The sequence below is a fragment of the Choloepus didactylus genome, chromosome 11 (assembly GCF_015220235.1).
Source record: "Choloepus didactylus isolate mChoDid1 chromosome 11, mChoDid1.pri, whole genome shotgun sequence".
Classification (NCBI taxonomy): Eukaryota; Metazoa; Chordata; class Mammalia; order Pilosa; family Megalonychidae; genus Choloepus; species Choloepus didactylus.
In genome coordinates, this window is record NC_051317.1 from 7,715,140 (window position 1) to 8,003,497 (window position 288,358).

The 288,358-nt window shown below is 35.5% G+C and overlaps 1 non-coding gene across 1 annotated transcript; it reads right to left on the reverse strand.

Moving 5' to 3' along the window:
• Positions 1-222,487: 222,487 nt before the first annotated feature.
• On the reverse strand, positions 222,488-222,593 carry LOC119506610. The gene has a single exon (XR_005211023.1). It is a non-coding gene; the product is annotated as a U6 spliceosomal RNA (small nuclear RNA).
• Positions 222,594-288,358: the final 65,765 nt, after the last annotated feature.

The window sequence follows — 288,358 nt, forward strand, 5'->3', positions numbered from 1 at the left end:
TACCGATTTAAAATGTTAATATAGCATCTGCATGTGCTTTTTATAAATTAAATAAAATAGGCTATGTAAAATGTACAAGCCCTATGTATGCCAAGACAAAGACTAATAATACTCAATCTCATGCTTTACATCTCTCTACTGTTTGCACCCAGAATTTCAACCTTTTGGCCCCATTTCAACATTCAGGGTAATGTAAAGTGAGTTTAATTTATTTTTGATATTAAAACATTTTAAATATTTACAAAGTCAACATGTTATTTTCTTCTCAATTTCACATTACATATCATTCATTTCTTAACCTTTACTCATATAATATTATGGTCAGCCTGGTATTCTACATGGACATATTATTCAATGCAACAAGCATTTGTTGGGCATCAACCCTGTGGCTTTGAAACAGAAATAAAACCATGTTCCTGAAAGTATAGTACAAGATACAGGCAATATAAACAGATACTATATTAGAACTAAATGTACTATATTAAATATGTATTTCAGTTGGCTAATATTATATCCAGAATTATTGCAATTTTCCAGATATAGTCTGACCATGTAGAGTGTGGTCAAGCTATCATTTCCCTTGGGACATTGTATTTATAGTGTTCACTCTGTCATTCAATAAATATTCTATGAGTATTGGCTATGTGCTAGACATTGGGTACCTATTTAGAATAAATATATACTTCCCTGCTTCATGGAGCTCATTGAATAATGAAGAAATTATTGAGCAAATAAAACAACCTAAGGAATGCCAATAGATTTTTGACAAATATTTTATACCCCCGCACTTTTCTTCTTTTAATGTGTCTCCTCTGGCTTTAAAATAATTATTTATTAATAATTTTAATTTTAGGCTAATATTTTTATAACTCTAAGCACCACCAATCTGTAGTATCTATAAGCTTCAGCTACTCCAGCACAATCGAAGTTTACTACCATTGCAATTTCCCCCTTATAGAGAATTTGCCTTGTCAAGTGATTAGTATTATGAAAATAATAAAAAGGAAAGATTTAGCTGCAATAGGTTTTAATAAATAATTGACATGATTTGGAAGTAATAGGATGACTGTTGATATTATTAATGCAAACAGTGAAATCAGAGGGAATAATTGACATTTGGGTAGTGATAAAGACTCTGATATTTAGAAATGCTGATTCAGGGGTCTGAATTAGGCAACCTGAAGGGAGCAGTTAGAAGGCAACTCCAAAATATGGTTCTGAAGTTGATGAAGGCTGATAATTGAAGTACTGAAGTGAATGATATATCAAGAAAAACTATAGAAAAGGGGGATTGATGAGGACAAAACAAAACAAAACAAAAAAAACCCTCATCCAAATAAGTAAGTAAATTTGGGAATGGCAAGAAGAATTTCCCAGTTTTTGTCATTTTCTAACTTTTTGGGATACACATAGGGGTCCTGGGTAGAGATGTGCTTTTAATCAACTATATCACACATGAAGCAAAATTTAACTATTTGGTTGTTGAACGTCTAAGAATAAGTAAAGTATTTTAGTCAGAGTTAAGTCAGGAAAACAAATCTATTCTCAGTATATAAAGAAGAAAATGATTTAATATAGGCATTAAGTGCTTACAAGACTAAAGTGTTGAAGGAAAGAATGTCATGGAAGGTCTCCACTAGCTCTGCAGTAACTTGCCCCTAATAGTCATAGCTGGTTGTATTAACAAGACAGGTTGATGCAAAATTTTTATCTGCTTAAACCCCACACATCCGCCTTCTACTGCCTTGTTAAGTAGTCTTCCAAATCTTATATAAGCTGTTCTCATTGGTGAAATCAATGCTGGCAAGGGATTTGGAAAAATATGATTCTCAGGCTTTAACTCCTGGGTTTACAGCAAGAACTGAATGTCAACAGGAGGTCTGGCACAGCAGCCTAAGAGTTAGCTGGCTATTGAAGGTTGAACCTAAAAAGGAGAATGTAGTTTAAAATGGTCTAATTCTCCCAAGTACAAGTTGAAGAACTCAATACCATCTGTTTCCCAGTAACAATCATGCTTAGTGTGGGACCAGCACAGAAATCTCTAAAGTTCAATTTCATAATGAGAAATTTACTGAATTGATTGTGAAGAAAGATGCAATAAAAATAGGATTTTTTAGTGATTATTACTTTAATGTTGTAGCTCACTAGATTGTCTGTTCCTTGAAGAAAGAACTTCTCTGTTTATGTTTCAATCACAAGTTCACTTATACATAAAGGAGAATAATAAAAGATGGATATTAAGGTAAGGTTTCAATCATGTTATTTATCTTGATGACATGACTTTTCCTTCTCCACAGATATTCCTTAATATAAAGAAAAAAATATTCTAGAAAAGTGTCTCTAACCCTGTTTTTAAGTGCAATACTTTTGAGAATCTGTTAAGTTATAAATTGTTCTTTTAAAGAGTTGAAATGCAGATGTAAACACATACATAACAAATAAAAACTTGTCTATGTAACCAAAGCTAAAAGGTCACTATGTAGAATCAGAGTATACAGCTTTAAAAAATATGATCAAAATCTTTAATTTTCAACTCCTACTTTTAAACATTTTCAAATATTGACAAGTTTTATGTAATTAGTAACAATAAACTCTTCTAGTTGAAGAAATCATAAATCTGGAGAAATTACCATCAACTGAAAAGGATTCCCTTTGCATTATTGTTTTTATTTGTGCAAAACTATTTCTGACATCATATTTCAGATATAAAAGATCTTTTAATATGACAGTTTCTTTTTGAAAAGCAAAAGCTAATTTGGTAACATTAAGAATTAGCCTTTATATATTTGAACATGCAATTTTGTATTTAAATTTGCTTAATACAGGCAATAACTATACCCTATAAAATTCTACAAATGTTCTACATGATATACTTAAACTGTGACCTGACAAAGTAATTAAAATTTAAGCAAATCTATCCATAACATTTTTATTCAGAGCATATTATTAACAACAATTACATACACCAATAGCACAATGAAAACTTGAGGTCAAATTAACCCAGAGTACTGTGAGATACTAAAATGATTATTGAATCGTCAGAGAAAAACGGATGGGGTTTCAGTATAGTTTTTATATATACTACATCTCATTTTAATGTAAATCATTTGAAAAAAACCCAGAATATTATATTTATTCACAAAACCACTTGAATCAGAAATCTCAATTTAAATTCAATTTGAATTTCAGTAGGGCTGTCCATCAATAGGGGATCTATTAAATAAAGTACATGATACGCCTTTCATTAATTACAATAAATAATGGTAATAGCAACAAGAAACATTTGAGTGTTTACTTTGTGGAACAATGTTTTCTTAGTGCTTTATTTGTATTAGCTCAATAAATAATAAAATAATATGATTTCATAATGTAATACACTCTATTTTATAACCACAATGAAGACACTGTCTAAAGAAAAAGTAACTGAAAATTAAGTCTTGGTTAAAGATTAGGTAACCTTAAATAGATATTTTGTAGCAACTCGATATGGCTAACGGGATACTCATTTCATGCAAGTGGATTTCCTATTACTTTGACTTGTATGCAGAAGAGATGTACTGAGACAATTTTGTTAAATATTTTAACTGTTTACTATAAATAATCAATTGCATATTCATTTAGTTATAATAGAAGAAAATTATTATTTGTAATAACAGAAGAAAATTATTTGTAATATACTCTTTATAAACATTAACTATATGTCGTACAATCTAAAGCTGATAAAGAGTGACTATATGCCTGCCATATTCCTCAATTTTTCCAATTTACAAATGCCTAAATAGTTCTAGCTTACTCAGGATCCACTAGATCAAATCCTGATTCCTATTGCAAACAGAAACCATTTGAAAATATAATTATGGTCTCAAAGTAAGAATTCTGGAATTTAATTTTTACATAGATTCCTACTTTGGTATGACATTACCTGTACAAAAAAGAGTTTATGTTAAAAGTCATTTTATATCTTTCCATATTATCCCTCTTTCACTTCCATAATTATCCCTATGAAATGTTCTCCTTTGCCACATATCTAAGCATCCCCAAGGGATTTATTCTAATGATCTTCATGTGCAACCCTGAACCTATGTAACACCTTACATCTTATAAATAGTCAAACCTTTGTAGGTTCAGAGACAACAAATCAATGCATGATAAATAACACTGTTCCACTTTTGTCTTTAAAAAAAAATGGGAGATTCAAGTGTTTCTCATTATTATTACTACTAGCAAGAAAAAAAGAAAATTGTCTGCCTTTGAAAGGAGATGTTGGTTTGTCTTCTTGACAAAGTGTAAGCACATCTAAAGAAGACTTCCCCTGCATTTTTAGCAACATTTTTCATAAGACTCTTATTGGACCCCTTTAAAAATATATATAAGTAAAAACTATTTAAATGTGTTCTTTATAATGAATGTTTAAATCATCCTTCAATAAGTCTACAAAGAGTTATTTAAGTAGAAAGTATACTAGGTACAACAGGAGATACAAGGTTAAGAGAAACATCGTTCCTGTTAGCATATTGTGCTTGAATTAGTAGGAGAGACAGATAGGCATGTGAATAAATATATTACAAGATATTGTGTATGTACAGTGATAAGAGGAACAACACAAGAAAAGTTAGATATTAGTTATATTGTCTCCATGGAGGTAATTGGTGGTGGCTAGGGGATGCCAGAAAGAATATAAAAGAGAAGAGAAATTGTGGATGCAATGGCATTTAAACCAGGCCTCAGTAGATGTGCAGAATTACAGTAAATCTAAGTGGATCACTAGAGCAGTCCATGTTGACTTAATATCATGGGCAAGCCTGAATACTCTAATATATATAATTTGGTTAGAGACTAGAGATGGAAGCATATAAAGGTGAAGGTCGGATATCAAATTTGCTAGTTCTAGCTATGGAGAGTCTTGAATGCAAAGAGAAAGTATTCATAATGAATTTGGTAAGTGTCCTAGTTTGCTAATGCTGCTGGAATGGAAAACACCAGAGATGGATTGGCTTTTATAAAAGGGGGTTTATTTGGTTATACAGTTACAGTCTTAAGGCCATAAAGTGTCCAAGGTAACACATCAGCGATCGGCCAATGGTGTCTGGAAAACCTCTGTTAGCTGGGAGGGCACGTGACTGGTGTCTGCTCCGAAGTTCTGGTTTCAAAATGGCTTTCTCTCAGGACGTTCCTCTCTAGGCTGCAGTTCCTCAAAAATGTCACTCTTATTTGCACTTAGGGTATTTGTCCTCTCTTAGCTTCTCCGGAGCAAGAGTCTGCTTTCAATGGCATCTTCAAACTGCCTCTCATCTGCAGCTCCTGTGCTTTCTTCAAAGTGTCCCTCTTGGCTGTAGCACCCCTTCAAAATGTCACTCACAGCTGCACTGCGTTCCCTCTGACCGTCAGCTCATTTATATGGTTCCACCAATCGAGGCCCACCCTGAATGGGTGGGGCCATGACTCCATGGAAATGTCTAATCAGAGTTATCACCTACAGTTGGGTGGGGTGAATTTCCATGCAAACAACCTAATTCAAACATTCCAACTTAATCCCCACTAATCTGTCTGCCCCACAAGATTGCATCAAAGAATATGGCTTATTCTGGGGGACATAATACATTCAAACCAGCACAGTAAGTAATTATTTACTTAATTTAATATTTTAGAGCAGAAAATCTGACCAGTGAAAGATCAGAAGTCTACTGGAATTTGTAAGATTGATGTTAAAAGATTATTTCTATAATTAAGTTAAGAAGAAATGCAACCAGTTGTGTCACAAGCAGTGAAGATGGAATGGTTATAACAGGTGCCAGATAACTGTGAGTATAAGTTGAGCACTTTGTTGTAGGTAATTTCCAAGAAACATATTCAGAAAACAAACATGTTAAAGAAAATTAGATATTATAGGAAAGGCCAGTTAAGGAAATTATGTGAATGAAATGTTTTGTTTCTTTGTGTTTGCTTTTCAGATGCTTATTTTACAGTATGATAAAGCTTCAATGTACCATAAAAATGTAAACATGAAAGTGGTTTTGGCTTAACTATAAACTAACATACCAAAAAAAAAAAAAAAAAAAATCAAGAACCTCTTTATGTGGTACTTCTCCCAGTAATATGTCAAAAAGACAACCTACCCACACAAGTACTGTGCCTATAAAAGGCAGTGAGGAAAAAGTTCTCATCAAGAAAGCTTTTTCTTCCCCCTCTAGCAATATTAATTATGTTGTCGGCCAGAGCCCAAAGAATGAGATAGACAGAGGCAATCTGATTCTCATCTTGTTTAAACTTGTCAGTTTCAAAATGAAGTTGAGGGTTTGTCAGGGAAAATAGAGAAGGTCTCCTTCCTCATTTAGAAATAAATGGGAAGTTCAACACCTGAATTTTTTAAAAAAGCAGGGCCACTCTCCAGAACACACTCATCTCTTTTTAAACGCATTGCTAATTCAGCCCCTCACAAGACAGCCAAAGGCTGCAAATGATGTTTTCTGTGAGAAGACACTCCCATCTTGAGCACTGCAATACATCAACTGCTGTGTCTTTGACCCTGTGCTTGAGAGAAAACGTATCTCTAAAGTGCTTGGATGCTGCCAAGACTTAAATACAAATTTTGAAGGTGACCTTTGGCTTCAGCTCAGGGTTCTTACTTCCTAGCTCCATTGCTTCATGTGGTTTGCTAGCTAACCCCAAGGAGAAGCTAATTTGTTAGTTTTGTTAGGAGAAGCCTCTATTTGTTAGTACTCTTACTCTTTTGTTCTGTTATACGTAGTATAGGAGAGATGGGGTGGGGGCAAGCAGGGGCAAGCCCCAGGAAGGGACAAAGCTAGATGGAGTATGAATAAGTAGATGATCCAGTGAAGGAAGGATTCAGAGTATGAGAAATAGATAATGAAGTGAAGAGGCTGAGAGGGCAAGAGGTATGTAACTTGCCCCAGGAATCAAGACTTTGAATGTGCTACATAGTGGAAGGAGTTTAAATACAGACCCTGCTCAGTGAAAGATTTTTTTCTTTCCTCCAAGTTGTGGACTTTCTCCTGCTTTGAGTTGTGGATCCACGGCTTTTCCCACATAAAGCCTTTTATGTAATCAAGTGTTAAAGACTATGCATAGAATGAAAAGAAAAGGTCTTTTAAAAAAAAAAATCTCACTTCTGTATTAGACTTTTTTTTTTTTTTATCCCAAAGAAAGTAAATAGCTTCAAATAATCACTTATTAAAATTAGCTGGGACAATGCTCTAAAAAAAAAAACCCAGGGCATGAATGAGTTCCCAAATTCCACCTTTCATTCCACATCCACACTTCCTGATTAAGTATACTTTAGTGTGTTCTTAAATAAATTGGTTTAAATGACGATTTTTTTAACATACTAATAAACAAGTAAGTATTGACATTTTGGGGGGAAAAAGAGCAACTTATCACTTGAAGCAAGATATGCAGTTTGTTTATTTCACCAACTCTCTGGCTACAGCTTTGTTGTGACACTCCAGTGCAACTCAAAGGTGTTATCACTTCCTAAATTCAGGTTAGGGTACATGGGCCAGGAGATAACAACTTCTCCATTATCTTCTTCATAACCTGAAGGTCAGTTAACTGAAAGGTCAGTTAACGATGAAAAGCGGACAAAAAAATAAATAAATAAATAAATAACAAAAACAAGACCAACAAAAAAGTCTCATTGCCAGTTTTTAAAAATAACTGCTCCTGATAAGTAACAAAGCATCCTGATTTTTAAAAAAAGAAAGTGCATTTGCCAATTTTTCTAATCTCTTTGAAGTTTTTCACTAGTTCTAAATTAAATCTTTTTTGCCCTTGTCTCTTTATCCATCAGAAAATCCAAAGGGTATTTGGATTCAGACATCCATTGCACCAAAGAACTTTCATTACACTGCACAAACAAGCACTTTTATTGAACAGGAAACCAATTACTTAACCTAGCTTCAGGTTTCATTCTACCCCGCGGCGTCCACCCTGACAGCAGCCTACTAATCTCTTCTGATGGACGTTGCTACATATCAGTTCTGATACACAGAGATGATTCCTAACCTTCTTGTTGAGAACCATTGATTAAATAAACTGAGATGCCCATCTCAGCTTCCTTGGACCAATGAATAACAATGAGAAACAGTGCAAGCAGATATGGACTCTTTCTTCTCTGTCTTAGACATGTGCTGAGAAGAAAGAAAGGGGAACCTGAACCTGCACTGAGAAAATGACCAGCATTCACCAAAGTACTGAACTGGAATTGCGTAAAGTTCTTTCCAATGTGTTTCTGCTCTTCAAGTTATTGCCATACACTCCACATTTTGCTAGAAGAGAAGAAAAGCAATTCCCTAAAGTTCTTATCTTTGTTACTGCCATTTCTTTGCAGATTTATTGATAAATATGTTGCCATTTTGACCTTTATGTCAGTGATTCTCCATATCAACTGTTTATTAGAATAACTCAGAAACCTTTAAAGAAATTCAAACCCAATCCCTAGAGATTCTGATTTAATTAATCAGGACTGAGGCATAGGCAATATTATCTTCTCTAGATGATTGCAATATACAGCTAAGGTTGAGTTGCACTGTTTTGCATCAATGGCAACAAACAACTTTGTTAATTCTAACAGAGTAATCCAGCCTCGTATCTATTCAGGAATATCTTAGAGAAAAGCCTTTGGAAAGTTACATTGATGGACACATTATTACCTCACAAGAAAGTTTACTTGGGTTAGTTTCCTGTTTAACACTGAATACTTAGAAAAGGTCCCCAAGGCACTCCATGTATAAGACTGCTCATGACAGTACTGTTAATAAATTAGCAAAATAAACTCAATAATTTTAATGTCCGCAAGTAAGGAATTGGGTAAATGAATTAAGATTTATTCACTGAGTGGACTATTTTATTTTTATAAAAAGGAGAAATATATATTATATATACATTTAAAGAAGAAAGGTTCAAGAGTTTGTACGGAGAATACAGGTAAAACATTTTAAGTTCATATATGTACATTCATATGCATAGCATCTTTTTGAAGAATAATGTGATTAGTGGTTTCTTATGGGGAATAGGCTAAAAAGGTAAGGTTAGGCTTTTATTTTTAGTTTTATGCCTTTCTTAATGCTTTCTATTTTCTAATGATTCGTATGAATTACTTTTATGTATTTCAGTTATAGGAATTGAAGTTATTTGGATGTCATGTTTCCTTTTTTAAAGTTTTAAGTATCTTTTCAGTATTGATAGAAAATCTACTCCCCACTCTTTTGCTTGTACTACATGTGGAACAACACAGAATGAATTTAATTCCTCTTTTCCTTGATGGTTCTTCAACTGTTTGAAAGCACACAATAATGTATTCCCTTGGTGAAAACTCCATTCTTCAATTATTCATATTCCTTTAAAGAATATGTACCATGTGGCTAGAATTAAAGGGCATGGGAATAATTTCAAGATCCTGCCATTAAGAAGCTTAAGTTCTAATCAGGGAGAGAAATAAGATATCAAAAGTAGAAAATGGAAGTTTCTCTAAAGGGTTGTTTATGAACAGAAGTTAATGATGGAGAGGAGCCCTTAACGTGTTGGTAGTAATTGAGAGAAGAGGGAAGTTGGTCAACTGGCACAGAAAAAATTCATCAAAATTCACTTTTCAAGATCACAAAGCATTTTCACGCATTATTTTATTTTGATCTTATAACAATACCATGTATCATTACCCCCATTTTATAGGTGAGTAAATGGAAGCCAGTGGTATCATTGCTTTAAGATCTGTTTCTTCTCTGAAATTGCTCCAGTTAATCAGTGCTGCTCTAAAATAGCCTTGTTAAGAACTAAGATATTTTCTAAGTGTGGTCTGATGGTTGCAGAGGCAAATGGCACTACTGAGTCCACAGATGTTGACACTAATATCTCTCACAATTTGGCCCAGAGTGGAGACAGTGGGGAAAAAGTCTGAGAAGGAGTGAGGTTCATAGAAGGAGCAAATAGCTAAGCCTGCCTGGAAGTTTCAAGGAAGCCTTCAGAGGGAAGGCAGAGTTGGCTTGACCTGAGTTTTGAAAGGCAAAGAAGGGCATTTCAGGGAGATAAACAATGGGGGATAGAAAAGGGGCGGCACAATCTGAAATACTGCATATTGTGGAGAATTTCAGGATAAGAATTTGTATATGACTCTGATGGTTAGGTTCCTGTGACAACTTGGCCAGGTAATGGTACCCAGGTGTCTGGTCAAGCAAGCACTGGCCTAAACATTACTGCAAGGACATTTGTGTCTGGTTAATAAACCAGAAGGCCGGCTTATTTGTTTATCCCCCCAAAAACCTTTCTTTGCCTTTCAAAGCTCAGCTCGAGCCAACAACACCTTCCCTCTGAAGGCTTATTAAATCATCAATTAATTGCATCTGTGGCTGATTACATCAAGAAAGGCATAACTTTTGCAACAAGATAATTCAATCAGCTGGATTTAACCCTATCAGTTGAAGACTTTTAAGGGAGAGGAGAGAGAACTTGCATTTCTTTTTCAGCCAGCCAGCCTCTCCCTGGGATGTTCATTAAAGACCTGCATCAGAGTTGCCAGCTCCTGCCTGCCCTATGAAATTGGACCCATGCGTCCTGCCCTATGGGATTGGACACATGCATCCCCACAGTTGCATGAAACACTTTTATATAATCTCATATTTACAGATATCTCCTATTGGTTCTGTTTCCCTAGAGAACCCTAACTAATACAAGACCCTACTGGCAATGGAAATAAAATAAATTTTAAAACTTTATTTTATGTTCTGGAAACACTTGTGTATCTGCAAAAAGTAAAATAATAATAATAAATAATAAAAAAAAGACTAGAAGCATATAGTAGAGACTCTCTGCTAAAATGAAATGTCCACATAAATATCTGTGGCTTTTAAGTTGAAATGACAGTTTATTACTTTTGTAATTTTTATTCCCTTTCAGACACATAAGTATACACTTTTGCAAGAAATGATTTTCTTTTTCATTGACGTACCATGTGTAAGAGTCAACAGGTACCTAATGTGACTGCTTGTGGTTAGAATCACTTTCAAATTTGTTTTGGCATATTTTGATCAGAGTATTCTAAGTCAGTTAACAAAAGAGTATGGCATACTTCTATTAGAGGTTATTTTCTGGGGGTTGTTTACTACTATCTCTTTGCTTCCAATTTCTTGTCAAATGAAAGGCCATACCTCAGCTTTTCCTGAACAATTTTGAGGTTTAGCTTCGACCTTACTGAAGTCTATCGCATCCTCTAAAATTGGGATCTCAATTGGGAACAACAGGAATCCATGATCAGAAAAAATATACACATAGCAATGTGGATGAGAGGATATTTTTCCCCCTTAGGTTTAATATTCATAAAGATACCCTACCGGTTTGTTCTGATGTGAGACTATTCCTCAAAAGATACTAAACTTAGGATTGTAAACAATAGTCTGTTCTCTGAAATGCTTATAAAATCTTATTTTTCTCTGAGACTGTAAAAAAGATACAAGATAACTTCAGACAATAATAGAACAAAGGTATTTATTTTATATTTGGAATATGAGACCGAAATGTTTTTGTGGAATTCAGTGTTAGGGATTGCACTGATTATTCTTATTTTATAGAAGTATAATTTATAACATCACTACATAGATTAATTATGATTGTTTCATGTTTTATTGTAAATTTCCTCAGCTAATAAAGCCATATATAATGAAGCTGGCAGATGAGATCAATTTCTAGAGTTTTCAAGGTCAAAATGTCAATTAAAATTGTGAACTATTTCTTTATTACTGGGGAAAAAATGAACAAGCTGAGCTACAAGAGATTGCAAGTCTGTGATATCAAACATCTGTATTGAATTATGACAGCCTGAAGTTCTCTATTTTGTGAAGTGATTTAGAGAGGCAAATTACTTTTTCACTAATTTGACAAAGATGAAAACTTTCTAAAACTGCATAACATAATATGGGTTAAAGATCGCTGTATCATATAAATCAGGGAGCTATGATTCATGTATTGAGCCGAATTCTCCAAGTATATAAGTTTCCTGTATTATTTAGGAGCAGCATGAAATTGTTTCATTCATTCATCCATTTGTTGGGCAGGAATTTATAATTTACTGAATATGCTCCCTGCACAAGGCTCTTTGTTAGTCAACTGGAATATAAAACAAAAGAAGTGGGTGGTCTTCACTCTTGCATAACTTATATAGAAAAATATTAAGCAACCAAGTACACAATTAGTTGCTAATTACAGTTGTCATAAGTGCTACAAAGGGAAGCCCTGCATGCTATGACAGCACTACAATTACTGTGGCAAACGTGAAACAAAAATTGATCTGCACATTCTCAGAGTAAATTTAAAGGATTTAGTTTATTACTTAAATATAATTGAAGAAGAGTTTATTGAGCACCTATTACATGTCTATTATTCTGTGGATGACCAGGATATAAGGAAATAATACGATGTAATCTGGGAAACAGACATATGCACAACAAATTATAAGAGGTATGGAAACACTAATAAACATAGGCTTCCCTCTGGGATTGAAAAAGAAGACTTTAGAGATGCAACCAATTAATTCATTTATTCAAAAGTTCTTAATGAACATCTGCTATATTCCCAACACTGTACTCAGTGCTGGGATTTTGTCAGTAAAACACAAGCTGTGTTCTTAAAGGACTCATAGTCTAGAACAGTGGTTCTTAACTAGGGACAACTTTGCCCCTCAGGGGACATTTGGCAATATCTGCAGACATTTTTGGCTGTCACACTGTGGGGACTGAAGGGGATGGTTAAAGGCCTACAATGCGAAGGGCAGCCCTCACCACCATCAGCATCCCACCCTCCCGCAACAAAGAATTATCTGGTCCAAAATGTCAAGTGTCAAAATTGAGAAACCCTGTCAGAGAGCAATAGAGAAATAGAACAAAAAAAAAAAAAAAAAAAATCAATTGCAATGCAGGATAACTCATATTGAAATGGGGCTGTGTTTTAAAAGCCTAATTCCAACAGGAAAGTAGAGGATGGACTGTGATGTGTTATGGAGAGAGGGAAGATCATCTGAAATGCTGTTGTAGATTATGGTGAGATCCTAGAAGTGTCTGGATTCAAGCTATCAAAATTTAAATAGTGAGGCTAATAAAAAATGGATATGGGATAATTACATGGAGCTTTGAATAGGAAGTGAGACTTGGTAGGTTTATACAGTTTAGTGTGAAATAGTGACACATCCCAAAATAATTTGGGCAGAGAATAAAAATATATATGCAGGGCCCCCCTGAGGCACCAGGGGAAGATGTGGAAGTGTCAGACTTCCTCACCTGCACTGTTGCTGAAGTTCTCACACACATTGTGGACTGGTGGTTTGGTGTGCCGAGCCGTCTATCTTGGGGCTTGCCCTTATGGAACTCATTACTGCAAAGGAGAGGCTAAAACTGCTTATAATTGTGCCTAAAAGTCTCCCAGAGTGCCTCTTTGTTGCTCAGATGTGGCCTTCTCTCTCTAGCTAACCCGACTCGGCAGGTGAACTCACTGCCCTCCGCCTACATGGGTCCTGACTCCCAGGGGTGTAAATCTCCCTGGCAATGCAGGATATGACTCTCGAGGATGATCTGGACCTGACATCATGAGATTGAGAACATCTTCTTGACCAAAAGGGGGATGCAAAATGAAACAAAATAAAGTGTCAGTGGCTGAGAGATTCCAAATGGAATCAAGAGGTCACTTTGGTGGGCACTCTAATGCACTATAAAGATAACCCTTTTTAGGTTTTATGGTATTGGAATAGCTAGAAGTAAATACCTGAAACTATCAAACTGCAACCCAGTAGCCTTGACTGTGGAAGATGATTGTATAACAATGCAGATTCAAGGGGTGACAGTGTGATTGTGAAAATGTTGCGGATCGCACTCCCTTTATCCAGTATATGGTTGGATGAGTAGAAAAATGGGGACAAAAAATAAATGAAAAATAGGATGGGATGGGGGGGATGATTTAGGTATTCTTTCTTACTTTTATTTTTTATTCTTATTTTTACTTTTTCTGGTATAAGGAAAATGTTAAAAAAAATAGATCAGGGTGATGAATGCACAACTATATAATGTACTATGGGCAGTTGATTGTATACCATGGATGACTGTATGATATGTGACTATATCTCAATAAAACTGAATTTTTAAAAAATGGATATGGGAGAAAATTCAGAGGTAAAATAACCATAGTTTTATTAACCAATTATATGGTAAAAATTGGGGGGGGAAAGAGTTGAAGAAGATGGATAAGTAAATGGTTTCCCTAAGATTCATTAAGTTTAGATGATAGGTTAGATGTTATTAATACTAACAAACACAGGAATAAGGAAGAAGGAGCAAGTTTTGAGGGAAATTAATGATGGTAAGGAAGATAACATTTATATGTTATTATGTGCCAGCCATGTGCTAGTCACAACAAACACTGTATTTGTCACAACTCCTTGGTAGGGAGGTAGTGCTATTTGAAGTAAATACTGTTATCCCCATTTTTAAGATAGGGGAGGTTAAATAAATTGCTCAAGATCACATTGCTTATTAACAGCAAGATCCATATTCCATCCAATGTTTGTCTTATTCTAAAGCCAAGATTTTCAACATCTATGCTCTATGGGATAAGCAAGGTAGAGACTGGAAAATTCAGGTGGGATTTTCAGACTATCCAAGTTCCTCAAAAAAAATTAAAAAAATAAAAAAAATAAACAGAGCCTGGGGCAAAAACTTGTTTGCTACTACTTTATTAGGGAATAGTGCCTGAGAAAGCAAAAGTGAGGAAAATGAGAGTGAGTCATATAGGGATGGCAAATAGTAAATATTAAGTCAAGCACACTTGATTGCTTAATCTCACAGGAGGAACTTTAAAAGGCTGTGTGAACAGTTGTGTTTAAGAATAGCCCATGTAAAAGTGAAAAGAGAATATTCACCAGTTCTGCACACCAATATTCAAAGGTTTACCTCTCCTCTATGTCCTAATTGCTCATGCATGATCATAACGAGTGGCCAAAGTCCCTTGAGACAAATGCAGTTGGAACATACATGAAATAGTGACTAAGAAGTAGCTGATGTACTGGTCTCTACAAATTACCAGCTGTATGATTTTGAGTAAATTACTTCTTCTCCCAGGGTCTTAACTATCTCATCCACAAAATGGAGAAACTCATAATATTACCCCATAGTCTTGTTGTGAGGATTAAATGAGTATACGTATAACATGTACATATGCATGTACGTATGTATGTATCATTTAAAACAGTACCTGATGAAACATAAGCATCAAATGCATTACTTCTCATTAAATCAGTATCATCATCATTGTTGAGAAAGGCAATGGATGAGAATGCCACTGAATGCAAGAACTACCTGGTTCTAACTACCCAGATTCTATCCAGGCGTTGATAGGAGCTCCTTGGTACTCATAGCTGGGGCACCACGTTCACTTGTTGAACATAAACAATCTAACAGAATGCTAACATCTGTCAAAGTTTGTGACCATGATGAATTGAGACAAAAAAAACCATAACAAAAACACTACTTCATAATCATGTCTAAGCACAGACAAAATAAGGTCACCGTGCCAACCACAAAGTGCCCTCTACTGGCTAATATGAAGGACTGCTCTTCTTTACCAATTAGAACTATTATCTTCAGTCTAACATATTCAGCATCAACCTAAAATCTCAATCCTCCTAGATAAGATATATTAAAATATCCAACCATAGGACAGGATGCTTCCTATTAGCATCCAATCCGGAGCCAAACCTTTTTTGCTTGAACCCTCCCCCAAATCACCTAACACAAGCCGAAATCCTACAGTTAGTCCTTTCAAACTTTCTCTTACTGAGATGTTCCACAGCTCCCTGTGGTACGTGTTCTCCCACACCACAAAGAGCAATAAATCCAACTTATCCAATTGCAGGTGTATTCCTGGTGATCTTTGGCTAAAGGATACTGCCATTATCATCATCAACATCATAATCAGCAGCAGCAGTAGCATTATCATCACCATCCTCAGCATCAATCACTTAAAGCTGAAGACATTAGATTAGCTACTTATTTGTGAAATTTTAGCATTTAAGTTTTAATTGAAGCCACAGCAGAAGAAATTACATAAGGAAAAATGTCAAATGGCAGAAGTAATGTCAAATTACCAGGGATTGAACCAGAGAGAACACACAAGCAATGAAGGTACAGGTTCCAAATAAGAAGGATTAATCACTTTGTTCAATGAATAAATAAATGAGAAGTCACATCAGAGAAAAAGAGAGTTCAGTTTATGAAAGGAGAAAGTTTAAGAATTTCATGGTGGTCCCATCTGCCTAATTCGGAAGCATCCAGATGAATAAGGACTAGTGAAAGCCCACCTGATCAAATATGAGGTCGTAGCTGACATTTCAGAGTATTTGAGTAAATGAGTTAATATCAAACAGGTTAAAGCGGGCAAAGTAAGAAGTGGGAGATGAGGAAATCAGACTTTTTTTAAAGTATGAATGTGACTAGAAAGACAGAGATAAGATTTTAACTTGAGGGAAATACAGAGTTGATGGTTATTAATCAAGACATGGAGAAATAAACATTTTAGTCTGCTTAAAGAAAGGGTCTGTGGGGAGGAGGAATTTGCAGATCCACAAAAGTTAAAGGAAACTGAGAATCTAGGTCCTAGATTATGTGTGATGAGGGGAAACCAAGAAAACACGTGGACAGCTCACCCAGAAAAGGAGCAAAAGCATTTGTTTCTCTGAAAATGAGAGGAATGAAATATAGATAGTAGCGTTGATAAATATGAAGATTCTGGGTTAGAGGCTGAGGGGAGGCAATTAAGGAATTTTATGACTATTGATTTCTGTTTCCTTGGTCAAGAAATAAATGAGGCATAGGATGAAAAGGGTTAGGAGCTTGGTAAAATGGGCAGCCACAACAACAACAAAAAAGGAAACTAGATCCAACAAGAAGGAAAGAAGACTATCAGGCTTGTCAAGGATGCAGTTAAGACAGAAGATTCTATTGCCATAATTTTAACAGACCCAAGTAGCATGACTATGTAATGTTTCTCTAGAAAAACTTAGCAGCTGAGATCAGGACAAGCCATCTATAGGATTGATCCCTGTTGACAACAGGAGATTTCCCATGAAAGACAGTTTAAAGGAAAGAAGGGAATGGAAAGTCAGATAAGAGCACAGCTGAAGTTAGTGACTAATGGGTTCAGGCTAGGTAAAGAGAAGGGAAACCAGTCAAAGAATGACCAATTAAGGGGGTGTGCCGGTTTGAGTGTATTGTGTCCCCCAAATGCCATTATCTTTGTAGTCTTGTGTGGGGCAGAAGTTTTGGTGTTGGTTAGATTTGCTTGGAGTGTGCCCCACCCAGCTGTGGGAGATAATTTTGATGAGATGTTCCCATGGAGGCGTGGCCCCACCCATTCGGGGTGGGCCTTGATTGGTGGAGCTATATAAATGAGCTGACTCAAAGAGAGAAAAGAGAGTGCAGCTGGGAGTGATGTTTTGAAGAGGAGCAAGCTTGCTAAAGAGGAACGTCCTGGGAGAAAGCTGTTTTGAGGCCGGAGCTTTGGAGCAGATGCCAGCTGCTTTCCTAGCTAACAGAGGTTTTCCGGAGGCCATTGGCCATCCTCCGGTGAGGGTACCCAATTGCTGATGTGTTACCTTGGATGCTTTGTGGCCTTAAGACTGTAATTGTGTAGTGAAATAAACCCCCGTTTTATAAAAGCCTATCCATCTCTGGTGTTTTGCATTCTGCAGCATTAGCAAACTAGGACAGGGGGACACAAATCCTAAAGATCACAGGGCTGGAATGGAAAGGCCCAGTAGTAGTGTCAGTGAGGGAATCTGAAGGTTGGAAAGATGAAGGGTTTCAGATAAAGAGAATCAGATTTCAGAAACAGAACAGTTGTGAAAGATAAGATGAATCCAAAGGTCTAGAAATTTGGCATTGACACAGAGGGGAGAGAACAGAACCCCAGGGGCCAGTTAAGGTGTTACAAGTTAGCAGAAGACAGGCTTTAAAAAGATTATGAAATATTAGTCATCCAAGTTTCGCTGGGAAAATAGGATTTCTACTTACCATAAAAAATAAAAAGTAAAAAGAAAATCCCTTTAATGTTTCACATTGTATTTCAGTGCATTTACAATACTGTGATGGTAACAATATTATTAAACAAAAGTGAGAATCATTTAAATGGAATTCTTACATGCTGTACACATAGGCATTATCTTATGAAGAAAGTGTCCAATAGGTTTGCTTTTATCTAGAGTGACCACACATATGGGAAGAAGCCTCACACAGCTATTAACGAGTTCTGGTGGTATGATATAACTTTAAAACAGATTCATAAGATTTAAGAAATTATATGTCAAAAGAATGGTATATGATTCTTTAAGGGCTTTTCTCTCTGATTCTTAATAGGGAGAATGGATGGATAAACTTGGGAACTCAGTTAAATTTTTGGTACATAAACTGAAGTTTTATTTAGCCCTATACAAAATCAATATTCTCATTCTTGGTGAAATTTCATTATTCCTCATCATTCTTCCAGAATGGCTGGCATTTACAGGTAATTTGGCAGGGCAGAAAATAAACATATTCATATTTTACTTGATGCAAATAAGACTGCATTCTCCATCTATATTACAAATAAAAAATCATATTTCCAAAGAGAGGTTACTTGATTAGGTCCCTGAGAAAACAGGTGTATGTTAATTCTTAATATGTTATCTCTGCTACTTTGGTAAGCTATTATTTTGAGATTTGCCTTTTTTCTTGTTGCTGATCACTGGGAATAATCAGAACCACTTAGATGAGATGGCAAAGAAATACCTAAAATACCAATAGAATATAAAGGTGAAACTTGTGTTTTCTGGGTAGTCCTACTGTGACATGTAGAATTTTCTTTAAAAAAAAAAAAAAAAAAAAAACACGCGTTTAAGAGGTGCATTAAGCCAAAAAATAGGAGAAGTCAACATTTTGTATCGTTTTTTTCTTCTGCAATTCCCAGGCAATATTATAACTGACTCATCTTGCTTACCTCAATGAGTTTTTAATAAGGTATCAAAAGGTGAACCAATTTCCTCCAGTTTCTCCTGCGAATTGGAGATAATTAAATAAAGGTATAATGCTCATTAACACCTAAGTATATATATTTTTTCGAGACTTCTTTATTTCTAACTAATTTTTCTTGGGCTTAAATGCCATTCTGACACCCTCCATTCTTCATGGGACTGTTTACTTAATTCATTACTGAATATGGATTATTTGCATTTCAAACTTCTGATTTACCTGCACAGCTGACAGACTTGTCATTTATTGTCTTAGATTATACTCTGATTTACATAAAATTTTCACTCTTCTTGAGCTCTTTTGTAAATATCGAGGCTGGACTCTGTGTTCTTTGGTAGTGACCTGGCTTTACTTTTGATTTGGATGTACTGTAGATTTCAGTCCTTACTGTTGTTTCTCATTCTCCACATACTGAAATTGGGATAACTCAAAATGATGAAGATGCCATGGTTGAGTGCCTAGAACTGTATGCAATATAAATGCCACTACTCATATGTAGCTACTGAATACTAGAAATGTGTGGCTAGTCTGAACTGAAGTGCCCTGTAAGTATAAAATACATACCAGATATTGACAGGTTAGTATGAAAAAATAATGTAAGGTATCTCATTAAAATTTTTATTTATTAGATGTTGAAATAACATTTTATGTATTTTTAAAAATAAAACATATTATTAAAATAACTTGACCTATCTCTTTTTACTTTTTTTTTTTTAGAGTGGTTAACAGAATATTTAAAGTTCCATATATGTTTCACATGTGTGGTTCCCATTATAATCCTAATGGACAGTGGTGCCAGAGATGAAAGTTTAAAACTATTATTCTCAACAAACGTTGCATTTTCCATAAAAGCATGTGTGTAGACTGTTATAAAAGTAACATTTTGAAACTCCTGAATCATTAGACACAATGTAGTTTTTAATACCATTGTTATATGGGAGTCTAGGAGAGAGCAAGGTAAAGGCTATTGTGACGCTTAATTATAGTCTCAGGTGTCAACCTTTTGGGTCATTATTAAATGCTAGAAAAAGTGGCGAGAGGGAAACTACTGCCTATCCCACCAATTCTCTTGGGTTTTCCTTATTCTTTTCTCTTTGAAAGTAGCCAAGATTTTGATAGGAGCTGCTTAAAGGCATGGACTGATAAAAGCTCAGTTTTAAAATATTCCAGAGTATAAGACTATAGTCTTTCTACTACTTGTAGTTTAATGTATCATTGTGCAGGAATAGCATATTCAATATGTCTGATGAAGGGTGAAGTTGAAAAGAACCCTCTCAGCTCCTTGAATATCTGGCATTCTTTAGACAATAAAACAGTTCGGCAAAGGCGGAGAGAACAACCACCACTGCTCTCACACATCTACTTTTCTGGTCACTAATGCAGGATGATTCCTCATGTAGCATTTTGGAATTACCCCACTGTCAATGCAGTCAATGTTTCAACACTTCTCGGCTCATGAATAATTCATAGCGGAAGTGCCATATACCAGATTTGTTGGGTCATGTGATTCCAACAGAGCTTTTAAAACTTGATCTACAGACTTATTCTCAAATTTTTTATCATACCTTAGTGGGAGGACAATTACTAGATGGACAGAAAACCTCAAAATAGTTAACTGATACTGCAAAGTGCTCCATAAAGTTTAAGTGCAACACAGAATGATTTCTCTAATTCTCTAAATGTAATGAGCAACCTTGGGATTCATGTTTAAATCCCACTGCTGTTTAAAATAGCAATGTTTCTAAAGCACGGTCATGGTAATTTTTAACCATGATGGCATTTGTCAATTTTCTCTTTTCCTCATATGTGCCTCTCTTTTTACTTTCTTTCAATCATCATTATTATTCTTTAAAAGTAATTAAATAATACATATCCATAGTAACAAATGGCAAAACAAGGTGAAATTATTTTCTTTTGATTGTATAATATTCTTAATATCAGATCTAGAAAAAGGACCTTAGAAATCTAGAACTTCCAGTCATCTAGCCTTCAAGCCGTCACGTATATCAAGGAGGAATTAACACCCCCAAAGCCAATTTCCTACTCCTAGAGCCATGAGGGTCTAAAACTTCTTCTTTATGTTTATGTAAAATGAATTTATCTGGTAAATTACATCCACCAATAATAATTCCTATTACAACTATGAAAAACAATCATAATCCCTCTTCCATGTAAGTTAAAGTACTTTCTCAAGCAAGGCCTGGTCCTGGATCCCATTTTCATTTTTTTGTTTGACTATATTATCTCCTTGGGTAGTCTCACTCACACACATTTATATTTAGAGCCCAGAATATTTCTCTCTTCTCTGTGTTCTGGTTCCACATATTCAACGTCATATTTGACATACAACACTTACTTTTCTAAAGGGTATCTCAAACTCTACACATTCAAAATTAAATTTATGATCTCTACACCTAAACATGGTGATCCTGTAGTGTTTGCATTGTGAATGGAATCATCCTTAAGGCCAACATCTTCCTACTTCCTTTACTGATATGGTCCCATCAACCTTATCACCTAGCATTTCTTAAAGCCATGGATTTCTTTCCAGCAACACCTCCAGCTCTCTATGCTAATTTCTATTATCAATCCTGCAAATGAAGGCTTCATACATCTTAAATGTTCTCTCTACATCCACTCTTCCCAGAGCTGCCAAAGTATTTGTTGAAATATGTAAATCAGATCATGCCACTCCTGGTTTAAATTTGTGCATTGTCTTTCCTTCCTATTTAGATAAAGATCAAGAGATTTAGCAATCGCCTATTACTTTCTACAAATCTGGGCCTTCACTGACCACTTTGGATCATTAACTTTTTCCTCATTACATTTGCTCATAACACTATGTAGATAAACTTAATAACATCTCATGTTATCATTTCGCATTAATTTTTGAAATAAGGAATAAAATAATGTAAAATTAACCATTGAAATATTAAAAAAATTCTTATTTCTAGAACTAAGCTACAACTTCTGGTATATACTCATGCTTAACATGACTCAGGCAAGCAAAAAGAAGGATTCAAATATTTTAAATACACACCCAAACCAACAAAACTCACAGATTCATAAACATCTTCAACTATTTCGGCCTCTGACACCATGGAAAACCTACATCTAAAAAATATAATATGTATGGAGGAAAAGGATACTCATTTGCAAGAAAACCATTCTGATATATTAGTAGATGAAGGAAAGAACATTACCGTGAGAACAGTCAAACATATAGTATACTGTACAATTTTTTAAATTAGAAACTCTACTAGGCCACCAGATCTGTTGCTGCTTCTAGTGTGGTTAAGATAATGTGATGGAATTGCCTTAGAGGATGTCAAATTTTCCCCATAAAGGCATTTGTATGAATAGATGTTGCAGGTTGCTGGAAATTTAAAAAAAAAAAAAGCAAAAAAATAAATAGGCACTTTCTCAACTGATCACCATCATATCTGCTTTAAAACAGAATAATCAGATAAATAATCAAAAGAACCATCTGTTACAATTGTCTTTGAGGGGTATATTTCTGACAGCAAAACTTCTGAACTGACCCAACAGAATCTGAGAATGAGAGTGGCAATGGCTCCTGGAGACTATATTTCATATTTTTTCTAACCTGTGGATGTATAAGAAGTTATAAGGAGACAAAAGATAAAGATAACTTCTGGCACTTGATGCATTTACTTCGACATGTAAAGTTATTCTTAAAAGACCTGAGCTAGATTTACACATACTACAAATTTTAAATTAAAGTACATGTTTGTGCCTTCATCGGTCCATTGCATTGTGCTGTTCTTGTGTGGCAAGAAAAGATGCCTTAATTCAGTATGTGTATTATGTCTTCTTTCCCTTATATGTTACAGGGTAGTTCAGCTGAAGCTCTAAATATATTTAACAGGTCTTAAATTTTTTATGGTTTGCTTCTTTCTGGAACAGACCCATGATAATTTGGACAAATACATTGTATTTTCTTTAGGCCTAAGAAAATAATTAAGTGATTTTGGGATACGTCAAAATTATTTGAACCCTGAAAAAGTTTTGTGTGATCTCAACTTCACACTGAACCTATGTTTGGTACTTACTAAAATATAATAGCAAATTTGAAATTCTAGAAAATTTTGTAGCAATAGAAAGTCCAACAGAAGATTCTTACCTTTGACTGTTTCCTCAATGATCAATGAAGACTTGTCTTCTGTAATGCCACTGGCATCAGAGGTGATAAATCTCGAACAAGGTCAAGTTTTGCAAATGATGTCTTCAAAAAGATGAGAAAAGTGGCTATTAACTCAGGAGTTGGCTATGAGTACGATTTAATTATTTGTTTTAGTCATAGAATTCATGTAGTCGTCACAAAATCTAAAATTCCGACTGGGTAGGAAAGACAAATCAGAGTCGAGTTAGCACACTATAGCATTTTATCTGGGACACCAGCATTTTGCTGCGGCAAAGCAAGCCAGAATGGCAGTAGCTTCGGGGTTCCAGGTAGGGCAAACAATTGTTACAGACACAAAAGGAAGTTAGTCTGACTCCTATTAATTGAAAGAGGCATTGTCTGTCTTATAGGGGCAGGTTTATGGCAGGTGGGCTTTATTTTGTACTGGGGCAAACGTAATGAACTAGGGGCTTGATTGACTATCTGAATCAGTTGCCAGGTAGGGATTTCAAGTTTCAAAAGATAAAAAGGAAACTCAAGAGGGCATGTTTTTTTGTTTTTGTTTTTGGGGGAGAGGAGATGGCTCTGAGGGGCCTCCAGAACTTTCTCTATATTTTTTTCATGGGTCTCAGTACTAAATATTGGTGTGGTTTATTGTATAATTGATTCAAGAATACTGATAAAATAAAACACTGAAACACAATAGAAAAATGAGCCAAATTATGTAAACATGCAATTAAAAAACACAATTCAAAATGAATAATATACTTTTGAAATGTTCTTGCTCACTAATACAGAAAAAAACTGTAAACTAAAATCAGATGCAATTTTTGCCTGTCCAGTTAGCATCTTTTACACTGAAATTTATATTTAATATGAAGTTATTATTAATTAGGATATTCTATCCCACTGATAGCAGATATGTAAATTTCAAAAAAAGTAGCTTGCTAATATGTTTATATAAATGTGTATCTATATGTATGTTTAGTACAAAGTATACATATATAATAAAATTATCTGCTTTGAAAAGATTTCTTTACAGAGCTACTTATAACTTTTATTTTAAAATGGACAAAGCAAACACAGAATAAAATATCCCAAATCTGTGGAAAGTTTAAGTTAACTACAGCATATTAAAGACTAAAATATCATGTATTCATTAAAATTATTTTGTAGAATAATAGCCAATGATATGAGAAATGATTAATGAAAAAGTTTTAAAAGCAAAATCCAAAAAAAAACACACAATATGCACCCAATTTAATTAAAAACTGATATTTATGCAAAGAATATATAATAAGTTGAAATATACAAAACTATTTTCTCTGACTAGCAGGATTATGGATGCCTTCTATATTATTTTCCTTATTGACTGTATTTTCAAGTCTTCCAACTTTTTTTGTTATAAAAATACCAAAAGAAATTCACCCCTTTTATAAAAGCTGATTTAAACCAAATCTGATAAGATCAACATAGTCTTTTTCTAGCCCATTACTGAATATAAATACTGAAATTACTGAAAAATGGCTGATATTACTTAGATTTGAACTTTAAGTAATTTTCTAACTTCATCAAAACTATTTTCAGAGAGAAAGAGAAATGACAATTCTAGTTAGTTAAGTATTTGATCCCTGCAGACTCTTAAGAGTCTCCAAATCTATTTCTGGCCTATTCTTATGTTGTTTTTGTTTTTGTTTTCAAAACGGAAAAAGACCTTTAGCATATAAATGCCAGGCAGAGAACACACAGAACATTTTTCATTGGGCACCAAAACTGGGCAAACGTGATTTAAGCTTCTAAGTTCCAGGGAAAAGTATATACTCATTTGCTTACCAGTTTTATAGAGTTGTTGTGTAGTGTCAGCCATTATCTAATTTTCTTGACTTTCAAATCTTGTCCTCAACACTAAATGAGCAGATATTCCAGAAGGAGTTCTTACGTAGTAATAACAATTCTGAACCAACCCAATCTTAAATTACATAAACATAAAGTTACTTGGATTTTAAAGAAAAAATAAACACACACACACATCCACACCCTGATTCAAACTGCCCTCTAGCATTTATACTCACATATTATACATACACATACACACCCAGTGCAGTTCTCTGACTTAAATAAGTTCACTTACTTAAATAAGATTTAACCATCTTGGATGTATTATATTAAAAAAAATTATATATTCCTATATTTATGGTAGATCACATACTATAAATGAATCCTTTATGTTTCATTTATATATTTCATCATTTATGATTCAGTCATTTCCAAAAAATGGGTAAAATAAATTAAAAACAATATTAACTGTCAATTCTAATTATATATTTCTAGAATACAAAATATGCCAAATAAAACAGACTCTCTGACAAGTCAAGTACAGACCCATTCAACCCTCCTTTAACACTAGATAAACACCAGTATCTCCTCCCAGCTGAATCTGAGCCTTTCTCCTTTGATTTTAATTGCAACTGCAAAGTCAGTGTTGCCCTGCCTTCCTTTACATTTGTTGTGAAATCTTCTGCCACTTTTCTTTTCCCTTTCTTTTTGAGGTTGTCAGAGTCTATATTCCCCCTTCAGTATTTCACTCAGCTGTAATGAAAATTAACCTCACAGTCAAAATAAAAAGAAACTAATGGAAGAAAAGAAGAAGGTAATAAGTTTGTAAGAAAACCGATGCCATACCTAGGAAAATCAGTGTCAAAAGCTGTGCTCATGTTATCACTTGATGAGTCAACATCATTAACACAGCTGATGTCAAGTTATCCTGAGTATAAATAATTGCGCCTGAGAGAAACACAGGTGTAGAGTGTCCATACCAACCACTTGATTCCACTTAGAGCCTCGTGAAGGTCATAAGATGTTATCACATCTCCATGGCGATCCCAAAATAGCTGCATTTTCTTTGATGGCAAAAGATAAGGTTAAAGCAGGAATGGAAAACCAATTGCCGTTTTTATAATGCAGAAAGCACACACTGCACGATATTTCCATTCTAATGGAAATACACTCCACACCTTCTACAGATGAAGAAATATTTGAATCTCTCATAGCTGTATATGAGAATATTCCATTTTATGTCCCAGACCATTCTTTCCCTCTCCTGCTCCCCTCCTCACCTTCCTCCCTCTTTCCTCCTTGACCCCAGCCCAAAGTTTCCTTGCTTAATTAACCACAACACAAGCAACAGTCACAATTTTGCCTTAATCTAATACATTTAAATCAATCAAATCAATTATATGCCTCAGCACCAAAGTTTTATTTCATGCCCTGTAGAAAATAAAACTCAAGATGCAACATCTATAATATTGCTTACATTTCCAAAGTGATAGCCTTGAAGATTGTGTCTTAAAACTAGCCATGTTCTCCTGTGTAATTCTCAATAGCTTTAAATGTAAATGTAAGGCACCTGGACAAAAACAAGCCTTCATGAAGCAAAATTCTGTTACGGGTTCTTCTAGTCTGATTTTCTCACCTGAATCACGATAGACGTAGAGAGAGGGCAGTTTTCCCAGGCCAGATATCTATTTTGTTAAATTCCAGGATCTTTCATAAGAGCAACAAAATTGACTGAGAATGGCAGAATTCTATAACAAGACATTAAATTTAACTTATTAACGTAAGCATAATTTTATCTAAAACCATGATAAATAATGAATTTCACACTTAGCTTTCTCACATTACCTTAACATTGGAAAGCCTTACACAGGTCTTTTCTAAGGAAGGCTTCTGGTGGGACCATCAGGGCCAAAGATTGCCCTCTGCATCACCTAATTTACACTGTTCTGTTACACTGTGAATCACAATCTTCTATCCAGCCTGAATTGAGGTGTCACTTCCATGTATATGGTCAAAATTCTTAATTGAAAATATCTGTCCATGTCAACAATTTGTCAAAGTTGACTTTTGAGGTAGATTCTTTGTCCATAGTTTTTAGCTTTTCCTAAGGTTTGCAAAGTCTATTGCAGTTAATTATTACCACCTAAGATTTTTCTCCTAGGTGCCTAGCCATGAGGTGCTATAAGGTTGCATCTCACCTCTCTATTTTGGTTCTCTGCTTCAATGATCTACCTTTTTTCCAACACTTGCTTCAGCAATGTGATTTTATATATAAGCCACACCTTTTAACTGGAAGAACCCACTGTTCCTGGATAAATGCAGATCCCACTCTGGACCAAAAAACCTAGATATAAAGTTATTTTCTATTAATATTAAATATTCAGTATTAAATATTTCCCCTGGCTGAAGGTTACAAGGGTTTTGTTTTTATTTAAGTGTCATAAAAGCTTTGTTCACTGGTCTTGTATTTAAGATGTAATCAATGATTATTCATTGACTGATAAGGGGAAAATGTTGACTGATAAAGGGAATGAACATCATTTATTTTCCCCTCTAGTTTTTCTAAGAAAAATGGTGCATTCAACATAAGTCCTATTATAGGACATGTGCTAAGTTTAGATCTGTCTACATATGAGCTTCTAGACTGACAATCAGTAATTCAGTGAATTATTAAACTCAAGGAATGTGTGTATCAAGATATAATTAAAGAATGTCATCAACTCAACAAAAATTATACTTCTATCTTCATTGCATAAAGAACCTCTCAAAAAGCTGTTCTTCAGTATTAAGTTTCTGTACTGAATTAACTCTTTGAATCCAATACCTAATCCAAGATTAATTTAACTTTTCAAACTTTACATCTGTATAAAACCTACTGATTTTAAACAGGCTTTAGTGGGGCTTTTGGAACTCAGAGTCTCTCCTCTGCCAAAGTGGAACCATTCTGGAATTTAACATAAAAACTTTTATGTTTTATGAGGGACATGTGAAAAATGATCTTCTTCATTCGTATTTGGCTTTATCAAATAATTCAATGAAACTATTTTTCCTGAAAATCAATTTGTTATAAAGTTTTATTGTATGCCTATAATATACAGAACAATAGCACAATATACTAGGTAATAAGAATTTTAAGCTATGGTTTCTCAGTTTTGAGGAATTTCCAATATTATAAATATTTAAAAATCTCTAATATGCAATAGAATTAAATAATAGTTTTGTTTGTTTGTTTGGTCAAGTGTCCTAATGATAAAGTGGGAGGAATGGAAATGCTGACAAAGGCTGGAGGGAAAGGTTAATAGAGGAAGAATTACAAATTTTACAATTGGTAAACAGCTTTCTACAAAAGGAATGGAATAAAAGCAAATAAAAAGTGATCACAAAGATGAAGGTATCAGCATCGCATCATCACAGAGCAGTCAGGAAACTAACCTTATAAATACAGGGCATGATGGTGAGGTGGGGGAATAGGGCATTAAAATCCAAGAGATATTTTTTAAACATTACTTTGTAGGCAGAAGGTGCACAGGGAAAGGTTATACCAATTATTACGTGAGTGGAAATTTCTTGAGAAACTCTGTATTGTAGTCTAGTTACTAACATCAATGATCTGTTTTCCATAATCTAGAAGCCAAAGTAACAATCCATTATTAAATAGCTAGAATTTAGAGAGAGGCTAGTCAAAAAAAATTAGAAATTTAGATAACAACCATAGTTTAATAGGAAGTGAACCCAAGGGAGGCAGCGAAGGAGTGGGTGACGAGATAGGAGAAAGATCAGGATGCAAAGCTTTATGAAAATAAGAGCAAAATAGGTTTCTTTTTCTTGCATTAAAATATATCTATGGTTTAATCATTGCTATCATTTTTATATCATGGTCTTAATAGACAAGCTAGCCCATAATTATCATACAACGAATAGAGTACAGTATCTCTTCAAACATATAGAACTCTGAAAATACATTTACACTTATCAAGAGGTGGTGAGTTGGCAGAATGTGTTAGAAAAGCTGCAAATCCCATGCAACAAATATCAATCTTCTCTTTCAAGGGTCGTTGTTCATTGCAGATTGAAGAACCCAGCCAATTCATTAAACCACCTTTAAGTTTTAAAATGTTTCCATAATGCCACCTACCCTGGATTGATAGAAATATAAAACCAAATAGTCAAATATCATTAAATGAACTGAAGTCTATTGGAAATACTTTTGTGTCAAACATCAATCTCTTAACATACAGATTTGAGTTTGGGGAGTCAAAACTTCATTGAAGAAACTTTTTTTCAGTATACCATGTGCCAACACTGAGACAAACACAAAAAGAGACTTGCTCCCATCAAGCCCACCACCTAGTGAGTAAAATAAACAAGAAACAATAAAACAAATATTGATAATAAAAAGTGACAAGTGGTAAAACATTTTGAAAAGATAGAAAATTGACTGGGGAGATGTGAGGAAAGGCTAATTGGTAATTGAGCTGGATCTTAAGAAACAGAAGTTGTTTTCATTTTCTGTTTTTATTTTGTTTAGTTGTTGTTGCTGTTTTGATCTGACTGAAAAGAAGTGCGTACCAGGCAGAAGGAACCAGTGCTAAGGCATGTCAAGGTGAAAACCACTGTATGTTTTCATAATACTAAGTTGTTCCACGAAGTTGGAGTTCAGACACCGAAAGGTTGTTGTGACTGGTAAGGATACTCTGCTTGAAATGGTCACCTCATCCCCCAGTTATCTCACAAAACTGTAGCTATCTTGTCATTTATGTTATAGCTTAAATATTATAATCCCATCCAATCTTCTTGACCTCTAATCTAAAGCAAGACCAACCCCTCCCCAGTCCTATCATATAGCCTTATTTACTTTCATTCCATTTTTCTTTCACTTGAATAACACTTATCTATGAGATTTTAATTTTAGGTATTTGTTTATTATACATGTCTTTCCACTAAGAATATTAGTTCCATGAGAGCAAGACTGATATTATACTCCTAGAATATTCTGAGCATCTAATCTAGAGATGTATCTTATATTTGCAGGAAAGCAATAGATGTGCACATATAAGTTTAGTTTTCCTATATCCCTACTCTTTTAGAAGAGTTGCTATTTTTAAAATAAACAAGAAAATACTCCTAACATCAAAGTCAAACTTAAAGAATGACAGAAATAACAATATCCCAAAGATCACAGTCTCATCAGCAAAGGTTAATGTTCTACAAAAAAAAAAAAAAAAAAAATTATATCTAGCTTATTTACTCTGTAAAATAAATACAATGTATTCTTTTCAGAACTAATCAAGAAGATAAGAAATCTTGAGGAAAATGGAGGTTGTTACAGTGAAAGCAAAAGAGATTTGATGCTGAAAGCTTAAATTCCAAATCATCTTTTCAAGTTTCAAGAATATTGGATGTTCACTAATTTCTTAATGGATCAGCTGTTTTCCTAGTACCCCTAATGCCCAGTAATTTAAGTCATATAATTATTGATATATAGACTGTCACAAAACTAGCTGCTCCACTAGTATATACTATTATAAATCTATAATGTCTTTCAGGACTCATTCTGGAGAGAGATCTGCCCCACCCTCCACTCCCTACCCCAAGTTGCAATGGTTTGAAAATGCAAAGTCCCGGGCACTCTTTCCTTCAAGAGATAGATTCTACGTCTTCTACTCCCCTTGAATTTGGGTGCGCTTATGATTTGTTTGCAATTAATAGAATGGCAGGAATGACACTATGATAGCTAAGAGTGAATCATAAAAATCAGTACAGCTTCAGTCTTACTCACTGGAACATGCATTTGTAGAACCCTGGATTGCCATAGAAGGGTCCAACTCTTCTGAGGAAGACAAGCTGGGAGGAAGCCCAAGAAACATTATATCTAGAGTCCCAGTTAAGGTTCAAGCTGACAGCTAGGGTGAACTACCAGATTTGTGAATGAAGACATCTCTAAGTGATACTGGTCACTCTCAAAATACTGAGTCTTTCCAGAAAGGGCACCAGACATCATCAAACAAAGAAAATCCACTTCTGCTGAGAACTTTCCAAATCCTTAAACTACAGAATCAGTGAGCAAACAAAATTGTTTTAAGCTCCTGAGTATTGGCATGATTGTTTTGCAATAATGCTAATCGCAATGCAAGATTTATCAGCATAAACAAGAGATTCATGCAAACATGGAGTGAACAATAGATAAACCCTCAAAGGAGACTTCCTTGATAAGAACCTATTCTCAAATGACCAGTTACACACTGTTAAAGAGGACACCATTTAGTCCAGAAGAACACTATCATTTGGTAATTCTAAACAATATTTACAAGACAAGGAATGATAATACTCCACCAGAACAAGCACTCTTCAGAAAATTTAAGTGCTTAAAGACTTCAACTTAAACCAGATTTTTCTTTTCTACTTAAGACTAAACTGTAATTGTGAACTGGTATTGCTGTCACACATTTAATGCTTTACTTCTAAGTATTCCTGCCTTTAAAATATGCCTCATAAGAGTGAGAAGTGGCTGTTCAAAACAAACAAGCAAGCAAATAAAGACAACAACAGAAGATAATCTGTTTCTCATCAGAATTGTTTCAACTAGACTTTTTCTGTCAGTCTGTATGGCCAGCTGAATTACTTAGACCAAGTTCTTAGTGCAAAGGTATTTGCATTAGAATAAAAATCTGTGTTCAGAATAATTTAATTTGTTAAAGTTAAACCTTATTTTTGCCCAAATATGGTCCCTGAAGAAAGATAGGTAAGCTTTAGCTCTAGGTCTAGGTGGTGAGGAAGGTAGAATGAAAATGATCTGTTCTACTTAGTGTTAGTTATTCTGGACGACTTTCCAAGGCTCCCAACAAATCAGAATGTTCTCCTCTCTAACAGAATCCAAAAATGGCCAGATTGCAAATATTATCTTGTTTCGACATGACATTCCCAAACATTAATAGCTGTATGTTAGTTATAATATAACCTCAGTATTGTCCTCTCTTAAATAAATTCTACTCGGATTTTGACATCTAAATTTGAAAACATGTCACCTTTCATGAGCATTTAATTTAATTAAAAAGCTATCATGTATATTCTGTGCAATATACTTAGGGGAACACTGGCAATTCTACAGAGATGTGCTGACCAATCGAAGGACTATGTGAACCACAAATAAGAGCCACACACAGAATATTTATTTTCTAGTAACCGCATTTTAAAAAGTGAAAAGAAACAAGTGACATTCACTTTAAAATATATCTAACCTAATATATCCAAAATGTTATCCTTTCAACTTGTGCTCAGAAGAAAAATTACTAATGAGCTATTTTACATTCTTTTTTCTCTTGTACTAAGCCTTTGAAATATGGTGTTTATTTTATACTTATGGTATATCTCAATGTGGGATAGCCTTATTTTAAGAGCTCAATAGCCACACGTGGCTAGTGGCTACCGTGTTGGATAGCAGAGCTATAGAACATTACCTAGTTTGGAGAAAATCTTAGCATTTGTGCATTTTTATCTGCTTTATTTTCCCCCTTTATGCTAAGACTGTAATTCATTCAAATAACTTAAAAACTATGTAAACATATTTTATTTTGCCTCTTTTAAGAAAAATACAGGAAATAATTTCTTTAAAATAAACCTCTGTTTCTTCCCATCAGCCTTAATTCTAAATGCTCATGTGCTACATAAAAATCAATACGCGGATTTAATCAAGGTTTACTAAAACCAGAGAAAGAAAAACTAAAGGTAATAATTTAATGATACTTTTGGCTTAAATATCAGCTCCTCAGAGAAACCTTCTCTGAACACTGTCTCTTGTCCCCACCTCCAACCTACAAGTCACTCCATTGCGTAATCCTGTTTAATTTTTCCATGGGTCATATAACTATTTGAAAATATGCTAATTATTCAAATCAATTTACCCATTTATTGACCATTTCTTTTACTAAAATGTAGGCTCTGTGTGAGAGCTGGCACACTTCCTCCCTCAAGCACTGCCATTGTTCATTGCCTGGAAGAGAGCATAACACATCAGAGATCCTCAATAAATACTTGTTCATTGAATTAATACATTTCCTCATTGTACTTTTTCTCCCTGCCTCTTTGATCTGGTCTTTATTCAAAATAAGCTGTCCAAAATGATTTGACTTTTATCGAATAAGCAATTTAAGCAGCAGGCATTCCGCATTGCATTTTAAAAACACAGACGCTCTTCAATATTATTTATACTAAACAAATCAGCTGAAATATTGTTTAGAAAGTTTCATCTGTGAGTCATGCTCTTCCTTGGCTCTGCCAAGAAGGCAATGACAATTTTAAGGTGGATCCTTTAAAAGGAAGAAATGCAGAGGGGGAAAACTTAACATTTGTGATTACAAGATCAAAGAAAAGCAGATCCCTTTCCTAAAAATACCACCTATAGTCTGGCTAATACAATGCTATTAATCCAACATACAAATATGTTTCTTTCTTGTTATTGAAAAAAAAGACTTTCAAATTTAATTAAAGTCAACAAAGAACTTAAAAGCATAATGAAAGCAAGAATCCTCTGAGAGTGTTCATACTGTTATCAGCCTGTGATGTTGTAAAAGATGGGATTATGATTTTATTGCCTGGACAACCAAGAGAAGATAGCAGATAAAGAGAAAAGTAGTGAAAAACCTCCTGGTGAGAGAAATCTTGGAGTGAAAAACTGTTGAGCTTAATCAAGTCAATTAAGAAATTAAATATAAACGGGATGGTTTCTGAGTACAACCACTTACTGTTTAAATCAAAGATGGAAAAACAATTTGACAGTGACCTAAATGAGATTCCTATTCAACATGAAATTTTGTGGGAAATTCTGGGAGCATGCCCACCACCCCAGTCTATGTCATTTCTAAGTGATTAGAACTGTCAGAAGATAGCTAATATTTTCATTTCACTTTAAAAATCAACATTATATGAATTAGAAATTGAGCTACAAATGTCTAACCTTTCATATTCAGAAAAAGAACACCCTTCACCAGGCATCAAAAGCCTTCAGCAACACTAGTCAAGAAAATGAGGGGCCTCCCCACTTGCTTCGATAGGAATGAAGTGCATCCCCAAGAAACACACAGATTCTCGCCACTTCTACCTTTCATGAGGTTCTTTCCATACCACCACACCTCTATCCTTTGCTCTTTTTTATTGCAGATCACCAAAAGAAGCCTCTGACTTCACCTCTCATTTCTCACATTTTAGTCCATTAGATTCCACATGTGTCCGACTTAGTCCCACTCTCCCAGCCTTCTACAATTCCTGAAACATTTCCAATGTGCTCTACAGAACCCACAGCACATCATCGTCAAAGGCCCAATATCTTCAAACTCTAATCTGAATGTTCCATTCCTCATCTTGCTCAAAGGCAACCTCTATATTCTCTGAGGACAGTGTTTTCCCAATGGATGACTGTGTAGCTCCTCCCTCTTTCCTCACACCACTGGGCCTGGTGATGGGCTTGTTGGTCTCTTTACTCCTCACCTTCAGTGTCACATTATTCCCTCTTCCTTCTCTCTGAAATATTCTAGCTTTGAACCATGCAATCAGAAAATACTACACACCAACCCTTTTTGCAGTCACCTGCTGTCCCCTTTGGTATTACCTTCATTTCTTGAAGATTTTAATTCCTGTCTCATTATCACTCCCTCCGAGACCACTTTAGTCTTAAATCTTGGTGATATCAATTTATATGGAGAGGATTCTTCCAGCATTCTTACCTCCCAATACTTAGAAAGAAATCTTTTCCAAGATCCTGTCCTCTACCGTATCTCAGCCATAATTCCCATGGACATACACATAACATCAACCTCTCCACATTAATTTCAAGCATCTCACTTTCTCATTCCCTCCAGAACCTCAACTCCAATTCTTTCTATGCACACAATCTATTGATTCTATGACTTTTCATTCTCTCACCCTCATTTTTTACTTACCCACTTTAAATTCCACAATTAATCATCATAATCACACATTAGCCTACCCCATCAATTCTCCTTTGTCTCTTGATTCATTACATTCAACTGAAAAAGCCACAAGCCTGATGAAATTCAGTGCTGCATCAACTTTGCACTTGTACCCGAGAAAGGGGGGGGGGGGAAGAGAGACTTTCATTTTCAATGCATGAACATCTTTACTATTTCTTTAAATAGTTCTTCAATATTGTCCCTGTTGTTTGTATTGTTTCCTACCCTCCTAGAGAACTGAATCATGCCTTTTCTCTTTCAAACTTCCAACATCTCCCCCCTCAAATTCACTCTCAGTTGACAATCTTGCTTCGCATTTTACTGAGAAACCAAAGCAACTAGAATGAAACTCCCAGAAACTTCCAGTCTCCTACCAATTTAAACATCATTTACTCTGCCCTTCATCCAATTGGTATAGATGAAATGTTCACACTCCCATCTAAGGTCCTCCACATATGGACAAGATCCTATGGCTTCTCACCTACTCATGGATATCACTCTGTTTCATCATCAGCTTTACTCTCTCCACCAGATTATTTCAATTTATACACAACATTATCTCTTGGCCTCATTTCCCCTCTAGCTTCCAGACCTTTTATATACTCATTGTTTTCAATTTTTCTTCTTTTACTCTTTTTCAAGCCCAATTTATTCAGGCTTCTGTTGCCACCAATGATCATTTCTCATATTACTTAACCCACAGGTACCAGGGACACAGTTGGTCACTCCCTCTTCTTGAAGCACTTTCTTTGCTTGACATCCTGGTAATCATCCTAATTCAATGACCAACATTAGAGTATTCCAGTCTTCAGTTCTTGGACCCCTTTCTGATTCACTGCCTTAGTGATTGCATGCTGTCTCCTGATTTTACAGACTACCTCTAAACCAACAACTTCCACAATTATAAAGTAGGCCAGACTTTCTCCTGAACATCTGACACATATACCCAACTGCTTACTTAACATCTCCACTTGGATGTTTAATTGGCATCTCAAGATTAACATATGCAAAACTGAATGCTCATCTTCCCACCGGAAGTGCTTCATCTTCTGTCTTCCCAAGTTCAATGAAGACTACTCCATCATTTTGGTTGTTCTAGAAAACTTAGGGTCATTCTTGACTCCTTACTTTGTCTCACATCCCTCATCTGATCCATCAGCTAATTACATTGGATCTACCTTCAAATCCAGATTCTGGCTACTTTTTGCCCCTTCCACTGCTACCATCCTGTTCCAAACTGGATTATTTCAGTAGCCTCCTAACTGGCTTTTCTACTTTGACCTTTTCACTCCTCCAGTATATTACTAACACAGTAGCCAGAACGATTCCATTAAAATTCAAGCAATAGCATGTTACCCTTGTGTTGTAAACTTCAATGTTTCCTCATTTCATTCAGAGTAAGAAAATGTAATTAAAAACATCTAACAATTTCATAGCAGTTATTTTGTTCAAGGCTTTGTTCCAAGCATTTTTTACCTATATAAACTTATTCAGGACTCCAAAAGCCATATGAGGCAGGTTCAAATATTTGTACCATTTAACAGACCCAGTACTGAGAGTCAAACAAAAATAGTTAGCTAGCTCAAGGTAACAGACCCGGTAAGTAATTGCACTAGGATTCAATATCAAGAATCCTGGTTTTTAAATCCATATTTGTAGCCATTATGATTTTCTGACAAAGTAATTTAAATGACCAAAAAGTTTCTAAAGTCTCCATATGTCTGTGTCTGGGATATATCTCAGACCTTATTCTCTACAATTCTCCCCTTTGCTCACCCCTTCAGCCTCACTGCTGTACCTTAAATTCTTCCTGTCAAACAAAAAGTTTCACATTTCCCTCAACCATATCAAACTTCCCTTTCTTTTTTGCTTATATGTGATGAAGGTTAATTTGGGGGGTTAATTTTTGAGGTCAGTTTGGCTAACTTGTGGTGTTCAGTTATTTGGTCAAATCTGGCTTAGTTGTTGTTATGGGAGTATTTTGTAGATAGGGTTAACGTCTACAATCAATTGACTTTAATAAGTAAAGAAGATTGCCCTCCATCACATAAGTGGGCCTCACTCAATCAGTCAGATGTCTCAACAGAAAGAACTGATGGTTCTAGAACTCAGAAAAATTTCTGCCTCAAGACTTCAACATCAACTTCTACCAGAATTTCCAGCCTGCCAGCTTCCCCTAAGAAATTTGGACTCAAGACTTAAATAGCACTTTTGGTAGAATTTCCAGCCTGCAGCCTGCTCTACAGAATTTGGACTTGACAGTTCCCACAATCACATGAACCATATCTATATCTATGTCTATGTCTATGTCTATATCTATATATCTAATCTATATCTATGTCTATGTCTGTATCTTTATCTGTATCTGTATCTACATCTACATCTATATCTGTATCTATATCTGTATTTATATTCTAAATCTATATCTATCTGTCTATCCATCCATCATCCATCCATCCATCCATTTATCCATCCAGTTGGTTTTGTTCCTCTGGAGAACCTTTACTGATACACATGTCCACTTGGCCCTTCAAGTTTTCTATTCTGCTAGTTGCTGGTTTTAGCGTCATTCTCTAGTTTATATACACATTTAGTAAGTGTCGAGGTGATGGGGTAGCATTTGAGTAGAGTTGCCTGTCAGGGCTCTGGATCCAGAAGGTTAGTGCTCCAGACAATTAACTTATGGGACTGAGACTGTGAAATCTACCAATCCTTCAAAATTCCCTAGCTCTTTTCCATCTTAGGGTCTTTGCATTTGCTATTCCCTCTTCTTGGACTGTTTTACCTCAGTATTTTTGCATTGCAGGCTCCAAATCAGCATTCAGATCTCTGTTTCTATATCTTTACCTTCCTCCTAACTACTCTATCCCATTGACCTATTATATCTTCTCCACAGCATAGTATTTTAAATAAGAGTATTGGGTTTTTCTTAATACTTTGTTTTGTTTCATTTGAAATGTTGTGGATTTTTTGTTGTTTGTTTCAATTTTTTGATAAATAAAGTTAAAAATTAAAAAAAAAAAGAGTATTTGTTACCTCCCCCCACTAGAATATAAGTTCCATCAGCAAGCACTTTGATAACTCTGAATTTTTCAACACCTAGATTGGATCCCTCACAAAGCAAGTGATCAATAAATTTTCTTAAATGCATAAACAAAACAATGATTTTGTCTCTCTTGATTCAATGGGTGAAAAAAAAATAGTAATCAGTATGGCAATTCCTGAATTTTGTCTGAATTTCTGAATTTGATACAGAAATATCTAACTTTTCTCTAACACTGTCAGTATGTGCTCACTATGGTCCAGTCCCTACTGATCTTAAAAGATATAAATAAGACACACACAATTTTAGCAATTCTTACAAGATTAGTACTCAACCAACATAGCCTTTCTTTTAGTCTCCCAGTCTTGCCTTTTGGTAGTACTAATTTTCTATGATAGAGCAGTATTTTACTGTTAGCTGTCACATATATATAGTCATTACATATATACATACATATATATATTTATATAAATACATGCACATACATATATTCACACAAAATATATATAACATATAAATATAAGTATAAAACTATACTAAAATATATTTAATATGCAAATAGATATACTAACATATATAACATAAGATATCCTAACATATATAACATATATATTACTATACAATTATATATTTGTGTTATATATGCATATTACACTTCCAAATTACTTAGAACAGTCTCCCTCCCATGAGAGTACTTGGAAGAATGCTGTTCATTTTCTGACAGTTCAGGATTAGATGCATAGGGGCAAACTGCCAAGCTAGCAACAAATACACCCCACAAGAGGAATGCAGATTATTCATAAATGCTATAAAACACACCCTGACACTTTGGTGTGTCATGCTTCAACAAATTGGAAGGGCATCCTTATTTCTTAATGGAAATACTGCAGCTCCAATCCTTTACAAGTTATTCTATGAATATAAACCTGGCATTCACTTCAGTATACACGAGTGGAACAATAAACTCAAGGTTAAAGTATAGCATATAAAAATTTGAAGGAAAAGAACACGATGAGGAAATCTCATTTCTCAGAGAAACAAGACAACACACGATTTCAGAGATTAACTACCACCAACACGAATAATATAAGGATGTTTATACACATCAATAAAAGCAAGTTACATAATTTCCTTTTAATGTCATGTTTTTTTTTAATTTATTTTTTTAATTTATTTTATTTTTTTTTATTTTGAAATAAATTCAAAGTTATAGGAACAGTTGCAAAAACAATAGTAACCCCATACACAGAACTCTACCATACCCTGACCCCACAACCCAATAGCCCAATCCACCAACTTCAACATGCTGTCACATCGCTATTTCTTTCCCTCCCTCCCTCCCTCCCTCCCTATCATCCATCATCTATTGCTCTGTCTTCTGAATATATGAGAGCTAGCTGTATGCATCCTTGAACAAACACTATAATTCACATATACATTTCCCATGAACAAGAACATTCTTTTATGAAATCCCATTAAGCACAGCTAAGAAGTATAAGAGATTCAACAATGATACAAAGCTTACATTCTATATTTCCTTTTCCTTATGTCTCAACTGTGTCCCTTTGAGTCTCCTGTCCTCCATCCTCCAATCCCATCCAGGTTCATCCTTGGCATTCAATTGTCATCTATTTAGACTGTCTTTTTTTTTTTTTTTTTTTTCTATTGTGGAAACATATATACAGCCTAAATCTTCCCATTCCACCCCCTCCCTAGCATTCCATTAGTGGGATTAATCACCTTTAGACTGTTGTAATGCTCTTTGCCACCATCCATTACTAGAAATTTCCCTTTACCTCAAACAGCAACCCTACACTCATTTCTTAACTCCCCATTGCCCCTTACCCCATTTCTCTTAACCCATACTCTATTTTTCAACTCTATGGCTATATTCTCTGATAATTTCTTTCTGTTTACTGTGGGGCTTAAAATTAACCTCTTAAAACCATAACAGTCTTGTTTTTCTTTGATACCACCTTCACTTCAACAGGACATATAAATTATGTTCCTATACTCCTCCATTCCCCCACCTTTATATAGTTGTCTAAAATTACATATTTTACATTGAGTTCAAAACCACTGATTTGTCATTAGAGTTTGTGTATTTTATATCATGTAGGGAGTAAATAGTGGAGTTACAATTCAAAAATTATTGACTTCTATTTGTATTTCATTGTGGCTGGAGAATGTGCTTTGAGTATACTCATTTTTTTTTTTTTTTTTTTTTTTTTTTTTTAATTTCTTGAGGCTTGTTTTATGTCCCAGCTTATGGTCCCTTCTGGAGAAAGATCCATGATCACCAGAGAAAAATGAGTGTCCTGGTGATTTGGGATGTAAGGTTCTATATATGTCTGTTAAAATTCTCTGTATCTCTTTTTCCTTTCTTTGTTTCTCTGTTGGTAGGGCTCCCTTTAGTATCTGAAGTAGGGCAGGTCTTTTATTGGCAAAATCTCTCAGCATTTGTTTGTCTGTGAAAAATTTAAGCTCTCCCTTGAATTTGAAGGAGAGTTTTGCTGGATAAAGTATTCTTGGTTGGAAATTTTTCTCTCTCAGAATTTTAAATATGTCATGCCACTGTCTTCTCACCTCCATGGTGGCCACTGAGTAGTCACTACTTAGTCTTATGTTGTTTCCTTTGTATGTGGTGAATTGCTTTTCTCTTGCTGCTTTCAGAACTTGCTCCTTCTCTTCAGTATTTGAGAGTCTGATCAGAATATGTCTTGAAGTGAGTTTATTTGGATTCATTCTACTTGGAGTTCGCTGGACATTTATGCTTTGTGTATTTATATTGTGTAGAAGGTTGGGGAAGTTTTCTCCAACAATTTCTTTGAATACTCTTTCTAGACCTTTGCCCTTCTCTTCCCCTTCTGGGACACCAATGAGTCTTAAGTTTGGACGTTTTATTTTATCTATTGTATCCCTGAGATCCACTTTGATTTTTTCGATTTTTTTCTCCATTCTTTCTTTTGTTCTTTCATTTTCTGCTCTGTGGACTTCTAGGACACTGAGACATTGTTCAACTTCCTCTAATCTTGTATTGTGAATATCCAGAGTCTTTTTAATTTGGCCAACAGTTTCTTTTATTTCCATGAGATCTTCTGTTTTTTATTTACTCTTGCAATGTCTTCTTTATGCTCTTCTAGGGTCTTCTTTATGTCACTTATATCCTGGGCCATGTTCTTCTTGATGTCCTTTAAATCCTTTGCCATGTTTTCATTCCTTGATTGTAGTTCTTTGATAAATTGTGCCAAGTACTGTGTCTCTTCTGATATTTTGATTTGGGTGTTTGGAATCAGATTCTCCATATCATCTGGTTTTATCATATGCATTAAGATTTTCTGTTGTTTTTGGCCTCTTGGCATTTGCTTTGCTTGATAGGGTTCTTTCAAGTTGTAAAAAAAAGGTTACCAATCTAATTTTTCAGAAACATAGTTTGGTGGCATATACTTTCTCTAACTAACCAGCAGATGGTGTCTGTGAGTCACCTATACCTCTCAAGTCAGTTCTCCACCTTGTCTTCACGGTGTGTGGGGAAATGATTCTTGTGGGGTTCAGCTGGAGAACTCAGTTTGGGTGTGTTGCTGGAGCCAACCGCCCTGAATGTGGGGTGTGTGTCTGGGTGGCCAGGGAGGAAGGGCAGCTTTAATATTCAAATCCCCCAGGTTCCTGGAGATTCAAGGCTGCTGCAAGAGTCCAAGCCTTCATTTCGTTTCAGCCCCAGACCCTCTCTCTCACTGTCCCACAAACCACCAAACTTGGCGTAGCATCCCTGGGTTCTCCGAGTGGGCCCCCCCTCCCAGCCGCGATCCTCCAGGACCTCTGCCAAGGGAATGCTGTGCTACATCAAAAGTGCACGCCGTCCCTCAAGGGAAGCCCCGGGCTGCTGGGCCATGCAGGGGCACTCTCAGCCTGATGCAAAGATGGCCAAACGGGGCATCTCAACACCCCCCTCCTCGCACAGTTCCTCCTTCCCACCTCCGGGAAGGAACTTAGTTTCTGAGGAGAAACTAAGATGGCGGCTAGGTGAGACAGAGCAAAAAAAACACCTTCATGAAAAACACTAGATAAAAACCAGAAAGTGACCCAGAATACCTATTACAGCAATGCACCAGCTGGACGAGGTCTACTAGTACCACAGGGGCTGTATACTTGGTGAAACCAGGAGTCTGCATACTGAAATGAGTGAGTAAGCTGGCTGGAAGACCCGCAGCCGCGCGGTGGTGTGGGAAAGCCAAGGGTTGGTGTTTGGAGACCGACTGGTTCTTTTAAAAAAAATGGGGGGGGGGGAAACCCAGGAGTGGCTGCAGTTGTGACAGTGGGAACCACGCAGTAAAACACAGGAAGAGGGGGCTGGGCCGGCCTCTCGGTGTCTGGCCTGGAAGATAGTCTGCTGCAGATACCCTCAGGGCTGGGGGAGCAGAGGGGAGAGCTGGAAGCAGAAAGAAACCCCGCAGCTCACAGCTGGATCCCCAAAGGGCTGGATAAACGCCTGTCTTCTTTTGTTATGATTTAGCTAATTCTTTTGCTTTGAGAGATTGGTATTTTTTTAATTTTTTTTTTTTTTTGAAGATTTAAAATGTATTGTGACTTATCCCAGAGAAATGAAAATTTATGTTCACACAAAATCCTGTACATGAATGGTCATTGCAGCTTTATTCAGATTAGCCCAAGATGGAAAAACAACAGACACCTTTCAATAGGTGAAAGCTTAAACAAGCTGTGATACATCCATACCATGGTATAACACTCAGCAATAAAAAGAAACAAACTACTGATACACGTAACAATTTGGCTAAATCTCCAGGGAGTTCTGCTGAGGGGAAAAAACGACAATCCCAACAAGGATACATGCTATATGATTCCATTTATAAAGCATTCTTGAAATGACAATATTTTAGAAATGGATTAGTGTTTGTGATTAGTGTTTGTCAGAGCTTGGGAGGATAAGGAAGTGGGTGTGGCTATAAAAAGACAATAGGAGGCTTCTTGTGGTGATGGAAATGCTCTGTATCTACACTGTATCAACATCAATATCCTGGTTGTGATAATGCACTTTAATGTTGCAAGATGTTACCATTGTAGGAAAACGAGTAAAGGATACATGGGATCTTTCTGAATTATTTCTTACAACTGCAAATGAATATACTATTATTTCAAAATAAAAAGTTCAATTAAAAAATAATATGACTTGATCCCTAAGTTACAGGAAATATGATCCATAATTAGAGTGTGAAAACTTGGAAATTACTTGACTATTTTTAGAACTAAAATTTACATTGTTTTCCTTAAATTTGCCATGTTAGACCAATAGTTCTGGCTGTATGTTTACAAGACAAAAGTTGACTAAAAACTATTGATAGCTCTCTAAATAATTAAGATCAAGTCATTATTTCATCTCTAAAATTTTATTCCTTTCCTTAAAGGTATGTCAGTTACACATGACTAAGTTGGAACTAGAGAATCAGGTATTCTATATCAAGCACAAAGAGTACAAAAAAGTGTTGTCCCAGAATTTCTTGGGCTTTGAGCCACACATGGAAATTCTGTAGCTAAATGTTGCCTCCAGCCTTTGCTTAAGTTTCTAACTCCTTCTTTTCAAATCATTTTAGTATTTTGGATTTTGGAATACCTGCTCTAAAAAAGAAAGTCCTTGGTATTTGAAATCAGAGGACACTGTTTCAAGTTCTGTTATTTTCTTAATAGTTACATAGTTTGGAGCAAGTAATGATTCTGATCAGAGCCCATTTCCTTATCTGTAAAATGGAGGCAGGATACTTACTTCTTAAGTTTACCATGAGGATAAATAGGAATGTTGTCAGTAAGACAGCCTAGCCCAGTGGTGGTACATGATAGGTAATCATTTTATTGACCATTAATGTATCCAAGTCAACAAATTGTCAACAAGCAAGAGTTCTGCCTCTTCTAGAAATTAACCTTCTGGTCTTTGAGTAGGAAGACAGTAAAGGTATAAACAAATAAATTAATGAGAGAATATCAGGTGGTGATAAATGTTATTTAAAAAAACAAAAACAGGTCAATGGGGCACAAATGAGTGCCTGTGAGAGAGGAGGTCAGGAAGGCCTCTAGGGTCCTTAGGTCTCTTCCTTTAACGCTTCAATTTGTTTTCCCCCTTGCCCATTAAAGGGACTAGGATTACTGATCCTTAAAGGAGTAACATTTCAATCTCTTTTCAGACATTCACATCTCAATGCAAATAAAAAGTTTTCAGTGGTGTGGGTAGGAGAAAAGAACATGAGGCTACTAAGGCTGATTATGGTAATAATGAGAACATTCACCAAATATATAAAATAGATTTAGCAAGCACTGATAAAGATAAGGAATTTCACAATTTTGCCAACAGCTTATATTGGGAACGGGAGTTTATCTACCATGTCTGTGAGATATCAGTGAAGTTTAAAGACACTAGTGACAAAACAGAGAGTCACCAGAACCCCACGTCTCTATCATGAGCATCCTGGACTCTTTCACATATGGTGATGGTTCGGAGGGATATTTTAACTTATTATTAATGAAGTTCATAAAAGGGGTCACTGTTAATGGCTTAATTAAATAAGCACTGTAAGGACAGGTGGGAAAAGTATGTTTGCCTCATTCTTTTTGCTTCACTTTTTTTCTTTTTTTGAGACATGTTCTACTTTTACTTAACTATTTTGGCAAATGAAATTCCTGCTTTTCCTTAAATTCTTATTGTATAAGTTTGTCTTTATTTTATTCTATTTCTTCTTATTTTTGAGATTTATTTTCCATCTCCAGTGCATACTCATTCTGCCTTTAAAACAATTTCAGTTCAAACTGCAGTGCTGCTTATTTTGTAATTCTCTATTCTTTTACCACTCTCCATTCACCATCATACTTTTCTTAGCTTCATTGTAGTATATTTGCATTATTTCTTTTAATATAATTCTTACTGATATTTATTCCAAAAAATATTGGACATGGAGTGGAACTTAGAGGATTCATGGCCCAACAGCTGGCTTTCATTTTACCACAGAAGAACTGAAGACTCAGACGTTGGTTCCTTTGCTCAGGGTGACATTACAAATTAGCTTTCAAACTCATATTATAACCCATTGTTTGCTATTCTTTCTACAAATACATGCTAAGTTATTTGAAAAGCAAAAATACAGGCAATTTTAGACTTAAAAGATGCTTCAATAAGAATTGCTCAAACATCAGAATGATTTCTATAAACCCTCTCATCACCACTAACACCCCAACCATTTTGGTCATGCCTTGGTAGTGCAGAGTAGTCTACCCAAGTGCACTTCTTACCCCATTGCTATGAGTGTGGTCCACTCACGAGTCATTTCAGGGTTCAGAGAGTTCAGAGTCTTTGAGTCAGTCAGTTCCTCCATCTCCCACAACCCTTACCCCAAATATAACATGCCTGTGTGATCAATGAGCAGGACAAGATCCTTAAAATGATTCAATGCACAACTAAAATCCCTATTGACTCCGATATTTAAAAATGGGACATGATGCTGAAACTTTATCTGGTGAGCGCACATTGACAGCTCGAACTAATTGTGTTAGAATAATAAAATAGCTAAAGAGTATTCAGAACATTACTCACACACAAAAAATACTTTACATGCATATTCCACTAAATAACTCTACTGGCCAGATTTTATATCAGGATGTCCCTATTGTTAAGACTTCCTTGCTAATAAAGTAAATTACCTTGTAACAAATATTTAATCATATAGCTGAAGGTCATCTACCATAATTTTTAAATTCCACAATTTTTATTTCCACTGTTTTTTTTCCTTTTTTCTCTCTTTTTTTTATTGAGATTGTTCACATTCCATACAACTACCCAAAGATCCAAAGTGTACAATCAGTTGCCCATGGTACCATCATACAGCTGTGCATCCATCACAATTAATTCTTTTTTGAATTTTTGGAACATTTTCATTACTCCAGAATATGGGCCCCACAATTTCATATTCTTTATCTTTCCTTTAACGGATGCTAACTTCTTGATCCTGGCAATTGTTTACTTTACCACACTTTCTAACGTTTACATTTATAAAATTTCTTTATGAAGAAGAATTTTTAAAAAGGAAATCTTGGTATATTTCTTCAGTAGCCAGAAAGGAGAATCACAAGGAAAATAATTACAAACATTTATATCATAGACCTATTTTGGAGAAAGTATAACAGTAAATAAAAATGTGATTTGTTTCTTGAGAGACTAATGTCAATAATATCCTTTGAAGTAATGAAAATGAAAGTGGAAAATGGAAAAGAAAAATTGTTTATTGCTAAGTGAAATATTATTATGGTGCTGACCAGTAAAAGGATATTTAATGTAGATATTTATATCATTAAAAAAATGAATGTGTGGCTCCTATTCAATATATGGAATATGACATGTAGTATAAATATATTATGATACATATTTTCTAAGCCCTTTGCATATTGAGCATTCTATTTGTAAATACACATGATCCTCCATAATAAATATGAGATAATTTATATAAATTTTTCATTAAGTGTTCTTACCATAAGAAGTTCTTCATTAGATGATATCTCAAAAGATGATTTCCCTGGGAGGAAAAAAAAAAAAAAAATAGAATAAGCCATGAAAATTAGAACATTACATCATAAGGTATTTAGAGGGTTTCTTTTTTCAAATATGTATTTCTCTCTTTTTTTCTGGAACTAACACATATTTATTCAAAACAGACTACTGTCTCTATTTAAAGAGCTGAAATACTTACATATTTAATCTAACACTATTATTCTATTATGAATTAAAAAACCATACCATGTAGGGTAAAAATCATCAGAGATTTTCCACTTCTAATTCTAATACTAATCATTTAACTTTTGTTGGCCTCAGTTTCCTCAGTTATAAAACCTTGCAATTTGCTTCAGTGGAACTATCCCATATCTAAAATTCGAATTCTCTTCAAAAATAAGCCAAAACAATTTTTACCCATTTAAAAAGTGAAAGTAAATTTAAAAAACAAAGAACACATGCACACACATAAATGCACACACTCACATACAAGGACATATATGCACACATTCAAAAATCAAGTTGGAGTTCACGTATGACTTGTGAATATGGTGGAATGTGAAGATTTTGAGTAATTTGTAACTATTTAATTTCAATCAAGAGAAGCCTGAGATTAAAAAAAAAAAAAAAAAAAAACCACTCGAATTTGTCCCTTTGTGATTTAAATGCCCTTAAAGAATGTCTTGCTCATAGAAAATATTTCTTTCTCCACCATTACTTTGTCCAATCCCTACCAGGTTTTTTTTTTTTTTTTACTACTACATTTCAATTTAAATTTGGACTCCAAACTTAGAATTGAGCAAAAGCAATAGATTTTCCAAATCAGAAGGCTGCTGTGAATCACTTTCAATAAGAGAAGAAAAACAAATGAATTACAGCCAGCATTAGGCTCTGGATGGAAATTACAAGCACTCTAAGGAGTATTTACAGTGTGTCACCTAAGAATCCTGCTGCTTGGGTCCATTAACATTGCAGACCCTGCTGAATTATGAAAATGTTCCTAAGATCTAAAATTTTTACAAAAAAGATGCTGAAACCAAATCACCAAATACTCCCTTGATAAATAAAAGGTTATATAAAACTCAGTATTTATATTGTAATCTTAAGAAAAATTTAAAACATACATACATATTTCACATGTTAAAAATAGTGTAATGTCTAGTACTAAAATGAATGGGCAGAGCACCTGAAAACTCCATTAAATAGATTTGATTTTAAATTCCATCATCAACTGAAAATGACTCTGGTACTCCCCAAGTAATAAAGCCCAGGCTTTTTTTGAGCAGCTCAGAAAAGCAGAGCTGGGGCTGGTGAAAGTTGCAGGAAGGTTGATCTCCTCTCAATATAAGGAAAAAAAAACTCTTCGTGAGACAGAATTTCCAGTGATTGAAAACATTTAAATAGAGGTCGGATCTCTCAACGTGACCGTTTTAGAAAAGGCTTCTGGACTAGAGGGTCTCTTCAATGCTTTCCTATTCTTAAGATTGTATTACGTTATGATTCAATGACTTTGTCGTAACTCTGCAAGAAAACCTGACATGCAAAACAAGTCTGTGCTAATGCATTTTAAAAATAAAAGTAACCTATTGAGTATTTCTTTAAAAACTTTCCATGCTGTTCATGAATATACCATATTCTTGAACTAGCAAGCACTCACGTTTGGAGTTCCATAGGTCTCACACCCTCTTTGCCTCCCTCTTTCCCAGTAACTCCTGAGTATCCTACAGGCTTCCCTTCTGTTACCTTCTCCTAGAATTATTCCCTGGTCCCCACAAAAACACTGGGTTAGATGCCTTTCTGCCTGCTTCCACAGCACCTGCATTCACCCCATATAACATGGCTTTTCCTACTGCACTGTAACTATTTCGCTTACTAGACCACAGTCTCCTAAAGGCAGTGATTGTGATCATATTACATTATATTACATTTAATTACAATTAAAATTCATCAAAAAAAACAGTCGTTTGGAAGCACCAGCTCCGGAATGTTGGTGTGATACCTAAAAAGAGGAATCTTTTTTTGAGATAAATTTGGGAAATGCTAGATGACACAGAGTGTAAGCAGATTGATTTACTGAAGGACATCACAGGGCCAAGGAAGTGTTTCATTTTCTGGGAATTATTAAGAGGAGAAGAGCATGTGGCATTTAGTTTACCACACACTCAGTTTTTTCATGGAGCATTTTATAAGACTGTGGTTTCTTGCATCTTGCATCTTGATTTAGAAAACACTGCATTATTTTATTCTCCAGTGTGCTGGTTTAGATGTATTATGTCCCCCAAAACACCATTATCTTTGATGTAATCTTGTGTGGGCAGGAAATGTATTGGTGTTGATTAGGTTGGAGACTTTTGATTGGATGTTTCCGTGGAGATGTGATCACTCAATGTGTGGGCAAGATCTTTCATTGGATAATTTCCATGAAGGTGTGGCCTTGCCCACTTAGCATGGGCCTTGATTAGTTCACTGGAGCACTATATAAGTTCAGACAGAATGAGCAAGCTTGCTACAGCCAAGAGAGACACTTTGAAGAACACACAGGAGCTGAGAAGAGAGTAGCTGCAGCTGAGAGAGAGTCTGAAGATGGCCATTGAAAGCAGACTTTTTCTCCAGAGAAGCCAAGAGAAGAAAAATGCCTGAGAGCAACTAAGAGTGACATTTTTGAGGAACTGCAGCCTAGAGAGAAACATCCTGGGAGAAAGCCATTTTAAAACCAGAACTCCGGAGCAGACACCAGCCACACCTTCCCAGCTAACAGAGGTTTTCCGGACACCATTGGCCATCCTCCAGTGAAGGCATCCTCTTGTTGATGCCTTACCTTGGACACTTTATGGCCTTAAGACTGTAACTTTGTAACCAAATAAATCCCCTTTATAAAAGCTGATCCATTTCTGGTGCTTTGCGAAAAGGCAGCATTAGCAAACTAAAACACCCAGTTTCCTAGAAAAATTTAATCTATGTGTTATAAACACCTGTTTGGCCATTAAAACAAACAAGCACTAATAAACTTTCCACAGAACATCTAACTATTGAAAAAAAATAGCTCTCAGTTCAAAAATTGCAGGGTGGTTTCTGTTTTCCTGACTCAATGAGTCTGAATATAGCTTTATTTGCTCTCCAAGTTAATCTGTGGAACTATTTAGCACTATTTCAAAATGACTTTAATCATTAAATATTTATGTAAAATAACTAAAAATTCTAGAATATAGATTTTATAGCATATCTGCCATAATCTCATTTCAGTGTTCCGAATCCATATGAAACAATTCAGACTTTAAAATATATGTAATTAACACCAATGACATTTTCACATGTATTTTAGGCATCCCACTCTGTCTCCATCTCACTGAAACATTTTCATTCATTATCATTATTTTTACGAAACCTCTCAAGTCTGATACGAGAGTAAAGATTTTCTGCTTCCAGAAAAGGAAAAGGAGTTAATAAATAAAGTAGAACTTGAAGGGAAATAATTTGTTTTATTCATCTTTCTTAATTAAACAAAACATAGTGACTCAGACTATTTAATGTGAAGTTTTTTAACATACAGCGATACATTGCCTAATGACAATTATAATTACTAATGTATTTTTTATGGTATTCTTCTTTCATGGAGACAAGATTATAGAAACAACATACAATAAAACTTTGAGGGCAATTATATCAGGCAATGGCCCTAGTCAGTTGCTTAGCCATTTTCAGAAAGAGCTCCAACAGATTAGGGACAATTACCATTTTAAGTGGTCAAACCAGAAACAAGATCCCATATAAAGCACAATTTGCTAAAATACACAAATGAAGTAACAGTAACAGTGTCAGGGTTTGTACTAGATTTAATTTCACATGGCCAAAAACAACAACAAAAATGAAAAAAAACACAAAAATCAAATTCAGTTCCTGAGTTGAATACTTTCTAGTATTACTATTTGTGTGTGTGTGTGTGTGTATGTGTGTGTGTGTGTGTGTATCTCAAATCCTTTGTACATCAAGGTTTAAAGGTTTATGGTTTACCATATTTGTCGTCTTTAAGTAATCTTTTCAATAAAAGTATGTTGTTTGCCTATTTTTTTGACCCTTGTACAATTTGAAAATATTTCTATTGCCTTCACCCATGAATGACACCTTCCTTGTGGCCTGACATTTTGGTATACACTTTCCGCCTCATATTCTAATGGAATTTAATTTTGTAGAGGAGATATCTCATAGTGAACTTCTTTTGCCTCCTTTAGGAAATTCTATATTCTCTGTAGAAAATTGTAGGATTTTCCCCCCTTTTCCTTATAATTTAAAATAAAATCCAGATGTATCAGTATAAGTCTTCTTTCCATTAGTTTTAGTTGCAACATAGTATTGGTATCCCTCTTGAACCTTAGTTTTTAGACTGTATTGCATTTTTTAGTAAACCATTCCATAGGTTATCCAAAATGTATAAAATAGGTAATGGGTTCCTTTTAGTTCTAATATTTAGAAAGTTGGATTAACTCTGTATTCATCCTTTTGATACTATGCCCTTCCAAACTTAAGAAGAATAAACATATTAGTATAACTTTCATTCTGTCACCATTTCTTAAATGTATTATTGTACCAGCATCCTAAGTCATTTTGTTCCAAACCTCTCCTTTCTCCAATTCATCATCTACCTTAGAGTTTCTCAGCCTCAGCACTGTCAACATTTGGGGCTGGGCAGTTCTTACTTGTGAGGCTGTCCTATACATTGTGGGATGTTCAGCAGCGTTCCTGAGCTCCACCCAGAAGATGCCAGCACCACTCCCCCTCCAACCATGGAATAATAGCAAAAATTGTCTTCATATATTGCCAATTGTCCCGAGGAGAAAAATCACTTCAACCCACCACACCCCCATCTCCTTTGAGAAGCACCAATCTACATTACTCTGATCTTTTTAAAATATCCATTAGGTTATGCCATTGTGCTGTTTAAATACTTCCTCTTAACGGCTCTTCTTCACCTTTTAGATTAGCAACTTATGCAGGCTTGGTACTCATTTCTAAACGTGTATCTATCATTCGGTCATGCACTTTTGCTTCAACCTCCAGAAACCATCTCTCAAACAACACAACTCACTCCCATGCTTCTGTGTTTTTGCTTACATTAGTTTGTTAACAATTGCCTTTTCCTCCCTTTCTACTTGGAAAATCATGACTAACCCATTATAACCAGTTAAAATACCATGCCTGGGAAGTTTTCTTTCATGGATTCATATACAACTGAATTTTGTACACAAATAGAAAACATTTTCTTCATCATTTATATGCTCAAATATATCGTTACTATTTCTCACCACAACAAAATTCTGTATTCTTGGGACTACTACATAATGAAACTGACATTGTTCTATCAATTGTTAACCAGGAAAACAGAATCCATTACTGTAAGGATGGAATCATTACTTTATCAAAATGTACTTGCTTAGAGAGAAGCTGGTCTGATGGCCGTCTGCCCCCTCATAAAGCCTCCAGGCATATTTTTCAATTTGGCATTCCCACTCCCAGAAGAGTTTAGTTTAATCTGCAAGCTTGAAGATTTCGCTGGGCTCTGTCTCTACTAACTCATTTATATGCCCACTAGATAGCAGCAATTCCTAGTGGACTAAGTAAAATTATTTAAAGAGCAAGAAGTACTTTACCTGAAAATGTAACTGAGGTCACTAGTTTGCATATCTGCATTGATCAGCTACCGCATTCTTTGGTTGGGGCAGTACCCTCCAACAGAATTTTCTTCAATGGTGGAAACGCCTCAGATCTGCACTGTTCAGTGTGGTAGCCACAAGTGGCTAGTGAACTCTCAAAATGTGGCTAGTATGATTGAAGAACTGAATTTTGAACTTCTAAAATTTTAATTTGAATTCTTATAGCCACATGGAACTAAAGCGCACAGATTAGGACTACCAACAACTTTTTTGTTTTCCTGGTTTTGCATGTGCTCCTAAGCAGAATATTAAAAAAGGAGTTTGGGATTTTTGTCAATTTCCCTTCATACCTCAGTAGACAGTTCCCTACAAAACTGACAAATGTTACACTGCATCATCCCATATCCTATCTGGCATTACCAAGCCCAGGAGGAGGTATTAAAAAATAAGAAAAAGTGCTTTGAGCAACATTATCATTATACTTAACTCAGTTCAAAACCATCTCAGGAAAAACAAAAAACAAAACAAACAAAAAAAAAAAAAACAAGAAAAAAAAACACAAACATACAAACAAAAAAACTCTTCCAGATACTTGGGAGGAGTTACAAAAGAAGCAAAGCAAAGTAACACAAACCCTGTATTCTGGTCAAACTCAATTCACTGATGCCTAAAACATCATAGGCATTCACCTTTAAGAAATATGATTCACTGGGATTAATCCAGAAAAGCTATAGAGAAAAGACAGTGTATAACAAAGCTTTGCAGCAGTGGATGTTTTTTTACAAAGACTAAAAAGGGAGAGAATAACAATAAGGAAAGGAATCTCCATATGGTCAGCAGCAAACACTTGACAGTGATCAAGAGGAAAATGTGGCATGGAGGGTCCTGAAACAGAGAGGTAACTGATGGCCATAAAAGTCTATGTTTTAATAGGATTGAGATAAATGATTCCTCTAGCTTTCTTAACAAGGTGAGAATGAAGGGGAGGATTGCAAAGGCACTGTTTCAGTAGTGCAAAGTCACAAGAACAGAGACAAAGATGAAACAGGGTAAAAACAAAGTTGAAAAAGCAGAGCTTTATACATCAATTATTTCCCACCACATATTTACTCACTTTAAAAACATGTACTGGCTAACCTGTCAATTTATCTCTCTTCCACAATACAATTTCTCCAGCTAAAACTTAAAATTAATTATGTTCCTAATTAGACATTTGTGCTCAAGGAGTGAGAAGTGATATGCCCTGAAAGTGGCAGAATACAATTACTCATTCTTTGCATTGAGCACATTCCATGAAACACACTATTAGTGTTTCTTGGCCAAAGAGATGACTGCCACCTCAATAATCAGTAAACACTGCAGAATGGAGGTGACATTTAAATTAGCCTTGGATGGATAGGAAATAAGGCAAAATGACATCTGTGTGCTCATCAGTGCTATCCTGGAAAATTGCCCAAGTAACCAAACCAAGAAGTATTTAATTCTTTAGGGGATATACCATAGTTTGACATACTATTTATTTACTATTGATTAGGGTCAGGGCTCTGAAGTTTCATGTTAACTTGCGTATTTTGGTCCTGTAGAACAGTTATTGGTTTTGCATCTAACTTTGCAATCTTATTCTAACATTCTTTTTCCAATCCCTATTCATATTTGATTCTTCAAATGCTGTTTGGATTAGCTTTACCACCTGTTACCCTCATTAATAAGTTTAAATAAATCTTTGTCTTATGCATATTTCATATTTATATAAGAGTTCTACTTATGCATTTTTAAAAATTGCATCTTGACAATAGATAGTGGGTAATAAAAGCATTCCAGGTAGAGAAAATGCAGTGATAAAATGCAAAATCAGTATGTAAAAGAAAGAGCAAGGAAAAGCCTTTTAATCTCACTAAATAGTGACCAGTATTTGCTATTTAATAAGAAATACTTTCTCAATCAATAAAATTTTTAAAAGGACCAAATAAAACTAAAAATAGAATGTGAGAGGACTGTGGGAAGAGGGTGGAGTAGGAAGCTCCAGGACTCAGTCCTTCCACCAAAACATCTATTAAACAAAAGGAACTGTCTGAAACAACTGTTTTGGAACTCTGGAAGCCAGAACACTCTTCAGCTTCCAGGAAAGAGCAGAAAGAAGAGACTGATACATTATGGTAAAGAACTGTAAATTGCTCTCTCTGCCTGCAGCTACCCGCACACATCCCCCACTCTCACAGCAGGCAGTGTGGGGTCCAACTCCTGGCTAACTCTGAAAGAGATGTAAAAATCCTCTTCCACAAGAATGGAAAATCATTGATCAAAGATTTGATTAGTGAAACAATAAGCGCTGGGGACCCAGTTCTAAGTCGGTCATTGTTTCAATCATCAGGACAAGGCAGCAGCCTCCATTGTTTCAAACCACACCAGAGAGTGGCAGTCAGAGTGAAGACTTAAAGATGCTGTGCTTCCTCAGGGCTGTGGAGGACAGTTAGTTAAAGGGCTACATTTGCTGGGCAGGCCAGGAAAGCTCAGCTTTGGGGAGTTGTCAGAGAAGATCTTGGTGCTCTTCCTGATCCCCACCACAGGGCACTCTGGAGCCTCTCTTCACCCCTGCAGGAGTGCCTGGCCCTGTTTTGGCTGGGAAAGCCTGACTTCAGGAAGTCCTCTCTGGCATGCCCTTCCTCCCAGAGTTTGCTGTTTCAGCAAAACCAACTTGAATTAACAAAAGGGATGCAAGAAATTACAAAGGTGTAAAGTCTGAGACAAAGGCCTGCCACCTTCAAACACCCGTGAGAGGGAGGTTTGTCTCTTGGGAAGCAGAGGAGACAACCAAACTCTAGTAAACAAGGCAACTCTAAAAGAGCCAACACGCGAAAGTCCAGGAGAAGACAGAGGCCAAGAAAGACAGGGAAAACCCTGCACGCTGACTACATTTATCTTGAACAGACCTTCCTGATAGGAGGGCTGAAGCTCAAGAAAGCCTCTGTCTTGTCAGCAGCTGGTTACAAAACCAAGAAACAAATATCTCAGAGAACAAATCCCAGAGTCAACACTTCAAAATATTAAAATGTACAGTGTGCAACAAGAGTACAAAACTAACAAAGAAATAAGATATGATGGCCCAGTGAAAGGAAAAGGACAAAAATCCAGAAAATACCAGTGAAGAAGATGAGAACATGGACATACTGAACAAAACCTTTTTTGAAAAGAAAGCTTAAAAATGCTCAAAGAAATGAAGGAAAATATAGAGGAAGAACAAAAGAATATGAGGAAAAAATGAATGAGAAATATGAGCGTCTTAGTAAAGAGTCAGAAATTTAGAAAATGAAACAAAGAGAACTATTGGAGTCAATACCATAATAACTGAAATGAAAAGATGCCCAGCAGGGTTCCAAGAGCAGACTGGGAGTGAAAGGATATAGAATTGGTGAACACAAATACAAGACACTTGAAATGAATCTGGCTGAGGAGCAGAAGAGAAAAAAATCTATTAAAAGCAAAAATAGCCAAAGACACCTCTGGGACACTATCATTCACACCAACAAACACATTATAGGAGTTCCAGAATGAGATTAAAGAGAGAAAAGGGAAGAAGGAATATTGAAAGAAATAATGACAGAAAACCTCTGAAACATAGCAAAATACGTGAATATGCACATCCAAGAAGCCCAGATAACAACAAACAGGGTAAACATGAAAAAAATACACTCTCTCATATATTGATCACACTACTGAATGCAAAGGATAAGGACAGGATTCTGAAAGCTGCGAAAGAAAAGCAAGGTGTTATATACAAGGGAGTCCAAGTAAGAATGATTTCTGAAACCATAGAGGCAAGAAGGCAGTGTGTTGAAATATGTAAACTGCTGAAAGAAAAGAACTACCAGCTGAGGATTTCATATCTGGTGAGAAATTCTTTCAAAAATGAAGGAAAAATTAAGGAATTCTCAGTAAACAAAATCCGAGGGAGTGCATCACCACTAGATCTGGGCTACCAGCAATGCTAAAGGGAGTTCTTCAGACAGAAATGAAAGGACACTTGCCAGTGGTTCAAAGTGGCATAAAGAAATAGAGGACTGTGATAAAGGCAACCATCTGGGTAATTATAAATACCAGTATAATTGTAGTGTATTGTTTTGTATGTAACTCCGTTTCTTACTTCCTATTGGTGCTAAAATGCACATGCATAGAAAGTAATGAGAAATCTATGTTCATGAACATAAAATCTACAAACATATAAGTGATAACAAGTACAAAATCAGGGTGAGTGATATATGGGTATGGTAAAAGTATATGTGTATGCTACTGAAGTTAATTTGGTATCAAACCAAATATGACTGTTATATATTTAGGATGTTAAAATTTAACCCATGGTAACCACAAGGTAAATAGATGAAAAATGTGTCCATATAAAAATGAAAATACACTCAATATGGTACAACAAAGGCTAAATAGCAAAATTGCAGAAGTCCTTTATTATCAGTAGTGATTTTAAGTGTAAATGGATTAAACTCTCCAGTACAAAGACAGAGACTGGCAGAATGGAATAAAAGGCATGATCCAACTATGTGCTGTCCACAAGATACTCACTTTAAATTCAAAGATACAAGTAGGTTGAGGGTGAAAGGATGGGAAAAATATACCATGCAAATAATAAACAAAAGACAGCTTGGGTGGCTATACTAATATCACATAAAATAGACTTAAAGTAAAAACAGAAATGATGGACAAAGATAGTCGTTATATACTGATATAGAGGACAATTTAAGAGGAAAATGTAACAATTATAAATATATATGCACCTAATAGAAGAGTCCCAAAATATATGAAGCAAATACTGACAGATCTGAAGGGAGAAATTGACAGTTCTATATTAATAATAGGAGACTTTAATAAATCCACTCTTAAAAATGGATAGACTATCCACTCAGAAGATCAATAAATAAGTATAAGTTTTTCCTAAAGATAGAAGAGTAGGGAATTCTAGGTTTCAGCCCATCCTCCAGGGAAGATAGTAGATAGACATGAACTGTCTGAAATAACTGTTGGGGGGGTTGCTTAGTAGAGCAGAACACCATTCACCATCCAGGGATGAGCAGAAGAAAGAGACTGATAAATTGTGGAAAAGAGCTCTGAGTGGATCACTCCATGCTGTGCAGGCTGGTGCCCATCCCACTGGCACTGCAGGCTGCCTCAAGAGCCACTCTCTGGCTGGAAATAGAAGTTCCCTTTCCCAAGAATGGGGGTACTCAGCCAGGCACTGACTGCAGCTCCTAATTAGTGAATTTGGACTGCTGGGTACCAGCTCTGAGCACAGCTAAATTTACAATGCACCCAGGACAGAAAGAACCCAGCAGGTTCTGTTTTAACCCCGCTCCCAGCAGGGCTGGAAGCAGGGCAGATAGACACAGAGTCTTCTCAGGGTGGTGGAGATCAGTTTGCTAAAGGGTGGCTCTTCCCTCAGAAAAGAGGGGATCAACAGCCAGTGCAGTTTGTGGCTGTTTAGAGAATTCAAATCCCAGGCTCTGGGATCTGAGCAATAGTTTCAACTCACTCTGGCAAAAGCAGCTGGCAGCCTCTGTCCCAGTCACACACCAAGAGGGGTGGAAGTGGGGCTTATTGAGAGACACTGTAACCTATTCAGGGCAGCAGGGAACAAGATGCAGAAGGCAGTTTATCCCTAAGAAAAGGGGGTGGGGCAAGGTCCAGCGTTTGCAGTTATTGATTAGAGACTGCAGATTCCAGGACCCGGTATCTGAGCAACAGCTGCAACCCAACCCAGAGGAAAAAAAACAAACAAACCAGCAACATCTGTTTCAACTAAGCACCAGGCACGAGCAGACTTGGCTGAGAATTAAAGAACTGTGAGGAACAGTTGGCTGAGGAGCACCATCTGCTGGGAAGGACAGGAAAGCATCAGGAGACATCACGGAGAAGATTGGTGTCTTCTGGGTCTCCTCCTCAGGGCACTTTGGAACTGATCTACACCCCCTTCATGGATTATGGGCCTGTTTCGACTGGGAAAAACTGACTTGGGTAGGTCCTCTCAGGGGTAACCTTCCTCCCAGAATCAGCCCTCCAGGTAAAATTAGTTAAAAACATATAAAGGCAAATCAAAAACAAACAAAAGAGATCAACATTCCTGAAGGAGGAAGAGGGAAGAGGAAGCTTTTTCCTGGGGGGTGAAATAAGTGTACAAATAGTTCAATTTCAAATATCATACCATATATGCAGGGCAAGAATCAGATAAATAAGAGCTGGAAAATTTCTAATGAGTTAAACATGAGCTCTTCTAAAGGTCTAGACTAAGAAGCAAGTATCGAAGAACAGTTAGAGCACAAAGCCAATCAACAAGAAAATTCTAGATAAGAGAGAGATATTGACTTCTAGATAAACTCATGTAGAAAATCAGATGCCTAGACACCAGCAAAAAATCACAAGCCACCATAACAAACAGTAATATTTGACCCAAAGGAACAAACTAAAACTAAAGACAATACACAGGAGTTAAAACAACTACTTAATGATGCTCCATCAATACTCCTAAATCAATTTCAAAAGATGAAGGAATATGTGGCAAAACAGATAAATGATATAAAGAAGACACTGGGTGAGCAAAAAGAAGAAATAGAAAGCATGCAAAAAAAATATGAGAACTTATGGGAATGAACGGTGTGATAGAAGGGATAAAAATACAATGGAGACATAAATTGTATTTTTTAATACATTTGAAAAGGCAGAAGAAATGATCAGCAAATTAGAGAACAGGACTTTGAAATCTTACAGACAAAAGAACAGAAGGGAAAAGAATGGAAAAATTTGAGCAGGGTTTCAGGGAATTGAATGACAGCATGAAGCACACAAATATATATGTCATGGGTATCCCAGAGCAAGAAGAGAGGGGGAAAGGGGCAGAAAGAATATTTGAGGAAATAATGGTCAAAAATTTCCCAACTCTTATGAAAGACATCTATATACAGGTTGAGGAAGTGCAACATACTCCAAACAAAATAAATCTGAATAGACCTACTCAAAGAAACTTACTTATCAGACTGCCAACAGCCGAAGAGAGAATTCTGAAGGCAGCAAGAGAAAAGCAATAAGACTAAGTGCTCATTTCTCATCAGAAACCATGAAGGCAAGAAGGTGGTGGTATGGGATATTAAAGATACTAAAAGAAAAAAAAAAGGCTGCCAGCCAATATTCTTTATCTGCAAAGACTGCCCTACAAAAATAAGGGAGATGTTTAAATATTCACAGATAAACAAAAACTGAGAGAGTTCATTAAATAGAGACCTACCCCACAAGAAGTATTAAAGGTACTACTACATGCTGATGGAAAGACAGGAGAGAGAGGTTTGGAGGAGAGTGAAGAAATAGAAAATATCAGTAAGAGTAACTAAAAGCCTAAAAAGAGTAGAAAAACTAACATATGAAATATAAAAGCCAAATGATAAAATGCTTGAACAAAATACTGCCTTTACAGTAATGACATTGAATATTAAAGGATTAAACTCCCCAATTAAAAGACAGAATGAGGGAGTAGATACAAATTATTATCCATCTATATGCTGTCTACAAAAGACTCACTTTAGACCCAAGGACACAAGTAGGCTGAAAGTGAAAAGACTGGAAAAACATATTCCACACAACCAGTACCCAGAAAAGAGCAGACTAGCTATACCAATATCAGACAAAATAGACTTTAAATGTAAAGCTGTTAAGAAAGACAAAGAAGGACACTACATATTAATATGAGGGGCAATCAACCAAGAAGAAATAACAATCATAAATATTTATGCACCTAACCCTGGTGCCCCAAAATACAGGAAGCAAACACTGGTGACACTGAAGGGGAAAGTAGACATCTCTACAATAATAGTTGGAGATTTCATTACACCTCTCTCATCAGTAGACAGAATACCTAGACAAAGGATCAATAAGAAAGCAGACAAAATGAATAATATGATAAGTGAACTAGACATAACAGACATTTACAAAATATTGCAACTCACACCAGGATATACACTCTTGTCAAGTGCTCATGGATCATTACCCAGGTTAGACCACATGTTGGGTCACAAAACAGATCCTGATAAATTTTAAAAGACTGAAATTATACAAAGCACTTTCTCTGATCATAATGGAATGATGCTAGAAATCAATAACTGGTCAAAGTCTGGAAAATTCACAAATTTATGGAAGTTAAACAACATACTCTTAAACACTCAGCTGGTCAAAGAAGAAATTACAAGAGAAATCAGTAAATATTTCAAAACAAATGAAAATGAGAACACAACATATCAAATCTTATGGTATGCAGCGAAGGCAGTGCTGAAAGGAAATTTATGGACCTAAATGCCTATACTAAAAAAGAAGAAAGAGCTGAAATTGAAGACCTAACTGTACACATGGACTAACTGGAAAAAGAACAGCAAACTAAACCCAAAGTAAACAGAAGGAAAGAAATAACAAATTAAGAGCAGAAATTTAAAAAAATAGGGAATAAAAAAACAATAGACAGAATCAACAAAACCAGAAGTTGGTTCTTTGAGAGGATCAACAATATTGACAAACCCTTAGCTAGACTAACAAAAAGGAGAGACGATGAAAAAAAATCATAAATAGGAGGGAAGGGGACATTCCTACTGATTCCACAGAAATAAACAAGATCATAAGAGGATACTATTGTAACTGTGTGTCAACAAACTAGACAACTAAGATGAAATGGACAGCTTCCTAGAAACACACAAGCAACCTACACTGACTCTAGAAGAAATAGAAGACCCCAAAAAACTAATCACAAGTAAAGAGATTTAAATGGTCATTAAAAACCTCCCAACAAATATAAACCCAGGGCCAGATGGTTTCACAGGTGAATTCTACCAATCATTCCAAAAAAAATTAATACCAATCCTGCTCAAACTCTTCCAAAAAATTGAACAGGAGGAAAACACTACCTAACTCATTCTATGAAGCCAACATTACCCTAATACCAAAGCCAGATAAAGATATTACAAGAAAAGAAAACTATGGCCCAATTCTCTAATGAATATACAGATGCAAAAATCCTCAACAAAATATTTGCAAATTGAATCCAACAACACATCAAAACAATTATACACCATGATCAAGTGGGTTTTATCCCAGGTATGCACATTATATTGTAATTTTTAACATGTAATGAAATACACATTAACAAATCAAAGGGAAAAAACACATGACCATCTTGATTGATACAGAAAAGGCATTTCTCAATATCCAGCATCTTTTCTTGATAAAAACTCTTCAAAAGATAGGAATAGAAGGAAGCTTCCTCAACATGATTAAGGGCATATATGAGAAACCATAGCTAACATTGTACTCAAAGGTGAAAGAATGAAAGCTTTCCCTCTAAGCTTGTCTCTCTGAAACAAGACAAGGATACCCACCATCACCACTGTTATTCAACATTGTGCTAGAAGTTCTAGCTAGAGCAGTTAGGCAAGGAAAACAAATAAAAGGCATCCAAAAAAAGGAAGGAGTAAAACTTTTACAATCTGCAGATGACCTGATCCTATATATAAAGGCCTGAAAAATGTATACTAAAACTAATAAATGAGTTCATCAAAGTGGTGGGACATAAGATCAGCATGCAAAAATCAGTCATGTTTCTATACACTATTAATAAGCAATCTGAGAAGGAATCAAGAAAAGAATCCATTTACAATAGCAACTTAAAAAATCAATTATCTTTGAATAAATTTAACGAAGGGTGTAAAGTACACAGAAAACTACAAAGCATTGCTTAAAGAAATTAAAGAAGACCTAAATAAATGGAAGACATTCCATGTTGTTGATTGGAAGACTAAATACCTTTAAGATGTCAATTCCACCCAAATTGATTTACAAATTCAATGCAATCCCTACCAAAATTCCAACAGACTACTTTGCAGAATTAGAAAAAGCCAATTACCAAATTTTATTTGGAAGGTTAAGAGGATTCAAATATATCTTGATATTCCAAAAACATCTTGAAATAGAAAAATGAGTTTGGAAGACTCACACTTTCTGATTTTAAAGTATGTTACAAAGTTCCAGTGGTCAAAACAGCATGGAACAGGCATAAAGAGAGCTATATTGGCCAATGGAATCAAATTGAGAGAAAAGGATAGATCTGCACATCTATGGCCAACTGATATTTGACAAGGCTGCTAAGTCCACCCAACTGGGACAGAATAGTCTCCAACAAACGGTGCTGTGAGTACATAATATCCATATTCAAGAATGAAAGAAGACCCCTACCTCACACATTATGCAAAAATTAACTCAAAATGGATCAGTGAACTAAATATAAGTAGATCTAGGAGGTCATAAAACTCCTGGAACAAAATATAGGAAGGCATATTCAAGATCTTGTGCTAGGCAATGGTTTCTTAGACTTTACACCCAAAGCAAAAGCAATGAAAAAAAAAAAAAAAAAACAGATAAACAGGACCTCCTCAAAATTAAAAACTTCTGTGTTTCAAAGGACATTGTCAATTAAGTGGAAACGCAGTCTACACAATGGGAGAAAATATTTGGAAAGCACATATCTGATAGGAGTTTAATATCCAGATTATACAAAGAAATCCTGTAACTCAACAATGAAAAGAAAACAAGCCAATTTAAAAATGGGTAAAAGACTTGAACAGACATTTTTCCAAAGAGGAATACATATGAAATGATGCTCAATATCACAAGCTATTAGGAGAAAGCAAATCAAAACCACAATGAGATATCATTTCACAACTGAACGGACACTATTAAAAAAAGGAACCTATAAGTTTTGGAGAAAAAGCAACACTCATTTACTGCTAGTGGGAATGAAAACTGGTGCAGCTGCTGTGGAAGACAGTTTGGCAGTTCCTCCAGAAGCTAAGTATAAAATTACCATATGACCTGGCAATCCCCCTACAGGTATATACCCAGAAGAACTGAAAGCAGGGACATGAACAGACATATGGACACTGATGTTCTTAATGACATTATTCACAATTGCCGAAAGATGGAAGCAACCCAAGTGTACTTCAACCAATGAAAGGATAAGAAAAATATATATACATAAAATGGAATATTATTCAGCAGTACAAAGGAATGAAGTCCTGATGCATGTGCCAACATGGATGAACCTGGATGACATTATGTTGAGTGAAATAAGCCAGACACAAAATGACACATATTGTATGATCTCACTGATATTAACTAATCATAATAAGCAAACTTACAGTGTCTAGAATAAAGAGTATCAGGAGAGATAATGGAGGTAGAGTATGGGGAGCTGATGCTTAATTCATGCAGAATTTCTATTTAGGTTGGTTGTAAATGTTTGCAAATGGATAGAGACGATGGTAGCACATTACTGTGAGTATAATTAACAATACTGAATTATGTATGTGAATGAGGTTGAATGGGAAAGTTTAAGATTGTGTATGTTACTAGAAATAAAGCTAGAGGATAAAACATGGGACTATATAACACAGTGAGCCCTGTGGTGGATGATGTCTCTGGTGAATAGTATAAGAATGTTCTTTCATGAAATATAACAAATGTATGCTAACAAGGTGTTAATAATAGGGAGTATATGAAGAAATTATACCTAATGCAAACTATGAACTACAGTTAACAGCAATATTTTAATATTCTTTAAATATAAATAAATGTATAGAGACATAATTAGATCAGAGTTTATGTAGGGCTGGAGAAGGATAGAGGGATGGAGAGGTGATTGCTAATGGGTATGGAGTTTTTCTTTAGGGGGTAATGAAAATGTTCTAAAATTGACTGGTGATGAATGCACAACACTGTGATTATACAAAAAGCCATTGATTGTACACCTTGGATGGATTGTATGGTATGTGAATATATCTCAATAAAACTGCTTAAATAAAAAATATGAGATATCATTTCACACACATTAGAATGGCTGATTAAAGAAACAGAAAACAGGTGTTGGAGAGCAGAGGAAGAACTGAGAATATCCATTCATTACTGGTGGCTATGCAAAATGGTGCAACCACTGTGACTGTCTGGTACTTCCTCAGAAAGCCAAGTATAGAACTACCATATGATATGGCAATCCCACTACTAGGTACATACCCAAAAGAATTGAAAATAAGGACTTGAACAGATATTTTCACACTGATTTCAGAGCAGCATTATTCACAATTGCCAAAAGATGGAAGGAACCCAAATGTCCATCAACTGATGAATTTATAAATGAAATGTGATATATATATATATATATATATATATATATATATATATATATATACAATGGAACATTATTCAGCTATAAAAAGGAAAGAAGTTCTGATACATACAACAACATGGATGAGCCTTGAAGACATCATGTTGAGGGAAATAAGCCAGACACAGAAGGACAGTATTGTATGATCTCATTGATATAAATAATTAGAATAAGCAAACATCGAGTCTGAATCTAGAATACATAGAGGTCAGGTTGGGAATTGGGAATGTAAAGCTAAGGCTTAAAATATGAAGGGTTCCTATTTGGAATGATGGAAATGTTTTGGTAATTTGTGGTGGTGATGGTAGCACAACATTTTGGATGTAATTAACATCACTGATATATATATATATATATATATATATATATATATATATATATATATTACATATATATGTAAATGTGATTAAAAAGGGAAATGTTAGATTATATATATAGTAACAGAATAAATTTTTTAAAAAATATCTGTGGAACTACACTACACAAGCAGTGAACACTGAGTTAAACCATGAAGTATTGTTAATAGTACAATTACAAAAATGTGCCATCATCAATTTTAACAAACGTTCCACACTGATGCAATGCCTTAATAGCAGGTTGGTATATTTGGAATAAAGTATTTTATGCATGACTGTTCGGTAATCTCACAACTTCTCTAAAAAAGAGGGAAAAAAGTAAAATATGGTTTATTCACGAAATGGTAGGCTCTGCATCAATGCAACTGAATGATCTATATTTACATGAAACGAACATCATATGAACATAACATTAAGAGAAAGAAGACAAACACAAAATAATATATGTAATTACCATATATTACAAACAATGCAAAGCTAACTATGCTCATTAAAGTCTGGAGTGGTTATCCTTGTTGAGAGAGGGGTTGGTGGCTGGAAGGGAGTACAAGGAGTTCTTCTGGGGTGCACATAATGCTCTCTTTCTGGTTACGCAGATGGGTTCAGTATATGCAAATTCATTAAGCTTACAGGCTCAATTTTCTTCATGTAAATTACACTTCAATAAAAAAAATCCAGTACATACCATCAACATTTTACTTAAAACAGAGTTCCATCCACTTAATAACCTAAGCAAATTTCAGTTGTTGGAAGAAGTATTACTTTGTGAATCAGGATTCCAATCATTTTTTAACCACTCACCTTTATCTATTTAGGCTATTGTTCAATTAAATGTAAAAATCAGATCTCATGCTGACATATTAATGAGTGATATGATATATCATGGATTTATTTACTTATTTATAGTTCAGCAAAATAAGGAAAAGTGTAGGTGAGGAGAATAAGTGAAATGAAATTGGTGATTATTTTAAATTGGGTGGTAGGTATCTGGGTGTTTATCATATTTTTCTCTCTACCTTTGTGAATGTTTGAAAATTCTCATAATAAGAAGGCTTAAAAATCCTGTTTGCATAAGGAACAGTGTTGTTGTTTTTCTCCTAGATTTGGTACAACTTCCTCTGCATCCTATTTAGACCTATCTTTTTCTGTCACTGTGTATATGATATTTGCATCATCCATAATTTCCTTTTCAAAGAATTGTCACCATTAATTCACCATTGTACATTCTCTTCCTGTAAACATGGCACCTTACTTGTATGAACCACACCCATAATGTGTAACCTCAAAATTGCATTTTCAGTTTCTTTGACGTGAAGTGAAAGCTTAAAGATATTTGACTGGAAATATAAATGTAGAATCCTCCTACTTTTCTATGTTCTTCTATGAATATTTTACATGTTATCTTGTCACACTTGATTGACAGCAATATTTTTAGAAACAGGGATTTAAAATTATTTTGCAAGTATATAACTTAATTTCCGCAGGTAAAAAATTTATCTTCAACTCATTTATCAGTCAGATATTACACCATTAATATGTAATTATGATAGTAACTATTGGTATGAAGAGATTCAGGCATAACCCTCTCTTGGGAATATTAACAACTGGTTGATGAAGTGGAAGTGTAAATAGTCACTAGCCTACAACCTGTGTGTGGAGGACATATGATGAATATCAGGCATATGTTTTAGAGGGGAGGATGGAAAGATAGTTGATTCTGACGAACTAGTTAAGTGGAGGCTGATCAAGGACATTTCTGCCATAGTGCAATTTGGTCCTGAAGACATAAAGAGCAGAATTAGAAATGAGGTTCATAGTTATGTTAAGACCAATCATGGAGGTTTCTGAATCACAGGCTATTGAGTTTTTGTTTTATTTTACTGCATCAAGAAGTCAGTGAAGATTTTTGAGCAAGAAAGTGACATGGTAAGAATTTTGCTTCACATAATCTCACCTGGAAATATGGTATAAATTGGAAAGAATAAAAAGTTATCAGCCTATCCATACATGAAGACATTCAGGGTAGATGGTAAGGAAGGTTGAAATATACTTTAACAGATGTACCATTAGTAAAAATGATAGAACTTGGAATCCAAATCCACATTACTTTCATGAAAATAGAAGTGTTTTCTTTAACTCACCAATGAAGGATTTTCATTCTTCTTCTATGAATGAAAATAATAATGAGTAACCAGTAATAATTAATTTCTTCAATGATACTGTTAAATGTGGCAGGTCAATGATCTATTTCTGTCAAACCAAAAATGCATATGAATTACACTACATGCTCTTTAAATATTTGTTTTTCTCCAACTCTATAAAACTGAGTTGTTTTGTGAATGACATTTGTTCAAGTATTATTTCTTTCCTAAATTTCATATTGGTATGGTACAAACCGCCTTTGTAATGTTTTGTTTTATTCAAGCAAAATGTAATCTATCAAAGCAGAGAAGTTACCCTCAGTCATGTGACAACTCAAGAATGGTGGGAAATATTTAAAAATAACTGTAGAAAAGATGGGTGTGCTTTTCCAATGGCTTCAGATACGCTCTAAAACAGTTAGGCAACTGAAATTCCAGGTAGAGTTAAGATGGTTGAGTGTGTGCCGTCATTACCCCATTAACTGAAGGCGCAAGTTGAAAAACAAAAGTTCAGAACAAGGTTTTCAGTGTCTAATGATAAAAGGCCCTACTTTGTTTTTTATCTTCTAAGGCTGTCTGAGGAGCAAAAGAATACATAGGCAAGGGCTTTACACAGGGCTTGGCTCCCATAGGGGTACTCTATAAATTGGATTTAAAGCTGTTTATCTTTCATTACCAATGTTTGTAGTGCCAGTCCATTAAACTTTTTAGAGTTGTGCCTCTGTTCAGTGGACTTTCTCAGCAAACCAAATGTGGCATTTCCCAAGGAATCAATCTTAGTTCTGATGAATCACTAAGAGAAGAGATGGAGTGCCAATATACTTTAAAACCAGTTATCAAGGTGACTAGGGTGAGTACCACTTTTCATAAATGTTTCACATACAATATCATATGTGTAAGTTAAGGGGAAAAAAGAGATCAATATTTTTTTTTACTCTTTGTTCATTTTAAAAAGATTTTGGCTGGTCCTTAAAAGTGTGACTCCCTTCCAAACTGTCAGTGTTTCACACAGTCTGAATCATGCTTCCCTAGAGCCCTGCTTCATAAGCAGAAGACACTAATAAAAGTGACCATAATAGCTGATTTGGGAGCTTCTTACAATGCACCTGCATCTCCATGGGCCAGTCATGAGCAACAGCGAGCTGAGGCTGGCTCTGCTGTTGAGTGTTCAGGGGTCATTTATGGATCTTTGAGTCAACAGATCATAACAGCTACTTTGGAAAACCAGAGCTTGAAGTTAGCTTGCTCTGCCCAGGGAGTTACAGAGAGATTCTAACAGCCCACAGTGTGACTTCACGACAGTCAAGAGGAAAAAGACATGAGCTTCAGGAAAGTCAAAATAACAGATTATCTAAGTGACAGCATGTCAATCTTTATCAGGGACCATTTGGGCATGGAAAACTATTCAAAAATACATTTTTGGTGTTATTATATTGTTTCAGTTTGCTAAAGCTGCCGGAATGCAATACGATCATACCTTGGTACCTGACTGCTTTGAAACTCGTCAAATTTGGTACTTGACACATTTTAATGTGAAAATTTTGTCCCAGTGCTTGTCATTTGTTTGGTACTTGATGCACAAGCTAGAACTCATCAGTGTCGGTTGCCTCGTGATTCGCTACCCTTTCTAGCCAAAACAAAGGTCATGCATTAGTCACGCCCTAGCTCTTGCCCTATACACATTCCCTTGTGGTCTTAGCTTCTGTGGTCATTTTGTGTATGTTTTGCTTTTTTTCTCATCATGGGTCCTAAGAAAATGAGCAGTGATAGCGCTGAGCAGAAAAGAAAATTACTTCACACACCACTGAGCAGGAAAAAAAAAGGAAAAGAAAAGAAAGAAAGAAAGAAAGAAAGAACAGGGAAATATAAGAGCGGTATTTGCATTTCTGATCTTGCTAGGGAATATGGAATGCCTAGAACAATGGTCTCTGCCATCATTAAGAATAAATAAGTGATTAAAAAAAGGCTGATGTTGTGAAAGGAGTTAAAGTAGTAACAAAGCAGTGCTCCCAAACACTAGAGGAAGTTGAAAAGCTGTTATTAATTTGGGTAAATGAGAAGCAGTTGGTTGGTGACAGTGTATCAGAAGCCAGATATGTGAAAAGGTGAAAGTATTGCATGTCAATCTTTTGCAAAACAAACCAGGACCTAGTGATGAGAGTGTTGAAGTTTTTAAGATCAGCCACAGCTGGTTTGATAATTTTAAAAAGAGGACCAGCATCCATAGTGTCATGAGGCATGGCAGGGCAACAAGTGCTAATAAAAAGGCTGCTGATGAATTTGTCAGTGAATTTCAAGAATCTGTAGAGGCTGAGGGTTTTATTCTCCACCAAGTTTTTAACTGTGATGAGACTGGACTTTTTTTGGGGAAGAAAATGCCAATTAGAACCTATATCACAGAAGAGGAGAATGCATTACCAGGCCATAAACCAATAAAGGACAGGCTCACTCTATTGTTGTTTGTGAATGCTAGTGGGGACATAAAACTCAAACCTCAACTAGTCTATCATAGTGAAAACTGCAAGCTTTCAAAAAGCTTAATGTCATAAAAAGCAAACTCCATGTGATGTAGAGGGCAAACAGCAAAGCTTGGGTCATGGGGCAATTTTTCACCAAGTAGATAAATGACATATTTGGTCCCTCATTGAAAAAATATTTGCTGGAGAAAGATTTGCCTCTGAAAGCTCTCCTACTTTTGGACAATGCACCTGCCCATGCTCCAGGCTTGAAGAATGACTTCCTGGAGGGGTTCAGCTTCATCACTATAAGGTTCCTGCCCCCCAACACTACTTTACTCATCCAGCCCATGGACTAGCAAGTCATTTCGAACTTGAGAAAGTTATACACCAAGGTGCTTTTCCAGAGATGCTTTGAGATCACCTCTGACACCCAGTTGACCCTCACAGAATTCTTGAAGGAGCATTTCAATATCCTGCACTGCATTAACCTTATTGATAAGGCCTGGAATGAAGTCTCTTATAGGACAATTAATTAAGCATGGAAGAATGTGTGGCCAGAAGCTGTGACTCAGAGAGACTTTGAAGGGTTTGAGGCTGACCCTAAGCCTGCAGGTGCAGAGTGTACAGTTGTGCAGGTTACTGTATCTTTGGGCCAAACCAGGGGTCTGTGGAGGTCGAGGCTGCTGATGTTGAGGAGTTAGTGGAGGAACATCGTGAATAGCTCAGCCCTGAGGAGCTGCAGGAACTACAGAAGGAGCAGAAACAAGAGGTAGCTGAAGAGATTTCTTCAGGTGAGGAGAAGATAAGAGAAGATGTCCCCAGTTTCTTGATAAAAGAAAGGTGTGCAAAATGGGCAGAAGTTCAAAACTCTGTGGAGAAGTACCATCCAGACAAAGCTCTGAAAAGCAGAAATGTGAATTTATTGAATGACCAAAGAATTTCATATTTTTGAGGAATTCTGAGAAGACAGAAGCAGTCCTCATTGGATAAGATTTTAGTGAAGGTGACTAAGAGTGTGTCAGAGCCTATGGTGCAAATTGAAAAAAAAAGGCAGAAAAGAGAGAGGACACCTGAAGTGCAAGTGCCCGATGTTCTACTGGAGGGGACTCTCCTTCCAAGCAACACTCCATGTACCCTCTCCTCCCCACCACTCTCCTCCCACCATCCCATTAGGCCATGGACTCTTCTCAGTACAGGTACAGTGAAGTTTTTATTTTATTTAATCTAAGCATTTATTAATTCTTAGGTTTATTTCTCATGTAAAGTAATGACATACAACCATATATTTTTACGTATTTCTTTAAAAATGTGCCTTGTCTTTGGTTTGGGAATGCATTAAATTTATTTACATTATTCCTTATGGGAAAAATTTTCATGGTACTCATCATTTTTGGTACTTATTGCACCTCCCAGAACCAATTAACAATGAGTACTGAGGAAATACCATGTACCAGAAACAGGATGGCTTTTACGATGCAGATTTATTAACTTACAATTTACAGTTCTTAGGCCATGAAAATGTCCCAATTATGGCATCATCAGGATGATACCCAGATTCTGAAGAAAGGCTGCTGGCATCTGGGACACCTCTGTCACATGGGAAGGCACATGGCTGGCATCTGCTGGTCCTTCATTCCCGGGTTCCATTGCTTTCAGCTTCTGGTTCCAATGGCTTTTTCTCTTAGCATCTGTGGGTCCAGGGCTTTTCACTCTCAACTCTCTCTGGGTGTTTCGTTCTATGAGCTCTCTCAGCCTTTTCTGTCTTTTATCCTCATAAAGGACTCTAGTAAAGGATTAAGACCCACCTTGAATTGGGTGGGTCACATCTCAATTGAAACAAGCTGAACAAAAGATCCCACCCATGATAGATCTGCACTCACAGGAATGGATTAGACAATATGGCCTTTTCTGGGGTACATAACAGTTTCAAACCAGCACAGATATCCTTAAAACATAAATATTTATCCTTAATAAATAAATAAACTAAACATTGGGAATCATCTTCCTTCTGAAGACTTAGATTACATAAAAACTATTATTTTCCCTTTATTGATTTAGTTATTTTTGTCTCCTCCTCTGAGAGACAAAGCCACACAAATTTTAGCCATTTGGGCCAACAGTCACTTCATGGATATTGTTTTGTTAAAACATGAACTACTTCTAGTATATATTTTTTTAAAAATTCCTGTATGAAAAGTTTGTGATAAGCCCTCTTAGGTAGGACTAACATGGATAATTTAGTCTTTTAAATAAGTCATCACTTGTAGGCATCCTGATTTGCCTGGATGAAAAATTGCTGCCTTCTAATTTTGTGTATTAAATATAATTTCCATGATGAATATTTGAAGATAGGTGTGTCAAAGAGGACTAGAACCAGAGAATTTGATTAAAACTTCAGGAAAAGTTCATTACTGTTCATAATCATTTGGATCTACTCATATTCTTATCTAATAATATTATTGGTGTAATAATAATGACTAAGTATAATAGCCTGCTATTTGAGTGACACTGTACCAAGATTTTTACACACATTATTTTTATATCTGCTATAAATCTTCAAAATATATATCTCATCATTTCCATTTGTAAATGAGGGAAGTTAAAGTTCCTGCCTACTGTCATACCCTTAAGAAGTTCCAGAGGAGGATTCCCAGCCTTATTTATGGTCTTGGCATTTATGATTCGGAATCCAGATCCCCAGCAGAGTTTAGTTTTCTTCTTTTCCCTGTGCCATACCTTTGAGGAAGTGGTCTCAATCTTGAATTTATGTTAGAATCACCTGGAGAGCTTTTAAATAAGTCAATCACTTGAAGGCATCCTGATTTGCCTGGATGAAAACTTGCCTTCTTCTATTTTTGTGTATTAAATATAATTTCCATGATGACTATTTGAACACAGGTGTGTCAAGGAGGACTAGAACCAGAGAACTTGATTCAAAATTTCTGGTCCCACTCCCGAGTTTCTGACTCAGTAAGTCTGTGGTGGAGCCTAAGAATTTGCATTTTTAAGAAGTTGTTGCTGATGCTATTGGTCTGGACTGATCTGGACCAAACTTTGGGAATAACTCCTTTACAGCTATGTAAATGGTGGAGTGAATATGAGATTTTATTGTCTGGTCTTGAATCATAAGAGGATGTGTGATATTCCTAAGGATAAAAAAAAAGATATAATTGTAGTTTTCAGCAATTCCTTTACATGTTTTCCGAAATGTTTTTTAAAATTTACTGATCGTTGAAGTGTGTGTTTCCTTTTTATTAAACACTGATTTTGTTATTGGTATTGGTATGTATTTTCCTAACTAAAATAATTGTTAAATCTTCATGAATAGCATGTCAAAACTTAAAGTAGGTTATTTGAAAATATGATATCAAGTTCTTAGCATGTGTGTTTGTGTGCATACGGACTATATATAGACTAAAACAAAGTGATACAGAGTGAGACTGGCCCTCAAACAAAATTATAATTAGAATCAAACCTGCATACCATTTTGAAACGGATAAGTTGTCCTGTGAAAAGGCCTTGTGCTATAGATGTCACTCGCTCTATTATATTAGAAACATTATCAAGTAGGTTATCTTGCCATAGATTTGAAAGGAATGTTTTTGGAATGTTAGCCATTGATAGATCACCATTAATTTTTAATAACCTAATAATCTTATAGAGATATGACACTGTAAAATTGTCAAGGAAAAATTATATTATTTTCTATAAAATAGTGATACTTGTTTGCAATAAAAATTGCCAACTAATTAATAAACTTTAGTAACCTTTAATTCTACATGATGATCCTTAAAGAAGAAAGCTTTAGAAAGATGCTTTCTGTACCACAAACAATAAGAAATGCTGTTCTAACAATCAGGGTCCCCTCTGGAGCACTGTGTGAGTAGACTATGGTGTAGATTAGTGTTACTGCTTTATAATTGCACTGAAGGGTGTGTGGAGAGTAACTTCAGATTTTCTCCTATTTTGAAAGTTTAGTTTGAAAGCTTATTAAGGGTTTGTCCCACACACACACACACATTTTATTTCTATTCATTAAGAATTTAGTGGTTTGCATTTTTATCTTCAAATGACTTTCATGAAACAAGTAATATTATGAATTTGTAATACTATCATCCAGTAGAATAACAATTTATATTTTCATTTTATGTTCTTGCTTATTATTTTAAAACTTTGATCATATAAATGTTATGAAACCAATTTTTTTCCTCGAGTCTTGATTTAATATTTCAAGGAGATAGTATTCTTTGCTTTCCCTATGATCTGTCTCCTCATTCTCCCTCAAGTAACTGGAAAAAAAAATGTATTTAAAGTAGATATTCATCCACTTCTCAGACTGTTTGGGGTTAGTTGATTTTATTTTCCACTGCATACCTTGTCTGTCCATGCTTCCTCCCATATCACTTTAGATAAGAAGTAAATTTGAGACTTTAATGGGCAATGACCATACCATTTTCTTTATTGTCTGGGACCAAGTTATTTTTTCTAGATGTAGTTTATAATGCCTATAAAAGCACCACAAATCTTATATGTTAAGTTTAACAAGATGCCTAATGTGTGTAGGAATACGTACTGGCTAAAGTTCAATCCCTTCCTGTAATTGTAGATATTTGTCTAGCTTTTAGAATGATAAGGCTTTGTTTAATGTTGTAGTAATGAAATCTGTTGTAACATTAATTATAGAGAACATTGTAATTTCTAGAAAGATGGAATAGGTTCTAATCTCAGAGAAAATATCACTGCAGAAAGTGTTTAAAATTATTGTCCTTGCTTTTTCCTCTACTCACGACCATTCACTGGGTTGAAGATGTAGTTAATCTTTGTAAATAGCAGGAAAAAATGGAGCATACTACAAAAGAGGAAAATGTTGAAAAAAATATCCTGACAATCCTGTTTAATGGTGTAAGGTATGAGTCCCTTCTAAGAATTTGTGATATCAAATGTGATCTGAGGCCACCAAGTCAAGGTGTTGCTTATGTTGATGACATGTTCCCCAGTGTACCACATAAAGGACCAGACATCTGCAGGGGTACAGCATGACCTGTGCAATATTTTCAGATACATCTGCAATTTCTGTGATCAGAGATAAGAGAAAGCAGAGTTCCTGGGAAGAATGCAGAATTTTATTGGACCTGGTAAAAAAGGGATCTGGTTGGAGTATCAGGCAAAAAACAAGCATTTTCCATAGTGTTGACAGGGAAGAACTACAGGTTAACAGTCATACGTTTCCAGGATGATCAAATGAACTGGAGACACTCCTTTATCTACACATGAAAGCTAATATGGTTTACTCCAGGATTCATGATAGCAATGGGTGAACTGAAAATGTGTATTCCCTTAGCCCATTTAATGGTGAAGTTGGATGGGAATCATCCTCATCAGAAGTAGCGCTGTATCCAAAAATTAATTCAAAATGGACCACGGATCTAAATATAAGCACTAAAACTATACAACTCTTAGAAGAAAACATAGGTGTAGATCTTCGTGAACTTCAGTTAATCAAAGCCTTCTTAGATATAACACCAAAAGCAAAGGGAACAAAAGAAAAGACAGATAAATTGGATTTCATCAAAATTAAAATCTTTTGGGCTTCAAAGGACACAATCAAAGTCAAAAGACAACTCTCAGAATGGGAGAAAATATTTGAAAATCGTAAACTGATAAGGGACTTGTATCCAGACTATATGAATAACACTTATGACTCAGAAATAAAAAGACAACCCAATTAACAAGTGGGCAAATAATCCGAATAGACATTTCAAAGCAGATAAGCAAATGGCCTTGAAAAGATGAGAAGCAGCACATGAAAAGATGCTCAACCTCATTAGCCATCGGGGGGAATGCAAATCAAAACCACAATTAGACACTACTTCTCACCCACTCAGATAGCTATAATAAAAAGGATAGATCATAACAAATATTGGCCAGGTCTTAGAGAAATTAGAGCCCTCCTCCACTTCTGGTAGGAATGTAAAATATTCCAGATACTCTGGAAGACACTGTGGCAGTTCTTCAAAAGGCTAAGAGTAGAATTACCATCTGACCCAGCAATTCCATTTCTAGGTTTGTACTCAAGAAAAAATGAAAGCATATGTCCATGCAAAAACTTGCATGAAAATATTCATAGAAGCATTATTCATAATAGCTGGGTCATATGGTAACTCATAGCAAAAAGTGGAAACAACTAAAATACCCATCAAGAGGTGAATGAAAAAAAGATTTTTATATTCATACAATGGAATATCATTTGGGAATAAAGAGGAATGAAAATCTGATATGTGCTACAACATGGATGAACCTTGAAAACATTATTTTAAGTGAAAGAAACCAATCACAAAAGACCACACACTGTATGATTCAATTTATATGAAATTTTCACAATTGGAAAAATCTTGAGAGATTTAAAGTAGATTGTTGGTTGCCTAGGACTGTGGGAACTGGGGGAAAATGGGAGTGATAGCCAATGAGTAACAGTAGAAGAGGGAACTTATAAATTGAAACAGAGTGCCTCCAAATGGGTGAAACTACACCACCAAGATTGTATGAGTATGAGATAGCAGTCCTTCCAGCAGGTTTACCCACCCATGGCTTCCACAGGTCCTAAGTCCACTGATGGGATCTGAATCCACTTGCTTGGAAAACCTGTCTATAATGGTTCACCTGTCTATAATGGAGACACATCTGCGCATCTTACAAAGATGCTTGTTGGACTGGAAACAGGTCACTGAATGTGTTCCAACTTTGTTAGAGCAAGAACATATGCAAAGTCTCATTCAAAACAAGGGTTTGGGGCATAGCCCACAGCCATGCCAAATATGAGGCTAGGCCAAGTACTATGTCCTGTTCTCCAAGTTAGTGAATTCAGTTCCTTCTTCTTTGCAGGTAGATCAGTGATTTCCAGTTTGAAGCATCAAAATTCTATGGTGCCTTCTCATACAACCTAAGTTTATTCAATCATATATTGATGCCAGAAACTAAAAGGTAGACTATGGCCACATATTGGGTCATGCCTTTGTCATAACCACTGAATGATGTGGTTCACAGTCCAATGTTGACTATATAAATAAAAAAAAGTCACTGTACTTCCCTTAGGAGTTGTTCAAATTGACCCATCAAGGTGTTCTGAGTTGGGAATTGTGGGAGGATCCACTTCTCTGCCTGGCTTGATGGGCAGTAATCAGAAATATGCCCCAGGCCTATTATTGGAATATGGGGGAATATAGATGGCACATATCAGTTATTAGTTGTAAGAATAACTCTAGGTTTTCATCAAAGTGTAGCAGATCTCCAAGAAGGCAGGATGGGGTCAAAGGGCAGGAGAAGGGCAGCTTATAAAGGATCCTAACTATACAGGTTTTATTAGTGATGGCATCTGCTTCCTACATTCCAACTATCTTCTCAGAAATTGTTTAGCTTTTAGAGAACAGGTCATAAGACAATTCTTCTATAGCCTTACCAAGAAATAGATGTGGTTCAAAAGGAGCTATAACAAGATCAAGCAGAGCACTTCCATTTTGACTGAGGTGAAGTCTATGGCCAGGTTTTATTTTGCAATAGGTAGGGAGAAAGGGTATATCATATGCAAAAGAGGTAAGCAAATAAATGATCATTTGGAAACTTTAGGATAGGGAAAAGAAAGCCAAAAGTGTGGGGAGCCAGTAGGTGAATAGTAAACTTCAAGCAAACTAAAGCAAGATCCTAGGTAAAGTGCACGGTGATTCAGACAAAACACTACCGAGCACCTTCTGCATGAGCTTTGCCTGAATTATTGACTTTGAAGCACATGTTGCAGTCTTCAATTCTGGACACAGTTCCCTCAGGAGGTGGTCAATTCTGAACACTGCAGTGATCTTCAATGCCTCCCTGTAGAGCCATACTCCCACCTGGTACCACTTTCCTTTAAAGATGTAGTATGACTTGTAGTGCAACTTCATTGGTGATGCACTCTTTCAGCTTTTCTTAGTCTGAAAAGGTCCTTATTTCACCTTCATTTTTTAAAGATATTTTTGCTGAATATAGATTTCCAGATTGACAGTTTTGTTTTTTTTTTTTTTTAATTTCTTTCAGTACTTTAAAGACACTGCTGTCATCTGTATCTTTGTTACTCTACACATAACACTGTTCCTCCCCACCCTGTGGGTGAAAAGTTTTCTCTTTATCACTGGTTTTGATCAATTTGATTATGCCTTGCCTTGGTATACTTTTCTTCATGTTTCTTATACTTTGGTAGGCCACTTGATGTACAACAATTCACTGATACCCTTCTCATTTTTAAAAATTGAATTTTCTCTCTGCTTTATTTTGGATGGTTTCTATTGCTAAGTCTTCAAGTTCACTAACCTTTTCTTGTGCTATGTTTAATCTGCTGTGAATCCCATCCAGTGTACTTTTTACCTTAAATATTTTGGTCTTTTTATATCTTCCAGATATCTACATAAATTTTGAGTCCACAGAATACAACCATACTCAGTGTTTTAATATTGTTGTCTGATAATTCTAAAACCTGGGTTGGTTTTAGGTAGATTTCCATTTATTGATTTTTCTCCTCATTCTGGCTGATATTTTCCTTTGCATGCCTGATAATCTTTGGTTGCCACACACTGTAAATTTTACCTTGTTTAGTCTGGGATATTTTTGTATTCCTATAAATATTTTCGAGCTTAGTCTGGGACATAGTTAAGTTGCTTGGAAATAGTCTAAAGCTACTTATTTCCCACTACTTAGGCAAGTATCCACTGCCTTGAAAATAATGAATTTTTCTAATAATGCTGGTGGGGACAGGCAATATTTGCAGCTCTATGTCAGTTTTGAATATTCTTTTATTTCTTTCAAATAGTTCCTTCCTCTGCCTTGGGTAGTTATCTTACACACACTGTCTTAGTTTACCAGAGCTGCTATAAAAAATACCACAAACTGGTTTTGGCTTAAACAACAGAATTTATGCATTCATCATTCTGAGGCTAGAAGTCTAAAATCAAGATATCTCCCCTGAGACTCCCCTGAGACTTCAGTGTTCTGTTGCTGGCTGAAGGCAATCCTTGGGGTTACTTGGCTTTTATCTTTGTCACCCATCACACACTGATGTCCTCTCCTTTCTTGCTTCTGTGATTTCTAGGTCCTCTTTATAAGGCTCCTGTAATCTGGATTAACACCAGCCCTCATTCAATTGGGCTATACTTTAACTAAAAATAATATCTTCCAGAAGCCCTATTTACAAAGGATTCACACCCACAAAAAATGTGGATTAAGATTAAGAACAAGTTTTCTTCTGGGGTACCTAACTCAATCTACTACACACGTGTTGATTAGTACTTTGTTGAGTATTCAGGGGTTCTATCTACAGGTCAGTGAAATTCTCTTTGTCAACTCCCCTGTCCAGTACCCTGTCCTGTGAATCTAGCTGCAGTCTCGGGCTGCATCTCCCCAACTCAAGCTGTCTGCTGGACTTTCCCTAGGTTTTTACCTGTACTATGACCTGGAAACTCCAAGGAAGTAAGCTACAATAATCATAAGACTCATCTTGTTTATTTCTCATCTCAGTGAATGCCATTCCTCATTGCCTGATAGCCAATGTCTTAAAAACCATTGTTTCATATATTTTGACGGTTGATTTTTGTTTGTTTCTTTCTTTGATTTTGATTGTTTGAGGCAGTAGAGTAAATCTGGTTTCGGTTCCTGCAACCTGGCCGGAAGAGAAGTTCCTCAGGAATGATTTTTTTAACCTATACTCAGAGACGGAGTCATGGTTTTCCTGATTGCAATTGGTTTAAATTTTTGATCCAATCTCTACTGTGTTTAAGTTTTATGTTAAAATTAGTGTGACTTCTGAAATTATTGGAGAAACAGATTGAATACTATATAAAGTAGCACTGTTTACTTTTAAGGATTACACTGGGGAGGTAGAAGATGTTCCTCTCAGGTTATTAAGAATTACCAAATTTTCATGCTTCCTTTCTTCTTTATTCCTACACAGGCAAAGGATCTTTTTTTTGCTGGACTGGGGCATGCTTTACATGAAGGTTATGCTAACCAGACAGTTGTCATGTGTAATAGACTGACTAGTTTTCTATTTATTGATTAAATAATATTTTGGCTTACTCAGTTTATTCCTGATTTCAGCTATGGTTCTATAGTCATATAATTAAAAAGATCACTTTATTAGTATTTTTTTGAGAGAGCAATTTAAATTTATCTCTCTTAGTAAGGTTCTCCCCATTTATACTGATTATAATTTGTAGAAGTGAATTTCATATTGAAAATCAAGGAAACTCATAACATGGTTAATTGTGAAAGTTGAACTTCTAACATCTGATCATAGCTGATTAGGGCATTTGCCTCTTAAAATTAGACATATATTCATAGTGGTAGAAACCAATGATGACTGACAAAGAATTAGCTCATTTTTCTTCCTCTTTTCTGTTTTACCTAAAGCATAATTAGCATTATCATTAGATAGAATTAGTATTCACATCACTTATATATGGCAGTATGTAAGTGTATAAGTACGCTTGACATGCTATTTTATTGCATTTTATCAAAATAAACTATTCAGTGTCATATTTTCATGGAAATCACAATTAAACATAGTTGAAAGCTAAGTTTTTAGGCTGGATTGAATCCTGAATGCTTGACCTTTGGTCATTATTTGGGTGCTTTTTTAATGTTGAATTTGTTTTTAAAAATTGATCTTGATTACTTTGAGAAAGGGTAATAGTTTAAAACATTGCATATTTATTTCTTACAGTTCTGGAAGTCAGGTCTCTAAAATCTAAATCTTTAGCAGGGCTGTGTTCCTTTTGGAGCCTTCAGGGCAGAATCAATTTCCTCAGCTCTTTCAGCTTCTGGAGGCTAACTTCATTCCTTGGTTCATGGCCCCTTCCTCCATCTTCAGGGAGCCTCGTTCCAACCTCTGTTTCCTGTGTCACATCTCCTTTTTACATCTTTGACCTTCTTGCCTGCCTTTCATGAGGACTCTTGTGATCACAATGGATCCAACATGATAATCCAGGATAATCTCTCCACCTCAAATTCTTAACATAATCACATCTGCATAGTCTCATTAGCTATGTAAGGTTACATATTCACAAATTCTGGGGATTAGGATTAGGACATGTTTGGTGGCCATTAATTAGCCTACCATCACCATTCTCCTCCATTCCTTTTAGTCTTTTACTTAAATATTTTCTCATTGATGCTACCTGACTCCTATGGGCACTGGAGTTTGCAGACCCTGATTTCAGAAGAGAGTGCACTGCCATTTCATATTGCTGAAAGAGCACAACTGATGTTAGGAGTTACCTTTCAGGCTCTCAAGACACAAGTAGGTTTAACAAAATGCTGTGTTCACTGAGCTTTACAAAATGATACAAAGGGAGAGATCCAGTAGGTAGAACGTCACCTCATCAAGAGGCCAACAGTTACCCAAGGACACAGACCCTTTTGCTCCCTTAACCACACGTGGCATGGAGGGCTGATGAGGGCAAGATCCAAGGTGTGTGTGGGTCACCTTGACACAGGTTGCAAGTTTGCACAGTTCAGGTACTATAACATATCTATTTGTTTTATTAACAGAGTACCTAGTACTAAAACTGATTTTCATGATTCAGATCAAATATTGTGATAATGAGATTTCTAAAGGAAACACAATATCTCCCTAGGTTTGGTTCTTTTTTTAGTTCTCCTTCCTTTTCCCCTCCTCCTCCTCCTTCTCCATCATCATCATAGTTACAATTATATTATCACAGCTATTGTCTAATGAACTTTGTGTTGTTTTCACTTGTCTAAGCACATAAACTCATAGTAACCATTACAAAAATCTTATGAAACAAAAATTAATATTCTTCTTGTATTTATACACCTATTGCTATATCTACCTAGAAATTCAATAGACATTTGAAATTTAACATTGAGAACTGAAATTTCTTCTCTCTTCCCCCAAATCCTGTTTCATCTGTAATTCTTTCTTTTTGGTTATGGATAAATGCATTCTTCCAGTGGCTCGGCCTCAAACCCTGGAAGCATCCTTTTTTTTTTTTTTTTTTTTTCCTCCTTCTGTCACACTATATATCCAGTACACTAGAAAATCTTATTGGCTTGGCCTTCAAAATATACGCAGAACTCCAGAACCTGATTACCTCTCACCTCTCCCAATGCCACAACCCTATTCAAAGCCACCAATGTATTTTATCTTGATGAAGAACTGCTGCACCCCTCCCCCTGCCTTAGTCTATCCCCAACACAACAGCCAAAGTGATCCTGACTGATCACATTTCCAAGTGTGTCATTCTTTGGCTTAAAATCCTCTTTAGCTTCCCATTTCACTTAAAAGTAAAAGGGAAGTTCTTAAAATGATATACAAACTCTCTCCCTGTTTTTCTTTGACCTCATCTCCTACATCTCTCTTCCTTGCTGTATTCCAGCTGCACTTGCCTCTTTGATGTTACCAGAATACCCTCAGGCACACTCCCACCCCAGGCCCTTTGCACTTGTTCTCTCTGATGTGTGCAACCCCTCCCCCCCACCACCACTTGGATCCTTCCTTCCCTTTCATCATGTAGTTGCTCAAAAGCCAAGTTCTCCATATGACCTTCCCTTTAACCTTACATAAAATTTTCCATATAGCCAGATGTTTTATATCCTCTTCCCTGCTTTGATTTTCTTTCAGAAATTACACAATGATATACACATTGCATTTCTCTATCTTATTTATTGTCTCTCTTCTATGATGTGAGTTCAACGAGGAGAGAGAGTTCTGGCCTTTTAGTTTTAATTTTTGTATATACCTCTATATTCCTGGAAAGTGGTACTTGGCACAGAATAAGCCCTTAGAGATTTATTAACTTTCCAGCATGTATAAAAATCAGTGGGCAAGTGGGGAAGATAGAAAATTAAGCAACTGGAATTTGTGCCATGAGAGTGGAAATAGAGGGTAGAAACTAGAGATTTAACAGTATTGGCTCCTCTCCAGGGATTCCCATTCTAGAAGGAAAGAGAAAATAGACAGATATTTAGAATATGGAGTGATGAAAGGTATAAAGAAGGTATGACTCAGATGCACTAGGCATATAGAAGAGGAGCAGGTGCAAAATCGGGCTGACTGCCCTGGAGCAGCTGGGTTTAAGCACAAAATGTTTGTTTCATTCATTCATTCATTCAATTAATCAATCACTGTCTTGGTCTTGACCTTGGTGAGTTGTTTTGATAAGATGAAAACCTATTTTGGAAAGAAAAATATTTGATATTGCTCTAGGGCCTTCTATGACAGTATTTCTATTTTCTTTCTTTTTTAATCTATAAAAGGACAGGAGAACACAAAAATAAGCCTCCAGAACTGTTACTAGAGACTACATATGGAGGGAATTCAGTCTGTCATGCTTAGAGAAAGAGAGAATAGTTCAAATGCCTCTATCTCAGGAGACCTGAATTTTGGACTTAGCTCTGCTACTTACTGGTCATTTGCTTTTTGCTAACTCATCCAATTTGTCTAAATTTGTCTTGTCTCTTTAAAATGATTAACTGTGAAATTTGTTTGGAATATCCACAATGATAAATACTAGTAAAATACATGTGGAATTCCTTTGTGAAATTTAAAGAGAATTGTATTTTTGACAGGTTATGCTCCATCATCAAAATCACAACATCCTTCAAAGAACTAGATTTGGATTCTACTTTGTTTGGAGGTCCATTTAGCTTTTGTAGAATTCTATACCTCTGGACATTTCTAGAAAAATATAAATTACTAAAGGTGAATCATAACTGAATACAAAAATTGCCATAAAATGGGAAAAGAAGTGAAGTCTTTTCTTCCTTTCATTCCCTGCCCTTTGCTCACATACATGACTGTGAAATTCTATAAGTGCCAATGAATATATAACTGAGAGGCTATTTAATGTTTTAGAACATAGGAAAACTCCAAATGCCCTCAAATCATTCTGTAAGTCTACAGAACCCTAACACACAAACTAAACAGAGATGTTATAATCCAAGGAAATTGTATAATAACATCATTTGAAAATTGAGGCAAAGATAAACTATTAGCAATCTGAAAGCAGTGTATTAAAACAATAATTTACTAGGAAATTGTTCCAAGAAGCCTAAGCTGCTAATGAAGTACATTACGCTAATATAAGAAAAAAATACTCCAAAATTGAAAAGGCATATAATACAATTTACTATGATTTCATAATTAAAATTATGAACCGTCTCAAGAAAGTGAGCTTATGTTATCTCTCAAAAACATGAAGTATTTCGTGCTAAGTTCTTATTTATTAAAGCTATGAAATCATTAAAGAAAAGATAACACTGTATTTGTTTCCCAGGCTGCTGTGACAAATACCATACAATGGGGTGGTTTAAACAAAGGAAATTTATTGTCTCATGGTTTGGAAGGTGTTCCAGTTTGCTAAAATGTCTGTTATGCAAAATACCAGAGATGGATTGGTGGCTTTTATGAAGGGGATTTATTAGGTTACAAATTTATAGTTCTAAGGCCATAAAAATGTCCAAACTAAGGCATCAAAAGAGGATACCTTCACTGAAGAAAGGCCAATGGCATCCGGAAAACCTCTGTCAGCTGGGAAGGCACGTGGCTGGCATCTGCTGTTCCTTTGCTCCTGGGTTCTGGTTTCAAAATGGCTTTCTCCAAAATGTCTCTGGGCTTCTGTCTATCTTAGCTTCTCTCTAAGCTCCTATGCATCCTTGCTTGTTTTCCCAGGGCATTTCTCTCTAAGCGTCTGCGGGTCCACTCAGCTTCTCCAGGGCAATTTCTGGGCTTTATCTCTTAGCTCAGCATCTCCAAATGTCTTTCTGTCTGCATCTCCTAGCATCTAAGTCTGTGTTGGGCCCTGAGCTCTCTTAAGTAACTCCAATAAACTAATCAAGACCCACCTTGAATGGGTGGGGTCACATTTCCATGGAAATAATCTAATCAAAAGTTCTCACCTACAGTTGGGTGGGCCACATCTCCATGGAAACAACCTAATCAAAAGATCCCACCCATAAAAAGTCTGTACCCACCAGAGTGGGTCAAAAGAACATAGTCTTTCCTGGAGTACACAACAGTCTCAAACCAGAACAAAAGGCTAGAAAGTTTGCTTCTTCCCAGGGGTTGGTAGCATTCTGGTGCTGGCTTGCCACATCCTTGCTGCTCCTTGGCTTGCATCTCTGCCTCACATTACATGGTGATTTCCTCTCCTTTCTGTTTTGGGTTCTGTTGACTTTCAGCTTCTGACTCTTCTCCATGCCTCTCTCTGACTATGGCTGAATTTCTTCTGCTTATAAAGAACTCCAGCAATCCAGATTCAGACCCAACCTCATTCAGTTGGGTCCCACCATAACTAAAGATAACATCTTCAAGAAATTACAATGAGTTCATACCCACAGGAATGCAGATTAAGACTCTGCCTAAACTGGGGTTCATGGTTCAACCTACCACACATTATGAAAATCAGTAATAAGGACTCACATTTATACATAAGACATAGGGCTAGCCTTTAACCTGGATTGCCTCATTTAACCCCCACAACCACCCCTGAAACTGGGTGCTATTACTCTCAATCATGTAGTTACGGATACCCGTGCTTACAGAAGTAAAATAACATACCCAAAGTCACACAGCTAATATTAGCAGACCATTAAATGGGAGCCTCTTCCTCAAAATTAAGCAAGCTAGAGGAAGACATTTAATTGTATACCAGTTTTGATACTGTACCACTGATACTTGCATTCAATTTTCTAGTTGTTTTTGTATGGGCACTCCCAATATAAAAGCCTGAAATGAGTACCCCTGTAAAATTGAGATCCTCTTACTCTGATACCATCTGTGATCATATCAGCAGGTGTTAATTGTTCTTTTGATAATACCCAAACTAATCCTATTAAGGCTAACAGTGGGAAAGTGGCCTTCTGCAATGCAATGCCAAGGTCCAAAACATAAAAGGAGATCTTGTGTCCATTTATCCCTCTAAATTATATACTTTTAAACTGCAATGCAGCGGTCAATTCCCTAAAGACATTCCAAGCATCTGCCTGTAGTGTGAAATGAGTTAGTTCCTCTATCAAGACTGATTAGAATAGACAAATTAATTGGAAAGGAGATTCATTATATGATTGTTATGCACAACTTTCTGCCTAAAAAAAAAAAAAAAGAAAACTTGTAATTTAAGGGAAGCTTCCCTTCTGTGTGGGAAGAGGGAATTTTTGTTGTTAAATAAGGCAAAAACCAATTAGGGGACATAAAAGAGTTAATCGTTATCATCCAATGCCTTGTCTAAGCATTTGTAAGCAAAAGATATTTAAATCATTCCATTTCTGCTTTCTTGGGAGCCAAAAGAAAAAGCAGATTGTAAACTTTTGTAGGAGTTTGTAAGAGGATGTACACTTTGTTTCCTTTTGCTGGACAAAACTTTGTGGAAAAGAGCATTTGAAATCAAAACACGGAATTTGGTCATTTAACTTGAATTACAAAGTGATGCTTTTTACGGTTTCTATGTATTTGGAAATAATGTGCATTTATATATATATACCTATGGGTATATGTGTCTAAAGAGAATGTATGGCAGCAAATTATAATACACATTACCTTTGTATTTATGCTAAAGTTAAGTTAATTAAATAAATGCCAACTACATGAGAAATGCATTGCTAAAAAAAAATCAAATATCATTTGAACAAGTAGATGGACCAGAAAGCTAATCCTTTGGTTTGCTGATTCCTTTTATGATGTGCTAAGATCTCCTAAAGAGGATAGTTAAATCTTTAAACTAAGAACTCAATGAATTCTTAAATTTATCCTATAATTTCTAGCAGAAATATTTTACATCTCCATAATATTATTCATAAGTATATTAGCCTAATTCTAATTCTTATCTTTTTCTATTTAAAATAAACTTAAAAAGCACCTTATATTAACCCTCCATTACTCTTAAAAGCAAATGGTCCATTTCTCTCTCTAACCCCAAATCGATAAATAAATTCATTAATCTCCCCCCTACGTGGGACGTGACTTCTAGGGAAGTGAATCTCCCTGGTGACATGGGACACAACTCCCAGGAATGAGCCCAGCCCTGGCAGTGAGGGATTGAAAATACCTTCTTGACCAAAAGGGGGAAAATAATGATAAAATAAGGTTACAGTGCCTAAGGGATTTCGAATACAGTTGAGAGGCTATCCTGGAGGTTTCTCTTATGCAAGCTCCAGCTAGATATACCAAATGGCCACAGTACGCCAAGCCCCAACCAACATCAGTCCCCAAATACCTAAGTCCCTATCTGAGATTCTATAAAAGTTTCACTCATTAAGTTTGTCTCTCAGAAACTTAAATCCACCAGAGTGTTCCTATGTCAGACAAAGCCTAAAACCCAGAGGCGACAGCCTCTCTAAGAACCAGATGCATCCCCTTTCCCCATAATGCTGATACCCCTTTTCAATATGAACAAGTTAGGGTGGTCTCTGCCAAGACACCCCTGAAGATTGTGAAAGTGATTAAACAAGAGGAAGGGGTAGCAACAAACAAGACAGGATTTAACAAAGGATTACTAATATTGAATCTTCATATGAATATTTTTTAACAAAGGATTACTAATACTGAATCTTTATATGAAATTTTTTTTAGATGCTAGGGTATTTAATAGCTAGAAGGAAATAACTGAAAAGGTGGAACATAACATACTTGGAACTTTGCTCTATAGCTACTCATTAAATTGTACTTTGAAATTCATCACCTTTCCATGCATATCTTATATTTCACGATAAGGAAAGAACTGAGGTTGTGGAACTGTAACCCATAACATTCTTTGAAATTTTCTAACTACTTGTTAAATCGAACTTTTAAAGTTATCACTGTTATGTATATATGTTGGATTTCACAATAAAAAATAGTATTAAAATAAAAAAACCAAATGGTCCAGAATTGTTTGGGACAGCATCTCTGAAATTCCATAATTTAAATTTTTTATGGCATTTTCAAATTATCAAAATCATCTTGACTTATTCTTTTAATATTTATTATGAGTACCTGCTGCCTGTTATGTGCTGGGTACTTTTCTAGATTTCAGGCATAGAAAGATGAAGAAAGGTTTGCCCTGTTTTACTGGAGCTGTTAGTTCCATTGAGTCAACAAGACTAACTTGTAAATACCTTTCATTTAAATGGCAGTAAAATAGATACAAAGTGTCCTAAGAAAGTAAAAGATGTACATGGCAACTCTGAACCCACAGATATGATAGAGGGATACAGTGTTAGAAAAGCTGAAGCAGCCCTTTAAATACATTGTCTAACCTAGGTCTTAGAGCCCTTTGCAATTGCTTATGATAAATTGAGCCAGACATTGATCAGGAACTCACTCTTACTAAGCAAGCTCAAAACATAAATGTGAATGTGTGCATGTGCTTATTGTTATTATTATTATGTGTTTTTGGTTTGTCAGTTACTATTATGAATCAAATGCTATAAGTGAAACTAATGTGCAAACCAGGAAAATTAATATCTAAGCATATTACATAGCACTCTATCAAAAAGTATTAATTTAAGCAAGTTTTGAGTCAGTAGATGACTTCTTTCCATTTTTCCTGGATTTAATGTGAGTTCTTTTCACATAAAACACTCCTGAAGAAATACAGGGAACTGGAAAATATCTAGTTTAGACATTATTAGTTGATGATCTTTGGTGACAATACTTCTGGGTCTGAGGAAAGGAGACAGTGAAGAAAGGAATCAAATATGATTGATTGAGGGCAGAGAAAGAAAGTAAGAAAAGACATTTTTTATTACTGAGACCATGTGACAAATGTATAAATTATTTTCTAAAAGTAAAGATGTTAAAGTTATATAAAGGATATAAGAATGTACTCAAGAGCTGGAGTATATCATAGACACTACTTTTCTGATTACTTTAATGAGAAAAAATTAGCCTTTACAGATCAGTTTTTGAGTCTTTTAATACATATTAAATTATTAAAATTAAATACTCATGAAATTTTATGATGCAAAAGGGACACTCAAAAATATGTTAATATTTCCCTAAATTCACAAAACTGTTGTTTAGTTTTTCCAACTGTCCCCTTAGAATGAACACCAAATATGACACTATCAGCAACCTCCAAAGTAAGGAGTCACTGATCTTTATCCTAGCATCTTCCCTCCCCATATATGTATATATATATGCTGCATAGCACCCCCCAATAAAAGGTTCAATTTACAATATATTTTGCTCTAATTTTAAGGTATTTTATTTTATTGTTGCTGCACTCTGTTAGTATGGAGAATAATTGACTGTGTAGCAATATTTGTGTGTGTATGTAATTTATGGAACTTCAAAAATATTGATCCTCTGTGGTTGATTGGGATAATAGGTAAAAAAGAATCAACTCCCCTACATGTTTCTTCACATTAGCCTGTGGTTATCTACTTTTCCTCCCCTCTTAGAGCAGAAAAAGAAAGAGTGTTTCTGGGGCTTTACATGAGTGTTTCTGGGGCTCTAAAATTAAAAATGTCACTCTTTTCTTCAGCGTCCCTTCTTCCCTTTCCATTAAATATTTATCTGAAATTCTCAAATATGCACAGATTTTCTTGATTTTCTTCTTAACAAGTATATTACAAGAACAGTACATGGTCATTATAAAATTCTGAAAACAGAAAAAAATACGAAAAGAAAATTAAAGCTAATCACTAATGGCTGCAGTGTTGATGCCTTATGTATATTTACTCACTTTCAGAAGCATGCTTTTATGTGTGTGGCACACAAAATAGACATCATAATGCACACAGAATGGGTTAAATTGCTTTGATCACATACTATGAAGATTTGCCCATGTCATAAGTTTTTCTTTTTCCTAAATCATGATTTTAAATAGCCCTGTAGTATTTCAGCATAGGGATGTAATATGATTTATTGAATCAATCCTCTATGGTAAGAATTTTTCCAATATTCCTTCTGTAAATAATGCTATAAAAAATGTCCTTATTCAGAAATTTTCTAGCACATTTTTAGTTATTTATCAGATCAAAGGGAAAAGCTATATTTAAAGGCATGAACATTTTGAAAGCATTTATATTCTTGCCAAATAACCCTCCAGCATGGTTGTTCTGATGTTATGCTAATCTACATGGTTTTTGAATTACTGCATCGTAACACTTTTGCAAATGATAGGTATTAACACATAATTACCAATATAATAAGCAAAAGGTATATTATTTAAAATATTTGCTCTTTTGATTACTACTATTTTTAATTTACATTTTTGCATATTTCTTTTGTACACTGACATTTTAACTTTGGTGTATATATATGTATATATATTTCTTCATGATTTACTTTTAATTTTCAGACACTAAATGATGAGATGGAAAAGAGTAGACACTTTTACAAGTCCTGGATATATATAAATGTTCCTCCAAATTGCTATGTATATAATTTTGGACATATTGCAGCATTTTAAAAATCATTGTTGATTTTTTGACCCAACCAAGAAAACTTACAGTGACACCTTTATCAAATGATAACTGATAAGCCAGTGTATGTTCCAAACCTAACACTAGTAAAATACCTGCTACAGACTAAGCAATAAACACAACGTCCATTTAAATGCAGTTAAAACCATCTATGTCTAAATATCTTGTAAATGCTATTTTGCCTAAGCCTAGATTCCTGGTTTTGGAACTCCAGCTTCACTTTTAGAGAATAAGTGAAGATATTATATATAAGCAAGGTAAAAATATAGAATTAAGTGATATTAAAAGTGAAACAAGTTTCCATTTTAACAAACTTTTTTTTTCATTCAAGAATAGAAATGGCAATTTAGCCTATTTTGTGTTCATAAAGGAGCTCACATTTGCAGGGACAATTGAATACATGATTTGCAGACTGTAAGGGTCCTTTGAGTCAAGATAGGATTCTTTTTCCCCCAAGTATGATGGGAAACCACTGAATGGTGTTAACCAGAGCTGATGGGATTTTTCAAAGATCATTACCTGGCTGCTGTGGGGAGAGTGGATTATAGGGAGTCAAGACTGAAATCCAGGAGATAGCTAAGAGGCTGCTGCCATTGTCCAGGAGAGAAACAGAAACAGAATGCACTAGGTTAGTATCATTGGAAAAGGAAAGAATAGATATTTTGTTGAGGATCAACCAGTCTTGCCAAATGTACATTAAATGTAGTAGGTAAAGGAAGGAGAATTTCATAACTCCTGAATTTTTGTCTTAAGCACCTGATGGTGCCATTTTATGAAGACAGGGGGCACTGGTAGGAGTGAGTGTTGAGGAGCAAGTAGGTATAGATTTAATGTTCATTTATGAAGGAAAAAAAAGGCTAATTTTTTTTTTTCAGTACAAAAACAGTGTGTAGCCAACTGAATAATGGCTTCCAAAAGCATTAGGCTATAATCACTGGAACCTATAACTATCACTTTTTATGGAAATAGTGTTTTTGCAGATGTGATTAGATAAGACTCTTGAGACAGTGAGATTATTCAATCATGTGTATACATATAAGAGGGAGGCAGAAAACATGCACACAGGGTAGAGGGCAATGTGAAGACAGAGCAGAGAGAGATTTGAAGACACTGGCCTTGAAGATGGAGTTATGTGACTACAAGCCAAGGAATGCTGGCAGTCACCAGAAGCTGGAAGAGGCAGAGAATGGGTTCTCTGGAATCCATGGAGTCTCTGGAGCGAGGATGGCCATGCTGACAACAGGATTTTGACCTAGTGATACTGATTTCAGACTTCTGCCCTCCAGAACGGTAGGAGAACAAATCTCTGTTGTTTTAGGGCACGAAGTATGTGATAATTTGTTACAGCAACCACAGGAAACTAAAATAGATTTTGGTAACCTGGAGTGGGGTGCTGCTGTAACAAATTCATAAAAACATGGAAATGGTTTTGGAGTTGGGAAATGGGCTGAGGCTGGAAGAATGTCAATATGCATGTTCAAAAAATCCTAGATTGCCTAGTTTGCAGAATATGGACTTTCGGGTTTTATTTGTCCCATTGCAACATTTAAAAGAAATATGGCTCTATAGTCAACTTTCCTGGAACAACATCATATATAAAATTGACATTACATTTGTGACTCCCTCTTCCCAGGTAAGTAAATGTTGCTTTTCTGCATAAAAGGAAGGGAATATATTTACAGAAATTTATTTGATTGAGATCCTTCCAGTTAATCATAACAGTAAAAACACCATACTTATGCCTGGCATACCCACCCTCTGGCATAGGAAAGTCTAGAACTCGGTTAAATCATCATTTAAGCCATTTGGCTGACTGGCTACACCCCAATTCCATAAGCAGGTCCTCTGACCCCAAGCATAAGGCTTTGAGGACTTCCGTTCCCACTGGGAAAGCTGCGGGTCATTACCATATAAAACTGCCTCTGCTGTTACATATTTCAAATTAGTATCTTTTCTTCTCTCCCCTAAATCCATTTCCAGACCACTGGTGCTCTTCCCACTGTGCATAAAATTAAGCATTAGATGGCTGCTTACTAATCATGATGTGGTTTGTTTGTTTATTTGGGGAAGTACACACGGGAGGTGCTTTTACAATTATCTTTATTCTCTGTAATTAATTTCTAGAGCATTAAATGCAAATTAGCCCTCTGGGTGAAGTGTCAGTGCTATCACCTAAGCAAGGAAAGCAAGACGTTCAGCTTTCCAGCTTATTGGAGAATTTCCCCTACCTCATTCTGTTAACTCATTGTGGAGGGAAAAGCTCATGTGCAAAAGGAGAAAAGAAAAACTTTTTGGAAACTAATCATGCTCTCTCTGGCTTCATCTCTTCAGAAGTTTCTAATTGCTTTCTATAGCTTGTGGTAAACCCTTGGGGAACCAGCACAGGATGCCTCAGTACAGAACAAGCCAAGACCTAAATTTTCAATAGGTCAGAAAGCCCTGGCTTGATGACTATAAACGCCAGTGGCCAGTTTATTCAGAGCCAAGCATAGGGCAATTTCAAATGCACAATGAGCTCAGGTATCTGAATGTGCTTAGCATTCTGCTGGCATTTTAGATCAGACTCTATGTATTTTCACATGAAAATGACATAGTAAAATGTTATTGGAAAAACAATACGAAAATTTTACTCATTGTGTCACCCTTTCCATGGTAACATGGACTGATCTGAATCATGTACACCAAGTAATGTTAATTTACAATATATCTTGTTGGAATATGTAATGTGACATGCAAGTCTCTCTGTGACCACTCTTTCCTTTTAATCATAGAAGTTATGATTCTAAGATATGTCTGTCCACAGGAAATATCCCAATTAGCAATTAGCTATCTGCTCCCTTTCTCCCTCACCAACATCCCCCAAACAAACAAACAAAACAACAACAAAAAAACAATGTTAAAATGATATTAAGCAGAGGAGATGGCCTTAAATGAAGTAAACAATTAAAACCCATTTTTCTTGCATCCAATCATATAATTAATGGAACTTTTCTTTGGTTCCAATTGTAAACTGGAATATCATGTTTACAATCACTGGACCAGTTTCGTAAGAGTATGTGACACAAATGCTGCATTTGTTTTAGAGAAATTTTAAATTCTATTCTAAGTGCTTTGGAACATTTCTGTTGTACAAGGCATTATTGAGGTTGTTACAGACTTATTTGGAAAAAAACATATGCCAAAGAAATAAACCTCTGCCTTTCTCTTTGCTCTTATATTTATCTTGATATTTTTCAATTTGTAAATCACACTAGGTACAAGGATATAACCAGTATTAAAAAGTAAAGAATCACTTCCTCTCTGTTTGCATTTGTGTATCTTCAAAATAGAGATATATTGAGAGGCTTGGTAGAGAATGATCAGTCACCTATAGAAAACAGATGCTGCATTTCTAGTTTGGGATGTGAAACAGACATTTGGATTGGTGAAGGACTTGAGTTCTGGATTCTAATAGACGAGAGTTCAAATCCCTGTTCTGTCACTTGCTGGCTATGTGACTTCAGGCAAATTATTTAACCTTTGTTAGCCTCAGTTTCTTCATTCATCAGCAAAATGGAAATGATAGTTGTCTACCTCAGGGTGTTTGTGAGAATGGCATTAGATCACACACACTGCTTGGTACATAAGAGAAACGCAATATCAGCATTTCACATTGATTTCGCAAGATACTTAGATCACTCTGGAAAATGTTCAATCTAGGTGTCACCTTAGAAACCAACCCAAACAGGATTCACAAAACAAATGCTGTCATCAAAGCCTGGATGGGTAAATAGCAAAATAGCTCGTGTGGAAAAGGGACTCATGGAGACTGGGTCCTTGTACAGAATGGGCTGTTCTACCTCAAAATGTTCATATATTCCTCCTTTTTTCTCCTTCTCCACTATGTGCCAATTAAACACAACACTTCATAAAGCCAGATTGGCCCATGGCTGCAGGTGTGTAGCCCCAGATCTCAACCTCCTTGTTTTACAGAGCATAAAAGGGAGACTCAGAAAAGCAATTTCGCCCAAATTCGAACAGTTAATGGCAAGAGTTCGTATCTCCTCACAAGCAGGGTAATATCCTTCACAATGAATAATCCGGCAACTCTACATAAAGAACTTTATTTTTACTTTTAAGGAAAAATTTACTACTTTATATTCTGTATCTTTCTAAAAAAACAGCACACAAACCAATGCTCACAGTTTTCACAGAGCTGAGACATCTGTAACAGCAATTGAGGCAGCAATTCTAAGTAAACTTAAAGGAGGAAAGTGACCTTATTCAAAGGCACTGTTTAATGAATCACTCACTATTAGCATCTTGAATGTATTTAATGCATGGCTCTCAACCTTTCCTAAAGACTAAAGTTCAAACGTTTGCCTGATGTTAGGGTTCCTATCTGCTTTAATCTTTAAGGTCCTATCCCTTGCTCATAATAACTTTGCCACTAGGTGGAAACCTTTAAAAGATGATAGCTGTTTCTTTTTCTACAGTATTAAATTTAACTTGAAAATATGGACATTGTAATAAGTTTAAATATTTGTTTCCTCTGATCAAAAGAAAAGCCTTCTGAGAGGCTGTGAAATAACTAGAAATGGTTATTCTATTTATGTTCAAGTTATCTTTGAAAATATTTTTGAAAGAAGACATCCAGAATATACATATACTGAACTCCTGAACTGAAGTTCAGTCCAAAATCATTTGGAAAAGATTTTCTTTTACTTTTGTCCATATTCCATGCTATGCCTTAAGACGATTTTTTTTTTTTTTTGCTTCCTCAACCCAATAATTATTTACAATAGTTAGCATATTGAAACCATCCAACATCTGGTTGAGAGGTTCATTAGGTAATAACTAGATCTTTATTTGATTTAGGCCTTGCAGCACTTGGCACTCCCTCGCTTATGAAGTTGCCTATCCATGCCCTAAGCTAATTTCAACCTCACAGAAGCCAAAACAAGCACCCCTGGCAGTGGGTGTAGTTTCTGTTACCGACATTTTAGTTAAAACTCTGCTTTGTCCCTTTACTAAAGTGCAAATAAATTTTTAAAGCCTTTTTAAAAAAAGAACATATTTGTCCACATACATTCCTACTTATTCACTCTGAACTTGGAGCTACTTGGATTTATTCCATAACCAAAACATCTAAATCTGCATGTTTTAAACTTGAAAATCTGTAGTTGGAACTACAGTTCCAGAAGCAGGAAATAAACTGGCACAGATTCCAGAATAATTTTCTGGGATTATTTAGAACACACTGAAACATTTATCTGCTAACTGAGGCAGATAAAGCAACAGTGTGACTGGGTTTTTACAACTTATTTGAAGAGGATTTGGGGGTAGCTTACAGTCATTCACATAGCCATGCTACTACAAGTGTAATTAAAGCTAAGCATTCTTAATGGCTAAGCAGTATCTAGAGGACATGGGAAAATTGTTTCCCACAGTCGAGTTTTGCAGAGTGAAGTGGTGGCATTCAGGAATGTTCCGGCCTGCCTCTCAAGCATCTGGCGTTAACTTCTGCTGACAGTAGGCGAACAGATTTGATGGATCAGTATTGAATCTGGAATGGAAATGTTATTTTCCCTAGTGCACCCAGATCCCTTTCAGTATGTCTGATAAAGCTTTACTTTTGAGAAGGGATATATAAACTATCTGTAACCATCCATTAATCTAATACCCCTTCAGGGAAGACTCTGTCGCATTAAGTCTGTGTGCACATGTTGATTCAAATAGCCTAAGGAAGGAGAAATTTGAAAAGCCTTTGGTATTTAGAATCATGCTATTTTAGAACCATAACGAATTTTAGAGTTAATTCTGATAGAATTACTGTATTTTTGAACATGGGAGGAGAAAATCTAAAAAGTCAAGTTGTTTTCACAAAGTTCAGAATTAGAATCCAGTTCTTTTGAATCTCAGTTCAGAGAGCATTCCAATATAATTAACTATCTCATCAATCCACTAAGTTTCTCAATTTATGTACAAGAACATTTTTAATCCTAGCTAAAATGACTGACAAAAAATAATGTTGTACAAGCCCCACCAGACCAATTAAACCAGAATCTCTGGGAAAGGGCCCTGACATCAATGTGCATGTACGTATGTATATATTTAGTTTTCAAGATGATTCTAAAACACAGCCAGGGATGAAAACCAGGGGTTCATGCTTTGGTCATCCTCAGCAGAAAACTTTTTTAAAAAACATATTTTTGCGTCCTCTCCTTGTTCCCCTTACATTTGGAAAGCTCCTCACCTTTAAGGTTTTCCAAACAAACTTTTTCTTGAGAAATTCTCCATAGCACAATCATATGTCTTCTCATATGATAAAATATGGCATAAATAAAATGTTTTAATCAAGCAATTTATAAAATGTTCTTAGTATCTAGTAAAGTTTTAATGTTTTATGTTACCCAAGAGTGTTTTCATTTTAGGAAGAGAAAAATAATGGAAAAAGAAATTCACTTTTTTTTTTTAAAAAGCATCAAATCTGGTCAAGATATTTCTGGGCGAAAGACCTTTCTGGTACCCTTCAAGTGATAACGTATTTATGAATACTTAATCCACTCACCTGCATGTTTGTTCACTCAAATTTGGTCCTGTGGTTTAACTGACTTTCATCTTATGAATAATCTTGCACTTCATATAAACTTAGGAGAGTGATAAGGTACAAATTATTAAAGGCTTATATACTAAGCACTTTAGTTAATTCTCGCAGTGGTCCTGGGAGGGAAAAGTCATTATTGCTATTTAAGAGATGTCAAACTGAGCAAAGAAGGTGTCTTGGCCAAGCTCATCCAGGTACTCTGTAGCAGAACTAGGCCTCAAATTTTTTCGGTCTGATTCCAGAGCAACTGCACTTTAAAATACCATGCTTTACAAATTCCAGAATGATCAGAATAAAACAAAATAAAGCAACAAATATGCATGAAGCCAGAAGTCTCATCTACTTGACATTTCCACTGTTGATATAATTTGATAGATCAAAACTTTAGAAGTTTCTATCAAAACTTGAAACATTTAATTGGCAGTAGAAACACAATAGTCAGCACCATGAATGAAGGGCACTAGAGTTTCTCTAAATAGTTCATAAAAATGAAGCTTCTACAATATATTTTTAGAAGAGCACCTTGCTTTTCATCTTTACCTCTGTTGACATTAAGCTACTTGTTTGTTGTAATGGAAAATTCCAAGAGAATGGCGTATTAACATATAAATAGCTCTATGTATTTTACTCTAAAATTGCCTTTGTTGTACAAGATCTATATGCTGAAAATTACAAAATGTTGATGAAACAAATCAAAGGAGAAATAATAAAAGGAGAAAAGTACCATGGTTATGGATTGGAAAACTCTACATAGTAAAGATGGCAAATTGATCTATAGGCATAAAGAAATCATATCAAATTCCCAGGCAAGGTTTTTGTAGATACAGATAAGCTTATTCTAAAGTGTACCAAGTCTTATAATAGATTTAAAAAAAAAGTGGAAAATAACAATAATGTGGGAGGAATTGCTCCACCTGATATTAAGGCCTACCATAGAGCTACAGTAATTAAGACAGTGTTGTATTGGTGGAGGAACAGATGTATAAATTAATGAAATAGAATAAAGAACAGAGAACTCACCCCCCATACAAATATGCCCAACTGATTTTGACAAAGAATCAAAAAGACTTCAATTTTCAACAAATGGTGCTGGAGCAATTAGATATCAATAGGCAGAAAAATGAACCTCAAATGAAGTCTTAACCTTGTGCAAAAATTAACATCACAGACACAAATATAAAAATGCAAACTGTAAAACTTTGAGAAAAAAGTGGGGTAAAATGTAGAATCTAGGGGGAAAAAATCAATACACTGATCACATCAAAATTTAAAGTTCTGGAAGTTTTGGAGGTTTCTGGTTGATTAAGATGATGGCATAAGACAATCCAGAGTACTTCCCTCCCAAAGAATCTTTGAACAAAAAGCAAAAAATGGCAAAGCCATTTCTCTAAAAACTCTGGAAAACAGTTAAAAGGCTGCAGTAACTAGGTAAATGGTGAATAAAGAAAAAGTAGCCTGATAAATGATAGGTGAAGCTTGTGAAGCACTTGCTGGTCTCTCCCCAAGCCCTCCCCAGCACAGTGGGGAGCCAGCCTATGTTCACACTGTGGGTCCCTGGCCCTGTTACAGAGAGAGAAGTGTAACACCTATGCCCATATTAGGTGAATGTATGTCAGTGCCAGTCTAGCAGGTGGCAGCCTGAAAGATTGAACTAGGAAACTTGTCTTAGTCTTGCCCTCCCAGAATTTGTCCTGAAGGCAGAGAAGCAACTTGCAGACAGCTAAAGCAGTGCAAGAAGCAATTAAGTCAAAGTTGCCTGGGCAAAGGACTACCTGCATTTATTCATACAATAACGCACACAGAAGGAGGTGAAAGTCTATAGTAAAGGTAATAGAGAGCATTCAAATTTCTGTAACTGAGAATTCCTAAGGCCTCAGTAAAGTACAAGCCCAGGACAAGAAGCAGGCTCCATATGAGCTCAGATATGACAGAAAGGACCCTGCATTTAATTTCATCTCTGGCTTATCTTCTTGATAGAAGTCTAAGCTCTGAAGGAGAACACCAGCCAAAGCAGAGCCAATGTATAGACTGTGAATGGTGCTTTTTGCTTTCATTTGTTTGTTTTGTTAGCTCCTGACACTCAAAGAAATCTCTGTTATATCACTAACTGGATACAAACCTAAGGAATTGAGAGCTCAGGGACTAAATCCCAGAGTTAACACTTTAAAATATTAAAATGTATAGTGTTCAACAAAAGTTTACAAGACAAACAAAGTCACAGGAAATGATGGCCCATCCAAAGGAACAAGATAAAAATCGAGAAACCATCAATGAAAAGGAGAAAACTTTGGACATACTGGACAAAGACTTTCGAAAAAAGATCCTTTATATACTCAAGGAGGTAAAGGAAAACGAGGAGAAAGGACTAAAGATGGGGGAAAACACTGAATAAATCTTGATAAAGAGATAGAAAGTTTAAAAAGGAAACAAAGAGAACTACTGGAGTTGAAGACCACAATAACCGAAATTAAAAGTTCCCTAAAGGATTTCAAAAGCGAATTAGAGCTGGCAAAGTAAAGAATCAGTCATCTCAAAGACAAGGCAATTGAAATGATTCATGCTGATGAGCAGGAAGAGAAAATAAGAAAAAGCAGAGCCTAAGAGGCTGTGGGACAGCATCAAATATAACAATAAATGCATTATAGGAATCCCAGAAGAAGAAAAATAGAAAGGGACAGAAGGAATATTCAAAGAAATAATGGCAGAAAATCCCCAAATTTAGTGTAAGACATGAATATGTACATTCAAGAAGTGCAATGAATTCCATAAGGGATAAACTCAAAGAGAACCATGCCAAGATATGTAGTAATCAATCTGTCCAATGCTAAGGACAATGCTAAGGACAAGGCAAGAGTTCTGAAAGTGGCAAGAGAAAAGCAATGAGGTATGGATGTACAAGGGAACTCCAATAAGGTTAAATGCTTATTTCTCAGCACAAACCATGGAAGAAAGAAAGCAGTAGGATGAAATAAAGTTCTGAAAAAAACTGCTAACAAAGAATTTTGTATCTGGTGAGACTTTCTTTCAAAACTGAGGGAGTGATTAAGACATTCTCAGATAAACAAAAGCAGTAGGAGTTCATCACCGGTAGACCTGCCAGGCAAGCAATGCTAAACAGAATTCTTCAGACTGAAAGGAAAGGAGACTAGACAGTGAATCAAAGCAGCATAAAGAAATGAAGACATCCAGTGAAGGTAACCATATGGATAACCAGTGCTATTGTATTTTCCTTCCTACAGGTGCATAAAAAGTAATGATGAATCTATGGTTTATAGACAAACAATGTATAGAAATAAAATTTGCAACAAGTATAACAAAAAGGTGGGGGACACAGGAGTACAGTAATGGTGTATGTGTATGCTGCTGAAGGTAAGTTGGTATCAAATCAAATATGATTGTTAATAGATTTAGGATATTATATTTTAGCCCCCTGATAACCACAAAAAACTATATGAAAAATATGTACAGAAAGAAATGAGAAGGGACTAAAAATGGCACAACACAAAAAGCCAAATAAATATTCAGGTAGGCATTAATGGAAGAATTGAGGGTCAAAAAAGGTTTAAGACTTACAAAGACAAATAGAAAAATGGGAGAAGATAGTCCTGCATTATCAGTTGTTACTTTAAATGTAAATGGATTAAACTCTCCATTAAAAGGCAGAGGTGGACAGAATGGAAAATAAAACATGACCCAACTATATAATGTTTTCAAGAAACTCATCTTAAATTCAAAGACCCAAGTAGGTTGAAAGTCAGAGGAATGAAGAAAATATACATGCAAATTGTGACCAAAAGAGAGCTGGGGTAGCTATTCTACTATCAGAAAAAAAAGACTTTAAATAAAAACCTATTATGAGGGACAAAGAAGGTCACTATATACTGCTAAAGAGGTCACTTAAACAAGAAGACATAACAGTAATTATTATATATGCACTTACTGGTGCAGTCGCAAAATATATGAAGCAAATACTGACAGATTTGAAGGGATAAATAGATGGCTCTACATTAACAGTAGAAGATTTCAATGTGCCATTTTCAATAATAGATAGAACATCTTGGAGAAGAGCAATAAGGAAATTAAAGACTTAATAAATATTATAAATGAGCTAGACCTAACAGACATAAATAGAACACTTCACCCATCAGCAGAAGAAAATACATTCTTTTCCAGTGCACATGGACCATTCTCCATGATAGACTATATCTTGGGTCACAAAGCAAGTTTCAATAAATTCAAAAATATTGAAATCACACAATGTATCTTCTCAGGCCACAATGGAATAAAGCCAGAAATCAATAAGAGAGAGACCTGGAAAATTTACAAGTATGTAAAAATGAATAGCATACTCTTAAACCAATGAGTCAAAGAAGAAATCACTATGAAAATATATTGCAGTGAATGAAAATGAAAATACAACAAACTTATGGGATGCAGCAAAGACATGCTCAGAGGGAAATTTATAGATCTAAATGTTTACATTAAAAAAGAAGAAAGATCTCAGTTCAGAGACCTGCCCTCACAAATGGGGGATATATAAAAAGAAGAGCATACTAAACCTAAAGCAAGCAGAAGAAGGTAAATAACAAAGATTAAAGCAAAGATAAATGAAATAGGAGCTGTTCTGATTTGCTAAAGCTGCCATTATGCAAAATACCAGAAATGGATTGGCTTTATAAAAGGGATTTATTAAGTTACAAATTTATAGTTCTAAGGCCATAAAAGTGTCCAAACTAAGGCATCAACAAGAGAATACCTTTACTAAAGAAAGGCCAACAGTGTCCGGAACCCTTCTGTCAGCTGAGAAGGCACATGGCTGGTCTCAGCTTGTCCTCTGCTCCTGGGTTGTGTTTCCAAATGGCTTTCTCCAAAATGTCTCTGGGCTTCTATCTTTGCTCCTCTGTCTCAGCTCCTATGCGTCCTTGCTTCCTTCTCCCAGGGCGTTTCTTTCTAAGCTTCTGGGCTGTCCTCCCTTAGCTTCTCCAGGGCAAACTCTGGGCTTCATCTCTTAGCTTAGCATCTCCGAATATCCTTTTCTCTGCATATACAAGCATCTCTAAGCATCAGTGTCAGTGTTGGCTCTTAGCTTCTCCTGGGGGCAAACTCTGGACCATACATCCTAACTTCTCTCTCCAAAATGTCTCTCTCAGCTTCTCCTCTTAAAGGACTCCAGTGATCTAATCAAGAACAACCCTGAATGGGTGGGGCAATACCTCCAAGGAAATAATCTAGCAGAAAGGTTTTGCCCACAGTTGGGTGAGTCACATCTCCATAGAAACAATCAAAAGATTCCACCTTAATCAAAAGACTAATAAGTCTGCCCCCACAAGATTGCATTAAAGAACATGGCTTTTCTGGAGGATATAATATATCCAAACCAGCACAGAGACAAAAAAAAAAAAAAAAAAAAAAATCAACAGAGAGAATCAACAAAACCAAAAGTTGGTTCTTTGAAAAGATCAATAAAATCAACAAACCTTTAGCTAGACTGATAAAGAAGAAATGAAAGAGGACACAAATAACTAAAATCAGAAATGACCCCACAGAAATAAGGATTATAAGAGGATTCAATGAACTGTATATCAATAAATTAGAAAACTGAGAGGAAATGAACACATTTCCTAGAAATGCATAAGTTGTCTAAACTAACACAAGAAGAAATAGATGTGAACAGACCAATAATTAGTAAACAGATTGTATCAATAATCAAAACCCTCCTGCTTTGGTTTGCTAAAGCTGCCAAAATGGAATATACCAGAAATGGACTGACTTAAAAATGGGAGTTCACTAGCTTGCAAATTAACAGTTATAAGGCCTTGAAAATATCTCATTTCAGGTAACAACAGGATGATACTTTCTCTGAAGACAGGCTGCTAGCATCTAGGGTTCCTCTGTCAGCTGACAAAGTGCATAGTTGCCATCTGCTAGTCCTTCACTCCCAGGTGTCATTGCTTTCAGCTTCTGCGTCCAGTGACTCCCTCTGTCAGCTTGTCAGCTCCTCCAGGGGCTTTCTCTCCAAGTTCTCTGGGTATTTCTCTCTCTCTGAGCTGTCTTGGCCTTTTCTGTCTCGTATCCTCATAAAGGACTCCAGTAAAGGATTAAGATGCACCTTGAATTGGGTGGGTCACATCTCAATTGAAACAACCTAATCAAAAGGACCCACCTATAATAGGTCTAAACCCACAGCAATGAATTAAAACATCATGGCCTTTTCTGGGATACATAACAGCTTCAAACCAGCACATGTTTCAACAAAAAACTAAAACCCAGGACCAGACAGATTCACTGAATTATATATTTGAATATGGTTAAAAGGGAAAATTTTAGGTTGTATATATGTTACTAGAATAAAAATTGGAGAAAACACAACATAGGACTGTACAATACAAATTGAACCCTAATGTAAACCATGGACTATAGTAATATACAATTATAATAACATTTTTTCATCAATTGTAACAAATGTATCACACTCATTCAATGTGATAATAATAGTGTGGCATATGGCAACTTTGTATTTTCTGCATGAGTTTTCTTTAAGCCTATAACTTCTCTAACAAAAAATAATAACTAAAAGTTTTGCTCCACAACAGATCTTATTAAAAGGATGGAAAGAAAAGCTATCAAAAAAAAAAAAAGTCATGCAACAGACTGGGAGAAAAAATAATGCAAACCATATATCTGACAAAGAACTATTATCTAGAAAGCAAAAAACACAATAAGAAAAAAAGCAAAAGACATGAATAGACATTTCATTCAAACAAATAAGTACATAAAAAGATGATCAGCCATTAGCCATTAGGGAAATTTAAATTTAAAAACAGTGTGATATCATTGCACAAATCAGAATGCCTTAAAAAAAAAACACCAAATGCTAGAGAAGACACAAAGAAACTGGATCACTCATGCAATAATGGTGGGAATGTAAAATGGTACAGCCCCTCTGGAAAACAATTTAGCAGTATTTTATAAAACTAAACATGCAAGTACCATATGATAAAGCAATTACACTCTTGGAAATTTATCTGAGAGAAATGAAAATTTATGGTCATACAAAAATGTGTTTCTGAATGTTCTTGGCACCTAAATCATAATAGCCAAAAACTGGAAACAACCTAGATGTCCTTCAGTGGGTGAAAGGGTAAGAAAACCATCAGACATTGTTACCAAGGAACACTATCCCAGCAATATAAAGGAATGGACTATTAATACATACAATAACTTGGATGAATATCCAAGGAATTATGCTGAGTGAAAAAGAAAGTCAATCCCCAAAGATTATGTACTGTATCATTCCACTTACATAACATTCTTGAAATGCTAAAATTATAGAAATGCAGAAAAGAGTGTGTTTTCCAGGGCTTAGGATGAGCAATGACGAAAATTGTGGTGATGAAATTGTTGTATATTCTGAATGTACTGTGCTGATTTGGAACTGTTGTGTTCCTCACAAAAGGCCATGTTATTTTCATCCATCCCTATGGGGGCAAACATATTGTGGGTGGGACTTTTGGTTATGCTATTTCAACTGAGATGTGATCCAGCCCATTCAAGGTGGGTCTTAATCCTTTACTGGAATCCCTTCTGAATAGGATAAAAGATAGTAAAAGCCCAAAGAGAGAGAGAGAAGTGCATGGAGATGCAAAGAAAGGACCCAGAGGAGCTGAGAGAGAAAGCCACTGAAACCAGAAGCTAAACCTGGGAGAGAAAGACCAGCAGACTCCAGCCATATGCCTTCCCATGTGACAGAAACCCTGGGTGCCAGCAGCCTTTCTTCAGAATAGGTATCCTCTTATTGCTGCCTTAATTTGGACATTTTTCATGGCCTCAGAATTATAACTTGTAACCTAATAAATCCCCATTGTTAAAAGCCAGTCCATTTCTGGTATATTGCATTTCAGCAGCTTTAACAAACCAAAACATGTACCAATGACAATATCTTGCTTTTATTATTGTACTATAGTTTTGCCATATGTTACCACAGGGTATAACTGGATAAAGGGTACAAGATATCTTTCTGTATTATTCCTTACAACTGCATTTGAATCTACAATTACCTCAAAATAAAAGTTTAGCTTAAAAGTGTATCTTTTAAAAGTAAACATCACCAAATTCTATCTTTATTAAAAATGTAAACCTAACTCATGTATTTAATTAAGTATTGAAAGCCCCATTTTTTCTATATGTGGTGTGAAGATATTTATTAAAATCATTTATGAACAGATGTGGAATTGGAGAGGCACGATGTTTAGTAAGTGTTAGATAAAATGGGCACCTGCACTGGGAGCTGTCAGGAGCCACCCCTTTCTGAGAAATGGCAGGAAATTCCAGAAGATAAAAATCGACCAAGAATGGGACTCTCTGAGAGAGGGGAGCACTACGATAAAGCTGCAATTTTTTTTGCAACATTCAATGACAAACTGGTTGTGGTTCCAGAAGGGATAGCCTACTAAAAATGGACTAACCAATATATTTGTCCCCGCTTTGTAAGGCCCTCCTATGTAATGAAAAATGTCAATATTAACCAATAATTGTAACCTCTCACTTGAAATCTCCTAATTGCCTTTATAGACTGCTGTAATCTGTACACCATTTTGAGACTCTCGCCCCACCTCACACCATTTGCTCCCACGGTTTCTTACATTGGTAACTTTGTTTCTTTTGACATCAGTTAAGAAAATTTGTAAGTAGTTGGGAAATTTGCTAAGGGAAAAGAGATGTGAAATTATAGCCAAGAACAAACTTTTTGTGTGCTATGGTCTCAGGTAAGTGGTGATACATGATACACATTGAAATGTTTGAGGAAAAGGGTGTTGATGAGAAGGAAGTAGCAGTGATGGTGATGATGGTGATGTTGTAAATGACCATGGGCTATTATTTGGGTGTTAGATATAGATTCCATTTTGTAAATCAATGCTTTTCCAGTGTATGGCAATGAGGTGACTAGAAGGTTATGTCAAATCATGTCTTTATTTTTATTTTATTTAAAGGTGACCTTGACTTGAAATCTTGGCCTTTCCTTAAATTAGAGTTTTGTTGGTATTACTGTGTGTTTGCGTGTGTTTTCCCCCTTTTATTCTTAAGGTACCTTGTAAACTAAACTCACTTCTGATTGACTTATTAACTTAGCTTCTACCTCAATCCATTGGTGTTATCTTTGCTATCTTCCTTTTTCTAACTTTCTTTTAAACATGATACAGTTACACTAAAGCACCTTGAAAAAATCAACAACTTTTATAAATGAAAATTTTAAGCAAGCAACGGAAGATTATGTGACCCTTGCATTTACAGTGCATGTAATGAACTCTAGTGGAATTACATTACTAACATATCTTTCCAGTCTCTATCCTAGGGTCCAGCTTCTCTTAGAGAAAAAAAAAAAATCAGAAATATAAAGTAGGAACAGTTGGACCTGTTCTGTTTCAACATGTTTAAAAATGTGAAATAAACACTGTATCCTTGGAATTAAGATTTTGTTTTAAACTGGGATGATAATACATTATTCCCCCTTTCACAAAATTATTGCCATGCAAATCTTCTCTAGCAACAAAATGTGTCATTTACACTGTATGCTAACTGAGAGTATCAGCCTATCAGAAAAAGTGACAGAAGTATTCCCAGCGTTCAAACTAATTACAATAAAATTATACCTACAGGTAAACTTAGCCTTTTTACTGATGTCTGATTTTCACCTGCTGCATTGTTGTGGTATCTGAGACAGGAACCAATACAAGATGTGTTGTAAATTTGGTTTGCAAATGTGCATGTAAGGTGGGAAACCCTGGAAGATTTGATAAACAGACTTCTTTCTGTTTAAGAGTGTGTATTTTATGTTGCTATTTAGTGCAATGTGAAATGTCTATGAGGTACCCTTGGGCAGGAACTCTTTGTTAACAACCCTTCAAGCTTAACTGGAATAACCTGTAGGAAATCTTTACTAACAGAGGGCAGTCAATTCTTGGGAGATGCTTGTACATATCATCATGGCACAGTGTCATCAACTTTAAAGAACTGATCCCTAAACTACAGCTAGTTGTCTGATTGTTGTGAGTCAGTTCAAATGTTATAAAACATCCATTTGTCTTCTTATTCTAAAACCTGTTTTCTTATCCTTGTTAGATTGTTCTTCTTTTATGTAAAAACTAGTCTCCCTTGAACTTAATTTAAAAGCTACATGCTCTCTGAGTTTACTAGTTTGAAATGATAGAAAAACATGGCGAATTCTCAGCCAATTTTCAATAAACTCTAAATGATAGATGCATACTGTCTCAAAGGCTTTAGAAAACATAAGAGAAATATTGATCATCTATTTGTTTATCTATCACCTGGCCCCTTTAGTATTGCTTGGAAAAGCTGCCCCTTGAATAGGAGCTGGGGTGGCAGCAGTCAGTCCTGCTTTTGGGTAAGGAGTGTACAAAGTGCTGACATTTCTTCTCTTTTCTGAACATCATTAAAGGATTCAAAATAGCAGTCCCCACATTGTAGGTGTTGTCCTGGAACCCTTCGAAGGAAAACCACACTTAACAAAATTGCTAATCAGTGTTACAGATATCAGGCACTGCCCCTCCTGACCCTGGCACACACTCGATAGAAAGTCCATATGAGACGGCACTGGGTTTCCAGTTAACACTTGCAACTGTTCTGGAGAATGGCTGCCCTTTTGTGATTCTCCCTTCTGGTACCACAATTTGATTTTCATGAGTGTCACATTGACCAAAATCTAATTCCAAGCATCCCCAATTACCTTCTGATTAAGTGCTACTTTCACTCGATGAAGATAGGAAAACTATTTTTTAATTCTATAGAGTATATAGATCTACAAGTTTCAAAATAGATATGTTGGAAAGCCAAATACCCATTGAATATTTTTGATCCTCTTGTCTACTATCTTGAAAAAATTATAACTTTGTACTTTACGAAACCTAAGAAAAAAACACGGACATCTCTAATTTTGTTTACTTCTTCAAGGAAACTGAAATGTGACTATGTCAAAGAGCCCTTTATTTCAATGCAGAGATATCATTCCTAACCTTGGGAATAAGAGTTTTAATGAAATTAACCTAAATAAATATTTTAATAACCTTTATTTTTTTGTAAGTAATCACAGATTCATAAAATAATATATAATTATGGTCTAAATATCACTCCAGAGCATTTTTGGAAGATAAAGAAATATAAAAGGTATGACATTTATACAAAACAAGATCTTGGTGGGAATATATATTATCTGTCCTGGTAGGAAGGTCTATAATAATTTGACTTCTTGGAGTAGTTTATAGTCATATTAAATTCATATTCTGAGGATTAGAGATATCTATAATTTATTTGGAGTCATCTAGAAACCTGTTTGTATTTGTTATACTAAATAACATTATACTAATAATTACTAAATAATAAAAAATATTTAAAAGATAGTGATTAGGTTACAAGATTATCAAATGTCTAAGCTGAAATCAAAAATTGCTAGCTACATCCATAAAAGACTATTACATATCCAAGTGGCTGGGTTTTCTGATCATGGTCTAAGAGGAAGTAATCTTTTTTTTTTTAATATTGATTTTATTGAGATATATTCACATACCATGCAGTCATACAAAACAAATCGTACATTCGATTGTTCACAGTACCATTACACAGTTGTGTATTCATCACCAAAATCAATCCTTGACACCTTCATTACCACACACACAAAAATAACAAGAATAATAATTAAAGTGAAAAAGAGCAATTAAAGTAAAAAAGAACACTGGGTGCCTTTGTTTGTTTTTTTCCTTCTCCCATTTTTCTACTCATCCATCCATAAACTAGACAAAGGGGAGGGTGGTCCTTATGGCTTTCCCAATCCCATTATCACCCCTCATAAGCTACATTTTTATACAATCATCTTCAAGATTCATGGGTTCTGGGTTGTAGTTTGATAGTTTCAGGTATCTACCACCAGCTATCCCAATTCATTAGAACCTAAAAAGGGGTGTCTATATTGTGCGTAAGAGTGCCCACCAGAGTGACCTATCGGCTCTTTTTGGAATCTCTCTGCCACTGTAGCTTATTTCATTTCCTTTCACATCCCCCTTTTGGTCAAGAAGATGTTCTCCGTCCCACGATGACAGATCTACATTCCTCCCCAGGAGTCATATTCCACATTGCCAGGGAGATTCACACCCCTGCGTGTCTGAGCCCACGTAGGGGGGAGGGCAGTGATTTCACCTTTCAAGTTGGCTTAGCTAGAGAGACAGGGCCACATCTGAGCAACAAAGAGGCATTCGGGAGGAGGCTCTTAGGCACAATTATAGGGAGGCCGAGCCTCTCCTTTGCAGCAACAGTGGAAGTAATCTTTTAAGGTGATCTTTAAAATATCCAAAGCTCTTTTTTAGGGTTCTTACAATGCTAAATATATTTTTAAATTTCCATTGTAATTTCTTAATTCAGGAAAAAATGTGAATAAGAGCTAACCAATGTTGATGATACATAATGAATGTGTATGAGTGTGTGTGTATATTTATATTAGAAAACTAGTCAAGTATAACATTAGTAAATAATTTCACTTGGGAAAAATCATGTTTAACTTTTATAAGTTATAAAACAAATTATTCTGTTGCTCAAATAAAATGATTGTCTTTCTTACCCTTAATCTACTACTCAGGTGAGACTTTGCAGTCATCTTTCACACAGATATATCTTACTGTGCCAGTATGAATATATTGTGTCACCCAAAAGCCATTATCTTTGATGTAATCTTGTGTGGGCAGACATTATCAGTGTTGATTAGATTGTAATTCTTTGAGTGTTTCTTTGGAATGTGCCCCACCCAGCTATGGGTGATGACTCTGATTGGATAATTTCCATGGAGGTGTTGCTCCGCCCATTCAAGATGGGTCTAAGTTGAGTCACTGGAGCCATATAAATGAGCTGACAAACAGAAGGAACTCAGTGCAGCTGTGACTGATGTTTTGAAGAGGAGCTACAGCCAAGGGGGACAGTTTGAAGAAAGCACAGGAGCTGTAGATGAGAGACAGTTTGAAGATGGCCGTTGAAAGCAGACTCTTGCTACGGAGAAGCTAAGAGAGGACAAATACCCCAAGTGCACCTAAGAGTGACATTTTTGAGGAACTGCAGCCTAGAAAGGAATGTCCTGGGAGAAAGCCATTTTGAAACCAGAACTTTGGAGCAGATGCCAGCCATGTGCCTTCCCAGCTAACAGAGGTTTTCCGGACACCATTGGCCATCCTCCAGTGAAGGTACCTGATTGCTGATGTGTTACCTTGGACACCTCATGGCCTTAAGACTGTAACTGTGTAACCAAATAAATCCCCTTTACAAAAGCCAGTCCATTTCTGGTGTTTTGCATTCCAGCAGCATTAGAAAACTAGAACACTTACTGACTTCATTTTTTTCCTAAGAAAATTATTTGAAAAATAATCATTCATCATTATTTAAAGAATGCAAATAGCACTACTTTTACAATGTCTCAATTACAGTTATAGCACCCCAAATATGGGAAGGTGGGAGTGAAGCACTCCATATAAGGTAAAAACTGTAATGAGATAAAAGATTGTCCCAGAACATTTTCTTAAAATCTCAATAGGAATTAGACCTTTCTTTTAGTAGAATGAATTGATGAATTTTAGAGGACCTTGGCTTCTTAATAAATTTGCTTGGTCAGGAGGATTCTCACCATTGAGTACTATACCTAAAACTTCAGACAAACCATATAATTGTACTAATAATTTTAATACTGTCCATGAATTGGATTCAGAAGCAATTATTTCTAGACTACAGAGAGCTATAGTACAATTGTGTCCATTTTGTTGATCCTTGACTTGACTTTGACCCTGGGTTCCTTCTTCAACCAAAAGAAGTGACCTTTTCAGAAGTAGCTATCAGAGCAGGTATTTATGATTCACACAAATTGACTATTCACACAATAAATATTTATTGAGCCCTTTCTACATGACTAGTATAAGGCTAGGCCTAAGTATATTACAGGAAAGACTTTTTCTGTCCTTATGAAATTTCAACTTTAAAATGGAAGTCAAGGTTTTTTTTTTGTCTTGTTTTGTTTCTAATTCAGTTTTATTGAGATATATTCACGTAACATACAATCATCTATGGTGTACAATCAACTGTTCACAGTACCATCATATAGTTGTGCACTCATTACCCCAATCTATTTTTGAACATTTTCCTTATACCAGAATCAGAATAAGAATAAAAAATAAAAATAAAAAAGAACACCCAAATCACCCCCCCATCCCACCCTATTTTTCATTTAGTTTTTGTCCCCATTTTTCTACTCATCCATCCATACATTGGATAAAGGCAATGCAATCCACAATCACACGGTCACCCCTTGTAATCTACATCATTATATAATCGTCTTCAAAAGTCAAGGCTACTGGTTGGAATTTGGTAGTTCCAGGTATTTACTTCTATCTATTCCAATACATTAAAACCTCAAAAGGGTTATCTATATAGTGCGTAAGAATATCCACCAGAGTGACCTCTCGACTCCAAAATGGAAGTCAAGTTTTAAAAAAATAAACAGTGACCATATTTTGTGAGTATACTTATGAACTAAAACTGGGGGATATATGAAAAAGTATAACAGGAATATTGATGTAGATTTGGAAGTCTGAGGAAGATAATCTGAGATGGAACCTGATGGATGAATATTGACTATGGCAGTTTGAGTCTAGGGAAGAGCATTTCAGAAGATGGAATGGGATGTGGGAGTTCTCTGAGACAGGGAAGTGCTATTGCCACATTGGAAACCCAAGAGAACAGCAGTGTATGTAAGTGAAGGTGTGAGAAAGATGGAGGCAAGCAAGCCAAGAAGAGGCCAGAACATGCCTGGTGTCACAGGCCCTATTTCCCAAGTGTAATGGCAGCTATGACCAGAGACTCAATGGGGCTGGATTTACACTTCACACTTTTGCTCTATCAAATTTAATTATCTGCAGTCAGTTTAACTTCCTCCCTGGGTCCCATAAGGAGCAAATATAAGATACATATGGGAAAGGAAAGGAAATACACCCACAAATGATCTTTGGTTTACCAGGAGTTGTGACAAAGTTGTTGAATGTCCATTTCTGACTTTGGGGTGGGTGTTGGGCAGAGATTTGGATTTGACATCTGAGATGTAGTTTTTAGGTAATCATATTTTGGCACAAGAATTATTTTATTTATTGTGGAGAAACATTACTTTAATGCTCCAAGCTAGGTAACTTAAGTGTGCATCTAGATTAAAAGTTGACCCTACAAAGAGAATAAAAAAGTATTTCCAAAGCCCCCTTGAGGGACTGGGGAAAAATGGAAATATTAAACCTCCCCACCTGGGGAATTACTGATATTCTTGCAAGCATCGGGGACTACCAACTTAGAAGGCCGAGCCCTTTATATGGGAGCTTGCCCTTATGAAATTTGTTGCTGCAAAGGAGAGGCTGAGCCTACTTATAATCGTGCCTAAAAGTCTCTCTCTCTCTAAGCCAACTCAGCAAGTGGACTCACTGCTACATGTCTGCATGAGACATGACTACCAGGAATTTAAATCTCTGGGGCAACATGAGACACTAGGGATAAGCCTAGACCCAGCATCATGGGACTGAAGAAGCTTCTTGACCATAAGACAGAAGAGAAATGAACCAAAATAAAGTTTCAGTGGCTGAGAGATTTCAAATGGAATCAAGAGGTCATGCTGGAGGTATTCTTATTCATTATATAGCTATCCCTTTTTAGTTTTTACTATATTAGAATAGTTAAAAGAAAATACTTGAAACTGTTGAACTACAACCCAGTAGTCTTGATTCTTGAAGACAACTGTATAACTATATAGCTTATATGGTGTGACCATGTGATTGTGAAAACCGTGTGGCTCACACTCCCTTTATCCAGTGTACTGATAGATGAGTAGAAAAATGGGGAAAACAATTAAATGCATAATAGTGGGGGAGGAGGAGTATGGGATACATTGGGTGTTCTTTTTTACTTTTATTTTTATTCTTGTTTTTATTTTGGGGGGGTAATGAAAATGTTCAAAAATTGATTCTGGTGATGAATACACAACTACATAATGATATTGTGAACAAGTGATTGTACACTTTGGATGACTGTATGGTCTGTGAATATGTCTCAATAAAACTGCATAATTTTGACCTTACACACTGTTATTTTAAACTATAATTCTTAAAGTTAGAGGAAAGCATATTTTGTAATGTCTTCTATTGCCATGAAAAAAATCCGCAATACCATAAATAAACAAACAACAACCTGGGAGCTCATTATTCCAAACAGATTGAAGACTTATGGCAATCTGTCACTGAAAGCCAAGTACAAATACAACATCATTCTGTACATCAAATGATTACATAGATTTCACTTAAATGGGATTATTGTTACTTTAAGCTACTATGCAGCATCATTTCTCAGTCTATTATAAGCAATAGAAAATTCAGTTATTCCCTACTGAAATGTTTCATCTTGAATGAAATTATGGTCCCTTGACTATCTGATACTCATAAGTGTGCTTATTCAGAAGTTTAGCTTCTACAAGATATAAGTCTGCTACTAAATATATTGTTTCATATTTAATGGAGAGACAATAACGTCTGTTACCTCTAATTTGCTTTCTATCTTTCAAATTTGCTATTTCTAGTCATCTCTTATAAGAGATATAAAATATTTGTCCTTATGTGCTTTTCTTATTTCACTGAGCATAATATATTCAAGGTCCCTCTGTTTTGCAGCCTGTGTCATAGCTTCATTATTTCTTATGGCCAAATAACATTCCACTGTGTGTATGTGTAAGTACCACATTTTGTTTATCCATTCATTTGTTGATGGACATTTGGGTTACTTCTAACTTTCAGCTATTGTGAATAATGACAATATAAACAATGGTGTACAAGTATCTGTTTGAGACTCTGTTTTCTCTTTTGGGAAGTATATATCTAGAAGTGGACCTAGTATATATTTGAGTAATATTTTTAATTAAAATATCTCATTCATTTTTTCTATGTAAAACACTATTATTCTTTTTACTTTTATACCTTAATCTTTACATTGCAGAGGTATTTCAGAGGGCTTGAACCTTTTTTCACCTTTCAAATTAGCATTTTAAAAACTGAACTTGGTATAAAAAAAACATGCTAAAAAATTAATTGTTGTCATTCTTCAACGTCTAGTCCCTGTTCATGAACATCTATAACTTTCCATTTATAATTATGGTATAGAAACATCTGGTCTCTCATCTTTTCTGTGACCTAATGAAATAGCTTTCGTTTTGAGTTAAAACTGGGGTTGAAACCCTGACACCCTCCTTCACTAATTGTGTAACTGTCAGTAAGTTTTTGAACATTCTGAGGCTTAAATTTATCATTAAGATGATAATAATAATCTACCTCAAAGAGTTGTTGTGGGAATTAAATAGCCAAGAAACAATCTGGCCCAATATGGACAAATTAATTATAATAATAAAACATTATATTTCATAATAATCTGGGCATCTGCATCTTAAACTCTCTGTGTGATTTTATACACACTAAAGTTTGAGAATCACTGCTGTGGAGTGATCATGCAATTTCTATGAAAGTTAAAAAGTTGTTTAATTGATACTGAGGATGAGAAGAACATGGATCTCACATACATTGCTAGTGACAATGTAAAGTGGTACAGCTGCTGCAGAAAACAGGTTGGTCGTTTTTTTTTAAAACTAAACATATATTTACAAACACCCAGCAAACACACTTCTAAGTATTATCCTGGAGAAATGTAAACTCATGTTGATACAAAAACTTGTATACAAACGTTCATAACAAATGTCCTTCAACACGTAAATGGATGAACTATTCTGCAAATGTACAACTCAGCAATAAAAAGCAACAAATTATTGATCCATGAAACAGCCTGCATGGATCTCAAGAACATTATGTTGACTGAGAAAGTCATTCTCAAAGAGTTTACACACTGTATGATTCCACTTTTATAACATTCTAAAAGTGACAAAGTCGGGTAGGATATGACTAGAAGGGGTAACGTGAAGGAGTTTCTCTGTGATGGTGGAGCACTTCTGTTTCCTGATGGTGGTGATGGCTACTCATATCTACCCATGAAATAAAATTTTATAGAACTACACACACCCACACACACAAAGAGTGCATGGTGCTTGTAAAAAATGGTGAAATCTGAATAGCCCCTTATTGAGGTATTGTAACAATGTCAATTTCTGGTTCTGACAACATGCTATGGTTACATAAGGTAATATCACTAGAGGAAGCTGGGTAAAGTGTATATGAGACTTTCTGTACTATTTTTTGTTCTTCTGGTCAATTTTGTCAAGTTATTTGTAAAAAATTGTGTCTGGAGCTTTCGTTTTGGGAAACATTCTCCTATTTTAAATGCTGTAGGCATTAACGTGAGGTTTAAAACAATGTAAGAAAATGTTTAAAGATATAAAAACTTTTTAAATTTGCAGGGTTTTCAATTCTTTAAGTGAAATAAAAAACAAAGCGTGTTCTTATTCATAACACAAATAGGCCATAGATATAAAGATTTTATGTCTAAAAAACTATAAAAGTGGCAAATTCTTGTCTATTAACCACATTCTGAAGTCTAAAAAACAAGATAATGCTCTACCAAGAAATCATTTATCAATGCCTAATTCATCATTTTATGTTCCTCCTTTCATTTGTTAATAAAATGTATTTTTCCATAGATTAGCCTTTATTTTATTCACTGAAATTCAATAGTAGACTTTAAACATCAAGGGACACTGACAAGTGTGACCTCTAAGTATGCAATGAATCATTTTTTAATTACAATTCAACATTGGTTATTAGCATGTAATAAATCCCATAGTTAGACTTCATAAAATAATTTTAATGCTCTTGGTAAAAAAAAATTAAGTAAAAATTCAACCCAATGAATTTATTATACTAAACTGGATGTGAGTACCTTCTCCATTTTTCAATTTTGTAAATTACTATTTGGATCAATTCTTGAGATATTTAAACATCTTTTGTTTTCTTTTATGTTTCACATTTTTAAGAATTAACATGTCAAAAATCTGTTTTTGATATAAATAGACTGAAGGATTTATATTCTTTTGAACATTGTATTCAAAGGATACCTTTAAATATCTATAAGATATTTGAATTTAACAGCACATTTTAATTCAGCCCTCAGATTCAGAAAGATGGGAGAAGTTTCTCCTTTCATAAATATCTGTTTCTCCTTTTTGCCTATCTGTTTCATCTTTTATTGTTGTTCGTGGTGGTGGTTGAATTTGATGTGTCTATTTTTAGATGATCAGCTATCATTCCAAATACTCTGTAAATTTTATCCATATCTGTTGCTTTAATCAATCCACAAATAATTTCTCACTGCTTAATATTAAAAGGAATAAAGTCAAGAAATGTAGTTTCCATTAACAAGAAGCATTTAAAACATCCAGGAAGAAATAGATAAATCAATAGGACTTGATAGGTCCCATATTCATATCTGTTTAGCATCCAAATGAAGTAATATACCACGGTGAAAATTAATGAATTTTTCCACCCATCTATAGAGTTAGAGGGTCAGGGACATAGTTTACAGCATTCCCAGAGCTCGGGCTAGTATTTCTTAACAAAGTCAGTCTGCATAAGTTAAGTTCATTCATTTGGAAAAAAAATTTGCTAATGATTTGAAATCTAATAAAATTGTTCAATTGAAATAAAAAAGTTTTATTTGTAATGTGCCTATTTAAGGGCTAAAAATATCCAAATATTTGACTGAAAAAATACCCAAAAACAAAAGTTGAAATAACCATTAGACTACTTTAGTGTGTAAAGCCTTATGTCGAAAGTAGGTCAAGATCTCATTATATAAGAAACAAGGTACAGAAATTGGCATTTCCAAGATTGATTGATTGATTATAAAAAGAAAGACAAACAACAAATTTTCTGATACAATGAAAACTTCATATAGGAAGACACTAATGTGGTTGTATAGGATGAGAGAGGAGTTGGAGAGCAAAGAGCAGGAAAAGAAATAAAAGAAAGAATGTCCCTCTGCCCCATTACACTTCCCTTCACATTTTAATGACCAGCTTGATGTGAGACAAATAAAAGGAAACTTGGCATTAATTTACACATAATTGTACAGTGTCATCCAAATCTCCATTATTTTTCCCAGGAAAATTAGATTTTGAAACAAAACTCCATAAATCTAGCTAAAACTATTGAAAGATAGGTTCAGTCATAGACCTTTAAAAATCAAGCTGCTATAGGCTTCAGCTTGGTAACTATAATATACAAAAAGAAAAAAAATGTCTATGAGAAAGATAAGGAAACAGACTGCCTAAATTTCCAAGGGGAATATAGTTAATTACATCAGTGTCTCTCCTGATGTTTGTTAAATGTTTAGTTTGGCACAGCACATGTAAAATGAAAGGGGACTTATGACAGATTGCTATAGAAGATACAATGGATCACATTTTGATTTCACTGGAATTTATCAGGCCTTCAATGATAATCTAATATTCATATTTTAATTTGTGGAGATGAACAGGACATACCTTTGTTAAGGCTTTAATTTTCTACGAAAGAAAAAGACAAGATATGGAATTTTAAAGCAGACTTATTATTACTTGCAATGCTTGTCCTGAGAAGATGAATACAATGTGCCTTTTGAATTTTCAGCAGTGTTATTTTAAATTTCTCATGTAGGTCATTACTTATTCTACAGTTGGATCCATCAAAGGAAGGTGAATCAGCATGGTGCAAAAGAGGAATCCACCTTGAAATGGATTAAGTGAAATAATTGTGCGAACATATGGCCTGGAAATTAAATTGATTCAGCTAAACAAGTTATATTAAATAGATCAGGTAATGTTCATTCATCTGGTCAGATGATAACATTTTAAAGCAATTATGTAATTTGAGACTTTGAAAAAGAAAAAGGGAACTATAAGTCTGTTTTCAAGATAGAGAAAGAAAAAATTGAGATTCAAGTTGTCAATGATATTTTAAAGTTGGTCCTTTTAAAAAGGGGGCTTGTAAGGATAAGATGTTTGAGGCAGGACATTAGGGAGGTTTTTGAGTTAGATCACCTGCTTTCTAAATGAAATTTGTCTGATATACACATTGTTGATAATGTATTCATTTATTTACTCACATAAAAAAAACAAATATTTATTGGATATTAGACTCATTATAAAGTTGCCTGATTTTCAAATATCCTGTTCTAGAGTAACAGAACAAAACATTTTGTGAATTTATGCTTTCTTTAGATCAGAACATTAGGCACTTTTGAGTGATAAACTTATCTCACAGAAACCCTCTTTGCCATGAAAATGTTTATCGTGATCATTGCCTTGATGTTTAGGCTCAATGTTAAAAAAAAAAAAAAAAGTGTGTGTGTGTGTGTGTGTGTATATATATATATATATATATATATATATATATATATATGAATGATTAGATAGTGTATCTCTTCTCTTTGCCTGTTGTGTCTAAATACATAAGTACATAAAAATTACAAGAATGTAGCCTCCAAGTGTCTTGAATGCATTGGGAATGTGTGTTATGTTCTTAAGCAATGTGTGACTACTTTGACATAATTTTTCAAAATTCAAGGCAAAATATACAGTAAGATAATTTTTTGTGAAATTTTGTGTGAAAGCAAGTAACTTTTAAAAATTATTTTTAAACTATGTACATTAGCTTGCAGAAACAGATAACTTTTATGCTCTGAATTATGTGAAACATAATTATTATTGATTTTTATTATTTTAAAATTCAAAATTTAGATTGAACTCTGCTAGTATGAGAAATACTTTAATCTCTCAATCACAAGAATTTTCTTCATTAGAAAACACCTGTGTAATTCTTGGTTGTAATGTACTCCTATGGTTACAATGGAAATAAGGCAAATAGTATGAAAATTTTCTAATTGTAATAGGCAGTTCCTGTTGGTTTTGTTTATAGGAAACAATTCTTATATTAAAAAATGAAAGGACTTTAACCATTCTAAGTAATGACAGGTACAATAATTTAATAAAGAGCCTATTATTTTATAAAATGTCCTCTCAGATCTCATTGATCCTTATAATAACCAAATGATGAAACACTGATAATCTGAATACAGGTGAAAAACTTGAGGCTCAGAAATCTTGGATTTTCCCCATGATGTACAAGTAAATAGAATCGATAGGGCAGAAATAAAGATGCCTTACTAATCATTTCTAGCCATCAATGATACCATGCCACAAAAAATCCACAAAAAGCAATCACAAAATATTGGAGAATAGTTGATGATTGTGAAGCTTTGTCTTTGTGGGCAAGATGAAAAAAGGGTACTGAACAAAATTTGTGGCTCAATGGCAGACTTACGGTTATATCTCAATCTGTAGTGAGACTCTATTGTAGTATTTCTCTAGAATGCATGCATACCTTCATTGGAATCTCTCAGAGAGACTGGATGCTGTAAAGAATTGGCGTTGAGAAGGGGAAGAATAGTGAAGAGAAACTAGAAAGCAAAAGTAAGCTGAGGCCATATTACATGGGGTGTTATTAGAGCTAAGGAATGTGGATTTTTCCTGAGGGCACTGAAGCATTTGAACAAGAGTGCTAGCATGATAAGATTTTTATCTCAGCTGCCTACAGTTTGAAAAATGTATTGGAACGGTGTGAAGGGATTAGACAATGACAACTTGAATGGCTATTGTATATTCTAGATCGAGATGATGGAAGCCAAAATGGAGGTAGTAGCAATGTGTGGAAGAAGAGTGTATTAATTCAGAAATATTCATGAGAACTTAGTGATTGAATGACGATTTTGATGGAAGCACATAAAATTAAAAATATTTAACTGTGACTAAGAAAAAAAAAGCAAATTTATATCATTTAATTTCACAGAACATGATACAAGATTCTCATGTTTCTGGTTTGAGTAGCTGAGTGGTGGGTAGAATCATTCATTATGATAGCAAACACAAGAGAGGGAATAAGAGAATATCTGCTTCTGAATTTACAGCATTTTAAATGTTCTGAAAAAAATTAAATATTCAGTCAGAATAAATAGATAAACAGATTTGGTTCTCAGAAGAGTGACTCCATCAGTGGTAAACTTTTTCAAATGGCAATCAATATCATGAGAATTAGGTTATAGTCTGAAGGGAACATGTATGAACTGAGGAAATAAAAACGAGTGAGGAAAAAATGATCATAGAGAAGAGGACTAACAGAAAATGAGGAGGAATGATTGGAGAGGTAGGAAAAAAATCAATAGAAATTTGTGTCAGAGAAGCTTACGAAAGAAGATTAGAAACAAGGAATGATATTCTTTTTTCAACATCATACTGGAGATCTTAGCCAATGCAATAGGGCAATAAAAAGAAATAAAAGTATACAGACTGGAAAGGAAGAAATGAAACACTTTTCTTAGCTGACTGTGTAAATTATCTACACAGAAAATTCCATAGAATCTTCATTCTTTAACTGACTAGAGATTTTAGCATGGTAGCAGGTTAAAGGTCAATATATTTAAAAATAAATCATATTTCTATATACTAGTAATGAATAATTGGAAATTAAAATTATATAAAAGTATCATTTACAATAACACCAAAAACACAAAGTACTTAGGTATAAATCTTAGCCCTCTAAGTACAGTGTGCAATATCTGTATACTGAAAATTACAAAACACCAATGAAATAAATAAAACACAAACTAAATAAATGTAAAGAAATGCTGTGTTCATTGACTGGAACAATATTATTAAGATTCTGATTCTCCCCAAACTAATCTACTTAAAGCAATTTCAATAAAAACAGCTGCAGAGTTATTTTTTTCAGCTGGTATTAAATATATATGGAAAGCAAAGAAACTAAAATAGTCAACAATTTCTGAAAAAGAACAACAAAGGTGGAAGATTCACATTACTTGACTTCAGGACATAAAATAAAGCTTCAATCATCAAGACAATGTTATATTGGCAAAAGACATGTAGATAAATTGAAAAGGGAAGTCCAGCGATAGACCCACACAAAAATATTCAATTTACTTTTTTTGCCAAAGATCCAAAGGCAGAAAGGGTAAGCCAATCTTCTCAACAAATGGTATTGGAAAAATTGGATATTCATGTGCAAAAGCTAAATTTTGATCCATACCTCACACTAAAACAAAACAAAAACAAAAGACAAATAAAAAACCTCAAAGTTGATCATAGCCCTAAGTAAAAAACCTAAAGCTATTAAATGACTATAAGAAACATAGAAGAAACAAATAGATAAAATTTCTTAGATACGTTTCCAAAAGCATGCTCCATAAAAGAAAAGAAAATTGATATAGTATACTTCATAAAAATTGGAAACTTCTGATTTTAGAAAACATATTAAGATAATGTACAGACAAGACATCCATTGTGAGCAAGTATTTGGAAATCGTATATCTGATAAAGGCCTTCTATTCCAAATATATAATGAACTGTCAAAACTCTGAATAGAACACAATCTAATTTTTTTAAATGGGGAAAATATTTAAATAGTCATTTCTTTAAGTAGATATTCAGATGGCAAATAAGAAGATGAAAATCTGTTCAACCTCATTAGACTGTAGGGAATTTCAAATTAAAACGGCAATTTTATACCACTACACACCTTATTAGAATGACTGAAAAAAAAAAAGAAGAAAAGAAAAGAAATAAACAATATCAAATAACAGCAAGGATATGGTGTAACAAGAACGCTCACAATTTGCTGCTGGAAACACAAAAGGATATTACAAATCTTGGAAACAGTTTAGCAGTTTCTTACAAAGTTAAACATACATTTGTCTTATGACCCAACCCTGGGTATTTACACAAGAAATATGAAAACATGTTTACACAAACACCTGCACCCAAATATTTATATAGACTTTAGTGATAATCAACAAACCCCAGAAACAACCCAAATATCCTTAAACCAGTGAATAATTAAACAAATTGTGGTGTATCCATACAATGGAATACAACTCAGCAATCAAAGGAATGAAGCATTGATACATATTACATTATAGTGAAATGCATACCAAATCCAAGTGCATTGTTAAATGAAAGAAGTTGGTCTGAAAAGGCCACATATATGATTCCAATTTATATGACATTTTTGGAAAAGACAAAATTATAGATGTGGAAAACAGGTCAGTGGTTGTCCTCGAGTAGAAGGAGAGGTTGATTACAAGGGGCAAAGGAGAAATTTTGGGGATAATGGAACTATTTGGTACTTTGATTTTAATGGTGATTATACAATTGTATGCATTTGTCAAAACTGTCAGAACTGCACACTAAAAGTGTCAATTTTATTGTATGTAAATTAAACCTTAATTTTTTTTAAGAAAAGAGTGGTTAAACCATTTGTAACACTTATGAGACGTCATGAAAGAAAATCACAACACCTTGCCTACTAGATTTAGGAATAAGGAATGACCTTGTTTACAACTTTAAAGTGTTGGAACACATAAAGCCCATTTTCAGTGGTTCCCAAAGCCAAGCAATTGCATCTGAAAAATGACGAACAGCCAGTATTGTAGTTAAGAGTTTGTTCAAGGAACTTGAATAAAAATAGGAAGAAAGAGAAGGTGTTATTTACAGTGTGACTATAATATTGGATGAGAATATTTTTTTAACAGATGAAAGAAATGCTCATGTGTATGTATATGGAGAAAAGACAACAGAGGAATAATTTGAAAATATCAGAAAAAGAGGAAAAGTTGACAGAATGAGGGCTCTGGGGAGGCAGGAGTAGATGAGATGAAGTACAGGGATGGAGTAGTGAGTCCAATGAGGAAAGGTATCACTTCTATCTCAATTGGAAAAGGAGAAAGACAAGTGTAAATATGAAAGTTTGGATACAGGGTTGCAGAAATATCAGGGATTTCATAATTTATGTCTTCTATTTTTAATTTGTGATTAAGAAGGCCATATCTGCTGTGAATGGGGGAATATAATAGGGCAAGAGTCTTGACATAATTTAAGAAGGTTTGAAATAGCCATTATTTTAATGGATTTGATCCTATATACGGAAACTGAAAGATATTTTTGTCATAATACAGGTCTAATTGGGGCTAGAGAAAATAAATACCATTAAAACAGTGTGATTTTTCTCCAAGAGCATTGAGCAAACCAGATGTAGTTGAGAACATGAATAGTTGAGTCCATCCAAGTTTCCAGTTTTCTCAGGTTGATGAACTGGAAAAACAAACAGGGCACAGGAATTGGGGGTATTCCCAAAACATATGTATCCTAGGCTATAGGCTATTTAAGAAGGCAATTAAAGGCATGGGGAAGAAGAGAAGTCATGGAGATGGGTGGTCTCAATGAACTGAACAGTTGTGGTAGGTGAAATGAAACAAACAAAAACTATATGGAGGCAATAGTCGTAGAGCGGTATTTGGGGGCCTGAAGATTTCAGAAATGGAGTAATGGAGCAAGTAATGTGGCAATGGGAAGGGAAATTGATGTAGAAAGGCAGCAACATCACATGATGTCAAATGCTAAAATACTAGGTGGATTTTTTATATTCCTATTAAAAACACTGAGAATACTAGAGTGGAATAGACATATTCAGTGAATGAGTAAGAATGATTATAAAAGTATTATATTATGAAGTATGTGTGCACAGGAGTGGGTGGTATGGCTCTCACAGGATCAAGTGTTTATGTGAGGATATCAGTGTGAAGGATTTGAAGTGGCATTATGGAGTGAGGAGGATGCTGAAGTTACTAGCTTCTCCTCAGTGATGTGGGCCATAGGAGAAGGCAATGTTCTTCTGAAGACTGGATGGAATAAAGGTCCTAGGAAGAGTTAGGACTTAGTTAAGGTAAAAAATAAACCCTCTTTATATATATATATATAGTTAATTGTGAAAAAGGTATTCCAAACTCACAGTAGAAAGGATGATTGGTGTGCATACATATATGGGGGGGGGTGCTTTTTAAGATGGAAGGGGACAGTTGGTAGATTGGTTAGGTGAGATATGAAGGTGAAACCCTTAAAGATGTCTGATAACCAGTGGAACTTTGATGACCAAGAATGATAAGTATGGGAGGTACTTTCTTAATGTTATTTTATAATGACCCTGCAAACATTGGGAAAGAAAAAGTATTAAATATCCTGGCATTTCACAGAAAATCAAATGGGGTTAGACTAGATTGTACAGTATTGAGCAATGGCAAATATAGACGATTTATGCTGCTCCTGAAGGCAGGGATCACTAATTGATTATGGCACTCTTTCTTGCTAGTACCAGATTCAGCTCTAGAGTCCTTCTCAATACACTTATTTGGATAGTTATTTCCAGTTCATCAAAATAGCACAGTAATTAAATCCATTTTTTTTTTACCCTTGACATATTGTTTCCAAGATTTCTATTTGAATTTTCTTATGGGAGACAGTGCTAGTTTGAATCTGATAGGTACCTCAGAAGAGCCTATGTTCTTTTAATCTAATCTTGTGCGGGCAGACTAATTGTGGGTGGGACCTTGTGATTAGGTTGTTTCCATGAAGATGTGACCCCACCCATTCAAGGTATGTCTTTATCCCCTTGCTGGAGTCCTCTGTGAGAAGATAAAAGGCAGAGACATTTTGGGAAGAGCTCAGAGAAGCTAAGAGAGAAAATGCCCAAAGACATTTTGGAGAAAGTCACAGAAACCAGAAGCTACACCCAGGAAAGAAGGACCAGCAGACTCTGGCCAAATGCCTTCCCATGTGAAAGAGGACCCCAGATACCATCAGCCTTTCTTCAGAGAAGGTATCATCTTGCTGATGACTTAATTGGGACGTTTTCATAGCCTCAGAACTGTAAATTTGTGAACTAATAAACCCCTGTCGTAAAAGCCAATCAGTATCTAGTATATCGCATTCTGTCAGCTTTAGCAAACTGAAACAAAGACCTATAGCCCACATTATAGAAATTAGAGAAATCAGTATTTTGTTTTCCCTTAAGTATTCTTTCTCTCAAAAAAATGGTTTCTATTCTCTATTCTCTTATACTTCTCTCAGGAATATACATCTTGTCACAGATTTGAAGGAGGCCCTTAAAGTCAAGTCCCTCTGTACTTTAAAGAGAATATATTATGCTTTGGAGACACTATAGATGGTTGTCTCCCAAAATTTATATATTTGATCTATTTTAGAGAGGAAAAATAAATGTACAATATTTCTTGACCTCTATTAAGGTTTCCATGACAAAAAAAAAGCAAAGCCCTTTGCTTTGGGGAAATCACAGCTTAGATATTGCTTTTATTTAATTACATACTTAGATGGACATTTCTAAAAGTGGGTCCACCCATGCATTGTAGCACTTAAAAGTTCAGTCCATGGAGTCAGACGGCCAAGTTTCAACTCTTACAGTTTATGCAATTTGGGTCAAGTTACTAACCATTGTTTGTTTTGTTCCCATGTGTGTTATCTAAAATTAAGTGTGGGAGGGATAACGATGGTACCTGCCTCATAGGGTGGTTGTGATCATTAAACGAGATAATAAATGCCCAATACAGCTCCTGCTTAGGGGCAGAAACCTCAATGGACAAGATGAGGGAAACTGCCTTCATTTAAGGGACAAGCAATGAGACTTATGATTAGCCTAGAAATGAGATGACTTAGAGAAGGGGTGATATTGCATTCATATGGGATGATGGGTTGAATAAAGTTAAATAAAGCTGTGCATTGGCTCCCTTTAGGTAAAAATATCAAATAATTAGAGCTGCATCAAATTGGATGCCATGCCTCTGAATTGGTGAGTTGCTTGTTGCAAAACCATGAAATTCAGAGGCTGAATGAGCAGTCATGACAGACGCTGTAAAATGAGTTTCTATATTGTGGTAAAAGTTTGACTTCAGGATATCTAAGACCTTTACTATTCTAATTTTGGGTTTATTTCACCATAAGTAAGATTAACTCTGAGACTGTTTAATGAGCCTACTTAATGAGCCTATTTTACTTGAGAGTAAAATAGGAAAAAAGATAAGAGAAAAAAAGAATAAAGGAAAAGAAAGAAAACAATTTTTCAGGGATAAAAGGTAATTTGGTCAGGAAAGTATTTAGAAGTCAAAATTTAAAGGTTGTATTAAACAGAAAGCAGAGGTTTTTTTTATTTTTTTTATTGAGTATAGTAATTGAAATCATATAAAGAGTTGAAAATAATAAACGGATGGTACTAGATTTTTTTCTAAATATATGATATATATTTAGTGTAACTACAACATCATAATATCTTATATAGTTGCCAATTTACAAATAATAAAATTGAGACTCAGAAAATGTGTCTAATTTCTACCAAATTTGATGCTTTTGAGCACTATGGCACATTCATGTGTATGAACAGACACACACATACACACACACACACACACCCCACTCATTGTGTCATATATAATAATGGACTAATAGTTTCCAAAAACTAACTATATAAATTATCTTCATATGTGATAATAGCTTATCATTTACAGTATACCTACATAGTGATGAAGCATGAAATAGAATCTACTCAGTCTCATAAAGTACCCTACCATTAAAGGATAACATAATAAACTGTAACAAGTGTTTGTAAAACTGGAAAGACTGCTGAGATATTCAACCATCTAAACAATGCCTTGCTAAATGGCATACAATTCTTTTACTATTGCTGATTTTTCAATAAGTAGTTTTATTTTTTAAGAAAAGAGTTTGGCTTTCTTTTATCTCTAACAATAGTAGAATTATTGATAACTGCATCCAATTTATTGGGAAATATAACTGAAGACATTCATATCTTTGAAAGGGAATTAGAAAACAATTTCAAAAATAAAATGATTTTTTTACTTTAAGCACACTGATATTTTTCATATGAAGAAAATACATAAATACATGAATTCAATTTTATTTTCTATCACCTCTTTTACTCTTCCTGCCAAAACAAACACTATTTTAAAAAAATATCCCACAAATGGATTTGTAGAATGGGAAAAACTGATATATAGATTTAATAAAGAAATATATTAAAATAGGTTTGTGACTGACAACCAGGGTCAGGAGAAAAACTTCTACATAGTATTTTATTGTCAACTAGGGAATGAAAAATAGCAATAAATTCATCCTTGAAAATCAATCTCCCAAGCCAAATAAGACAGGGTATACTATTAAAACATAGTAAGCTCAGGCATTATTTCTACAGATACCTAATTAATTCTAGATGATGAATGAGACTTGAATGTGGAACATGAACAAAATAAAGCCATTTATATATCTAGAGGGCAATATTTTCCAGAAGAACCAAATGACATTGTCTTGGAAGAAAGTTTTAGTAATTAGGCATTTAGAAACTCAAACCATAATTCTGATAAACTTGCAACCTAAATGTTGGGTTTTTTGCATTTACTGATTAAGATATATAAAAAGGATGGCCTATTATCTGTCTACAGATACAGGTATAGGTTGATATAAGATTTAAACAGACATAAACACATATACACACACATACAAACACACTTATACTATATGTTGACTGCCTTAGTACTGGTGTGTGTGTGTATGCATGTGTGTACATCTATACATATACTTGGGCAGCAAATCTGAGATAGAATACAAATCTTGAGAGAGAAATTAAAAGAATTGTGAGCTATAATTCATAGTTCTTGGCTTGAGGATTTTAATTTGATGACGGTCTTGGTCTACTTGGCAAAAGTTTTATAATTGTTAATGGAAAATCTGCCAATTCATTGGAGAATGAACAATAATTTTATCATGTGCAGTTCCAACCTACACATAATTTTTTTAATCATTTCATGCAAGTATGAATCTTCAAAGCACAAAATAAGCTTTGTAAAAATGAATTCACAAAGGTTAATTTTTTAGCCAACTTCAAACAAATTGCTTTAATGTGAATTGCTTACTCAACTTCATTTTGTATAGAACATAATAGTTAACCTTGTTTATTAATTTATCAGTGTAAAAATATTCATATTCAGATAGAATTTTCCCCTAAAGTATATTAAAGTGCCTAAGTCCTTATGGAAGCACAGGGAATAAAAATCTCTTACCCAATTTTTATTTCTTTCAATGCTACCCAAGTCCTGTTTCTCAGGTATAGTATGGCTAATTTTCTATATTAAACTGTGCTTTCTCAATTTCTTTTATCAATAACCTTTCTCCACCATTCAAGAAACAGTGAGGATTTTCTTGATCCATTGTCCTCAGGGTAGGAATAATAAAGAGAATGAGGTCAAATTCTAGGCCCTTTGAGCCCTTAAGTGGATTTTTGCTAACGTATTACAGAGACCATACTCTTAAAAGCTAAGGCTTTAAATTTTAAGAGTCAGACACATTAGAGAGAAGATTTTGTTTTGTTGTGTTATGTTTTCCATTCCAAAAGTTTATTTTTACATGCAAAGAGCAACAGCTTTGAGGACTCAAAATAAACCACTTATAGCAGGGGTTGAAAAACTATTTCTATAAATGACTAGATAGTAAATATTTTAGACTGTACAGGCCTTATGATTTCTATTGCTATCACATAACACAGCTATTGTAGCATAAGAGAAGCTATATAAATATGTTAATGAATGAGCCTGGCTGTTTCAATAAAACTTTACTTATGGACACTGATCTTTGAAATTCATATCCTGGCTTTCTGTCATGAAATATTTCTCATTTGATTTCAGTTTTCCAACCACCTAAAAAATGTAAAAAACATTCATAGCTTGAGAATCATACAAAAACAAGCAGTGGACTGGACTTGCCTACAGGCCATACTATGTGACCATTAGTTTATACAATAAACCATGGAAAAGAGAAAATTACATAAATGCCATTTCCTTCCCAAAACTAAGTAAAAATTATTAGTCCCTGGAAAGGGATCCAAAATGCTTCCAAACTAGAGAAATCTCCAAGGTGCAAGGGGATTTGTCTGAGTGATAAAGTTACCATAGAAATCTCAAAATTGAGTACAATGCCAGAGCAGAAATGACCATTTGATAGGCTTCTCAGGATATGGAATGGAAAACATCAAACCTCAGGGAAAACTTGATATATTACCTATTGGAAACCCACCTATATCATCACAAGAAGTGCCCAGGAGTGGTTAAGAGTAACATGAGATACTCAAGAAATCTAGGTTAAGGAAAAGCTATACAGAGTGCAGAGACCCCAGGGTTTGAATTCATCAGTAGACATAAGCATGTTGATGTGATGATCAGAAGCAACAAGCTACACTTCTATGGAGACTAAAGAAGATAAGCAAATGATTCAGTTAGTGCAACACCATTTCCAGTTTGACACCAGAATGATACTTAACTCCACTCCAAAAGGCACCATAGGGAATTCTGAAAATACTGAGTAGCTACACAAAAATACTGGCTTATAAACTAGTTAAGTGACTATTAGCTAAGATTGAAAAAGTTATCTTCTACCTTAAGTGAAAAAAGTATTCATGTGAGAAAGTTAAGTACAAGAAAATGAATAAAGTTTCCTTTCTGGAAAACTGGGACCTTCATGAGGGAAAAATTAAGAACTTTTATGAGTATGTGCATTAAGTAAAGCAATGCACTAAAATATTTAGTGTCAAATATGGATGATCTTGATTATGTTAACCATCATGTATATTGACTTAAATATGAATCATTAACTTCTCATGAAACTTTTCTGAGGAATATGCCAAATTACAATGACACAAGAATGAATCTAAAAAAGGATCTTTGTTAAAATGTTGGCTTTAAAGCATGTAAAGCAATTAGCATACTGCTTTTCAACATACTAAGAACTCATTCATGCTAATTGCTTTTTAAAAAGTGTTGACTTGATCAGTCAAAATAGAAATGATCAATCAAATGGCTTCAAATGGAAGGTACTTGGGGAGGCTGAATAATGAACCCCAAAAGATATCCATATCCTGATCCTTGAAATCTCTGAATGCTACTTTGTCTGGCAAAAATATGTCATGATGCTATTAACTTAAGAACCTTGAGATGGGAAGATTATCCTGGATAGCCCATGTGGGCCCTAAATGCAATCACAGGTGTCCATATAAGGAAAGTTAAGGGTGTTTTGACAACAGATGAGGAGAAGACAATGTGACCAAGGAAGCAGAGAGTGAAAAGATGGAGCTGCAAACCAAGGGATGCTAGCTGACATTAGAACCTAGAAGAGTAAAGGAGAGGATTCTCCTCTAGGACCTGCAGAAAGAGCATGGTCCTATTGACACCTTGATTTTGGCTCAGTGAAACTGATTTCAAGCTTTTGGACTTTGAAATTGCAAGAGAATAAATTCGTGTTATTTTAAGCCACCCAGCTCATGGATATTTTATAGTAGCAATAGGACATTAATATAGATTTTAGTATCTGAGAGTATGGTGCTGCTGTAAAAAAAAAAAAAAAATACCTAAAAATGTGGAAGTTACTTTGGTATTGAATAAAGGGTAGAGGCTGGAAGAATTTAATATATATGGTGGAAAAGGTCTAGATTTCCTTAAACATACTACTGGGAGAAATAATGACATTGAAAGTATTGCTATTGAGGATTCAGTGGGCAGTGAGGTTGATTATAGAGAAAGTATATCATCTTAGAGAGTACATATATCATAAACAGAATGTTGGTAAAAAGATGAATGTTAAGTTGGTAAAAAGATGAATGTTAAGAGGGCTATCGGTAAAGGTTCAGAAGGAAATGAGGAATGTGCTTTTGGAAAATAGAAGAAAGGCTATCCTTGCCACACAGTGACAGAAACATAGCATAATTATAAACACTGAACTTGGATATTTAGCTGAGGAAATATATAAGAAAAGTGCTGACAGTGCAGCTTCATTTTTCTTTGTGCTTATAATAAAATATAAGAGGAAAGAGATAAATTGAAGGAAGAACTGTTAATCCAAAATGAAACAGGATTGAGTGACATCATCAACATGACAGTGTAAGAAATTCTCTGGAAAAGTGTCCTTTCAGAATTAACAAATAAAAGGCCAAATTCCAGTTGTATAGAACTCTGGAGGATGATAGAGACTGGAGAAGAAATTCACCAATTCTGAATCAAAGAAAAAGGAAAGAATCTCCAAGATGAGGTAGGAGATTTCCCTCCTGGACTTGCCAGTATAGTCACCTCCCCATCACTCAGTCCCCTGCATGGGTTGGGAGTTGTGCAGAGGCAGCACAGCCTGGGTCCCTCCTGCCAAGGATGCAGACTATAGAACCATTCACAGCAGTGAGTTAGAACCCTATGTATATCCAGGCAAAATGACCCATGTCTTCAGAGATCCAGAGCAGAACAGAAGCCACTGAAGAGTGTCACATAAAAAAGGATTCCCAGGGGAAAAAGAGAGAGAGGGAGAGAGAGAGAGAGAGAGAGAGAGAGAGATCATGACAGAACTGTAGGCAAAAGTTTCACACACTCAATCCACTCTGTTCACTCACCTACCTAAATGCAAAACAGACCTATCTGGATTGACCCACCTTTCTAGTTTGACCCCATCTTGGGTCCCTAGGGTGAGAAAAGTTAACAGGGAAGAACCTGGAGGCAGAAAAACCTCACAGAAATAAAAGGTTGGGGTAATGAGCTGCTGTAAGATACAGTTCTGTAAGGGTCCCAGAACTGGAAAGTGGAAGGAAAAGGGGGCACTGAGTGACAGAGAGGATTTTTTTAAAATCACCAGAGCTTGGGAAAAATTCTGCACAAAACCAAACAGAACAAATAAATATTTCCAGAGAAGGAACAAAGGAAATGAAGTTTTCTCCTGGAGGTGAAACAGATGCACAAAATGTTCAATCTTAAAAATTGTAAAACATATCCAGAGCAAGAACAGTTGAAGAAGAGCTGAGAAATTCTGAACAGTTAAACACAGGCTACTCTAAAGGTCCACAATAAGTCAGACCAAGGATCAAAGAAGATCCTTAACACAAAGCCAATCAACAATAAAACAGTAGACAAGAGGGAGAAACTGACCTTCAAGGTAAGCACATCAAAATAATCAGATGCCTAGACATAAGAAAACATTACAAACCATACCAAGAAATAGGAACAGATAGCTCAGTCAAGTGGAAAAATTAAAAGTTCAGAGGAGACACAGAATTTGAAAAAACTAATAAAAGAAATACAAACAAATTTGCTAAATCATTGAAAGGAGATGAAGGAAAATATGGATATAGAGCTAAAGGATATTAAGAAGAGAATGTGTGAGCATAAAAAAGAATTTGAAAGCTTAAAAAGAATAAGAGAATTTATGGGGATGAAAGGGAGAATAATGGACATTTAAAATACCATAGAATCACACAATAGGAGATTTGAACAGGTAGAAGAAAGAATCGGTGAACTAGAAGACAGGATGTTTAAAATCATACAGTCAGAAGAAGAGAGAGAAAAAAGAATAGAAAAAATTGAACAGTGACTCAGGGATTTGAGTGACAGATTGAAGCATACAAACATATGCATCATAGGCATTCCATAAGGAGAAGAGAAGGGAAAAGGGGCAGAAAGAATATTTGAGGAAATAATAATCAACAACTTAACAACTTTTATGAAAGACATAAATATACATGTCCGAGAAGTGCAATGAACTCCAAACAGGATTAACCATAATAGAATTTCTCTGAGACACACACTAATCATAGCACCAAATGCCAAAGATAAAGAGAGAATTCTGAAAGCAGCAAGTGAAAAGCAATTTGTCATATATGAAGGAGTCTTGATAAGTCTAAGTGTCAATTTCTCATCAGAAACCATGGAAGTGAGAAGGCAGTGGCATATTACATATTAAGGTATTGAAAGGGAAAAACTAGCAAACCAAAATTTCTTTATCCAGTGCAATTGTCTTTCAAACATGAGGGAAAGTTTAAAACATTCACATATAAACAGAAACTGAGAGAGTTTATCAACAAAAGACCTGTTCTACAAGAATTACTAATAGCAGTTCTGCAGGTTGAAAGGAACAGACAGGCAAGAGTGGCTTGGAGTAGTGTGAAGAAATGAAGATCTTAAGTAAAGATAACTAAAAGGGTAAATGCAAAACCCAATAGTACTGTATTCTCAATATATAGTAGTACTCCTTAATTGCTATAAGAGTCAAGATACAATTGAACAAGAAAAAGCGTATTTTCTGATAATGGACACCCAAAATATAAAAAGATACCGTGGGACAAAAATAACATAAAGAGGGGAAACAGAAGGATATACAAGCAGGAAATGTGTGTGCTATTGAAGCTTAGTTGGTAACTTTCAAATTATTACCTTATAGATGTAGGTTATGTAATATAAACCCCAGGGGTAACCACAAGGAAAGTATTCAAAATATACACAGAGACAAAAATGAGAAAGGAATCAGTCAGACACATCACAAAAGATCAACTATGCTAAAATGGACATTGCAATAAAAGAAAAGTGAGACCAAAAAAAGACATGACATTTAAAAACAAAGGACAAAATGACTGAAATAAGCACTGCCTTTACAATAAGAATACTGAATGCTAATGGATTAAATTCCCCAGTCAAAATGAATAAACAATTGGCAAAATGGATTATAAAAAAGCATGGTCCAACTACATGTTGTTTACAAGAGACTCACCTTAGACCCAAAAACACAATTAGGTTGAAAGTGAAAGGATGGAAGAGTAGTCCATGCAAATAGTAACCAAAAAAGAGCTAGGGAGTTATATTATTATTGGACAAAATAGACTTTAAGTCATAAGCTATTACAAGAGACAAAGAAGGACACTATATATTGATAAAAGGGTCAATCCATCAGAAAGAAATAATGATCACAAATATTTATGCACCTAACCATGGTACTCCAAAATACATGAGGCAAACACTGGGAAAACTGAAGGGAGGAATAGACACTTCTACAATAATAGTTGGAGACATCAATACACCACTCTCTTCAATAGACAGAACATCTAGAGAGATTGATAAGGGAACAGAGAACTTGAATAATATGATAGAAGTAGTCCTAATAAACATATACAGAATACTGCACCCCAAAATAGCAGGATATGCATTCTTCTCAGGTGCACATGGCTCCTTCTAGATAGACCACATGTTGGGTCACAAAACAAGTTTTAATACAGTTGAAAAGACTGAATATATATATATAAAGCGTCTACTCTGACCATAATGGAATGAAGTTGGAAATCAATAACAGGTGGAGAACTGGAAAATCCACAAATATATGGAAGTTAACTAATACACTCTTAAACAATCAGGGGGTGAAAGAAGAAATTACAAGGGAAATCAGCAAATGTCTTAAGATGAATAAAAATGAGAACACAACATATCAACACTTACAGGATGAGGCAAAGGCAATAGTAGGAGGGAAATTTATAGGAGTAAATGCTTTCTTTAAAAAAGAAGAGCTAAAATTAGAGACTTAACCACATGCCTGGAGGAACTAGAAAAACAAGAGTAAACTAAACCCAAAGCAAGAAGAGAAAAGGAAATAATGAAGATTGTGGCAGAAGTAAATCAAACAGAAAATTAAGAAAAAAGGGGGGGAGCATTAACAAAAGAAAAAGTTGATTCTTTGAAACAATCAATAAAATTGACAAACCCTTAGTTAGACTGACAAAGAAAAAAGAGAAGATGCAAATAAATAAAATCATAAATGAAAGGGGGGGGACATTACTACTAACCCCAGAGAAATAAAAAGTATCCTAATTAGTATGCCAATAAATTACGACAACCTAGATGAAATGGACAATTTTCTGGAAACACACAAACAGCCTACACTGACTCTAGAAGAAACAGAAGATGACAACAGACCAATTGCAAGCAAAGAAATTGAATCAGTCATTAAAAGTCTCCCAAAAAAGAAAAACTAAGGGCCAGATGGCTTTACAGGTGAATTCTACCAAATTTCCAAGAAGAATTAATACCAGTCCTGCTCAAATTCTTCCAACAAATTGAATAGAAGGGAACACTACCTAACTCGTTCTATGAAGCCAACATCACTCTAATACCAAAGCCAGATAAAGACACTACAAGAAAAGTACAGACCAATTTGTCTTATAAATAAAAATGCAAAACCCTTAGAAAAAATACTTGCAAATCAAATCCAGCAACACATTAAAAGAATTATATGCCATGATCAATGTAAGCAAGGGTGGTTCTACAAAAGAAAATCAATTAATGTAATATACCACATTAACAGAATGAAGGAAAAATACATGATCATCTCAATTGGCACAGAAAAAGCATTTGACAAAATCTACATCCTTGCTTTGATAAATGCACTTAAAAAACTAGGAATAGAAGGAAATGTCCTCAACATGATAAAGGGCATATATGAAAACCCCACAGCTAACATCATACTCAATTCTGAAAGACTGAAAGCTTTCCCTCTAAGATCTGGAACAAGACAAGGTGCCCACTTTGTCACCACTGTTATTCAACATTGTGCAAGAAGTTCTAGCCAGAGCAGTTAGGCATGAAGAAGAAATAAGTCATCCAAATTGGAAAGTTAGAATTAAAACTGTCACTATTTGCAGATGACATGATCCTGTATTTAGACAATCCTGAAAACAAAATGAGAACAAAGCTACTAGAGCTAATAAACAAATTCAGCAAAGTGGCAGGATACGAGATCAACATGGAAAAATCAATGGTGTTTCTATACAGTAGTAATTAATTTAAGAGAAGGTACTCATGGAAAAAATTCCATTTACAAAGCAACTAAAAGAATCAAATATCTAGGAATGAACTTAACCAAGGATGTAAAGGACTTGTGCACAGAAAACTACAAAACATTACTAAAACTAATCAAGACCTAAATAAATAGAAAGACATTCCACGTTCATGGATCGGAAGGCCAAATGTCATTAAGATGTCAATTCTATCCAAATTGATCTACAGATTCAATGTAATACCAATCAAAATACCAACAAACTACTTTGCAGAAATGGAAAAGCTAATTATAAAATTTATTCGGAAGAGTAAGGTGCCTCAAATAGCCAAAAACATCTTGAAAAAGAAGAATGAAGTGGAAGGTATCACATATCGTGACTTTAAACTGTATTATAAATTCACAATGGTCAAAAGAGCATTGTACTGGCATAAAGACAGATATATTGACCAATGGAATTGAATTGAGAGTTCTGATATAGACTGTCAGATCTATGGTCAATCAATTTTTGACGAAGCTCCCAAGTCCACTCAACTGGGACAGAACAGTCTCTTCAATAAATGGTACTTGGAGAACTGGATATCCATAACAAAAGAATGAAAGAGGACCCCTATCTCATACCCTATACAAAACTTAAAATGGATGAAAGACCTAAAATCCAGTACCATAAAACCCCTAGAAGAAAACATAGGGAAACATCTTCAAGATCTAGGGATAGGTGGAAGTTTCTTAAACTTTACACCTAAAGCACAAGCAAGGAAAGGAAAACTAGACAAATGGGACCTCCTCAAAATCGAATACTTCAGTGCTTCAAAGGACTTTGTCAAAAGCGTGAAAAGGTAACCAACTCAATGGGAGAAAATATTTGGAAACCACATATCTGATAAGGGTTTGATAAACAGAATACATAAAGAACTACATCTCAACAATATAAAGACAAACAACCTAATTTAAAAATGAGTGAAAGACATGGATAGACACATTTCCTAAGAGGAAGTAGAGATTGCTAAAAAACACATGTAAAGATGCTCAGCTTCACTAGCTATCAGGGAAATACAAATCAAAACCACAGTGAATATCATCTCACATCTACTAGAATGGCTGCCATTAAACAGGAAACTACAAGTGTTGGAGAGGATGTGGAGAAATTGGAACACTTATTCACAGCTGATGAGAATGAAAAATGGCACAGCCACTGTGGAGCAAAGTTTGGTGTTTCCTCAGGAAACCAAGTATAGAGTTGCCTTACAACCCGGCAATCCCGCTACCCAGGATACACTCAGAAGATCCGAAAGCAGGGATGCAAACGGACATTTGCACACCGATGTACATAACAACATTATTCACAACAGCCCAAAGATGGAAACAACCCAATTGCCCATCAACAGATAAATGGATAAACAAAATGTGGTATATACATATGATGGAATATTATTCAGCAGTAAGAAGAAATGAAGTCCTGAAGCATGAGACAACGTGGATGAACCTTGAGGACATTTCATTAAGTGACATAAGTCAGACAGAAAAGAACAAATATCAGATGTTCTCACTGATATGAACTAATTATAATGTGCAAACTCTTAGACATAAAATATAGAATATACGTTACCAGGATATAGAATGAGGCTACAGAATAGGGAGTGGTTGCTTAATATATGCAGAAGGTTTAACTAGGTTGAACTTAAATTTTTACAAATGGATAGAGGTGACAGTAGCAATTTATTGTGAGAACAATTAAAAGTACTGAATTGTGTGTGAAAGGGATGGCAAGGGGAAGAGTCATGTATGTCATCAGAAGGAAAGTTGGAGGTTAAAACATGGGAATGTTTAACACAGTGAATCTTGTGGTGGACAATGTCTGTGACTAACTGTACAAATATAAAAAAATTTATTTCATGAACAAATGTATGACCCTATTAAAAGGAGTTAATAAAAGAAAGGTATATGTGAAAAATGTACCTATTGCAAACCAGGGACTATAGTTAGTAATATTTTGATATTCTTTCATCAACAGTAGCACATATACCACACAAATACTAAAGGTCAATGATGGGGAGCGGGATAAGGAGTATGGGAGGATTTGGGTTTTCTTTTTTATTTTCATTTCTTTTTTGGAGTAATGAAAATGTTCTAAAATTGGTCATGAGGATTATGTGCTACTCTGTGAAGGTACTGTGAGCCAGTAATTGCATGCTTCAGATGGTTTTTATGGTGTGTGACTAATATCAATAAAACTGCATTTAAAAAAAATAGAAGTGGTAGGCCAGTTGTGACCCTCAGGCCAAAGTTTGCCAACTCCTAGTCTTAACCACTATCTCAATGGAATGAAGACCCCAAAGCACTGAAGATTTCTCAGAAATAAAATAATAACCACAAACAAAAAAATGCATGGAAAAACTACAATGAGATACAATTTCACACCCACTGGGATGGCTACTGTCAAAAAACACAAACAAACAGAGAATTACAAGTGTTAGAGAGGATGTTGAAAAAACAGGAACACTCATTCCTTGCTGGTGGAAATGTAAGATGGTGCAGTCTCTGTGGAAGACAGTTTGGCATTAGCCCCGAAAGCTAAGTATAAAATTACCATATATATAAAATTACCATATGACCCTGCAATCCCCCTGCTAGGTATTTATCCCCACAGAATTGAAAGCAGGGACTCAAACAGCTATTTGCACATCAATGTTCATATGACATTATTCATAAATGCCAAAATATAGAAGCAATCCGAGTGTCCATCAACCGATGAATGGATAAACAAAATGTGGCATAGACATACGATGGAATATATTTAGCATTAAAAAGGAACGAAGTACTGGTTCATGTGGCAACATGCATGAACCTTGAAGAGATCATGTTGAGTGAAATAAGCCAGATGCAAAAGGATAAATATTGTATGATCTCACTGATATGAAATAATTAGAATAAGCAAACTCATAGGTTACCAGGGGCTGGGTTGGTGGTAGTGAATGGGGAGTTAATTCTTAATTTCTATGAATTTTTTTAGGTTGATTATAAAGTTTTGGAAATGGATGGTGGTGATGGTAGCACAATATTGTCAGTATAATTAACAGCACTGCATCACATATGTGAATGTAGTTAAAAACGGAAATTTTAGGTCATGTATAGGTTGCCAGAATAAAAATTAAAAGAGAAATAAATGCCATTATCATATCAGATGATTATTGGTTACACTAAAGATGTGCCTATTTCAGTCATTAAAAAATACAGGGGTATACTCACATTTCCAACCAAGGTTCCAAGGTTGTATTTATCTACCTGATAGATTATAACAACTCCCTCAAAAGCTCAAGATTATGTTTGTACAGTGGTGGATAAGTGTTTTAAATCATGAATGGGCATTTAGTTTAATACTTTTTGGACATCTATTGAGATAATTATAGTTTTGAAATCCATTGATAAAATTTCTAATGTTGAAATAAAAAGGAAACAGGACTTGATGATTTGGGAAATTATCAGCCTATCCAGATTGCAAAAGATAGTGAAATTAGGAGATTCACTGTCAAGAAAGCATGCATGTTCTGCAGAGAAATCCAAGAGTGTGACTGGACAACTTTTGGCTAGTTCTGAAGACATTAGCCATGTGACTCAAGTATTTCGTTAGGCATCTTAGCAGAAAGTAGTCACAGAGACAGGATTACTAGGAATGATCTATGGAGGACCTTTCTTGTCTAATGGTGTGAATCCCCACAATGGGAGAACTACAAGGTTTTTGAGAATGTTATATCAGCATAAAATGCTGGCTTGGACTAAAAGGGATAGAGACAGGATAAAATGAAAGAAGGCTATGAGATCCCAAAATTCTACACACACAGGAGAAGCTGATACAAGTACTCAGCTGCAAACATGTGCCACCCTTCAAGAAAATGGAAATATTATTCTGGGGGTAAAGTCTCAGGGCCAGAGGGCAGAGCCTTGGGTCAACAGATAGAACATGAAGTCATGGGGGATAATTTGAAACCTAATGGAATTTATCCTGCTGGATTTTTTACTTGTGATCAGAGACGCCTTTTTCCTATCATTTTTTTTTTGCCATTTTGGAAAGGGATTGTCTATAACTGTTATCCTATGCCTGTCCCAGCATTGTATTTTGGAAATGGATGATTTGTTTTGTGTTTTAACAGTCCAGCATTAAAAAGGAATTTTGTCCTAGGAAGAATCATATCCAGAAGCTCACTCTTAACTAATTTAGATGATATAAATATGATTTGGAACTTCTGAGCTGATGATATTTAGGAAAGATTTTGGACTTGATTTGATGCTGTAATGGTTTGAGATTTGGGGAGATGTCAGAATTGGGCAAATATATTTTGTAGTTCATATAATTTTGGTCTTTGGGGGTCAGAGGGTGGGCTGTTGTAGACTGAATAATGGCATACCAAAAAGATACATACTCACGTCCTATTCCCTGAAACCTTTGAATGTTAACTTTCATGGCCAAAAAAAAAAGAACATTGGAAGTGTTATTAAGTTAAGGATCTTGGATCTTGTAAGGAGGCGACTATTGGATACTATGCAGGTGGGCTCTAAATTCAATCACGTGTCCTTTTAAGAGAAAGGCAGTGGGGGATTTCATGACAGTGAATGAGAAGGCTATGCAACCAAGGTGGCAGAGAGTAAAGGGATGTGACCACAAACGAAGGAATTCCGGAATCCACCAGAAGCCAGAAGAGAAAGGAATGGGTTCTCCCCCAGAGCCTCTGGAGTGCAGCCCTGCCAACACATTAATTTCAGTCCAATGACACTCATTTCAGACTTCTGGCCTCTAGAACTATTTTGGAATAAATTTCTGTTGTTTTTAGTCACAGAGTTTGCGGTCATTTGTTATAGCAGCCATAGGAAACTAATACAGTATCCTAAGCCTTAAGAATCCATAGCTTTATATAGATAGATCCTAATATGTTAATCTTTATATATTTTCTTTGTTTCATATCATTATATATTAAAGAAGGAATGGCACATAAAGATGAATTATTACCTGTGTTGGGATTTATACTCAATAACCCTGTACTAGTTATACCACGTTTGTTGTAGCTTTTTCAGTTGCAAATATTCTCTTTTATGAAACAAATCATTGTAAATTAGGACAGGTAGCTAATTAGAAAATTCTTTTTTATTCTGATCTCAATTTTTCTTTCATGTAATCTCCATTATCTGGTCCAAGTTTTGGTGTCTCAATCAATCCAAATTGTTCTAACCTTTCTACTACATCACAGTACTTTTGACATATTTGAAAAAAAAAAAATCATGTCCATCCCCAGACCCTTCAGTACCGTACCCCAGAATACCCTACACTAACCCAGAATTATTCTCTCAGCAAATTTACCTACTACCTTATGTAATCTTTCAGGTAACAATGATTTCTGTAAACCTTATCCTCTGAAATCTAGAAAATAGTAGGTGATCATGAAACAAATGATAATGGTTCTTTTCTTATGAAAGGTAAGTCCATACTAAGGGTAAGAAGTGCATGATCCCCAATGCTACTATCCCCCTTTCATAAATGAGGAAACTGAGTCTAAGTGAATTTAATTCACTTGCCCAATATATCTAATAAATGAGTTAAGTCAAGATTTGAATTCACATTTTTTTCTAACACTAAAGCATCTGTTCTTAATCACTATTCTGTATAAAAACCAATTTGCTTTCTTATTTGCCAAAAATCCCCTCAAATGTTGCTTTCGCAACTATTCCTAATATTTAGCCAAGATTAGGGTATTGTCAATGGATGATGGACCTTGTTTGAGAGGTGTTATAAATCTTTGATTTCATAGAATTCCCATGAACATTTTCACAGCTAGAACACATGACTTGCTCACATCAAGCTGATGGTCATACATAAACATTTTTTTAAAACAAAGACACTTGTTAAATTAGGGTTCCTATTTCTGTGTTTATGGAAATGCTTTCTAAAAACTATGTTCGATATAAATTTGGGTCCTATGACTTTTTAAGTGCCTGGGTTCACAAATTGGATTAATCACAATCCTTATTCACAGCACATTCTTATTATTGTTTAATTGGTTGGTTACTTTTCCTAATGTCATAATCATCTGTGAAGATGCTCTATAATTTAAAACTCATTTGTCATTTTTTTCTTTTAATATACTTTTATTGCATTAATAAGTATTCCTTAAATTTTATTTATTTGAATTGTAGTTAAAATTTTTATTCTATGTAAAGGGTACCATGCTGTATGCAGTTATTTGGGACTTTTTAACTTAAAATTATAGTGCTAAGAGTCATCCATTTCTGGGTGATGTGGCTTATTTAATTTGTCTGCTGGGAATAATCTTTTGATGAATATTATAGAACATATATCTGTTCTCCCATTTGTGGTTGTGTGTCTTGAAAATGTGTTCAAGCATCTACTTTTGTTTTTAGTGATGTTATTTTTAAAACTTTCTTAAGGTGCCTGAGGAACAAAAGCTCTTGATTCTAAAATCGTTTTGCCTTTTGTTTAAGAAATTTCTCCCTACTCAAGTTCTAAAGGATATTTAACTATGTTTTCTACCATGAGTTTGATTTCTTTTTACACTTAACACTTAAAAATACTGAGTTAATTTTCTGTATAGGGATCCAATTTCAGAATTTTCCATATGGATAACCAGTCTTTCCACCTCCACTGAATAGTATCCTACCCTCTTCTTTTCCCTGTTGTGAGGCCTGACTTTTTAGATACCAAATCTCCAGTTTTGCAAGGGTCTGTTTTGGGCCCTTTATTCTATTTCATGGGTCTATTGGTCCAAATCTATGTCACACCATATTGTCTTAATTATAATACCTTCATAATAAGTCCTTATGTCAGGTAGGGAAGTTCATTTCACTAATATTCTCTTCTCCCCTCCTGCATAAAAAAAATATTTGATTTCTGAGCCCTCCACCTTTTGGGCAGACCCACGTGACTGATTTGAAGTGATTTGTCACTTTCAGGCAGAGGCAGCACCAGCCCATCCTCCTTTCTCGCTGTTCACTTTCACAGTGTCCAATTACCTCTCTGTTTCACACAGACAGGATGGTGGAGGCCCTGACAGCCTGGATCTGTGAATGACTATATGGCTCAGATCCTACTATAGGATATGTAGGATGAACAGAAAATAAATTTTGTCCAAATGAGGCATTGATGTTTTGGAGTTGTTTTTCATGGCATTTTGTAAGGTAGAATTATTGTTAATTCCGGTCTTTAGGTATGCATTTCAATATGTATTAAAAAGTCAACTCTTACTTTTTAAAATGTCTCTATACACTGGCACAAACATATGAGTAAGACACAAGTCTTCTTTCTACCTGTGTTGTTTATTTATATACTGGAATACGCAGGAACTTCATGTAGAGAGAATTTGTATTTGAGGCATATGATTGTAAGAGAGTGAGGCAGCAGATGCTAACATGGAGAATCTGATTCTGTCCACATAAAGAATCAGTAAATCTCTTGCCTGGCAAGAGTTGTCCTTTCAAAAAACATGAGATTGAAAGTTCTAAGATGTATGAGCTTTATCCTGAAGCAAGAAATCTCAAAATGGAGGAATAAAGGGCAAGAAGGACATTTTCAATAATGGAAGATAAAAACATGTCACAAAGAAGAGACCCTAATATTATGAAAGGAGTTAACATTCGTCTTTGGACTTCTTTTCTCTCTACCAAGTCATTTGTAAAAAATTGGTTGTGATTTAACTAGAAGGAATATTTTGTGAACTAAAGTTGTGGAAAGAGTAGAGTAAGAGTTAAACTTTGAGCTGCGCCATTAATAAAAAAAAATCACATACTTGATGTGGTTTAAAATAATATCTGATCAACTAAATTGGTACAATATAGATATTTACTGTGCACTTTGGTTTTTAAATTAAATACATATATACTTATGAATAGCTGTAATATTGTCATTATTGACAAAATTCACTTTTATGAGAAAACTACTCTAAATTCATTATAAAGAGTCCTTTTACTTAGAAGATGTTTTCACTGAGTTAAGACTTTTCTGCACTTCAGGATTTATACTATAAAAATCCTATTGCCATTATACTCGCCTGCAGCTAGATACTTAAGTTATCATACTAAAGATTGATTTAAATTGAGTGTAATTATCTGCCTAGAATCTTTTAAGTATTTTCTCTCTTCTTTAACCATTAATTTTCAAAACCTTAATTATCCACGATAAGTTTAGTTGGTGGCCCTAGATTAGTATCTATTAAAATGAAATCTATATGCTGGTTAATTTAGTCTGGTTAGAAGAGATCAGGTGCATAGTCACTAACAAACTGAGAAATTTTGTGAATGTGCTTAGTCATCCACATTAAAATGTTGCTAAAGTTCTCATAATCACCCATTAACCTGGCACTTTAAAAAATTTAATGAGATTTTGCTTTTCACATGTTAGACTGAAAAAGATGAAGTCTGAAAATATACAGTGTTAGCAAGAGTGTGAAAAAAACAGGTACTTTCATACTTATTGTTGTAAGTGCTAATTGGGGTGATGTTTTGGAGGGTAATCTTAAAATACATTTCAAAAATTTAAATCATCAAAACACTGACCAGTAATTTCATTTCTAGGAATTAGTCCAACAGGTTTTTGCCTCTAACTGTCCAGAGATGTACAGTGTGAACTTACAGCAAATCCATATAATGGAATTTTATCCTTTTTTTATACATCTTTTATTGTGAAATTCAACACATATACAGAACACTGATAACTTTCAAAGTATGATTCAAAAAGCAGTTAGAGAGCAAACCTCAAAGCATGTTATGGGTTACAGTTCCACACCATCAGCCATTTCCCCATTGTGATATATAACATATTTCAGAATTTTATCCTACATTTCAGTCATTAACAAGAAAGCCAGAGACCATATATGCTGATATGTACGATCTCCACAATTAAGAAAAAAAAGTGTATATTCTGATTTGATCTGTATTTTTTAAAGGGCTGCCTGTCTATGTATAATGCATATATACATATTTTTGTGTTTATACATGTAGACAGTTTTTGCAATATTCAAAAATAATGTTTAACAATGCTTGTCCATGCAATGGGGATTGAAAATCTGGGGTGGGAGGAGGACATATTACCTATTGTACTTTTAGTTTTTTCCCCATATATATGTATTAATTTTGATTTTAAAAATCATTATGCAAATAAAACAAAGTGAGAGAACTTTTAGTTTTTTGAGCATGCAGCACTAAGATATAACATGAAGATGAAGACAGTCCTGTGCATACTGCCGGGTGCTACAAAGGTCCTCTGTCATCCTGGTCCCATCTAGTTTTCATTTACTGAGCAGTGACCTCAATTCAAGAATGAATATCCCAGTAAAGTCCGGATAAAAAGAGTCTTGGTTCTTTATAGAAAGCTGTTTTTTTCTGTTTAATGTATCTCAAGTTACTCTAGACAGGCATTAACTTTTATATTCTTCAGCAATTACATAAATATGTTTACCCCAGAGCTATTCACATCTGCCCAAATCTCTTCCAGGTATCTGACCAGCCACCACTGATCCCTATCCCCATGGTTTATTTCCCTTTATTCTGCAAAAGAGTACGAAAGATTTTTTGCCAAACACAATTACAGCCAGGAACTGATGCTGTGAGACTGGAAGCCTGCCTCATGCTGTAAAAATAAGATTGTATCATTAAATTGGGCTCTCAAGTATTCACCAACCTGGGTAATGATGTCTCTCTGGGATACCTGCCCTTTTGGCAGCCTCCCCTCCAGGCGCCAGCCAGCAATCACAATTAGTGTGAAGTGGAATGAGAGTGCCAAGTTTGCAGAAACGAATGCACAGGAAATGCAGCAAAGCCTGAAATGCAGCTCAGTGAGCAAGTCACAATCCTCAAGGCAAAAATTGCTCCATTCTTAAAAGGGAATCGAGCAATGATGGATTGACTGCCAAAATATATTCTCTGTGTAGGTATGCTTGATCGTCCTGTCATTCTTTCAAACATTTCAGAGAGTTCCCAATATGGTTCTTTTCTCCCAAATAGTCTCAAGTTCTCATCAGGTAGAGAGAAGTGCAGGGTTAAGGAATAGTGTGGAGGACAGCCAGAATGGAATGTATCATTTACTGAAAGGGTCAGTAAAGATGTTGTAGAAGTAGAGAGCAGAGAATAAAAGAGTTCAAACTATTTCAGTAAATGCATACAATGGATTTATCAGGTGAGAAATACCTTTAAGATCCTAGAGGGCAGTTAGGGGCATCCGGTGGCAACATTTCAGATCAATACTTTTCTTCCTAGGTTACGCTGTCCCTGCAGGCCAGTCACCTAGAAGTTACATCTCTGATGATATCACTGTCAAACTTACAAGTATTTGCGTGTGCTGTATATTTTTGACTGTATCTGTTATAGTTGTATTCCCACAGCCACCAGCTGATTTGGATAGGTGTGCAATGAGGGTTGAGCGGGCAAGTTTAGGCTTATTTCATGATAATCTAATCAGTTTTCCCACTTACCTTACATTGCACTCCAACCATATTTGGGGCTGTGTAAAGCTATGGGGTTTTCTGATTGACATCTAGTAACTGGTTGACCCACATTCCAATTTGGAAATATCTTTCAAAGAGCTGGTATGCTGCAGACATGGTATCCTGATGCCTCTACCTTCCCTCTTTCTTTTCCTCTCTAGTGACTTAATATGGGATTGTACGGAGTCACCTAGCAGCCACAATTGTACAGCCAATTAACAGTTTAGATATAGGCGTTCTCTTCATCCCTTCTGAATAAAACATATAGTAATTCTACTACTCCAAGTCATACTTGCTCTTAACTTCTGGTTAAATTAATCTCCAGTTGAATGCAAATGTAGTTTGTTTCTTACCACATGAGAAGTGTCATTACTGAAACTTCTTGTATTTACAGACACCAAAACCATCAATGAAAAAAAATCTTGTCAAAGCGGGCTTACAGGTGGACATTCAACTTACTCTCTCATGCATTTAATTGAATTCCATGCAATTTCACGTGCATTATAATAGACTTCTTTTACATCATCAGGAAACAAGTTTTAAAACATGTGCTGTGCATTAAACATCACATAAATATTCAGCAAGGGAAAGAAAAACAGTTCTGAAGGAGTATAGTAATTTTACAGTCTCTGGTTTCTAATAAATTTTTACAGCAATCCTAAACTGCATTAGCAAGTCCCAGTTCATTGTCAGACTTCTGCACAACATCCCTCAATGACATGTCAAATCTTTACCACAGCAGTTGAACTCCTAAAGCTGTCCTCATTGGCAAGAATCTTGTCAGGTTAAACTGCCAGCTCTTGTCAACTTAAGATATACGATCTGATCTCATTCTCCTAAAGATGGCATGACCTCTCCTTTCACTACAGCTGGATTGTAAATTCTCAGGACATCCCAATAACCACAGATTTTGATAATAAAATGAAAACGTATTAACTTTTCAAAATGATGCTTCTCCCCTAAATAAAACATTTAATCATTTAACAATATACTCTTATTTTTGTATATCATTTATCAAAACATTTACTAGACAACTTAGGGCTTTGCTCATGCTTTATTTTCTGTCTCTCTCCACTTTCTTGTCATTTTCCAAATTAAATGCTATGAATGTGTAGCTCTCAAGAAATTATTGTCTATTTTAAGTATTCAGGATTTTATTTGTACAGCAGAAATTCTACATTCTTTTTGGTATTTTGATTTTGGTATAAAAACTTTAAAAAAAATCATGTTGGCAGCAGGATGCAATGACAATACAATCCATTGACAAGAATGGCATTCAAATCGCCAAACTTTCAAACACCCCAAATAAATAAATTGCATACTTTGTATGAGGTATATCGTTGCCCACTTCAGGAACTATTAAACCTGCCAAGAGACAGGATCGGATATTGTCCTGTATCTTTACACTTAAATTCAGGGTATTGCAAACTTCTTTGAAATAAATAAATAGAGTTCATACCACAAAGAATGGCTTGGCTCTTTGAAACATCTAGGACTCCATTTAGGTGCTCAAAGTAGCAGTTGAAACTCATTTTTGTGGTAAATCAGCATTCATTAACTTTAATATTTATGAGATGTATAGATTTACACTTTAAATGATAATTTGAATAGGCAGCAAAAGACATTGCTCTATAAAGATAGTGTGAGGCCATGTGGGAATGCACATATTTTCTGTCAAAATTGTACTCAGTCCCAAATATTACATGAAAAAATGCATTCTGCTCAAATAAAGATAAGATGATAATCTGACCCATCAATTAAACTTCAACATAGACTTACTTATTAACCAGTGAATTCATATTTTCTTCAAAGTTAATCTGGGTGTATTTATGTCAAAATTTCCCATATTATCAAATAATTAAGTTTTCCATTACAAGCATGCATTTTAAATACATTTATATGTAAATCTATACCACAAAAGAGATTTCCCATTCATCAAAATGAATCCAAAAGATTAAAAATAATTTGTTGAAATTTGGATTTATCCATAAATTTTGGGAATTAGTGGCTTAGTTTCACCCAATTCCTTAACAGTGTTTTTCCCATTCAAATGTCCATCAATTGCCTCCAAAATGTCATTCATACATTTAAATCACTGACAGCTTCATTGACTTTTGGAGATTGAATTAAATTTCATCAATTCCTCATCTCAGAGTAGAATTACATATTTTTAAGGTTTGACTTAGTTGTGATTGGGTTGATCAATCCACAAAAGCAAAATAACATATATTTCTGCTTCACAGTTACACAACTAAAAACCTTACCCTTTTAAAAAGTATCTATTCATCACCCATGAATCATTATTTTCAAGTGGGCACAAGCTAACAGCAATTACTTTTCTCAGTGTACTCCATACCCAGGTCAAAAACCAACATGATTTTATTATGGGGGTGAGATTTAGGTGACTTGTTTTCTCTAACAATTGTCCTTAAATGCTGGAATATATATGTAAAATAGAGTATAATAATATTATAATTTATACAGCAATTTAAAATAACATTAAAACTCACTATGTTAATTTAGTATTAAATACTGCTAATTTGTTACAAATATTGAAATAGTATCAAATAGTTCATTTGCTATCTCCATTCAGTATAATGTTAACATAACTCTGAATACACTAAAGTTGTACATTTCTTCTATTACATTTTTTCTCTTAAGATCTTAGGTGTTATATTTCTATTCTCAAAGCTCTCATGCTAACAAAAAATAAACTAGGGTACATCTTTGTGCTTTTACCTAAAGGCAGATGGAAAAATTCTTACAATACAATTACACAGAATCTCTTTAATAAAAATAATGCTCATTTAATATTTTACTTCTAAAACAGAAGAAATGCATACATACTTGTAACAGGGACCCAAGTTAAATATCGACTTTGGGGAATTGTCCTCAAGTTTGTTTTGCTTGTCCAATCGATAGCTATTTAGCTGAAATATAACTTATGTTTATTTTTTCTACTGATACCATATGGTTCTTATTTGGTTTTTGGTTTTTTGTTTCTTTATAATTCTGCTTAAATTTAAGCAAGAGAATTAGATAAACTCTTACAGTTTCTTAATAGAAGAGACATTCTATTTTCAACCTATGTTTTAAAGATTTAAGTAAGTTGTTGTTCCTTATTCTCCTAAAAGAGGACTTTTTTGAGCAAAGTCTAAACTTCTATATTGATTTCATCCAAAAAGAGGGTAAAGTGATATATCAGAAAACTAAAGCAACAGATTAATGTTACTGTATTAAAATCCTATTTACATAAAATTAACATAAATATGAGTTAGTAAGCCATATGCTACAGCATCTGCTCTTCACTGTATTAATAACAAGGCCATCCCCTACAGGGATCTTAAAATTAATACATATTTAAGTTGTGTGATAATATATATGAAGTTTTGACAATATTATATATATGAAATTTTAACAATTGCACATAGACTAATTTATGCACAAATGCCATTTTCATTAGCTGGGCTATGCTCATGGTTTATGATAGGTGGCTTTTGACCCACACTACAGTCTATCCTGGAAGTCTGTTTAATTACTTTTGTGTTACGTAAATCCTTTATTCTACATAATTGCTCCTGTCATTTCTTGACTCCTTACTCCATCTTGCCTGCAGGTTCAGAACAACTAGCCAATGAATAATAACTCTTCATATTGGAAGATGCTCAATAATCTTATACTTCACTTTCTGTTGCTGATTTTTTGTTTTGCTATTCCCAGAACAAACATTCGCAAGCTCCTTTGACAGCTGTCTCTCCTACCTTCTAGGGTGGCTAAATAAAATAAGTTTCTTATACACAATTTTGTAGAAATATCAAGTACGTTGAAATTGAAACATACTTTGTTTATTTTATGGAATTTAATATAGTTTGATAGTTTCTTTTCATTACTAATTTTTCAGACAATGGAATTTTAAGTTCTGAATTAAATTTTTGCATGTTTTTGTATAATTTTTTCTCAGTGCAAATTAAAATATAATTTTCAAAATTATAAATTCATCTATACTTCCTATAGTTTTAATTCAAGATCAATGTGTAAGATCATATAAATAAATAGCATAGCTATTTTCTGTCCCAACACATTGAATTAAAGCTCAGAGCATTTTTTTCCTCAGTATGAGAGCAACTGTTATTGTACCTAACCATTTTTTTCCATGTATGTTTATAGAAAAGCAAGAAAATAAACAGACTAAAAGGAAAATAAATATTTGATCCCTAAAAAAAGAACAAATGATTTCCCTGAAGTTTGTTAGCAAAATATGTACTATGTGTTTATTTGTGCCTATATTCATATATATGTATGTTTATAGGTGTATATGTAGGTATATGAGTGTATATAAAGACAGATGCAAATGCAGATTGCAGACAGAGATAGGGATATGATTCTAATACAGCAGTCATTTCTTTTCTTCCAGAAGTTGATAACTGAGGAAACATAGCTCACAACCTTTTCAGACCCGTCCTCCTAGAACCATTTGGAATCTGTGGTCCTTCTCCTCTGAAAAATTGTACTTATGGGCACAATGCAATTTTTCAAATATTTCTGAGGGGGTAAGAGAAAACTTGAAGCCCATCTTTGGGGCCCAGATTAAGAAGAATGACTCAAACAAAATGCAGATGTTAAATGACTCACCCTCCGAGGAGTTAGCAATACCATATCTTCCGTTTTTTATTCTGTATAATTCTTGAGCTGCCGTTCAATACATATTGAGTAAGATTTACAGGTAGTTATTTAATTGTCCATTACACTTTGTATACTTTGATTGTGATTCTAAAATTTTGTAAAATTATGTATTGTTTCAATTTTCTTAATTTAGGTAGTTACAATCTTTGCACCTAATGTTGTGTTTGATGACACAAGTCTTTGAGTTCTCGGGTTGTCATCTATGACATTTCAACTTACAGTGTCATCCATAGATCAATAGCATCAGCAGCAGAGTTTGTTAGACTCTCAAGCTCCAACTCAAACCTACTAAATCAGAATCTGTGTTTTAACAAGAAGCCCAGGGGGAATTAAATTCACATTAAATTTTAGGAAGCCATGTTTTAAGAGATATTTCAGAATAACAAATATTAAAATTTTTCATTAATTGTTCTTTGGGGTGCTTAGCTTTATGTATGATTTATATCTACATTATTTTATAATATTAAAGAATTAAAATATTAAATATTATAATGTATTGCCTTTCCATTTCTTAATTCTAATTACTTACATTTAGGCATATTATCATCTTCCTCTTATTTGTGAAACCTTTTTTCAATAAATACCTGCTCTCTTGTCTTGAATAACATTGACATATTTCTACTAAAATAAAAATCAACAAGTGATGAATATTATTGTGTTTATTTTCCTCTATTGGAAGTTGATTATTTATCCCAGAAAAGATAATAAACTGCAATTTAAGTTATTCAAAAGAAAAATTACCTATTGGAAAAACAGCACTTGGTGACTTTTTTTCTTTTGGACAATTTCTTGTAATATAAGCTAAAGCATTTTGTGAATATTGGTCCACTAAAGTTATAAATGGTAGGCTGTGACTATATATGGTAGTTGATCCAAAACAACCAAAAAATATCTCCAGGTTTATAACTATACGATGGAATAGAATTGGAAATACACTGCTTTCTACATTCATCACTTTGACTAGTCAATGGTTTAGGTGCCCATCCCAAAAGTAACATTTGTCTGAAAGGATTTTATACATCTCAGTGCATGGCATGGCTGTAAAATTTATTTCTGAAAATAGCAACACGGTCTAGGCAAGAGGAACGTTATCTTCAAGTGCAGATTTTGAAGAACACATTGACCAATAAAATATTTTTTTAAGTAAAATAGAAAGGATTGTATGGGCTCAGTGTTATACCTATACTCAATATTTAGTTTAGCTGATGTTAAAATGCTATATACTTAATTTTAATATCTGTACAGATAAACAGAATCTAAAAGATGCTTCTAGAATACATTTTTTTATTATAACGAATGAACTGTTTATTCAAAATTCCACACATTTTCAAATCGTGTTATATTCATTTTTATAAGCAACAGCTCAATATTTGCTATTTTTTCAGTGTGTAACTGAAGAAAGAAAAGGAGTACATTACAGAAGAAATAAATTGTACAGAAATATCCTAATGAGATAATATTTAAAAATTATTTATCAAATGCTCAATTTGAGCCAAAATGTTATACCTTAGGATAAGCGCAGACCTTTCTTGGCAATGAAAAGAAAGAAAATATATGTGTTATCTGTTAACCAAGATGAATTTTTAAATGTTCAGTGGCATTTACAAAATATTGCAAACCTTCCTTGTCTCAGTGACGATTCTTTTGTCTTAGCAATGAGGGTCAGTACGCTGCTTAAATATCCATAAAAGATTTTCAAAAGGCAAGACTATCTGAAAGTCTAGCCGATATTAAAATGCTCTACTTGACTTCAATATGTGTACAGGTAAAAGGATCTAAAAGATGTTTCTAGAACACATGTACAGATGTTGAAATTGTTTGATTTTCATTTATTTGGGTTTTTTTTATTTGAAAAATTAGCTGAGATTAATTGGAGAATCTGGATTTGTTCCATTAAATTAATACCAAAACAAAACAAGATACAATTTGGCATCTCATGTTAACCGAAGTACCCAGAGATTTAACTCCTCTTTGTAAATGAGTCCAGGAGCATTTCCACCATTTTCAATGAGCAAGTAAATATCCCCATGATAGCAATCCAGTCACAATGACTTCTTTAAATTAATTCATTCAATTAAAATTTATTGAGCATCCATTATGCACATGAGAGGTGAGGATAATTCAGACCCCTAATTTCCCACTCAGCCTCCTTATTTTTCTCTTTTTCAAGGACTCAGGATTCTTAGAATGGGGAGATTCCAATTCTAAAAAGGAACTCTCAGTAACTCCTTAAATGGGAGGGACTATGAGAGAGGATTCTGGGGGACAGGAAAAAGCTGAGACAAACAGGTAGTTATGTTAGGACTTGAAGAACTGATATTTCCCAGGGAAATCCTGCATGCTATTAACACAGAATAGTTAAAGTCCACCCTTTAAGGAAAAACAGACATACACAGCAACTTCTCATAGATAACCTTGCTTCCAAGGGAAATTAGACCTTAAGTGATCACAACCATAGTTTCCACAATTATCCACCCATTTCATTCATTAAGTAGCCAATATAAGCCTGGTTGCCCATTCCTTTCTTCCAAAGAGTTTCTACTGTTGAGTTATATATCATGAATCCTTGAGCAGGAGCAGAGGCAGGGGTTACTAAATATACCTGTTTACCCTCCCCTGGTAAGGTCTAAAAGGATAGGTCATTGAATGACATCTGTACCAATTTCTCATACTATTCTACTTTGATCGCCATATAATTCCTATTGGAATTCAAAAGCAGGAACAATCAAATCTCTGAAAAGCAGCATCAATGGATGGTAGGGTTTCACTCAGAAAGTCACCTTGAGTTTTCCTGGAACAACATAAGGCTCTCACACCAATGTCTAGCTCTAGAATTCCATCCCCTGTCCTGACAATCAGAGAAGATAAATAGTTTCATCGGTTTTCCAATTCCACTCCATATGACACTCTTACTCTCCCAGTGGAGACTTCTTCTCCCTCTGCAGGTCCTTTCTGACCAGGTTAGCTGGAATTGTTGTTATATTCTTTTTTTTTAACCTGGGTCCTACATTAATGTAGATTTCTTGTGAATTCTTTCCTGTTTCTCTGAGTCTATCCTTTTTTTAAATTTTTATTATTTCCTTGGATTATCAGTACATCACAGTGATCACAATTTTCCAAATTGAATACATCCTCTAAAGAGAGGTATTACAAAACAACAACACTGTTTTTACTTATAGGCCTCCACTTATGTTAGTAGTTTTGAGACTTAGGATTCACCTGGTTAAACACACATCACCAGGCCCCACTCCTATACTTGGGGATTCATTAGAACTGGGGTAGACCATAGAAATCTGCATTTTAAATATATACCTAGACAATCTGAGGAGCTGAGAAACACTTATCTAGGAAATTACTGTGACTATGATGACTGAATAAATAACTCTAAGCATAGGCATAAGTGAACATTTTTATAAGCCAAAGTAACTTTTCCCAACTCAGCTTCATGAAGCACTAGAATTTGAGAAGGTGTTAACAGTGTGATATGGGAAAAGGGTTCTGTAGACAAATACATTTGGGCTTAGATCACACTAAATCAAATTTTACTAGAGTATAACTTGAAGACTTTAATATACTAATTTGAACTTCAGTCCTTCAAGAAGGGCACCAAATACATATTATTTGCAGACACCTGTGTACAGTTTTCCCTTGGATTGCCTATATATAGTAGAAGACTGTGAAACAGCAGAATGGAAACATAAGGGAAAACTTATAGCTGATGTCATTTACATTAAACTTCTGACTGAGAAGGATTTTTGATAAGCTAATATTGAAGAACTAAACACTCAAGGTAGTTTGATTATTATTGAGACTATAATTATTACAATCACAATGCAATGTGCAATGCTGTGTAAACACCTTAAGGAGAAATAAGTTTGATAGAAATATGATAGGAGCCCACAGATGGTTTTTATGTTATCCTCTGTTTCATCTTGGTGCTCTAAATTATTATATATTTGACTTACTATAGTTTACAGAATTTATCTCTGATTATCCTTTCTTTTAATCTGAAATAATGCAAAATATCCAGTTATGGTCATGTCATCTTTTATTGACAAATTTACCCTAAATTTAGAGAGCTTACAATATTCAGAAATAAGTCTGAGGAATACAATTGAATAATTTAATGTATTTACAGTGGCCCAGGGATATTGGGGGAAAGGTTTTCTAAAGGATTCATCCCACAATGTCCATATTGTTAAAACTAAATGTATTTTAATTGAGTTATTAGATTAGGAAGGCCAATAAACATGTCCTTCCAAACAGGGAGAGATAAAAGACATTTTTTAAAAAATGTATAAGTAATTATCCTGCTGGCATATATTATTTCATGATACCAGTATTAGCTTTTGTTCATACATATTTTTATGCTCTCCATTATCCTAGATTGAGAAATACTTTTAAATCTGTCACAGAATTGTAAAAACTGTTGCCATCTGGTGAAAATTTCATAGAACACTAAGCATATTTTTGAAATGTGCTACCTTCTTATGTAGTGTTTTTTTTTAAAAAATATTTTAATAATTAGATTTGTTTCATGGCACTTAGCTCTGCTGTTCACTTTGGCAGTAGTGCCACTGACATCTTCCCACTGAAAAGTGTTAAATCGGAGTTTCTAATTCATGTGCCACCAACCCTTTATTTGAATGTAATCTGGATCTAATGATTATAAACATGGTTTACCAACCGTATGCTCACTCATCTGTTCTTTATTGTATTAATATGTCCCCTAAAGGATTCTGAAATTAATGTATAGCAGACATGTGTATCTTAATAACTAGTAGCTAACAGGTATACTTGATTTACTTTTGAGATGTGAATAATAAAGGACATAGAAAATAATAAGAAATAAAGTGAATAATAATAGTTAAGTATATAAATAATAATAGTGTCAAAATGTGTCCCTTATGACCTGTCAAACAAAAAACAGAGCACACTAAATAACAGCCTAGTAATTTGGTATGTTTACAAAAACTGTGAATGTGAAGATAAACTTTAAGTCATCATGCCTCTTTTGTTAATATAGGAAATTCTCATTTTTGAAATGCTGAAAAGATTTGAAGAATAAAATATTCATATCAACAATGTCAGCATATGGAAATTTCCATACTGTTCTATTTTAGGCTTTTGACTTGACTATACTTACCAATTTGTGAAACAACCATCATAGAAGGCAAGGACTTTAACTTGACTCTTTCCAGAGTGATCTTCAAATTAGACTTTTAAAGGATTGATTTTCAGATGCCTACAGAATGACTCTAAACAAAATATACTTCTCTAGTGACTTCTTGGTTCTTATTTCCCTACAATCCTATCTTATGTACCAGGTGGTCTGGATACACTTTCCTTTTTAGTTTTTACATATTCTCCCTCTTATTCTTTGTATTCTGATCTCTTTATTTCTATTAAAACCACTCACACTTTCTTTTGGTGACTCATCCCTGAATGGAAAGCACTGATTCTTAAATAATATTTAGGGTACATGTGAGAATCACACAATGGGTTCATCAATAGCTAACAGTACAAACAAAACCAACAAAAGACATCTCACCATTTGAACATTTCCTTCCTGGTAACAGTTTCAGAAATTGACTCAGAACCCTACATGAATTTAAATGTTGTTCTTTAATGGGGATTTTTATTCAGAGGGTAATACAAATGATAACATTCCTTTACTTTTTTTTTAACCTGCAAGTCCTTCCATTCTTCAGCCTCGGGTTATTAACCTTAACATGGTATCAGGTGACCAACACAAAAGAGCGAACAGATTCTTTATTTTCCAACATCCTAACATCCTGCCTGCTACAATGGATTACACTACCTGTGATGTACTACATCATCTCATGGCTTGTGATAACCTAATGATATGAAACAGACAGGGACAAAAATGTGAAGCTTTCTATGTTTACCCTATGTCTGTACATTTTTGTTTGTTTTCAAAAATAGCTGAATGAAATATTATAAATAGAACCCGTTAAAAATAGGTAATTAATTTTATTTTACTTGGAATGTTTATTTTATTTTACCATCATTTTCTCACATATGATGGTCATATAAGAAAGCAAACATATGGAGAATAATTTCAAGGTATTTAAAGTAAGTAAACGGGAAGAAGACTGATAGCAATATACCAGTGGACTTCAGAATACTGAACACTCAAACTACTCATATTTGACCCAAGGCAAATTGTCCCAGAAGGCACATAACAATGTTCTGGAGAGATGACAGCCACATAACATCAGCAGTCCCATGACAGAAAGGAATCTCAGAAATCACGAATTCATGTTGAGCAGTAGTTATCAGGCTTTTGCATGGTATTTGTTAATACTGAAATTTATGTTCCATCATTTCATATAAGGATAATATATAGAATAGTATACAGTAGAAAATATATAGCCATGTTTTTTTTTCATTAGATCTGTACCTTATAGCAGATACTACAGATGTCACCCTCAAAACCCATTCCCAGCTTTCTTCTCACTTGTTTTCTTCTGCCATCAAGACAAGAAAGTAAAAGATTTCTCCTCTTAGAGTTTGGGGAAGCCATGTGAAAGGTTAATAGTCAATGAGTTAGGCTAATGTTGTGTGTGGGGAGGGGGGCTTCCTGATAAAAAGGAAAATATTTGATGGAGAAACCCCTTCACCATTTGCCCCTTCTCCTTTATTTCTGGATTAAAGACATGGTGTCTGGAGACAAAACAGCCATTTTATGGTCACAAAGCAACCCAAAATCTGTGCTAAGAATGGTGGCGCACAGCAATATAATGAACAGGGGGATTTGCCTGCATCTTGGAACAGCTGCATCAAACCTGGAATTCTTGCACCTTTACTGCTTAATATGTGAGAGAAACAGAGCCCTATGGATTTAAGCCACTGAGTAGTCAGATTTTTTTCCTTATTGCAGCTGAACGCATTTCTAACTGACACAGAAAGACATTCAAGAATTGACTTTGTACCTGAAGCATTTCTTTTCATATTATCTCTGACATGAGCTTCAAATACCACCTAGCTATTTACTTGGACATTCAAGGGTCTTGAAATGTCCAGCTTATTTGGGTTTCCTGTTCCCCAACTATTTTATGCCTGTCAAGGGCTACCTTCAAAGTACTACAGAATGAAAACAAATTCACAAAAAAGACCATACCCATTCTTAGGGGTTTATAGGAATAAGAAAGGGGTTTCAGAATTAGCCTCACCATGTGTCTAAGACATAAGAAGCGACATTAGGACATTTAATTTTATTGTCGTCATTTTGGTCCTAGTTCATGGAAGGCATGCCTCCCTTCACTATCTATGTTCTCTGGGAGGTATTCCTACTCCTTAATCATTATAGCAATGTGTAGGCTTCAGCACCATAAACTTGGGTACAGAGAGAATGAATTATTTACTTAAGATCACAGAACTACCAAACAGCCAACCAGAGGCTCAAATGCAGGTCTGATCCCAGTGTCTCTGAACTTCCAGGTTACCTCAGTTCTTCCACGTGACCTCAGTTCGGGAATTGTATGGCAAAGTAGATGGGGCTCAAACAATCATTCTAATTAAAGTCATGGAGATTCCCTTATCTATGGACACAATGTCCATTAAGGTCTTTTCAAATATGTGCAAAATAGAATGTTTTTAAGTTTAAACAAATTTAAGGAGTTTTGTTTTGCAATGAAAAACAATAATTAAATAAATTATTCAAAAGCAGTTACTTAGCACAATTGTTTTATTTTAAAACCAGACTATGGGGTAGTGTTCTAGTTTACTAATGCTTCACTGGAGGATGGCCAATGGTGTCTGGAAAACCTCTGTTAGCTGGAAAGGCACGTGGCTGGTGTCTGCTCCAAAGTTCTGGGTTCAAAATAGCTTTCTCCCAGGATGTTCCTCTCTAGGCTGCAGATCCTCCAAAATGTCACTCTTAGTTGCTCTTGGGGTGTTTGTCCTCTCTTAGCTTCTCTGGAGCAAGAGTCTGCTTTCAACGGCTGTCTTCAAACTGTCTCTCATCTGCAGCTACCCTCTCAGCTTCTGTGCATTCTTCAAAGTGTCCCTCTTGGCTGTAGCATCTCTTCAAAATGTCACTCTCAGCTGCACTGAGTTCCTTCTGTTTGCCAGCTCATTTATATGGCTCCAGTGATTTAATTTAGACCCACCCTGAATGGGTGGGGTAACACCTCCATGGAAGTTATCCAGAGTTACCACCCACAGTTGGGTGGGGTGCACCTCCATGGAAACACTCAAAGAATTACAATCTAATCAATACTAATATGTCTGCCCACACAAGAGTACATCAAAGATAATGGCATTTTGGGGGACATACTACATTCAAACCAGCACAGGTAGCATGCAAATCATTATATGGACAAAGTTTATTTTAATTTACTGAGTGTAAATAAAGAAGAATGCCAATCTGTACAACTAATACATTCACTTCAAGATGAAAGTTTTTGTATACATAGGGTATTTTGTGGAATGTATGCACAGCAAATTGGATTTGTAAAGTATATCACGAATAGATTTTTTAAACTCATCTCATCTGGATGTTTTTCTGAACATTATACCACATATCAAACTACTTATTTTATATCCCCACTTGGGTTTCCAATATGCATCTCAAATGTAACATGCCCCAAACTGACCTTCTCATCTCCATCTCCCGTCTCCCAAATTATAAATGAGCACTAAATCCATTCCTTCAGACTTAAAACTTTGGTGTCACACTTAGTTATCCTTCTTTCATACTCTGTATGCAATCTGTCAGAAAGTCCATTTGAATTCTTGTCTCTAAATAATTTGATCATTTCTTATGAATCCTCTGCTAACCTCTTGCCCAAGGTCTCTCACCTAAGTTCTTGCTTTAGCTTCCTAACAGTTCTCCCTGCTTTTGTCTTTGCCCCAGTTCACTGTACTATCAACAGAACACACAAAGTAGCCCTGTTAATACATCAGTCAGATTATGCCATTCCTTTGCTTAAATCTCTCCAGTTCTCCAGTTGCTTACCATCTCCAGGCATACCTTCAAGGTTCCATGTTTCTCTTTCCCTTCCATTGCCTCTCTGACTTGACGTCCTCCTACTTTCCCCCTAGTTCATTACACTCCAGGGACAGCAGCCTCTGTTTTGTTCCTTGACCTAGCTCCTCACTCAGGGTCTTTATACTTGCTGTTTCTTCTGGTGGGAATACTTTTCCTCTAGATATCCTCATTGCTAGCTCCCTCACTTCCTTCAGAGTCTTCCTCAGAAGTCACATTCCCAGAGAGACCTTGCCTGATTACTCTAACTCCCCCCATTCCCCATGTGAATACACACACACCAATATATGGTATCACTCTTCACTGCTTTATGCTTTCCTTTAGCACTTATCTCCGTCTAATATAAAATATATTATCTTATTTATCTTTGCATTGTCTGTCTCCACAGAAAAATGAATGTAAGTTCTATGAGATCTGGGATTTAGTCAATTTTTATCTCAATACCCAGAACCTGGAATATAGTATATGGATAATAAATATGTTAGATGAATGTTAAAAAAATTGAAAAGAAAGGAAGTAATAACTACCTCCTACTCACACATATAAAGATTATTCATGAGGCGGGGCAAGATGGTAGAGTGGTGAGGGATATGTTTTAGCTACTCCTCCAGGGAAGTAGGTAGAAAGCCAGAAACTGCGTGGACTGGACACCGAAGAGCAATCTGACTTTGGGCATACGGCATACAACACTCATGAAAATGTGGAACTGCTGAGATCAGCAAAATCTGTAAGTTTTTGTGGCCAGGGGACCCGTGCCCCTCCCTGCCAGGCTCAGTCCCGTAGGAGGAGGGGCTGTCAGCTTCAGGAAGGAGAAGGGACAACTGCAGTGGCAGCCCTTATCGGAAACTCATTCTACTGATCCAAACTCCAACCATAGATAGACTGAGACCAGACACCAGAGAATCTGGGAGCAGCCAGCCTAGCAGAGAGGAGATAGGGATAGCAAAAACAGCAAGAAAAAAACAAAAATAAAAGCGGAGGATTTTTGGAGTTCTGGTGAACATAGAAAGGGGAAGCGCAGAGCTCAGGCCCTGAGGCTCATATGCAAATCCCGAAGAAAAATTGATCTCTCTGCCCCCTGGACCTTTCCTTAATGGCCCTGGTTGCTTTGTCTCTTAGCATTTCAATAACCCATTAGATCTGTGATGAGGGTCCTTTTTTTTTAATCTTTTTTTCTTTTTCTAAAACAATTACTCTAAGAAGCCCAATACAGAAACCCTCAAAGACTTGCAATTTGGACAGGACAAGGCAAGAGCAGAACTAAGAGAGCTCTGAGACAAAAGGCAATAATCCAGTGGCTGAGAAAATTCACTAAACACCACAACTTCCCAAGAAAGGGGGGGGGCATCCTCTCACAGCCATCATCCTGGTGGACAGGGAACATTCCTGCCCATCGTCGGCCCCATAGCCCAGAGCTGCCCGAAACAACCAAGTGTGACGGAAGTGCTTCCAATAACATGCACACACCACAAAATCGGGCGTGGACATTAGCCTTCCCCACACGCTCAGCTAGTTGTCCCAGAGTTGGAAAGGTGGAGCAGTGTGAATTAACACACCCCATTCAGCCATCATTTCAGCAGACTGGGAGCCTCCCTACACAGCCCTGCAGCCCAGAACTGCCCTGGGGGGACGGCACTCACCTTTGACATAGCACAGTCATCCCTCAACAGAGGACCTGGGGGTGCACGGCTTGGAAGAGGGACCCACTCGCAAGTCTCAGGGGCCATATGCCAATACCAAGGACTTGTGGGTCAGCAGCAGAGACAAACTGTGGCAGGACCGCACTGAAGGATCAGACTATTGCAGCAGCTTTAAAACTCCAGGAACACCATGGAGATTTGATTGTTAGAACTCACCCCCATCCCTGACCGCCCAGACACACACCCCATATACAGGGCGGGCAACACCAACTACACATGCAAGCTTGTAAACCAACTGGACCCCACAAGACTCACTCCCTCACTCACCACAAAGACAAAGCGGGGGAGAACTGGCTTGAGGGAACAGGTGGCTCGTGGACACCATCTGCTGGTTAGTTAGAGACAGTGCGCTCCACGAAGCTGTAGATCTGACAAATTAGAGATTAGGGTTTTAATTGGTCTACAAATTCTAAAAGAACCCTATCAACTTAAGCAAATGCCAAGAGGCCGAAAAGAACAGAAAATTTTAAAGCATATGAAAAAATCAGATGGTATGGATAACCCAAGTCCAAGCACCCAAATCAAAAAATCACAGGAGACATAGCACCTGGTGCAATTAATCAAAGAACTAAAGATGAACGACAAGACTATGGAATGGGATATAAAAGACATGAAGAAGAGCATGGCACAGGATATAAAGGACATCAAGAAGACCCTAGAAGAGCATGAAGAAGACATTGCAAGACTAAATAAAAAAATAGACGATCTTATGGAAATTAAAGAAACTGTTGACCAAATTAAAAAGATTCTAGATACTCACAGTACAAAACTAGAGGAAGTTGAACAATGAATCAGTGACCTGGAAGATGACAGAATGGAAAATGAAAGCACAAAAGAAAGAATGGGGGAAAAAAAAAACAAAAAAATTGAAATGGACCTCAGGGATATGATAGATAATATAAAACGTCCAAATATAAGACTCATTGGTTTTCCAGAAGGGGAAGAGAAGGGTAAAGGTCTAGGAAGAGTATTCAAAGAAATTGTTGGGGAAAACTTCCCAAATCTTCCAAACACCATAAATACACAAATCATAAATGCCCAGCAAACTCCAAAAAGAATAAATCCAAATAAACCCACACTGAGACATATTCTGATCACACTGCCAAATATGGAAGAGAAGGAGCAAGTTCTGAAAGCAGCAAGAGAAAAGCAATTCACCACATACAAAAGAAACAGCATAAGGCTAAGTAGTGACTACTCAGCAGCCACCATGGAGGCGAGAAGGCAGTGGCATGACATATTTAAAATTCTGACTGAGAAAAATTTCCAACCAAGAATACTTTATCCAGCAAAGCTCTCCTTCAAATCTGAGGGAGAGCTTAAAGTTTTCAGAGACAGACAAATCCTGAGAGAATTTGCTAACAAGAGACCTGCCCTACTGGAGATACTAAAGGGAGCCCTACAGACAGAAAAACAAAGAAAGGAGAGAGAGACATGGAGAAAGGTAGTACTAAAGAGACTCAGTATGGGTACATTGAAGGCTATTAATAGAGAGAGGGAAAAACTATATATGACAAACATAAACCAAAGGATAAGATGGCTGATTCAAGAAACGCCTTCACGACTATAATGTAGAATGTAAATGGATTAAACTCCCCAATTAAAAGATATAGATTCACAGAATGGATCAAAAACAATGAACCATCAATATGTTGCCTACAAGAGACTCATCTTAGACACAGGGACACAAAGAAATTGAAAGTGAAAGGATGGAAAAAAATATTTCATGCAAGCTACAGCCAAAAGAAAACAGGTATAGCAATATTAATCTCAGATAAAATAGACTTTAAATGCAGGGATGTTATGAGAGACAAAGAAGGCCACTACATACTAATAAAAGGGGCAATTCAACAAGAGGAAATAACAATCATAAATGTTTATACACCCAATCAAGGTGCCACAAAATACATGAGAGAAACACTGGCAAAACTAAAGGAAGCAATTGATGCTTCCACAATAATTGTGGGAGACTTCAACACATCACTCTCTCCTATAGACAGATCAACCAGACAGAAGACCAATAAGGAAATAGGAAACCTAAACAATCTGATAAATGAATTAGATTTAACAGACATATATAGAACTTTACATCCCAAATCACCAGGATACGCATTCTTCTCTAGTGCTCATGGAACTTATTCCAGAACAGATCATATACTGGGACATAAAACAAGGCTCAATAAATTTAAAAAAAAAATTGAAATTATTCAAAGCACATTCTCTGACCACAATGGAATACAATGAGAAGTCAATAAGCATCAGAGACTTAGAAAATTCACAAATATCTGGAGGTTAAACAACACACTGCTAAACAATCAGTGGGTTAAAGAAGAAATAGCGAGAGAAATTGCTAAATATATAGAGACAAATGAAAATGAGAACACAACATAAGAAAACTTATGGGATACAGCAAAAGTGGTGCTGAGGGGGAAATTTATAGCACTAAACACAAATATTAAAAAGGAAGAAAGAGCCAAAATCAAAGAACTAATGGATCAACTGAAGAAGCTAGAAAATGAACAGCAAACCAATCCTAAACCAAGTAGAAGAAAAGAAATAACAAGGATTAAAGCAGAAATAAATGACATAGAGAATAAAAACACAATACACAGGATAAATAACACCAAAAGTTGGTTCTTTGAGAAGATCAACAAGATTGACAAGCCCCTAGCTAGACTGACAAAATCAAAGAGAGAAGACCCAGATAAACAAAATAATGAATGAGAAAGGTGACATTACTGCAGATCCTGAAAAAATTTAAAAAAATTATAAGAGATACTATGAACAACTGTATGGCAAAAGACTGGATAATGTAGAGGAAATGGACAATTTCCTGGAAACATATGAACAACCTAGACTGACCAGAGAAGAAATAGAAGACCTCAACCAACCAATCAGAAGCAAAGAGATCCAATCAGTCATCAAAAAGCTTCCCACAAATAAATGCCCAGGGCCAGATGGCTTCACAGGGAAATTCTACCAAACTTTCCAGAAAGAACTGACACCAATTTTACTTAAACTCTTTCAAAATATCGAGAAAAATGGAACACTACTGAACTCATTTTATGAAGCTAACATCAATCTAATACCAAAACCAGACAATGATGCTACAAAAAAGGAAAACTACCGGCCAATCTCCCTAATGAATATAGATGCAAAAATCCTCAACAAAATACTTGCAAATCGAATCCAAAGACACATTAAAAAAATCATACACCATGACCAAGTGGGGTTTATTCCAGGCATGCAAGGATGGTTCAACATAAGAAAATCAATCAATGTATTACAACACATTAACAAATCAAAAGGGAAAAATCAAATGATCATCTCAACAGATGCTGAAAAAGCATTCGACAAAATCCAACATCCCTTTTTGATAAAAACACTTCAAAAGGTAAGAATTGAAGGAAACTTCCTCAATATGATAAAGAGCATATATGAAAAACCCACAGCCAGCCATAGTACTCAATGGTGAGAGACTGAAAGCCTTCCCTCTAAGATCAGGAACAAGACAAGGATGACCACTATCACCACTGTCATTCAACATTGTGCTGGAAGTGCTAGCCAGGGCAATCTGGCAAGACAAAGAAATAAAAAGCATCCAAATTGGAAAGGACAGTTTTACTTGTCATTGTTTGCAGAGGATATGATCTTATATCTGGAAAACCCCAAGAAATCGACAATACCGCTACTAGAGCTAATAAACAAATTTAGCAATGTAGCAGGATACAAGATTAATGCACATAAGTCAGTAATGTTTCTATATGCTAGAAATGAACAAACTGAAGAGACACTCAAGAAAAAGATACCATTTTCAATAGCAACTAAAAAAATCAAGTACCTGGGAATAAACTTAACCAAAGATGTAAAAGACCTATACAAAGAAAACTACATAACTCTATTAAAAGAAATAGAAGGTGACCTTACAAGATGGAAAAATATTCCATGTTCATGGATAGGAAGGCTAAATGTCATTAAGATGTCAATTCTACCCAAACTCTTCTACAGATTCAATGCAATCCCAATCAAAACTCCAACAACCTACTTCGCAGACTTGGGAAACCTAGTTATCAAATTCATCGGAAAGGGAAGATGCCTCGAATTGCTAAAGACACTCCTAGAAAGAAAAACGAAGTGGGAGGACTTACACTCCCTGACTTTGAAGCTTATTATAAAGCCACCGTTATTGAAACAGCATGGTACTGGCACAAAGATAGACATATAGATCAATGGAATTGAATTGAGAATTCAGAGATAGACCCCCAGATCTATGGCCAAGTGATCTTTGATAAGGTCCCCAAAGTCACTGAACTGGGTCATAATGGTCTTTTCAACAAATGGGGCTGGTAGAGTTGGATATCCATATCCAAAAGAATGAAAGAGGACCCCTACCTCACCCCCTACACAAAAATTAACTCAAAATGGATCAAAGATCTCAATATAAAAGAAAGTACCATAAAACTCCTAGAAGATAATATAGGGAAACATCTTCAAGACCTTGTATTAGGCGGCCACTTCCTAGACTTTACACCCAAAGCACAAGCAACAAAAGAAAAAATAGATAAATGGGAACTCCTCAAGCTTAGAAGTTTCTGTACCTCAAAGGAATTTCTCAAAAAGGTAAAGAGGCAACCAACTCAATGGGAAAAAATTTTTGGAAACCAGGTATCTGACAAAAGACTGATATCTTGCATATATAAAGAAATCCTGCAACTTAATGACAATAGTACAGACAGCCCAATTATAAAATGGGCAAAAGACATGAAAAGACAGTTCTGTGAAAAGGAAATACAAATGGCCAAGAAACACATGAAAAAATGTTCAGCTTCACTAGCTATTAGAGAGATGCAAATTAAGACCACAATGAGATACCATCTCACACTGATTAGAATGGCTGCCATTAAACAAACAGGAAACTACAAATGCTGGAGGGGATGTGGAGAAATTGGAACTCTTATTCATTGTTGGTGGGACTGTGTAATGGTTCAGCCACTCTGGAAGTCAGTCTGGCAGTTCCTTAGAAAACTAGATATATAGTTAGCGTTGGATCCGGCGATTGCACTTCTCGGTATATACCCGGAAGATCAGAAAGCAGTGACATGAACAGATATCTGCACGCCAATGTTCATAGCAGCATTATTCACAATTGCCAAGAGATGGAAACAACCCAAATGTCCTTTAACAGATGAGTGGATAAATAAAACGTGGTATATACACACGATGGAATACTACACGGCAGTAAGAAGGAACGATGTCATGAAACATATGACAACATGGAAGAACCTTGAAGTCATAATGCTGAGCGAAATAAGCCAGGCACAAAAAGAGAAATATTATATGCTACCATTAACGTGAACTTCGAAAAATGTAAAACAAATGGTGTATAATGTAGAATGTAGGGGAACTAGCGATAGAGAGCAATTAAGGAAGGGGGAACGATAATCCAGTAAGAATAGATAAACTATCGTGGGTAAATTTAATGTTCTGGGAATGCCCAGGAATGACTATGGTCTGTTAATTTCTGATGGGTATAATAGGAACAAGTTCAAATACATGTTGCTATATTAGGTTACTTTCTTGGGGTAGAGTAGGAACATGTTGGAAGTAAAGTAGTTACCTTAGGTTAGTTGTCTTTTTCTTACTCCCTTATTATGGTCTCTTTGAAATGTTCTTTTATTGTATGTTTTTTTAAATTTTTATTTTTAATTTTTCATACAGTTGATTTAAAAAAAAAAAAAAAGGAAAAAAATATGCAGAGCCCCCTTGAGGAGCTGGTGGAGAACGCAGGGGTATTGGCCTGCCCCACCCTGATGGCTGCTAACATACTCACAGACATAGGGGACTGGTGGTTTGATGGGTTGAGCCCTCTACCACAGGATTTGCCCTTGGGAAAACTGTTGCTGCAAAGGAGAGGCTAGGCCTCCCTATAATTGTGCCTAAGAGCCTCCTCCCCAATGCCTCTTTGTTGCTCAGATGTGGCCCTCTCTCTCTAGCTAAGCCAACTTGAAGGTGAAATCACTGCCCTCCCCACTATGTGGGATCAGACACACAGGGGAGTGAATCTCCCTGACAATGTGGAATATGACTCCCAGGGAGGAATGTAGACCTGGCATCGTGGGATGGAGAACATCTTCTTGACCAAAAGGGGGAAACGAAAGGAAATGAAATAAGCTTCAGTGGCAGAGAGATTCCAAAAGGATCCGAGAGGTCACTATGGTGGGCACTCTTACACACACTTTAGACAACCCTTTTTAGGTTCTAATGAATTGAGATAGCTGGTGGTAAATACCTGAAACTATCAAACTACAACCCAGAACCCATGAATCTTGAAGATGATTGTATAAAAATGTAGCTTATGAGGGGTGACAAGACTATTGGGAAAGCCATAAAGACCACATTCCCCTTTTCCTAGTTTATGGATGGACGAGTAGAAAAACGGGGGACGGAAACAAACAAACAAACAAACAGACAAAAGCATCCAGTGTTCTTTTTTACTTTAATTGCTCTTTTACATTTTAATTATTATTCTGGTCATTTTTGTGTGTGTGGTAATGAAGGTGTCAGGGATTGATTTTGGTTTTGAATGCACAACTATGTAATGGTACTGTGAACAATCGAATGTACGATTTGTCTTGTATGACTGTGTGGTATGTGAATATATCTCAATAAAATGAATATAAAAAAAAGATTATTCATGAACAGCTCAAATAATGTGGATATTTCAAAGTAAAGACAGCTTAAATAAAAAAAAAAAAAACATCTCAAAGCATGTTTACCAGAACATTCCTTTGAGTTATGTTGTTAGGCTATCTGGCTGTGACAAAGATGGTTTAGTGAGAGAAGAGTTTCTGTGTGTGTTTATTAACTTAATTTGTAATCATAGCTAGATATTAAAACAAGTAAATATCCTCTTAGCATAACATTAAATATGAGTTATAAATTCACCATTATTTGGACAAAATTGTTAACTTACTACATTCAGTGGAAGCATCCAGGCAATTGAGGGAATTTATAAGCACTGATTATAAAATGCTGATAAAAAATGAAAATCAAAGCAAATTCTTATACTGTACATCATTTAATCAACTTTCTGGTACCTGAAGCACATTTTCTCTTTCTGTTACACTAAAGGAGAGAACTGAGGCTCAGAAAGTTTTTCTGTTTGCCCAGGTTTATCAGTTAAATGTCATTATAGCCAGATCTGCTAATCTAGCAATCTTAAATCAAGTCCTTTACGAGTTGTATCATGGAACCCCTTGGCAGAAGCCATCTTATAATTTAGTCCTTTAAAAAACTGTAATGTTTCCCATTTACAAATTTGTGTAGACTTTATGGGTTAACCAATGATACCATAAATTATCAAAAACATGAGTGCTATTCTGTCTCTTTGTTACTGCTTTATACTGACAAGCCCCTAGATAGCACTCAGAAAGCTGGAGAAAGGTCTATAGTTAAATGATAGGTATCAAGTTATGGAGAGTTATATTCACACCCTAATGCATTTCAATGCAAAAACTAATATTCAGGATCCCTGAACACCTGCTTCCAAAAGATTGATAGAAGTTAAGCTTGTCATTTAATATTTAATACACAACTTCTGGGTGTCCCTATTTTCACAATAACAATATATTAGTACTTCCTAATGTTTTTGATACCTGTCATTATTGTTAAATTGAAAGTTAAAAGGAAAAAGCTAAGCTGGTATCTCATTTGGCAAACTAAGTCTATATCCTAACCCTTCTGTCTTCCCTTTTTTTTTTCCCTGTCCATTGAATCAATATGGGAATTTTGGTTTGAGAGGCTGCATCAATATAATTTGGGGATCTAAAGTACCCATATACTGTATCAGTGCTGAATATCTTAAAAATATATGTTCCATAACTAAATAACATTGACAACAGGTAAGAAATATCCTAAATATAAATTAACGTGACTTTCTCTTCACCCACAACATTCTAATTTCCATAGAAAAATTAGAGTTTCAATATTCAGACCCAAAAGCTCCAGCAGGCTAAACATCTCCACTGGGATGAGTTTACTGATTGAAATGTCTGGTCTCAATCGCCAGTTCCTCTGTTGTGCTTTCTCCAGATGACATAAGGAAACTTTTCCTGACAAGAGACAAAACACTTCTGCCAGGGGAGGTGACATTGTGCTCCCTCAATAATGATGCAAGGCCCTGAGGTCTTTCAGCAAGAAAGATAACAAAGAAATCCTCATTAGCTAACTGAGGAAGGATGAAGGTCATCCCACAGAGAGAATGTCACGCTTGCACGTCACCTGGAACATTTGTTCTTCATTAATTCTGTAAGCCCAAGCTGGGTGATCATCAAGTAGCATTTTAATACTCTGTCCTCTGTTAGAAATAATGGTTAGGGGGTTTGTTTCCTCTGTACTGTACTTAAGGAACATTTTACAATCATTTGCTTTCATATCAATGGATTCAAATAATGTTTTAGGACATAATATGATTAAATTTAATATTGGTAATAACAGTCTGGATATCTCATATGAAATAAATGAGGATGTTGTCATCTATTCTAAGGAGTTCATTATACAGATTCATAAAATTACTATCATTCCTAGTGATAATATTGCACAAAGCACCAGTGTAGTTGGGGCCTAGTATTTAAAAAGTACTTATTTATAGGAAGAGAGTTCTAAGTCATTCCATCTACAAAAGATTCCTTTATAGAGAAATGTAATTTACTTAGCCCATCAATAATATGGTAGACATATTTTTACTACTCGCTACTAAAGTCTAGAATTTTCTCATTACTGAATTAAAAAAAAAGCAAAAGTAGACTTCTATAATTAATAGTGCTGAATGGTGTACAGTTGTGGTGGAAAAAGGAGGAGTCATAAATGTCACCAGAAGGAAAGTTGGCGGTTAAAGCATGGGAATGTAACACAGTGAATCTTGTGATGGACAAGGTCCTTGATTAACTGTACAAATATAAAAAAGTTATTTCATGAACTAGAGCAGATGTACAACACTATTATAAGGAGTTAATAATAGAAGGGTATATGGACTATAGTTAAGAGTAATATTTTAATACTCTTTCATCAACAGTAACAAATGTACCATATCAATATTATGAGTTGATAATATGGGGGATAAGGAGTATGAGAGGATTAGGGTTTTCTTTTTAATTTTTATTTCTTTTCTGGAGAATGTTCTTAATTTGATCTTGTGATTGTATACTTTGGTTGGTTTCTATGCTGTGTGTATCTATCTATCTCAATAAAATTGCATTTAAAAAAAAGGTAGACTTCTATCTAAAGAGTGTTGGAAAAATAGCTTTAACAAGGATGCATATTGTTTCTTCTGTCATAATTATTTGGTAATTTATCTTAAGTTTGTGTGGACAAATCATTTCTGCAAGCTAAGATGACACTGTCATTGACAATGGTAGAAAACTCTGAAGCTTTTAGTAAAAAAATGGGACTTTTTTCAATAAAAATGAAAAGGTTATTAAATAGGTGTTTCTCTTCATGGGAACATAGCTTTTAGCATTTTTCCAATAATTTTAATTATTAAGTGTGTTGAATAGGCCTATAGTGTCAAGTTTCTGTATAACAATATGATCTTAAGAATAAGTACTGAAAAAGTCACATTCTTAAAGCAAAATAACTATAGTATCAACAAATATAATAAGAACCATATAGCCTACTGAGTTAATAAAATAAACTTTAAACATCATTTATCTAAGTCCATTAAATGTTTAAGACAGCAGACAAGTAACAATTCTAATGAAATTTGATATCTAATTATCCTTTACCAGTATTATTAGTTAAGGTAAGTATTTTTTAGGCATTTAATACTTAAAGCTTTAGAAATACAAGAGGGTCAATAAATAGATAAGGACATAACCATATTAGCTTGAGGGATTAAATTGATCAAATTTGGAGAAGAAGATAATTGCCAGCAAAATCTAAATGTGTCCTTAAAAGCTATCTTTATATTAACTTGAATTATACTAATTTACAATAGCGTAATAAAAAAATGTATGTGAAAACTCATTTTATGTGCAAAATCCAAAATAATGTGAAGTAGGTCAGGCATCACATAATTTAAATTGCAAATTTTTTTTTAAGGTGTAAATAATGATTTATGGGAGTGGGGTGGGGACAGACAGGCCTCCAAGTAATAACTCATGCTTGCAATGGCAGGGCCAGGCAGGGAGTTTGGGCCCAAAGGCCCTGATCTCAGGCTTTGGGAATCTGGGGAACTCCTGGGGTATGGACAAGAATACAGGGGGAATTGGGGTTAGCCAAGACAGAGGAAGCAGCAGCAGGTACAGGTTCCCCTTCCCCTGTGGCTCAGTCTTGCCCTGCAACCAGGCCCCACCAGGCCAGGGAAGATGGCCAGGGCAGGTGGGGGACACAGCCTCCTGGGGCCTGGGCCTGGGTCCCAGCCGGGAGGACATGCCGGTCCTGGAGAACAGGTGAGCTGACTCCGCAGGTCTCAGCAGCCAGGGGGCTGAGGGGCCACAGCGTGGGCATTCCTAGGCTGCTCAGGTGGCAAAGGAAAGCATCACCCTACTGAGTTCCTGAGCCCAGCCGCTCGGGGTCTAGTTCACCTGAGTCAATCTTGTTCAGGATAGTGCAGACACACTTCAGGAAGTCTTCCTTCACGTTCTCGCCTGTGAGAGCACTAGTCTCTAATTTAAATTTGTTGCTAATTTGTCCAATTTGTTGCTAATAATGCTAGACAGTGGCTCTGTGGCAGATGACTAGAAATATCCACCATTTGTTGCCAGCATTTATCTTGTTTCATGCAAGATTTGACTTATGAAAGTACTCCAGGAACAGATCCTCTCATAAAATGCCAGCACCCAGGATTGAAAGGCAAAAAATACTTATCTACTGGAAAAATGAATAAGAATGGCTAAATAGCAATCCTTTCACTGAAGATGATTTTTCACCCTGCTGAAACATTGCTAGTCATCTTTAGGAATAGTTTTGGGAATGGTGATGATGGTATCCTTCATTAATTAAACTTTGTTTTGTAAACTATGGTTTAGAGGAAAAATAATGCTAACAGCTTCTAATCATTTTCCTGATGTGAAGCTGCTGAGCTCTCCTTTCCTTCTAGTTCTCCATCAAAAACGACAAGGCCGAACCCCAAGGCACAGTCTTCTTTCTCGTAGATCAGCCTTCATAGTTAATGAAAGTCAATGAGAAATGTCCATCTGCTGTAGTTTTCCATTGAAATCCACTTGCTGGTGATGCATTTGCAAGTCAATGGCAAACCAGACTCATTTCCCTTTTCTATGTCGTGTGTGTTGGAATATATTGGCTGAAAGATGAATCAAGACAGGATAGAACCATATGTGCTAAAGCTACTGCTTCGCTTTTCCATGTATTTCCTGTCATGCTGTGTTATTGTTATTTGGGAAAATTTACTAAAAAAAATCAGTCTCCTCAACTTACTACGAAGTTGTAACCCCTTCTTTTGAAAAATTCTCCCTTACCAGATGACCACACCTTTGTTTCTTATATACAAATAAAATAACAGTTGTGATTATGTCTGTACTAGAAAGGCCTAATAGTAATATATTTCATGAAATTTAAAGTACAGTCAAGTTTTCTGTAAAGTAAAAATATATACTGTTACATCGAGTGGTTGATACTGGTGCTTGTTTAATCACTGTTCTTCAGTTTGTTATAAATATCACATTTTATATATGATCTTTGGCAAATATTTTTAAATAAAACAATCAAAAAAAGAGAGAAAAATACACTTCTCTGTCGTTGGTATCTTAAGTGGAAAAAATTTACCTTTGTAGCAACAGTTATTTAAATAGGAGGATATAACTGTATATATATTACTTTTTTTTTCTGGGAATAAAGGTAAATTTTGGAATTGAGGGGAGGAGAAGATAAGGCCCTTAGTTCTCTCAGTGCTTCCCCTTTCCCCATTTTTCTTTTCAAGGTCCTTGACCTAGTCTGGCACTCAAATGCTTTATTTTTCCCTCACCAGGCTATTATTCCCTTGACTGTACCTTTCTTTGTCAACACCTAATAGCCAAATAAAATCGATCAAACTGAGAGAGAAGGATTTCCCTTGGGTATGTAGTTTTAAACTTATTTCATTCCAAATTTTGAAATTTCTTAAATTCTTGAAGTAGAAATTAATAAATGGTATAAACTTTTAGCATGGGATCACAACCTGAAACTTTCATGAAATTGGAAGAAAATTTACATTGGCAGAGCTATTCAAGTTATACACTATTTTGTGTTATCTCCCTACATAAATATCTAGTTATTTTTAGTTAATGAATTAATGAGCTGCTCCTCAAAATATGATAATTAACCACCCATTTGACTGATAGAAGAAACAAATTCTCTGATGGGGAAATGAGAGGCTTTCAGGAATTCTAATCCCTCATGCAAAGCATATTTGAGGCAAATATTACTGCCCTGCACGTTTTCCCTTGTTAGAGAAAACTGTTTTCAGTTCCATCAATCTCAGTCTATTTATTTAGAAATTACTGAGTTATTAGAGCTACTGTCTGGTCTCTTGTGTTTAATTTTCACTCGGCATCACATTCAGAAACCCTAGCTGCTGACAAAGTGCTGTGTGGCTCCATTTCTGCATCTTCCAGTCCTACAAAATGAATCTTGCTGTGAAAAATGAAGATTAATGGGCTTCATAATGACTCTCCCCTACTAAAGCCATACTGAACGAAGAGGAAGGGTGTATGCGTGTGTGTGGTGCTGGAGTGAGTGTGTTTGAAGACAGAAACAAATAAAACATTATGGATTCCTTTGGATAAAAGGAAGCTCTGAGCCTAATTACCAGTTCATGAACCAAGTAACCATTTACTGCAACTGTGACATTTCAAAACATGAGGAATCCAAATACCTGCTTCCTTCTTTTTAAACCTGTTAATAGTTAATCAAAGGCTCCCAACATAAGTGCTACTCACCAGAGCATTTGAACACCTTCCTCAGTGAAGACCCACTCTGGATACCCAGGCACACCAACTCTCGTGAGATTAGGCAGCCTCATCCTTTTATTTGAAAGCGAATGATCCAGTTTGCTGCTATCTCTGAAAACTTGGCTATGGCACTTTTAGACTTTGGAGAGGAGCGCTCTGGCACAGGTGAGGTTTATATGTTAAATGGTAGGCATAGTTCCAAAAGAGAATTGATAAAGAGAGCAGGATGAATCGATGTGTGGGTTTCCAATCATTTTCCCTCCTTCATCGTTGATCACAGCAAACGTCACTATCCAGTTTCTTTTGCAAACATCAACTTCAGCTGCACACACTAGAGTGTTTGGGCAGCATCGTTTCGGTGGATAGTGACAAACCACCAGACTGAGGTTACATATTCATCTTTTTAGTCAGTTACAAAGGTACTGTTAGGAAGTCACAAATATTTGTGCTTAATTTTCTCCCTAACTCCCGAGCATGGGAGTCACACGGGTTAAAGTATTAGGAGATTCCTGATACTGTTGGCCCTTGGTATTTAAAGCTAGAAATTTCATAAAACATGGAAGGTAACACAATTAATTTCCTACTATCAAATGTGTAGTGAGTCTATGTTTTATCTATATTAGGAGATTCACTGCAAATTTTTAAAAATAATCATCTCAGTGCCAATTAAATATTTTTGGAGTTAAACAGAATTTATCAGCAGCATCTGTTGCCTCAATGAATTTCTTTTAATCGCTATTTTCTTTTCAATATCAAGAATGTCCACTTCTTGAAAATAACTGTGAGCCATTTGCCAGAAGTCCAATTTAATTTCTCCCCTTTAAGCTTCCAGAAATTGTTACAGATCATTGCCCTTTGCTTAATAGTGTGACATCTTGAGACAAGCTTAGCTCTGACTCTGTTGAACGTGATAGTTGATCCAGTAGCTTCTTCCTCCTTAGTGATACAAGCTCAATACAGCCCCACCTTTTTTATTCTTTTTCAATTTACTTCAAAACTCCTCAGGAATTTATAGGGCCTTCCTTTGCCACAAACTTTAGAAATATTAACATGCATGGTAGTATGCAGGACTGAGTTACAAAGTTCTGACAGTCTCAATGAACAAAGTCTCTAGGGACAAGGACGTCATAAGATCCCATTCCATAGAAGCTAGAGTTTTATTCACGGCAGTGTTTCCCAAAGCATAAAGCATTTATAAAAGGGCCTAAACTTTACTGAATGCATATGATGGGTCAGACCCTGGTCTAAATACTCTACAAGCTCCACCTGATGTGATACCCAAGTTGATTTTAGGGGCAACACAGACAAGCCATTAAGCTAAATAGTATCACACAGAGTGCCTTTTCAATTCTCTTTCCATCCTGATTAATTCAAAAAGAAAGGGAAAATTTGATGCTAGTCTGTCTTTAATATCCCTCTAACTGTTGGTTATCTTCCTCTTTAACACAGAGAGGCGGAACCTTAGGCAGAGTTGAATTTTAATAACGCTTTTTTGTTCTGTTTTGTATTTACTTTCACAGTATTTATGTTCAATAATAAAGGATTCCCCCTTAGAAGTAATGACATAAAATCTCCACTGTAAGTAACTGAAATAGAGATTAAAATGGGTAATGTAAAGAGAAATACTAATTAATTAAAGAATAATAGAGGAGTATTCAGATAAGGCAAAATCAAGGTGATGGTAAGAGAATGACTAAAGTAAATGAAACTGCATTAGAGAACAGGGTGTCTAAAGCTCTAAAAGCATCGGAATTGATATAAACTCTTTCTGAAAAGGAGTCGGGACATGAGATTATAAAGCTAAATTGTGTAGCATGATAAGATCAGGAACTTTGAATTCTCTTCGTTCAGTGGTCTTCATGGTTTTTTTGCTTGCATAAGACCTAAATTTAAAAGTTTCATTTTAGGTTCAGCCTCAAAAGATGGAATTTATAGCGATTTATAAATGGAACTACATTTAAAAATAAAACTCAAACAATGAATAAAGTCTAATTACTGCAGTTATATGAATTATCATCCATTTTGAAAATCTGTGGGCATGTTCTTTAACAGTTAAAAAATTTATATCATGAATTTTTCCTCTTGAATTTATTTTTTTGATATGCTTTACTGAGTTATTTTCCTAATATATTTTTATCCCTGAATGTTTCATATTGGCTATTCTGTCTTAATTATTTAAAAAATAATGATAAAATTTGACTTTAAAAAAAATTCCCTGTGACCATAAAGCTCTAGCTGTTTCCTTCTGGATTGCATTTTCAGTATGATTATTATTAATATACAACATAAAATATAAATTTCAGTCAGAATTATTTAACAAAATACAAAATTTTAATTATAGTTACATTCCTTAATAAATTTGATGACTTTTTTCAATTAATTTATATGTACATGAACAAAAATTTCTTATTGCCAGAATAACCATGAAATCCATTCTTGGTTTCCTTTTATAGAAGTAAGTCTTGAAAAGACAGTCATTAAATATGTAGATGATATAGAAAGAATTATGTTCTAGAATAGCATTCAATTCTCACAACTCCTTCAAGCTTTATGTCAAAAAACACATTAATATAATCTCAAAAATTATTTTTAGTGACCTTACAGCTACATTTTGTTGAGAACAAAAAAATTGGACACCATCTGACTCATAAAAATGTTTGTTACTTAGTAATTATGTTTATTCGCTTTCTCAAATTAACACCAACATTTTGAGTGGACCCCTTGTTTAGCACCAGATTTTTACTCCATGGTGCAACATGACGTAAGAAGTGCAAGATAAGCAGAAGAAAGGTAAAAGGGCATGACACTTGAAACGCACATGCTAGGTTAGTTTAGGAAAGAATATATATGGCATTTGGGGTCTTTTCTGGTTTGCTAAAGCTGCCATTATGCAAAATACCAGAAATGGATTGGCTTTTATAAAGGGGATTTATTAGGTTACAAATTTACAGTTCTAAGGCCATAAAAGTGTCCAAACTAAGGCACCAACAAGAGGATACCTTCACTGAAGAAAGACTGAGTCTGGAACACCTCTTTTAGCTGGGATGGCACGTGGCTGGCATGTGCTGGTCCTGTGCTCCTGGCCTCTGGTTTCAAAAATGGCTTTCTCCAAAATGGCTCTGGGCTTCTGTCTCTCTTACCTTCTCTCTCAGTTCCTATGCATCCTTGCTTGTTCTCCCACTGTGTTTCTCTCTAAGCATCTGGGTGTCCTCTCTTAGCTTCTCTGGGCTTCCTGTCTTAGCTTAGCATCTCCAAATTCTTTCTTGCTGCATCTCCAAGCATCTGGGTCTGTGTCATCACCTGAGCTCTCTTAAGGACTCCAGTAAACTAATCAAGACCCACCTTGAATGGCAGAGTCACACCTCCATAGAAATAATCTAATCAAAAGGTCTCACCCACAGTTGGGTGGGTCACATCTCCATGGAAACAACCTAGTCAGAAGATCCCACCCATAATAAGTCTTTACCCACCAGAGTGGATCAAAAGAACATAGTCTTTCCTGGGGTACACAACAGTCTCAAGCTGGCATTGGGTCACACTGTATCACTAACCCAATATCACTATACACAGGTGATAATGTAAAATAGTGTAAAGGACCTCTATCTTGAGTATGGTATTGTCACTGATACTGATGCCCTGCCAAAACTTCTTTGAGTCTTACTTCCAGTAAACTAATAACCAGAATCATCAGGAAATGTGCTCTGGTTGATTTATTGTTATCATCATCATTGTGGTAGTGTTGTGTTTGTTAACTCAGGGTTAACCATAAAGTTCTTTTCTGAAATATTTTAATGACTTTTTTCTTTCGTAATAAATTTAGTGTGTCAAATATAATTGATCCTTTATAATTTTCTTAATTTGAATTAGGTTTTTTATTCCTTACTTTTAGTGAACATCATAAAATAACTTAGGAATGAATTATATAGTAAGTAGACTAAACATATAGTTAGTAAAGACATTTTTAAAACTATTGATTTCTTAGTTTGTCAGGCATATTTCATACGGTATTTCTTGCTCTGGTGCCCATAATTCCTCGCCTATCCCCCAAAAGAAAAAGAGAACACCAAGGATTTTGCCTCGTTTCTGAGTTCAGAAGGCAATCTGGCAGACGTTGTTTAAATGTCCAAGAAGTATACTTTTCAGAACATTCTTATTGAATTAACAGGATAGGGGAAAACTCTTTTTAATTTAGACCAACTGATAATTTCTGAATGGATTTTATGACTCCATCCTTCTCGATCTTTCCCAAATCTGCAGAGATGATGGAAACCCCCACTCACTCATATATACACACAACTCTCAGATAAAATACAGGACATTCAGTTAAAATTTAAACTTCAGATGAACAACAAATAATTTTTAGTACAATATGTCCCAAATGATGCATGGGATATATCTATACTTAAAAGGAAATAAGCTTTTACCCTCTGCATTTTGCTCAGCTTTTGATTGTTTTTATCTTAGAAATGGGAAGTTACTAGTTCAAATCCTCATCACAACTTAATTCAATTCACCAGCACTTATGTGCTAGCCATTATGTCAGTCAGAAATGAGTAAGACCTAGTTTCTGCCATCAAGAAACTAGGTTAATAATAGTACAAGAGAGACTGGTGAGCTGTATGTTTTAGTTACTCCTCCAGGAAAGTAGGTAAAAAGCCAGGAACTGCGTGGACTGGACACCACAGAGCAATCTGTCTTTGGGCATACTTCATACAACACTCATGAAAACGTGGAACTGCTGAGATCAGCGAAATCTGTAAGTTTTTGCGGCCAGGGGACCCGCGCCCCTCCCTGCCAGGCTCAGTCCCGGGGGAGGAGGGGCTGTCAGCTCCAGGAAGGAGAAGGGAGAATTGCAGTGGCTGCTCTTACCGGAAACTCATTCTACTGATTCAAACTCCAACCATAGATAGACTGAGGCCAGACACCAGAGACTCTGAGAGCAGCCAGCCCAGCAGAGAGGAGACAGGCATAGAAAAAAAACAACACGAAAAACTCCAAAATAAAAGCAGAGGATTTTTGGAGTTCTGGTGAACACAGAAAGGGGAAGGGCGGAGATCAGGCCTTGAGGCGCATATGCAAATCCCGAAGCAAGGCTGATCTCTCTGCCCTGGGCACTTTTCCTTAATGGCCCTGGTTGCTTTGTCTATTAGCATTTCAATAACCCATTAGATCTCTGAGGAGGGCCGTTTTTTTTTATTTATTTATTTTTTTAAATCCTTTTTGCTTTTTCTAAAACAATTACTCTAAGAAGCTCAATACGGAAAGCTTCAAAGAATTGAAATTTGGGCACGTCAAGTCAAGAGCAGAACTAAGAGAGCTCTGAGACAAAAGGCAATAATCCAGTGGCTGAGAAAATTCACTAAACAACACAACTTCCCAAGAAAAGGGGGGTGTCCGCTCACAGCCACCATCCTGGTGGACAGGAAACACTCCTGCCCATCGCCAGCCCCATAGCCCAGAGCTGCCCCAGACAACCCAGTGTGACGGAAGTGCTTCAAATAACAGGCACACACCACAAAACTGGGCGTGGACATTAGCCTTCCCTGCAACCTCAGCTGAATGTCCCAGAGCTGGGAAGGGGGAGCAGTGTGAATTAACAGAGCCCCATTCAGCCATCATTTGAGCAGACTGGGAGCCTCCCAACACAGCCCAGCAGCCCAGAACTGCCCTGGGGGGACAGCACTCACCTGCGACATAGCACAGTCATCCCTCAACAGAGGACCCGGGGTGCACAGCCTGGAAGAGGGGCCCACTTGCAAGTCTCAGGAGCCATACGCCAATACCAAAGACTTGTGGGTCAGTGGCAGAGACAAACTGTGGCAGGACTGAACTGAAGGATTAGACTATTGCAGTAGCTTTAAAACTCTAGGATCATCAGGGAGATTTGATTGTTAGGGCCACCCCCCCTCCCCGACTGCCCAGAAACACGCCCCACATACAGGGCAGGCAACACCAACTACACACGCAAGCTTGGGACACCAATTGGGCCCCACAAGACTCACTCCCCCACTCACCAAAAAGGCTAAGCAGGGGAGATCTGGCTTGTGGAGAACAGGTGTCTCGTGGACGCCACCTGCTGGTTAGTTAGAGAAAGTGTACTCCACGAAGCTGTAGATCTGATAAATTAGAGATAAGGACTTCAACTGGTCTACAAACCCTAAAAGAACCCTATCAAGGTCAGCAAATGCCACGAGGCCAAAAACAACAGAAAATTATAAAGCATATGAAAAAACCAGACGATATGGATAACCCAAGCCCAAGCACCCAAATCAAAAGACCAGAAGAGACACACCTAGAGCAGCTACTCAAAGAACTAAAGATGAACAATGAGACCCTAGTACGGGATATGAAGGAAATCAAGAAGACCCTAGAAGAGCATAAAGAAGACATTGCAAGACTAAATAAAAAAATGGATGATCTTATGGAAATTAAAGAAACTGTTGACCAAATTAAAAAGATTCTGGACACTCATAGTACAAGACTAGAGGAAGTTGAACAACGAATCAGTGACCTGGAAGATGACAGAATGGAAAATGAAAACATAAAAGAAAGAATGGGGAAAAAAATTGAAAAACTCGAAATGGACCTCAGGGATATGATAGATAATATGAAACGTCCGAATATAAGACTCATTGGTGTCCCAGAAGGGGAAGAAAAGCGTAAAGGTCTAGGAAGAGTATTCAAAGAAATTGTTGGGGAAAACTTCCCAAATCTTCTAAACAACATAAATACACAAATCATAAATGCTCAGCGAACTCCAAATAGAATAAATCCAAAAAAACCCACTCCGAGACATATACTGATCACACTGTCAAACATAGAAGAGAAGGAGCAAGTTCTGAAAGCAGCAAGAGAAAAGCAATTCACCACATACAAAGGAAACAGCATAAGACTAAGTAGTGACTACTCAGCAGCCACCATGGAGGCAAGAAGGCAGTGGCACGATATATTTAAAATTCTGAGTGAGAGGAATTTGCAGCCAAGAATACTTTATCCAGCAAAGCTCTCCTTCAAATTTGAGGGAGAGCTTAAATTTTTCACAGACAAAGAAATGCTGAGAGAATTTGCTAACAAGAGACCTGCCCTACTGGAGATACTAAAGGGAGCCCTACAGACAGAGAAACAAAGACAGGACAGAGAGACTTGGAGAAAGGTTCAGTACTAAAGAGATTCGGTATGGGTACAATAAAGGATATTAATAGAGAGAGGGAAAAATATGGCAAACATAATCCAAAGGATAAGATGGCCGATTCAAGAAATGCCTTCACGGTTTTAACGTTGAATGTAAATGGATTAAACTCCCCAATTAAAAGATATAGATTCGCAGAATGGATCAAAAAAAATGAACCATCAATATGTTGCATACAAGAGACTCATCTTAGACACAGGGACACAAAGAAACTGAAAGTGAAAGGATGGAAAAAAATATTTCATGCAAGCTACAGCCAAAAGAAAGCAGGTGTAGCAATATTAATCTCAGATAAAATAGACTTCAAATGCAGGGATGTTTTGAGAGACAAAGAAGGCCACTACATACTAATAAAAGGGGCAATTCAGCAAGAAGAAATAACAATCGTACATGTCTATGCACCCAATCAAGGTGCCACAAAATACATGAGAGAAACATTGGCAAAACTAAAGGAAGCAATTGATGTTTCCACAATAATTGTGGGAGACTTCAACACATCACTCTCTCCTATAGATAGATCAACCAGACAGAAGACCAATAAGGAAATTGAAAACCTAAACAATCTGATAAATGAATTAGATTTAACAGACATCTACAGGACATTACATCCCAAATCAACAGGATACACATACTTTTCTAGTGCTCACGGAACTTTCTCCAGAATAGATCATATGCTGGGACATAAAACAAGCCTCAATAAATTTAAAAAGATTGAAATTATTCAAAGCACATTCTCTGACCACAATGGAATACAATTAGAAGTCAATAACCATCAGAGACTTAGAAAATTCACAAATACCTGGAGGTTAAACAACACACTCCTAAACAATCAGTGGGTTAAAGAAGAAATAGCAAGAGAAATTGCTAAATATATAGAGACGAATGAAAATGAGAACACAACATACCAAAACCTATGGGATGCAGCAAAAGCAGTGCTAAGGGGGAAATTTATAGCACTAAACGCATATATTAAAAAGGAAGAAAGAGCCAAAATCAAAGAACTAATGGATCAACTGAAGAAGCTAGAAAATGAACAGCAAACCAATCCTAAACCAAGTACAAGAAAAGAAATAACAAGGATTAAAGCAGAAATAAATGACAGAGAGAACAAAAAACAATAGAAAGGATAAATATCACCAAAAGTTGGTTCTTTGAGAAGATCAACAAGATTGACAAGCCCCTAGCTAGACTGACAAAATCAAAAAGAGAGAAGACCCATATAAACAAAATAATGAATGAAAAAGGTGACATAACTGCAGATCCTGAAGAAATTAAAAAAATTATAAGAGGATATTATGAACAACTGTATGGCAACAAACTGGATAATGTAGAAGAAATGGACAATTTCCTGGAAACATATGAACAACCTAGACTGACCAGAGAAGAAATAGAAGACCTCAACCAACCCATCACAAGCAAAGAGATCCAATCAGTCATCAAAAATCTTCCCACAAATAAATGCCCAGGGCCAGATGGCTTCACAGGGGAATTCTACCAAACTTTCCAGAAAGAACTGACACCAATCTTACTCAAACTCTTTCAAAACATTGAAAAAAATGGAACACTACCTAATTCATTTTATGAAGCTAACATCAATCTAATACCAAAACCAGGCAAAGATGCTACAAAAAAGGAAAACTACCGGCCAATCTCCCTAATGAATATAGATGCAAAAATCCTCAACAAAATACTTGCAAATCGAATCCAAAGACACATTAAAAAAATCATACACCATGACCAAGTGGGGTTCATTCCAGGCATGCAAGGATGGTTCAACATAAGAAAAACAATCAATGTATTACAACACATTAAAAACTCGAAAGGGAAAAATCAATTGATCATCTCAATAGATGCTGAAAAAGCATTTGACAAAATCCAACATCCGTTTTTGATAAAAACACTTCAAAAGGTAGGAATTGAAGGAAACTTCCTCAACATGATAAAGAGCATATATGAAAAACCCACAGCCAGCATAGTACTCAATGGTGAGAGACTGAAAGCCTTCCCTCTAAGATCAGGAACAAGACAAGGATGCCCGCTGTCACCACTGTTATTCAACATTGTGCTGGAAGTGCTAGCCAGGGCAATCCGGCAAGACAAAGAAATAAAAGGCATCCAAATTGGAAAAGAAGAAGTAAAACTGTCATTGTTTGCAGATGATATGATCTTATATCTAGAAAACCCTGAGAAATCAACGATACACCTACTAGAGCTAATAAACAAATTTAGCAAAGTAGCGGGATACAAGATTAATGCACATAAGTCAGTAATGTTTCTATATGCTAGAAATGAACAAACTGAAGAGACACTCAAGAAAAAGATACCATTTTCAATAGCAACTAAAAAAATCAAGTACCTAGGAATAAACTTAACCAAAGATGTAAAAGACCTATACAAAGAAAACTACATAACTCTACTAAAAGAAATAGAAGGGGACCTTAAAAGATGGAAAAATATTCCATGTTCATGGATAGGAAGGCTAAATGTCATTAAGATGTCAATTCTACCCAAACTCATCTACAGATTCAATGCAATCCCAATCAAAATTCCAACAACCTACTTTGCAGACTTGGAAAAGCTAGTTATCAAATTTATTTGGAAAGGGAAGATGCCTCGAATTGCTAAAGACACTTTAAAAAAGAAAAACGAAGTGGGAGGACTTACACTCCCTGACTTTGAAGCTTATTATAAAGCCACAGTTGCCAAAACAGCATGGTACTGGCACAAAGATAGACATATAGATCAATGGAATCGAATTGAGAATTCAGAGATAGACCCTCAGATCTATGGCCGACTGATCTTTGATAAGGCCCCCAAAGTCACCGAACTGAGCCATAATGGTCTTTTCAACAAATGGGGCTGGGAGAGTTGGATATCCATATCCAAAAGAATGAAAGAGGACCCCTACCTCACCCCCTACACAAAAATTAACTCAAAATGGACCAAAGATCTCAATATAAAAGAAAGTACCATTAAACTCCTAGAAGATAATGTAGGAAAACATCTTCAAGACCTTGTATTAGGAGGCCACTTCCTAGACTTTACACCCAAAGCACAAGCAACAAAAGAGAAAATAGATAAATGGGAACTCCTCAAGCTTAGAAGTTTCTGCACCTCAAAGGAATTTCTCAAAAAGGTAAAGAGGCAGCCAACTCAGTGGGAAAAATTTTTGGAAACCATGTATCTGACAAAAGACTGATATCTTGCATATACAAAGAAATCCTACAACTCAATGACAATAGTACAGACAGCCCAATTATAAAATGGGCAAAAGATATGAAAAGACAGTTCTCTGAAGAGGAAATACAAATGGCCAAGAAACACATGAAAAAATGTTCAGCTTCACTAGCTATTAGAGAGATGCAAATTAAGACCACAATGAGATACCATCTAACACCGGTTAGAATGGCTGCCATTAAACAAACAGGAAACTACAAATGCTGGAGGGGATGTGGAGAAATTGGAACTCTTATTCATTGTTGGTGGGACTGTATAATGGTTCAGCCACTCTGGAAGTCAGTCTGGCAGTTCCTTAGAAAACTAGAGATAGAGCTACCATTCGATCCAGCGATTGCACTTCTCGGGATATACCCGGAAGATCGGAAAGCAGTGACACGAACAGATATCTGCACGCCAATGTTCATAGCAGCATTATTCACAATTGCCAAGAGATGGAAACAACCCAAATGTCCATCAACAGATGAGTGGACAAATAAAATGTGGTATATACACACGATGGAATACTACGCGGCAGTAAGAAGGAACGATCTGGTGAAACATATGACAACATGGATGAACCTTGAAGACATAATGCTGAGCGAAATAAGCCAGGCACAAAAAGAGAAATATTATATGCTACCACTAATGTGAACTTTGAAAAATGTAAAACAAATGGTTTATAATGTAGAATGTAGGGGAACTAGCAGTAGAGAGCAATTAAGGAAGGGGGAACAATAATCCAAGAAGAACAGATAAGCTATTTAACGTTCTGGGGATGCCCAGAAATGACTATGGTCTGTTAATTTCTGATGGATGTAGTAGGAACAAGTTCACTGAAATGTTGCTATAGTATGTAACTTTCTTGGGGTAAAGTAGGAACATGTTGGAAGTTAAGCAGTTATCTTAGGTTAGTTGTCTTTTTCTTACTCCCTTGCTATGGTCTCTTTGAAATGTTCTTTTATTGTATGTTTGTTTTCTTTTTAACTTTTTTTTCATACAGTTGATTTGAAAAAAGAAGGGAAAGTTAAAAAAAAAAAAAAAAGAAAAAAGACAAACAAGGAAAAAAAAAAAAAAAAAAACGATGTAGTGCCCCCTTGAGGAGCCTGTGGAGAATGCAGGGGTATTCGCCTACCCCACCTCCATGGTTGCTAACATGACCACAGACATAGGGGACTGGTGGTTTGATGGGTTGAGCCCTCTACCATAAGTTTTACCCTTGGGAAGACGGTTGCTGCAAAGGAGAGGCTAGGCCTCCCTGTATTTGTGCCTAAGAGTCTCCTCCTGAATGCCTCTTTGTTGCTCAGATGTGGCCCTCTCTCTCTGGCTAAGCCAACTTGAAAGGTGAAATCACTGCCCTCCCCCCTACGTGGGATCAGACACCCAGGGAAGTGAATCTCCCTGGCAACGTGGAATATGACTCCCGGGGAGGAATGTAGACCCGGCATCGTGGGATGGAGAACATCTTCTTGACCAAAAGGGGGATGTGAAAGGAAATGAAATAAGCTTCAGTGGCAGAGAGATTCCAAAACGAGCCGAGAGATCACTCTGGTGGGCACTCTTACGCACACTTTAGACAACCTTTTTTAGGTTCTAAAGAATTGGGGTAGCTGGTGGTGGATACCTGAAACTATTAAACTACAACCCAGAACCCATGAATCTCGAAGACAGTTGTATAAAAATGTAGCTTATGAGGGGTGACAGTGGGATTGGGAATGCCATAAGGACCAAACTCCACTTTGTCTAGTTTATGGATCGATGTGTAGAAAAGTAGGGGAAGCAAACAAACAGACAAAGGTACCTAGTGTTCTTTTTTACTTCAATTGCTCTTTTTCACTCTAATTATTATTCTTGTTATTTTTGTGTGTGTGCTAATGAAGGTGTCAGGGATTGATTTAGGTGATGAATGTACAACTATGTAATGGTACTGTAAACAATCGAAAGTACAATTTGTTTTGTATGACTGCGTGGTATGTGAATGTATCTCAATAAAATGATTAAAAAAAAAAAAAAAAAAAAGGAAATAAAAAGCTATCACTTAATGAATTTACTAGAGCTCCATGTGGCCACTTCGGGTAGGTCTTCAGATGAGCCTGACCAGGTGGAAAAGAAAGCAAGTGCTGGTGTCCTGGCACTCGCACTTCTTACCTGTGTGACCTTGCACAAGCTACTAGTCACTCTGGGCCTCAGTTTTCTCACTCGTAAATCAGAGATTAAAATGGTGCCTACCATGTGCATTAACAGATTTCATATTTATAAGACTTTTAGAACCATTTCTGATGCATAGTAAGCATTATATATTTGTCAAATAATGTAAATACATTTATTGTTTTTGTAAATATCCAAATAGCACAAAATTAAATACTGATATTAATAGACATATAATAGGGAATTCAGACACTCTTAAGATTAGAAGATATGAAGACCTCAGATTGGGAAACACTGACATACATAATCTTGGTAAGGTTTTAGCAGCTTTAGCACAATACCTAGACCACAGTAAATACTTGGTAAATATCATTTTAAAGAATAACAGCAGCCATAAAACTCTGTTCATCATTCCAATGTCTTTTGCTGTATGTTTTTTTCTCTTGGCCTAGTTACTTCACATGATCTCACAAATGGATCTCACATAAGTTCAAATATGCCTTAGAAACTGTCTGTTGTTTCTTTGTAACAACATGAACTACTCCTATTCCTCTCCTCAGAAGTAGCCATTCCAATGACAAATAACTTGCTGTGCCAGAGGGGCCTGTTCCTCTTCCTGACAGTGATATTTCCTTATGTTGAAGTAGAATCCATCTCTCTATCACTTGTATACATTAAGCTTAGTTATGTCCTCTGGGGCCACATGAAACACATCAAAGTATTTTTCCATGGGATAGTCTTAAAAAAATAAAAACGTGTCCTTTCTAGTGCTTCTGTTATCAAAGATAACTAGGTTATTATTTAGAATTATATAGATTTTTTTTTTCTCCTTTCTTTGTAGGTTCTCCTCTGGGTACATATTTTATCTGGGTATTTAACACCAAATGCAATATGCCAAAATGGATCACTTTCTTTCGCAGTTGTCTATATAAGGCACAGTGTACCAAACAAATTCTTTTGTTATGTAAATACCTTTATTCAATGATATTTGTGTACCAGGCTCTCTGTCTGGCACTGAAGATACAAATGAGATCACAAAGTAGACATGGCCCTTAGAGTTTAAACGGTGGAAATCAAGCAAGACGGTCAGCAATTGCAAAGCAGAGTGATAGGGACAGACTTAGGAAGTACAGAGTAAAAGGGGAACACAGAAGAAGGGCAATTACCTGATCACAGGAGCTCTGAAATGAAACCTGGAAGACTAATCCTAGAGGGGAGAAAGAGTGGTTCCCCATCTCTTAAATAAGAGAGCATGTTGCCTGTGAGAAACTAAATGAAGTTTTGAATGGTTAGTTCCCTAATGCATGCTAAATAGGTGGTGAATGATAAGGGTGGAAAAGTAATAAAATCAAGGTATACAACTAAAATGTTATTAAAGTATTTTCTGAATATAATATATATTAAAATATTTTACTAGTAATTAAAATATTTTCTAATATAATATCTCTATGAATGTGAACTAAGATCAAATGAATTGCTTGGCAGTCCTTTTACATACTTGACAATGTTGATTCCAGTTTTACTTTCTATGAAAGGAACGTGATCTTTTTCATTTGTTCATCTATGTATGTTTATTTGAATTGTATGTGGAAATTTTTAAATTTTAACTAGTCCCCATAATTTCTGCCACTGATTTGTCATTGTATACATGTTATCCTCACTATACTCTCATTTAAATTTCCCATTTTATCCACAAAAATTATAGCCAACTTTGCCAATTTCCTCTGAGGAACTGAATTTGGAAACAACATGTCTGCCAGTAATCTACCTTGGTTCAGACATATTCAAAAAGATATTTTGTGTTGTCTTAAACCTAATGTAGCCCTCAGCTCTTTATAAACATTAGCCTTGTGATTCAGTGGTTTTGGAGTCTAAAGTTCCCTGTCTGAAGACAAAACAACTTAATTTTATGCCTCTACCCCCATGGTGCTCATTTTTTAAAAAAGATTCCCTCGTTCTATTTAGGCCTATTTTGTACATGAAAAAAGAAAAACCATTCAGCCTTTTATGGAAGTGTACACTAATCAATATCCTTCAACAGAGCATGTCGAGTTAAATACCTCCCCTATTCAGATACATATTTTAAATTTCTCTAATTAAGTTTTTCATTGGAAGAGAGTTCATTGTTCTGTTCCCTGTGATGAAGGGGCATCTGGATGAAGAATAAGAGAGAGAGAGAACATGAATAAGTTATTGAATTTCAAAGGAAGAATCCGGGAAGGAGAGCCTATGATTTTAGACTTTTTTTTCCTGTGTGCTTTCTGGCAACCCACATTTCTTCTTTATTGACTGATATTTACTGGCTTTTGATTCTTAGAATGACTTTTTCTTTATCAAATCATTTTTAAGAATTTTATAATCCTACGAAACTTTGGCGTTATGGTTTCTAGACATGAAGAGTCGCATATAAATGTTCTACAACCCAACCTGTAATTTACTGAAGAAAATAAGTATATTCATATTCTTATTTCAAGTAAACAATATATATGAAAACTACATATATGAGATGTGAGGTATAATAACTCTGACTTTGCAAGGCATTCCCCATCAACACCTTACTAAGCTTCTCTGACACATGAGTCAATTCCTAACTGAATAACATTTTAGTATATACTTATGACATAACACAGGATTCACCAAAATAATTCAAATGTCTTTAGATCAATGTTAATGGAATAAGAAAATACTTGAAAAAATTATGAAAAGGAATCGACTATGGAAAGAAAATCTCTCCAATAAAAGATTATTTTATTTTTTCATGCAAAGACAAAGGAAGAAAGTTAATTGGATGTCAAGAAACTGACAAGTTTCTATCTTAACCTTGAAACTTGTGGGAATGTGGAATGCCAGATTTGTGCCATATGTTACAGCTTCTGACAGTATTAAGTTTCTTTACCACAACACCATCTGTGCTGCTATACCTGAACAGGGACAGTGGTTAAAAATGGAGAAAAATAATGAACTCTTGTGTTCTAGTTTGCTAATGCTGCAGAATGCAAAACACCAGAGATGGATAGGCTGTTATAAAACGGGGGTTTATTTCGCTACGCAGTTACAGTCTTAAGGCCACAAAGCGTCCAAGGTAACACACCAGCAATCAGGTACCTTCAGGATGGCCAATGGCGTCCGGAAAAACCTCTGCTAGCTAGGAAGGCAGCCGGCATCCGCTCCAAAGCCCTGGCCTCAAAATGGCTTTCTCCCAGGACGTTCCTCTCCAGCAAGCTTGCTCCTCCTCAAAACATCACGCACAGCTGCACTCAGTGAGTTCCCTCTCTCTCAGTCAGTTCATTTATATAGCTCCACTGATCAAGGTCCACCCCGAATGGGCGGGGCCACGCCTCCATGGGAACATCTCATCAGAATCATCACCCACAGCTGGGTGGGGCACATTCCAAGCAAATCTAACCAGCACCAAAAACGTCTGCCCCACAAGACCACAAAGATAATGGCATTTGGGGGACACAATACATTCAAACCGGCACATCTTGCAACATTGTTTTTCCCCCAATCTCATACAGCTAGTGATGGATGCTTTAGTTCAGTGCAGGAAAACACAACTTAGGTCTCAAATGGCAACACATCAGGAAGTCTCTGACATCTTCCTATTAGATACTTATATCATACAAATATGAAAATTATGGATTCCATTTTTTTAAAATACACTGAAATTAAAAATTTTAAGTTAGGCTTAAAAAAATTTAAAAAAACTAAAACTTATTGATATCATATACCATGACTTTTATCTCTCTTTTTTCTATATTCACAATACCTCTTACAGGTGCCTGAAACAGAGACTGTGTCTACGTGATGGAAAAAATAGAAGTACGATAGTAAAAGTTGATTCCACGGTTTCTGGTGTTATCAGGGAATCTCTTAGATATATAACTTAAATACTCAGTTTACTGTTTATTTACTACATGAGTATAGATTTAATATATGATTTTTTGATTCTCATTTTATTTCTTATAAAACGGGACACACCACCTAACATTTCAGACTTGGCAGTTAGCTTAGAGTTAACATAGTACAGTCTAATGTACTGCAGGTTTAAAGTAGGCAATTAGTAATCATAACAGTCATGCTAAAAGTAACTAGCTATATTTTGCAAAGAAGCCTATTTTGTTATCCTCACGTTAACTTCACTAAAACATCTATATGGCACTTGTGGCCAATGACCTATAAAAAGATGAGTGAACATTCCATATTCTATTTCTAAGAAGCACATATGCACCTTTATGGAAAGAAACTGATTTTATTTTACAAATAATCTAATATGTCACTTCTTGACTATATGTCTATTATTATACCAGTGTCCTGGCAGAATATAAAAGAAGGGATGCCATCCTGAGCCCTCATATTCTTAGACTTTAGATAAAGAGAGATGTAACCATTTGCTGAGAGAGGAAATGGACAATCGCTCTCCAGGTAAATAGGAAGGAAGATGGGAAACTAGATGCAGAGGAAAATTAGTAGAGGGGAAAAGGGAATGAAAGGAGAAAAGAAGGAGGGACGATGCTCATATTATTAACAGCAGTTTCTAGACATAGACCATAACAAATATATGCACAGAGTGATAACTTGATTAACTCGACTGACAGATAGTCTTGAACCATACTCAGAAGTTTTTACGCCCCTGCTTGTACTACAAAAACTGGGACTCCTGATAAGAAAAATTTAGGCATTAATCAACAAATAGGGAAATAATTTTTCCTCCAGCTGATAAAAACCTCTTGCCAATAGCACCAGAATATCAGACTTTATCCATCTACCACCTCCTATTTCCCAGGATTTCCAGGAGGTCCATGGTGTCCTACTAATGCCGTTGGTCCCTCCCTCTTAAACTATCTCCCAATCCTATTTTATTCCTTGAACGCAGAAATAGGGCACTCTGATTACTTTACCTTAATTATTCCCTCTCAATTCTCTTAGCCTCAAGAAGGCAGCGATTTCTGTGTTTGCAGCCAGGTCAGTTTCTAGTTAGCAATCTGTGATACTTTTATATTACAACACAGTTCTCTGCTTTCTGAAATGCAATGCTATGTTTCTTTTAAATTACTTTTTGTGTGAGATGCTAAGTTTCTGACACATGTAGCATCAAGGCACATATTCTCTTTAACAGAATCTGGAGACTTAGCTATAGTCTGATTAAAATTAATGAATTGTACCTAAGGTAAACAGAAAAACATGAAACTGGAATTAGAACCCCAGCCTAATGTTCCACATAGTCTTCATTTCCCAGATGCTAAAACAATTACCAAACAATGGGTCGGCTGAAACATGGGAATTTATAGGCTCACAGTTTGAAGGTTAGAAGTCCAGAATCAGGTGACAGCAGGGCAATGCATTCTCCCCAAAGTCTGTGGCATTCTGGGGTGGCTGCTAACATCCCTTTGGTCCTTGGCTTTTCTGTCAAGTTGCAATGCACATGGCAGCATCCTCTCCTTTCTATTTTGGGTTCCATTGACTTCCAGCTTCTTCCCTTAGATTTCACTCTGTATAAATTTTATTCTGCTTACAAAGGACTCCAGTAATCCAGATTAAAACCTAACCTGATACAGTTGGGGCCACCTTAAGTGAAGCAACATCTTGAAGAGATCTTATTTACAATGGGTCCACACCCACCAGAGTGCAGACCAAGACCAAGAACATGTGCAAACTGGAGTAACAATTCAACCCATTACAAATACCATGTACACAGTGACAAAAAAGAGTACCAGCTATCATTCATTGTCAGCCTACCATGTGCTTGGCAATGAGAGTGAGACATTTACATGCATTATTTCTGGATAAAATTTATAAATTGTTGTAGGTACTAATACACCAATTTTATAGATAGAAAACATTCAATTTTATAGACTGTCCCTATGGTCATGTGGATAGTATTGGGGATTGAATCATGTACCCCACAAAAGCATGTTCAATTCTCATCCCTGCTCCTATGTGTGTAAAACTATTTGTAAATAGAACCTTTGTAGATGCTATTAGTTAAAGTGTGCCCAAAATGAACGAGAGTGGGGCTTAATCCAAAATGGCTGAAGTCCTTGTGAGCAAAGGAAATTGGACATGGAGGGAAGAAGCCACTGGGAGCCACCAAAACCCAGAAGTCAACAGAACCCAGAAGAGAAAGACGATGCTGCCATGGGCATTGCCATGTGATGGAAAAGCCGAGGAACCCAGGAAGATGTCAACCGCAGGAGGAACAAGCCTTATAGCCTCTGAAATCGCAAGCCAATAAACTCCTGTTATTAAGCCAATCCATTGCATGGAGTTTTTTTAGCAGCTGGGAAACTAATACAGATAGTTAAGGGCAGAGCCATCATTCAAACCAAGGTTTGCGCTACAATAAACCTTCAAAGAAAATTTTAGGCACAGCTGTCAAACAAGACCATGATTGGTACACTAATAAACTAATATTCACCCAGCTCAATGCCTAAATACCAAGAATGGTGCTATAATAATTCCTCTTAAAATAAAGAAAATAATCATCAAATGTAGAAAATCAATAATAAACTTTCCAATTTAAAATAAAAAAGTCAATGAAAATCTTTCAGATTAAATGAAAGATTTTTGGCATGATTATATACAAAAGCTTCTTCAGAAACACTGTGATTCTTTTCATCAAATTCATAAAAGGATGCTGTCCTCATATAAAGTCATTCTCTGTGAGGCACACATAGATCAGGCATAGTAAAAAGCATTTAAGAGCTCCTTTAAAAGCCAAGAATCCATCCGCTAATAATAGTTTTGATAGAAGCTATTACATGCACATGTGTACATACACATTTACAGATTAAGTATGGATTTTTATTTAGGTATTTATTGTGTATTAGCAAATGAACACACTTAACACACTTAACATGCAGTGGTTTTTGTAGGCAAGCCTTTTCTGGACTAAGTGGATTTCAGCTTAGTTAACTTTTTCCCTTTTCTTGACTGAATCCCTCTGGCTCTTTCTAGAAAACAGTATCAGACTCAATAGGTATATGTGCTTAATGTAATTTCTATCCTTGTAAAAAGCAGTTACTGCACATCTGAAATTGCTACTTTTCCTCTCTAATATTACCGTCATTTTATGGTGTGCTGTATAATTAAGTTTACTATAGCACAGAGGCATTTGGTAGAGTTTCCATTTCCTACCTTTGGTTTATTTTTACTCTGTATGGTAAATTAACAGGCTGCAAAATATAATTTTAAATCCTAGTTATTTTTAGTGACTCTTTTCTCCCTCTGGGGTTTTATTATTCTTTAAAAGTTAATGTTAAGGTGTAAGATGCCTACATGTTACATTAACCCAGATATTACTATGTAGCTTTTATCTGTCTCTATTTTTAAAAGTTAAAAAAAAAAAAAAATGAAGCAAGTTAAACAAATACTTTAGAAAACTTCCACCAGGATAAGAAAATCCCAAGAAAAATGAAACTCAAATCCCAGTTAAAGCTATAGCTATTATAGATTTCTATATAGCATTATGAATATGGAGAACCTGTGACAGTACCTTGCAAGGAATGGTGAAGTAAAAGAAAGATATTCAGATTTTAAAAACTAGAAGGAGAAGGTAGGAATATTATGATATACATACTTGATGTAACATAACAGTATTTTAGGATAGATGCCAAGCTTTGCTTCTTAGCTTTACTTACATACTTTAGTCTTATGTACTTTTTTTTTAATGTCTTTGCCTGACTTGGATCTTGATTTTAGATGAAGTCTGTGGTTTCATTCAGCTCTTTTCTCTTTTATATAATCTTTTGAAGCATCTTTTCTCACTTACTTTTACTTAATCAAGTCAAAATCACCCACTAATACTTGGAATGGTGGCAGAAGTGTGTGAAGGGTGCTTTTTGGTTAGTAATTTTTGGAGCTGATATTGTATAATGATGTCCTATATTTCCATTGCTTTACTGTCACCTCCTTCAGTAGCCCAATGAGACTATCTGCCAAAGCTCCTCTTTCAATAGATAAGGAAACTGTTAGCTGAATGATTCATCTGAAAATAAAGTGATGGTTAGGATCATGGTAGAATGTCAAAACTAACTTTCTTGACTTTCTGTCCAAGAATAAAAGATTCCATCCCTCCTGCTCATAGTAATCACAAGTACCACCAGGAATATCTAGTTAATTCAATAACAGTGTCAGTCATTGTTGAGAGAAGGAGAAATGATAACAGGTCTATCATACATTTGCTGTGTCTCCATGTTTTCCTCGTGATTCTTCAAATGTTCCTCTTTCGGACTTATAATCTGAAGGAAGAATATGTTTATCCCTGAAGGGACTAGGGCATGGATCAAGAGTTTCAAATGCAATGCTTCTTTAATGTTTCTTTTTTTTAACGCATGTAAAATTTGGATTCTGCTACATAATATATTCTCAATTATTTTATTTGAAATACAGCATTTGCCTTCTGGTACAAAAGAATGGACTGAGCTAATATGTGAACTTGAATCTGTCATCAGGGGAATTAATTAAGAGCTTTTGAAAAATTGTACAAGCCCATGAGTCTGAGTAAATATATTGGAATTTTACCATCAAAAAGCCATAAATACAGATTTTTTTAAAAAGTACTTGGGAAAAACGTATACATTTCTACCAACAAATTTAACACTACAGATTAAATGAATGAAATGAATAAGCAGTTTCTAGGAATATATCAGTCACCAAAACACACTTAAGAAGAAATAGATACTTTGGATACATGCCAAAGGTGGTACAAAGGTTAGATATTATTACAGGTGAAACTTTTTTTAAAACTTCTTGCAATTAAACAGGCATATAATGATGGAAAACTTCTGTATTCCTTTCAGAGAGATCAAATTCAAAGGACATGCTTATGAGCATACAAACACATAAAAACATGAACTAAATAGATTCAAGTATTAGTACATTTTGTACAATAGAATAGACACAAATACAAATTAGAGCTTATTCCAGGAATTAACGAGTCAACATTTGGAACTCTGTCAATGGAATTTACTTTCTTAAGAGATTAAATGAGGAGAAAGCCTTATAATCATCTCACTAGATAAAAAAGAAGAAGAAAATGCTCATTAATATTCAACACATATTCTTGACTTTTTAAGTTAATAAGCTTAAAATAGAATATTTTTAACATGATAAATGTCATCTATCAGAAATCTACAGTAAACACACAGTATGATTAAACCCTAAGGGCGTTTCTATTAAAACAGTGTCAAGACAAGCACATTTGATATCATTCAAAATTATTCTAGATAGCCTTACTAATGTATTAAAACTTGAAGAATAATTAGAATTATAAATACTAGAAAGAAAAAAAATTCATCATCATTTGCTAACAACATGAATTTCTCAGTAAATTTAAGAGAATGACATAAACTACAACTAATGTAAACTATGGGCTATAATTAATATATAATTATTATAATACTGTTTCATCAGTTGTAACAAAGGTACTACACTAATGAAAAATATTAAGAGGGAAGGCTGTGTGTGTGAGAGGGAGTATATGGGAACTCTGTACTTTCTGCATGATTTTTCTGTAAACTTCCAACTTAAAAAAAAAAAAACTAGAACTAATAAATATCAGACTATTTGCTACATGCAACCCAACATATGCAAGTTTATACGTATAAGGATGGTCATTATAGTGTTCATTCTAATAGCAAAAAAAATGTGGAAAAAATGCTCAACGGGGAAATAACTAAATAATTGTGTACAACGCATGGATTATCATGTGGCCTTTAAGAGAGTACTTTAGATTTGCATGTACAAACATGGACAACTGTCCATTTGTATGTGTGTAAATTTCCATATCTCTATATGTATGTGGTGAGTATGTATGCCTGCATAAATGTGTGTATGTGTACACAGAAAGAATATAATCACATTTTTTATTTAAAAAATAAAACTAGCACCACAACTAGATAAGCTACAACTAATTCACGAATATACTTAAATTATGAGTTGAATTAATGTCTGAGAAGTACGCTTCTGGTATTGATTAGATTTTTTTCTTTATTGAGTATATATTGCCATCTTTAATATGCAATAAACATGTTTTAGATCACTTACCTTGTACAGGTCTTCACTCTCTCTTTCAATGAAATGGGTACTTAAGGGTGGAGCACCATATTGATCCTTCTACTTTATGTTATATGGCACCCAGTAAAGTCCCACCCAAAACTGAATTTCAAGGTAGTCTAGGTTTTCTGAAATGACCCCTTTTCTGGTAAATTCACCACAACAGATACCCAACCTGGTGAATCTATTGCTTAGGCACAGAAAAAATTTGTATTTTTCAACTGCCTCTTGAAGGTCAAAGTGTTCCTGTCACTATTTATCCACGTCTACTGAATAATTTGCTTTTACTTATTGAATAAACTAGCTTTGTTAGTACAATGCACAAATAAGTGTAAAGCCTAGTTGCAATCTGTTTTCCCTTCAAATTTTTTCATTTCTAACTAATACTTAACCTCCTTCTCCTACTTCCCATTCCTTGAAGAATAATTTCAATCAATCATTATACTTTTTCTATATTCTTCCTTTTTTCTATCTGTTTTCACTCTTATCTTTGTTTAAGGCCCATCTCAAATGACACCAGAACTCTGAAGGCTTCGGAATCCTCCTCAACCATCTATTCTCTGCCCAGTGTTAGTAATTTGTTTATACCAGTGAGCACTTAAAACACTAGATTATATTTTATTAAATGTGTTCCTGTCTCTCCCTCAAATGGTAAACTGAATTTTACTCCTGACTTCCTCTGCCCCTAGTTGGTTCCTGACACAAAGTTAGGGGGACTGAACAATTTTGTACTGTGTCAACACTTAAACATATAAATCATGATACATACATGGTTCTATTTCATGCTAAATTCAAATACTGAGTTACAAAGTAAAATCATCTACTAAAGAATTATCACTCACTATTAAATGTAGGCCAGATTATCACATTTAACATAGAATTATCAGATAATTGGCAACACTGTAATAAACTCTAACAGCATCACATTCAGCATGCTACCAACATGAATGCTGACTCTTGCTTTAAAAACATCTCAGTTACCTAGCCTTTCACCTTCAGTTCCTCAGTGTTCCCGAAATCTTTTAATATCACAGTAGCAAAATTGTCACTACTACACTTAACTAAAGTAGAATTCAAGAAAATAAGACTAAAAGAATACTTCAAATCCATCCTTTTTCTTCTGGATTCAAACCATCTTCTCCTTCTGTACCACTTTTACTTACCCATTTTTTTCTAAGTTTTTCTTAAACTCATAGCTCTCTTCTCTCTACTCCCCCCTCTCTCTTTTTCTCCTCATCAGTCGGACTTTATCTCTCAGTCTTCCTTGCCTTCTACCTCAACCTGAGGCCATGTCATGCTGATCTTGCCCCCACCGAATTTTTGGCTGCGTAGCTCTCATTCTTTTCATCACCGATGACATAACCATTCACTCTGTCTTCCTGAGCCATTCTTCATTCACTATTTATTTTTATGCCCTACTTATTTTTACTTTTCATAATGTATGTATAGCACAGTTTATTAGTTACATCACCTGTTGGATTTTAAACTCCCAAGGAAAAAGAATAATTTTCAGTTCATAGTTTATATCTATTCCACTGCACATGTTCAATAGGTGCTTTTCAGGGAATTTTTGTATGTCTTCAAAAAATTGAGTAATCTATGTTATAGAAACAGCTGCTTAACCTTGCTTTATGCTTCAAGAAAAATGTGTCCATGATTTCCAAGAGATGGAAACAGCCCAAATGTCTATCAATGGTTGAGTGGATAAACTGTGCTGTGTGTACATACATACAAACACACACACACACACACACAATGGAATATTACACAGTTGTAAGGCAGAATAAAGTCATGAAGCATATAACAATGTGGATGAAACTTGAGGACATTATGTTGAGTGAAATTAGCCAGAAACAAAAGGACAGTTACCATATGGCTGTATGGTCTCACTAAGATGAACTAACATTAATGAGCAAACTTTGAGAGGTAAAGTTGAGAACACAGGTTATCAAGAGATATAAAGAGGGTAGAGATTGTGTATTTGATGCTGAAAGAATAGAGAATGTTCAACAGGATTGAATGTAAAGATCCAGAAAGGGATAGGACAATACTATCTGATGGCGGCACGATATTATAAACTGAACAAAGCTGAGTGAGTACGGTTGAAAGAGGAAGGCTAGGGGCATGTATGACACTAGAAGGACAGGAACTGTATAACTTAATGAAACCTAGAATGGACAGTATGATGTCCATTTAAATGTACAAATATAAGAATGTTTTTACATGAGGGAGAAAACATGAATGTCAACATTGCAAGGTGATGAAAACAGGATGGTATATGGAAACGGATGGTATAAGGAACAAGACAATCATCGCAAATTAGATCTATAGTTAACAGTAATATTGTAAAATACATCCATGAAATGTAACAAAGGCAATATACAAAAGCCAAATGTCACTAAGAGGATATAAGGAGGGGTATGAGATTCTTGGTATTACAGTTGTTTCTCCTTTTTATTTTGTTTTTTTTTTATTCTTCATTTTTTTCTCTCCTTTCTTTGAGAAAGAAATGGAATGTTCTCACATAGACTGTGGTGGTATATGTATAACTATGTGATTATACCAGGAAACACTGATTATTTACTTAGGATGGATTGTACGTATGAATAAAACTGTTTAAAAAATAAATACAAGTGCTGGAGAAAATGTGGAGAGAAATGTACCTTTTCACTGTTAGTAGGGAAGTAGAATGGTGCAGCCCATCTGGAGGACAGTGTGGTTGTTCCACAGGAGGCTAAGTATAGGATTGCCATATGATCCTGCAACCCAGTTATTAGATATATACTTGGAAGAACTGAAAGCAGGGCATGAATGGACATTTGCACTATGGTGGCAGTATTCATGACTGGCAATGGGTATAGGCGGCCTAAGGGTACATTGATGAATGGAAGGTTGAACTGCCGTGTATACCTACAACAAAATATTGAGCAGAAGGAATGAAGTTGTGAAGCATGCACTAGGTGAATGAAACTTGAGGACAGTATGCTGAGTGAAAGAAGCCAGAAACAAAAAGACGATTATTATAAGGCCTCACTAATATGGACTAAATATAATGTGCAAACTCTGAGATTATAGGTTACCAGGAGAAGGCTTATTGTAAAGGTTCCTAGATTGTAAGCTCTCATAGCAGTCACATCTATTTCTCAGTTGTTACGGTCATTTCTAAATTCTAAGATGCTGAGCTCTTTGTGTATGACCTAGTTATTCCCTAGAACTTCAGGTATATCTGTGACACTTGAGATTCAGAGCTAGAGTTCTGCAGCTATGAAAGTCAGCATAACCCTATACGGCAACTGTTAAAGCTGAAAAAGAGATCAGACTTCAATTAGAGATATGAATGTAGCAGATGTGGTTAGGACTAAGGCAAATCAGACTAAAGGGTAAAGGATGATATTGACCGTGTTTTAAAACTACAACTTCTGTGTGAGACAAAAGGAAGAGATGTTTATTTGGTCCAAAATTTATATTTTCTGGAGTACACCATCTAATTAAACTTGTATGGTCAGTTTATTCGAACACCATAATTACATGGAAACTTTAATAGGGAGTGAGATCTGGTTGGTTTGTACAGGTTAGTGTACATGCCAGAGGTATTTGGGCAGAGAATAAAAAAGTATTTGCAAAGCCTCCTTAAGGAACCAGGGGAAAATGTGTAAAGACTAAACTTCACCATCTGGGGAATTCCTGATATTCTCACAAGCATTGAGAGCTACAAATGTAAAAGGCCAAGCCCTCGATCTTGGGACTTGCCCTTATGAAACTTATTCCTGAAAAGGAAAAGCTAAGCCTACTTATAATTATGCCTAACAGTCACCCCCTAAGAACCACTTTCATTGCTCAGATGTGGCCTGTCTCTCTCAGCCAACTCGGCAGGTAAACTCACTGCTCTCCCCGCTGAGTGGGACGTGACTCCCAGGGGTGTAAATCTCCCTGGCAATGTGGACATGACTCCCAAGGATGTGCCTGGCCCTGGTATCATGGGATTGAGAAAGCCTTCTTGACCAAAAGGAGGAAGAGAAATGAAACAAAATAAAGTTTCAGTGGCTGAGAGATTTCAAATAGAGTCAAGAGGTCAATCTGGAGGTTATTTTTATGCATTATATAGATATCCCTTTTTAGTTTGTAGTGTTTTAGAATAACTAGAAGGATATACCTGAAACTGTTGAACTGTAATCAACTAGCTTTGATTCTTGAAGATGTTTGTATAAATATATAGCTTTTATGGTGTGATTGTGTAATCATGAAAACCTCGCGACTAACACTCCCTTTATCCAGTGTATGGACAAATGAGCAAGTAAATAAAGACAAAAAATAAATAATAAGGGGGGAATAAAGGGTATGGGATGTTTTGGGTGTTCTTTTTTATTTTTATTCTTAATTTATTTTTCTTTGAAGTAAAAAAATTTTCAAAAATTGATTATGATGAATGCACAATAATATGATGATACCATGAACCACTGATTATATACTTTGGATGATTATCTGGTATGTGAATATATCTCAATAAAACTGCATTAAGAAAAAAGAAAGATGTGGCTTTCAGTAGATACTAACTGAGCATCTACCACATCCCACATATTAAACCTGGGGCTGAGTATACAGCAGTGAATATAACAAATGCAGTCTCTAAACTCAGGGAACTTAAACTCGAGGATGATAAAGAAATAATTAAATGTCTGATAAGTACTAGGAAAAGAATCAAAAGATTCTTTTCATGCACTTAGGAAAAAACATGTCTTTTACCAGATAGTTACCATATTATCCGCCTAATTTCATCAGTTAGCAAGAAAAGTGCATCTAGAAAGCAGATGATAATTTTCACTAGTGATTTGCAGTGACCTTGGCCAACATCACTGAAATTGTTAAATGAGGATGATCATTTTCGTAATTGACTAATTCCATGGTATGGATGGTGGTAAATGTGTTGCTTTAACTCATTTATGTGAATTTAAATTTCAAGTGGCAGTGTTTTGATGCACATGTTCTTGTTAGTTCCCGACTTATTCAAATAAAACGACAGCCTACATCTGCGAAGACCTTAGTGTATTCATAAAATTGAGAAGGAAATGGTTATTTTTCTTTTTTGTTTTATTTTTAAAGTATACCTTTATCAATGCAGTTCACTCATCATTTTTCCTCCCCAAACTGGCAATCATAACTGATGGATTAAAAAAAAGTATTTTTTATTGCTAACTTCTTTAGGTCTTGATCTTTATGTAGGAAGGGAGACTTCTGTATCCCTCAACCTGAACTGACATCAATACATATAAATAAATCGTAAACGGCTTATACTCTTACCCCAGTGTATTATAGGGAATTGGGTTCTTCATAGTTGATAATCAGTTCCCATGTGGGTTACTAAAATTATCGCCTAACATTCATTAAAAATTTATTATTTTCTAATAATGTACTAAATACTTAAATGAACTATTCCATTTAATTCTTTTAATAGCCCTTTGTGTTAGAAATTGCTATAACCTCTACCTTAGAAATGAAGATGCTCAGGCTTAGAGAGTATGCATAACTTAAGGTCAGGAATCTACTGGATGAACTGTGAGGTACTTCTGACTCCAAAGCCCAAATATTCACTTTCTCACCCACCTGCCAACTTCATGGGGCTAGAACAAGACTTAGAAGCAATGTCTACCTAAAGAATTTAAGGGTTAAACTATCTAGAGGGAACCTGTCTCCACTCCTTTTACTGATGCCTTTAGAGATTAAAGCCATAAGGCTTTGGGGAAATGCAATAGTTGGCCTTGTCAGTTTATTGGTTGGTTGGTTTCACAAATTCTGAAGAATATTTACTCCTGGTTGGGATCTTTTCCTCCAGCTTATTTACTGTAAGGTACAGTAGCTACAGTCCAAAGGTACTTGCTTTAAAATGGTGAATTGAAATTGGTACAAGGAATAGTTCAAAAAGAGACATGGTGGAGATAAAACTGTGAAAATATTATGTTTACCTTGGATCAAAAATAGCAAGCTCTATCTGACTTCAACTAATTTCAAGCTAAAAGTTAAAAATCAAATAATTAAACTTTGGCCAAATTTTCTTTGACTTTCTGTATCAATATTAATCTTTATTTTAAATGATAAAATTTTTATTAATCTAGAAATGCTATCTTTCAGGGGTATGTACTGAACCATTCCTTTTGTGGTTGCAGTTCCTTTCTGTAAGGGATTTCAGAATGGAAAAGAAATCATCATTCATATCCCTGCTAATGATCTCAGAACACAGGGATTTTAGTCATTAATTCCTTTCTCTGAAGCTTTAATGTAGGTTACTGAGCTGTGTACAGAAAAACAAGAAAACACAACTTTCAGCGTCTATATTAGGAAACATGATTTCTCTGCCACACTCAAAGTAGAAAAGCAGATTCCTAACGGGACACATAGTTATAGATTCACAGAGTCTCTGGTGTAATGGTGTTTGTTTGTTCTGGTCATTTGTGATTGATTTTAATTGATATTTTATTACAAGATTTTTTCTTAGGTTTCTCTGCATGTGCATGAGTAATGATTTTAGGGAAAAGTAGATAAAATACAATTACTCAAGTACAAGTGGTATTATCATTTTAGTGTGCTGCAGGATCCAAAACAGACAAATGTTTCCAGAAAAAGAGCCCCCAAATCATCATTTGGATGTCTTTGCTGAATTTTCTAAGAATACATTGAAGACTTTGGCAAAGGCTCTTGGTCAATTACTGAGAAATACTGTTTCTATGATTTAACGAAATGAAGTGCAACACAGAGATTGTTCTATTTATTGTTCCAGAGTAGGAAAACGGTTCCTGTCTATGCAGTACTCAATTTGGAATCTTACTTTATTTAAGGTAATTTTGCATCTTCTCCAAGGTTCCTATTGATTTAGTTATAATGAAATAGATTGTCCCTGAAAACTTTCATATATATATATATTAGGTAAACATCAAAAAGAAACCAATAAAAAATAAAACCCTATTTCACTTCACATGGAATTTAATACTGTGAGCATCTAAACTATTTTCTCATCTTGTATTTTTCCTGCTTGTGAAGCTACTGGTGAGATTTCCCATTGTTAATTATGCTCCTTCTTGATTGCTAAAGGTGGTTGAATGGACATCAGCATCATAATCAGACCTGGAAGAAAAATAATGCTACTTTTCTTTTTACCAGTGACTTGCTCAGTGAGCTATGGAGACTTACTGAACTTTTACCATGTCCCTGAGGGTTGTAATTCAGATAATGATATTATAAATGCATATTGTTGAAACCTGCTTTCAGATTACCCTATGATTTTTATAAAGAAAAAGTACAGCATGTTAGAAAATGAGGAAATCAGGGAGATTTTAATGTTTCTGATATGTAAATCATTATTTCTGGAATATATTTTAATACCCCCCAAAAAGGAAATTATAGAATGTGTGTGGGTTGGTTTTACTTTGCTGAAATAAACAAAAAATAACAATATGGTAGAATGTCTAACAGGATTTAATTTGTTCTATCTCTAGTGGATTTCAAAAATGTAAACCGCCTTGCTACATATCTCTACTGTATAGCAATTAAAATATAAAATTTCCACACAAATTAAAAGATAAGGGTTTGCTAAGAATTTACTTTAACATATACATGTATGCTTTTAAATTACCCTTCTGTGAGTTAGACACAACACTTTCTGTACTATCAACACAGTGGGTGACTTGAAGGATGACATTCATTAAATCCCCTTGCAATAGGTTAGCTGTCCATGCATTTAGTTTTTGAGCACCTGTAGCTCTGTTAGTCACTGAGAAACAAAGATACACAGACAAATAATGGAAATCTGAAGATCAGAACTTGTGATCTGGAGCTTGAAAGATCAGAAAGATTACCAAGTAGAGAACATGTTGCAAAGAGAAGGTATAACTTGTAGAGTTTAGAGAAGGGGAAAAGCAAAACTGCCTATTGAAAAACAGCAACTAGGCCTTAGTGGCATATAGTTTGCAAGATCTAATTTAGTAGAAAATGAATTAGGAAAGGTAAAATTGCATCTGTCTTAACAGGATTTAATGGAAGTGTTGGACTTCCTCATCTGGGTTGTTGCTCATGTTCTCACAAACATTGAGGACTGGCAGTTTGGTGTGCTGAGACCTCTATCTTGGCACTTGCCCTTATGGAACTCATTACTGCAAAGGAGACACTAAAACTGCTTATAACTGTGTCTAAGAGTCTCCCCCTGAGTGCCTCTTTCTTGCTCAGATGTGGCCCTCTCTCTCTCTCTCTAGCTAAGCCAACTTAGCAGGTGAAATCACTGCCCTCCCCCCTACGTGGGATCTGACACCCAGGGGTATAAATACACCTGGCAACGTGGAATATGACTCCTGGGGAGGAATCTGGACCCAGCATCATGGGATGGAGAACATCTTCTTGACCAAAAAAGGGATGTGAAATGAAATAAGTTTCAGTGGCTGAGAGATTCCAAAAGGAGCTGAGAGGTCACTCTGATGGGCACTCTTACGCATAACATAGATAACCCTTTTTAGGATATAATGAATTGGAATAGCTAGCAGTAACCTGAAACTATCAAACTACAACCCAGAACCCTTGAATCTTGAAGACAATTGTATAAAAACGTAGCTTATGTGATTGGGAAAGCCATGTGGATCACACTCCCCTTTGTCCAGTGTATGGATGGATGAGTAGAAAAACAGGGGCAAAAAAAAAAAAAAAGCACCCAGTGATTTTTTTACTTTAATTGTTCTTTTTCACTTTAATTTTTATTCTTATTACTTTTGTGGGTGTGGTAATGAAAATGTTCAAAAATTAATTTTGGCGATGAATGCGCAACCATATGGTGGTAATGTGAACAACTGATTGTATGCTTTGTATGACTGCGTGGTATGTGAATATATCTTAATAAAATTGAATTATTAAAAAAATATGGAGGTTTGTTTATGACTATTCACTTTCACATGAGAAATACATTTAAAAACCATTTACTTGTCTTGTGTAGTACAAATGTTTAAAGTTATATGAGCCTGTAGAAAGAACTTTTTATTTTCTAATATCTACTTTTTGGTGTTTTAAACAAAAATATTGGGAAATTCTGAAAACAGAAATTTTAAAATGCTAAAATGATCACATTGCAAATTAACTTAATAAAGGAACACATAAATCTATTCTGGGTTGTTGCCATTTCATGAATGGTCTATTTTTGTGTTTTTATTAATGCTGTTGACTAGCTATAACAGGTGACATTTTTATCCCCTTAGGCTGTCCATTAGCCAAATGAAGAGCCATCTGGAAAGGGACTCTGTTCTTTGAAAAATGTGACAGGGCTGATAGCTTTTTAACTGCTAGTCATCTATGATTGCTGGTAAACACTGGAAATTAGTGTTGATCCCTCAGAATTAAGAAGTTAGTCAAGTACTTAGAGATGAAACTGGGGAAAGGCCTTGTAACCAGATGTTCAGTTCAATTTAGAGTTTAAAAAAGCAAAAAAAAAAAAAAAACAAACAAAAAACACCTGCCTTACATTCATTACTTTAAAAAGCATATCTCAACAATAGTGTAAAACAATAAGACAATTATTCTTGGTAACTTTACTTTGACAGAAGATGTAAACAAATCTGTGGCAATAAAACGCAAGGGATATATACTTTGAAATATGCCAATTTGCATGGAGAGCTTGTATTTTTCGGGGAGAAAGGGTGTATTCATTATAATACAGTTGGTTGGCAATTTCCCCAAGTGCTATTTTATAATACTGGCACCCGGATGAACAGAAGGCGATGGTTTTGATGGCTGGTTCCCAATAGCAGTTCATTGAGAGTCTTGTCATAATCGAATTTAAAGGATCTTTAACAGAACCATTTTAGAGAGACCTAAGTGTCCATCACCAATTAACTCATTCATTGATCAGATGAAGTTTCTGTGATTCTGAGAGGCTGGCTAACTTACTCAAGTTTAAACAGTTTTTAGTGGCCCAAATGGTGATTTTTCCCATATGTTCCTGAATCAGAGGCCTTGGGAATCCATGTGTGTTTCTTTGGAGTTGCTCAAGAGGATCACGAATTCATATAGATCCAGCATTCTATGTAGTATTAACAGATCAAATAATAATTCTTATCCACAAATGTATCTTTTTGCTTATAATTTTGAATCATAAATACAGGTTCATTTAAACATGACTTTATAGTTGTTTCTCCACCAAAATGCATTTTCATAATCAACAAAAGCACAACTACTATGATGTTGGAGTACAAGGATTGTTTTCCTTAGAAAAGATGTTCAGACATAAAATCTAAGAACCATCTAATGGAACATTTGTTGAAAAATCTGTCCTAACAGGTCATTATTTGTGTCAATCATGTGACACTTATTTACTATTGGGTTTGACAATTGAATCTACATTGGTCCTATTCCTTGTTCTTAAAATCTTAAGGAAAAAAAGTACATGAAAACAAGTAAAATTCTCTTCCGAATGTGGTGGTGGTGATAACAAGGAGGAGCCCAACTAGCACGGGGATATCTTTGAAAATTTATGGTGCATTTTCATGCCCAACACCTCCACCGTTACTCAGACTGGTCTCTTCTAAGAGCAGGTTGGAAACTACCATCTCACCTCCTAAATCCTTTCAAAGGCTTCCCTTGAAGGGATAAGAAAAAAAAAATCCTTATAATGTCCCCTGTGGTCTGTCCTTTTTTCTATCTCATCTCCCCCCACGTTCTGCCTACTCTCTCTTAGTTCTCCTTTAGAGCACCACCCCTCCCCCCCCACACACACACACCAGATCCTTACCTATTTTAGTCCCTGTCTCTGGAATGTTCCTCCCTCCCTTGTTTGCCTGATCAACACAATCCAACTGCAGCACAATAGCTTTGTTCTGAGAGCACTCTACTCTCACCTCCCCAATTACATCAGATTGACACTAATGTGAGTTTCCTGGATCCATGTAGCTCTTCTTCAGAGTACTTCTCACAGTCACAATTTATGCTCATGTCTACAAGGAGTTGATTATGGTTTTACTCCTCCACTGGAATGTAAGCTCCCGGAGGAAAAAGGCCATGCCTGTGTCTGCCCATCACCACCGGTACAGAGCTAGGCACAAGACAGATTGAATGAATGATGCAATTCAATCCTCAAGCCTACCCTTTGTATAGCTATTATTATATTACCATTTTTAAAACCATGAAACTGAAAGTGTGAAACATATGTGGTCACAAATTGGGTGTGCACTGAACTTAAGCTTTGATTTTAAATCTATTTATGTAAGGGCTCATTTTGTTTCACACTTACCCTTCAGAAATATCCAATCACATCCCTTACCCTCCTTTTTCCATTGAATTTCGTATTATACTAAGTTGATTTTTACATTTCCTATGTTCCTTTCTCACAAGTGCTAAATAATTAGAAGGCTTATTCTTTAATGCTTTTTAAGTTACAGTATTTTACACACACCCCCAATAATGATAAATATTTTGACCATTGCATTCATTATCTCTACTTATATGATCTTGCAAAATAATATTCAAACAGTTACTAGCTGGCATTCAGATACAGGTTTTTGAATAATTTAGTCAAAATGTAACTTTAAACACTCACTTCAGTGATTGTCAGTTTAAAAAGTAATTACCTGTAATTTCCCATGTTTCCACAGCATGAAAAACATTTTTCTTACCACCCTAACTTTGTTTTATGTCTATCTCTGGATGGATAGACTAGGCAAGATGAGACATAATATACCAGTGTGCTCTGAAAACAGTCTTATTGATGATGAAGCTTTTCAAGGAGTTAAAAAAAAATGAAAGTAATGGGCTTTTGCATGCCACCAGAAACAAAGTGATTTTAGTTCTTAAAGAACTGCTTAGAACAACATGGCAAGCAGTACAATCAAATTATTTTGTCTGCTTGTCTAACATGAAGGCAACATTATCAACCGACGTCCTGCAGCTCTGAGATAAGACTCTGGAGAAAGGCCTAGGAAAACTGTGTTTATCTTCCAGGAGACAATGATTAGGTAATTTGGACATTCCATATTTAATAAAAACTATTTAAATCAGAAACCATCAGACCTGCACTGATGGGACTTACATTTATACTGTATCTTCTGTCTGTCTCCAAAAAACAATTGAATCCTTTTCATTTTTAAGATGTATTCTTTAAAATGTAAGAAGTGTGTTAAATGCTTGGAATTACTTTTAAATTAAACCATACAGCTGACATGAATAAACAGGAACCTCCTAAAGTGCTCTGCAATGATAGGGAGAACAACCAGCTAGCAGAACCCTTGACTTGTTTTTCCCTGGTAGCTTTGATTTGCATTGCAATGAAAATATTGAAAATGATATCTACCAGATATCCACTGATATCACAAATCATAACTTGCATAAAGCCATGGGAGTAATCAAAGATCATTTTGTATGGTGATTCATACATGCATGTGCCCATTCAGGAAATGCTCCCTGTTCTATAATCAGGTCCTCAAACATTTTTCACTTAAAAAAATGTTTTGAATGAAACATTTTTCACATTTTATTAAAGCTGTGAAAAAGAGGGAAAAATGGCATCAGATGTAAAACGAATGAGGTTCGAAAGCAAGGCAGGCTCACTTTTTAAAGTAAAAAATCTACTTACTATATACACTCAATTTTCAAGTGAACCGTATTTCATAAAAATGGCTTTTCTCACAGCAAAGGGCTTTTTGAATTCTCAAATCAACATGTAAAACGTGCAACTTTGCACTCCCATGTGGAATAAATCATAATAATTAATATCTCATTCTTCAAAAAAATCACATTACACAGGCAAATAGGAACCGAGGATAACTGTTTTTACTCTTTCTAAAAGACAGATTTCCTTCATCTCTGATTTAGTTATACGTTGAGATGGGCTCTGTGTTTGTGTGTGCACATATCTGAACTCTGAGACATATAGGAAGTTGAAAACAGTTTCAGTGGATGAGAAAGGCATTCTTCCAATACCATATGAGCATTATGCAAAGGGAATTACAAGTCTGTTAAGGATGTGAGCTTCATTTCAGGAATGTTCCATAAGAATTTTTTGGCACAAATTCTGACTGAATGTATGAGAGCAATTACTGCCGCCCCTTAGGCAGGAAAACACACACACGCCTTACATAAAATTCAGCTTCAGCCTCTGACATAATTTTTTGTTGATCTGAGTTTTCTCTGTTAGTTTTAGAATTCTAATCTTGTTTAAATTGCATTACCATGCTTTATTTCTAATCTATCTTTCCTGCTATACTGAGAAAGAATATTCAAAGTACAAGATGTGAGTAGAAAAGTTTTCAAAACTAGAATCCTTCTTCCAATAACAACAAAAAACCTACTCTAAAAAAAGCAGTTTATACCTATTCTAGACATTTATATTTATATACATATATTTATATATATTTTTATATTTTTAAAATATATTTTATATATTTTTTATATTTATATATACATATTTTATTTTTTTATATTTACATTTTTGTTTTTATATTTTTATTTTTATATTTTCATATTTATATTTATATATTTATATTTATATTTTGTATACAAGCTAGAAGGCAGTAACAAGAAAGAGAAAAGTGATGCAGATGAGAATAGGAAGTTGAAAATTGCTGGTGGTACATTCTCCTTTAAGATTTTCAGCCCCTTGCAATATATATTTAATGATCAATCTTAAATGTTCTTATACCTCTGCTGTCATTTTCATTTCAGTTTTGGCACACAACTGAGAAATTCACAACTAAATTGTTTTACATTTCCCTTCAAAGTAAGTGGGGTTATTTAGAATACAACGTTGCAAAACACTACTTAATAAAATACGGTTATCCAAACAGTGAATTCATTTAAGGCCTAAAGAATGAAGATGCCATTGTAAAAGCAATGCACAAGTAGTACTTACAGAATAATGTAAGCAGAGAATTAAACCTCCTAAAAATATTTATCCTAACTCTAAAATAGAATGAATATGGTTTAAACCTTGACAATTTAAGTATAATAATAAAAGAGGAGATCATGGATGACATAGGAGAGCTGGGAAGAGGTAAAACTATGTTATTTGACTCATCTTTCATTTAAGGAAATAATAAATCTTGTCTATTACTGAAAATGAAGTTAAACTGCATTCTCTTAATAGTTTATAATGTTTTTAATCTGATAGTAATCTTTTAGGAACTAACACCTCTTAAAAATAAATGTAGCTTAATAATTTCTTCAATTTCTCCTCAAGTTCCATTTCTTCTGTTAGGGTCAACAATAAATTTAATGTAAATATAAAAACATAGAGTCATCCCATTGTCTTTGATTATTCCACCTAGCTGACTCTTCTTTAACTACATATATTCTAAGATTCTGCAAATGGTGTTCCCCTACCTTTGATAATGAATCTCTGTATGTGATTGGATCTCCTTCTCTAAAATAATTTTGTAAAGCCTTATAAGCGGTATCTGGTAAACTTCTTTTTAAACTACTACTGATTAGAAAATCTATACTTAATTTTTATTATAACATACAATTTCTAACTATAATCCTGTCTACAACGTAATAAGCCAAGAAGATATTTCGTTAAACTAAAAATTAAATTTGTACTTTAGTTACTTCCATAAATTTCCTTCTCTTTTGTCTAAAATGTGATTTATCTTTCTGGTTACATAACTCACAAATAATACAATCACTTACATTCTTCCTTACTTCTGCTGATCTGGAATCTCTTCTCCCTAGGATCACCAATTTCTCTTTACAGTTTCCTTTAACAAGGTCTCATAAATACTGTTTTATTTATAGTTTGCTTGCTCTTTCTCTTTTCCTTAACCTTTAAGGAGATTCAAAATTTTACATGTTCTTTCTTATCAAGACCACTATTAGGTTTAAACATGTCCTGATCATTTCACTTCCTGTGACCATGTCACACAATAGCATCACACTAGCTTCCCTTTGATGTTTATTCAACCACAAGTGATAAACCTCATCATTTTTAAAATAGTACCTAAAAAATATTTATCTTTGAAATGCATTTATTGAATGCCTATTATTTACTTATTTTCCTTATATGAAAATAAGTATTTCAGATTAATCATCTCAAGAGATCAGCATTCTTATTATTATATGCAAAAGATAGAAACAATGCAGAGAAATTATGACTAAAAGAAATATCCCTCCTTTACCCTATACCTTAGCACACTCCCTTCCCTAGATACTTAACAGTGTGAAGGGACATTCTTCTAGGGATTTAGAGATATTTATATGTGAAACATTATATAGATATGTAACACTGTTGTGTTTTTATATTATATACAATATTAATGGGATTATCCTATACATAATTTAACAGTATCCTTCCATTAATAAAATATGATCAACATTTGCCATATCTGTATGCAAACAGCTGCCTGATTCTTTATGATAATCACAAAGTATTTTGAAGTATGTCTATATCATAATTCACCCAACCATTTCTATATGAGTCTTCTAACCTCTTTCCCAATTTCAAAACTTTTATTCCATGTATGGACCTTGATTGTTTTGTTTTTTGTTTGTTTGTTTTTCTTTTCTTTCTTTTTTTGGTTTTGTGCTTGGGGTTATATATGTTTTAAAATTGTAATGCTGTTAAAATGCTGACTATCAATCCACATGAAATATCATCTTTATTTCCTTTCATTTAGGAAGCCAAATATGCTCTCCAAGGAAATAAGGGTTTGCAACTATTAATTTCAGGGTCTGTATCTAAGAGAAGATTACAGGAACATATTCATATAGTTAATCTCTCTCACTCCCTTTTCCCTGACTCTGATCTTCACCTTTCCCTATCTTGAGTGGTGCATTAATTTGAAGTTGACATGCTTAAAAAACAGCATTGTAAGACCTTTTGAATGTGATAATGCTTTAAAGGTTAAATATATTATCCAGTAAACTTGTTTCATGCCTTTAACCCAATTTTTCTTTTATGAATAAATTGAAGAAATGCTACTTGCTGAGAGAATCCAAAGCACGAATATGATTTTTGTCTCTTCTCATATATACAAACTACAAAAGGCCCCAGTTACTTGAACTTTCTAAATGTGTTCAAAATATAATTGTTCCTAATGCTAGCCAAGCATCCACCGCTATTTAAAAAAAAAAAAAAAAAAAGACTACTGCAGCTTAGATATAATTTTGACAGCCTTTGCTAGTTAAAATTGAAACTCACAGAGCATGACCTGTCATCTCTCTCTCTGTCATAAACTTTGCTATTACTAATTTTCTGCAAGTGATATAGTGACCTTCAGGCTGATTAATTAGCTACTGGTTTATGCATTTTATAACATTAATTGCAAAAGCCCCACTCTTACTTCTTGGTTATATTAACCTTGTTAGAGTGTAGAAGTAGAAATGGAAAAGCCTTGTTAGATCATCTCCCTGACATTTTGAAAGGGCATTAACTCACTGACTAGAAGACAAAACTTCCATATTGTTTTCAGAAGCTGATTATCCACTGTATCAGCAGATATTGGCCTATCTTTTGAAGTTCTCTTCTCCTTGATTGTAGTTGCTCTCCTGACCACTTCTGGGCAATTTCCCTTTGATTTTGCCATACATCTTCTTCCATGTTGGTTGTAAAAATATTTACCTACTAAAACAAGTTTTAAACTCTGTACTGAGTCACCATTCAATCCAAACTTTATAGATTCTAAACCCCTAGCCTATCTTAGTCTATTCTCAAACTAGATCCTAATGTTCTTTGAGAAAAAAAGATAGTACAAACCCAATAAATTGGATCATTTCAATGGATATATCCTTTCCTAATTATTGAACTTTGAAAATGTCATTACCTCAAGCCACAAAAAAATGTCTATTTATTTATAAATGCCTCTCTCATAGGATGCTAGTATTTACAGGAGAAAATTCAACTTCCAAAATAATTGAAAGTGATTATGGTAACTGATGTAATGACTACAAAATATTAAAAAACTCAAAAAATATCTGTTTAATTACCTTTTCAATTTCTGTGGTTTGTAGAGCTTGTCTATTATTCTTGCCTATGAGTCTGAAAGTGCTTCTTTTCTTTGTCTTTTTTTAAGTCAAATACTTAATTACTCATAAATGACATGAATGAAAGTGATTTCTTCTATCAAAAAAAAAAGTTTTCCATAAGATCACATACCAAGACACTTGGCAATTAATATTACTCTAGCTCACAAGAGCTCACCAAAAGAATATATCTGCATAAAGGTCTAATTAAAAGGATATAAAAATATTCTCAGTCAAAATTAACATTTAAGACTTTAATGAGATATTTCATTCAATAAATACATGTTGATTGATCAAGGCTTCTTTTTCTTTCAAGATTTAAAAAGAAAGTCAAGATTGATCTTGTGGTTTGTTTTGCAGCCTCACATTGCTTCCCTTTCCTTTGATTTCTCTCCCTAACCTGACTAGCAATATATGAAAGTAACATAAGACTCTGTGTAGTTGAATGAGGATGAAGTGTCCATATTTTATGAGAGAAGCAAGATGCCAGGATAGTAAATTAAGATGTTGGTGGTGCCATTTCTATTGCAGTATCTAAAATCTTGCATTGCATAAATTAATGTTAGCTTTTGCTTATGAATGTGTGCTCACCTTTATGTATGGATATGTGTGTGTATGTAGTACATATGTGGTGTGTTTGTGCACGTGTGTGTTAGCCATCAAGTTCGATTCTGGATGTTTCTAGGTAAGGGCTACTTTTTATCCTAAAACTCTTTCTTATGCCCTTTCCCTTAACATAAGCCTAATATTGTATGTTATGCATTCTCCGTTACTTTTTCAATTTTCCTTTTGATCTTGATTGTAAGAGAAGTTTGTTTCATCTTGTCACTCTTTTACAATATGATCGCTCTCTTCCCCACTAGTAACCATCTTCAAAAAGAACCTCAGAGCATCTTAACTTCTAATCTGTCCCTGCTCATGTCCAGTCAAGAGTTAGCATTATGTCATACTCATATAGATAAAGAAGATTGCAATGCAGTTCTTCTGCATAGGGCTATTTTTTTTTCCTAGGTATTACTGATTTATTATAAACTAAATATTACATTTTCTAAAATGTGGTTAGTTTGTATCTAACCAGAAATTATTAATGCATTGTGATTTTATTTTGAGTATTCACCAAGCATTTATTAATCATTAGCAGTGTACCAGGTAAAATGCTGGATGGCAAAAATATAAATATACATTTACATCTTTGTAAATGAAGAGAAAGCCATTTATTTCTTAAATGATGCTTTCATTGTAAAAGATGTTCCCCATTAGTGGAGATGATTTTCTTAAAAGCCACTCTTTCTCCTTGTAACTTATAGCTCATATTTACCCAATATTTGAGGAAGATTTTGGGGAAAATTATGTACAATTAACTGGTCCATATTTGACAGATAAAACTTATTAATCAATTATTTATTATTAATTTCATTCAAATAAGTGTTTTAGAAATAGCAACGTTTGCGGTAATAGAACTAGGTCCATAGTCTAATGAAAAGTAATTTTCTTTTGGAAAGTTTTCCAATACTGAAATTTCTAACTATGTAGTGTGGGATTAGTTTTACTCTTATTTTGCTTGGGGACAAAAGATTTTATGCCTGTCATAAGAATTGGAAAACTAGAAGACTTTGATGCTATATATATAGGTTTATAACTTGAAGATATAGCCTTTTTGCTTAAATTTGAATAAGGGAAAAAACCGTGTCATTTGATTCATTCCAAAGTCGTCTAACTTTCCGTGTTTCTGGAAAGGTCAGCTCTTACAAGAAATAATTTAATAGAGGTGAAATTTGTTAGCACCAATATCATAAACCAATTTTCCTCAAACCAGAATTAGCTAAAACTAGAAGTAAGCAAGCAAAAAATTATAACACCATTTTTAATAGTAGCAAATGTTATCTTACCTTAGTCTCTGACCTTCCTTAATAAGATCAACAAGAATTACTTCATATTCATCTAACATACACATTTTATTCCCTCAGGGAATTATCATCAATAAGAAATTAATAAAATTTTAATCGCCAAAACATTTAAAATTTTATCAATTCCAAGGTTGTATGCTGAAACTGTGCTTTTTGCCACCACATGGACAGGTCACCATCACATCACTGAAGATTTCTATTTACAGACTTGTATACCAGGTTCAGCCCTTCTCAAAGCCTCAAGCATGAGAACTTTCCTCCTACATTTCTAAAGATTTTTCATCCTATTTTTTTTAATCATCTTGTCAGACTAGATGCTAAAAAGAAGGCTTGACAGTATACAGGTTTATGTGCTTTCAATTATTCAGCAGTCTGCGGTCTTACGTGGAGTCTGGACAACCTAGATCAGATGAAACAGAATAACAAGTACTAGCAAGTAAGTTCACCCTCATGATAGGCATAGAATAGAAAAGGGTATTAGGAGCATGCAACTTGTAATAGGAGACCAGTACTAAATTACAATATCAGGCTGTAGTGTTTTCAAATGGAGTAGTTGAATTTAGACCTTCAGTAACGAATTCTGCTAATTGCATTTGCACATCTGCTGTAGCCCTGCAACAGCAGGTTTTGAAGCCTCAGTATATTTCTAGTCATCTTGCAAATAATGACACTTAAAAATTGTCTGATTCTACAGAACAATCAATGGAATGGCAAATGAAGCAAGGCTGTGGGAACTCCATTCATTTTTGGAGGGAGAGGTTCTTTCCTCCTCCATGAGACATTCTTATGATTTGACTTCTATGACAAAGCACTTTCCTCGTGGTCACCCTGCCTTTCTGTCTCTTCTCAACTTCCTTCACAAGTTCAACCACTTCTATTAAGGTGCCTAGTGCTGTAATTTCTCAAGGGTCTATCCTAAGTCCTATCTTCTTTTCACTCAATATTTTCCCCAGAGCAATTTCATCCACAACCATAACTTTAATCAGCATCTGTACCTATCTCCTCAGAACATTAGACTCAGAACTTTAGAACTTTGAGTCTACTCTGAGTCTACTAGCTACTTGATGTCTTCTTTAAATACATTAATTGTATCCTTTAAATATCATAATGGTATCTCAAGTTCAATATTTCTAAAACTGAACCCAGTTGAGCCCACAGAATCCAAAAGACCTTTAATGAATTCTGTTTTTCCTCCTGGAATTCTTTTGTTTCTTCTTTTATTTCCCTAGTTAACTCCTGCATATGATTTAACCTCATCAGTTGCCCTGGTCATTTCTTGGTCTTCCCAATAAGACCAAATTTTTTATACTGTCACTCGATTCTGAAGCTCCCCTTCAGATGCCTTAGCAAAATTGTAATTTAAAACAAATAATCACACAATAAAAATGCAACATTAGTCTCTACCACTTGAGACCCGACGACATGAGAACTGATATCATGTCTCTTGTGCTTCTCATATTCCCAGGGTACAGCACAGTGTTGGGCCAGGGGTTGAAGCGCGAACATATTTTTTTTGAATAACTGAGAATGGGTAGAATACTGCTGAAGTTCAGCTAAAGAAAGAACAAAGCTAATTTGAATATCATTACAGTTAAAAGGTATGATCAAAGTGAAAGTCAAGTATTCTACCAAAGAAAAATGTTCCTTTTGGCTCATGATGTTGCCAGATGCCTCACAAAATTCAAGTGGAAATTCAAATTAGCTACTTCTTTTTGGGATGTGGAATGATCTGAAAATGAATCTGACTAAGCTGTCAGAAGAAAGTCAACATTATAATATAATTTCATTTTCTAATTTCCAGTGATGATTTTTGTTATTTTTGTGGATTCTATTATAAAAACAACATATCTGATGAACATTAATTAAAATATCCACAAAGTATTATGATTTTGCTGCTCCACAGCAATAATCCAGTAGTTGCAAATACAATAATTCAGTCAAGCAAGATACACTTTTGGGGTTTCTCCCACAAAAAAACACTAGATACTCTGCAAATCATGATTTTTATTATAGATATGATATGTCTTCAACATAACTCCCAAATGTACTAAAAATGGATCTGGTATTTGTAGGAATCATCTTGAGCATATAACATTCTTGTTATGAAAATAACTGAAATGTTAACTCATGGTTCAGTGATTCTACAATCCTCATTAATTCATTTCATAAATATAAATATATATGAATAAATGCATTTATTTATTTGAATGTACACATATATATGAATATATAAATATAAATATATATTCACCAATGTCATACCTAGCAAGAATCTTCTGTCGTATCATAGAGATATTTACCTAAAGCAGCCACATATCCCAGATTTTCTAAATAATTCTACTTTCAAATATCCTATTAATACTTACCATAGCACATCACCTGATTTCTCATTAAGAGACTATGTTCATCTTACATGAACTAGTATTAAGAAAAGAAACCCACAAAGCTATGACATTCAAAGTAGGCATCTTTATAAATTCAGTACTTAAAAATAATGAAGATTAATTCATCCCTTAATTAGAAAATGATTCAGTTTTGCAAGACCTTTCAATGCTAGTATTTGATTAAATAGTTCTGGGGTCAGGGCAAAATTCAAACAGAATCATAATAAAATTAAAATAGGCAGAAAATATTTGAAGGTAGCTTTATCCTGATTTGTCTATGGAAATTATGCCTTCTGTCCAAAATCAAATGTTTCCACATTTTCCTAAGGACCTTTCTGTCTTTTATTTCTAGCTAATCAATTTACTTGAAAAATTCTTGAGAACTTTTGGCTATGATCCACTCATAGTCCCTTTGCACAAAGGTGCAAGTGGGAAATGTTAAGATTGGGTTTCTGTTATATATTAAATAACAACAGTATGTAATAAGGTATTTGATGACTCTTAAGATGTCTGGCTATGGCACGACTGGTGTTGATGTAACAGATAAAATGCCAAAGGATAAGGATCCTGGACAAGATCTATAGCAAAGTGTTTCTTCCTGCTCTTTTTATTCTAATCTACTGTCATGATTGAAAGTTACTAGAGAAGGACATTTGAGCATTTTATTTAATAACATCTTCATGACTGTCTCTCAGTCCTATGAAGCCAGACAACTGGAATTGTGGGTATTGGTACCAGTTGTATATTAAAAAATGCTTCTTCTTACCTTTTCTATTTTACTTTTTAAATCACCATATAAAAATGACTAATGCAGACATTTTACCCTCCCCCCAAAAGCAATACATTTTTGAATACTTTGGAGAAAAAAAAAAAGAGGGAGCTCAGTGAAGTGAAAACTCTCTCCTGTACTTTTTTTTTTTAACTATTTCACATACAAAAAAAGTAGAATCACAGAGGAAAATGAAATGACTATTTAGATAATAGTACATTTGACTATTAAACTACCTTTGATTTTAATGAAAAAATGAATTATTAGTTAAGGAAAAAAATGAAAAACATGAGGTTACCTTGGGTTTAAAGATATATTGTCACATACTATGAAAAATGGGGTTCAAAAAGTGTTACCAACTCCCGAGTTATAAAGAACTTTAGAAATAGGCTGGTGCTGGAGATTTGGCTCTGCTACTCACTACATATGAGATATTGAGTAAATAGTTTAACTTTTCTTAAAATCACCTCTAAAATAAGCCCAACAGTGCATCTGTGAAAATTAAGTGAAGTAATCTAACATAAACTAACATATAGAAAAAACTCAAACGGGAACTATTTTCACTACTAATATTAATATTACTGATACAATTCTGGGATAATGATCAGTACTACATCTCCTTGAATCACCACTGAAAAACAGAGTTACTAACAGTAAAATTAAAACCCACAGACATTTATAAATGTACTAAGACACAATCTACAAGCAGATGGGAAAAAAGAAACACAAGAGGTCCTCAATGACATCAAGGACTATAGAAGAAAACAGGGCAAAAATGGAGTGCCTGAGGGCCTGAGAATGGGAGAAACCATGAAATAGCCAGTGGATTTTTATCAGAACTCATCATGGACTAATCTGAGAACACTGTGTGGAAGTTTTTGGTAAATTTTACAATTTCAAAAGCCAGGACTTCCTTCCATGACTAAGCCACATGGCAGGGACAAACTGCTGGAAGAACTATCAAAATCTAACAGAGAAGGGACAATAGATAGGCAAAAATCAAACGATTCAGAGAAAGGTGGGGAAGAGGAAAGACTCAGAAAATTCTCAGAAAGCAAGCTGCTATATTTTTGAGCCCTTCACCAAAACAATAGAAGAGAGGGAACTCTGTTAAGAAAGAAAAGCTAAACCAACTGACACCTTCTAAAATTTCTGGAAAAGTTATTTTACTTCAAAATGAACTACAGAGAAGTATCAAGGTCACATCCAATACAGAGATATTATAAGTAAAACAGAGCGTTGAGTAGAATAGCATCTATTCAGAAAATGGACTGACCTGAAAAAATTGCCCATAAAACAGAGGGTTAAAAAGCTAAACTACCTCAAAATGAGCTAAAGACTAAGAAAATGTTATAAAACGAGAAACAAAAATATTAATTATAAACAGAAAATGTCAGGAATGTTGAGACAGAACCCAATGAATAATTAAAAATAAAATTAAAATGCCATTTCAAAACTAAAGACTAAATTAAAAGGGCAGAAAAAAACAACAGCAAGAACAAATAAAGAAAACATCCTGACAGAAAATGCCTTAAAAGAAGAACTTGGATAGGAGGAAAAAATGAAAATGAATAAAGAGCTAAAAAGTATTCAAGAAAAGTGACAAATGCTGAAAACAGACACAAGAAAGTTCCAGTGCATAGATAATAGTCATTCTTGGGAAATGAAACTAAAGCTAACAGAACACACACTAAAATTGCAATTCAAGAAAACTTTCCTGAAATAAAAAACAAACCATGAAACTATATATTGAAAAAGCACACCATGTGCCTATTAATTTTGACCCATAATATCCAACATTAAGTTATTTTCCGATAAAGTTGCTAAACTTTTAAGAAAAGGATTTTTAAAAAAACAACAAAATTTGGGGGCATACAGTCAAAAGAGCAAATGGAAATGAGACACGACTTTTTGACAGCAACATTTTATGACAGAAGAAAATGAGCAACACATTTAAGATAATCTAGGAAAGAAAATGTGAGCCAATATTTTTTATATGGCAAAACTCACTTTCAAGTTTACAAGCACAAACTATTAACAATGTGCAAGAATTCAGGTAGCATTGGTTTCATGGCGCTGTCCTGACGAATTCACTAGAGAATGAACTACAAACATCATGACTGGAAAGACTGGCAGTGAGGATTAACTATATAACAATCTGTAGAGGTAAACTAAATGAGAGTTTAAATTTTTGAGTTCAGTATATAATGGTTATGTGCGCCACCAATGTAGAATATGCACGAAAAATATTAACCAATTTTAATCATCACAATTGGTGGTTATAATAATAGTACTGTAATATCAATTTTGTAATTCTGAGCATGTTGTGAGAAAAATGTGAGATAAAGCAATTAAGAAATTGATAGATAATCTAACTCTATTATGCTCTATGCCTGAGGACTGGGATTCTTGGTGTGGAAGAATAAACAAATAGATGTAAGTAGAGGAGGTTACATAAAAACACTGTAATCCTGAGTTTGGTTTCAAAGTTATCAGTAAGAACTCACAAAGGCCATGAATCTTAGAAACTATGACCAATCTTGTGGCAATTCAGCATCCGTATTGTGACATGAAATACTATCTTCTACTAAAAGAATAAGGGAGAAATGGCAGGTTCCGGGACCAGAACAGAAAATGTACGTGATGATTCAGGAGAAATGTGGGATCTCAGATATTGGGGAAACCACTAAATAGAACAAGGGACATGTCTAAAAGTCTCGGAGGCAACAGAAGAGGTTCCCACTGATCAAAGATAGGACAACTGAAGCTTCCAGGTGGATAAAAACTAGCAATTAACAACTCCTTATGTAGGTTTGCTTTCTTTCCTGGCCGCAGTGACAAATACTGCACAATGGGTTAACTTAAACTGGAATTTAGTGACTCACGGTTTCAGAGGCTAGAAGGCTTGCTTCTTCCCAAGGTTGGTAGCATTCTGGCTGGCTGGTCTCCTCAAATTCCTGGACCTATCCCTCACATGGTGAAGTCCTCTCCTTTGTCTTCCAGGTTTTTGCTAACTTCCGGCTTCCAGCTCCTTCCTGGGCTTCCTCTTTTTAAGGCCTCCGTAATGGGCTTTAGACTTATTCTGGTTCAATCGGCCACACCTTAACAAAAACACCATCTTCAAAAGGTCCTATTGGCAATGGGTTCCCACACATAGAGATGGGAGTAAGATTAAGAACGTGTCTCTGCCTCCCCCAGGGTACTTTTAACTCAATCTACCATAACGTATAATAACAAGTTCAAAATGCCACTTAAATATAAAGAAAAAACATTGACCGGATTCAGGGGATGATAGGAAACCAGTTTATTATTTCAAAATTGGTAAATAAGAGAAAGTATCAATCATTTCTCCTGCTTCATCTGTACTAAATGAAAAAGAAACCCCAGAAATAAAATAACAGCCTTTTGCAACCACATATGAATTAAATAACTTAGCCATTGAGCATCCAAAACTGCTAACATCACAGAAAGGTAGGCAGACAGATAGTATGTGCCTCCTGTTGAAAGAACAAATCAACACCTGTGGTATTGAAAAAGCGATCAGACCTGAGTCTGATTGAACCTCAGATTCAGCTGCCAATTTTCAGGAAATAAAGAGGACAGAGGAATATGCTAACTCCACCATGTGTTTGCAATCAGCAACATACAGCGTATGACCGGTATTGTCGACTGAAAAAATTAAAGACAGAAAAAAATGGATGGAAGGAGAACCTGTAGAATTTTTAAAAGTGTAAAAAAAATGATCAAATTTTAAAACAGCAAGGCTAAATAATACCATCTTGAGATGTACACTTGAATGATAAAATAATAACTACAAGGAAGTCAGCATGATAAAAGTCAGGATAATGGTTGCTTTTCTTATGGAGGCACAAGAAAGGGTTTCTGAGGTAGTTGGCAAAGTACCATATATATATACCATATATATATACATATACCATATATATATATACACATATATGTATAGAACCCTTCACCAATTTGCTGTCATCCTTGCCCTGGGGCCATGCTAATCTTCTCTGTATCATTCCTATTTTAGTATATATGCTGCCAAAGTAAGCACAAAAGTACTATTTTTTTTTCATTTAATTCTATTGAAATATATTCTTACATCATACAATTCATCCAAAGTATACAATCAATGATTCACAGTATCATCATATAGCTGTGCATTCATCACCAGGATCATTTTTAGAACGTTTGCATTACTCCAGAAAGGAAATGAAAGAAACAAGAAACCCCAAACATTCCACACCCCTTACCCTCACCCCTCTTATTGACCGCTAGTATTGTGCTCTGCCAAATTTTAAGGTTTCCAATAGAGGTAGGTTAACTAGCACAGTGTAGTATTGTCAGAGATAGATACATAGATCAGAAAAGTACTATTTCTTGACCCAGAAGTTTGCTTTATAATAATTTGTTATACTATATGAAAATTAATATGTCTATAGTGATAACCATTGCTTAAAAAGTAAGGGTAAGTAAATAAGTGTAAAACCTGGAACATGCAGTTTTATATTATAGCCTATAATAATAATCTTAAATTTGACAATGTCCAAAGAAATATATTACAATTGAAAATAAAATATCTTTAAACATAGTGATTGTCTTTCAAAGTAGGAAAATACCTCCCAGGTGTAAGCCTTTCTTTTCATGCCCCTTCAAGACATGAAGTAATGTTGGAAAAGCACTTTATCCCCTGACATCCACTTGCCCTGGAGTTGCATTATGAGTTTTCACTTATTGTGCAAATGAGTTGGCATGAACTGCATGCTTTTGCTATTATGAGGATCTTCAAGTGGGATGGAAGAATTAAAAATTAAAAAAATATAGGTTTAGAAGGTTAATGAGTTGTTGCTTTGATAATAGGAGGTTGTTCCCTGAATCACCAAGATTACAGCACTTTATTTGCATGAGATTATTTGGATTGGTACCACCCAATCAATTGGATAATTGTTGGCTGCCCATTTCATATTCTGCTGGGTAGGACTTGATTCCTTCCAATTTAATTCTCAGAACTAGCATCCCTTTAGGTTTGACAGTAGGTGCTTGTTTCTATCCTTTCAATAAAAGGAGAAAAATGTGTAATTCCAAAAAATGTGTTTACTTTTTAAAATTTTCTGAAGGGCAAACACATTCTTGAATTATCTGTAGGGCAAGCAATGTATTTTCTTCGTCACTAAAGCCCTCTCTCAACTCATTATTTGTTTCAACTCTGCTTTCACTTGTTTGAAAATTTTCTTTTTCTCTGCACAGAAAATAACTGCATATAGTCTCTTAATTCAGATTATTTCAAACACTAAACTCCTTTTTAATATTGTATTATATTTTCAATTTTTTGCCTTTAAAAATGTTTCACTATTCACTGAAAATGACTTTTCTGAAATAATTTCTTTTAAAATAAGGCCCAAGCCATAGGGCATTAATGCATGTGTTCATGTAGCCTATGTTCACATTTGTATTTAGCAAAGGAATATCATTAGTCTTTAAGTTTTAATTTTATGTTGCTCCTATTTGCCTCTCTGGTAGGAAAAAAAAAAAAATTGCATTTAAACTGCCAGAAAGTCTGGAGGGTTTTGTTCTCTGTTGCAGTATTTCTTGCTTGTGCTTACAAACTTGCCTTCTAGAAAAAAATTTAAATTTAAAGCTTTGAACAGTGTGCCCTCTTTCCCCACCCTAAGCCTTGCCCATTCCTTCAACTACTTTGTCTTCCAATATGATAGATTAAGGAAATCTGCTCTGAAAAGGAAGCTGTGCTCCATCATGTAAGATTGATCCTCTAGTAATTTATACTGGAAACTCATGCATCATGATTATTGTGCAACTTACTTGGATTTATTATTCACCAAAAGGAATCATACACATACATCTTGACTGACCCTCATTGTGTGGAGCACACTTTATTTTAGAGCCTAATTTATCTCCCTCCCACAACCAACTTGCCATCTGGTCAGTTTATTGATGGAAATTATTGTTTTAATATGACATCCAATTGAAGCTTAACAGAAGCCAGCTGTTTAACATGCCTTCAATTAAAATTAAAATTAGCTATTGCTCAGATGTAATAGATAAAAGCTCCTATCACTGCCTTTAAATGGTTAAATAATTAAAAGCAGAATCTCAATTATAAGGAGGAGTCAATGTGTCCCCATATTCATAAGCAAAATAAAGTAAAAGAGAAGTGTGAAGTTGGAACCTGGCTTTTGTAAACTTGAATTGTACCCTTTCCCTGTCAAGAATTAATTTAAGATTATATATCAGTTAGGAGCTGCAGGAATTTCGCATAATATTAATAAACCCAGTATCATACAACTTCCCACACAGAGTGTCAGTCAGTATGCAATAAATGTGGGTCAAATGAAAGAGTCAATGGAACATGACAATACTTTTCTCAAAAATAAGAATAAAAAAAGACTATGTAGGCTTTATGAGTCTAAATTAGCATTTGTTTCTAAATAATATGCCATGTTTGATTTAAAAATCTATTTTTAGATCTTTGCCTATTAAAGACTTTTGAGGGGAAAAAATGGCATGAAGGTTTGGTAGGCAAGTAGTATTGCATGTTTGTTAGTTCATTGGCTTTGGAATTCAGAAGAACCTGGGTAGTACAGCTATCACCTGTCAGCTATTAACCTAATCTCTCTAAGTCTCAGTTTCTTCAACTATATATGGGTATCTAGTAAGTTTTTGGCTAAAGACTAAAATCAGAACATAGGTAAAGTTACTTAGGTTATAGCCTGGCTCATAAGGAACATGGTGAGGGGCAGGGAGCAGCTGAAAACCCTGCTCACAGACATTTATTTATTCTTAAATACAAGATTTAGCAACTGGTAAATAATGGAAATAACCATATAATCCAGGTTTAATCTGCAGTTTTTATCCCCAAATCTTCAGAGTGATCAATTTTACCCTTATTATTAAAGTTGCATCAATTATTCAAAGTGGAAGCTTCCAGTATGTGAACACTGAAATTAATTTAAGACTTACTACATGCATAAACATAAATAAGGTTGTATTTATGAAATTATGGGATGTGATTTTTGCTTTGGAATGCATTAACCATTGTATTCCTGTCTGCAAGTTTCTCTCCTAAAACCCATAGTGCTATCTTTTACATATTGTTTCCTTCTTTTGAATTGATATTCTTTCAACACGTTGCTTTCCTTCCTTGCATTTGTTTTACTTGAAGTCAAATATTTTAGGTTATTTCATGAAGTCACTCTATGCTATTTTCCTAAAAGCACTGATAGAAATTCCTACTCTTGGCTTTTCCATTTGATTAATAGAAAATAATCACTTTCTCACTCTCTCATGCAGGTTGGTTAATTAACTGATATAGGCAGCACAAATAATTTCTACAATAGTGTACTTATTGTTTTAAGAATTATGTGAAAATTAGACTGCTCCTCCATGATTAGATTTTTAGACCTGGTAATGAACAAAAATAGTCTTTCTGTGCCATCTTTTAATGTGTTTTTAATCACCAGCTAAATAACAAAGAATTGTTTTTTAAAATAATTAAGACTACATATCAAGTCTCCATAGGATGTCAACAATAAAGGGGTTAATGAAGCATCCAATCATCATGGAAACAATCAAAAAAATGTCTTGCTTTAAACAACCCAAAGCAATTTCCACAATCTAAATGCATCTGTGCTAGAAAAATTTCCATAGCATCAGAACATTTTTCATCCTGCAGAGATTACAAGATGAAAAAGAGGGAAGCTTACAAATGATGGCAACCTCCTATGTTAGTGGAGCCAAATATTTAAATGAAAAATCTGTCAAAAAAGCCAAGCTATTACAGTTTCACAAACCATGCTAAACATCATGGCATGACCTCAGTCGTGGCACCATTTAGAACCATGAAAGGATGCTACACTGAGAGATTTCCATTTACACTTTGTACATAGCTTTTCAGCATATTAATAAAGCCTCTGTTATATGTTAAGCAACACATACTCCCCCCTCCCTTTTAGAGGCCAATATCAATTCAAGGCTCAAATCAACCACCAATTCATTGCATCTTTCTGAACATCTCATTCATTACCATGATTGGAAATGACATATACCCTAAATCAAATGAAATGAATGCTTATTTAATGATAGAACTGGCAAGATAAAAAATCATCATGGTACATAGAATTCTCTGTGGATTTGCTTTATGTAGTCCATACTTATATCCCCAAGTTATAGTGCAAAAGTACAGTACTTGGAGGCTGAGTTCAAGTACATACTTCCTCTATAGAGCATGATTTTAATCAACTGCCATTAGTCACTATGCTCAGGGAGATCAACAATTACACAAACTTATTTGCTTTTACAACCCTAAGATATTTCTTAGCAAATAGTATGGGCATAACAGTGCTTAATACACATTTGCTAAATTAATTAATTCAGAAAAAACCTCTCTCATGTTCAGTTTTCCAATCTGTTAAATAGGGATAATAATACCTATGTTGCTATATAAATTGATGGAAATATAGACATTGCAAACAAAAATATGCTAGGAACATAGCAGATGTTCATTAAATGGCAACTATTATAATTAATCACTAAAGAGGACTCAATAAATATATTGTTTATTTAAGAAAAGAGAATTTGTTCAGCAAAATGGACAAGAATTGATAAACCTGCCATCAATGTTTCCTTAAAGTATAAATTTACATTTGTATTTTTGTCACATATTTAGAGGAAGTAAGACTGAATAATTATGTCTAATGCAAAATAATGTTTTTGTGCTTTTTGGTCTTATATACTTGTTGACATTTCAGATCCTTCATTTAATAATCTCTCTATGGGAAAAAAATACACTTTAGCACTAGCCTCATTTATTTTCTTGCTCTTTCAATAAGGGTTGGTATAATTCCCACTTATTATCAGGAGGGGACTAGAGAACAATTAAACATGGAAAGTGAAGCGGTTTCTATTTAATGTGAATATAATCGACATGGAAAACCAATTTTCAGACCCAAATGATTGTTTTTCCTTAGAAGTGAGTTGTTTTGGCTGAACACACTGTATAACTGTTCTACTTCGTAGCCTTTGTGCCAGTCAGCTTGCATTTATATTGGGAATGTAATCCAGATTTCTCCCAGAGGCCATTTCTATAGAGCCAAGAGTGAAATGAAGAGGTACTGTTCCCTAGTAAATTGTTAAGATAACAGAGTGATTGTTATGAAAACTATTGCTAACAATGTAGGAAATCTTTAGCACACATAATCTGGATATTTGATTTCACTTTGAAATCAAGCCAAATTATATGCTTTCTACCTGATATCATTCTTAAATGTTAATCATGCTAAGCACTCATGGGGATCATTGGAATTATATAGAATGTACCGAACTGACTAACTTCAACAAAGCAGGGAATACCAAAAAATTATTACATGAATATGGTCTCCACAAGCCCGTAACAAAACTACATCTGGGCTCAGATGCATATTTGAAGGAATGTATATGTGTACCTGAATTCTAAACTTAACATTTTTCCATATTTTAATGTTCCTGAAATCAAGATGTATACATCTAGTGTATCTTCTCAAAATCTGTTATTGGTTAACTAGTGTCACAAAACAGAGTTATCCAGAGTTATCCAGAAGATCTAGCTAAGATAATTGTAGTAGGTGACTATACTAAACAACAGATATTTCAATGCAGACAAAACAGCCTTCTACCAGAAGAAGAGACCATCTAGGACTTCCATAGCTACAGAGAAGTCAATGACTGGCTTCAAAGTTTCAAAGATGGGCTGACTCTCTTGTTAGAGGCTAATGCAACATTCTGAAAATCCTAGGGCCCTTAAGAATTATGGTAAATCTACTCTGCCTGTGCTCTATAAATGGAACAAAGCCAGGATGACAGCACATCTGTTGCAGCATGATTTACTGAATATTTTAATCCCCTTATTGAGAACTACTGCTCAGAAAAAAGATTCCTTTGAAAATATTATTGCTCATTGACAATATACCTGGTCACCCAAGAACTATGATGGAGATTACACAATTAATATTGTTTTCATGCCTGCAAACACAATATCCATTCTACAGTCCATGGGTCAAGGAGTCATTTCAACTTACAACTCTTTATTATTTAAGAAATATATTTCATAAGGCTGTAATTACCATAAATAGTGAATCCTCTGATGGATTTGGACAAAATCAATTGAAAACCTTCTGGAAAGGATTCAGTTATTCTAGATCTCATTAAGAACATTCATGATTCTTGGGAGGAGGTCAAAATATCAACATGAACAGGAGCTTGAAAGAAGTTGATTCCAACCCTCATGGATGACTTCAGTGGAGGAAGTAACTGCAGATGTCTGTAGAAAGAGCAAGAGAACTAGAATCTTGAGATGGAATCTACTCCTGGTGAAGAAGTTGTGAACATCACTGAAATGGCAACAAAGGATTTAGAAGATTACATAAATTTAGTTGATAAAGCAGCGGCAGGATTTGAGAGGATTGACTCCAATTTTAAAAGTTTTAGTGTTGGTAAAATGCATCAATCCACATTGCATGCTACAGAGAAATCTTTTGTGAAAGGAAGAGTCAATCAATACAGCCAACTTCATTGTCATCTCATTTTAAGAAACTGCTACAGTCCCCCGGCCTTCAGCAACCACCAACCTCAACAGCCAGCAGCCATCAACAGCAAGGCAAACCCTGTACCAGCAAAAAGATTATGATTCACTGAAGTATCAGATGATGGTTAGCATTTTTAGCAATAAAGTATTTTTAAATCAAGGTATGTATGTTTTTTTAAGACATAATGCTACTGCACACTTAATAGACTACAATATAGTGTAAACGTATCTTTTATATGCATTGATACCTAGAAGGGATGCTTGTATTAGGTCTATCTGATCTCTTCAGTTTTTACAGAACTTATACTTCAATTAAACCAATGCAAAAATAATTCAATTGATATATCTGTAGTCGTGCTAAGCTATAAGATCTGAATATGATTTACAGCATAGGCAGATGTAAGGTTTTGTATATTACTGGCCTGATATTTACAGGCATTTCACTAAAGACTATTTTAACAATTCCTATTTCAATGAATAATTGAAGTAGCATAACAAATAATTATAATGTTTACAGGCTTCAATTGGTAATGAGAGCATATATGAGTTTCCATTATATTGAATTGGGACATATGCTATATTCACCTGAGTTTTTGGAATACGTAATTTTATAGAATTCTTTTTGTGCAAGTTGTAGAATATATCTGTAAATGTATTTATATATATATATATGAATAACAAAAAAGTAGTTTAAAGAGAAACTTTGCATAAATGTTTCCATCAAAAAATAAGCCAATAGAATAGTAAATATTAACTTAATTTTTAAATAATGGACTCATTTCTTTATAGCTATTGCTATTCATTTTTTATCTCTATAAACCAGTGGTACAGCCCCCCACCACAAGATTCAGTAATGAATTTTTTTGAATAACAGACTAGATGGCTCAAAGAGTACAAAAAATCTTTAGGTATATAAAACTAAAATAGCATTTAGAGGATCTTTAAATTTTAAATCTTCAGGAAAATATCTTAATACTAGTGAAGGTAAAATAGCCTATATGGGAGAAGCACAAAGTTAGGAAGGAAGGCTCTGATGATCATTTGCCATCAAACTTTGGACATGTTGCTTTATTTATCTGCTTTTGTTTCCTCATCTGTAAAGTCATAATAATAAATGAGTCTAACTCATAGTTTTGAGAACGCTATGTCAGAAAAGTGCTGTGTACATCGTAAATTCCTAATAAATTCCAGCCATTATTATTTTGATAATCAATTCGTCACAGCTAAATTCTAACACTCCTATTACTAAAATCATTTCTCTTTGCTCTCTGAAGAAGATGATGATGATGTTGATTGCAAGGATGGTGACTGGAAATATCACATTTTTCAAACATTCTGGAATTATTATTATAGGAATCAATAGTTAAAACTTTCTTTTAATTTAATATACTATTAGAAATATTAATTGGCCATTTTTCATTGCTCTCACCTTTCTACTTTTTTTCCATTCAAGATCTGGTTGCATAACATAAAAGAAGAAAAATGACCAAAAGACAAAAGGCAAAGAAAAAGAGTCAAAGGTCTACAGACAACCTACATCCTAAAATAAATGGATAGATCTAGAATAATTGAGTTGTTCCTCTTCCTCTAGAAAATTTTTGTTTAAAATATCTAAAATACAAGATCAGAAATCAGTGGATTTTAAAATAGTACTAAGATCGTCTATCTTTTAGATACTTGATGATTTTAGTTCATTTTAAATTTTCCATTATTTAAAATTTTTATATCTGAAGATATCAAAATTTGGCATGCTATCAGAACCTGCCATAGGAATAATCTTTTATAATATTTAAAAGCAGCTATGTATTTATAACACAATTATAAAATCATCTAAACACATTCACCAAAGAATCTGTACTTTTAAAAAGAGGTAGATAAAGGTTGGGGTAACATTACCATATTTTCCACATATGTAAGGTGGTCCACTTCTTATAACAATATGACTTATGAGTATTAAAGAGACTTCAAAATATGGAGCAAAAGGTATGTGTTGTAGAATGGTCCTTTCATGCCTCTGATGTACAAAGCAAGTCAGCCTGAAATCATCAGAGAATTGGGATGACAGAGGTTGGACAAATCTCAGCATGATCAGAGTATTCCAAGCCAATGACATTTGAAAGGAAATTAATGCTTTCTCCACTGAGATTTAGCCACTCTTATAAACAGAATAAATGCAAGAACACTAAAATACTTGGATGTGTTAAGTTCAAATAGTGTTCCCTAATACACTATTATCAGGATGGTGCTTTGTTTATTAGAGCAGCATTCATCATGCCTATCTGCATACAATGGAACTGTTACTGCAAAAACTTTTACTGCATTTTTTAGTCTTCATATTATGCTCTGAAATGAGAAATTACCCACTGACAATATTATTTAATTTGTTTGTCATATTGTAGATAAGCGATCATTATGAAATCTTAAGAATTATCAAAGACTGATCTTTTATTTCTAGCATTGCAAAAAGTCTGAAAGTCTGATAACAAACTAATGTAACTCTTTAAAGAGAAGCACTGTAATGAAATATAATGGCTTAACATGTTTTGATGATTCAAGTGACAGCTATTACTTATCTGGGACTGAAGTGTTAAAAATATATTGTTACCGCTGACATGATTAGAGATTAAAAAGACAGATTGAAAGTTGAAAGTTGGCATTTGCTTTGCAAAGCACATCTTGAAGCATTCTCTAATATTCTAAAATTCCGTTCATTCTGAGAGCAACTAAGCAATGAAATATCCTCAGCATAGATCACATTGCTTGTTTTAGAAAAGTTAAATGGTACAGGAAATATTATATATAATGGCTCTGAGAATTACTTGATTTTTACATATTTAAAAATAATGATGTAATATAATAATATTGTTCTATATTAGCTTTGCAGATAGCCATTTGTCTTAGTTTGCTAATGCTGCAGAATGCAAAACACCAGAGATGGATTGGCTTTTATAAAACGGGGATTTATTTCGCTACACAGTTACAGTCTTAAGGCCACAAAGCGTCCAAGGCAACACATCAGCAATCGGGTACCCTCACCGGAGGATGGCCAATGGCCTCCGGAAAACCTCTGTTAGCTAGGAAGGCAGCTGGCATCTGCTCCAAAGCTCCGGCCTCAAAACGGCTTTCTCCCAGGACGTTCCTCTCTAGCAAGCTTGCTCCTCTTCAAAACATCACTCCCAGCTGCACTCTCTTCCTCCCCCCGAGTCAGCTCATTTATGTAGCTCCACCGATCAAGGCCCACCCCAAATGGGTGGGGCCACGCCTCCATGAGAACATCTCATCAGAATCATTGCCCACAGCTGGGTGGGGCGCATTCCAAGCAAATCCAACCATCACCAAAACGCCTGCCCCACACAAAACCACAAAGATAATGGCATTTGGGGGACACAATACACTCAAACCGGCACACCATTCTTGGAAGGCAAGTAGTTTGTATCATGCAAGTATACAAGAATTCTGATTTGATATATTTAAATACTTTAGTGTCTCTTGGAGTAGAACTGTACAGTTACATGTTTTTATACCATTCAGCATGCTTTCATTTTTAAAAAATTTATAGCTCAGAATTCACCATTAAAATATCACAGGCATTCTAAAATGAACAAAATATGGTCCCTACCTCAAGAAGCTTTTATTCTGGTGGAGAAGATGGGCACATAAGCAGAAAGCAAGAATTCTGTATGGTCTTCTGGGATGACAGAGTATCATACAGAATTCTGTGATTTGAATATGTCCTCTTCTTGCAAGCATGAGACATAACAGGAAGAAAATAGTGATCAGTACTGTGCCAGTTTGGATATATTATGTCCCCCAGAAAAGCCATGTTCTCTAATGCAATATTGTGGGGGCAGACTTATCAGTCTTTTGATTAGGATGGAACCTTTTGATTGAATGTTTCCATGGAGATGTGATCCACTCAACTGTGGGTGAGAACTCTGATTAAATTACTTCCATGGAGGTGTGGCCCTGCCCATTCAGGGTGGGTATTGATTGGTTCACTGAAGTACTTAAGAGAGCTCAAGAGCCAACACAGATGCTGATGCTTGGAGATGCTTGGAGATGCAGACAGAAGGATGTTTGGATTTGCTAAGCTAAGCATTGAAACCCAGAGTTTGCCCCAGAGAAGCTAAGAGAGGACACCCAGATGCTTAGTAAAAATGTCCTGGTAAAAAGAAGCAAGGACACACAGGAGCTGGGAGAGAGGTGCAAAGACAAGCCCAAAGACATTCTGGAGAAAGCCATTTTGAAATACAACCCGGGAGCAAAGGACCAGCAGATGCCAGCCATGTGCCTTCCCAGCTGACAGAGGTGTTCCAGACACCATCGGCCTTTCTTCAGTGAAGGTATCCTCTTGTTGATGCCTTAGTTTAGACATTTTTATGGCCTTAGAACTGTAAATTTGTAACCTAATAAATCCCCTTTATGAAAGTCAATCCACTTCTGGTATTTTGCATAACAGCAGCTCTAGCAAACCAGAACAGTATTAAAAATGTGAAGTGCTCCCATGTACCAGGTATTCAGAAACCCCACAATAAACAAAAACACACATAAACACACAACCATGCTTTAGAACCATGGTAAAGACCACAAGTTGGTTATTTAATTTAATTATACTGATTGTGTGGAAGGTAAGATGTTATCATGGTTCCAGTAAAGAACCATCTTGATCCAAATACTGCCTTTCTACTTTTCCATGTAAATTAAAAAATAAGGACCATAGTCTTTAATTCATAGACTTGTTGAAAGATCTAAAGTGATAATAGATATAAAACCTGATAAATATGAAGTAGTCAATAAATATTTGTAATTTCTATTAATATTGTTATTACTACCATTATTTTATGTTTTCATGCAGACGAATTTTCTTCTATCTTTAGCACTTTTAACTGGGGCTTTGGTAGACAATATTTTTTAAAAGTAATAGGAGGGTTTAATCATTTTTGTTTGATGGGTCAAATAAAGTGACAGGGTTGCTTGGACTGGTGGCCAGAAATACCTGAGTCGGGATCCACCGTGAAATGTGAAAGTTTTGAAGAAACAAGTTCTTAAGGAATTTAGTCCCCAAATAAAATTAAAAAAAAAAAAAAAAAACCCCTATTTGTTATCATTTATTTGTGTCTTTACCAAAAAGAAAGCAGCTCAGAGAGTTCATTATTGAGAAAAAGTCCCACAAGTAAGAAATGGAAGACCCATGTCTAAAGCAGACTTTCTCTTATTCCAGTCACATTTTCCTTCCACATTCTCTCTACTCTCTAACTTAAGGTGTTCAAATATTGAACTTCTTTTAAAACTATCTTTGCAGCAGCAATAAAGTGAATAGCTTACAGATACATATGTCTTTCAGCTGTCAGTCTTTCCAATTTTCTTTCAAATATTTTATTGATAAGAGTGTTTGCAATAAACATTCTTTTTTGCAACCGACAGGGAAGTATATGCCATTCATAGTTTGGTATCTGTCAGACTTTTTAGTTTTCTCTTAGTAAAGGTATTTTTCTGGGATTTGTCTATATAGCCAATATGTGGCTTTTTTAAACAGGCTTGTTGGACACATGTTAGGAGAGTCCACCAACTCTACATATCTTAAAATCAGGAACAGTTTTTGTTATAGTTGGTACATTTTCAACTATTCTGTTTTTATAGAAATGCTACAACAGTTTATTTTTTAACTGAACCCAAAGTAATGTAAAATTTAGTGGCAGACCAGCCTACCTTGATAAGAGACAAAGAAACCCAGAGAAAAATTCCTTACCAGGTTCAGTTTCCTCATGTGTAAAGTAGGTGTATTCATATTAAGAGAATTAACATCTTTTAATGTAAGCAAACCGTTTGGATGCTATATTTTTGTCCCCTTGCTAAATATACCTGGTAAACTCTGCCTCTTGGGTCACAGGATTTCTTGGCCATTTGCCATGTGAAATTCTTTGCTTCATATGGAAAAGGTGAAGTAAATAAATTGCCTCTAGAAGAACACAGTACTACAGACTTGGGCATCTTATTTCTGAAAGATTATTTAAATCTTTAGGTCCCAAGAAGAGAAGGGAATAAAAATATAATATTTTTGCTGTCTTAATATCTCACTCTACAGTGGAGACATTTTGCATTTATGTCACTTGCAATGTATTTATTTGAAAACAGAGGAAAGGACTACTTTACAGTGGCCTGAGGAGAGAGTAAACATGTTATATTGATGGCATTTGTTAACCATTTGGGGCAAAAAGAAGGATTCAAATCACCTTGCCTTGAGAAACCAATATCCAGATCATGTCCACTCAGCTTGACAGTAGAGGAAACTTGCTGTGTACACCATCTTAAATGAAGGTGGCTGGGGATGGTGAACCAAAATCAGTAATATTTTGATCTTCCAAAATATTGTTATTAACAGAGATGGGATACTGGGTTTGATAACAGATTTCCATCAATATTTAGGAAATTAAAAGTACTTCGTAGGAAAAACATAGCAAGGGATATCTATCTCTTGAGAGCCTGACTCTTACTCACACACCTTACAGAAAAAAAAGCATTAATTAATTTAGTACTTGGCAAGAAGAAGGGAGTCTCACCTAAACTTAAGCCAATACCATCCACACAAGATAAATACTAAAGTTATAATTCATTAGAATTAAATTAGACTTGCCAAGAATTTGTTAAAATATTAATCTGAGTACACAACAAAATAAATACTGTGTTTGGTTGTTAATCTTTTAATCAGAGATTGAAATAATAGCTCAGTCAATTGTAAATGAATCATAGCTATAGGCTTGTAAAAGAATATACATGCACAGATCTTTATTAGACAGAATTATTAATTTCCATCACCAATTCATAAAATTATTATTCTGGAGCTAAAAATTATATAATGCCATATTGCACTATACATTTTTTTAATCCCTCATTCTAGAAGTTTTTAAGAGTATATTCAGAAAGTGAAACTATCATAAAGCATATGTAGAAAACATTAATGCTTGAAGAAAACTCCCTGGTGTGGGTGATTTTTGGAAAAATGAATATTAGCTAAGGGATGCATTGGTCTCTATGATCAGCCAATTCAAATTCTTTCAAAGTGGTCATTCATAATTTTGTGAGTTTGGAATGACCCAGTCAATTCAGAACATGTAAGTAAACGGTATACAAGGTACATCTGGCTATTTGGGTAGATCATAACTTAGCAACTAAATGAGCCACTGAAAACATGTGATTAAAACTCTTAAAAAAATGTTAACAGAAAAAGTGCCTCTAGACCAAACATATACATCATGTCACTCTCTGGTTCAAATATATTAATACCTATTACAAGAGATGAGGTTGACATCCTTTAATTAAATAGTCATACTTTGGCTATAAAATACTGCTCTTTCAATTTGAGCTAGTAGTACTCCTTTCTGATAGGTTTAGATTTTTACCTTTTGGCAACCATTCTTAATCTACTTCACCTTTCGCTTTTAAATGGTTTTCCTTGTTGTTGAATGCATGTATTTTACATTTTACCCTATGTGTATGTTTCTGCATGATATATATCCATATAAAATACTAAAACTAAACATATATTTTACATTCTCTGTAAATAAATGAATAACTTATACCAGAAGTAGTATTTATTCTGCACCTATTTTATCAACTGTAATTTCACTTCTCTTTAGAGTTCTCAGTAATTCGTGTTACTCAAAAACAATAACTGCTGACTAAGCTGTAAAATTCTTAATGCAGAAGCTATATCTGATGTCCCATTAGCACAGTGCTTACCTACTTTATACATTCCATAATACTGTTACCTAGGGTACATTGCTAGGCAACAATAGGCTACACACGTCAGATCCACTCCATTTGTTGCCAATCCATCCCGTTTGTTGTTAGCTGAAATGTGATATTTGATTATTTTTCCCAGAAACTAACTGCAGTCAATGTATAGAAACTACTTTTGTCAATTGTTGAGTGATGACATTTCAAATGTGGGCACAAATGGGAAGAATGCGCCTCCTATTCTTTGAAGCTTACATTTTCTTATAGTTTAATACACACATCACAGATAAGTTAAAACAGACCAAGAGTTAGCTCTGGCTCAGAGTCAGCAGCATTTTAATGTCCACATCCCTTTAACAGGTGAATTAAAGGGAAACTCCTAGGACACCTGCCCAGCCCAATTATAACTTTTGAGGAATTTCCCCTTCTCCCCATTCACCTCTCCACATTTGGACTACATGAGCTCTCCTTCAAGGCCAAAAGGAATTGAGTGGAGCAGATCTCTAACACTGGCTCAACCAACTGTGTTTCCTTTCAGATATTTTTGAGTTAGGTCACTGGAATTCAAATCAGTTGGCTCGTGGTGCTAAAAGTAACAACAGTAAAACAAAACAAACTAACTAAAAATAACAAGGAAACCTACTCTCTGTTGGGGGCAGGTTCAAAAAGCAGACAGAAAAAAGCAAATACCAGAGATTTCCAGAGAGAGTGTGCCAGGGCTATTAATGACTTCCCAGTTCCTATTTCCAATCCTCCTACATCTAAACTATGCTTCCTACATCTAAACTACACTTCCGAGAGGCGGGGCAAGATGGCGGACTGGTGAGCTGTATGTTTTAGTTACTCCTCCAGGAAAGTAGGTAGAAAGCCAGGAACCGCGTGGACTGGACACCACAGAGCAATCTGACTTTGGGCATACTTCATACAACACTCATGAAAACGTGGAACTGCTGAGATCAGCGAAATCTGTAAGTTTTTGTGGCCAGGGGACCCGCAACACTCCCTGCCAGGCTCAGTCCCGTGGGAGGAGGGGCTGTCAGCTCCGGGAAGGAGAAGGGAGAACTGCAGTGGCAGCCCTTATCAGAAACTCATCCTACTGATCCAAAATCCAACCATAGATAGACTGAGACCAGACACCAGAGAATCTGAGAGCAGCCAGCCCAGCAGAGAGGAGACAGGCATAGAAAAAAACAACACGAAAAACTCCAAAATAAAAGCGGAGGATTTTTGGAGTTCTGGTGAACATAGAAAGGAGAAGGGCAGAGCTCAGGCCCTGAGGCTCATATGCAAATCCCGAAGAAAAGCTGATCTCTCTGCCCTGTGGACCTTTCCTTAATGGCGCTAATTGCTTTGTCTCTTAGCATTTCAATAACCCATTAGATCTCTGAGGAGGGCCCTTTTTTTTAATTCTTTTTTCTTTTTCTAAAACAATTACTCTAAGAAGCCCAATACAGAAAGCTTCAAAGACTTGCAATTTGGGCAGGTCAAGACAAGAGCAGAACTAAGAGAGCTCTGAGACAAAAGGCAATAATCCAGTGGCTGAGAAAATTCACTAAACACAACAACTTCCCAAGAAAAGGGGGGTGTCTGCTCACAGCCATCATCCTGGTGGACAGGAAACACTCCTGCCCATCGCCAGCCCCATAGCCCAGAGCTGCCCCAGACAACCCAGTGTGACGGAAGCGCTTCCAATAACATGCACACACCACAAAACTGGGCGTGGACATTAGCCTTCCCTGCAACCTCAGCTGATTTTCCCAGAGTTGGGAAGGTGGAGCAGTGTGAATTAACAAAGCCCCATTCAGCCATCATTTCAGCAGACTGGGAGCCTCCCTACACAGCCCAGCAGCCCAGAACTGCCCTGGGGGGACAGCACACACCTGTGACATAGCACAGTCATCCCTCAACAGAGGACCCGGGGTGCACAGCCTGGAAGAGGGGCCCACTTGCAACTCTCAGGAGCCATACACCATTACCAAGGACTTGTGTGTCAGTGGCAGAGACAAACTGTGGCAGGACTGAACTGAAGGATTAGACTATTGCAGCAGCTTTAAAACTCCAGGATCACCAGGGAGATTTGATTCTTAGAGTCACCCCCCCTTCCTGACTGCCCAGAAACACGCCCTATATACAGGGCAGGCAACACCAACTACACACGCAAGCTTGGTACACAAATTGGACCCCACAAGACTCACTCCCCCACTCACCACAAAGGCTAAGCAGAGGAGAACTGGCTTGTGGAGAACAGGTGTCTTGTGGATGCCACCTGCTGGTTAGTTAAAGAAAGTGTACTCCACGAAGCTGTAGATCTGATAAATTAGAGATAAGGACTTCAATTGGTCTACAAATCCTAAAAGAACCTTATCAAGTTCAGCAAATGCCAAGAGACCCAAAACAACAGAAAATTATAAAGCATATGAAACAACCAGACGATATGGATAACCCAAGCCCAAGCACCCAAATCAAAAGATCAGAAGAGACACAGCACCTAGAGCAGCTACTCAAAGAACTAAAGATGAACAATGAGACCATAGTACGGGATACAAAGGATATCAAGAAGACCCTAGAAGAGCATAAAGAATACATTGCAAGACTAAATAAAAAAATGGATGATCTTATGGAAATTAAAGAAACTGTTGACCAAATTAAAAAGATTCTGGACACTCATAGTACAAGACTAGAGGAAGTTGAACAACGAATCAGTGACCTGGAAGATGACAGAATGGAAAATGAAAGCATAAAAGAAAGAATGCGGAAAAAAAATGAAAAAATCGAAACGGACCTCAGGGATATGATAGATAATACGAAACTTCAGAATATAAGACTCACTGGTGTTCCAGAAGGGGAAGAAAAGGGTAAAGGTCTAGGACGAGTATTCAAAGAAATTGTTGGGGAAAACTTCCCAAATCTTCTAAACACCATAAATACACAAATCATAAATGCTCAGCGAACTCCAAATAGAATAAATCCAAATAAACCCACTCCGAGACATATACTGATCACACTGTCAAACACAGAAGAGAAGGAGCAAGTTCTGAAAGCAGCAAGAGAAAAGCAATTCACCACATACAAAGGAAACAGCATAAGACTAAGTAGTGACTACTCAGCAGCCACCATGGAGGCGAGAACGCAGTGGCATGATATATTTAAAATTCTGAGTGAGAAAAATTTCCAGCCAAGAATACTTTATCCAGCAAAGCTCTCCTTCAAATTTGAGGGAGAGCTTAAATTTTTCACAGACAAACAAATGCTGAGAGAATTTGCTAACAAGAGACCTGCCCTACTGGAGATACTAAAGGGAGCCCTACAGACAGAGAAACAAAGAAAGGACACAGAGACTTGGAGAAAGGTTCAGTACTAAAGAGATTCAGTATGGGTACAATAAAGGATATTAATAGACAGAGGGGAAAAATATGAGAAACATAAACCAAAGGATAAGATGGCTGATTCAAGAAATGCCTTCACGGTTATAACGTTGAATGTAAATGGATTAAACTCCCCAATTAAAAGATATAGATTCGCAGAATGGATCAAAAAAAATGAACCATCAATATGCTGCATACAAGAGACTCATCTTAGACACAGGGACACAAAGAAACTGAAAGTGAAAGGATGGAAAAAAATATTTCATGCAAGCTACAGCCAAAAGAAAGCAGGTGTAGCAATATTAATCTCAGATAATATAGACTTTAAATGCAGGGATGTTTTGAGAGACAAAGAAGGCCACTACATACTAATAAAAGGGGCAATTCAACAAGAAGAAATAACAATTGTAAATGTCAATGCACCCAATCAAGGTGCCACAAAATACATGAGAGAAACACTGGCAAAACTAAAGGAAGCAATTGACGTTTCCACAATAATTGTGGGAGGCTTCAACACATCACTCTCTCCTAAAGATAGATCAACCAGACAGAAGACCAATAAGGAAACTGAAAACCTAAACAATCTGATAAATGAATTAGATTTAACAGACATCTACAGGACATTACATCCCAAATCACCAGGATACACATACTTTTCTAGTGCTCACGGAACTTTCTCCAGAATAGATCATATGCTGGGACATAAAACAAGCCTCAATAAATTTAAAAAGATTGAAATTATTCAAAGCACATTCTCTGACCACAATGGAATACAATTAGAAGTCAATAACCATCAGAGACTTAGAAAATTCACAAATACCTGGAGGTTAAACAACACACTCCTAAACAATCAGTGGGTTAAAGAAGAAATAGCAAGAGAAATTGCTAAATATATAGAGACGAATGAAAATGAGAACACAACATACCAAAACCTATGGGATGCAGCAAAAGCAGTGCTAAGGGGGAAATTTATAGCACTAAACGCATATATTAAAAAGGAAGAAAGAGCCAAAATCAAAGAACTAATGGATCAACTGAAGAAGCTAGAAAATGAACAGCAAACCAATCCTAAACCAAGTACAAGAAAAGAAATAACAAGGATTAAAGCAGAAATAAATGACATAGAGAACAAAAAAACAATAGAGAGGATAAATATCACCAAAAGTTGGTTCTTTGAGAAGATCAACAAGATTGACAAGCCCCTAGCTAGACTGACAAAATCAAAAAGAGAGAAGACCCATATAAACAAAATAATGAATGAAAAAGGTGACATAACTGCAGATCCTGAAGAAATTAAAAAAATTATAAGAGGATACTATGAACAACTGTATGGAAACAAACTGGATAATGTAGAGGAAATGGACAATTTCCTGGAAACATATGAACAACCTAGATTGACCAGAGAAGAAATAGAAGACCTCAATCAACCCATCACGAGCAAAGAGATCCAATCAGTCATCAAAAATCTTCCCACAAATAAATGCCCAGGGCCAGATGGCTTCACAGGGGAATTCTACCAAACTTTCCAGAAAGAACTGACACCAATCTTACTCAAACTCTTTCAAAACATTGAAGAAAATGGAACACTACCTAACTCATTTTATGAAGCTAACATCAATCTAATACCAAAACCAGGCAAAGATGCTACAAAAAAGGAAAACTACCAGCCAATCTCCCTAATGAATATAGATGTAAATATCCTCAACAAAATACTTGCAAATCAAATCCAAAGACACATTAAAAAAATCATACACCATGACCAAGTGGGGTTCATTCCAGGCATGCAAGGATGGTTCAACATAAGAAAATCAATCAATGTATTACAACACATTAACAAGTCAAAAGGGAAAAATCAATTGATCATCTCAATAGATGCTGAAAAAGCATTTGACAAAATCCAACATCCGTTTTTGATAAAAACACTTCAAAAGGTAGGAATTGAAGGAAACTTCCTCAACATGATAAAGAGCATATATGAAAAACCCACAGCCAGCATAGTACTCAATGGAGAGAGACTGAAAGCCTTCCCTCTAAGATCAGGAACAAGACAAGGATGCCCGCTGTCACCACTGTTATTCAACATTGTGCTGGAAGTGCTAGCCAGGGCAATCCGGCAAGACAAAGAAATAAAAGGCATCCAAATTGGAAAAGAAGAAGTAAAACTGTCATTGTTTGCAGATGATATGATCTTATATCTAGAAAACCCTGAGAAATCGATGATACAGCTACTAGAGCTAATAAACAAATTTAGCAAAGTAGCGGGATACAAGATTAATGCACATAAGTCAGTAATGTTTCTATATGCTAGAAATGAACAAACTGAAGAGACACTCAAGAAAAAGATACCATTTTCAATAGCAACTAAAAAAATCAAGTACCTAGGAATAAACTTAACCAAAGATGTAAAAGACCTATACAAAGAAAACTACGTAACTCTACTAAAAGAAATAGAAGGGGACCTTAAAAGATGGAAAAATATTCCATGTTCATGGATAGGAAGACTAAATGTCATTAAGATGTCAATTCTACCCAAACTCATCTACAGATTCAATGCAATCCCAATCAAAATTCCAACAACCTACTTTGCAGACTTGGAAAAGCTTGTTATCAAATTTATTGGAAAGGGAAGATGCCTCGAATTGCTAAAGACACTCTAAGAAAGAAAAACGAAGTGGGAGGACTTACACTCCCTGACTTTGAAGCTTATTATAAAGCCACAGTTGCCAAAACAGCATGGTACTGGCTCAAAGACAGACATATAGATCAATGGAATCGAATTGAGAATTCAGAGATAGACCCTCAGATCTATGGCCGACTGATCTTTGATAAGGCCCCCAAAGTCACTGAACTGAGTCATAATGGTCTTTTCAACAAATGGGGCTGGGAGAGTTGGATATCCATATCCAAAAGAATGAAAGAGGACCCCTACCTCACCCCGTACACAAAAATTAACTCAAAATGGACAAAAGATCTCAATATAAAAGAAAGTACCATAAAACTCCTAGAAGATAATGTAGGAAAACATCTTCAAGACCTTGTATTAGGCGGCCACTTCCTAGACTTTACACCCAAAGCACAAGCAACAAAAGAAAAAATAGATAAATGGGAACTCCTCAAGCTTAGAAGTTTCTGCACCTCAAAGGAATTTCTCAAAAAGGTAAAGAGGCAGCCAACTCAATGGGAAAAAATTTTTGGAAACCATGTATCTGACAAAAGACTAATATCTTGCATATATAAAGAAATCCTACAACTCAATGACAGTAGTACAGACAGCCCAATTATAAAATGGGCAAAAGATATGAAAAGACAGTTCTCTGAAGAGGAAATACAAATGGCCAAGAAACACATGAAAAAATGTTCAGCTTCACTAGCTATTAGAGAGATGCAAATTAAGACCACAATGAGATACCATCTAACACCAATTAGAATGGCTGCCATTAAACAAACAGGAAACTACAAATGCTGGAGGGGATGTGGAGAAATTGGAACTCTTATTTATTGTTGGTGGGACTCTATAATGGTTCAGCCACTCTGGAAGTCAGTCTGGCAGTTCCTTAGAACACTAGATATAGAGTTACCATTCGATCCAGCGATTGCACTTCTCGGTATATACCCGGAAGATCGGAAAGCAGTGACACGAACAGATATCTGCACGCCAATGTTCATAGCAGCATTATTCACAATTGCCAAGAGATGGAAACAACCCAAATGTCCTTCAACAGATGAGTGGATAAATAAAATGCGGTATATATGCACGATGGAATACTACGCGGCAGTAAGAAGGAACGATCTCGTGAAACATATGACAACATGGATGAACCTTGAAGACATAATGCTGAGCGAAATAAGCCAGGCACAAAAAGAGAAATATTATATGCTACCACTAATGTGAACTTTGAAAAATGTAAGACAAATGGTTTATAATGTAGAATGTAGGGGAACTAGCAATAGAGAGCAATTAAGGAAGGGGGAACAATAATCCAAGAAGAACAGATAAGCTATTTAACGTTCTGGGAATGCCCAGGAATGACTATGGTCTGTTAATTTCTGATGGATATAGTAGGAACAAGTTCACAGAAATGTTGCTGTATTAGGTAACTTTCTTGGGGTAAAGTAGGAACATGTTGGAAGTTAAGCAGTTATCTTAGGTTAGTTGTCTTTTTCTTACTCCCTTGTTATGGTCTCGTTGAAATGTTCTTTTATTGTATGTTTGTTTTCTTTTTAACTTTTTTTTTCATAGAGTTGATTTAAAAAAGAAGGGAAAGTTAAAAAAAAAAAAAAAAGAAAAACAAGGAAAAAAAGATGTGGTGCCCCATTGAGGAGCCTGTGGAGAATGCAGGGGTGTTTGCCTGCCCCGCCTCGACGGTTGCTGGCATGGCCGCGGATATGGGGGACTGGTGGTTTGGTGGGTTGAGCCCTCTACCATAGGTTTTACCCTTGGGAAGACGGTTGCTGCAAAGGAAAGGCTAGGCCTCCCTATAATTGTGCCTAAGAGCCTCCTCCCGAATGCCTCTTTGTTGCTCAGATGTGGCCCTCTCTCTCTAGCTAAGCAAACTTGAAAGGTGAAATCACTGCCCTCCCCTCTACGTGGGATCAGACACCCAGGGGAGTGAATCTCCCTGGCAACGTGGAATATGACTCCCGGGGAGGAATGTAGACCCGGCATCGTGGGACGGAGAACATCTTCTTGACCAAAAGGGGGATGTGAGAGGAAATGAAATAAGCTTCAGTGGCAGAGAGATTCCAAAAGGAGCCGAGAGATCACTCTGGTGGGCAGTCTTACGCACACTTTAGACAACCCTTTTTAGGTTCTAAAGAATTGGGGTAGCTGGTGGTGGATACCTGAAACTATCAAACTACAACCCAGAACCCATGAATCTCGAAGACAGTTGTATAAAAATGTAGCTTATGAGGGGTGACAAAGGGAAAAGGGATTGGGAAAGCCATAAGGACCACACTCCCCTTTGTCTAGTTTATGGATGGATGAGTAGAAAAATAGGGGAAGGAAACAAACAGACAAAGGTACCCAGTGTTCTTTTTTACTTCAATTGCTCTTTTTCACTCTAATTATTATTATTGTTATTTTTGTGTGTGTGCTAATGAAGGTGTCAGGGATTGATTTAGGTGACGAATGTACAACTATTTAATGGTACTATGAACAATCGAAAGTGCGATTTGTTTTGTATGACTGCGTGGTATGTGAATATATCTCAATAAAATGAAGATTAAAAAAAATAATAATAAAAAAATAAACTACACTTCCTACATTTGTGCAGTGAAATGTTCCTGTATCTATATAAAAAATCATTTTATTCACATAAAGCAAGTAGATTTATGGCAAATCCATCCTTTGTTGTAATTCCCAACAAATCCTTTTGTAATTCCAGTGCTTTTTCAATAGCATATTTTGTTATTAACATATTAATGTACACTCATAAAAGAAAAGAATATGTGGGTGGAGGATACATCAGGTAACCAAGGTCTATGAAGCATGTTTAAACAACTTGCTCAAACTTTGCTTTAATGATAAACTTTAGTGGGCTTCCTATTTCTAAGCCAGTTTGTAACTATGGGATCTTCCAAAGAAATAAATACCAGTGACATTACCAGATATAGTTAGGTGAATTTCTGAAAAACTATAGGAGGGTCATGAAATATGTTTTAAAAAATTTCTAGCATTTTTTAAACTTTTACTTTCTAGGAAATAATTTTATGGGAATATTTATTACTTTGTACACTTACTGTCTGGAACTTTCAGTTAAATTTTCAATATATGTCACATTGAAGGTAAGCTGAAAATGGCTCAAAAGAGTCTGGACGTCTTTTAAGAAGCATGGACTGTTTTAACTGTATAAAGCTAGATAGGGCATCACAAGTTTTTTTAAAATAAGAGAGAATGAGCAACTCCAGTATCTTCTAAAACAGGCTGTGCTACTTCAACAGGTGGAACAAGAAGAAAAACAATCTTCATTACTCTTTCTGTGATTTAACAAAATAATAATCATGAGCAATAATGGCAATAGTGGATGGATGGATGGATGGATGGATAGTTCAGATGGATAATTTCTCTCATCTTGTTCTGGTGTTTACCCCTTGATTTAACCAGATGGAGGGCATATTACAACAAAGTGCTCACTCTTTCCATATGAAGTACTGCTCCTTAGCTTATTGAAATTATTAAATAACCAAGAGATTTTCTGTCAGTGGGAATATAACAGTGATCTTCTGATACCAGGCCTTTTCTCTAATATTTAACTTCCCTTTGTGATTTTTTTGAAGACATTTATTTATATGAAGATTAGTAAAAATTAAATTAGTTATTAAAAAACTTCCTTGAGTGGCTAAATCACCTTTATATTTTCTGCAATAAGCCACTAAGATAATAATATCAAATAATTAAGATATTTTCTCAAGAGTGGCCCTTGAGAAAATTATTGAAATCCTCAAATGATTTTTGCAATAACAGTTTTATGATCATGCTGCAAAATTCAAAGATGAAGCAAAGCATGCTATACTCACACATAATGCTATTATATCTGGTTGTGAACAAAACAATACAATAAAGAAATCTGCAATTGAGTCATTCTTCTAAAAGAGACTACAATTGCCTTTTTGACCTATAATTTGAAAATATGAACAGCAACATTTTTCTCGCAACTTTTTATTTTTCAAGGTGCAATTTGCATCAAATGTTTTTCCCACTGTTTGAAATCACTTTGATTTTTACTTGTCCTTTTTACCAATTATACTCATATAATAAGGATTCCTCTGTCTATAAAATGTCATGTTGCATGTTAGCCCATTGATCCACATGTATAAGCGTAGAACATAAATTTGCCTTTTTTCTCTGTTTCATAATATAAACATAAGTATGTTTTATTTCCCATAGGGAAAAATCAATAAATCCAATACAAGTTGGACAAAATTAGAATCTGTCAACATGTAGACACTATTTCTAATTTCATGGACATTTCACTAGCATTACCTCATTCGGAAATGTCCTCATGGACGATTCTATTTCATAAATTAAGGCAACTTGAAATCAGGCCTGAGTGAGATTACTTTGACCCTGCAATATTAGACCTTAGAGTTCTCTAATTTGAATGTGATGCATTTAAGAAAATAGTTATATTTTCCCAACTCTTCTAATTTAGTGTCTTTAATTTTATATTATGTAAATTATGCATGGCTTCAGTTATTATAGGAGACCATTTAAAAGCTGACTAGCCCAATTGCCTGAATCCATGGGCACTTAAAACCTTCTGCAAATAATGTCTTGTATATCCAAAAAATATTTTTCCTTCAGATCATTTTCACACGTATTATCTATTTCTTCTTTGTATATACACTTCACAGGTGTATTACCTCTACTTCATTATAGAGAAGACTGATCTCCAGGGAGGTTAAACAACATTTCAAGTTTGTCCAGCTGGTCATAAAGAAAAATTGAATATTTTAGTCTTCTACTTGGTCTACTTGGATGTCAGAATCTGTGTGAATTTAGTAGGATGTGCTTAGCCGGGCAAGCAACTTTGGGGAGAGCCATTGGGTTTCTGTCCAAAACACATCATGGATCCATTCCTCTCCATCTCTAGTATCACCCATTCATTCTCCCATATTTCACTGGGCTCAAAGTAGTCTATGTTCTTTCGTTATTTTATTCCTCCAATCTATTACCCAGAATGAGTTTCTTTATATCTAAATCATATGCCCAAACCATCCTTAGTAAGTGACTTTCCCACTCTCAAGCAGCTAGCCAAATGCAGAACCTGAGAAAAAAACAAAACTTCTAATAGATTGCTATATGGATAACTAAACCCCCTGAGACTAGAGATTCTCATGCATCTCTGCAGTACCCAGCAAAGTGTCACTAACATAATAGGTGTATCATATGTTGGTTAAATTAAGATCATTGCTGAGACTAGCATCGTAAGTTAAATCATCGATACCATACCCCAGTGATAACCAGCAAATGTTCAAATATCTACCACTAAATACAGGTTACTTGTTGAGTTACTTTCAGAGTTTCAGTTTTGAACTTGCAGTCAGAGAGAGACAGCTTCTTCATACACTTTCTTTTTGTATTATTTCCTAGGGTATTTAGGCAAACTTCTTCAGCAGAGATATGGCAAATATATAGAAGTAAAAGCAGGCTTTTTGCTTTTCCCTTAATTGATGCTCTAAGGCCAAATAAACCCTTCAGCAATAAGGATCTTCAACTAGATAAACCGCTGTGTCACCAAAGGCCCCCAAACTGTTCTCCTTCTGATCTCTCTCCACACCAGCCAGCTGCTGCCTGGCAGTTCAAGAAGACAGTGCTTAAAAGGACTTGCAAGTTTGACAAAAAAAAAAGTTGGAGAAATTGATTGGTATTTAGAGTTTAGTGGTCTCCTATGGGTATTCCTGGTTTTCCGTGACTGATTTTGATGAAGTGCTTTTATTTGTCTCTCTACCCAGAGACTGCAGATGAATTTGCAATAGAGCAGCATGCCTCTGTTTAGCTTTGTCAAGCACCACTTAGACATGTTATAATTTATTTTCCAGGAAAAATATTTCTCATGAGGGCTTCTGGCTAACACAGTTATAAAACAGCTGGCTACCGTTCAGCCTGTTGTCTGCTGGCAGCTGGGCTTCCCTGTATAGGCTGAAAAGAAACATAACTAGAGAGGAAAGTTGTGGAAGATGGAGGCAGGGACCAAGAGTCAACTTACACATGCCTGAATCTCCTCTTTCTGGCTGCTTTTGGCAGTTTTGCAAGCATCTTATTAAGCCTGGCAGGAAGTGTTATTTCTTTTGTGTGCTGGTGTTTGTACAGTGCGATCAAACCTTAAACAGGCATTGGTTTGTTCTAGTTACAGTGCAGGTTCAAAACTGCCCTTGAAAGTTCATTAAATCACCCAGCTAATTTCTTCTAAAATGTTACACTGTAGATAGAGTCCCCAGATAACTACTTTGCTAATTGTAAAGGAAGATTAAAAAAAAAAAAAAAAAATTAACACCGAAATCACACAATCCATAGGGAAATTTCCACATTACCAGAGGTGTACAGGAACTGAGATTACTGATAGTAATGTTCCTTGTTTCACCCTCAATCTGGGGAACATACTGACTGAGTGAAGTACCAAGCAGAATTGCCGAAGGATGTAACTTGTTTTTCTTTTTGACTAGTGCTTATACCATGTGGGAAACTGAGTCTTCCATGTTGCCTGATGCATATCTAGGGTGGTGGCTTAGAACGCTAAGCCTCAGGCCTGCATGGAATGCCATGCGGGCCCGCCCTGTAAAGATATGTGTCTTGTGACTATGACAACAACCTTTACCATTGTCCTAAACCTAGATTGTTCCTTCTGATATGCAACAGGATGTAAACATAGGTATCTGGTGGGTTCTCCTGAGCCTGAGGACATTTAGCATATACTCCCTGATCTTCTGAAACAAATAACTGGAGCAAAGGTGCATTATTGTCCACTTAGCACGAGATGCTGTGGGCCCCCTGCTCCCTTAATTCTTAATTTTGTGTCTGTCTCATTCCTGCGCCACCCTGCCAGCAACAATACCATGTATCAAGTCTCAGACATTATCAATTATATATTTTATGTACCACTAAGAAATTTTTTAACATGCTGTGAAATAAACAATAGCATCATGCCTTTTATCACTTATAACTTGTTATTTTTGCTAAAGGAGTTCTCTTCAGACTTATCTACACTTGGAATTTTATCATAGCATTATTGTGCATAAAAAGAAAAAATTAAGGTAAATAATTTCATTAAGATATTCTTAAAACTTCTTCACTTTGAATCTAATTTTTCTGAATCACTTTTTGACTCAGCATTATTAACATCTGAGTTTTCCACAGAGCATCATACTCTGTGCCACTATTTCTTAAAAGAGAGTCCCACTATTGCTTTCTGGAATTTTTTTCCAAGTTTCTGACAATCATTATGCAAAATTTGATGCTTCCATTTTCTTATTGGTACTTGAAGATGTCAGTAGATGTTAGACCTCAAAACCTTTCTTCCATTTGAGCCTCAAACAGTTTATTGATGAAAACACTGACAGATTACAGTCGTCCAGTCATGCCTTCAGGACAACAAACTAAATCCATTGAAGCGCAGACATGGAAAATTATATCATCATTTAAAAATGCCATCATTTGTAAGCTTTATCTGGATCTTCAAGATGTTAAAATGTGGGAAAATATGCATCTTCGACTGGAAAAAAAAAACTATGGAGGATGAGTATTATAAATGCACATATGGTCAATCCCACTGTGTGCTACAAATACAGAGAGAATTCAGAGGTAAGTAAACTACTCTAATATGGGCTAATTTGGGGTTTATTAATGTGGTCATCAGAATTACCCAGGGACCTAAAACTGAAGACAATCTAACTATCTAGGAAGTGAGGCCTGGGTATCAGCATTTTTAACAAGCAATCCAGGTGATTCTGATACCAAATCAGGTTAGGGAACCATTTTTGTGGAAAGCCTGGAGTTCACTGACTATGTCTTGCTACCCATCACATATTTTATATAGGATGGCTGCACATCCAGGTTTGCTGGGACCAGTTTCTGCTTTATTCCTCTTGTCCTAGCATGATATCAAACCCTTTCAATCTCAACTGCCCAGTTTGGAGATATGTCATATTGTCCTTCAAATTTTCTTTGAGTTTTCTGTGAATGTATAATCACAACTATTAGCAATCCACTTGTGTGTCATTTCTTCTGAAATGTAAAGAGATTCTGTTCTTAAAATAGATGTTAAAAACCCACTGAAGAGTTTGCTTTCAAGCCACCTGATGAGAGTCCACTATGAGAGAAGTTCTCAATAAGTCTACTAGGAAAAAAAAAGAGAAAGAAATATACTATGCTTTTAGAAGTCTATTAGGCCCAAACAAACTCTTAAAGAGATAATCACTAACCCTAGGGTTACAATCTTTGCTGAATTTGTGGGATTTTTTAATGTGCATATTTCATGGTTCCCACATTTATTGTTCACAGGCTAAAATCACACCATCAGAAGCAGCAGGCTCCTGTCAGATTGTATTAAATTATGGCCAGTTTGAGTAGTTTTTTAGATTATCTGTCCAGGTAATGCCTTTTACTTGGCATCCATAATGAAACCTTCCACTAGAGCCTCTTCCCAGATCTCAGCTTAACATTAAAATGGCACAAGAGCAAACCTTCTCCTTAGAGACAGCATCAGTTAATGACATGGAAATGAAGGAACACTTTTTACTATAGGTTTATCAGTACAGGGAGGGAATGAGTTATTTGCGACTGAATCAAGAGAGATAAAGAGAGGTGATGAGTTTCAGAAACTCCATGAGCAGTTCAAAAGAATGCGCTGGAGAATTACAAAATTATTCTACTGGTGAACTTGGTGAAACAGAGTTTGTGAACAAATTTTCATTTAATACTAGCATATCATTTAAACTCTATTAGAAAATTACTTTGGAAGGAAATGAAAAGAAATCTACTTATATAATATCTAAACACTGTTTTAGACATTTAAATCCTTAGCCAGCCTGAAGGATGGGCATTTGAGAATGTGTAATGAAATACATTAAGGGGTACTCATTCTGTGTCTGCCACCTTTGGTTTACCTAGGACTAGTGAGTGAAAGTTATAAGCATATAGATTTTGGATAAACCTGAGGATTAAATTTCTAGTAGCTAGAGGTTTTCAAATTGTTGTAAATTTTTTTCTTTCTTGGAAAAGAAATGTAATGCACCATCTCTGTAGGCATTACAGATTATTCTAGAACAGAACTCTCCTAAGTGGAATGTGCATACACGAGGGGATGTGCAAATATGAGCAGATGAGCAAAAACAAAATATTAGAGAATATAACCCCAAAATAAGAAAAATGGCTTTAATGGTATTGAACATATGGAATAACCCTAGCCCTCTCTAGTTGTCTATGTGATAGACCATCATATGTGATATGCTCTTTAGTTTTTCTAAGGGAAGACAGGGAGTTCCACACAATAGAGTGGTAAAGAAACACTATTACTTTGTTGTTCACCTTCATCATACTGAAACATAGAAGTTAACTAATCTTCCTAGCTTGATGATGTATGTGGCTTGAAATGATTACTGCATAGAAACCTTAAATTTAAGATAACACTAATGTAAGAAAGGGTTGAGTTTAGCTTTCACATAAAGGCAACATGGAATAGGGAAAATGGAGACTTGGCAGCAGAACTGGCTTAAACTGGCTCCATGGAGAGAAAGAGGGAGCCTTGATGTAAGCCTAGAATCAGCGCCAGCTCCTTGTATGGGAAAAATAACCAGGGTTACTGGAATGTAAAGGAATGTAGGGTATAATCAAAGGTGGGAACTCTTGTTGGGAAATTTAAACTAGTGAACTCTCTGATAGGCTGTACAATTCAGAATCTCAAAGGCAGACTAGTTAGCTCTCTCAGATAGGCTGTAACCTCTGGAGTACCCAGCCAATGGGGAAACAGGGGAGGGACCTGCATATTAGGAGTAGGGTGTAACTATTGCTATGTTCTTTTGTTTGCCGCGCCTGCCACGTTTCTTTGGTGGTGTGCCTGCTCCTGCAAGATCATGAATAAATTCTTTTCTCCTCCACAACCAAGTGAGTGTTTATTCTCTTTCTGGTACCACTTTGTTTCCAACACTAATAATAGAAACCCAGGTCTGGAAGGAAAAAATGGTCAAGCTAATACTTTTATACTACTCTTCATTAAGTACAAACTCTTCAATAACCACATTATTAGGTTTAAAAAATATATCTTATCAAATCTAATAAGAAATTGGTGACTGTTTTTTTAATTTTCCGGGGGTATTTGACATATGAACTTTCAATAAAATTTATATTTTTGTGTACATTTTGCCTTTAGACATCGGAAATAATGTTAAAATAAAGCCATCAAAATTAGCAAGATGTTTTAAACTAAGCACTCAGTTTCTTTTGAAGTATTTTTCCTTATGAAAGAGAAAAATATTCCCCTTTGAGGAAACACTAATTCTTTCTGACCAAAAGTCACTGACATAATGTGTGGCAAATGATTTGGAGATAAGTTAAAATGCATTCTTTGGTTTGTAAATACTGTTGTCAGACATATTACTAAAATTTTGAAAAAATACATGTTATAACAAATTAAATAATGCTTTCTATATGATTGGATAAAGGAAATGCAAATTTTTTCTAACCTGCCTTAGCTTATAGCATTTGCTAGATAACATTTCAAAAATAAATACACAAGCAACAACTAAAGGAACCACTAGAGAAAAGATTAGGTAGATAGATAGATAGATGGATAGATAGATAGATAGGAAGATAGGTAGATAGCTATCCTCTACAAGGGTAAGTGGTAAAAAAAAGCTTTGTGTTGGAAAAAGAAAAGAAAAAAACCTGTATAAGAACCACTGATACAGCAGTTGATCTGACTAGAATTCAGAGCAAGAAAAATTCCAGAGTACATCTGAAGAGTTATCACACTTGAAATTCATACATTGAGTCTTCACAGTCAAGCTACTGCAAAAAATAAGTTATAATCTGGAATAAATACATACTATTGATTGTTATCAATGAGGTTAACTTAATAATTACAAAAATGTATTTTGAATTAGGGAGTGACCACAAGAATCTTATGTAATACAGGAAGTTCACATTTAATCTTACTGTAAAAACAACAGCAAAAATAACAGTGGTAAAATTGTAATTACATGCTTTTCTTTTAAAACAAAAAGTAGTGAAGGATGTTGCTAGATCAAGTTTGCAGAAGGAGATGCTTCAGGGCTCCACCCACACCAGCACCCCCACAGAAGCTTTGAACAACCAGCAAGAACTGGCAACAACACTTTTCTAAAAATTCCAGAAAGCATTTAAAGGACTGCAGTAACAGGGAGAATGATAAATCAAGGAAAAAGCTACTTAAAAGTGGTAGGATCTCCTGGTGCCCTGTCTGGCCTCTCCTCTACTCACCAGCTTAGCAAAGAGCTAACCTTCACTCCAGGTGCAGATCTCTAGTCCTGGTTCCAGAGGAAGCAGAGTAGCTCTTTTGCATATACTGGGAGCATGTATGTTTGGTCCACACTGTCTGGTGGTAGTCTGGGGCACTCACTATTCCAGAACTTGCCCTACATGTAGAAGGCAGCTCACAGAACTCTCCTACAGAAAGCAGTGGGAGAGCAGCCAAGTCATGCTGCCTGGGGCAAGGGATTGATTGCTGGCTGTAGGACATACAGTGCAGTGTCCAGGACCATGAGGAAACTGTTTCCTAAGGAAGAAGGAACAATTTGGATCTGTTAAATGGGAGAATTCCTAGGACCACGTGTGCATGCCTAAGACAAGATGCATGCACCAAAAGAATCAGGAAAGCCCGGACACTTTGGCCTGGAGCTATTCTCCACACTCTTTGTATGGCTAAGCGATGAAGGAGAGCACTAGCATAGGTCAATCTGCAAAGACTGGGAAAAGTGTTTTCTTTTTTCCTTTTTTTTTTTCCTATTATAGTTACAACATTAGCTGAAAACAAGCTTAAGGAACAAACACCTCAGTGTCTAAATTATAGCAATAACACATTGAAATATCAAAATGTCCAGGTTTCAAAAAAAAAAAGATTACAAAACTTGACAATTGAAATTTAAAAAAAAAACAAAAACAAAAACAAGAAGTGATGGTCTAGGCAAAGTAGAAAACTAAAGCATTAGAAACCATCAATGAGGAACACCAGACTTGGGACATTCTGACAACATTTAAAAAATAGCTCTAATTCGTCTCAAAGAGTTATAGGAAAACATAGACAAAGAGCTAAAGGAAATCAAGAAGAAATAGATGAATAAAAGAATATCAATGAGAGATTTATGAAAAGGAATGAAACAGAGCTGAAGATCACAGTAACAGATATTAAAAAATCCTTAGAGGGGTTCAACAGAAGATTGGAGCTGTTAGAAGAAAGAATCCATGAACCTGAAGATAATTGAAATCATCTAGTCTGAGGAGCAGAAGGAAGAAAGAATGAAGGAAAGTGAACAGAGCCTGAGGAATCTGTGGGATACCATAAAGTATAACAGTACTCACACTGTGGGCATTCCAGAAGGAGAAGAAATAGAGAATGCGGCAGAGAAAATATCAAAACAAATAATGGCTGATACCTCCCTAAATTTAGTAAAAGATGTAAATATATGTATCCAAGATGCACAATGAACTCCAAACAGGACAAACCCAAATAAGCCCACACCACAACATATTATAATCAAACTCTTGAATGTCAAAGATAGAGAATTCTGAAAATCACGAGAGAAGCAGTATATCATATACAAGGGAGCCTCAATAAGATTATGCCAATTTCTCACCAGAAACCATGGAGGTAAGAAGGCATTGGGATAATGTATTTAAAGTAACAAATGAAAAGAACTGCCAATCAGGATTTCTATATCTCACAAAACTGTTTTTTGAAAATGAAGGAGAGATGAAGACATTCCCATATAAACAAAAGCTGAGGGAGTTCATCACTACTAGACCAGCCCTACAAGAGACACTAAAGAGAGTTATGCAGATTGAAAGGAAAGGACAATAGAGAATAGAGAGAAACCACATGAAGAAATAAAGATCTCTGGTAAGATAATGACTAGTATAAATATAAATGCCAGAGCTATTGTACTTTTGGTTTGTAACTTCATGTCTTACTTCCTACAGGATCTAAAAGGTAAATGTATAAAATGTAATGAGAAATCAGTTACTTGGGACTCATAATGTATATACTGTATGTAATTTTGTGACAAGAACCACATAAAAGGACAGAGGGATTAGGAAAATAGTTTGTTTATATTAATCCCACTGTGCAGTATGCATGGGAGTTGTTGAAATGGGAAAGCATATGCTGTATATCTGTTCCCACAATAAAATAAATAAATAAACAAATAAATAAGTTGCAACTAAAGAGAAAATGACAATTACAGACAAAATATGATCCTCAGTGGGATCTAACAAAGGAGTAGAGAAGGCTCAAAAGGACATTATTGGTACATAGGGAAAAAAATGGAATATAACTGTGTTCCAGTTTGCTAATGCTGCCATTATGCAAAATACCAGAAACAGATTGGCTTTTATAATGGGGATTTATTAGGCTACAACTTTACAGTTCTGAGGCCATAAAAGTGTCCAAACTAAGGCATCAACAAGAGGATACCTTCACTGAAGAAAGGCTAATAGCGTCTGGAATGCCTCTGTCAGCTGGAAAGGCACATGGCTGGCAGCTGCTGGTCTTTTGCTCCCGTGTTGTGTTTCAGCTCCTCTCTCTTAGATCCTGTGCATTCTTGCTTCTTTCTCCCAGGGTGTTTCTCTCTAGGAGTCTGGGCGTCCTCTCTCAGCTTCTCCAGGGCAAAGTATGGGCTTCATCTCTTAGCTTAGCATCTCCAAATGTCTTTCTGTCTGCATCCAAGCATCTCCAAGCATCAGCAAGCATCTGGATCTGTGTGGGCTCTTAGCCTCTTTCTTAAATACTCCAGTGAACTAAACAAGACCCACCCTGAATGGGAGGGGCCACACCTCCATGGAAATAATTTAATCAAAGGTATCACCCACAGTTGGGGGAGTCACATCTCCATGGAAACACTCAATCAAGAGGCTCTACCCAACAAGATTGGGTTAAAAGATCATGACTTTTGTGGGGGACATAATATGTCCAAACCGGCATAAACTATAAGCTTTATTTCTTTCTTGAACTTGATAACTGCACTTCAGATGTATGCATAAAGGAGAGACTAAGCCTACTTATAATTATACCTAAGAGTCAACACCAGAGAACCTCTTTTGTTACTCAGATGTAGCCTCTCTCTCCAACCCAACTCTGCAGTTAAACTCACTGCCCTCCCCTCTACGTGGGACACAAATCTCAGGAGTGTCAGTCTCCCTGGCAACGTGTGACATGACTCCAGAGGATGAGCCTGAAGCCAGCATCGTGGGACTGAGAAAGCCTTCTTACCAAAAGGGGGAAGAGAAATGAAACAAAATAAAGTTTAAGTGGCTGAGAGATTTCAAATGGAGTTGAGAGGTCATTCTGGAGGTTATTCTTATGCATTATATAGACATCCCTTTTTAGTTTTTAGTGTATTAGAATAGCTAGAAGGAAATACCTGAAACTGCTGAACTGCAACCCAGTATCCTTGATTCTTGAAGATGATCATATATCTATATAGTTTAAATGGGATGACTGTGACTGTGAAAACCTTTTGGCTCACACTCCCTTTATCCAGTGTATGGACAGATGAGTAGAAAAAAGGGAGACAAAAAGTAAATGAATAATAGGGAAGGAAAAGGAGTATAAGATGTTTTGGGTATTCTTTTTTATTTTTATTCTTATTTTTATTTTTATTTCTTGGAGTAATGAAAATGTTCAAAAAATGATTGTGATGAATTCAAAACTGTATGTTGATACTGTGAACTGATTGTACACGTTGGATGATTTTATGGTATGTGAATATGTCTCAACAAAACTGCATTAAATTTTTTTAAAAGATGGATGCATAAGTAAATATCCTTGTTCTTAGGAAATGTACAAGCAAGTATTAAAGATTCAAGGAGCACAATGTATGCTACCTACACTCAAGTGTTCAGAAAATGGATTGATAAATACACAGATAGATAAATAGATGCATTGATAGAATGATGGATTGATAGAATAATAAGGCAGATGTGGAAAAATGCTAAAATTGGTGGATCTGGATATCTGGAAGGATGGGGTATGTCGGAGTTCTCTGTATTATTTTTAAAACTGTAGCTTGAAGTATTTCAAAATAAAAAAATTTTTAAAAGAAAAATTCTTTTTTATAAAAAACAAGTATTTAATATTTGTTATGATGGCTGGCTGGCAAATGTATGCAACTTACAAAATAATTTTGGAAAATAATCACTTAATCTTCCTTTTCAGGTTAAATGTGTTATTTTAACAAGGAGTGAGAAAAATCACTGCTGTTTTAAAAGAAATTTATGCCAGAAGAAAGTATTTAGAAAATGGATGTCTGGAAGTGTTTTGATCATTCAGTGATTTTTTTTTTACTAAATAAACTCTTATATATGTACACTAAAAATCTTCAAACAGAAAATCTATGCATAAGGAAGAGTTTCAGTGGGGCAGAAATCCATTTGATAAAATATATTACTGTAACCCATTCCAATTTGATTATGACAACTGATAGATATAAATAAAGACAGAAATTTTGAAGATAAAAATCAATAAAAACCATTGCATAATTGTTAGATGTGAATGAAAAATTCATATCTGGATAATTTAGTAAGCATAATCAGTCCATGAACTTCTTCTATTTATGCCTATGTACTTTTTTGAGTTATATTTTTCAGTCTAAAATCATTAATATGAGCATAAAAATAAATTGATCTTAAATCCTAATATCCAATCACTGTGCCATAGAGATTATATCTCAAAACTTCTAAGAAATAAAAAAAATTCAATCACCTTACATTCATTAGGAAAGCATTAATATTTTAGTGAGGTGAAATAGTGTTTTATACCATTAATAAATCAAATTTCAAAATATTGTATTTTTAAAGTAATGTTCGTTTTATATTTTTATAGTTTAAATACATTTTTTAGTTCTTATTTTAATTGAGTATGTAGAACTCATATATTAGTAAATATACAAATGTATCAGAATATTAAATATGAATTTCTGTCTTGGCTTAGGGTTTTCTTTTTGAATCAAAGCTGAAAAAATAGATTGTACATTAGATATCTATGCAGGACATGCCAAGAGATTGTGAATCCAGTCTAGTAACTATTAGCTCATTGTGGTGGTTTGAGCTATATGTACACTAGAAAAAGTATGTTGTTAAATTTAACCCATTCTTGTGGGTGTAAACCCATTGTAAGTAGGACCTTTTGATGAGGCTACTTCAGTTAAGGTGTGACCCAGCCCAATCAGGATGTGTCTTAATCTTATTACTGGAGTCCTTTATGAGTAGAGTGAAATTCAGACAGAGAGAAAGCCACATGCACCCTGCCATGTTTACAAGCTAAGGAACAAAAATTGCCAGTAGTAAGTCCAGAATGCTACAGTCTTCTGGAAGAAAGCATCGCCTTGAAGAAACCTCGATTTGGACATTTTCTCAGCCTCAGACTGTGAGTAAATAAATTCCCATTGTGGAGCAGCCATTGTGTTAGAGGCTGGTGGCTTAACAACCCTGTGCTCATTGTGATGCCGGTGAGGGGGGGGCAGCTTAGCTTGCGCATGTGCATTCCAAGCACCCACCAGAATTCTAGGCCACTTAAGGGAACCTGGGCTGACTCTCCAGCTGCAATGGGAATTCTTTCCCGAGGTTTCTCAGCACTGGGATTTCCCGCTGTTTATTGGGCACACCTTGGTACAGGGATTCCTATTTGGAGTAATGGGAAAGTTTCAGTAACACTTGGTGTGGAGAGTAGCTGATTATGCACATAAGGGTCAGTGGAGATGTTAATATTTGAAAGTGGGTGTGAAGGATACGAAGTAGTGTCATTGTATCCAGATGAAAAGAGGGGAAAATAAGAAACAGGGCTGTGCAGCAATACACAAGACCCATAAGAAAATACATGGACTGAACAACACAGTTTATAATACTAGAAATCTTCTTTCATCAACTGCACTGAAGATACCACATTAATGTAAACTTGGACCATGATGGAAGCAAAGTAGTTATTTCTGGTTATTTGCTTTTCTTAAACTTTACTTTGTTTTGTTTTAAGGTGGTGATTTGTGATGTTTGTGTGTTGTTTCAGTTTTTCAATAAAGTTTAAAATGAAATAAAAATAAATAAATAAATAAATTCCCATTGTGTAACCTAACCCATTTCATGGCATTTGCTTGAGCAGCCAAGGAACTAAAACAGTCATTAACCAGGAGAAGACCTTATGAGTGGGAGGTAGGAAATCCATCAAAGAGATTGTAGAGAGGATTTCTTTAGAGATAAAAGTATTGGAAGACTATGGTATCATCCCCTCCTTCTTCCATGCTCTACTCCAATCAACTAGGAAGGCTTCAAACAGCCACATTCAGAGAGATTGCTGGACCTCTCCCTATATTTCAAGGGATATTGGGACCAGGCCAGAAAAATTCTAAAAGGATGAAGAATGGCTGAAGTGGACTGTGTTAACAGAATGAAGAGAGTCCTACAGCTGGAATGAGTCATGTTCCCACTAATGGTAGGCAAGATATTAGCTTTGCCCTCAGTCCTTTGTTAGGGAGCCTTGAAATGAACTTTGCCTGCATGGCCATCAGGCAGGGTGAAGACTCCACTAGAAAGCAGACATTAAGGGGAAGTCCAAGCAGACAGTCAGAGGAGGCATGGCCTGTGCTAGCAAACTGCACTCACAGAGCACTAGTGGGAGCAAGCTCCAGGTAAGTCCTAAAAGTGCTCCCAAACAAAAAATTCTACAATGTATGTTTCATCCACAGACCACTGATAAAAGTTACAATTCTACCAGTTAAGATTTGAATTTGACCCTCCACCCACTGAAAAATGCCAAGCAATGAGTTACAAAATAAGCTGTGCTTTTCAGGAAGATTTTTCTTACAATGAAGATAATTAAAGAGGACAGAAGCAGGAAGGACAGTCAGGGGCTTTGGAATAATCCAGGCAAACAATAATGATCAGCCAATCCAATAAAGTCATGGAGTTGCAGAGGACTTAAAGAATTCTGGATATAACAAGAGGACCGAGTCAACTAGACTTATAGTTCACCTGAATACTGGGGCTAAGAGAAAGACAGGAGTCAGCAATAAAACCTGTCTTTGTTCCTACTTGGGCAGCTGGTTATATTTTATTACTGACACCATGACAGGAGAACACTAAAAGAACCCTATCAAGACAGGGTTCAATCACACACTGGTTTTCAAAATAACTGAATGTTGCCTCATAAAATAATAGACCTATGAGTTTTTGTATGAGTGTACCAGCCTATTAACACTACTAGTTTGTAGCTCATATTTTATTTGATGAGTTTGGTAAAAGAGATCCCAATCATTCACTTATGAATTTCTTTCATTCATTCATCTGTTCATTTGTCCATCTCAGATTTGTTGCATACCTTCTACTTTATGTTAGACCCTGGGAATACAAAGATGAATTTGCCATGTCTCCTGCCCTCCAATCTTGTAATCTAGGGAAGGAGAAAAACAAACATAAGTTTACTATACATGTAGGCCTTCATACTGGTGACACAAAGAGGTGATAAAATATTGAGGAGGACACCCAACAAAGCCTGGGTTGATAGAGTGGGGTCTACCCTAGAAAATTTTCCTGAAAGGATGATGTAGCAGTGCATATGAATACAATACTTGTCAAAGCAGAGAGGTAGGGAGAAAGAACCTTATGAAGTTAAGACAGATAGGTAAATAGAGAACCAGACAGGAAGTAAATCATTAAGAGTTTTTCACATGTGGCTACCATACAGGTAACATAATAGTACCAGACAAACTAACATTATTATGGTGAAGTATTTTGCCATAACTGAGGAAAAATTACAGCAGTGATTGCTTCCTCTTTCTGGGCCTAAATATGCTCTTCTGAAAAGTTTGAGCATTGGACTGCAGCAGTTTTACTTCACAATTTTTAATTCAGGGAATCCTTTCATTCATAAGAATATGATAAAAGCATAAGAATATGAAGCAAGTATGAGAAATCCAGACCATGCCCTCCCACCAGAACTACTGCAGTAGCCCTGAAGAACTTCATCCCCACTCCTCGGGGTGCCAAAAAGTACATTTTCCAATCTATTGGACTAGATGATCTCTAAAGTTACTAAATTTCAATATCCTACGATTCTGCTTTTCTCATCCATTTTGCTCTTTCTATTAAAAACATGATATTTTCACAAATCCACAATTAGATAAGCTTCACAAGTTGCCTAAGTGAGGAAATAAAATTACTTTAATTGTAAGTGCCAAACAGTGTGATAGGAAAACACTCGACCTATCTCAGTTAGCCTTTGCTCTACAACAAACTACCTAAAATGGAGAGGGTAAAACAACAATTTATCATTTCTCTCAATCCTAATGGTTGGCTGGACAATCCATCTGGAGATTTCACCTGGGCTCACTCGCTTGTCTAGATTATTCTGAGGGTCGGCAAGGCTGAAAGATCCAGGAGGACCCACTCATAGGTCTGGCAGTTGGTGCTGGCGTTCCTTGTGTGCCTCAATTCTCCTCCACCTGGCTTCTCATCCTTCAAGTGCTAGTCTGACTGCTTTCCATGGCAGTCTCAGGCTCGTATTTTAAGGTCTCTTAAAGCCTAGCATCAAAAGTCAAATAACATCTTGTACACCACATGGTTCACAGCAACAAGGCCAGCCCAATTGAGGGGGTGGGAATTGAAGGAGTGACAAAGTCACATTGCAAAGGAGCATACACTTAAAGATAGGCCCTATTTTACAATCTAACACATGGGCATGTGATCCAGTTTGCTAATGCTGTCATTATGCAAAATACCAGAAATGGATTTGCTTTTATGAAGGGGGTTTATTTTGTTACAAAGTTACAGTCTTAAGACCATAAAATGTCCAAGGTAAGGCATCATCTACAGGGTACCTTCACTGGAGAAAGGCCACTGGCATCCAGAAAACTTCTGTTAGCTGGGAAGACACGTGGCTGGCATCTGCTTGCTCCCAGGTTGCATTTCAAAATGGCATTCTCCAAAATGTTGCTCCTGGGGCATTTTGTCCTCTCTTAAATGAAGCTCCTCTTCAAAATGTCACTCTCAGTTGCTCTCCAAAATGTCACTCACAGCTGCTCTGAGCTCCTTCTGTCTGTGAACTCCAATGATTTAATTCAGGCCCACCCTAAATGGGTGGGATAACACCTCAATGGAAATTATCCAATAAAAAGGTCTTGTTCACAGTTGATTGAGTCACATCTCCATGGAAACACTCAATCAATAGGTTCCAATCTAATCAATACTAATATGTCTGGCCCCACAAGACTGCATTAAAGAATATGGCTTTTTCTGGGGGATATAGTATATACAAACCAGCACAGCATGCTTATAAGTCAACAGTTCCTAGAAAGGACCCTATTAGGCTTTTGTACTTACAAACTAGCATTGGAACCCTTAGACTTCAAACATGTCAGTAACCTATTTTAATATAGCTGTCCCCTTTGATTTGTATATTGGAACATGTGCACAATTGCACATATTTGGAGAAATAGGCTTATTATTGAAACAACTCAAGAGAATCTTCTGAATGGAAGAAAAACATTTACATTGGAACAAATTACATTTTACTGAAAACCTAATTGTTACACTGAGAGTTGTACATGGTTGTAATTGCACACTCCTAATTACACATGCTGAATTATTTAGAAAAGAATGGCATTGTTTATTTGTGAAATTCTCTGCTTATTTACACTTGCGTATTTGAGCAAGGAGCAAGGAGTTATTTCTACCAAGCAGCAGAGATTGTTATCTGTTCACAAACACAAAATTAATTTAGTAGAGGGTAGCAGCTCTCAGACAGGAAGAGAGAAATTTCTCCTGAGGCAAGACATTCTACAATTGTTCCTAAATTTCTGTATAATTAACAAAGCACTTACCATCTGCGGTGATTGACCTGTCAGAGCTGCTTCTCTGAGATAATTTTGGTGACATTAAAAAAATGAATATCCAAAAGCCACATTTGATGTAAATGAATTAGATGTAAATAGATGTAATACTCAAGATAGAATATTCTATGAGATGCCGCTTAACACAGCTAACCTTAACTAGATTAAGTCCCCTCTGGCACTTAACTGAGTCTCTGGCTGCCCACTGTAATGGTAACCTTGTTCTCTCTGTCCTATCATTTTGATTTTGTAAATGCCACTTGAACCTCAAACCCTGTAATCCAGTCAAAGCTCTTACTTACGTATATGGTTAAGTATATATTCTTTCTGAATTATAATCATATTTTCTGATTGAGGTGTCAGGAAAAAAAATGTGAGAGCAGAAATCCTTTAAAAGCTCAAATGGAAAAGTTTTTATTCTCTTTCCTGTTGTTCACATTTTTTTAAAAAAATTGGTGGACATATGTTTTAAAACTTCAACTTCCATGTGAGAACAAGGGAAGAGATATCTATTTGCTGCAGGATCTGTATTTTCTAAACAGTATAACTCTACAGTTTGTTCAAACACCCCAATTTCATGGAACTTTGACTAGGAAGTGAGATATGGTAGGTTAGTATAGGTTAGAGTGAAATAGTGACACATCCTAAAGTAATTTGAGCAGAGAATAAAAATTTATTTGCAGGGTCCCCCTGAGGAGCTGGGAGAAAATCCAGAAGTGTTGGACTTCCTCACCTGGACTGATGCTGATGTTGTCACAAACATTGAGGACTGGTGGTTTGATGTGCTGAGCCCTCTATCATGAGACTTACCTTTATGAAGCTCATTACTGCAAAGGAGAGGCTAAACTTGCATATAATTGTGCCTAAGGGTCTCCCCAAGTGCCTCTTTGTTGCTCAGATGTGGCCCTCTCTCTCTAACTAAGCCACCTCGGCGGGTGAACTCACTGCCCTCCCTGCTACGTGGGACCCAACCCCTAGGGGTGTAAATCTCCCTGGCAATGCAGGATATGACTCCCAGGGATGAATCTGGACCCAGCATCATGGGATTGAGAATATCTTCTTGACCAAAAGGGGGATGCAAAATGAAACGAAATAAAGTTTCAGTGGCTGAGAGACTTTGAATGGAGTAGAGGTCACTGGTGGCCATTCTTATGCACTATATAGATAACACCTCTTAGATTTTAATGCATTGGAATAGCTAGAAGTAAATACCTGAAACTACCAAACTCCAACCCAGTAGCTTTGACTCTTGAAGACCATTGTACAACAATGTAGATTACAAGGGGTGACAGTGTGACTGTGAAAACCTTGTGAATCGCATTCCCTTTATCCAGCATATGGATGGATAAATATATAAATGGGGACAAAAACTAAATGAAAAATAGGGTGGGATGGGGGGGATGATTTGGGTGTTCTTTTTTATTTCTATTTTTTATTCTTATTCTGATTATTTCTGGTGTAAGGAAAATGTTCAAAAATAGATTGGGGTGATGAATGCACAACTATATGATGGCACTGTGAACACCTGACTGTACACCACAGATGATTGTATGATATGTGAAGATATCTCAATAAAACTGAATTTAATTTAAAAAAGTTAGTGTACATAAATTATGAATATATTGGAACGTGAGGGAAGGTGTTTTACCTTCACCACAGAACCAGAGTGGTAATATTGGGTACATTGAGTAACCTGATTGTTTTCTTAATATCATGAAAATTAATACAATTAATTGATCATTGAATGAAAATGCAAAAGTACTCCTCATTAGTAAGAGCTCTTTTTGCCATTACTAGTCCTTTTCAAGACTCATTGCTCAGTAGCGGCGGTCCTTTTTGTCTGAGGAGCAATGCAAATAAACTTTTGTTGTTGTTACGGTAAAATAATGTGTGAATGTATTCAATTCTTAAGAAACTCAAAGCTCAAAGTGTCCAGAACCACAGGCACAAGAATGTTTAAATTTTAGTGACCAGAAGGGAATAGTCACTTACTACATAGTTCACTAAAATTGTTCCTTTACCTTAAAACATAAAAGACAAAGAGTCTAACTTTTCATCCTGTTTCAGAGGAGATTCCCCCTATAGACCAGTAATAGCATATCCCTACAAGTCCAGTCTGTGCTCCTAGAAGAGAAACTTCTAAGTGTGCAAGCTTGTGACTGATCTCTTCTATTTGATGCATCTGACGTTTATTACTGAAGTACAAGAGCTTAAAAAACATTAGAGTCAGGCTTACATGTGTCTAAAGCGTCTTACAGTGACTTTGTATATGTATTCCAAGGACTAACGTAGCACGTCAACATATGTTTAAATGAAAAGGATCTCTTTCCATCAGATGTCCTCACCATTACATGTTACCATCATTAGTAGATCTTTCTTACTAACTTGGCCTAGATTCCATTTTCTGGAGTCATGAAGCTAGGAATAATTTTTTCCTCATAGATAGGTAGGTAGGAAGGAAGGAAGGTAGGAAGGGAGGAAGGAAGGGAGGAAGGAAGGGAGGAAGGAAGGGAGGAAGGAAGGGAGGAAGAGAAGGAAAAAAAAATAGCCTATATTTTTGGCAAAATTTGAAAACCCTTCAAACAAGATTCCTGTTTTTGCTTTTTAGATAATACAAAGTTTTCTGGAATTTTTATATGCTGTGATATCTGCTTCTGTGTGTTAATGTTACTAACTACCTAAAATTGTTATTGCTACCTAAAATTGCATTCATAAATATGCATAAAACTACTCTAAATGTCGTTACTACATTTTATAATTCACTGCAGAGGAAAAGTACCTACTTCATTGTTACTGAAAGGAGAAATTGAAGAAGGAAATAAGATCACTTGAATTCTATTTTTGTTTTCCCTATTCTTCTTAGTGTCCAAAGATCATGTAATTTTCTCCCTTGCACCTTTCAGTTTGAAAAAAAGTAGAAAGAGTCTCTATTCCACACTTTCTTAAGAAATCTCAGACTTCTTCATTGCCCATCCTCTGCCTTTCTGCCTTGTAGGGAACTGAGGTCACATCCCTTCACATCAAAATCTTTCTCCATATCTTACTCCTTTCTCCGATATTCAAGGCCTACTTTTCAAAATCCAATAGCCCATCAACTTTATTGCTAAGGAAAAATAGTAATGAAAAAGCCACAGACTTAACAGACAGCAATGGTCATTGCGGTTTTAAACAAAATTCTTTCTATTCTGTGTTACTCTTTTAGTTAACACAGGGAAACATTCTGTGTCTAACTTGCCTGGCACACTTATATAAACATATTAGGACACAAAAGAAAAAAATGTTGGGGAACTAGAGTGAAAAATGTGCTCTTTTTCACTTAAATTGAGGTTATCATGATACCTTAAATTATTCTTCTAAAATACAGACACTTAGAAAAGTAGAAATTAAATTTTAAAAATAATAGCACACAGAGAAATCCGACATGTCATTTGTCATATATTATTCCAGGTGTTTTTCTATCCATGTATATCTATGTGATTTCTTTTTTTAAAAAAAAGAAAAACAATCATAATTTTGGTCATAGAGAATACAATAGTGGAGATATTTTTAAACCACAATTTTAAAACCACAATTTTTTAGTGGTTTTTAATCAGTGGAACTGACTTATGAAAGAGGGGTGTGGGAAATTAAAATCTGAAGTAGAATTTAAGAAAATCTAAGCATTGTACTTCATCTCTTCTGATCTCCTTGTGACAACCTACCTTAAGATAAGGAGAAAACAAGCTCGTAACTACTTTTGCCTCATGCCCATTTGCACTCACTGTTGAAGGCTGAAAGAGAAAAGGGGAAAGCAAGGGCTTTAGCTGAACCGTCTCAGCCCTCAGGCTGGGTATTGAAACATTTGTGTGTCATGCTCATACTGTCCACACTTACTTTCACCCACTCAGCTTCTTCCGGCACACATTTCTGCAAGTGAAGCCGTATCTCAGAGAGCAGAGAAGTGCCTCAGAATAAAGATGACGATGATTGGCCAAGGTTATATGAAAATGGCTTTATAAATCCAGATGAAATGCATGGGCAGAAAATCCAATATGTGATCGGCTTCTGAAAGATATCAGGAAAGGGGGACCTCATGATTGTGCTATGACATTTTAAAACAATTCTTCAGCATATCTACAGAAAAGCTAAGAGGTAAGAAAAAGAACAAATAAAAAATGGCTGTCATGACCTAATGGTTCATTGCCTATTAGGACAGAACCCACTGACTTATTTTACAAGGAAACTGCCAATCCTGCTCTTAATAGTATTAATTTAAATTGAGTGTTAACTGTAATAGACATTATTAAAATATATAGAATTAGACATTGTCCCTGCTCATTAACTCTGCTTCCTGGTGGCTATTTCTCTGCCCATCTTTCATGTTCACAGCTTGCCAGGTGAACAAGGACAGAGTTGAAAATGTTTCATGAGGCTGATCATAATCATTATTTCCAATTAATACTTCGAGTACATAAGGGGCGCGTGGTGCCACACCAGGTCCCTTAAGAAGCTCAATAGAAATTAATTAAAAGCCTTGAAGGAACATCAGCTGTAAAGAGCAAGTAACACCACAAGGAAGGAAAGACATCATAAATAAATGATTTCAATAATTTGTTGTTCATATGGCACTGTTTTCATAATTTTACTCAGATTAAACTGTGAAGCAACAAAGAGGGAGGAAATGGTACCAGAGGGAAAAAGAAAGGAAAAAAAACAGATTAGAACAGTAAACGATGAGTTGGAAATCACTACTCACAAATGAAAAACAGAGGTACAGAAGCATCAATTAAAAATGTTTATACCAAAAGTTATAGAAACTGACTAAAATTGTCTTAAATAAAAACAAAAGGGAATTTATTGGCTCACATGAATCAGCCAAATGGCAGTTTCATGTACAGCTTGATCCAAAGCTTTAAGCAAGGCCACTGGGATTGAATTTTCTCTCTTTCATCATTCAATTTTCTTTCCTCTGTCTTCATTGTATAGCGGCAAAGTTGCCTGCACATGTCTAGCTTCATACCATCTCCAGTTCAGCAACATAAATGAAGCATTATGTTGAGCAAAAGAAGCCAAAATCAACACTCTATCATCTTTTCTCCTGGCAATGCAACAATTACTTTGGTTCTCCTTGGACCATATGCCAACCCCTGAAACAGTCATTGAAGTTTCTGTAATGTAATTATGTGATTGGCCAGTTCTAAATAGAATGCCCAGTCCTGGAGTTAGAAGTGGAATTACCATCACCAAATCTTATGGACTAAGAGAGATGGAGGAGCCATTCTATAGAACATTGGATGCTTTGATGGAAATAAGAGGGAATGAATGCTGTCAAGAAAAAAAAAGCATATAACAAAAATAGTAAATATCTACTATCAGAATACACAGGAGGGAAAAAAAGAAAATACAACGGCAGGATGAGTCCCTTGCATTAAATTTTGTCATGGATGTTCTAATTGACAGAATAAGGTTACGACAAATCAAAATCACTAATTTTGCTATTGTCACACCCCCAAAACACACTACTCAATTCCTAGTGAATTATAACAAGTTACTCAGTTGATTACTTAAATCTTCAAATTTATTGTGATGTGACTCAAACATACGCCTGGTTCAACAAGGTATGAAATAAATTTATTTTGCATTGGATTGTTGTATGCAATTAGCACCCACTGAGGCTTGCACAGAATCTGCACATGGTGTAAGAAGAGGCATACTTCCTGAGACCAGAGAAAGATGGAGAAAGGAGCTCCATAAAATTTCTCAGAAAGTGTGAATTAACAACTGTCTTCCCTGGTAACCATCTAAAGTCAGTTAAGAAGCCCCTCAAAAGTCAGAGCATCAGTTAGAAATAAAGATAGCAAATTCAGGCCAGTTTCTAGGGAATTGAACCACTCTTACTTATTTTTATGATGACATTTTTTTCCTTCCACCATGATCTCTAAGTGGTTTATATTAATTCATTATAATTTTATGGTTTTTCTATCTCATTTCTTTGTGAATTTTTACATAGTAACATCTGTAAAACTGGTTAAATATTTACTTAAAATTCTCATAAATATAAAATGAAATAAGGAATATCATATGGAGTGAGAGCAATGGTTCATTCAGCAAAATGCTCTCTCTCAAATAACTCTACACCAAAAGAACATGTTTTCTCCCTTAGTGGTGAATGAGGTACCATGGACAGTTTCAATAACACATGAATAATATATTATGGCTCAATCAGTTATTAAAATTCTTAGATGCTTCCTATTAATTTTAAAGGCTATTGGCAAAGGGGGGATTTGGTTCATTAGCTCTACTATTAGAAGAAACAATTAAATAAAGCATGCTTTTTTTGTTTGTTTGTGTTTTTAATGCATGATGTAGTACAATGCTGGTGGAACTAAAAAGTCCTAATAGTCTCACTAGTTTTATGATAGCTAGTAATATCTGTAGAACTCAGTTACCTCGTCTATATTAATGGGAGTTAGAACACTAAATCTGTTAAAGGCAGGAGATGACAGCCAAGTGAACCTTCTAGCTCCAAGATCTAGTCTAAGTGATGAAAATATAGGCTGAATATTTATTTGCATCCTTAAATTTTTCAAATCACATTTTTCATCAGTGATATGTTGATTGAAAATTTGTAATAATATAATTTTTGAACATAGATCAAAAATTATTGCAAGTGCCTAAATAAAATGGAAACATGAGTAACAATAAATTACTGAACCAAGAAACTGTCAACTATTATCATAATATACTTACTGTAACTTTCTTAAAGAATGGACATTGAGATATGAAGTATGTCATCCTAAATACTCACAATTTATATTTGTCTTCATTGTTACCTGCCATTGATTTCAAGATCCAAAAGATCAAATTTCCATTGCCCACCTGTAAGGTGTGACTGTATGGACAAGTGGCAACTATGTTTTATGGTGATGATTACTTCTACTAGCCATGCTTAAAAGTGCTTAGTTTCAATCTTCTTTATTCAAACGTTGACTGAATACTTTTTTCTCCCTTCTTCCATGAAATATTTTTAAATGTTTGAAACTTTCAAAAGTTTTCTCTAATACTTATGGATTTCAAACTTCAATATGCCATTAAAAGAGTATTACTGTGGTAGTCTGGACTCCTGAAGACGATTGTATAACAATGTAGCTTACAAGGGGTGACAGTGTGACTGTGAAAACCTTGTGGATCACACTCCCTTTATCTAGTTTATGGATGGATGAGTAGAAGAATGGGGACAAAAACTAAATGAAAAATAGGGTGGGATGGGGGGATGATTTGGGTGTTCTTTTTTACTTTTATTTTTTATTCTTACTCTGATTCTTTCTGATGTAAGGAAAATGTTCAAAAATAGATTGGGGTGATGAATACATAACTATATGATGGTACTGTGAACAGCTGATTGTACACCATGGATTACTGTATGATATGTGAATATATCTCAATAAAACTGAATTTAATTTTTTAAAAAAAGAGTATTACTGTGGATGTAAAAGTGTTCAGTATTTTCAAATGTGATTCACTGCTTAAAGTGTATTACATATGTGGTACAACTTTATGTGAACATGTACTTTCCTCAGAGCATCTCCATTTTAAGTTGTTTAGAAAAATAAAACTACTCAATGTCAAAGTAGCAAAACAGTATCAAATGGAAATAGATTTCAAACATAAATCTCCATCCTTCCTTTCTTATTTGTAATTTATTTTCATTGAATTTTATAATGAACATGTTGTATAAATAGTTGTTTTCTATCAACAGAAAAAAAACAAGATCAACTTAATCTCAGTCTTATAAATAAGACTTGTTGAAAACCTTTAGGTAGGAGTCATTAAATATTTGGTTTTCCACTTTGTTGTGTTTTTAAGGGAAAAACATCCATTTGCAAATGATCTTCATTAATCTATACTCTTGATCAGCGATGGGATAATCTCTTAGATGAAAAATTAATTGATATATAAATTTCACTTAAAAGCAAACTTTCCTCGTGGTCTCATTTTTCCTTAAACATTTCCTCTTCAATACATAATATTATTTTCTTATTTTTCAGAGAAGACTGGGGCAGATTCGGTCCTCGGCATCATGCAAGGCCAAGAGCTGGAACCTTCCCCTCTATGGTTAGAACTGGAGAAAACATACACTGCTCTTATTTTGTTAAGTCACTGTTGCAGAATTCAGTTAACTCTCCTTTCTGTAACCAACAACAATCTGGCTACCCCAGAAGGGTTGTTTAAGGAAAAATGACAGTGGGCAAGGGGTGGGGGTGGGAATACTGCCAAATACATACTTATAATTGTGGGTGTAAGATAAGGACCTAGCATAAGGTGTGCAGGGAAGAGGATCCAAATAGCGACTGAGAATTCGGGAAAAGGAATATTAAATGAACTAATATCCCATATCACCACCATCAGTGGAAGAAGGCTGAGGATTAAAATTTTGTTAGCTATGTGAGCTATGTGCTTCCATTTAAAAGGTTGGAAATTGTAACAAAATGTTTTCCCTGAGAACCATTAACCAACCCCTTATTTTAGCAATAGATTCTCAATGTTCCCTTTGGGCAAATCACCTGCCCTTCATATTAGCACTTACAGTTCAGGTTGAGCTGACCCCACTTCTTTGCTTGGGGTAAAGATAAGACTCAGGACAATGGATCTGAATCCTAAAATTAACCCTGCAGTGACTGAGAAAGTAGGGTGTTACAATCCTCAGTGGGTGCTAAATAGATGACAACTGAAGCTGTATTACAAAGACGGTTTTTTCTAGTCACACAAATAATGATTTACTGCCATTATTGAGACTTTTATAAGACTTGTGAATTAAAGTTTTGAGAGTTTGTTTTTACTCATTAGGAAGAGGGTAAAGCAACAGAAAAAAATATTGCATGAGAATTTTTTCTAAATGCTCCATATATGTTAAATTATTTAGTAGATACGAATGACTCGATTAGTTTTACTTCATAAAATTAGTTAACATGATAAAATTGAATCTTTTTTACCATAGTCATTCATTTATAACATATGAAAATGAATGAAATGCTTTTTTCCCGTTTCAGAAGTCATTTTTATTAGCCTAGAATCTAGCTTCATGATTTTATCTAAGAAATGGTCATATGTACTTTTTATAGCATCACAAATATGTTCCCTACCATTTCATGCTTGATAAACTGCTCAATTCTATAGCAATCCATGAAATAAAATAAATATTTTCCAATGAAATCTACTTCTTCAATTTCAATGGCAACATGTTTCTATTCTAAGTAGATTCGCTGTCAGTTAAGAGAGATTTTCTCTTCTCAGTTATCATTGGCAAAGGTGCAAAACTATCTCTACTTAACACATACTGCTATAAAGATACCTATCTGATGCTATATATACATATATATAGTGAAAATATAAAATTTTCCTTACATGGATTCACAACATAGAATAGATTCAAATGATGACACTCAGGCTCAGCTGAGTTTTTAAATGAAGGTAATGTTAAGTTGAAAGTGAAAAGAAAGCTCTACTTGAAAGAAAATAATAAATACCAGTTATTTTCAAATAAGACAATAATACAAAGGGTATATTGAGTTGCAAAGATAGATGTAAACCTTGAACAATAGACATCATTAGCATTGCTGCCCAGTTACTTTTTGAGGTTTTGCAACTTCAAGCCGTTTGTCTCCAAATAGATACTGAAGGGGAAAATTATTAGTGCTCTAATACACTAACATTTCAAAAACTGCAAGTTAGAAGTTGATCTCATCTTACAGATGCAAAAATTACTATTCTTTCCCTGCCTCTTTAAATACATCTCAGCTTGAATGGCCCCAGGATGCCTTCCCTAACTGACCGCCCCCAATCTTGAAATGTGGTGTGTTACATACTGTGAGGACTAAAGCAACATTACTCAAACTGGACCCCATAAAATACTAGTCCAAAAGGTTGTGAATAGATCCACTGCGCAAAATAAGGCTCTTTGAAGGAATTAATTTAGAAAAACCAGACATGCTACACCTTCTTCCTTTTACATGCATAATTGAACGTTAGTATTTACGGGGGCTCAGAATTCCTAAAGTGCTGTTAAATTTTGTTTCACCCAGCTTTCCCAAACTTTGTACATGAAGTCCTTTTTCTACCCCACAGCCCTCCTATTAATATCCTGAGGAAGAATATTCCATGGAACACCGATGGAGGAAGTATTGGCCTAAGTATGATGTGAGCATACTCAGACAGGAATAAACTCTGTTAGGGCAACATTCTGTGACAGGTGAAGCTTTCCTAGTTCATGTCATACTAGGAAGCAGAATTTTCGCAGTATCAGGTGGGTTCTCTGAGTCTAATAAGTTAAAAGATTATAGAACTTGTGAAAGATAAGATTGAGAATGACTAAATTTACAAGATATATATATATACGTAATAAATATATATATGTATATATGGTGCATAGTATCAAAACAGGCAAATATAGAAAAAGTTATGATATACATTTTAAATTCTTATTCACTGTATAATTTGTGTAAGCCCTTAAGCAAGTACACTGAAAAAAAATTATCTCAATTTTTGTCCAAATGCTCTCATTTCTTATCTTTTTCATACAGAGTCTGATAATTCTTCTTTGTGTCCCTATGGTTAATATTTTTGTCCTTCATCACTCTGTAAGAAGGGTCACTTGATTCTATCAGAATTAACATTCATGTTCTACAACATCATTTATGTTTACAAAACTACTTGTCTATACACACACACAGAAAGAATTATTTCACACAATGATTAGTATAATGTGTTTTTAAAAATATTTTTAAAAATCTGAAATTAAATTTACTAAATGATTTGCAGAAGTTTCATCTAGGAATGGTAATGAATGAGCATATGGATATATTGTACTTTTGAAGTTTTTTAAAAATTGGCATATATTGTTTTATAATTTAAGAAAAAGACAAAAAATAAAACAAAATTTGTATTCTTTCACTATAACTATCAGAAGGTCATATTAATCCATCCATGTTGTAACAACTAACTGCACCCCTTCCTTTAATGCTGCCATTTATTTGTCACCCAAAAGAAGTTCAATTTTAGTTATTTGTCAGGGGGTATAGTCCTCCCTTATACTCTACTTTCCTTTGCCTTTGGCTTCTTCTGTCTTCCTTGAATTTGCCATATGCCGCAGCAGTGGTGGTGGTGGTGGAGGGGGTTACATGCTTGCTTTTTGAGGAGAATCACAATTTTCACAGTTGGCTCAAGCTGAGAGCTAATCTCACACAGTATTCTATAATAGGGGGTGGAATATCTAGGAAACTCGATTTTGCAAGCTCTTTGATAGCAGCAGCTCCAGTGCTCACTAAGTAAGCAATCTAGGACCCCAACTACTGAAAACCACGTTAGCTCACTGTTTTGCTCAAAGGAGACAGGCCAAAAAGACTGGCTGGTAAATATTTATTTTAAAATTGCATAAAAGGCTAATTTGTAGAGTATAATATTGAGATTAAATATTTTATATATTGCTTCCTTTGTGGTTTTTGCTTTGACTTCCAGGTTAGATTATATGCTTTATTGAATCTCCTCACATATTTATTACATCTGTCCCAAGAATTTTGTAGGGCATTTTACCAAAGCAAATGCCCATATAATGCCCATTGTTTGGGAAAATGAACATAAAACAAACCAAATATACAATGGAAAGTTAATGATTGAAATCCTAATTTCCTTTGATTCAGCTTGAATGACCCTGGAAGATTAAAACAGAAAGGAAGGATTTGCCTATGTGAGTTATAAGGGTTTGTGGTACTTATTCATTCACTAATGCTTTCAACCCTTCGCAATTCATAAAATGCCTTTTGTGCTGACGCTGGAAAGCAAAAGGAAAACTTACAATGCTTGTCTTCAAGCAGCTTCTAGTGCAGTTGGTGAGCCATATACATTGAGGTTGATGATTAAATGTACCAGAACACAACTTCGTATTGGGCTGTCTTAAAAAGATTACTTATCCTTGAATCCATTTCTGTCAAGGTGCACCCATGCTCCTTATCCTATGTATCCATTATTGCAACTTAGGAGAAGGTCTTCAGGATCTAGATATCACTTCATCAGGATTCTGCAGTCATCCATAATGCATGCTCCAGGCACCTACCAGAATTTATTTCCAGTCATAAATTAAACTTATATAGAAGTTCATATGTCCAAGGAGACATAGCTTTGACTCAAAACAAGAAACTCCATTTCATACCCAAAAGGAAGGGATGTCTTTATAAAGGTTTTCTCCACATGGTCATAAAAACACTTAATAAATAAGAAAAAAAAATCGTGGGGTAATTTGTCCTTCTTTATTTTGACAGAGTGTTCATTTAGAATTCAGAAGAATTTGCAACTGCTGACATGCTGCTCTTTCGTTGTTTTCTAAAATTCTTAGTAACTTTTTTGCTTCTATGCACTTTTCTTTTCACTTGATTTAAATGATGTGTGTGTGGGTTTAGGTGTGTGCAGGGAGGTGTGTAAGAGGGGTCCACACAAGTAAAAGATGCATTTTAGAGGAAGGATGTAGAGGATCTAAGGTGGTATCCCAGAGTAACTGGAATAATGTTAAAGAAATGCAGAATCACTCCAGGGATCGCCTAAGTGTGAAAGATGATATTAACATGATAGTTATAAAAAATAGATTTTAAAATTGCCGTTGGGTTGCTAAACATCACAGAGAGACGAGATGGAGAATGAAGAAGCAAAAGGAAACTTAGATTTCAGAAACTGAAGCCAGAGGAAGGCAGAATAGGGGAAATGCATGAAACGGTTTTGCCAGAGGCAGCTGAGAATATGAATCAGAACAGCAGGGGGAGCTATGGGATCGCAGTTGTCAAGTCCGATTTTTAATAAGGAGAAGTTTCAGATTTATGGCTCTAGCAAAGAGGGCATGTTAGTGATTCTTCCTTTTGTAATAAACTACCCAGCTACAGCGACTGCGATGAGTTCTAATGATCTGTATCTTCTACAGACGCCAAAAGCATGATCAGCAGATCACCCGCTTTGGCCGGACATAATTTGCATCACCTACAGGTTTGAATGGATGTACCCTCAGGCCAGTGTTTTTCCTCTGAATTTTATGGGTGTGGATTTTGAAAGAAGTCGCCCATACCTTTGGTTAATTGAGAGAAAAAAATCGAATATATAAGGAGGAAATGAGCAAGTATCTAGTGGAGAGCAGAGAGAATTTTCTAAATACCAGAGATTGTTTACTTAATCCTTTATACAAGTTTTTTTTAATAAATAAATAAATAACTGTTTCAGTTGGCAACAACATGAAAGACAAATGGCAGTGTGGGTGAATGCGTACACATCAACTCTTCCAAAATAACATGCCCCACTTTTCTCTCCTATCGCCCATGAACAACCAGATGTAGCACACCCCCCTTTTCCCAAAGGCACATTCTCTGAGGCATTGAGTCTACCACTGAGGAACTCAGTGCTTTATTCCCATCTATATTCTTGCTTAAAATAAATGGCCAGAATTAGGCACAGTAAACTGCACTTGTTGCCTTGATCCATCAAGGTTTAAAAGTCCTTGGACACCAAAGAAATCTGCCCATCTTTTTCTCAAAGCTACTAAAACATTGCTAAGGAATAGTGTCCAGTTTGCCTTAGAACCTGTAGAAGGGGTGGAATCAGTAGGAATACCATACTTTAGAGCTTTTCCCAACTGAACTATCCCTAAAAGGAAAGGAATTATTGCAATCCAGGGTGCATATCAAAGATAGATAATGATTAACTTTACTGCTTTTGGTAGGAAAAAAAAGAGAGAGGTGAATTAGTCAAATTTTAATTATCTTCAGGATGCTAAGAGCAAAACGTAAAGACCTCAAAAAACAGATATAAATATTCCCCTGTGGGGGCTTATCTAATATTTGTTAATTGGTGAAAATTGAACCAAAAATAAATGACTGTTGCTACATGCATAAGCTGTTTTGACAAATTTAACTGTTGTCCTACTTTTACCAGGCTGCTTTGACAAATACCACGCAATGGGTTGACTTAAACAATAGGAATTTATTGGCTCACGGTTTTGAGGCTAGGGAGAAGTCCAAAATCCAGGTATCAGTGAAGTCTGTAACATTCTGTTATTGGCTACCCCAGATCTTTGAAGTTCCTTGTCTTGTATCTCTGCTTCCCACATATGGTGATGTCCTCTCTGTCCTCTTCCTTGTTCCTGCTGACTTTTGGTTCTTCCATGTGGCTTTTACTTTATAAGGTCTCCAGTAATCCAGATTAAGATCCATCCTCATTCAGTTGGGACACACTTTAACTAAAAACATCTTCAAGAGGCCCTATTTATAACGTGTTCACATCCACAGGGATGTGGATTAAGATTAAGAACATGTCCATATTGGAGTGCTTAATTCAACCTACCGTAACTGTCAATGGATTAAACTTCCTACTTGTGTAAATGCATTATAATTGTACCATGTGATATAAAGGAAAGTTTTATGGAGGCTGAAAGTTGCAGATTTACATTCTGGAATATACCACACATTGGTCATACAAGGTAGGCTAATTATTTACCCTCTCTGGGACTTTCCTTCCTTATTTTTAAAACTGAATAGATAATAATAACTGCAGAATTATCAGAAGATGAGTGTGGAGCCAAAGGACAGAGTAGGGACACCATAAATGTTAATTTACTTACCTTATTTTCTTTCACTTCAAGTACTCAGCCTCTTCCTCCCACCATAAACTAATTCATACTTGAAGGATACACAATTACCTCCTGATTAGTTATTTTGTTCAGTGATAATACTGGTGTTTTCAGGCATTGTCACAATAATTATTTATCCTGAAATGTTGCACAGAAAACATGGTAATAAATTTTTCAAGAAGGAAAAGAAAAAAAGACCAATTTTCAGCTATTTTCCATGTCACCAAACACCTAGCTTACTGAGCAGTTCATGTATTCAAAAAACATTTATTGAGCAGGTAAAACTCTTAGCACAGTATTTGGCATATGATTATTTATTTATTCCTTCAATCAGCAAGCATGGATTGCATGATTTCTACATGGAGTACTGTGCTGGACATATGCCATGTTCTCATGAGCTTATTCTGGTCAAGGAAATAGATATTATTAATCAAAGATCATACAGATGTAGAACCACAAACATGACAAGGAAAATTAAAAGAGAATTAAATGTGTTATAGAAATAAAAGAATTTGGCCAAATCAGAAATAGCAGAGTAGATTTCCTTAGTGAAGATTGATCTGATACCTAGGGTTAACTGTGTAAAGGGGGTAAATAATAGCATTATATGCAGAAGAAACAATGTCTAATGTTCTATGCCAGAAAGGAGTATCGCTTATAAGAAGGATTACTTTTTTTAAAGCACGGCTAGAGCAGGAAAAATGAAAGGGTGTGTGTATGAGGTGTGTAGGGGGTGGGGTGGGGCAGGTTGTATAGTATGTCCTGAAGCTGGAGAGATAGGTAGGGGCTAGACTACGCAGAGTCATACAGGTGGGGTTAACAAGTTTTATTTTTAACTCAGAGCAATGGGATGCCATTAAAAGTTTTTAAGCAAGAGGATGCAAGTCTCAAATCTGGCTGTGGAAGATCACTTCTGCTGTAATTGAGTTGGAACAGGACAATAATAGATTTAAGTAAAACCAATTCTGAAAGCTACTGGAGTAGATCAAGTGAATAGCTTGGACCAGAAAGACCGGTATTTAGAAGGCACGATCCACAAGATTGCACATGAGTAATTAAGCAGAGAGGTAACCCACATGACTCTAGGTTCCTGGTTTGCCCAACCAGATGGATGATACTGCCATTCCCTAAGAAAGGAGCACTGGAAGGGGGACTAATTCTTTGGGGAGGATGATCAAGAGTTGGACCATGTTGAATACAATTTATCATTGAATGAGATGTCACCTAAGCGACTGGGTAAGGGGGATCCAGGGCTCAGAAGAGAGTTTTAGACCAGAACTACTAATTTGGGAGTCACATTTAAGTAGAGGTAATAACTGAAGCAACAAATATGATAGAGGGAGAAGACAAATCCAAGGATTAAAATAAAGATACGTCCACATGAGAAATATTAAATAGCGACAGCTAATACATGTTTATTTTTAATGCCATTTGAAATAATATGAATTAAAATCTTGAGTTGACTTAAATTTACAGATTACAAAAATTTGAAATTTTTAAATGAATCAATAAATTGAATAAAATCTCTTTGAACTTTTGGCCTTTCCAAGTTGTCCCAAGTCATGAATTAAGTTATCTCAAATCAATTTATTCTACCCATATTTACCGAATGCCCACTCTGTGCTGGGCACTGACGATACAGGAATAAGTAAGGAGGGCTTACAACCTGTTCCCAGAGGCTGCACGAGATAGTACACAGAGCAGGAAAAACTCAGGACTACATGTGCTAGGGAACCTATAGACATATAAAGTATGGATGTAATTGAGCAATATTTTAGTGGAATCTGGCATAAGGGATCAGAGAAGACTTTTAAGAGGAGTGATATTTAAGCAGAGTCTTGAAGAGTGAATAGAAGACAGCCAAGCAAAGAAGAGAAAGGAAGGTTTCCAAGAATGTAGAAGAGAATATTCAAAGGCCTAGAGTCAAGAGTATGATGCTTTCTGGGGATAAAAGCGTTTGATATGACTAGAGTGGGTAGATGTTAGATCATAAATGTCCAAACAAATTATTATTTTGCCCCTGTTAAATAGCTGGCAAGGAGATTCCTGCCACATCTATACTAGGCAGAGATTCATAAGATGAAAATATAAATACCTTTATAATGATACAACATTCTTATAAGATTTGCATATTGACATAGGGAAAAACATGCTCTTCTGAATGAAGAATTTACTTTTAATCTTCATGTAATATCTAAATAGCACATTACATATAAGTTGGTATATCAAAATTACCCTCTACATTGATAGCATACTTCAGATGGTGTGCCGGTTTGTATATTTATGTCCCCCAGAAAAAGCCATATTCTTTAATGCATTCTTGTGGGGGAAGACGTATTAGTGTGGTTTGGGTTGGAAACTATTGGTTCAGCATCCATGGAGATGTGACCCACCCAACTGTAGGTGTGACTCTGATTGGATAATTTCCATGGAGGTGTGGCCCCACCCATTCAGCAATGGGCCTTGTTTAGTTTACTAGAGCACTATATAAGCTCAGACAGAAGGAACTCATAGCGAGCTGGAGCTGAGAGACATTTTGAGGATGGCCATTGGAGGCTGATGCAGACAATTTGGAGAACACCATTTTGAAACACAACCTGGAAGCAAGTAGACGCCAGCCATGTGCCTTCCCAGCTAACAGAGGTTTTCTGGATGCCAATGGCCTTTCTCCAGTGAAGGTACCCTTTGTTAATGGACATTTTGTGGCCTTAAGACTATAACTGTGTAACCAAATAAACCCCCTTTATAAAAGCCAGTCCATTTCTGGTGTTTTGCATTCTGGCAGCATTAGCAAACTAGAACAGATGGATTGTATGGTGTGTGAATATATCTCAATAAAATTGCATTTTAAAAATACCCTCTAAACTTAGGCAGCAATTTGCTTTTCTTTTTTGTGTTGCAACTCTATTAGAATATTTGTTGATTCTCACTTTTAAATTGAGTGCTTCCTTCTCAACATGAGGTTTTAAAGTCTTACTCATGATGAGGACAGGCACATGCTATGACATTTTAACATAACTTTAACTATGCTTCCTCTGTAAAGTCCTGCACTTGTTCTATCCAAGCAGCTTAGTTCCACAATAAACAACAGACCATCACCTGATGGGAGAGTGATTGGTGATGAAAGTTCAGACTAGAAGACGACCAGCTATCTGAAGTACAAATAGTACATGGGAATAGCTGCGTTAATTCTTTCTTATATATTGATCAGGTATAATTTAAACCAGATTCCCAAACACATTATATTTTTTCCTCCTAAGCAGATAACAGAAGTGTTTCCCTGTCTGTTGTCAACTTCCCCAACCTAAAGCTATTAGCATTTATAATTAAATAACCCTGTTATTTGTGAGATGCATTAAGATAAATACTCTTAAATGATAGAAAACAGTTGGGGGAAAAAAAAATATATATATATATATAAACTAGTTCCGTTGCTGATTTTCCCCTTCCCTAAAATTAAATGAATTCTTCATTCGCTATTATAAACTAAATATTTCCTTTGAGTCCAATTAGCATTGCTGAAAGAAAAAGCAAATCAAGGCTCTGTTCAGCATGCATCAATGTAATGGAAAATCAGGTCTTTTATTCTAGCTTTAATAACTGCAGCTTGATTAAAGGCAAAGGAAAGACTATGAAGGGAGAAGGGGAAAGGAGAAAGACTGCCAAATTAGTTCTGTAAGAATTCTCAACCTGTCTACTCTCTGGCTCACTATTTAAATGCTAATTGAGCCTTTTGGTAAACAGAATGGGTAATCATGGAAGACAAAAACAGACACAGAAAACAAATGAAATATCATACCTTATCCAAAGCAGCATGGCATTTTTCTGATAAGCTTTGGAAGACTTAAAATTTTAAGCCCTTGGGTTTTTTGTTTTTTTTTTTTCCTGGAAAGATTACAATTAATATAATAAAATAAATATTACATAATCAAATAAAAAAAAAAACAAAGATACATTTTGTTTCAACAATGAAACCAGTCATGTTATAATTAGATAAGAGGATTTATATTCACAGCTATAAACATGAAAGTAGACCATGAGGCTGGATAAAGGCAAGTTTTTAATTCTTAAAAATTAATTACATGGCATTATTCTTATCAGTACACAGAATGCATTAATTATACAATTAATAAAAAGATGAAAGAGAATTTCTTTTTCTTTGGCAGGTGTAATGCACATGGGGACATTTGGTTTTATATCCAGAATTGTCCTTCAGGCATTTTTATAATCTTCTTACTAGGCAATGTCAAGACCCTAAACCAGTTAGTAGGAATATTGCATGGAGTGGGTCTTTACGTTAGTGCCTAGACACATTTTGGAAAGTTTGAGGATTTCCTTGTAATTGGGATCTAAGGTATAATAGGTTTAATTTGAAGTCTTCTTTAAAGGAACAGCAGGAAAAGGTATTGTCAGCAACGTTGTAATAGCCACTAAGTGGCAGCTTGCTTGTTCACAATGGGCTTCCTTACGGATGAAAAAGTGATTCTCTAACTACAACAGTTATTTCTCTGAGGGCTTCCATCATCCATGTAGCATGGAAGATGCCTATGTGTGCCACCACTCTATCCTTGAAAACATTTTAAAGCTATAAATAGGATTCATGGAAGAAGAAAAGTGGTAGTGAAAAGACAGCTGGCTATCGGGAGTGGAGCCACAGGCCAAATCCATTTTAGCCAACTCCAAGGGACTGTCCAAATTCCCTTGCTGTCTTGGAATTGTGTTTTATCAACTATTACTTGGAGTAAATGGGCTATCAGCCAGAGCCAGGAAATCTGTTTTTTGTTATAAACAAACTGTTGATTCAATGTACAGCAGATCAGCACAGTCATTTTGTAATGGTAGTTGACTTCACTGATCTGACAGTAATATTGAAAACATATCACTAAGCTGCTTTCAGAGGATACTGTGCACACTTGCAAATAACTCAGAAATAGCCTTCAAATACAAAATCCCACATGTTTACGGTTTTAGAACAAAACTGGGAGAGACATCTAGACTAATAACAATGACTACTTTTTTGTTTGCAGTAGGGAAGGGGAAAGTCCTAAAAACAGAAAATAAAGAATTACCATCAGTGTTGGCTTCTAGGGGTGACTGGGTAGGTCGCTATTATTCCCCACCCTTATCTCCATCTATACCCATTAACTGACTTGGATAATTAATGTTGTATTAACAGTATAAAATGATATGAAAATGCAGCTTCAAACCCCTACCCATTAAAATGTACACTCCAAGAACCTCATATAATATAGAAATTGTGTAGCTACCACTCTTCTCCATTACAAACCACTCCAGTCTGTCAGTCTTTCCCCTTTCTCTCCATCTCCCGCACACATTCAAGCATGCATGCATCTGCACACACACATGTACATATTTGCCTTTTCTATATGTTGTTTTCTGCTTTTCTGTCCCTAGGCATTTCAACGTTCCAAGGTTAACGATAAGGCACCTTGGAAAAGTGGTGTTTGTTTAGTTTAAGGTAGTGTTTTCGATGTCTTTCTATGTGCAGCACTCTCGTTTCTTCTAGAACAAAAGCTACCGGCAATCTGAACCTGAATTCCATGTCAACACCTTAGTCAGATTTCTTCAGTACTTTTTTTTCTGTTTGTGTGTGTATGTGTGTTTTTTCTTCTTGTCCTGGCTGAAAAATTATATGTGAGACTCGCGCTGGCAAACACGAGAATCAGTTTGATAAGTTCAAGTTTTGAAAATCATATTTCTCCAAGCTTTACTATCAAACTGATGTGTGATGTGATGTGTCGTTCCTAAGTCCCCTTAATTCCTGGCAAGTGGAACAAAGGAACTGGATACTTAGTCACAGTTTGTTTATGATTCCATTGAATTTATTAATGTGGATTTTAGCTATATGCATTTATGAGAAAATTTTCGATTCTGATGGGAGAACTTAGCAAATTTTTTCCCTAAATATTAAGACACTGCTACTTAACAGTGTTGCATTTGTTCACAGTACATAATATAGAAGACCTTTGTTTTCCCACTGGTTGTCTCACAGTTTATTTAAAGGGGATTGTGGTTGTCATTAGGGCATGTGAGCAGCAAAGATGAGCTGCTTTCTGACTGAACTTTTAAGTTCCAGTGATTAATTCACCATATTCCCTTCCCCTCTACCAAGAAAATGGTGGAAGCACATGTGGAGATGGAGAGTCCTCAGCCTAGATCCTTGGTAGCTATGGTTAACAGAGTCCCTTACTAACCCTAATTGAAAATGGGAAAGAAATAGAACTTTGTTGGGTTAAACCAGCATAACCCAGATTATTCTGACTGATACACCATCAAAGGACAACCTTTTATTAGAATAATTCCCAAATTCTTAGTGATCTTCTAGAATAGTTTCATGGATTGGGAACACAACCCATATTGTCAAATCTTCAGGGTTCGATAATAAAAGGTGAGATTTCATTAGTATCAGGTATTGTGCTAAGAGTCTCACCAGAATTATATTATTTAATTCTCACAAGAGGTAGGGTTGAAATTAAAACTCTTTAATGGCTACCTTCTCTGAGATGCATGTATTAGCTACTCAATATTTATTTGAGAGTTTTCTTAAAAAGGACTATGAATTTATTTCTAAGAGCAAAAGAAACAAACACTATTATTCTTTGTGCATAACCACTTAATATTGCCACTTTTTTGACAGTCCTGAAGAGAGCATTTGACACTACTGCTATTTGAGAAAGTATATATCTAAAAGGACTATTAGGAAAGAGAAGAATCAACCCTTACTAGGGGTTAGAATAATGTGCTAAAAAGACAAGCAATTGTTCTGACAAATATGCTTATTTAAAATTGTTATGGAAATTTGTTTCCCTTTTTCATAGGCTATGTTTTGAGAGATAAAATAATCCTATCATATTTGAACACCTAGAAGTAGTTACTACTTAAAGATCAACCGGTTATTTATTTTGAAAGCTGTGTGTATTCTATGTAATAATCATAGCTTCTGATTCTGAAGATAAGTTCTCACTTTGACACATCTTTTGGATTTGAATTGGCATCATGGCTGTATAGGTGGATCTATTCAATTGTATGTTTGTATGTGTGTGTGTGTTAAACACTACAGACTTATTCTCTTGCTTGAAGAAAATTTTCATTGCTAAATTCAAACTTTCAAACAATCAAACAAGAGAGTAATTATTCATGAAATTATTAACATTATGCCTCATTGCCAGGATATTGGAAAATATGTATCCCTGTGGGTATAAACAATTGAAGAAAACCTTTAAAGCTCTCTATTTTATAAATACACACACATATATGGATAGCTCAAGGGCAAAATACATTGGAGACTGATTTCCCAGATTCATTCCATGTATTGGAAAGTAACTCAGAACAAATTGAGGAAGCATTTCATCATGAAAAGATAGGCTGGTATGGGAGCAGTTTAACATAAAGTATTTCACCGAGATTGCTGATCCAGTCCAGATAAAGCTGAGTAACTGATTTTTCCTATTCAAACTGTGGAAAATTTTAGACTTAGTCTTCCACTATTCTTCTGGATAAAGAGTTTATGAATATTGTTTGGTGGTCTTTTGTGTCCACCTATACATTACCTATAAAATATTTCCATTTATAACTGTATTTGCCAACATGTGATTACAGTCTTTCTCCATGCGCCAAAGAGATTGAAGGATACCAATGGAAATATGAAGGACATATAAAGCCCTTTGTATTCCGCTGTCTTCCTCCTCCTCTAAGCTCACCGAAGATCACTCAGCCACACGTGATCTACCCTTCATGCGCTCCAGAGACGTTTGGAAACATTATGACTGTTCTAGTTTGCTAATGCTGCAGAATGCAAAACACCAGAGATGGATTGGCTTTTATAAAACGGGGGTTTATTTCGCTACACAGTTACAGTCTTAAGGCCACAAAGCGTCCAAGGTAACACCTCAGCAATCGGGTACCTTCACTGGAGGATGGCCAATGGCATCCGGAAAGCCTCTGTTAGCTGGGAAGGCAGCCGGCGTCTGCTCCAAAGCTCCAGCCTCAAAACGGCTTTCTCCCAGGACGTTCCTCTCTAGCAAGCTTGCTCCGCTTCAAAACATCACTCCCAGCTGCACTCAGTTTTCTTTCTTTGAGTCAGCTCATTTATATAGCTCCACTGATCACGGCCCACCCCCGAATGGGTGGGGCCACGCCTCCATGGGAACACCTTATCAAAATTATCACCCACAGCTGGGTGGGGGCACATTCCAAGGAAATCTAACCAGCACCAAAATTTCTGCCCCACACAAGACCACAAAGATAATGGCATTTGGGGGGCACAATACATTCAAACCGGCACAATGACCTTGCCGTTTTCTTTTGCATATGCAGTTCCTTTTATCAGAAATGTCCTTCCTTCTCTGCTATGCACAGCTATTTCCTACAGATCATAAAGTCTAAACACTCCATTAACGAACATCTTTTCCAGGAACACTATTGGGGCTCTCCGCATGTAAATTAGGAATATCCTTTTCTAATTTTTTTTGCATGCTGTGTTTAATTACTCCAACTATGTTATTTTGTAATCATTCATTGACATATTTGCAAGCATCTTGAAGACAAAGATCTTATGTTTGATCCCTTTATTCATGGTATCTGCACATACAGGCACTCAGTAATGGTCGGTGGGATGAATAAATGAATGAATGCTGATACATCAGTGAAATATTTTAACTGGCAACTCATTAGCTGTGGTAAGACCATATGGACAAACAATGGTCCAGGCCACATAAGGCTAAAAGTCCATGCAGTAAATAACATACCCCAAACTTCTAAGTAAATTGATTGTAATTATTCAGTACATGACATCTGTTCATGTGTTTTTATTCTTTTTAAAAGGAGAATTTTGGTGAAAAAAAAATCACAGTAACTAATTTTAGAAAACAACACATATCAAAAACCATAATTATTGATTGGTTAATTTTTTTTTTCATATTTGCTTTGCCTTTATTTTCTTTTTTAAGTAAAAGAATATTAAAGCCCTACCTCACAGCAAAATATAGGCCCTTAGTCATGAGCATCCTAGCTTACTTCTTTCCAACTAATTTACAAAATGAACTCTCAATCTACTTCTCCAGCCTTTTTAGCACAGGGCAGAACCCACTACAAAAGGAAAATGTGGGGTCCTAGTTGAGAACAGGGAAGTTGATCTCCCCTTCCCATGGACCTGGTGCCCTAACCCATGGCAGAGAGGTGACCCCCATGGGATTGCAATCTCCAAGTCCAGATGCACTTTGTACCTAGATCAGGGGTGAGTTGAGAGTCCCACTGAGATTCCGACTCAGGAATCTGCATGCTAGGGGCCTGCATACTAGAAGTGAGGTTGTCAGTGACTGAGAACTTGTTCCAGGGAGACACGTGACCAGAGGCCCCAACCCAGGCTCATGCTCCATTGTTCCAACAGACTTCACATATAAAACCCAATTTCCAATGAAATGATGAAGAATTTCAAGACAGCAGCCACAGAGCATCAGACCCGAAGTGTGGGCTTTTCTGAGTGCAGGCCCTGTGGCCCTGTGTGACTACACCACTGGCATGGCCCTGAAGTCAACCCTGCTCGGCACCATGGGTTTATTCACTACCTTCCTTCCTTTCTTAGATGCCATCTTTATTTTAAGGCTAAAACTATAATCATCTTAAATTAAAAACAAACAAGCAAACAGAACACCCTCATACTTCTTTTTAGCCTCACTCCTCTCAGACCACTGTCTTATCAATTTTTCCCTTCCCTGGAAAACTCCTTGAAGACCCAACTGTCTCCTCTTCTCGTAACCCTTATCTCTCACTTTTCAACTCATTGCTATTTGGCTTCTGCTACCATCATTCTATATTAAATATCCATCCATTATCAAGTCCTTAATTAGCACTATTTCCTAGAATAATGGTCTATGTGCTTTAAAAAATATTACCTTATTTAATTTTCATAATAA